Source organism: Phalacrocorax aristotelis, chromosome 5, assembly GCF_949628215.1.
Source record: "Phalacrocorax aristotelis chromosome 5, bGulAri2.1, whole genome shotgun sequence".
NCBI lineage: Eukaryota > Metazoa > Chordata > Aves > Suliformes > Phalacrocoracidae > Phalacrocorax > Phalacrocorax aristotelis.
In genome coordinates, this window is record NC_134280.1 from 17,987,631 (window position 1) to 18,258,614 (window position 270,984).

The 270,984-nt window shown below is 56.5% G+C and overlaps 19 protein-coding genes across 61 annotated transcripts in view; 12 read left to right on the forward strand and 7 right to left on the reverse strand.

The window, feature by feature from the left end:
• Positions 1–9,772: 9,772 nt before the first annotated feature.
• TNS1 (tensin 1) lies at positions 9,773–75,750 on the reverse strand. Of its 16 annotated transcripts, none has more exons than XM_075093140.1 (32): positions 75,675–75,750; positions 71,809–71,923; positions 70,563–70,600; positions 55,396–55,434; positions 53,216–53,257; positions 50,821–50,870; positions 50,319–50,490; positions 49,900–49,950; positions 49,261–49,383; positions 48,890–48,954; positions 48,685–48,768; positions 48,454–48,566; positions 47,726–47,786; positions 46,430–46,505; positions 46,163–46,292; positions 45,707–45,772; positions 44,985–45,146; positions 34,512–36,209; positions 28,096–28,274; positions 27,789–27,927; positions 25,385–25,477; positions 21,127–21,301; positions 19,623–20,491; positions 18,187–18,273; positions 17,406–17,537; positions 16,896–16,988; positions 16,392–16,469; positions 16,218–16,289; positions 15,970–16,138; positions 15,653–15,721; positions 15,268–15,300; positions 9,773–14,238 (listed from the first exon to the last, which is right to left on the reverse strand). In XM_075093140.1, exons 1-32 carry the CDS (start codon positions 75,678–75,680, stop codon positions 14,094–14,096), a joined length of 5,424 nt encoding a protein of 1,807 aa, XP_074949241.1. In that variant the 5' UTR covers positions 75,681–75,750; the 3' UTR covers positions 9,773–14,093. The 16 variants fall into 16 exon arrangements, with proteins under 16 accessions (XP_074949241.1, XP_074949237.1, XP_074949240.1 ...); XM_075093136.1 differs by lacking the exon at positions 75,675–75,750 and adding an exon at positions 75,312–75,381; XM_075093139.1 differs by lacking the exon at positions 75,675–75,750 and adding an exon at positions 75,267–75,378 and having other exon boundaries at positions 16,224–16,289; positions 27,852–27,927.
• A 5,269-nt stretch (positions 75,751–81,019) lies between these two features.
• On the forward strand, positions 81,020–87,479 carry RUFY4 (RUN and FYVE domain containing 4). Its single transcript, XM_075092554.1, has 12 exons — positions 81,020–81,172; positions 81,463–81,568; positions 82,544–82,606; positions 82,985–83,091; positions 83,425–83,550; positions 83,819–83,925; positions 84,081–84,224; positions 84,887–85,973; positions 86,050–86,156; positions 86,723–86,869; positions 87,093–87,224; positions 87,294–87,479. Exons 3-12 carry the CDS (start codon positions 82,561–82,563, stop codon positions 87,394–87,396), a joined length of 2,106 nt encoding a protein of 701 aa, XP_074948655.1. The 5' UTR covers positions 81,020–81,172; positions 81,463–81,568; positions 82,544–82,560; the 3' UTR covers positions 87,397–87,479.
• Positions 87,480–88,703: 1,224 nt separating this feature from the next.
• On the reverse strand, positions 88,704–92,556 carry LOC142057329 (C-X-C chemokine receptor type 2-like). Its single transcript, XM_075093151.1, has 2 exons — positions 91,902–92,556; positions 88,704–90,101 (listed from the first exon to the last, which is right to left on the reverse strand). Exon 2 carries the CDS (start codon positions 90,094–90,096, stop codon positions 89,026–89,028), a length of 1,071 nt encoding a protein of 356 aa, XP_074949252.1. The 5' UTR covers positions 90,097–90,101; positions 91,902–92,556; the 3' UTR covers positions 88,704–89,025.
• Positions 92,557–93,663: 1,107 nt separating this feature from the next.
• Positions 93,664–114,480, forward strand: ARPC2 (actin related protein 2/3 complex subunit 2). Its single transcript, XM_075093153.1, has 10 exons — positions 93,664–93,870; positions 103,911–103,945; positions 104,972–105,084; positions 107,251–107,296; positions 107,869–108,055; positions 108,468–108,561; positions 110,905–111,031; positions 112,463–112,563; positions 113,049–113,149; positions 114,051–114,480. The coding sequence occupies exons 1-10, from the start codon at positions 93,797–93,799 to the stop codon at positions 114,073–114,075; spliced, it is 903 nt and encodes a 300-aa protein (XP_074949254.1). The 5' UTR covers positions 93,664–93,796; the 3' UTR covers positions 114,076–114,480.
• A 396-nt stretch (positions 114,481–114,876) lies between these two features.
• Positions 114,877–119,191, reverse strand: AAMP (angio associated migratory cell protein). Its single transcript, XM_075093152.1, has 11 exons — positions 119,050–119,191; positions 118,581–118,733; positions 118,072–118,191; positions 117,776–117,915; positions 117,517–117,661; positions 117,276–117,359; positions 116,877–116,992; positions 116,419–116,522; positions 115,858–115,948; positions 115,422–115,576; positions 114,877–115,156 (listed from the first exon to the last, which is right to left on the reverse strand). Exons 1-11 carry the CDS (start codon positions 119,135–119,137, stop codon positions 115,081–115,083), a joined length of 1,272 nt encoding a protein of 423 aa, XP_074949253.1. The 5' UTR covers positions 119,138–119,191; the 3' UTR covers positions 114,877–115,080.
• Positions 119,192–119,322: 131 nt separating this feature from the next.
• PNKD (PNKD metallo-beta-lactamase domain containing) lies at positions 119,323–131,326 on the forward strand. 2 transcript variants are annotated; one of them, XM_075093168.1, is made up of 10 exons: positions 119,323–119,456; positions 119,830–120,049; positions 128,549–128,664; positions 128,870–128,982; positions 129,238–129,296; positions 129,437–129,529; positions 129,777–129,940; positions 130,036–130,122; positions 130,230–130,345; positions 130,543–131,326. In XM_075093168.1, exons 1-10 carry the CDS (start codon positions 119,429–119,431, stop codon positions 130,714–130,716), a joined length of 1,170 nt encoding a protein of 389 aa, XP_074949269.1. In that variant the 5' UTR covers positions 119,323–119,428; the 3' UTR covers positions 130,717–131,326. The 2 variants fall into 2 exon arrangements, with proteins under 2 accessions (XP_074949269.1, XP_074949268.1); XM_075093167.1 differs by lacking the exons at positions 119,323–119,456; positions 119,830–120,049 and adding an exon at positions 127,221–127,383.
• TMBIM1 (transmembrane BAX inhibitor motif containing 1) lies at positions 120,824–127,156 on the reverse strand. Of its 5 annotated transcripts, none has more exons than XM_075093164.1 (12): positions 126,992–127,156; positions 123,530–123,774; positions 123,341–123,423; positions 123,206–123,270; positions 123,020–123,073; positions 122,831–122,881; positions 122,615–122,654; positions 122,404–122,441; positions 122,127–122,214; positions 121,920–122,015; positions 121,587–121,640; positions 120,824–121,500 (listed from the first exon to the last, which is right to left on the reverse strand). In XM_075093164.1, the coding sequence occupies exons 2-12, from the start codon at positions 123,744–123,746 to the stop codon at positions 121,357–121,359; spliced, it is 930 nt and encodes a 309-aa protein (XP_074949265.1). In that variant the 5' UTR covers positions 123,747–123,774; positions 126,992–127,156; the 3' UTR covers positions 120,824–121,356. The 5 variants fall into 5 exon arrangements, with proteins under 5 accessions (XP_074949265.1, XP_074949264.1, XP_074949266.1 ...); XM_075093163.1 differs by lacking the exon at positions 126,992–127,156 and adding an exon at positions 126,761–126,943; XM_075093165.1 differs by lacking the exon at positions 126,992–127,156 and adding an exon at positions 126,434–126,749.
• Positions 131,327–131,454: 128 nt separating the features above from the next.
• Positions 131,455–134,509, forward strand: CATIP (ciliogenesis associated TTC17 interacting protein). The gene is made up of 10 exons (XM_075093161.1): positions 131,455–131,473; positions 131,691–131,783; positions 131,954–132,166; positions 132,305–132,360; positions 132,673–132,759; positions 132,910–133,080; positions 133,247–133,371; positions 133,461–133,537; positions 133,643–133,731; positions 133,975–134,509. The coding sequence occupies exons 2-10, from the start codon at positions 131,708–131,710 to the stop codon at positions 134,212–134,214; spliced, it is 1,134 nt and encodes a 377-aa protein (XP_074949262.1). The 5' UTR covers positions 131,455–131,473; positions 131,691–131,707; the 3' UTR covers positions 134,215–134,509.
• A 582-nt stretch (positions 134,510–135,091) lies between these two features.
• Positions 135,092–141,797, forward strand: SLC11A1 (solute carrier family 11 member 1). 6 transcript variants are annotated; one of them, XM_075093155.1, is made up of 15 exons: positions 135,103–135,249; positions 135,813–135,946; positions 136,647–136,769; positions 137,109–137,228; positions 138,030–138,136; positions 138,233–138,303; positions 138,413–138,480; positions 138,614–138,769; positions 138,908–139,066; positions 139,243–139,332; positions 139,508–139,627; positions 140,154–140,303; positions 140,381–140,454; positions 140,915–141,068; positions 141,156–141,353. In XM_075093155.1, the coding sequence occupies exons 1-15, from the start codon at positions 135,141–135,143 to the stop codon at positions 141,267–141,269; spliced, it is 1,749 nt and encodes a 582-aa protein (XP_074949256.1). In that variant the 5' UTR covers positions 135,103–135,140; the 3' UTR covers positions 141,270–141,353. The 6 variants fall into 6 exon arrangements, with proteins under 6 accessions (XP_074949257.1, XP_074949258.1, XP_074949255.1 ...); XM_075093154.1 differs by lacking the exon at positions 140,381–140,454 and having other exon boundaries at positions 135,098–135,249; positions 141,156–141,797; XM_075093159.1 differs by lacking the exon at positions 140,915–141,068 and having other exon boundaries at positions 135,099–135,249; positions 141,156–141,797.
• Positions 141,798–144,862: 3,065 nt separating this feature from the next.
• Positions 144,863–150,936, forward strand: CTDSP1 (CTD small phosphatase 1). Its single transcript, XM_075093169.1, has 7 exons — positions 144,863–145,662; positions 147,122–147,264; positions 147,488–147,589; positions 147,824–147,880; positions 148,399–148,491; positions 148,728–148,913; positions 149,037–150,936. The coding sequence occupies exons 1-7, from the start codon at positions 145,596–145,598 to the stop codon at positions 149,163–149,165; spliced, it is 777 nt and encodes a 258-aa protein (XP_074949270.1). The 5' UTR covers positions 144,863–145,595; the 3' UTR covers positions 149,166–150,936.
• A 1,341-nt stretch (positions 150,937–152,277) lies between these two features.
• VIL1 (villin 1) lies at positions 152,278–160,768 on the forward strand. Its single transcript, XM_075093172.1, has 20 exons — positions 152,278–152,575; positions 154,341–154,426; positions 154,625–154,699; positions 154,826–155,022; positions 155,305–155,413; positions 155,728–155,838; positions 155,935–156,137; positions 156,647–156,725; positions 156,850–156,948; positions 157,047–157,200; positions 157,309–157,409; positions 157,523–157,660; positions 157,830–157,988; positions 158,078–158,257; positions 158,373–158,518; positions 158,639–158,783; positions 159,075–159,263; positions 159,427–159,495; positions 159,678–159,815; positions 159,895–160,768. Exons 1-20 carry the CDS (start codon positions 152,380–152,382, stop codon positions 160,006–160,008), a joined length of 2,688 nt encoding a protein of 895 aa, XP_074949273.1. The 5' UTR covers positions 152,278–152,379; the 3' UTR covers positions 160,009–160,768.
• USP37 (ubiquitin specific peptidase 37) lies at positions 160,737–198,093 on the reverse strand. The gene is made up of 24 exons (XM_075093170.1): positions 197,916–198,093; positions 196,888–197,099; positions 193,238–193,409; positions 192,584–192,684; positions 191,387–191,568; positions 190,946–191,020; positions 190,277–190,374; positions 188,654–188,738; positions 187,567–187,728; positions 187,124–187,255; positions 184,984–185,107; positions 184,508–184,713; positions 183,348–183,465; positions 182,047–182,126; positions 180,517–180,681; positions 179,013–179,078; positions 177,712–177,862; positions 173,659–173,911; positions 171,154–171,320; positions 169,321–169,381; positions 166,992–167,107; positions 165,664–165,733; positions 165,152–165,290; positions 160,737–164,343 (listed from the first exon to the last, which is right to left on the reverse strand). Exons 2-24 carry the CDS (start codon positions 197,041–197,043, stop codon positions 164,292–164,294), a joined length of 2,931 nt encoding a protein of 976 aa, XP_074949271.1. The 5' UTR covers positions 197,044–197,099; positions 197,916–198,093; the 3' UTR covers positions 160,737–164,291.
• A 99-nt stretch (positions 198,094–198,192) lies between these two features.
• On the forward strand, positions 198,193–212,310 carry CNOT9 (CCR4-NOT transcription complex subunit 9). 2 transcript variants are annotated; one of them, XM_075093173.1, is made up of 9 exons: positions 198,193–198,366; positions 201,732–201,853; positions 202,595–202,774; positions 203,898–204,013; positions 205,324–205,433; positions 206,231–206,340; positions 207,290–207,388; positions 209,871–209,962; positions 210,672–212,310. In XM_075093173.1, exons 1-9 carry the CDS (start codon positions 198,207–198,209, stop codon positions 210,838–210,840), a joined length of 1,158 nt encoding a protein of 385 aa, XP_074949274.1. In that variant the 5' UTR covers positions 198,193–198,206; the 3' UTR covers positions 210,841–212,310. The 2 variants fall into 2 exon arrangements, with proteins under 2 accessions (XP_074949274.1, XP_074949275.1); XM_075093174.1 differs by lacking the exon at positions 201,732–201,853 and having other exon boundaries at positions 198,198–198,366.
• Positions 212,311–212,966: 656 nt separating this feature from the next.
• PLCD4 (phospholipase C delta 4) lies at positions 212,967–223,084 on the forward strand. Of its 4 annotated transcripts, none has more exons than XM_075093187.1 (16): positions 212,967–213,038; positions 215,593–215,645; positions 215,992–216,150; positions 216,628–216,856; positions 217,072–217,201; positions 217,849–218,080; positions 218,486–218,687; positions 219,041–219,185; positions 219,645–219,797; positions 220,149–220,289; positions 220,657–220,813; positions 221,194–221,310; positions 221,596–221,774; positions 221,932–222,067; positions 222,198–222,309; positions 222,431–223,084. In XM_075093187.1, exons 2-16 carry the CDS (start codon positions 215,621–215,623, stop codon positions 222,510–222,512), a joined length of 2,199 nt encoding a protein of 732 aa, XP_074949288.1. In that variant the 5' UTR covers positions 212,967–213,038; positions 215,593–215,620; the 3' UTR covers positions 222,513–223,084. The 4 variants fall into 4 exon arrangements, with proteins under 4 accessions (XP_074949288.1, XP_074949286.1, XP_074949289.1 ...); XM_075093185.1 differs by having other exon boundaries at positions 222,160–222,309; positions 222,431–223,083; XM_075093186.1 differs by having other exon boundaries at positions 212,973–213,038; positions 215,596–215,645; positions 222,160–222,309; positions 222,431–223,083.
• A 2,345-nt stretch (positions 223,085–225,429) lies between these two features.
• Positions 225,430–235,874, reverse strand: ZNF142 (zinc finger protein 142). Of its 3 annotated transcripts, none has more exons than XM_075093177.1 (9): positions 235,797–235,874; positions 234,928–235,247; positions 233,672–234,310; positions 233,161–233,403; positions 231,816–232,628; positions 231,408–231,585; positions 227,514–230,748; positions 226,453–226,558; positions 225,430–226,061 (listed from the first exon to the last, which is right to left on the reverse strand). In XM_075093177.1, exons 2-9 carry the CDS (start codon positions 235,208–235,210, stop codon positions 225,562–225,564), a joined length of 5,997 nt encoding a protein of 1,998 aa, XP_074949278.1. In that variant the 5' UTR covers positions 235,211–235,247; positions 235,797–235,874; the 3' UTR covers positions 225,430–225,561. The 3 variants fall into 3 exon arrangements, with proteins under 3 accessions (XP_074949278.1, XP_074949276.1, XP_074949277.1); XM_075093175.1 differs by having other exon boundaries at positions 233,161–233,406; XM_075093176.1 differs by lacking the exon at positions 235,797–235,874 and adding an exon at positions 235,612–235,727 and having other exon boundaries at positions 233,161–233,406.
• BCS1L (BCS1 ubiquinol-cytochrome c reductase complex chaperone) lies at positions 235,841–240,883 on the forward strand. 7 transcript variants are annotated; one of them, XM_075093205.1, is made up of 9 exons: positions 235,887–236,025; positions 236,601–236,691; positions 236,834–237,210; positions 237,483–237,622; positions 237,738–237,932; positions 238,293–238,356; positions 238,738–238,907; positions 239,363–239,480; positions 240,170–240,883. In XM_075093205.1, exons 3-9 carry the CDS (start codon positions 236,891–236,893, stop codon positions 240,420–240,422), a joined length of 1,260 nt encoding a protein of 419 aa, XP_074949306.1. In that variant the 5' UTR covers positions 235,887–236,025; positions 236,601–236,691; positions 236,834–236,890; the 3' UTR covers positions 240,423–240,883. The 7 variants fall into 7 exon arrangements, with proteins under 7 accessions (XP_074949308.1, XP_074949306.1, XP_074949310.1 ...); XM_075093206.1 differs by having other exon boundaries at positions 235,904–235,963; XM_075093203.1 differs by having other exon boundaries at positions 235,932–236,067.
• A 2,535-nt stretch (positions 240,884–243,418) lies between these two features.
• Positions 243,419–249,187, reverse strand: RNF25 (ring finger protein 25). 2 transcript variants are annotated; one of them, XM_075093201.1, is made up of 10 exons: positions 249,108–249,187; positions 248,952–249,026; positions 248,766–248,868; positions 248,621–248,688; positions 247,818–247,887; positions 247,620–247,691; positions 246,748–246,888; positions 245,856–245,945; positions 245,366–245,500; positions 243,419–245,249 (listed from the first exon to the last, which is right to left on the reverse strand). In XM_075093201.1, the coding sequence occupies exons 1-10, from the start codon at positions 249,143–249,145 to the stop codon at positions 244,524–244,526; spliced, it is 1,518 nt and encodes a 505-aa protein (XP_074949302.1). In that variant the 5' UTR covers positions 249,146–249,187; the 3' UTR covers positions 243,419–244,523. The 2 variants fall into 2 exon arrangements, with proteins under 2 accessions (XP_074949302.1, XP_074949303.1); XM_075093202.1 differs by lacking the exon at positions 247,620–247,691.
• STK36 (serine/threonine kinase 36) lies at positions 249,186–264,720 on the forward strand. Of its 5 annotated transcripts, XM_075093179.1 has the most exons (27): positions 249,186–249,344; positions 249,668–249,780; positions 250,781–250,921; positions 252,441–252,518; positions 252,899–253,029; positions 253,279–253,528; positions 253,921–254,014; positions 254,281–254,450; positions 254,677–254,876; positions 254,956–255,082; positions 255,194–255,337; positions 255,606–255,785; positions 255,900–256,102; positions 256,459–256,564; positions 256,979–257,120; positions 257,415–257,542; positions 258,152–258,256; positions 258,475–258,573; positions 258,783–258,877; positions 259,197–259,260; positions 259,445–259,555; positions 259,698–259,772; positions 260,192–260,369; positions 260,773–260,920; positions 261,149–261,308; positions 261,594–262,340; positions 262,430–264,720. In XM_075093179.1, exons 1-27 carry the CDS (start codon positions 249,203–249,205, stop codon positions 262,643–262,645), a joined length of 4,347 nt encoding a protein of 1,448 aa, XP_074949280.1. In that variant the 5' UTR covers positions 249,186–249,202; the 3' UTR covers positions 262,646–264,720. The 5 variants fall into 5 exon arrangements, with proteins under 5 accessions (XP_074949280.1, XP_074949279.1, XP_074949283.1 ...); XM_075093178.1 differs by lacking the exon at positions 249,186–249,344 and having other exon boundaries at positions 249,471–249,780; XM_075093180.1 differs by lacking the exon at positions 249,186–249,344 and having other exon boundaries at positions 249,472–249,780; positions 256,005–256,102.
• Positions 263,024–270,984, forward strand: part of TTLL4 (tubulin tyrosine ligase like 4) — a 29,091-nt gene continuing 21,130 nt past the window's right edge. Inside the window, exon 1 of the mRNA XM_075093184.1 lies at positions 263,024–263,157. The gene's annotated coding sequence lies outside the window, so the exon portion shown is untranslated. The remainder of the gene's footprint in view (positions 263,158–270,984) is intronic.

Genomic DNA, 270,984 nt, shown 5'->3' on the forward strand with positions numbered 1-270,984 from the left:
ATTCAGCAGTAGAAGACAGCATCTGGCTAAGTCCTCTCTGGCAAACTGAGAGTGGTGGGACAAGACCTCTAAGTTTATAACACTTCTCCAAGACAGCCAAGGTTCCTCAGCACAGCCTTCATCAAATTATTAATTCTGCTAATTGAGCTATCAGAGCCATGTTGGAGAGGAGAATTGTTTATATTTATCTCTTCTGGATTGTAGGCATTGCCAGTAGAGTCTTCAAAATAAGAAAAGAATAACCCTCTGACTTGCTGCCCAGAAACTCAGTCCCAAATGCCTCCTCCCAACCTCTGTTTACAAAATTATAAGCTTTCTTTGTCCTAACCATTTTCTGTTACAATAATATTCTTCATCTTCTATCTGACTTTTTTTTTTTGGTGCATGGAAAATATGATTTCATTGTGGAAGGATTTCTTATGAATCAATACAGCAAAGGGAACACAGAGATGTTTGCAGTAAAACACCCTCGAAGCAGAGACACGTAGAAAATGAGTTACAAGAAAAAGTAGACAATCCCAAGCCATTTCCAGATGGAAGGAGGTTATATTTTCCATACACTGTATCTGTTTTTTGTGTCACAAAACATGCCAGTATTTATTTAAAGTATTTTTTCTTGTACCGTAGAGTTATGATTACATGAAATGATTTTCCAAAAGTTACAAAAATTGACCCACTTTAGGTAACAAATGGAAGAACTGAGATACTGAGTTCAAACCAGCTAAGGCTCAGCCCCTTTTGAAGTTAAGAGCCAAGTCCAGCAGCCGAAGGCTGACTTCCATCCAGCGAGGTTCCCTTTGCTGCTGGGACGGTCACGACCAGTGTGGAGGTCTGATTTTCCAGTGCTTTGCCATTTCTTTCACCCACTTCTCCATAGCTGGCAGGGACGATGCCTGGAGGTAGGCTTGCTTCTCCCCTTCCAATGGCGATGAACTCTGTCATCACCATCTCCTCAGAGAAGGCTTGGCAGGACTGAATGCCTGGTGACTTGAGGAAGCCACGGCATCACTGAGTTCTTGGAAACACTGGACAGGGAGCAGCCTGTCTGAGCCACACGTCAAAGTGGGTGTTAGGTACCAAGCCTTTCTCCTAAAGGAGAGACATCTGAAAGCCATTTAAAGAGCATCTGGATGGAATCAGTTCTGGCTACTACCCAGGGGATATAGGCACATCCTCCGCATTGCCTCCTGCAGTGACCTAAAACTTAGACAGGTAAATGAGGGAACTACATCCCCCTTCCAAGAACTCCCTGAGACCTGAAAATCTGGTGAAAAATCATCCCATGGGCTCTTCATGGAACTGTGGTTCATTGACATTGCGGGTGTGTAGCGTCCTGCAAGGCAACTAAGAAACTGATGAGTGTAATAGATACAAGCTAAGATGTGCAAGGAAACCAGCAACCTGTGAAGAAATAAAAGTAAAACCAGACTTTTCTAAGCTGAGTCTAGCTGTGGGCAGACAGTACAGGAAAGTCCCTGTGCAGATATTTGGGGGTAAAATGTTCTAGAAAGGGGAGAGCCCTTGAATTTTAAAAACTGGTGAGGAAGGTTGTTGTGGTGTCTATGTAAGCAAAGCAGTGTGGCTCTGGGCTGCCTATAGCAGTATCCTATATCCGACCAGCTTGGAAGGTGGCTGGGTCCTGGTTCAAGAAGCTGCTTGCAGTATTGCTGGTGTTTTCTGCCTCAGTGCACTTTAATCTCTGGCTCTCACAGAGCAATGCAGCTGTGTTGGGCCTGCATCACATGTTATTTGAATAAAGCACGAACAAGAAGACCTGGGTCCCATGAGCCAGCCAGACAGGAGGGCTGCACGAAAGGTGGTTTCAGGGGGAGTGGCTGATGTACCAAAACTCCTGCACTTCATTATCCAGTTAATGCATCATTCACAACAAACCTGTCACTTGACATTCACACTTTTGCTGAACTGAAGAAGAACTCCAAATAATACATGCAGTTTAATTGTAACCTCCCTTCTCCAGTACACCAGGCCAACCTCTTCCCTTGCTCTATAGATGGACAGAACTGTGCAAAGGAGGAGCTGGGTCTTTGTTAAAGCCCCTGGCTGTTCCCCTGCTATGAAATCCTAATCCTAATTGCACTGACGGGGATGGGACCCAGACCTGGTGGTTATAAGGGTTTCATGCTCAGTGAAAGGTCCTGAGGGCATGACCAGGTCCTGAGTTCCTGCAGGTCACTGAGCAATGGGGAAGTGCAACCAGTGCTGAGACCCCTCTCCATGAGGCTCTCTTCACCATTCCAATGGCTGAGGCTGGCTCTGAGGCTGCCAGAGCTCTGTGTGCACCAGCTGCCTGCTTGAATTTTTTTTTTTTTTTCCAGGAAAAGCTGGCACTCTGTCTATTCCAGCACTCCCCTGCCCTTAAAGACCTGAATATTTTCTAGCGTGTCAAATACACTGATCTATAAGAGGAGCAGCACCAAGCCTGGAAAGCTGGCCCGGGGCCGGGAGAAATGTCAATACAAAAGGAAGTGTCTGTCACATACACACACACACAAGGCTCCAGCATGCAAGCTGTTTGAAGTCATCTTTGGCCTGCTGCTCCCTTCTGCTTTCAACAGTCACATCGGTGGGGACCGGCCGACCTCTAGTGGTGTGAGCCCACGGTGCTAGTAACAAGACTCGCAGGCAGGGAGGGAGCCTACAACCAGAGCAGAGCATCTCACATGTGCATGGGTTTCTGCCCTGGATGATAAAAGGTCCCACATAACTGGAGAAACCAAGAAGGGAAAAAACAGGTGGTAGAGCATCTGGGGGGCCAGAGGAAAGCAGCCGCAAGAACTCAGATTGCCTTGGGACTTGCATTACCAAACCCTTCAGCCTCACCACCAGAGATATTCCCCAAGGGCTGGTGGCTCTGAGGGGACGTTTGGTCAAAACGAGGTTGAGGGAGAAAGCAGGGGTGGGACAGCAGGATTCTGACCTCGGAGGGGGCTTGTGAGGCAAGATGTACTATGGTTAGGGTCCCTGGGCTCATGCCCCATGCTCTACACCATCATTTTTGTTTCTCTCATGCAGTCCCTAAGGAGGGGGTGCCTCCCTATTTCCCAGTGGTGTGAAGAGGAAGAAAGCCAGGAATAAGCACCAAAGCCCTGAGAAAGCTCACAGCCAAGTGCTTTCTCCTTGCTGGAAGGTATTCAGGATCTCCCTCTGAGTGGGGCTGAGGCTGGAGATGGGGACACTTGGTAGTGAAGGACAGCCATCGCTTGCAACCCAGCAAGCTGAGGCAGCTAGCAGCCGGCCTGAACAAGGCTGAGGTTTCTCTCACGTGGAAGTGTGAGCTATAAAGACGTGCGAAACCCTATCTCCAGTGATATCCATATCAAAGAGTTCAAGGGGGTCTGCTTTAAAATAGGACCTTGGCACGGGTTCCTGCTTCTCCTCATGTCTTACTGAGCGGCACTCTGCCAAAATGTCAGCTTGGCTGCTCCACATGTCCCAGGCATCCAGGCATGTCCTACAAACCTTTCCGGTGCTCCCAGGGAGATCGCTGCCTCCACATACAGTCTCTCCTCTCAGCTGTGGAGGGTCCCAGTGGCCCCTGAGTGACACCTCCTCAGATGAGGAGCAAGAGGAGTGTTTTTCCTGAAGTGCCAGAAACAAGGGCTGGAGACACACATGAAAAGGTCTCTGAACACAGCATTCAACAAATTGTGTGCAGGAACCCCCTTTTTTCCTCCTGCCCTGAGTGAAAGCAAGGGATCCATGTGGAACCAAGGAGCACAAGGCAAAGATGGTGGGAATGAACTTGACTTTCCAGTATAAGTGGAAGAAGAGATTTCAGCTGAGGTGATCATGGCCATAGAAGTCCAAGGACCCTGAACACTCATGAGGAGCCAGAGGTTGGCAAACCTGCGGTATTTTGGAAACCGCTCCATAAACGTAAACCATGGAGTGATCTCCCAGGGATTATACAAATACTACAGTAAAACTCTAGAGGGACCAGACAGGGTCCCCTCATGCTGTCTTGGCATACTGGCTCAATACAAGCTTTCTCGAAGGGAGAAGACTATATCCTGAGTCACCATAACCATTTTCTCCCACCACACCCAGGCTTTCTTCCTTGTTTTTGCCCTTCTCAGCCTAGCGCACTTGTGAAATCCCAGCCCAGAGAGGGAGTCCACATGAGCAGAAGCCTTTCGAGATTACTCTGATGCTGGTGGGTGTTTTCCCCCTGCTCTCCTGGAAGAACAGGCAGGGGTAACTCAGCAAAGATACCCAGCAGCACTGGAAAAACTGAGATCTTGGTAAAGACAAAGGCTTTTGCTAAGCACCTCCTGTTAAGACAGATTGCTCTCACACTAACCATCCCACAGACAGCCAAGACAACAAGGTGCTTCAGCAATAAACTGCTCTTCTCTCTTCCCCAGTCCTCTTGAGTGACTGCAGTGCATCCCAGCAGAACTCCGCTACATCAGGGCTGAGGTCGCTGCTGTACTCTGCTTTGATTCAAAACAACCTCCCCTCCCACATGCTGTTTTCATTAGAGCCCGGCTCTTCTGGCAAGGATGCTGTGCACAGTCACGAGAAGCTGTTCACTGGTGACTTGTTTTATCCAGTTGTTGGAGGCTTAAAACAATGAGCTTGCAAATATTTCATTCCTCCCCCGTGCTTGTTCGTTCTTTCTTTCTTTCTTTCTCTTTCTTTCTTTCTTTCTTTCTTTCTTTCTTTCTTTCTTTCTTTCTTTCTTTCTTTCTTTCTTTCATTTCTTTTATTTCTTTCTTTCTTTCTTTTGAGGATAAAGCAGGGAATACATAGCAGATAGCACTGGAACTTGGGGTTAGGAGGGATGAGAGAAAAGAGATCAGAAGAGTAGAAGGGTATTTCTGTCCTGTTGTGAATACTAACACATGTGAGCATACTTACGTGTGTCTCACACCTGCCCTCTCAGAGGCCTCCCCCAGCTGTCTGGCACCATTACAAACTGCACATGTATGTTGCCCTGACTCAGGCAGGAAAGCTCAGAGCAGGACCACTATTACCACCACCAGAAAGATGCTACATGCTAAGGCCACACAGCTGTCATGGTGTCACCAGTACAGAGACACATCCCTCTGTGCCTTCAGTCTGGCAGAGACATGGAGAGGAGGGACCGTGGAGTCCAAAAGGAAGACCCCCCATTTTGGGGCCAAACACTCTCTTCCCTGCCATTGTCTGGGAATTTTCTGCTGGGACTAGTTGCTGTCAGGATATATTGCTGCCCTGAGCCCCAGGTGACTTGTGGGGAAGGCTTGGTTTTGACAGGAGGTTAACTGCCTGAGCCCCGTGTAAGAATGAGGGGTGCAAGGAATGGGACAGTACAAATGTGGGGTGACAGCCAAGAGGTAGGAGGAGGGTGTGAGTCACCCTGAGACCATCAAGACATGAGGAGGCAGAGGACAGTTCCACTCAGGTTATCCCACCACTAGGACACATGGGTACAGCCAGATGGAGGCCATCAGTGTAGTTTGAAGCAGACACAAGGCAGAGCACGAAGGAGGTGGGAAATGAAGGACCACTGAGCATGTTAAAAGAACTCCCTTGTCCTTGGCTGGGACAGAAACATTGTGAACAAGGTGCTTCACATCCCTTCAATTCATATTGCTTTCTTTAGCCTGGCTGTAGCACGCTGGGACAGTCTGGAGTCTTACTTGTCACTACTTCATGCCTGTATAAAACTGCTGGTGTAAGGGACATCCAAGGAAGGATGGTGACATGGTGAGCATCAGCTAACTAGGGAGAACAGACCTAGCTAATGCTGCTTTTACTCACCTGAGCTTTTGAATTAGGCTGCCTGTCTGATTTGTTTGTACTACACGGTTCCATGGGAGACAAGACTGTGTGGTACTGCTGTGGGGTGGAAAGAGTCACTGGCACTGCAGGACTGCACAGGGACATCTTTGGGCTGCACCCAAAGGGGCTGGCAGAGACTGTGCAGAGCATGCAAGTCTGGGACCAGCAGTGCGGGGAGCACTCTGCGCCCAGCTCAGGGTGCTCTTACTGCACCCCAGCTCTGCAGCCACCCGGCAAGCTTCCAGCTCCTTTATCTCAGGGGTGTACAAATCTAGCTGCATCTGAGCTTGTCCATCCATCGCAGAGCAGCAGGAGCACAACTTGGAGGTGCACTGCAGGAAAGGAACCGCAGGAGAAGCTGGCTGCAGGCAAGGAGACATCACACCCTGCCCAGACTGCTTTGGGCATGCGTCAGTCCAAGGCCTCCATCACTTGGAGGCACATCCCTGTAGATGGAGCCAGAACCTCACAAGGCAGAAGGACAGCCCAGTCCTACGCACTGCCCTTCTCCAAGGGACAGATCAGACCTCCTAAAGATCACTCTGCCCTGAAGGACTAGACCAGCCCCTCTCCTCCCTGCCCTCAAACACCTCCAGGTTTTTGACTCCACTTCCTCTCCAGGTAAACCATTCCAGAGTGTCACATTGTCCCTTTTTATTCAATATTTAACCCAAATCCCTTTCTGTTGCCTTTTCCTGTCCACCACAGCCATGGAGAGTGGGTTACTCCTGCACCACAGGCTGCGTGTTGATGCCCCTCTCCAAGCAGTAACATGGCCCTGGGATGATAATGAGGTCCCTAAAGCCATTTCTGGGATGGCTTTTCTTATCACCAGCCCTATGATGGATTTCCCCAGGCCCTGCTGGGTTGGATAGCAGCACTCACACATTGTGTCCCCTACAGCTGCCCTGGTCCCCTCCCAGGAAAGGGCTGAGGGACTGGCCTAGGGAACAGAGAGAGATCCAAGTTGGCTGCTGAGGCAAGGGAAGCTGGCTGACCCTTCTTTTCTACCTCTAAAGCTCCTGGTTTGATGCTGTCCAACCCCAGCCTGTGTGTCAATAGGAGCCCCAGGCACTTGGGCAAGGGGCCCTTGCCCCTCCACTAATGGATTGGGATGTCACCATCACACACAGTGGCCGAGCACCTCAGGGATGCAGTAATTCAGCAGCAACATCCCAGACACCACAGTGGGGTTTGCAGCCTGCAGAGAGGTGCTGCCATTCCCATGTGCAAAGCCCCCTGAGCAAGCTCATGTGTGTGCCCATGTTCATCCATGTGTGGAGTGTTGCACAGGGGTGCATGTGTGCGTGGCAGGCAGCACTCTGCCCAGTGCACCCACCTCCTCAGAGAGGAGCATTGCTCAAACCTTCTAGCATGCTTTAGTGTCTTCAACACTCAGGGACTGTTTTTCTCTTCAGGTCCAAATCCATCCTGCCCAAAACACTGCAGTGCCTGAACTGGTCTAGGAAATGGGACGCAGGTGTTTGGCAGCCAGCGATGAAGCATCAGTCAGGCCCAGCTCCATGTGGACAAGTCCCTTCCTTGTGCGTGGACAGGGCAAATGCAGGTTCAGACTGACAGGGAGGACATGGCTGGGGTGGTTTGACATCAGTGGTTGCAGCAGGTCAGGGGACAAGGACACTGTTTGCTGAACAGGGTGCAGCTGTGAGCACAGGTCATCCCAGACCCAGGGTGGCTTTTGCCCACATCAGGTCTGCTCCACCCTTCCCACCCTGGGGAGGTTGGCTGGCTGGCTCCTGGCCTTTGCTCAGACATAATGCTCAGAAAAAGCCAGGTTTCTGACCCTTGGGGACACTTCTGAGGGGCCCCCAGCACCACTGAGAAACCTGGGAAAGAGTAAAAGCAAAGGAAGATGAAACTGCCCCATGCCTCATGGGAATGGACAGACCAACCCCCTACCCCCAGGGTTTCTCCCCAGGAGCACCCCTCCTTGCTGGGACTCCCCCCTGGACTGAGAGCATGGCTTTGCAGCTAGCTTCTGTCTGCCAACAGCACCCCACAACCCAATTAGCCTGTGAATCCTGGGGCCTAGGCTTTAAAATCTGTTAAATAAAGGTTGCTCCAAGTCTGACCACATTTGCAACGGAATCAGCTAGGAGTATTTGCCCATGGTGAAGGCATGGTGGCCTGACCCCAACCCAGGGTTTCCTGTCTGTGTAAGAGATGCCTACCCTTTTCTCCTGGAGCAGAATGCAGAGAGGAGCAAGAAACTTGGCTGCCTTCCACAGCCCCACAAGAAACACTCACTGCATGGCCCAGAGTCCCCAGAACAGGGGCTTAAATTAGAAAAAAGAAATGCTGATTTGGGAACATGAAGGTGGGGGCTTGATAGACACGGGGAGATGCAAAGGGGGCAAGGTTTCCTGGCATGGAGCTGGTGAGACTTGCCTTTCCTGATGGTCACACCACAGCCACCAGCCTGGCCTGGAGACAGCAGCAAGCTGCAAAGAGGGAGACCCTGAAAAGCCTGTGCTGTGAAAGCCAGCGGGGGGGAAGCGGGTGGCAGATAAGGACTTGTTGAGAAAAAACACAAACCAGAAGCTCCCAAGGAATTTTGGAAAGGAAATGGGGAATTAACTGCAGAAAAGGGGCCAGGGGGGTGTGGTAATGCACGGCAGTTTACGGCTGTCCATGCCACCTCACCAGGTGCTTGCCGCCTCTCCTTCCTGCCCAGGGGTCACCCAGCAGCAGCTGTCCCAGCCGGGCAGGAGCACCAGGAACAGGCAGGTGGCTGGTGCCAGCTCCTGGGGCATCAATTCCAGCAGGAATCAGGGAAGAAACAAAACCAAAAGGAGATGGCAAGAAAATACCATCCCCACTGTGTCAGATAGGGAGAGGAAGGCTGCAGGTCCTGTCTTGCCAGCAGATAGACAGGGGACAGCCAAGGCCAAGGCTGGCAGATGCCAGGTACCTCCCAAGGTCCCGTGGTGCAGCCTGGCTCGGAGGTCACTTGGATGCTCACCCACAGCCCCACAGCTATTTCTGGGGGGCCAGAAACCATCCCATCTCCTCCCCTTTCTTTTTTTACTGCTCTTGCCTTCACCTCCCAGCACAAGCACCACAGCATGGGGTCCCTGTGCAAGCAGCCCCCTCAATCCGCCCCTCGCCCTGCAGCTATTTTAGAAAAAGGCAGGAGGTATTTTTAGTGCTGCCGGCTCCCGGGAGAAGCTCTGAGCCTCCGAGCCGCAGCAGCACTGGCGCCAGAGAAACTGCCGCTGCTCTGGCTGATATTTCTTGTATAATTAAACTCAATCCATCCCGGGGGCCGGGTCTTGGCCACCAACTCAGCAAGGAGGGGAAGGAGCAGAGCCAGAGAGCCGGGGGCTGAGGGCTCTGACAGATGCTGGGAATTGCTCTGTGAGATCTCGAAAGCCAGGCCTGAAAGTTTCGGGAGAGTTTTGCCAGGCATGGGGTAGCAGTATGGCTCCAAAAGGGGCAGAGAGCAGGATTTAACAGGAGCAGACCTCGGCAAAGGCGAAAGACCCTGTACCAGCATCATCCCATCCTGCTCCCCTGTGGGAGATGGACTGAAAGGGGATGCGTGGGGCTAGACAGACAGCACCTGAAGGCAACTTGGGAGAAAGCAGCAGTATTTGAAGTGTACCCAGTGCCTGCAGGGCAAACCAGAGAGAACCCTCCTGGTAAACAAAAGCCCAAGCTGGAGCTGGAGCCCTGTAGAAAGTTTTGGGGCTGTCTGGTTAGTGAGCATCTGGTGAACACAAGCCGCGGCTGGAGGCTGACAAGCAGCAGCACAAACCCTCCTTCTTCCCACGCCCACCACCCGGCATCTGTCCAGGGGCCCCAATCTGCCATCGAGGAACAGGGGGAACGACAGCCCGGAGAAAACACAGCACCCGCCAGGTTTTAGGCTTGGTTTTTTTCACCCTGTGCAAAAAGAACAGAGCATTTATTCCTGCGCTCCCTTAAATTTCGAGATATATTTCCAGCAATCCAGACACCAAGCTGGCATTCCAAGCAACAGTATATTTTATATAACTGATTTTTTTTGTTGTTACTACCATTTTATAAAGCCATACAATGAACTGCAAAGAATCCGACATCTGTACAACGGGAAGACAACAGCGGAGTCACATTCACACATGGACATGGTGCGACCAAAGTCATCCTTACACGTGCAACAACATTATGGGCACAAAAATACAAAATATAACGTATTTTTTTTCCATCTATATAAATACACAAAAATGGGCCAGTCTAAAAGTTTGAAACTGTTCATTAACACTGATTAGCAAATAAATCTGTAACGTTCCCAAAGTAACAAAGACAAACCAACAAAAGAAAAACCCACGTATAACACAGCGGCACAGGATCCGCCAACAGAAACGTCAGGTTGCTTTTTCTTTTTTTTTTTTTCCTTTTTAAGGAAAAGAAAAAAAAATTGGTAACCCCAAACCAACCTCGCAATTCGCAAAACAAACGAACAAAATGAAACAAGCCCCTGCGGGCTCCTTTGCTGTCTGATCCTCCTGCCTGCTCCAACGGGAAGGGTTGCCTTTTGTTGATGCTGCTGTCTGGGGTTTTTGGGGCAACTGGTTTCTTTACCCGCCCGACCTGCTGGGTGGGGATTTACTTTGTGCTTTGGTTCAGGGAGTTGAACTCGCTGGAAAATCAATGCCCAGAGGTTGGGTTGGGTTTTTCTCCCTACCTGGTTTGTTTTCTATGTGTGGTTAGACCGGGGGCAGCCAGCAAATATTGCATCCAGAGCAACCCCAAACTTTGCTCAATTTATCTGCTTAAACCCATGAGCCCCCATCTCCAATGGCGACGGGGCAGCTGACAAAGACCGTGAGATGGTCGCATCCCATCCGCAGATGATGACAAGGATCATTCCCCCAAAAGACCTCCCTGGGGGGTAGAGCCAGAGGCAGCCCTGTTGATCGGGAACCCCACATTTTGCACATTGCAGGCACTACAGTTTAGGACAGGCAGCAAATGACCCCCCGCAGAGCATTTCCCAACAGACAGCAACATCGACAGCAAAGGGAGGACAGGTGGGAAGGGGCTTCTCCAAAGAACAAACCGACACAAAAAAGGGCACATACAATAAATTTACACACGCAAAAAAAATATATATATATTTATATATATGTGGGGAAAAGTGCGTTTCTAAGGATATCTTTGGCAAGAATATATGCAGTTCTTTGTGCAAGGAAGGAGGGATGTGTTTGTGTGTGTGTGTGTTCGTGTGAGAGAGAGATACCATCCAGCTGCTGACAATGGCAGTGTGATTACAATGAAACATATGCTGGGCTTAACTCGCACAAGCTCGAATCTCAAATACCATGACTGCATTTAAAAACCAAAGAAAAAAAACCAAAGAGTCTTTTCTGTCCCTTTGGCAAGGAAAAAATATCAACATTAGGTCCCCTCCAGCCCCAGGAGCTGGGTGATCCTTAACATGACTGACAGTCTCTCCTGGGGACAGAAAGGGTAGTTACACCTAAAAATGTAACTTTAAAAAAGGAGATAAAAGGAAAAAAAAAGTGCCTTTCAAGGGAGCTGATAAACACCTGGCTACATCATTGGTAGGTGATTAGCTCTGTGTTAAAAAAAATAACATAATCATCGGACAAATTTGTTAGTGTTTGAGATTTGGATACGGTCTAAATCTTCAGCTAGTAGGTTAGTGGGGAAGCTGTGAGCAGCTCAGGGCCCAAAGCAGGCGTGATCAGCAGGTATCTGCTGGGATCAGCTTCTACATGACATCTCTGGGGTGCTTAGATCTGCTTTGTTTGTATGGGGAGAAAAAAGAGGAATGGGAGTTTCAAGCACCGTTTTCCGAGGCAGCAGATTAAAATAAAATTACATTATTATCATCTCATTTCTTAGCAGTGAGAAAACTGAGTCTGAAAAATAGAGGCTTTCAAAAATATATCTTTATATATCTATAAACACAGTGTTTTCTCTAATCGGTGAATGGCAGGGTGAGGAGATTACAGGTGAGATCGTCTCTCATCTCCCTTGAATTTCACAGAAGGAGGGAATCATTTTTTTTGGAAACATCAGAAATGAAAAGGTCTCCACATCCATGCGGCCAGGGAGCTGGGGAGGGGGAAAAGCCCCTCCAGAGCCCACCGTCCCGTCACTGTCTCACAACCAACTCCTCGCTACGCATCCTTTCACGCTCGCTTCAGTACATCAGTTCAGCCTCCAGCCATGCCAGCCCCCGCCGGGCACCGTGCTGCTCACTCCCCCACGCACACGCGCGCGCGCACACACACACACACACGCACACCGGTCACACGCATGCCACTCCTACACGGGGGGACTCCCGTGCCTCTTCCCCCATCCATATTTTTCCTTGCTCTGGATTTTCTTTTTTAACGTGCAGGTGTTTCCCCAGGGCAGGGGAAGGGGGGTGGGGCAGATATAACGGGGGAGATATGATGCACGGAAAGCGATATGGCAAAAATAAATATTTTCAGAGTGTAAATTTAACCTTTTTTTCCTCATTAAAATTTCATTAGCTTACAATATTTTGTCAATATAGCTCGTATATATATTATAGCTATCAAGGCAAAGGTGGTCCAAGGAGGCAAGATTTCAGGGAGAGCTGCAGTGCTATGTTTCAAATTTCTGCCCCCCAACAAACTATCACCTGGGCCACTTTGCACTGAAAACTTCTCCCAAAAGGCCCTCAGGTGGATATTTGCAGCAGAGGGCTCAGCAATGACCGTTGCCCCCACCCCAAACCTGCACGTGACCGAAACATCATCTGCTCCCCCCGGCACTGCAGGGCTGGGAATTCTGCCCGCTGCCCCTCAACCACAATCACCCCCCACCACAGCGGCACAGGGGCCCTTCGCCCCTCTCACCCCCTGGCTGGCCCTCCTCACCTCCCAGGGCAAAGGGAAAAGCCAATGCCACCAAAGCCACTGCAAAACTATGGTGCATTCAGGGGGCACGAGTCTCCAGCCAGCCAGTTTTGGGGGTACATGCTTGCCGAGCAGGGTGGCTCTCGGAGGACCTGCTACCTCCCCACTGAGCCAAAGCTGCCCAGCAACTGCAAATCCTTTCTTATTTTTTCCTTTTTAATTTTCTTCCTTTTCCGTTTTTTAACCTGGCCTCCAAAATAAAAGGAGAAAAAAAGCGCCTGAGTTACTTGTAGTCATTCGCCTTTCGTGCAACTTGAACGTCCATGCAATTTAAAAATCACTTGCATGTCTCCAAAGAGTGAGACAGGGGTAGCCACGGGTTCACTGCTTTGCACAGGGAACCCATCTGTGCCAGCATCCGCTATTATAATAATTATTATTACTACAATGTTTTTCTTTCCTTTTTGTTTTTTTTGTGTTAAGAGAACATGTGACAGGCTGCAGGAGAAAACTGCCAAAGAGGACTAGTGATGGGAGGGAAAAAGGGAAGGTGGGAGAGGATGTGACTTTCTGCATCCTCCCAGGAGGTTCCCAGGGAGCATCTGCCTTCCCCAGGCATGGGGCAGCAGGAGACCTCCACACCTCCCCATGGGCTGGGGGGCACAAACACCCCTGGGGAGGTGGGGAAATGCCATGACCCACCTCTCCAAGTGGACTCACAGTGGCTCACCTGTGACCGGTGCTGGGCTCTGCGTCAGCAACAGGGGTCAGCAACAGAGGTCAGCCCACAGCCAATCTCCCCAGGGACAGGAGGGCTCGGGCCCAAGCCCCCGCCCTGCCCCCAGCAAGTTGCCAGGCAGTTGCCAGGATTTGGGAGAAGCACGGAAGCCATGAGGACCCTCCGCTGCAGCCAGGCAAGGGAAGGTTTCCAAGGGCATCTCCTCCAGTGTCCCACAGACCCAGCCCATATTATCTCCTACAGGTTGTTTCAAACATGCAGCAGACATTCACCAATGGAGCTGCTGGGATGGAGCTTCTTCCATGGGTTTTGCCAGTTGTCTCTTTTTTTCCCAGATAGAAAACACCAGTCATGGTCCCACATTGGGTCCTGAGCGGGTGTCACCACTCGGGACTGTAATGCTGAAAGCTGGGAACACACCTCTCACTGCCGCCTTCACTTTGGTCGCCTTCCCCGCGCCAGGACATGCATCCTGCATGACTTTGTGGCTCTTATATAGGTGCGTGATTTGGTTCCTCTATGTGTGTGTTTGGCTTGTGTTGAGTTTTTAGGGGTTTTGCTGGGTTTGTTTGTTTGCTGTTTTCCTCCAAAATTCCAACCCTTTTCCCCCCCGATTCACTTCCCTCTCCCACAATGCACTTCCTCACGCTCCTTCTCGGATCAGCTCCAAGTCCTTCTCCAAAATTCAAGAATCACCCGCAAGCACCGGCTCATCTTTTCTGGCCAGAGCCAAGCATGACCCTGGAGACAAAGTTGACGATGGCTGCAGCCGGCTGGTCCGGGTCCAGCTCGGCAAAGAGGTGGCAGATGTTGTCTGTGGTGCTCCCTTGCTTCCTGGCCACAAAGCCAAAGAGCCTGGATGGGGAGAATGCAAGAAGCTCAGCGAGGTTTGCCAGCATTGCTGAGCCAGGGAACATCACCACCCTCTTTCAGCATGGTCTTGTCCACCTTCCCCTCTTTAACATCCACCTCAAGCAACACAGAGGGAGACATCCCAAATTACCCTGCATACAGACCCATCTATTCTTCCCTTTGCTGCAGTTTCTTTGAAGACCAGCGCTGCATTACCATCACCTCTTGCCCAAATCCCCCTTGCTCTGACCATCCCTGCCACTCTCCCCTAGACCATCCCCAAGAAGGGACCTTCCAGATGACCACAGCATTGTCTTGGTTTGGGTGTCTACTCTTGAAACCACAGAGGTGTGATGAGCTGGCCATTGGGGGAGACCCTGTATGACAGGAAGGCCATGTGGGGACACAGGGAGCTGGGTGAGACCATGTGGTTATTTCTGTCTGTCTCTCCCCTGACAAATAAAATGTCCCTTTTTTTTTTTTTTTTTTAATTAGACCATGCAAACTCAAGTTATAAATACGGGGGAACAGAATGTGAGACAGGCCCAGGCCGTGGCATTTCTAATTGGAGAGGGGAAATATCCCAGCAGCTGGACATCCTAATAAAAACCCCTTTGCTAACACAATGGCTAAAATTAGTGGGAATTGGCCCCTGAAAATGGGCTCAGCTGGCAGCTCTGTGCTCCCATGGGTCAGGACGGAGAGGACAGGAGGAACGGGAAGACCCGGCTGGTGGCTCAGATGCCATCAGCATAACCCCCAGCTCGGCTCCATGGCCTGGCTCCCACTGACTCCACTGGGGGAGTTTCCAGTAAGACCGGTTCAGCAAAGGCCATACCTGCTCTGACCAGGAATGAAAGGCTTCCTGAGTCCCCAGGACCATGGTCTCATGCTTAGGTGAAATGTTCCTGCAGCAAGGAGCTTAGCCCATCTCACACTGCCTTGCATGGGGCATCTCCCAGCCAATGCTCAAACACAAGCAGGAGCCACCCTGACAGCAGCTAAGCAGAATCAAGCACAGAAAGTACTTACTTGGCTGGGCCACTGCCATCAGTTTTAGACCACCTGCAATGGGAAGAGGAGGTGTGAGGGATGGTGCCTCCTGCACCCCACAGAGAGACAGGACCATGATAGGGGCCACCACACCAACACTGGAGGGCTAGCCTGGCTTTGCACAGGCTTGGCCTATGGAAAAAAAACCTGATGTGCTTCTCCCCCAGCATGAAGATGCTTGGAGACACCAGGAAGTCACCAGGAGAAGCTGGTGTTGCCCCACAGTATCCAAGGAGACTCTCCATCCCTGTCCTCTGCAGGAGCAAGAGGGATAGAGCAAGCAAAGACCCTGCTCCAACCAGCCCAGGAGCCTAGAGGAGGGAAAGGGGCAGGGGATGTGCTTCCCTGGGGTTAGGGCACTCACTTTCGTTCCTGGGGGTCCAGGTCACAGAAGGTGACAGTGTTGAGGGGGTAGTGTCGTCGGAAGAACAATCTGAAACACAAGGCAGGGAGTGTCAGAGCCAAGGAGCCCCCACATCTGCCCCATCACAGCCCAGCCCCACCAGCATAGAGGACACTCCCATAGGTCTTCCCTAGGATGCTCCAGGAGCCAAGGACAAAGCCCAACCCTGCCCATGACCATGCTTATGCCACCCCAGGAATGTCCTTTGTCAGCATGGTCCCTGGATCACTGCCCCATTGGCTTTGGGGACAGGGGTATGTGGCCATGGGGGCTCTTACTTCCTCTGGTTGTCGGTTAAAGTGATGCCTTGTGCAGAGACTTTGAAGTGGACGACGGTAGCGGTGGGCGTGGGGTCGGCCACCAGTGTCTCAGCAACAGCTTTCGCAATGGCCTGGGGGCCCGTCAGTGACTCCATCTCCACCGAATTGATGAAGAGGACATTGCAGGCTGGAGAAGGAGACAGCAGGCGTAGGGTCAGCCACTGCTCTGGGCTACATTCACCCCACAGTAGCCCCTCTCTACTCACCCGCACCCTGTTTGAGAAGGTCTGTGGCCGAGTTGGTGGCTGACACAGTGTCTTTCTTTTCCTCCATGGGATCTAGAAGAGACAAGGTGTTATTGCTGCTCCCTGCTTGGAAGCCTACCCTGTCCTGGGCAGGCTGTGGGGGCACATGCACGCCCTTCTGGCCCTGGCTCTTACCTCGGTCAGGAATGACCAGCTTGCAGGGCAGGGCCAAGGGCATGATGGAGTGCTGGTACACCAGAGCCGAGAGGCAGCCTGGGGGGAGAGGGGAAATGGTCAGCGCAGGTCTGGGGACATGGGTTTCCCTAGCATAAGGTCATTGTTGCTCCAGGTGGATGGTAACATGCTTTTTGGTGGGTTTCTTCACTGTGGTCCTAATGCCACACATGGCATTTCCTCTTGCTGAAACCACTGTGCCAACAGAGGGCTCAGGGAGGGGCAGATATGCCAGGGCTACCTTAGGAACAATGAAGGCAGGCTCATATCTGTGCATACACGCATATTTGTGTGCACTCATGAGTGTTCATGACCCCAGAGGCTCCAAATGCCCACAGGACTCAGTTATGCAGGGACAAGAGGGAGAAACAGACATGGGGGGCTCTTCCAGATAGACTGATTTGATAGCAAAGCAAGGCTCTCCCAACCCAACCCCACAGGCAGGAAGCACGCTGGGGCACTCACCAAAATTGGGCTCATTGGGGCATCCTTTTAGTTTCACACCCCGTGGGCTGGTCTCGATGAGGAAGTGCCTCACCAGCTCATTGGTGATATCTCCTGGTAAGAGACAGGATGTTCTCACATCAGAGCCACCCCACTCCTCCTCCCATTCTGCAGTCCCTCGTGGAAACCAGTGTTCCAGCTTGAGGGAGGGGTCCCTGCCACTCCACACACACTCCTTGAATCCGGCCTTTTGCACAGCATTGACCCCAAGCCAGACTCTCCCATGGTGTTGGCAGGCCAGGGAGGCTGTGCCTATTTCACCATGCCAAAGCCCAAGATGCAGATGCCCCTGAGCCCTCCACAGCTCAGGGCAGAGGGTGTCCAGTGCTTCCCAGTGGCCTGGGAGGGAGGGATCCTGCTATATCAGCACATGCCCAAGGGCACAACTGGCTCAGCAGATCCGGCTGCCCGCTTGTCTCAGCCAAATGATAGAAAGTATCTCAGCGTGGGACGGAGAAGAGCGCACAATACCTTTCTTGTTCTGCTGCACAACCGTGGGAGGTGGAGAAGCTACTTTCATGGCGAGGCCATAGGCTCCCCGGAAGGAGTGGCTGTCTCGGATGATGAAAGCTCCTGGCTCCCTGTCCTTCAGCAGTGCAATGGCTGCAGGAGAGAATGGCAGACCTCAGAGCTGGCACAGTGAGAGCCAACAGGCCTTCCAAAACCAGCAGGTGTGGGTTGGGATGGGGCACCCCAACTCTGCAGCCTCACATCTGGACGCCATGATGTTACCATCCCCCCTGCACATCTGGATGAGGCTCCTGAATGGGTCTGCAGCCAGACAGGGGCTCATCTTCCCCTGTACCTCCACTGCCCTTGCACGGACATCTCAGAGCATCCATTTCCACCCAGCCCAGCTCTAGCAACCGAGCACTGGAGAGCAGGTAGGGGCCACGGGGCAAAGGCTGGGACCTTGGCCCTGAAGGCAACCTGCACCCTGCCTTTTCTGACCTCTGAGCTTTTCCAACTCAAAATCTGGGTGCTTTGCACTCCAAACTGCATAAATCCACTGCATGCTGTGGGGACCAGTGTTCCTCCACCAAGGAAAAGTTCGGGGAGCCCGTATTATGCAAGCCTGCAGCTGAGCTGGGCTTCAATCCCCCTCTGCCATGGTCTGAGCATCCGCAATCCATCTTCACTCCTAGTCCAGCCCTTAAGGGAAATCCTGGCTAATACCTGTGATCCCAGATACACCCCAACTCCTGACCCTGGCTCACTTGACCATATCCTTCTCCCTATGCCATCTACTCACCCTGCTCTCTGGAGATGTCTGGTTTGTACCAGTACTTGGAAGTGTCCTGCACAAACTTGACGTTGGCACGAGTCTCGGGGCTGATGTCTGCAAGGAAGAAAGAAGACAAGAAAAAAGTTAAAAGATGCTGTATCTAAAACTCCACATGAATTTTTAGCAAATCCAGCTAAAGCATTAAAACCTCCACATCTTCTCAGCCCCAACACATTGCCTTAACCTCAACCCAGTTCTCCATACCCAGGGGCTGCTGGGCATCTAAAGCTAAACCCAGACTCAAGGGCCCTCGAAGGGGTCTGAGTGGGATAAGCCTCCTTGCTACACAGGCAGAGACAAAATGGGAATTCAGCATTTAAAAGGGAGCTGGCCAGGTGAAATGAAAGCTGTCAGAGGAAAGAGATATGTCATGGGGTGGTGGGGAGATCTCCTGACTTCAGACGATCTTTGCTGCTCTCTAATATTCAAGATTTGGCTTGTCCATCATAAAAACAATTTCCTTCCCTTATCCTTGCTGCATGCAGAGGAACTGGACTGGCCAACCTACCCTCAGAAACACAGCCCCCAGCCCCAGTCCTGCCCTTCCTTGCTCAGTGCCCATCAGTGGTACAGCCCCAGTGGGAGCCAGTCCTCTGGCTGTGATGCCACCACTTTGCTTGGGCAATGTTTCCAACCACCTGCTTTCTAAAAAGAAACCAGGCAAACGCCTGGCTGGCCGCATCGCATCTCTGCTGGAGATGTGTTATGAGGCCTCTGCAATATGGTCACCTTCGGGGGGGGGGGCTCGGTCCCCTCCACAGTCCAGTTGCTTGCTAATTATTACGGTTTTTAATTGTTTGCACTTCCCAGCTGGGAAAGGTCCCCAGCCACAGCAAGTCACAGGGCCTGGGCGGGCACCAGCATGCTCACAAAGGGCTGCCTGCTCAGCAATGAAACTGGCCCGGCAGCCGGAGCCACCGCTGCCCCACGGCTTTATTCCCTTCGTCCTATCGGCCCCATCTTGGCGTCACCGAGGTGTCCTGTAATGGGAGCCAGAAAAGGTGTTCCAGGCACAGCAGCACCCAGGGCACGGCACACCATTTGAAACGAGGAGGCAGCACTGCAGCAGGGTCTCAGCGGGGTAAAGCCTGCCGGAAATGGGGCTGGGAGGTCAGCACATCCCCACGGCAAAGAAAAGCTGCCTCCGGGTGCTTTGATCTCCCTGTTCACAACTCTGGCCGCTGTTTACACCAGCAATGTCGGGTCAGTGTTTTTCCTGTTTGGATTTGCCAGAAAGCACAGGAAATGGCCCAAGCCCCAGCAGTGCCGCCGGTTTGCAGATGGGCAAAAGGGGTAAATCAGGACATGGTAGCAACCCCTTCTTCCCCGGCCAGCAAGGAGGAGGAGGGGAGACCTCTGGGCAGGGCAGGGGGGACAGAGGCACTTCTGACAGCACCCCTTACCTGGCATGGAGAACTTGGAGAAGTCTGGCAGGGTGTGGGAGAAGGCGACGGTGCTCCCACCACTGGGGCTGGACATGCCACTGGAGAGGGGTGAGGACGCTTTGCCGTTGATGGTGGCATAGTTGGGCAGGCTATTGGAGCGGTCCCCAGCTGACATCCTCCGCTTTTCGGGCAGCGCAGGCTGAGGTGTGGGGCTGCCCTGGCGGTAGGCGGCCGAGTCCGGGGAGGAGGAGTGTGGCGTGCTTGTGCCTGGATAGTACGCCGGTGAGACGGGGAAGGACGGTGTGGAGGGAGGCTGGTAGCCAGAGGAGCTGCTCTGCCGAGACAGCGTTGGGCGCCTCTCCTCCGGGCTGGGGTAGCCGTACAGGGGGCTGCCAGGAGGGGCAGCCACTGCAGCCTGATGCCTGGCCAGGCTGGGGCTCCCCGGCAGGGCCACCAGGTTGCCATGGGCCACAACGGTGTGTCTGCTAAGCCCGGGGCTGCCAGGAGCACCGCTCATACTGGAGTTGACAGCTCTTCGGCCAAAGCTGGGGCTGGGCGGCGTGTTGGTAGCCACTGTCCGGTGAAGGGTGCGGGGGCTTCCTGGCAGGACATGGACCCCCACCACATTGACCTGCGGCTGCTGCTGAGCTTGGGTGTCCGGCTGGAGGCCGGCTCGGCCATCAGGGTAGTCAGGGCTGGAGTATGCCAAGCCTGGGACCCCACCTTGGACCATTGCAAAGGAAGATGGAGAAGAGTTTTGGTAGCTGCTGTGAGCAGAGGGCATCTGCGAGCCAACAGGCGACCGGTAAACAGGCTCAGCCGAGATGTGGGGAGGTGTAACCATGCCATGGGGGCTGCCCTCCGATGGGTAGCTGCGGAGGGAGGCCCTGAAGAGAGACGAGAAGAAGGAGGGCTCAGCTCCATCCCTCATTCCTGCTGCTGGCTGGCCCCCTCCCGTGAGTGGTGCACAGGGAAGCCGAGGCATGGTGCCAGCAAGCTGCTTAGTTACTCAGAAACAACGGTGAAAGCAAATGGAGGCAGCTTTAGTCCCCCAAGCATCTCAATGCCCTCTCAAAATATGACTTCCTGGGAGACGGAGCCTTTTTCCAGCTCCTCTCCCAGCAAAACGCCATGTTCGTTCCTCCCTGCCTGCCTCGCCAGGTGAGCAGGAGCAGGACATCCCAGGGGCAGGGTGGAGATGGGACAGGGACAATGGCTCCATCACACCACAAGGCACCAATGCTCAGCCCAACCCAGGCCTAGGGGTTAGCACAGACCCCATCCCTCCTCCTGCCCCAAGGGCCAGGTTCCCAGCAAGATGCTGCCCAGCACCAGCGACCACCAGTGACCCAGATTAGTGTCCTCAGGGCAGTGAGCTGCATGGTTAGCCAGGACCCCTAAACCCTGCATGGGGAGACAGGGGTCCTTGCAAAGGCAATTTCAAAGTGGGAGCAAGTCTGTGCACCACACAGGGTTCAGCCCTGGCCCCACCAGCCCCCGGGACCTGCACCCACTGCCTTACCCGTCCACGCTGTGAATGGGGCTGCTGGTGGAGACAGGGCTGGGGGCAGTGAAGGAGCTGGTGAAGGCACCGTTCCTGGCAGGCACCTCTGGGCTCCCAGGCTGGGTGGTGGGGAGGCTCCCTCCTCTGCCCGTCGTGGCTGTACGGGCCACTGACTCAACGTAGCTCCTGGGCTCTGTGGCAAAACAGAAGGGGAAACGGATGAGCTCACAGCTCCCATGGGAAGGGGGCTATGCCCTTCCTGGTATTGCTGTTTCAGCCAGTGAAGGTGCTTGAGCTGAGCTCCTCCAGCTGCACATTTGCCCTGTCCCTCTTCCCCCAGAAGTTGTGCAAAACCACGTCTGGCTCATCTGGGCCTTTAGGTGGCTTCAATGGATGCTGACGACCCTGGCCAGGGAACAGGGATGGAAGGGGTTGCGCCCACCCCTGTCCCAAAAGGGACCAGAGGACGTGGGACCGCAGTCCCTTCCAGCACCACAGCCCCTCTGCCCTGCTCTGAGTCAGCGTCCCCCCCCACCCGGAATGCCACAGAGCACACGTCGTGCTCCCTGCACATCCCCAGACCCTAAAAATAGAGCCGGTGACTCTGTCCAGCCTGCACTGACTCACACGGGACTGACGACAGTGCCCAGCGGTCCCTGCCCCACACGGCCGACCTCTGCCAGACATCTCCAGCAGCAGACCAGAGAGCAGCTCCAGCTATTTCCACTGCAGTATCCAACACTCTCACTCCCAGCCCAGCTTGAAACCAGAGCTCATGAGCACAACCAAGAAAAGCAATTTTCCTTTGGAGCTGCTGAGCTTTCCCATGCCAGGAGCAGCGGGCTGGGCTTGCTGTCACCAGCCAAGGCAGCCACCAGACCCAGCCTTCCCTCTTCCCTTTCCCCTCTGCCTCCTGCTCCATCCAGGCCAGTCCCCAACCCTACAATAGGCCCCACAGCCCCCAACCCCACCCCAAAAGCTGTGCTGGATGAAGGGGCTGCAGCTTCAGCCCCATGCCCCCGCCGCCGTGTCACACCTTGGATGACACATACCACTGACTGCCTCTGTGCTGGGGCACAACACCCTAAGCAAGACCCGCTGGCGTCAAACGCTATGGGCCGGGCATCCTTTCTGGTCCTTGGCTCCAGGCTGGCCATGCCCGAGGCAGCTCCACAGTAGTAATTAGCATGACAAACATTATTGTTATTATTAGTCATAACAGCCAGGCTCTGGCTAAGCCTGCCAGCAAGCCGGCCCACTCGCAGCCAGCAATGCCACTGCACAGCTCCATGTTTGGTGCCGGACCAGGGGGTTGCAATTAAAAAAGACTGTTATGGGTCCCCCTTCTGCCCCCCACCCTGTGTCTCTGTGTCCCATCTGCCTGAAGACAGGAGAGGAGTCATCCATCCCTCAGGCTGATCTCCCTACCCAGCCCTGCTCAACCACTCCAGGAAAGATCTGAGTCAAAACCAGACCGAGGACCTCAATACAGGCTGGGTCCAGCATCCAAGGCAGGGCACACAGCTTCAAATGAGAGGGACGAGGCACTGCCCAGGGGGATGCCAAGGGCAGCTGCGAGAAACTCATTGCCACTTAGGTAATTAAATTAATTTCACAGCTACTCACTTTTCTCCCCCAGCTCCCCACCCCAGACTAAAATTAGCCAGACAGTACATATGAGTCAGCCTGCAAGAGGTTAAGGCCAAACAGCTTCAAAAATGCCAGCCCCTCCTGCAAGCAAGGGCTGAAGCAAGGCAGGAGCCTGGGGCTTGGGGAGGGGGGACAGCTCACGGGGGAGCGCATGTGCAAGCATACATGTACCACAGTGAGGTGTGTGACCATGGGCATGTGTTTAAGTCACTTGGTTCAATATGGGAAAAAAAGAAAGAAAAAATGGGAAGTTTCAGGCAGGGTTTTGTGAGGTTGAAAAAAATCAGATCTTGCCTCCTAGTGTTTTCTTGGAAGGGGCTTCAGAGACAGGAAGACAGTGGGAGAATAGAGAGGCCTTGAGTCACGAAGGCGGGGTGGGCAGTCATTCGGGAATCCTGAATCCGAGCAGGGCTGTGCTCCAGCCAGAAATCCCTAGCACTGCAACTGCACAAGGCTGTTTTAAAGCTTCCATGGAGGTGGCAGCCAGGCCCTGAGCTCCCGCACTGCCAGAGCATCCCCCAGTCCCAGGAGCAGCTGTGCAGAGGCCACTGGGGCAGGGATCCTCATGGAGCACGTGGCTGGGTGCAGAGGGTGTTAAGCCAAAGCTTTGTTAAGCCAAAACACTCGTCCTTGCTCAGGACTGCAGATTTAAACCTCCCCCCGCCCCCCGCCAAAAAAGAAGTTGGTGGTGGCACACTGGCACACTCAGCCCAGCAGTCACAGGGTCACTGGACATCCTTTAATGTACCCAAGAAGCTGAAAAGTCAGCTCTGGAAACAACATTTTCTCCAATATTACACAAAGTTTAGGTTTGGGTTATGGGCATTTTGAGGAATTCCAGGAGAGAAAAGCTGACAGCTCCCTGGGCCGCAGCAAGCGTCGCAAACTCACCAAGAAGAGAAATCATCTCCCAAAACCCATCTTGAACACATAGTTCCCCATCCCGCCCCCAAGGCCCAAAGTTTCACTAAAGAAGAAAGCAAAACCACCCAACAACCATTAGATAGCAGGCGGCACTGAGGGGAATCATAGACCCTCCCCAAAGCCTCCATCCCCCAAGAAGACAAGACACCCCAAAGCCTGCAGTGCCCCCAGCTGCTGTCCCAGCTCAGCCCAGTCCTCAGCATCCCAGCCAGGAATGGGAGAGGTGGGCGCAATTTGGGCAGCCTCCCAGCCAGCAGAGGATACACACCGGCTGCCGGCGCTGTGCCGCTGCCCAGGCAGCTGAGCCAGCAGCATGCTGGTGACCTCTGCGCCTGGTGACCTTTTGTGCTGCACTTTGGTTTATTTTCACTCTGAGCAGCAGTGGCAAAGCCAGAAGGGGAGGGCAGGAGCCCGAAACCAGGGCTGCTGCTCCCAGCCCCCCACCAGGCTCATCTGAAGCTGGCCATGACATGCCAGCATCCCCAGTGTGTCACCGGCGAGGATGCCACGCACCAACAAAGAGCTCTCAGCCCCCATGGATGATTGCCACTCAACGCGACAGACCTCCAGCTCCGATTTGGAGCTCCTGGCTCCTGGGAGAGCCAACCACAACACAAGGCATGATGTTCCCTTCCTCAAAAGGGAGCAATACAGGCAAGACTCGGGCTCCTACATCCCTGGGGGCCAGGGCAAGGGAAGGCTGCTGGCACAGACAGATAGAGCCTGCTCTGAGCAACAGTTCTGACAGTGGGGATGATCAGGGAAGAGAGAGACAGAGAAAGAAAACCCTTTCTTACCTTCTTCAGAGCTACCGCCCGCCTCCCCTTCTACCTCTGAGAGATGGAGTGGCAGGGGAGTGATGGGAGTGGGGAGAGGAGGAAGAAGGGAGGTGCAAGACAGAAAGAAAGAGAAATCTGAGTTAAGCAGCTTTGCCTTAGGCAGGGGCACACAGACCACAAAGGAGAGCCCCACACCTCCCTGACACTGCACCCCAAACCGGGCCCCTGGCCTCAGACACCCCCTGGGTCTACCTGGCCATCCCAGAGATTATGACCAAACCCCAAAAGGCTGGTTTCAAGTGGGAACGGTGGGGAGTCACCATAAAGGGCTGCTCTGGGAAACCCAGCAAGCACCAAGAGAGAAGGGTCTCACCAGGTAGGCTCAGCCAAGCCGTGCCCCCTGGGCTCAGACGGGTTTTGGGGGGGTTGCACTCCGCCCTGAGATGGCCCAGGAAGGGGCCCCAGGTGCTGGGGAACAGCGAGGTCTGGCTTGGCAGGCTGCTGTGGGACATGTCCCCAGGACAGCAGGGCCTTTGCACCCAGTGACCACTCTCTGGGATGGAGTGGGCTCTGGATACTGTCCCGGCTGACAGGCTCAGCTCCCAGAGAGAAAACCCGCTCTGTGCTGGGGAAGAGAAGGGATGGAGGGGGTGAGGGAGGGAGGAGTATGGGGTTGAAGAGGAGGCAGGACCCCCGGGATTTTCCAGCCTCCATCAGCAGAGACCCTAGGCTGAGCTCCCCAGGGCAGCAAAAACATCCCCCACCCTCACACAGTCCCAGAGTCCCCATGGGCCCTAGGGCTACCTGGCCTCAAAAGGGAGGCAGAAGTGTCTTCTCCAGCCAGGGGACCTTTCCAGGGATATCCTCATAGGCACCACGATCCCTCCCCAAAAACCACCTGCAGCCCCCATGCCCGCACTCACCTCCCACTGGATGCAGCAGGATCTCGGCTGGGTTGTGGGGTTTCAGTCCCAGTGCTGAGAGCGGGGTCTTGGCCAGGCCAGGGGGAGAACGCACTGTGGGCACAGGGGACACAAGAGCATTAGTGGAGCGATGGGAGGTAAAGCTTCAAAAATGCTGGAGCATCCATGACCCATCCCAACCACCAGCTGCAATCAGGGGCTGCCAGGAGGAGCCCTTTTGTGGAGCAGGACCCCGGGAAAGGGCACTGATCCCTCCCTCCATTTGGGGATGCACACAGGGCAGGAGGTGCCCAGGAAGAAGCAGTCTGCCCCATTGCAGGGCTGGCAGGATGGAGAAAGGGGGCAACTCCCACCAGGGCAGGCCCAGACCCCATCTCCCAGCAGCATCCCCACAAGGGAATGGTCCCACCATAGGCATGAAGCTTCTTTCATTGACCCTGTGCAAGCAGCCACCCCCCAGCCCAACACTCCCAAACCTTAACCCCCCTCTGCTGATGCCCATGTCTGGCTAAGCTGGGACCAGCCTGTCCCAGAGCAGCTCATCACCCCCATAAAAGGGGTAGCAGGACTGCCAAAAAAAAACCCCACCCTCCAGACCAGCTTGATGGGTGGGTGAGGATGTTCACACAGAGAATGTTCCTTCAGGGGTGGCAATGCAAACATGAGGTTTGTACCCCTGTGCCCATATGTGCATACCAGGAGGAGCTGCATGTGTATGTGTGGCTATGGTATGGATGTACCAGAAATGAGAGGCGGCAGGGTGTCACAGGGCAGGGCAGACCTCCCTGAGCCAACTATGCCTCCTCTCCCCTCCTGCCCCCTGGGTTTGACCCATCTCCCTGACGCTGCCTCTCCCTGGGGGAGACTTCCAGGTGTCATCACCACGAACAGGGACCAGAGGGCACATCCCTCCATCAGCATTTGAATGTCCCTGACTGATGGCATGGGCACAGGTCCCGCAGCGAGGCTGGGAGGTGGTGGGTGGTGGGTGCTCTGGAGGAAAGCCAGACCCTCACCCCAAGGCCAGGTCCCCCCAGCAGCCTGGGGGTGGAGCAGCTGAGCAGCCAAGTCCCTGGGAAACCAAGATGGCAGCCCCTTCCCCGGCAGGTGTCCAATTTCCCTAAATCTGGTCGGCCGCAAGCCACACTGTCAGCTTGCACCTCCAGCGGCTGACGAGCAGCGGGGTCCTCCCGGGGCTGGGAATTTCCCTAGGACAGCAGTCTCCCCAGTGGAGTATACCCTGCAGCAGGCAATTTGGTGAAGCCTGCAAGCTGCAGCTTTAAACCTCCCAGGCCTCCCCAGCTGGCACTGGCTAAGAAGCACTGCCTCTGGGCCACATCCCCAGCCAGGCTGTTCCCTTCACCTCTGCAAGCAACTCATCCCCCAAAACAAGCCACTGTTCCACTGCCAAGAAACTGCTACCCCAGGGCCGAGGCCTCTGGGTCCCCCAGAAAAACAAGGGCCATTTCCAAGCTGCCAAACGCCCTGGAGACACTCCCACACTCCAGTCACTGCATCCCATGAGACTGGGTTCAAACGCCAGTGGGTTGCAGGGGAGGAACAGCAACAGCACAGGATGAAACAGCCTCAGGCGCCATGGGTTGAGCTATGGGGGAGAGGTGGCCCCATTGCAACAAGGTCGTGGCATCAGAGGGGGCTGCACACAGCCCAAGCACCCCCAGCTCTAGAGCATCCCTCAGCATACAGCCTAAAAAAGTGGTTTGGGGGGATTAGGGAGGTTGCTGTCATCTTTTTGATGGGTTTCCCAGTTGACTGGCTGCTCCATTGCACTGGCTCAGACCGAGTCATGCTGTGCCAGTGTAAGGCTGCTCATCAGGGTTCACTGCTCGAGCCGGTCCACACAAACCCACCGTGACTGGTCAATCAGGGTTAGTCAAGAAGGAGGCATGCTGCGCCAGAGGAGCAGAGACAAGCTGCATGCAGAGGGCTGACATCTCCTAGCCTTTCCCCTCCCTGCCCTGAAAAGAGCAAGCAAGAAGTGGCACTGCATGCGAGGGTCTGCCCGAGCCCCCTCACAGTCTTCAGTCCCTCCTGCCTCCCCCTGGCTCACCTGCTACCACAGCCTTGCTGCCCTTCTTGGGGAGGTGTAGCACTGGGATGGGGTGAAAGGATGCTGTGTTTTGGAACCTGCCTCTCTCCTTATCCTGCCTTGGGATCCCAGCCAAGAAAGGCCCCAGTGAGTGGAGGGTGGGAAAAAGCCAAGAGGGTGCCAAGCATGGGATGCTGAGGGCAGCATGGAGTGGTGGGATGCAGAAGAGAGAGGAGGAGTGATTAATGTGGTGGTGGGTGTCCGAAGCCCAGAGCTGTCTGACCCTTGGTGAATTTCTGGCTTGCCAAGAGCCACCCACCAAGCCCCTCCACCTCCCAGAGCCGTGGCACTTACAGGGGTTGGAGTAAGGGGTTTGTGGCGAGACAGGGAAGGCTGGGGTGGAGGGAGAAATCTCACCGCCGCCGGAGGGTGGGCTGGTGGGGGAGGTACTCTCCATCTCTTCGAAGGCTTCCTTGTAGCTGTGGAGGTGAGGCTGGGAAGAGCAGGAGAAAGGATCACACCCTCCAGGGCACCACCACCATCAAACGCATGATTAACCCCCAACCATACAGGACTCCATGGATGCTAAAACTCCCATACTCCCCTCAAAGAATTCTCCCTCCCTGGAGCTGGCTGCGCCCCACCACCCACCCCAGCACACCTCTTTGGGCCTCCCTCCAGGGTTGGCCGCGATGGTGCTGACCACCTCAGGCGAGAGGATAGTGGGGCTGCGGGGCGAGCTGGGCTCCGGCGAGCTCTTCTCATAGTGGCTGCTGCTGGGGGTCCGCTTGTGGGCAGGGACAGCACTCTCCTCCGGGGGCTTCTCCCGGGACTGCACCCCTGCAGGACAAGCACAGGGTAGGAGATGGGTGAGGAGGTGCCAGCTAAGACAGGGACCAGCAGGAGATGCTCCAGGGCTGATCCAACAGGTGTCCGCAGGGCTGTGCGCTGCGGTGGGGGCTCCGCCAGGCAGAGATGGCAGCTTCAGCACTCGCCTGGATCTAAACCGCAGACCAGCATGGTCAGTTTTGAGCTGGAGCAGATATACCCTACAGCGGTGGCCCTGGGCCATGTGAAAAAGCAAGGCAAGGTTGTGGCTAGTGGCTAGATCACTGTGTTAGCCCTCCCAAGCACTTCACGATTTGGACTCAGGGACAGCATCCCCTGGCACTAGGTACAAGGGGCACGAGCATCCTGTGAGCAGACCAGTGAGCCAGCCCAGCCCCACCAGCTAGAAGAAGGGGACACTGCCTGCCCCTGCCCTGCAGAGCTGGCCAGGACCGGGACCTCCTGACAGCGTCACAGCTGAATCCCCCAGCACCAGGGCAGCTGCATTCTGCTGCACTCCTGCTCCCACATCCACATGCAGCTTCAACCACAGCAGTGGAAAAAGCCCATTTTTGTGAGTCCCAAAGGCAGAGGGAGCACCGGCTTGGGAGGAAGGACCCCAACAGAGGAATGGTGCAGGGAACCCCAACGAACAACTGCTGATCTCCTATCCCCAGCACGAAGCCTTCCTAAAAGGGGAGATCAGCATCTCCTCTCCATCTTCTCCCAAACCTCCTTCCCAGACCCCAGTGCCACGAGCCACCAGTGCCCACAGCCTGGGGCAGCGCTAAGGGGCTCCGAGACCCTGGGGAGAAGAAGGGAGCAAGCAAGTCACCACAGGAGAATGCATTTCACCAGGCTGTCAGGTTCTGGTAGAGCCCATTGGCAATCCCCGTGGGCTGGGATAAAGCCCAGTAACAGGGACAAAGCGAGCACAGGGCAGGGAGGGCTTGGGGGGCTGTGATGAGGGGTGTGACCCCAACTCTCCCAGCACCCAAACATACTCTCCATCCCATCTCGCCTGACGAAGAGGTTAATTAGGGCTCAGGGATGATGGTGTTGGGTTCAGAGCAGGGGAACCACACAGAGCATCATGGGCACAGCTTAGAGCTTTAGCGGGCTCCCATTCCTCCCCAGGACACATATGGCAGTGGGGTGACCCCAGTCTCAGCCCCACTAGCAGAGGTGACAACACGATCCCCTCTGCCTTCCCCACAGAGCTGGGGAGTGCTCACACTCCCCTTGGCCCAGCACATGGGGGGGGGGAAAAAAACCGAGAAAAAGGAAAGAAAAAAAAAAGGCCAGGATCATGCTTCAGGAAATGCACTTTTCAAACACCAACTCCTTTCCCACGGGCTGGTGGAGGAAAACCAGCCATCAGCTGCTTCCTCTCGCTCCCCGGGGCTCCGTGTGGGACCCACGCCTCGCACCCGCTGACCTCCCCTCTTCACCGCTCCAGCACCCGCGCTGGAGCTTTCCCGGCCCCGGGGAAAGGGCTGGGAGCAGTGAAAGGGCTGGGAGCACGGGAGGGAGGGAGGGAGGTGGCCCGGGTGCATTTCTAAATAATCAGCCCAGTGAATGGCAACAACAATAAAATCACAGCTCGGGGGGAGAGGCAGCAGGCTGCAAGGCGGGGGACGTGAGCCAACAGGGCTGGCTCCAGTCGCGGAGGCGGCCTGGAAAATTCCACTAAGAGCAGCTTTGAAACACAACTCCGCAATCCCTTCTGCAGGTGCTCGCGGGCGCGGGGGACAGCCATTAAAAGGACCCATGGAAGGGGAAAGGGGACAGAGAGGGTCTCTGGGAAGCCACCCTGTAAGCACGGTGGCCATGGACACCAACATATAGTGCCACCCAATATCTTTTTCCCTGCTCCTCACTTTAAGGGAACAAAGCCCAAAATGGGGGAGGAAAAATAAAGCAACCCCTTACATTTTATTTTCACCCCTCCACTTTGCGCACTCTGGGGTGACCTGCCCACTGCAAGAGCATCACCAGCAGCATCCTTGGCCCTCCCAAAGTGAGCTGCAGCAACTGAATGCTGCAGAGAGGTAGGGACCGGGCTCCTTGAGTTGTGCACGCCTGCCTTGCTTTGCAGTTTTCATTTGGGAAGCACAAACAGCAGCTCGTCAGAGCCCAGCTGTCAGTGCACATCACACATCTACAGCTTGGGACCCCCTGCTCCATCCCCAGGGCTGCGTGTCACCCAGTTGCAGGGTGCTGGATCTGGCCCGTCAGGACACCCAGAAGCTCACCAGGCTTTGGCTGCTCTGCTCCCCAGACATGGAAAGCGGCCGGGGCCATGGGGAGGGGAGGGAGGAGAGGGGAAAAAAGGGACTCATTGTTCAGGAGCCGAGAGTGGGAAACTTCATGGGCTGCCCAGAGCAAAGCCTGGAGGAAACCCAGGCTCTGATCATGGCTCCCCCGACCCCCCAGGTGATTTATGGGCTGGAAACTACTCTTGAAAAACAAACTCTCCTTTCCCCCACTCACTGTGCCCCCTCAGCAGACACACAGCCTCCCTTAGCCACAGTACTGCCACCGGTCCCCCAAGGATGCCCCGCCTGGATGCAGGAACAGGGGTTCCCCATCACAAAGGGGGAACAGCAGCCTGCACCCCACTCCCCACCCTTGCCCCCACCACCTCTGGCACTGCCACCTCTTCTGCTGCCCATTTAACTCCCTAATCTGGCAGCAACCCTCTCCCAGCAAAGTCCTGTCCTTGGACTAAACACAGCTCTAGGGATGGGGAAGGACAGGAGCACAACAGCCAGGGGAGGAGGAAACAGGAGGAATTTAAATCCAGGTGGTTTTGTGGCTGGGGAGCCGGTTTTCTGGGCCAAATCAGGAGGCAGCTGCTTTTTGGGCATGAGGTGCTGGAGCTACTGCCAGGCAAGAGCAGGGCGATGCCCCCGTGGCGGAGAGGACAGGGAAAAGCAGCATCCCATGGCCCTTGGGATGTGACACCTAGCAGTTAAAGCCACACAGGGACACACGATGCCCAGGGAAATGAGAGATGCAAACTCAGTCCCTGCCTGCACACAAGAAACAGCAGCAGACATCGCCCTGTACCACTCTCCACCAGAGCCCAACTCACCCTGTCCCACTGGGCACAGATACATCTACAGCTCCCCTCCTCCCAGGGCACTTCACTGATGTGGCTGGCCATGTTTCACCCCAAAACAAGCACAGCTGGGGTCCCTCCCTCGCCCACCCCCCAGCTGCAGACAGACCCATGGGGGAAACCCCTGGACTGAGGCAGGTCTCTCCTGCTGGGCCAGCGGCTGGCTGAAACAGGGGTGTGCACAGCTGCACCCCATTTCTTGACTCCCTGCGAGGTAAGCCACAGCCACGGCAAAGCTCAGAGGGGCTGGAGTGAGGGTCTGTATCCAGCCCAGCAACAAAACTGCACCAGAAAGCAGTGCCAGGCTTGGATGAGATGCAAAACCAAGGGTGGACAGGGGAGTTTGCACCAAGGACCAGGGGCTCCCCCATCACCAGAAGAGGTCAAGTGGTGCCCTGAACATTCCCCTGCTGAGAAAGGGGGTCAAGCCTGCATGGGGAGGGTCTCCCAAATCTCCCTCCATCCCACATCCATGCAGCACACAGAGCACTCGGCATGCAGGGACAGGGGAGGAAGGAGGGATGAGGGGGAAGGGAAAAGGAAGGAAGGATGAGAAGGAAGGAGGGAGGAGAGGGATGGAAGGAGAAGAATGGATGGGGAAGGATGGCAGACTAGGAGGAGGGAGGTGGAATGAACGAACCGGAGAAGGAGAAGGACCGTTGATGGTTCAGAGGAGGACGGGGGGCTTTGGTGCTCTTGTTGAGGTCCCTGAGCTTGGCGTTGTACTCTGCCAGCATACCAGGACGGGGGGTGCAAGGAGGGTGGGAGGTCACACGGGACAGACACAGTCCCCCATTGGGAGAGGGAGGGGCAGACAGGACAAATGTCACAAGATACAATAGGGAGAGAGAGAGAAAACAAGAGAAAATATTAGTCAGGCTCCAACAAATGAGCCTGAGGTTGCTTGGGGTCCAAGGAAGCTCAAACCCCACTTGGAGCTGCTTTTCTATCACCCAGACTGCCTGGCTCCAGGCACTGCTTAAACCCACATGGGAAATCAGTGGTGGCTCCCAGCCACACGTGGCCTTGTGCACTGCCACAAGTGCCCCATCAGTGTCCCCTTGGGGATGGCACTGTGCAGGTCCCCTCCATCACAGGATGCCCAGGGCTGGGATAAGAAGGGATGACCCCAGACGCCTTGCTGGGAGGTGATAGGGACTGAAGAACAGCAAGTCCAACTCCTCTCTCAAGGAAGGCGCCGGGGGTGCCAGTAATGCCCCATCCCATCTCTTCTCCATCACCAGCAGAAACAGGAGCGCTCCCCCACCAGGCACAGAAGAGGTGTGAGGTGCTCCTCCTCGCTGTGCCAGGACACACAGGCAATTTATAGCAGCAGGGAATGTAAACAAACATGTCCATGCCCTACCATCCTCACTGGCCGTCCTCTCCTGGTTCTGGCTTTGGGACACCTCGTTCCTGCCAGAGGTCAGGTCACCCGCCTGCGCTGTCCTTGCCTCGGCACAGACGGCCAGGCTCCAGTGAGGACAGGTGGCTGTGGGCTGGGGACCGTCCCCAGGACACCTCTCCTCCTCAGAAAGCACAGTGGCTGCAGGACTTCACATGGAGAGTGACCTCAGTCCAGCCTTGAGGATCTGACCCCAGGGTTGGGGCGATGGATTTTTTCATACATACCATCAAACATCTATTTCCCACCCACTGCAAACACATCTCCTCCTCTCCCGAGGCTCTCCTCTTTTCCACCCCATTTTTTCCCCTCCATAGTTGACGGGGGATCTGCTCCTTATAATATTTAGTCCAGACATACAGCATATTTTGGGCATCCATGTGTTCTTGCATTTGTTTAAACCCTCTGTGCAAGCCCTGGTCCCTATGTGGATCTGGCCTGGATGACCAAGGTCAGGTTTGGATGGATGCAAACTGCCCCCAACACCTCTGCACCCCTCCATGCCACATTCCCTGCTTCTGGCACCCCTCATGCCCCCCAGCCCGGTGCCATGGTGACTCAGCCCCCACACCTGGGAGGTTGGTGCTGTTGGATTTTTCCGGCCAAGCCTTTCCCCCTCCTTGTAATGCCGGGCGAGTTTCTGGACTGAGCACAGAGCTGGAAGGGACGGAGTTGCCAAGCCCCAGCATCACGAGCTGGCCCACAGCCTGGCCACAGCCCCAAACCCTTTCCGAATGTCGCTCCGCCGTTCAACAACTGCAGCCGAAGCAGCAGGAAGGGAGGGCACCGAGCTGCTGCAGAGCCATGGCACCTCCTTCCAGGGGGGCTAGGACACTCTGCGTCCCCAAAGCCCCTGAGCCGGAGCCCTGGGAGGGCAGGGAGACAGAGGATGCAGTTTCCCCTCCGCGGCATGGAGTAAAAGCCTTCATCCAGCCATGGCACCAACACTCAGCACTGCACTCAGCCAAGCACTGCACCAAACCCCTCTTGCAGGGCTGGGAAATGCCTTCCCAGCCCCTGACCACAGCCCCAAGGCAGGTCCAACATCAAACCACCCGGGGCCAAGCTGGCTGGGCCACCTGGGCAGAAAGGCTGCTGCCAGCCTGCACCCTGGCACCCCTGCTCTGGCAGCCCAGGGAGAAGGTCTGAGCACCAAGCCTAGCAAGCTGCAGGGAAAGTGGGGTATGAAATCAGGGAGGAGCCCAGCTACATTACAGACAAGGCAAGTGCTCTGCTGGGACCAGAGCATACTCCAGGCAGGGAGAGCATCGTGTCCAAAGCGGGGTCCAGTCAGGACACCCTCAGCCAGAGCTGAAAACGTCTTCCCAAACTTGGCCATATTCTCCCTGAAAGGGAGAAAACCCACTGGGACCCAGCAAGTGGCCCTGCCGCAGGGGACAGACCAGCCCCATAGGCCAAAGGAGTGAAGATGGGGGGGCCCAATCCCCTCAGCCACCCCTTCTCCCCACCTCTGGGTGATGCTGCTGCAAGACGGCGAGCTGCAAGGGCACACACATCTCAGTAAAGGAGAGGGGCACAGGCTGTCCCCCTGCCTGTCGCACCCCCATGGTGGGTGGTCCAGTCCCAAGCGTGGACCTGGCACAAATAAGGAGTCACTGCATCTCCCATCTCTGGCTCCACATTGCACCACCCCCCTAAGCTCCGGCGTCTCAGGACATGCAGTTCCCCCCATCCCCCCCGAGGAATCAAAGTGTCCTACCTGCCACCCTGTGGGCCACCAGGCCCTCCAGATTCAAGGGCTCTTCTGCTGACCTCGACAGGTCTTCATAGCTCTCCGGTCCCTTGGGGGGCATCTGAGTTTGTGGCAGGATGGTGGGGGAAGGCGGGGAGGACACAAGGAGGTGCTGAGACCCCACGGGGCTGTAGGAGGTGCTGAGTGGGATGTTGCCCATTGGTGCTCCGGCCGGGGCATGGCTGTAGCTCCTCGGCTCCGGCACAGTTGCTGGCTGGTAGCTGTAGGGTGAATAGGTTTCCCGGTACTCATGCACCCCACAGTCTGGCTCCCCAGGAGAATAGGCTTTGCCCCCAGGCTCAGAGACTACAGGGCTCATGGATGTGCCAAAGGACCTCGGCTGGACTACTTGTGGAGCCGGCCGGGCATAGAGACCAGTGATGGGCTGGGCTGAGAGGGAGGAGAGCAGGGGTCCTGCTGGCTTGTCCTGGCAGGAAGCAGCAGGTACGCTCTGTGATTTGTGGACGGCGGGCGCGAGGTCCAGCATGAGGACATCGAGCGCTTCGATGGACTGCTCAATCTCCCGGCGGGAGGGCGCCCGGGGGAATTCAGGCATGCTGTGGCTGTGCGGGGGCACTGGCTGTAGTGGACTGGGCTGGGGGCTGCAGCTGGAGATGCTGGGGCTGTGGCTATCCATGCCACCCTCCTGCAGCCGGGAAGGCGGCCGGCTCCCTCCTTGCTGCTGCCAGGAATTCAAGCCCCTCTGCACGGCCTCCCGGCTGCTGGTGCTGCGAGCCGGGGCCTGGGGCAGTGCCGGGGTCGCATCGTACTTGGCCATGTCCACCGCCGGGAAAGATCGGGAGCGGTAGGCGCTGGGGGGGTCATAGCCATACACGTAGGGCTGGGAGCTGGGCAGCGGCTGGGGCTGGAGCCAGCCTGGGGCATGGGAGCCCGGTGGGCGCTGCGGGTAGCCAGCCAGGTGGTCCTGAGTGGATGCTGAGGGTCGCAAGGGAGGCAGTGGCTCGCGGAGGTGGTGGCCCACCAGGGCATTCTGGTTGTTGTAAGGGTAGCCACCGTTGGAGATCAGCTCGCCGTCATACAGCCCCTCCTTCAGCAGCTTCTCAGCCCCATTGCAGCTTGAGGGGCCATTGGGCAGGGAGGAGAGGCTGCCCACCTGGGGTGCCTCCTGGTAGCCGGCCTCGCTGGCAGTGGTGGTGCCGTCCAAAGAGGAGAGCGTGCCCAGGCTGCCCACGCTGTGCCCATCCTGGTTGGGCAGCTCGTCATCCAAGATATCTGTCTCCCGCTCAGCCACCAGCACTGCGGCATTCCCATTGACGTGCACCTGAGCTGGCACCACACGGCGGCCCGGCACGGCAGGCAGGCGTGCCGGCACAGGGCTGGGTGCGTGGTTGTGCATGGGTGGCGCACTCTCCAAGCCGAAGCCAACAAGGAGACGATCCAGCTCCCGCTTCTCCTCGGGGCTCAGCACCGCCTGGCCACTGGGCGCCCCAGGCACCCCCGGCTCATCGGTCCGGTCGGTCTTGGTGGAGGCGGTGGAGTTGCCCGAGTCGCTGCTCACCGAGAGCGTGTGCTCAACATGGTTGGGCGCTGCCGAGACTGGGAGACGGGCAGCGTTGACGGCACCAGTGCTGCCGTGGAGGGAGTCTTTCTTCTTCACTTTAGCGTAGAGGCTCCCATCCAGGGGCCCTTGCGTGTGCCCAACCTCTGCAAAGGGGAGAAATGAACACGAGACCCGAGATCAATTGCTGGCTCTCTGCACGGAGCTAATGGGTCCCATTAGCTGGTGGTTTTGATCTCTTCTGTGCCGCCGGAACACTTAACGACCAGCATCGCTGTCTCCTCGGCACCCTCCACAATCCCACGGGCGCCACCATGCAGAGACACTGGAGCCAGAACCCCCCAGCCCCATGCGCCCGCAGCCCCCCACTCCGCATGCCATCCTGCCCTGTCTTGCAAGAACCGCCTGCTCCGCTGGGATCCACAAAAATCCACCCCCGGCTCCAGGCACCATTCCTGGAAATTTCCCTCCATGGCTGGTGAGGGCTGGGGCTGCCCACACGGTTGGCTGTCGCTTCACTGCCCCACTGCTCCGCAGGACTCAGCTGGCCCTGAAGGGCCACGCAGCACCGGGAAGGCGAATGCAGAGGGTGGGGGAGATGCACCGTGGGCCGTAGGAGGACGGGTGGAGGCGGTCAGGATCTGGCCTCGTAGCTCTGCATGTCTCCAGCTGGATGGATTTACTCAGCCCACGGGTGAAGGACGGATGAACCACAGACCCACCTTCCCCCCCCCAACCCACTCTCCTCCCAGATCACAGATCCAGCCAGCTGCCCATCCTTGACATTTTCTTCCCTGGCTACAGACAAGCTCCCACCCTTTCTCTCCTTCCCCCTTCCCCTCCCAGCCCGGGTTGATCTGCCCCGGACCTTTCCTTGCTGCCAGACACTGCCCCGAAGCTCCCATACAGGCAGCACCTCTGCCCAACCCTGAACATGCAGCATCTCCTCCCTGGGAACATACCAAGCCCCCTGTCCCCAGGATTTGAGGTCAGTGTGAGCAGCCAGCTCAACTCCACATCTCCAACAGGCTGAGGGGCAGCCAGGGCACAGCAGCATCACCACTGGCAACTTTGCACCCCAGCTCCAAGCCCCCCAGGTCCCACCACAACCAACAGCATCGACAGCACAACCAGCTGCACCCTTTAAATGTTTCCAAGCAGGGCAACCAGATTTTGGGGGCACAGAGGGACCCCTGGCCACGAAGACAGCAATGGGGACAGCCCCCAAGCCACGTCCCCCCGCCAGAGTGTGCACAGCACTGGCTGGGCTACAGACTTCTGTTTTTCCAGCTCCCCACTGAGGTTTCCTGGAAGGGCTTACGAGCAGTGTTAAACGCTTTCTTTTGGAGGAAAAAATGACTTTTCTCTGGCAGGAGGCCAGATGGCTGACTCAGGGACGGAAGATGGCCCTAACGCGATAGTGTGAAATCAGAGCGCTCCTATCTGTGAGCAAAACACTTCCGAAAGCCAGCCCTGAGCCGGGGACAGCTTAACCAGTCCCACACCACAGCACCCATGCCCCAGCAGCTCCCATGCCACCGAACCCCCTCTCCATAAGGCAGAGGAGGCAATAACACCCAGCACATGTCCTACCAAATCAGGGCCCCCTCCTCACTGCTGATTTTCCATTCCCAAATCCCCTTCAGCAGCGTCCCAAGGAGGCAGCCAAGCCCCAAAGCCCCCCCTTGGCTTGAAGGTGCCCCAGGTCCATGCAGTGATGTCCTCTCCAGGCACTCGGTGCAGGAAAGGATGAGGATGGGATCCATGATTTCTCCTGGAGACTCAGAGCTCCTTCATCCATCTGGTGTAGCCCGGAACCAGGAGCATTTGACTCCACAACACCTCCCGTACCAGGGAAAAGGGGGAGAGAGGGAGGGAATCCCTTCGTATGGAGGGAAAAAGGAAAAAGCAGCATGCCCAGAGGCAGCGTCAATGCCAGAGAGGCTGAGACATCACCTGGAGCCAGGTCATCACCCAGCCCTCTGTCTGATGGCAGCAATGGGTGCTGGCAGTCCCAGGAAACAGGGCAAGAGCCAGAGTGGGGGCTGGGATAAATGGGGCAGGGGAATAGAAAGGAAAAGGGAATAAATAAATATAAATGAAAGCACGTGGCACCAAGGGAGAAAATAGCTGGGAAAGGCTTTAATTAGACTGTGGGCTGGGCACTGCCCCACAGCTGGGAGAAACGTCTTGAAAGCGGGGTCAGGATGGGGTACGACACAGTTCGTGGCAGAGCCAGAAAGGCCCAAGCACCCCACTCCGCTTTCCCCAGACCCTCCAGCCACGCGGGGACATGGTGGATTTGATGGTCTCCACCCCAGAAGCAGTACCAGGGTAGCAAGCAAGGAGGGGGCCATGACACCTCCATCATCAGCCAGGCCCTCATCCCAAGGCTGCTTGACCCCACACCTGACCGCCCACCCTGTCCTCGTCCCCACATGACCCCTGGACTTCGATGCCAAGAGCCAAATCCTACTATTCCCTGCCACTCCCAGGACTCCATCCTGGGCAACACTGTCACTTGTCACCTGAGAAGTTGATTAAAATCCCCCAAAAAAGAGCAAGGGAAGGGGGGACAGGCTGCCTTATCTGAAGCAGCTGTCCCCAGAGCAGCAGGCTCCCAGGTCCCCATTTGCAAAGCATTTGCAGCTCCCAGCAAGGTCAGATTTCATCCCTGAAGGTTAGAGCTGCTCCAGCCCAGCAGGCTGTGCCATCCCAGTGTGGGTTGGGTTCGCCCAGAGCTTAGCCCCAGACGCAGCTCTGCTCTGGCTCTATCAAGGCAGCTGTGGGAAGCACTGAGCCCAGCCTGGTCCTATCCCTGCTGCCAGGCTTGCTGCCCCAGCAGGGCAACGCTCTGCCCGCTCCCTCCCCAGCACACTGCAGCTATGCCCAGGAGAAAAACTGGTCCAGGGCACATATGACAACAGGAAGGGGATTCAGCTTGCATCCCCAAAATCCCAGCCATCCACCTCAAACCCAGTGGGGTGCACAACACAGCATCATGCACCAGCACAAACGCTGACCAGGGCTCTGCACCAGTGTAGAGGATAAGGCTGGGGTACCACCATGTCTCCCCTAGTCCTGTCCCCAGCCTCAACTCCCCACCACCCAGAGCCCTGGCTCCAGGGCATCTCTGGAGCATCAGCCAGCATGGAAGATCCTGGGGTCCTGGGACCCTTTGTAGGATAAAAGGTGCAGGCTGAGTGCCATGGGGGAGAGCTCAGCCCCCCCAGCTCTGGTTTCGTCTTGTGCCCAGATATGATGGCAAGAAGTAATCACAGCCCCTGACCTGTGGGTTACCACGGCCACAAATTACCCACCCACCCCCAGCGCTTTCCCCCATCCCATCCAGCTCAAAGAAAAGCAAAGTCAGGACTTACCAAAGGGAATGGGGAAGAAAAGATCCCAGGTGAAGAGAAGGATCAGGCAGCAAAATCCCTTTCCTTTGCCCCTTCCAGCACCAGGGCCTTCCAGGGGGACCTGGTGCAGTGGCAGCTCAAACGGAGTCTGCGGCCAGCTCCGTGTGTCTGTCCAGGACAGGAGCTGACAGCCCGGAGCTGGCTTTGGTTGGCGTTTGTCTGTTTGGCTTCGCTTTCCCTCTCACAGAGGGAGCTACTCCTTCACCCGCGCCGTGTCCCACGGGGCCAGCGAGAGGGGCACCCCAATGGCAGTGGGGCACCGGAGTGGCTCAGCTACAGGATACCCCAGGACATGGGGTGCCAGAGGAGAGGACGGAGGAGAGGAAGGCGGCAGAGGCAGGAGACAGGCTGGAGGTGAGGAGGTGCTGTTGTGCTCTCCTCCGCCCCAGACCGCACAGGGATGAGCGGGGAGGGGAAGGCGGCTGGGGGCCGCCCAAGCATAAGCCCCAGCCCAGGTTAACCCCAGCGAGGTGCGGAGAGGGTGAGAGTGAGAGCCATGGAGGGAGGACAGCTGGACAGACAGCTCCTAGCTATGAATATTAACTACTTCCTCCACAGGCAGGGCTGCGCTGTGTTAACTGTTTCATAGGCATGACAGACAGACAGACAGCTGGACAGCCTACCCACCAGCCACTGGGTGCAGAGCGTCTCCCCACTGGATGCCCTCCCCGCCTTTGAGATCCCGAGCCCTGCCCCTGCGTGCACGTGTCACACTTGCCCCCAAAAAGCAATGGGGGTGGGGATGTCCTTTCAGGCCACACGTCATGCTGTAACCCAGCCGGGACTGCAAATCCAAATGTCTTGCTGGAGACTTGAGTTTCTCCATCTTAAATATGCAGCCAAAGAGGAGTGGAAATCCGCCGTGGCCAAGCCACTGACCCTGCCAGCACCAAACCCGAACCCTTTTCACAACCCCCCTTCCCTGCCCCACCGGCACTGTGGCACGGCGTGGACGCACCAGCATTGGTTTCAGGACGGCATGTGCCACCCTGTCCCATGGCAGGAGGCACGGCATGGATCCTGTCCACCCTGGAGCCATCTGCAACAACACTGCTCCATCCCAGGCAAAATCTGTGTGGGGATGGTGCTTACAGTTTGCTGGTCCAGGTGACGGTGAGCCCACCCCACGTCCGGGCCATGCTTGAACCCATGCTCAAGCCTCCATTCCTCAACTGATCCAACATACTCAGCAAAGCGTGAGGCTCCCTCCACTCTAATCCCCCAAATCGTGCATTTCCCACACCCCTGCAGATGACGGCAGGGGATGAGAGCACTGTTTCCAGCCGGCCCCCTGACTCACAGCCCCGTTTGTTCCCAAACAGTGGCACATGCCAAGTCAGCATCCTCCCAAAACCTCCGAGGTTTGCTTGCTTCTCTGCCTTTTTATTTTTTGCCCCTGTCGTGCTGCTGTGGGCAGCCTGCGGGAGGGCAGGCTGAGAGCTCCCACTCCAGCCCGGCTGCCTGGGAACAGCCCCAGCCCCACACACATGTGTGCTGGCAGGTCTTGACTTCAAAAATGGTTTAAATGAGGAAGAGAAGGGGCTGAGCTTCCATCAGCCTGTCCCTCTCTCACTGCATCCCAGCACTGCCTGGTTTCCAGTCCCAGTGGGTCCAAAACCCATCAGCCCCTCACATCACAACACCAAATACCAGGTCAGAGTACAGACTCTGCCCTGGGAGCAGCCATGCTCCAGCCGAAACATCTAGCCAAGCCCGTAGATGCTCCAGCATTTCTCCCATGGGGAGTAACCAGAAGCAAGAGGGAGACACTCCGTGTGGATCCCAATCTAGCCCAGCCGAGTCCCCACCACCCCCCAAATGCTTGCCCCGCCAAGACCTTACCTTGCCACGGCCGGAGCAGAGAGCAGCAGAGAGCAGCAGAGAGGGGCGGGATGGGGAAGGGGAAGCAGATTCCTTCAGCTTTAGTCAGCTGGCGAAGGCGAGAGGAGAGCCAGCGGCTCCCCTCCCCACCGAGCCCGGCCAGGGATCCAGCCGCAGGGAGGAGAGCAGCAGCCTGCCGGCAGCTCCAGCGATGGATTTAACAGCTCTGGCCTGGCCCATTTGGCTCTCTGCCTCTGCACAGCCTGGCTTGCCCTCCTGGGCAGCCTCAGCCCCAGATAAGTGGGACAGGATTTGGCCCTACTAGGGATGATGTACCTCATGACACATCCACCCTCCTGGAGGACCAACGGATGACAGAGACCCCATCTAGGGTCTTGCTGCCCCACAGAAAGGTGGAGGATTGTCATCCTGCTCGATCTGGGGGGCTCTGGGAACCCCCAAGCTTTGGCATGTGGGGTTCAGGCTCTGCTATGACCTCCCATCCCCAGAGGGGTGGGATGGTCATCCCACTCCTGACCCTGTCCAGCCCTGCCCTGCGTATGGGGCTGAGCTGCAGGGGATCCCCATGCCAGAAACATGACTCAGGTGGGGATTTAGCAAGTCTCTTGCAGATGTTGGATTTGGCCAGGCCCTGGCCACCTCCCTTCCATCCCTGGTAAATAAAGAGGGGCAGGCAGGGCCAGCCCACAGTGGGGACAGGAATGATACAGAGGTGGGAGGTGGGGAGGGGTGTGGATGCTGGGTGCAGCAGGACCAGCCAGGGTGGGTCCAAGGGATGGTCCTTACAGGGAGCTGCTGGATCAGGGACACACATCTGGCCCTTTTGCATTGTCTCACACTGCCCCAGGATGGCAAAGCCTGGTGCCCCCCCACCATGGTCACACATCCAGACCCTGAGGACCACCCCTCCACTGGTTCCATGCCAGCCCCAGCATCCTGTTCTCCACCAACACTGGTTTTCTCAGCAAAACCAAACCAGGCCATAGATGTTCCCCATCCAGATTTGCCCACCTGCCTCTGCAGTACCCCAAAAATTTCTCTGCAGCGGCCTTCCAACCAAGTGCAAACCCAGCAGTGCTGCATCCAAATGCAGCTCTCCTCCTGCCTCCCTGGAGCCGGCCTGGCCCCCCAAGGAGAACCACCACTGTGCTGGCAAAGCATCCTTCATGCTCCCTGGATAAAGGACATCTGGCCACCAAAAATAGCTAAAGGAAGAAGAACTCCATCACCACCCTTCAGCCTCCAAACACCCTCTCAGCCAACCAATGGCTACAGGGACTGCAGCAGGAACCCACCACTGACCCCAAAGCCCCTTCAAGGAGGAGGAAGGAGGGTGGGCAGAGCTGCTTGCCTCCCCCGTGCCACTTGGGGATGGATGATGGGCAGTGGGACACGGCTGTGGGCGCATCTCAGCACACCCCACTCTCGCTAAGGACTACGGGGCAGCCCAAGCCCAGCAGCGAGCAGGGACCCTGCCTGGGTAAGGCGGGAGGGTGAGCTTGCTGACAGGGCCAGCCTGTGCCATGGGGGTGGTTCGCAGAGCAGCCCCCACCTGCTGGACCCAGGCAGATCTCCTCAGTCAGAGAGCAAGATGTGAGGGTTCAGACCCCTCTCCCGTGCCCCTTGCCCTGGCAAGCCTGGTCAGCTGGCAACGCTACTGCAACTCAGTTTCCCCTTCCCCAAGCCGCCACAGATAAGCACAGTGGAGGCAAGGGTAACGCCCAGGCAGATACCATCCCCAGCCATCGACCTGCCCCTCTGGCTTCAGAGTCCCACAGGGTCACCCCCACCCTGCCAGGCACCCCTCCAGCCCATATAGGTACCCCACACTAGGCCAAAGCTGCCGGAGAAAGGGCATCCACCTCCACCAAGAGCAGCTGAAGCCAGGGGAGGTGTGTCATGGGGGGACCCACCGTCTGGCAGGCGATCCCGATCCCGTTGGCCTGGGCTGCGGCACCGGTCTGCAGGGAGCCTTCGCCAAGCAGCAAGGACGGGCAGTGGCAGGGACAAGGAGCAGCGGCTGATCCCACCCTGCCACAGGTCCCCGTGCCAGCCTCACCCCCCTCCGCCCCCGGCCGCCGCTTGCTCACGCCTGGTGGTGCCAAAAATGTGGCGTGCAATTCCCTGACCAAATAAGGAGAGAACAACCGTAAACAGGGACCCCCCCCTCGCACAGCCATGCACCAGGATCCCCATCCCGGTCTGGGACAGGCTGGAGAAGAGGAATAGTGCCAACAGAGAGGGAGTAAGACAGGAGCCCCCTGAGCCCATGCCAGCTCTCCCCACTGCTGCTCAAGGTGCCCTATGGCGCAGCCAGGGGGAGACCCCCTATAGCTATAGATGGGCTGTCTTGCAGCTGCCTGCACTGGCACGGGTTGGAGGACAGCCTCCTGCCTGCAGCTTTACCCTCCAGCAGTCCTGGCTTATCCCCAAACCGGCACAGTGTTTGCAACTCCAAGGTGCCCTCGTTCCCCATTGTCACCCTCCCTACAGGAAGGACAGCCTGGCTGGCATATGGAGGGACCTCCACAGCCCCAACACCAGCCAAGACCACCGGGAGGGGATGAAGAGGAGCCCTGGGGTACGTCCACAGCCCTGCAAGTGGCTGGGAGTGCTGTGGCTCTGCCCCAGGGACCAGAGGGGAACACACACGCACCAAGGCACTCAGATCTCTGCAGGCACTTGGGGGCTGCCAGCCAGCCCTGCCGGCTCGGGGCAGGGGCAGAGCTATGGTCTGAGCTCACGGTAGGGACACACCTCCTCTCACCTCGGTGCCAGACCTACAGCCCCCAGCTCCCAGCAACATACCTGAGCCCGCACGTCACGAGTTGCCTCTTTACTGCCCCGAGCCAAGGCAGGCACGCATGCCAGCTCTGTGCAGCCACCCCATGTCCAGCCCCACGTCCTCATCGCAGGCAGGGACCGTCTCGCCTGCTCCAGGCATCCAGAACCCCCACCCTCCCCAGCAAGCCCTGCCACCCACAGCTCCCACTCAGAGCAGCCGGTGACCTTCAGGGATGTCGGGGACCACAGCTGTCGCCACTTGGGGACGCCTGTCCAGACTGGGCCAGGAAAGATCAGACATCTGCTCAAGCCACAGGTGGCTCTGCCACTGGGATGGGGGCCCACCACCTTTTGACATACAAGTCCTGCCTGTTCCTGCCAAGCAGGCAAGGGCAGCCAACTCGCTGCATCCAAATGGGTGTTCAAGGGGCTTTTCCCAGCTCTGAGCAACGGTGCAGACCCTCCAGGGCCAGGGAGATGTCCACCTCTCCCAGGGGAAATTGAGACATGGCTACATCCCACCACGCTTGCATCACGAGAAAGGAGGTGGGAGACCTAATGGTCCCCCCGTTAGGTCTCACTCCTGACAGAACTGGGATCTGGGTTTCTCAGAGCTCTGGGGTGTGAACCAGGGCTGAACCCTGCTCCACACAAACAGGGCTTTGAGAGCAAAAGTGCTGAAAAAAGAGCCTGAGCTCCCTGGCACCACAGCAGGAGGGAAAGTCCACAAGATCTTCCTCTCCCATCCCATGGCCATGCTCCTCGTGGCAGTGGCCATCTGCCCCCAGCATTGCTGCCCACCAGTGTCCCCTTCCCTGGGGTGGAGGGGATTTCCATGGGAACACTTGGGCCACTGACCACCCCAGGAGCCCTAACCTTTCTCCAGGTGCTTGCCAGGCAGGGGCGGGTCAGCCCAGGTGCCCTCTGTGCTGTCCTCGCGCTGGATGTTGAAGTTCTCGTAGGAGTCCCACCGGATGAGTGGGTCGGACGTGTTGTAGTCCACAGAAACGCTGGGCCCGTTCTCCAGGTGCTCCATGCCTAGGAAGAGGCAGGACAGTCAGTCAGGGTGACGATGGAGCCAGTGCAGGTGGGATGGAGGGAGGAGACTGAGAGAAGGTGCAGGCAAGGGAAAGAGGGCAGGAGCCATAGGATAAGGCAGGAGAGTCATGTAGCAGCAGGGGCACCAAGAGGGATGGATGGGCAAGGGAGGTGCATTAAGACCCACAAACATGGTGTACAGGGCTGGCCAGGGCTTTTGGGATGGCCTAGGGACAGGCAGACAGACTGACAATGAGCGTGCCTGAGGGAGGACTTTTTGGGGTGAGGGGTCCTCCATTCCCAAGCAACCCCTCCCTCTCTCCCACGCCAGAAAGTGCTGCAGAAAGCAGCCTCCTAGGGAAGAGAGCAACGGTGATAAGGCACCCATGGGTGCTCCTAGATCAGCATCGCTGCCTGGACACCTCATCCCAACCTAGTGACAAAGGGACTGCAAATGGGGCAGGGGGAGGTGGCAAGGGAGGCAGCAGGGGATAGAGCTGGGGAGCAGGAGGGGACACAGCACCCAGCTCCAAACCCCCATGGTGGTGACCCAGACATACCTTGGATCTTCTCAGGGCCATAGGAGAACACAAACTCCACCTTCCCATACTCGGGGAAGCGGTCATCTGGAAGGGAGCAGAGCAAAGGGATCATCTCCATCTATCCCACCAAGGGCACCCAGACAGCCACCCTAAACATGCCTAGAGCACAGAACACCCACACTGGCCAGAGCAAGGCCAGGAGCTGGTAGAGGATATGCCAGCATGGGGCAGCACATCTCAGCCCCCAAACAATCTCATGGCAGCCCCTCCAGATCAGTACCAGATTTGGGCAACAAAGGGAATGACACTGCCACCGGTCCCCGAGTGGCACTGCCCCGTGCAGATGAGGCAGGAGCACCCTGCTTCATTGAGGGCAGATTTGGGGAGGGTACCCAGATGTCCTAGCAACGGCAGCAGCGTCAGAGGTGCAGGAGGAGGAGGGAGTTTGGAGTGGGGAGGTGCCGGGGTGGTTACCTCTGAAGGCCTCATCCAGGTCCTGCTTGCCAAAGACGACGTCAAGGTCATGCACAGCACACGTGTGGAACTGCACGCGGAAAATCACATCACGGGTTGGGCTGCGAAACTTCTTGTGGTAACACTTCAGCTGCGGGGGACAGCAGGGTTGAACTGTGAGGATGAGCCCCAGGGGCTGGGCAAGGGGGAACTGGAGGGTCCCAAGGCACAAGGACCACCCGTCCCCTGGCTGCTCCCCGCACAGGGCGCTGAGCCAAGGCTCCTTACCAAGATATCGCCCTTGAGGAGCAATCCAGGCTCAATGGTGATACAGATGCCTGTCTGGCTGTCTCCTTGCACGTTGCTGCAGAGGGACAGTGGGAGGACATGAGCTGCGGTGCAGAGCCCTCCCAGAGCTCCGAGCGCTGCCTTTACCAGTCCTTTCTACCCAAACCCAGCCAGGAAAGGCGCAAAGCATGGAACTGGCCCTCTCGGTGACAGAGGAGGGTCCATCCCCCACCCCAGGGGCACCCATTCCCAGGGGGAGGTGGGCAAAAGGGCAAAACTGAGCCACAGTTCGACGAGGAGGCTAAAAATCACAGACAGGAGCATTTGACTAGGGCCCGAGTGCTGGGGCTGCACTATCAGCCATCCACCCTGCTCCCTCAGGTCCAGTGGAGCACAGGATGCAGAAGGAGAGCTTTCAGGGAACCTCTCCTCCCTACCTCAGTTTCCCTGCCAGAAGCCCTCACCGCACCAGGGCACTGGTGGGGCTGCCTCCAGGCAGTGGCGTCAGCAGCAAGGGACAAGGGAAGAAGGGAGTTGGATTTCACAGGCAAGATAAACCTGGAGTTTATTACTGGCATCCCATAAGCAGTCTATTAAAAGCTGAAAGGCAAGGCTGGGATGGCAGTAAATCTTGCCTAATGGGGATGCCTGGCTGCAGGGAAGGGAGAACCCAGTTCAGGGGGGTGAGATGAGAATATCACCAAAGCAAGGGGCTTTGCTCCCTCCAGGGGGACCAGGAGCCGAGGGTCCCAGTCTGGGATGCAGCCCCAGCAGAGCATCTGGGTGGCTGGAGGAATCGACTCCTGCTTTGCCTTCACCAGCTCCCAAGAGCAACATCAGAAAATGGTGTCAGAGTAAATCATGGGGAGGTCAAAATGGGGGCAACACTTTTTGGGGGAGAGAAAGAGGGCTTTTAGGGCAGTTCTGGGCAGCAGGAGCAGCTCTTTGGGCAGGGAAAGGAGAAAGACCACCATCCCCCAGGGACATGTCCCCATCCCTGTCCCTGCTCCCTCTGGGGACAACCAGCCCCAGGCTCTGCACAGCCCCGGGCTCCCTCTGCTGATACACAGAGTCACTACAGCCCTCCCACCAGAAGGGCCCAGTATGGCCCAGTGTAGCCAGTTACCACCTCCAAGGAAAGGGAAGCCCCTCTTTTTGGTTCCCTGGGCTACAGACAGAGTAAGCACAGGGCACTGGGACTGCAGGGAACGTGACCTTGACCCTCTCCATCTCCCCCCACTTGCCAAGCCCCACATGCTGGGAAGGAGGGAAGTCCCCTGGTGAGGAGATAGTTACTAGATCCCTGAGGTGTAGACGGGCTGCATGGCCTGGTAGATTTTCAGGAAGGGCCGACAACCTGGAAGACATCAAGGCGGGGAGAGAAGGCGTACTGCTGTTAGCCGGCAGGGTGGAGGGGCCGGGGCAGGGATTAGTCACAGGGGAGAAATCCAAACAGGGAAGGAGCCAAGGCAAACAGCCACTCCCCGCCCCGGCCAGCCCACACCGGCCATGGGCAACATCTGGGATGGGCAGAAAAGGATGCTCCAGATAGGGTGGGAAAGGAATAAAGCTCCTATAGCCCAGTTTGGGTCCTGTAGGACCTGGGTCAAGTGCTGGACTGGGGATGGAGGTAGGATGATGGGGATGTTGGTCTCTGAGAGAGGGACCATTTCTGGGAACCAGCACTGGGCATGGTGCTACGTCCCAAACCCAAGCTCCAATCTAGTGCCATCCTCCAAAAAGCCATCAGAAAAGCCTTGTCACCCCACAGCTCAGGTTAGTGCCCAGCCCCAGGAGCCCTGCACAGGGTGGGTACCCTGCAAGGGCACCTCTGTGGGAAAAGGGTGGCACCCTGCTACGTGAACAGTCACAGAGAGGGAGCAGTACCTGAGAGGGAAGGGGAAATTCAAATTGCTGAGGAAATTGTGGAAAATATCCCCCATGGACAGCAAGCCCAGTCAGACAGCATGGGGTGGCCGTGTGTACGTGGGGCCAGGCTGGGGAGAGCCATGGGGGGTACCTACCACCTTTCGACTCAAAGTTGGGGATGCCGTGCATGATAACGTGGTGGAGGAAGAGGGGCTTGTTGTTCATCTTGATGCTGCCGGACAGGAGCCCACTGAAGTAATGGATGTACCTAAAGCAGGGACAGGCAGCTCAGGGGCAAGACCCACAGTGAAGCACCCACCTTGGCTCCCCTGCACCCAACCACCCAACCACCCAACCACAGGGGCAAAATGCACACCAGAACCCACCTCTTCTGGGATGGCTGTCCTACTGGCACTACCTTGTCCTCATAGAAGCGCTTCATGGCAAACCTGTCCAGAGCCTGGTCAGCACTGCAGGGACAAAAGGGTAGATGAGGTTGAAGGAAAGCATCAGCACCGGCACCCCAGCACCTCCAGGATGGACGTCAGCAGTGGGCCACAGGACCACCCCAGAACCGCGTATCCCTCTCACCTGGCCGAGATGTTGCTGTAATGCATGTAGGCAGCCACCACCACTCCCAGCCGGCCACGGTTCCCCTGCAGGCACACAGCAAAAGGGGTGTCACAGGGGCAGTGATGCCTGCAAGCATCCAAGCACGGCCATCCCACACACGGGCACACACACACTGGTCTTTACACACATGCACCAACCCACACACACCACAACCCTTATACATACACACCAGTACACATATATGCTGACACCTCCACACACCCCAAACCCCAAAACGCCACATTCCCTGCACCTGCTCAGCCTCTGAGGCTGCCCAGCCCTGTCCCTGCAGCTCCCCACCCCTGCCAGACCCCCATCACTGTGCATCCTGGGGACAGGGTCCAGACCACCTTGTTGTGCAGCACCACCACATTGTGTGCCGCTGCATTGAGCCACGTGTCCATGGCTTTGCAAATGCTGCAGATCTTCTCCAGCGCTGGAGTGTGCAGGTCAGGCCACCCAAAATCCAGCACCTGGGGACAGGGGACAGCCAGGGGTCACATCCATGCCAGGCTCTGCCCCCTCCACAGTCCCTAGCCTGCCAGCATGCAAAGCCTAGGGCATGCACCCAGGAGGGACACCACCACGTCGCCCTGACATGCCCCTCCCAGCCTTTCCCCCATGCCTGCACCCCACTGCCCAGACCTCTGCCATGGGGGGGGGCCATCAGAGACCCAGATCTCAGTCCCGCTCGTGGGGTCCCTCAGCTCAGCTGCCACAGGTTCCCCCATGTTCACAGGGATGGGGACGATGCCTTAGGGATGTCTCCAAGAGGTCCCAACAGCCAGGTTTGGGCTGGGGGGGCGGGGCATTAAGCTGAGATCCCACAAACTCATTGGGAAGTCCCAGTGCTTTCCATCCCCTGCTCTTCCACCAGCTGGGTGGGATAGAAAGGGTGGCTGTTCCTCCCCCAAACAGCTTGCAGCAAGGAGCTGGTGATGCAGACAGCCTTGCCCTGAGCCCCTCTGCTCCCCGCAGCTGCAACCCACCTTGGGGTGAAGTCTGCTGATGTCATGTCTCCGCTCAGAGAGGTTGAAAAGCTTCAGGGAAGAGGAAAGACAGAGTGAGGGGACACCTTCCTCCCTCACTGCCACCTCCCACCTCTTCCTTACTTCAAAGCTTCCCCAAATCCTCCTGTGTGAGGCTTCCCCAAACACATTAACCCAAGTAATGCCTTGCCATGGGGCAATGCAATGGCCAAAAACTCCCAGTGGGTCCAAAAGGGACTAGAAAGCTTCAAGGAAGGAAAAAAATTCTATCCATCCTGGTGCAAAGACTACCCCCTCACCAAAGTCGAGCCCAGTTGGAGGCAAGGAAGCAGGATTTATCCCCTGCAACACCCCATCCTCAAGACCTGAGTGCCCCAGCCCCTTCCCCAGCCTGGAGGAGCCCCAGCCATGTCCCTCACCACATAGTTGTCCCCATGCTTGGACTTCAGCATGTGGGCCACCTCACGGAGGTTGCTGCAAAAGCTCTGCTCCTCAGCCGTGCTGGGGTAGGAGACGGCGATGATCCGCTCCGTGATGTACACCAGGTCCAGCTCACAGCTGCTCTCCATGGCCGCGGTCAGGCTCATGCTCCTGGGCAAGGGAGGGGACTGCCATCAGGGCACAGTGTGGGGAGGGGACACTGTGACCCTTCCCCTCCCTGTACAGCCCCTGAGGTTAAGCGAGATGGGCTGGGATACATGGGGATGCAGCAGCAAGGCTGCTTGCAGCCTCTCCCTTGCTCCTAGCCCCATTGGAGTGTCTTGAGGACCCCAAGTTGGGGATAGCATGTCGTAACTCCCATGTCTTCTCCATGGGGAGCATCTACCAGCTCTAGCACATCTGGAGAAGCAAAGTGTTGGCAGGGGCAGAGGTTCAGGCAGGGCAGAGATGGTCACCAGATGGGGAGACTGAGGCATCTACCTGGATGTTTTGTGGCGTGACTGCCCGCTCCTGGGGGATTTTGTGGCATCCTAAAGAACCAGAGAGGAAATGCCAGTTATTGCCCTGACCCAGCCTGCAGCCAGCACAGGTGTCCTGCTAGAGGTGGGTGTGATGGTGCTGCTGGAGCATCCCACCCCTGCCGTGCTACACTGCGCACCATAACACCCCAAAAATATTGCTGTCTAAATCTCACCTGCGGAGCATTCTGGTGGCACCAAACGCCCCACAGCACCATCACCCCACCCCCCCATGGCCACAAGCAAAACCCAGCTCTCACAACCCCAGTGCAGCTGGCACCAGCCACCATGGGCACTGCAGGGCTGGTGCCTTGGCACAGGGTCCCAGAGGACCTTTGAGGAGGATGCTCTGGATGGGGGGACAGTCTCAGGCATGTCAATAGTCCAGTCTCAGTCGGGCTCTGGGCACACACCTGGCAGGACAGAGTGGCTTTGGCCACAGGGGCAGGTTTACTGCCTAAGCGGCAGCGAGGAACCAACCAGGCACAACGGTTTGCTTTGGCCCCGGCTCTGCAGAGCTGAATGCTGTGAGGAAATGTTTGAGCTCTCGGAGCAGGAAACTTCTATTTATGCATGTTCTCCGGCCTCAAGAATTTCATCTGCAGCCGGTTTGCTTGGTGACTTCGTGACCTCAGCCAAAAAACAAAGCAGGGTTTCCAAAAAAAACCGCTAAGGAAAAACACACTCACACCTCATTAGTTTTAGTATCTCCAACTAACAAGCAGGAGTCACTTAAAGACTCATCTTGTGAAAGGCAGCACATCCCGAGCCCCCGGAAGGATCCAGAAACAAGAGTTGCGCTCCACAGCCGGCTCCCAGGAGCTGCAGGACCTGCTGCCACACTCCTCAGGGCTGCAATGTCCTGCAACTGGCACACCGGAGGTGGTGGTACTAGATGGCAGAGGTTTCCCTGGCACTCTTTGCCCACTATCTCCTACCCAGTGCAGTCCCAGGGCTGCTGCCGCGGCACCCAGCGCCACCCTCCATCACCCTCGTGTCCCTCTTTCAAGGTCAGGCTGCCCAGTGGAGCAGAGCCGGCTAAGCAGGCCACAGACAACAGTCTCCCCTCCCAGCTGAAGCCACTCCGAGAAGCTGCAGCCCCATCCAAGCACCCGGGGGTGTGCGGGCAGCAGGGACAATCCCCACCCAGGTTGTCCCCAGGGTGCTCCACATCTCCTGCTCACCCCAGAAACCCCCCAGCATTGCTGGGGACAAAGAAGGAGTTAAAATGCAGCAAAAAGAGAGGTAAAACCTTTCCAGGGTGCATAGAGAAAGCTTGAACCTGAGCGTGGCAGGGGCTCCCTGGCAGGAGCCCCCCAGCTCTGCCCCGCTCTCCCCCCGATCTAACCACAGCTGCGCTGCTGCCTCTGCCACCAGCCCCTGCAGAGGGAAGAGTAAGCCCGCAATCAGCTGACAGGAGCAAGTGCTCATGTTATTAAACACTCTTGCCCGTTGCCGGGCTGGAAGACCCTGAAAAGGTGGTCCCCTTTGGAGCAGAGACCCCGTCCAAGCCAGTATGTCTCAGTCCAGCCCAGCACAGGACAGGCTGGTCTCAGCTCCAGTGGGTTGAAGACCCCCCTGCCAGCCCCGTCGAGCATCTGCCTCCCAGCCCAGGCTGGCTCAGCATGTCCCCAGGCTCTGGGCAGCATCTAAAACCTGGAGGTCCCTTCTGCTTTGAAAGGGTGATGTGAGGCACAAGGAAGGCTGCAGAGATACCAAGAAACTTCCTCAAAAGGGAGAAAAGCCGGCAAAGGCAGCTCCTGATGGTCCTGGTGGACTTTTCTAGCTGTGGCTATTACCCCTCTAGTTCAGAGTAGGTTGGAAACATGTCCTGGACAACCAAAGGGATGGCGCACGGCCAGATCCCAGGTGAGGAAGGTTTTCACTGTCTTACTTGTGGGAACCACTCTGCCTCCATCCCTTGGGTTTCAGCCCCAGCACACAGGGAGGCCGGCAAGCTGGCTGCAGGCAGGGGGAAGCTGTCCACGTTGACTTTGGCAGTGTGTTTGTCTACACTGTCTTAGCAATTTCATGTCCACAGATTAAATAACATATCCCCAGCTCTGAGACAGGAAAGCCGGCTTTGCAGCAAAAGCCCTGGCCCCCCCCTCCACTGGGCTCCACCATGGCCTCTGCCACCAACCCTGGGCACCTTGCTTGGCCATTGGCGTGGCCGTCATCACCTTGGCTGGCAGGGAGGGAGGGCTGGAGGGTCACAGGGGTGTCGGGGGACCACGGGGGCATCCCAGGCTGGAGGATTTTGGCTGCAGGGGTTGCTTGTGGCAATGGGGCAAGCACAAGTGACCCCCCAGGAGGTCTCAAGGCAAAGATCAGCATCTGTGACTGGTAACACTTACCAAGGCATCTACCTGCTTCATGATGCTCTCCCCTGGGGATGGCTGCAGGCAGGCAGGCAGGAGGACAGGGAAGGTGAGAAAAAAGCAAGTGAAAGAGGGGAGAGATTGAGATACACACACAGAGCTGGGGCCAGGGTCAAAAGTTCCCCCTGGGCTATTTCTGGCCCTTCCTAGGAAATGCGCCGCAGTCCCATTTCCTTCCTTGCCTGCCACCAAGTCCGTTCTTCCTAAAGATCGGGAATCCCTCGAAACCCAAGCGTGGAGCCAGGGTGATGCTCCAGTACCATCCTGCGTTGCCATCCTGCCCTGGACTGGTGTCATGGATAGACAGTGCTCAGTCAAACCCTGCGCTTGCTCCATGGCAGGCACCCACTGCCCCCGACACCTCTAGGATCCCATCTGGATCCTCCATGGTCAGACCCTACAACCAGGAGGTAAACAACAGGGCAAGCCCGGCACTGCCCCACACCCAGCCTGGCCGCCAGCCACCGACAGCCCCAGACCCCCAAGATATACCCGGCCCCACAGGGCTGGCGAGGGACCTCGGTGGGAGCAAAGTGGGAGTCTGAGATGCTTAGAAAAGGAGCAAATTTGGTGACAAGCTGCTGGAGTCTACAGTTGGACTGGAGTTAACTTCTCAGGTGGGGGAGAGTGTCCAGACCCCAAATACAGGAAGCAGGGGACAGACACCTCTGCCTGGGGACAGCTGGTTGGGGTACCTGGGGCGGCACAGCAAAGGGACCCAGCTGGGTGGCTTACGGGAGTCTTGGGACCAGCGAGACAGAGGGGACCCCCAAGACCAGGCTGCTCCAGTCCTGGCAGCAGGGCCAAGGCTGCCATTTCCAGCCACGAGACAGAGCAAACTCCTTTCCATTTCCTCCCAAAGCCGCAGTAACGGTCCCAGCTCAAAGCCAACATGTTTTTGCTGGTGATAAGTGCCTGAGGAGGCTGGCAGGGGAGTGGGGGTGCAGGCAGAGATTAAACCTGGGGCAGACAGCCATCGCAGGGCCTCAGGGCAAGTACCACACTCTGCTCCCACCCCATTCCCTTGCTTGTTTGGGCTCATGCACCCCCTTCATGAGCTCACAGGGGGCCATCCTGTAAACCCGCTTTTCAGGTGAGACCCCTGCTATGGGGTGCCCAGCCCAGGGCCCTGCATGGGGCACAGCCACCCTGGCACTGACAGGCTGCCAAGCACAGAGCTGAAACCCTGCCAGGGCCTCCTCTCCCCAGTGCCTGCCCCAGCAGGCCTTGGCACACGTCTGGAGCAAGAAGGAAGGGCAGCTGCACTGGCCCCAGGCAATGCCAGCCTCTCTGCCACCATGTGCCCACTCTGCCTGCCACCACAGGCACAGCCAGGCTGGGGACAGGGCAGAGGGACTGCTCTGCTGGCAAGATGCTGCTTAGTAGGCACCACCACGCCACGCTTCCCAGACCTCTGCCCCAGGCATGGTCCTGCTCCCAGTGCCATCCTGGTGCCCGGCCATCCCTAGAGCCCCGCTGTGGCCCAGAGCAGCATGGCAAGGGAGCACGGCTGCCCGCCCAGCACCCCAGCGCCTGTCCTTCCCAGGACGTGATGAATGGAGATGGGACGCCCAGCTGTTTTCCTGGTGTCCGGAGACGACAGGGTGGGAAGGGCTGTGCGTCACCCTGGCTCCAGCTGCTCCTTAAAGGTCCCCAGGAGGGACAAAAGAAGAGGGTGACAATAACAAGGGCTGCAAATGTGCAGCCTTGCGCGCCCTAAGCCAAAGGCACATATGGTAAAGCCATCTCCGGGTGTGCAAGAAACCGCCCAGCTCTAGCCAGGGATGGGAGGCCCTTGGTGCCAGAGGACCCCAGAGCCCAGGCTGTTCACGTCCCATCTGCCTGTCCCTCCCAGGAACTCCACAAACCCACTTCCCCAAAAGCTCCAGCTCCAGAAATCCCATGATAACTGGGCTGCCCCAGCTCACGCTGCTCTGATGTGGGATGCCCTGCAGCCAGCAATGCTGGGGGACACGGCACCAAAATAGGGGTGCCATTAACCCCAGCACAGGTCCCCTGCGGTTTTGGGGGTGAGGGACTCACACCCTGAAGCCCCCAGGCAGAGGAAACCCCACGCCCAGTGCAGAAAAGGGTGTCCCATCCCACCCAGCGTCTCCAGAGCTCTGCCTGCCACCCACGGCTCACGGGGGACTCACCAGCTCATAGTTGACAGCAGGGGAGCAGGGGGTCACAGCCTGCAAGGAAGCAAAAAGAGAGCCAGGATTAGTCCCTGCAGTCCCCAGCCCACATGGGCCGTAGGAAGGGGCCGGGCTGCAGCATCGCCCTCCGCCTCAAGCAAACCCAGCGCCCACCCAAGGGGGTGACAGGGGCACCCGTGGCCCACGGCCCTGCACCCCGGGCAGGAGCACAGGCATGGTCCCAAGGTCAAGGCTGTGCTCCCTGATAATGGGAGTGGGCTCAGAGCCACCACGGCAGTGCCACTGGTCCTTGGCCATGGACCCTGGGCAGCCCCAGCCCTGGGTGGGCACAGCAGGGCACGGTATGACACGGGGCAGCTGCCTGATGCCAAAAGAGGCTCCTGGAACGAACCCCAGCCCAGCCTCGTGAGCGCTCCTGCAGCCGCCAGCTGAACAGCCCGGCTATTGTTACCTTAATTACCAGCGGCAATTACTGACAATTAACCTTGGGTTTTGCGTGCACCCCAGTCGGCCGGGAAGCAGCAGCATGCCAGGGTGGGAGAGGCAGTGCCTTGTTTTTCGGTGCCGGGAGCAGTGGGAACAGTCACTCCAGCCCCACGTTGGCCCAGAGATGCCAGTGGTGGCGGGAGGGTGTGACTGGGGACACTTCATCCCCTCCGAACCCTGCCATGCATGCCAGGAGCAGTGAGCCCCAGCCAGCCATCCCCTGCCCTGTCCCAGCATCGAGCCAGCGTGCCAAACCACTCAGGGGTTGGTCCCCCACCATGGCAGCATGAGGACCCCCTGCACCCCGCTCAGCCTCCACTACCCTGGGCCATAAAAAGCAGGATTTGCCCCAAGCAACCCTGTCAGAGCACCTGGATCACACCACATCCCGGTCCCCACAGGGCAATGCCCAGCGCCTGCCCCCTCCCCAGCCACCAGCACGTTCCCATCCCACCTCCCTGTTTTCTTCAGGAGTTCCGCCTTCTCCCGCTCCCTTCCCCTGCGCATTATTATTATGATTTTATTCTAATGCACAAACGCTTCCATAAAAGGCCCCTTTCCCTGCCCTGCGGCCCTGGCCCCACGCCAGCCTCCCTGGAATGTTCTCCGGCAGTGAGCCACCACGGACGGGGCCAGCAAGGGCCGCCCCGTGTCCCGCACCGTGTCCCGCACACCACCGTGCTCTTCCCCCGCAGGACACTCAACCAAGGAACCCCAGACCCCACCCAGCCCCAGCTCTCAAGGGTGATGATGGGGGGAGATGCGCAGCTCGCCCGTCCACAGGACACGGTGGTCTCACATACAGGTAGGGTCTGTGCCCTCCCTTCCTCTGCTGTTGGCACCAGGAGATTTGCAGGCTACAAATGCTCCTTCGGCTAGACAAGGGAGAAAACCAGGGAGACCATGGTTGTATTTCCCTGCCCTAGTGGATTCTCAGACATCTAATATGGGCTTGTGCTCACCCAGCACTGCTCCTCGCACCCACAGGAGGCACCAACCCCAGCTATATGGCACTCCCTCATCCCAAAAAGGCAGTTTTACAAGGACTGCAGGAACATAATGCTGTTTTCAGCTTCCATCCCTCTCAAGTTTGGCTCAAACATGCCCCAGGTTCAAGGAAAAGGGGGAAGACCCTGCCCCAGACAGCAGACCATTCCCTAGGGAAGTCAAGCTCCTGATCCAGGGGTGCAGGAGCATCCCTCCTGTCCCATGGGACCAGTGAGAGCATCACCCTGCACAGGACCACAGCAACCCCCAGGATGGCCGCCACCTTCATCCTCAGGGACCACCGCATCCCCCGGTGCAAGGAAGGGTGGGAAAGGCAGGGGGACCTGTGCACCCCTGTTTCAGGCTTCGCCTTGCTGCAGCAGACACAGCGGCCTTTCTTCTCCCCCCACCGGTGTTTGCATTCCTGCCGCCCGGCCCCCGCAGCCACGACCCCGCCACCCGGCAGCCCTGCCCAGGAATGCGAGGAACGAGGCGCAGCGGGGTCTGCCACCCACCCCGCCAGCCCCCCAAGGCCCCCCCACCCACCTGGTCCCCCAGGTCACAGCACCATCCCTCCCAGCAGCCACATGCCACGAGCCAACACTTCGAGACCCGAGTTTTGCCAAGCAGCAAAATCAGTTTCCCAGCAAATGAGGCCCCACTGCCATGAGTGGACTCTGATGTCTTGTAAAGGGTTGGTCACATCCTGCAGCCTCCCCCTGGAGAGCAGTGATGGGCTTGCTTGCTCATAGCCAGCTGTCACCATACCTAGCGAAACTCGATACCCTTGAGATATCCCAGCCCAGAAGTAAACACCTGGCAAACCCTTGGCAGCCCCTGGCCACACCACCCCAGGGCAGAGCAGCCCATGGCTGCCCTCCTCCACCGAACCCCTCTGGCTGCAGCTCAGAGACCAGCCTCTGCACCTCAGATCCCCACTGGGACTCCAGCACCAGTTCACAGCACTGAGCGAGGCTGGAGGGATGTGGACATCCAGCACGTACCCAGTGATGAGACATCCCAGACCCTTCTCCACGCCACAACCACCGCTCGCATTTGCTTCCCTCCCAAATCCTCCCTCCTCCCTCAGCAAAATAACCCCTGCAGCCACAGAGGTGCCCAGGGCCATCAACGGAGCATCCCACAGGTCGTATAGCCCCAGCCCGCAGGTTGCCAGCAGGGCTGGGGGGAGACAAACCTCCATGGAGGGCCCCTGCAATTCAGCAATGGGCTGTGTCAGTGCAGCACTGGGCACAGGGTGGGCTGGGGGAGCGCAGGGTTCCCCCCCCAGCCAGGCTGCCTGAGCCGGGTGAGCGCTGGACCACAGCCCATAGCACGGCCCACCCAGCTGCCGGTGGGCAATGCAGGCCCATCTCTGACGCATATCCCTTCCTTTGGGTGGCGTTTTTTGTTTTTCCCTTCCCCAGGAGCTCCGATAAACATTCCCGAGCCGGCCGATATCCGGGCCAGTGATCACCCTTGCAATGCCGGGAGCAGCTGCAGCACCAGCTATCCCCGGCCCATGCCCAGACCCCGGCACACCAGAGCCACCTCCCACAGCCAGGCACCAAGACACCAGCAAGCCAGCTCAGCTGGTGCGGTCAGAGCCTAAAGGGATGCCCCCAGCATCCCGGACCCACCCCACAGCAAGCCAGCATCAGGCAGGCACAGCCCTCCTGGCCCCACTACCCAGAAGGCATGTGGACCCCAGAAGAGGGGAGCAAGGCACCCTATGCCCTCCAGCCCCTAGGAAGGGGGTTCCCTGCCCAAACCACCCTGTGGGCAGGAAACGCAGTTGCCAAAGAGGATGGTGACTCAGTGGCCAGATCGGCACCCCACGGGACGATGCTGGGTAGCACGGATGCCAGCTCAGCCCACATCACCACACAGGGAACCTCATGGGGTCCCATACCAGCCCACGGGGAACCTCTTCCTCCCTAGCAAGGTCGCCTGAGCTTCGTGCCACCCATGTCCCAGATGGGCTGTGCATCATCTCCCCATGCGCCCCACAGCTCTCTGCTCACCGAGACCCTGCCTCCCACCCAGGCAAGGGGGGGTCCAAGGGACAGCCACGGGCCACAGCAAGCCCCCAGACAGCCCCAGAGCCCTTCTCCTGCTTGCCAGCCCCTCCAGCCCTGCTGCAGCCACCAAGATCTGCTGAACCCACTCTTAGCTGTGGTGTTGGGGCAGAGCAGGAGCCCCACTCTGGCACCCCATGGCAGAAGATACTTTAAGGGGACAGGGTGGGGCCACCAAGTTGGGGACATCGGGGAAGGTTTTTCCCTCTCCAGCACCCCTGTCCCACCCTTTCTGGTGGAACCAGCCACAGCATCCTTCCCCCCTGCCTGCCATAAGGGACTATAGGGTCTGGGCTCAGAGAGTGCCCCTCCAGCCACCTCCCTGCCCTGCACAGGGGTCAGGTCCCCTCTGCCCACACCACGTGCTGCCTGCTCCTGCCCTCACATTTTTCACAGCTCTGGCAAATCTCCTGTTTATGCAACAAGTCCCTGGCGGGAGGACGGCATGTTTCCATCCGCACCCGCTCCCCCCTCATCTCAGCTCCACCCTGCCCAGCACAGCCCCAGTGTGGGAGGCACGGGGAAGCCACATGGAGCCCTGGCCCCCTGGCACAGGAGTCCGGGGGAGGGGGCAGCTCCCTGAAGCCCCTTTCTGCCCCCACCAGCGCTAAGGGACCCTGCTGCTTTTGGGGTTTCTCCCCTCGGCTGGGGGCAAGCAGCAGCTGCGCTGAAGGGCCGGGAGCGGTTTGGCCGCCAGCTTGGGGTGAGTCAGGCTGGGCTGTTGCTGGGGCACAGAGGTCTCGTTGCTCCCAGGCTTTCCTCTGAGCATCCCCAGCCTGCCCCACAGCTGGGCCAGGGACTGTCACCATGCCATCCCCTCTGTGCTGGGATGCCTGGCAGTGCCTGTGCCAGAGCAGAGGCCACTGGGCTGCCCTACCCCTGCGTTGCCCATGAGATGCTAGTGGTACCCAGGGAGGGTACTGCACAGCAAAGAGCCACCACTATGCCAGGGATGTCCCCCAAGCTGGGACAGACACCATCCACCCTGTGTCCCCCCACCGGTATGTCCCCAGGGAGCCATCCTGTGGCCCATCCCTGCCAGGAAGGCGGCCGCACCACCAGGACAGAGGTCACCTGGTGTGCCCAGCCCTGCAGATCAGGGCTGAGACACCGCAGGGGACACCAGCTGTTCCACCCTGCAGCAGCCCCAGGGGCCACCACCAGCACACCTGGGACTTGCATGGCCAAGAGGGTGATGGCCCCCAGCATCCCCCAGCTGGCCAAGCCAGCAGCCCAAGCACGGGGATGGACAGGGCAGGGAAGGCAATGCACGAGGAAGCTCCAAAGGGTTGCGACGGAGGCAACGGCACCAAAATAGCCCTGGTTTCAACCCAAATAAGGGTAGGTCCCAGCTCTGGGGCGGTTTGAGCAATCAGCCCCGGGGTTGCCAAGTGCTGACTAGGGGACAGGGGAGAAGGTAGCGTCCCCAGGCCTGTTTGGGGGTCAGGAGGGGGACAGAGGCACCTCTGCACACCCAGGACAGGGGCTGGCCCGGCTCTGCCAGAGGGCGCTGGCTTGGCACAGGGCCGGCCAAGGGCAGGGATGTGCTGTGCTGTGCTCCAGTGCCTAAAAAGGCAACATCTGCAGGCAGCGGGCCTGGATCCGGCCCCGCAAGCCAGCCCCTGCCTAGCATCAGCCCCACGGCCCCAACCGTACCTGTGCTGCCCGCACCTACCCATGGGTGCTACTGCCCCACCGCAGGGACCCCACAGCCAGCCAGCCCCGAGGGAGGGCGTGGGACCCCCCGGGACCCCCCGGCCCCTCACTGGCCCCACACCGGCCCCCAGATTTGCCAGGGAGCAGCTCCCGCAGCCAGGATTGGCCCTGGGACACAGTCTGCCACAGGGGGCTCCACCAGGATTGGTCCACACACAGGTTCTTACATGGGATTGGCCAGTGCATGGATTCTTACATGGGATTGGGCAGCAACTGGATTCTCACCTGGGATTGGTCAGTGCATAGATTCTCACACGGAATTGGTCAATACACAGATTCTGATGTGGGATTGGTCAGGGCACTGATTCTCATGCAGGATTGGTCAGAGCAGTGATTCCGGCACAGGATTGGTCAGTGCACGGATTCTCACGTGGAACTGTTCAACAAATGGATTCTGACAGGGGATTGGTTGGAGCATGGGTACCTGTGTGGGACCTGCCAACACACGGGCCCATGAGCAGGCAGGTCGGCTGCCTGTGCCCCATCATGAGCCCTGTGTAGGACCCTACCCCATGGATCCCCTCCACCATGCTGATGGAGCACCAGGGAAGCTCCATCCCTCTACACAGAGACCCCACCACAGGCTCTGGGCTGCCCCATGGCATCAGGGCACCTGCCAGCACTGTGACCCACCTTGAGGGGTTGTCAAGGTGCTAAAAGTAAGCCCTGGCTGGCCTGGGGGGATCTGTGCCCCCCAGCACTGAGCTCTGGGGCTCCCCTCATGGGGGCGAGCCCCGAGCAGATGAAGACTGGGGTCAGTGCTGTGTCCCTGCCCCATGGGATAGAGCTGAATATGCTGCAGTGAAACTGAACCACTGAGCAGCAGCCCCCATCTATGGTGTTGGGGTGGGGTTGGGAACAGGGGCTGTGCTGTGGGGCTTCTCTTCTCCCTGCACCCCAACACCCAGTGGGGCAGCTCCGCTGCTGATCAGGGACTGCCAGCACTGTGACAAGATGCCCCAGGGATGGGCTGCATGAGGCCAGGCACAGGACAGTGGTGAAGCAAGCAGGAAGGTGGCCCATGACAGGGCATGGGTCTGCTCCAGCACCACCCCCGAACAAGTCAGGGTGCAAATGGACCACTCAACTTGGGACCCCAAAAGGAGGGGACACAGAGGGGCACCAGCCCTGCCCTTCCTGAAGCAGGGGCCAGTGGGATGGCTAACAGAGAGGCTCCATCAGAGAGGGTGTGAGCTGGGAGCTCGTTTTCTCCTGACCCGCTTTCCGCGGGGGTGTCGCCCCCAGGGATGGCATCAGACTCCAGGCAGGGCACACACAGCCCTCCCAGTGCCACCGTGCTGCAGGGAGAAGAGGTGCCTGCTTAGGTAACCCCAGCACCCCCAAACTAGGCACACAGCAGATGCCACCACAACACCCCCCATGAGTACCTGGGGGGTTCAGCCACCATCACCCCCCCCATCCCTGCCAGTTGCCCCCCAGCACCCACAGCGGGGTCACCGGGATCAGGCACCGCGGGAACGGAGCCGTTCTCCTTTTTTTTTTGCTTGTTTTCCCCTTAAAACCAAGAGGGCTGATGCCTCGCTCGGCCGTTTCCTCTCCCAGGAGCACAGCCCAAAAACATCTGCGCCGGGACCTGCCCTGCCGGATTTAACCCTCTGCGGGCCCGGCGGCGCCGAGGGGCCGGGGGTCCCTGCCGGGGGGGGGGGGGCGGGGGGAGCGAGGGGTGGCTCGCACCCCCCGGGGCTGCCGGGTTCCTCACCATTCATTAACCCGGGGTTTAACCATTGACGGTCCCGCAGCAGGACCGAGGAGGGGGGGTTAACCCGTGGGCTGCCAGGATGTCTCGGCCCAGGGGCTACCTCTCCTGTGTCCCCCACCCCTGGATGAGAGGCACCCGCCCGGCATCGCCACCCCGGCCGTGGGGCGGGAGCGGGGTGCCGCGGGAGGACCCCGCTTTCCCGCGCAGCCCTCGCTCCCCAGGGACAGGTTCCTGCGCATTTAGGAGGGGACGCAAACCCCAGCGCCTCTATGCATGTCCCCCCGCCGGGGCACCCTGCGGGTCACCGCCCCGCGGGGTTGGGAGGTGGGCACGGTGGGTACGGCCCCCCCGAGCCGCTCACAGTTCTCAGTCGGCAGCAAGCCGGCCCCCACCCCCTCCCCAAACCCTCCTCCCTGCGAGCACCGCGTCGCCCCCTCCAAGCCCCCCCGCACCCCGAGACCCCCCTCTGGCGACCGACAACTGAAGACCCCCCAACACGGAGGGGGCAGCACCCACCCCCCAACCACGCACCACCCCATCACCGCTCGGGTGTCACGCGTGTCCCCCACCCCCTGAAGAGATGCCACCCCCGCAGAACCCCACTCCCCCGGGGTGGGGGGGGCCTGGGGACCCCCGTACCCTCGCCGCCCGCCCGTACCTGGTTCATGACGCTCCCGAAATCCATCCGGGGTCTCTCCTGCCTACATCCGAAGGGGACGGCAGCGCAGCCTCACCTGGCCCGGGGGGCGCGGGGGGCGGCCGGAGGGCGGCCGGAGTGGCCGGGGGGGGCAGGCGGGAGCCCGGCGTCGCCCGGGCGGGCAGGCGTGAAGGCAGACTGCAGGCAGAGCCCCCCTCCCTCCCCGGGCCAAGCCTGGAGAAGGAAGGAAGGAAGGAGGGAGGGAGGAGGGAGGGGAGGGAAGGAGGGGGAGAGACCGACGGGTTTCACTCCCCGCAAGCGGGACCCCAGCGATGGAGGGGCGCAGGGGGGTCCCGCCGGACCCGGCTCCCCTCCGCACCCCCGGGGCGGCCAGGGGCTGGGGAGCCCGGGGGCGCTGGCCCCGGCCCTGGGGAGGAAGGGGGTGCCGGGCGGCTTTTTTACCGCTCCCCTCCCTCCTCTCGCTCCTTCTCCCTCTTTCTTCTCCTCTTCCCTCTCTCCCCAGCTGCACAGCGCGCTCCAAGTCCAGCCCCGCTCCGCTCCCCTCGCCTCCCCCAAAAATGCCCTTAAAGGCAACCGAGAGCCCGGCCCGGGCAGCTGGCCCTGGGCGAGGGGTGCCGGTGAGTGGGCAGACCCCCTCCAAAAAAAAATACCCCCCACACACCTCCACTGCCTCCCCCTGCACAGCGCCTCGCACCCTGTGCCGAGGGGCCACAGCAGGCAGTGGGGCGCAGCGGGGTCGGGGCCTTATCGCCCCGCGTGACGCCACCAGCGTCCCTGTGCCCTTGGCGGGGGGGTGGCAGGGACGGGGGTGTGGGGCCCTGCTTGGGGCGTTTTCTGCCTGGCACCCCCTGGAACGACTTGGTGTCCCCCCCACCACATACGGGACGGGGTGCCCAATTAACGTCCCTTAGGTGCCCCGCAGCCCCAGCGCTGGGGGGATGTGAAGATTTACCAGCCCACCCCCAATTAAAAAGCAAAGCCAAAATGCTGGAAAAGCCCCAGCTGTCCCTTGGCACATGCAGCCATGCCAGTGCCTGCTCGCTGGTCCCAAATCCAGGGTGTGCCCAGCATCCCCCTTGCCTTCCTCCCATGTCCCTTCCTCCTCCTCCTCCTCAGGGCCTCTGTGTGGTGATGGATGGACCCCTCCTCTCTGGGCCACCTCTGGGACAGCCCAGCCGCGGCCCTGCTGCAAGGGCAAGTGTTCAGTGCCAGGAGACCTGGGAGTGAAGGGGGGAAGCCCCCAGCGGTGTGGGCCAGCGGGGAGCCCGCCCAGCAGCACCCACAGAGTGACGAGCCAGCTGGGGAGGCGGCAAGCCAGGCACCCGGCCCAGTGCTGTTGACATTTTCTCGCCCAACACCTCCCCGTTCCTGTTTGCATTTCCGTCCTCAGGCCGCAGGCTCAGCCAACACGCCAGGGCTGGCCCTGGCATGGGGCAAAACCCTGGGGACCCCTCCTGCCTTGCCACCCCTCCAAAAGTCAACAGGAAGGGGTCAGTGGCGAGGGGTTCTTCCCCTGCCCTCCTCCAAAATCTCCTGTAAGATGCATCACCCCTGCAAGTGCAATCCCACTCCAGCAGACCCTGGTCAGCCCCTCCATGCCTCAGTTTCCCCAGCAGCCGGATGGTGCCGTGGGACAGGAGCACCGAGGCACACTAGCGGACCCTTCCAACAGCCGAGGACGAAGCAACAGAGCCCCGACATCCCCAAGGGGCACCTCCTCAACCCCCACCTGAGCAAGCACCAGCCCTGCTGCCCTCCCCGGCATCCAAGGGCACGGGGCTGGACCCCACAGCCACTTCTCTGGGGACAAAACCCCCCCACCAGGATCCATTCGCACCCCCAAGCAAGCCCCTCCCAGCACCACAGCCCCCAAAAACCAGGCATCTCAAAAAGAGGGGAGCGCTGTGACTGGGATGGAGGGGCAATGGAGACCCCGCACCAGGGGAGCCAGGCACAGCCCCTGGCTCGGCTCTAGCACAGACCCCTGCATGGACTCCCCCAGCCCTGGCTCCTTGGGAAGTGGCCATGGGACAGCTCCCGGGTCCTGGGAAACACCAACAGTGAAAAAAACAGGGCCAGATGGGAAAGCATCAGTGGCCAAGCAGGATGGAAGTGAGTGGATCAGCAAAGGGCACTGACAGTACGTCCCCGTCCCCAGGGTGACGGGAGCTGTCCCCTGGGAAGATAACGTGTCCCCTTTGCAGGACACAGCCAGAGAAGTCCTGACAATGTCCCTGAACTCCAGCTATGAAATACCAGCTGGTACCAGCTACCAGAGCCATCGGTAGCCATCGGGGCCAAAGCACCAGTGGGAGTGGGTCTGGTGGTTGGCCGAGTGTTCCTGTGACCCCTGAGTCCCACGGCATCCCCCCAGCAGCCCCAGAGACTGGGGGGAGAATCCCCACCTGAACCACCTCCTCCACGACCCAAAACAAGCACCCTTGAGCATCACCACCCCCGATACCAGCCGAAAAAGGGGGACCCAGATGCTGGGGTGGGGGGGTCATCTCTGGAGGTGAAAGCACATAGGGAGAAGAAATGCCAGCACAGGGTCGGTAGAACCCCTTCTTGAGCCAGACCTTTCTGCTGGTTTGGGGTCAGTGCCACCCCCGGCGGGTGCTGGGGGACCCAGAGCCCTTCCCAGGGCAGGTCCCAGAAGGGCTGACCATGGGAGATGCAAAGTGGTCCAGGAAGGGAGAAAATCAATGGGAAACAAAGCAGAGACTCACAGTGGGAGCCCATGTCCAGCCTGGATCCTGCCTCCCACCCCTGCAGGACCCTGGGAGCCTGGATATGGCCCTGGGAGCCCCTGAGGAGGGAGGCTGGTGATCGCCGCTGCTTGGCTGGCACCTCCCAGCACAGCAGGCGTGGGCAGTCTCAGCATCCCCGCTCCCCTGCTCGCCCTCCCCCCTCCCTGTACCCAGCAGCACCCAGAGGGTGCAGAGAAGAACCCCCAGCTCCTCCAAGCAGCGGAGCTGACCCCACCATCACCACCCCCGGAGCTGAGAGAGGACGAATATTTGGGCAGTGACGTAAAGAAGGGGAAAAAGGAAAGAGGGAGAAGAAAAAAACCAGAATCCCCTCCAGGACCCACTGCGTAAACATGACCTGGCATGGCACTGGGGCAGGGCTGACCCCCGCAGCCCCTCATCCCGCTACCCCAGCTGGGCCCATGCCAGGGCCAAGGACACATTCCTGCAGCATTCCTACCCCCACCCCCACCGCCCGCTCTGTTGTGGAGACCAGGGGTGTTGTGAATTAGCTGTCCTGAAGCACTGGGGCGGTGGCTTTTAACGGGGCATCAGGGACTGGGACAGGATGGGCAGCTGCCCATGTGACTGGCATGTCATCCCCTGTGCTGTGCAGGGAGGAGGCAGCAGGGCAGAGTGGCTGGGGCAGGACAGCCACATATCCCCTTAGCACGAGCCCACTGCAGCTGGGACATGGATATTCCCTCCCTGCAGCCACTGCTCCTGGCACAGCCACAGGCAGCCTGCCATGCACAGCCTCGCTGAGCACCTCCACACTACCTGGAGCCCCCAGCCATGGCATGGCTGTGGGGTGCCCATCACCATGAGTCAAGCCTGCCCAGAATGGTCCAACCACTCCCTGCCTCAGTTTACCCTCCTGGTCCTGACTTACTTTGCAGGCAAAGGGGTCCCCAGCACCAGCTGAGGGCAGGAGGCACACGTCCCCTTTGCCAGCACCACGCACCCTGGCACAAGTCCCATTACCTCCCCTCACTGCCAAGGGCCATAGGCGCTGCAGGCACCAGGAGCCATTGCTCTGGCCGGGACGCGCCTCGCTGCCCAACCCTGGCCCCACTCCAGCCTCCGGTTTAATGATGGACAAACAACCCCCCCAGGAGTCCCATCGCAGGGGGGCACTCGATAAACAAGCTAGGCCTGGCACAAGGCCAGCAGGGATGGATGGCACTGAGCTGGGAGCACACACACGTGACCACCTGCCCGTGTGCAAGCACACCTGTACACCGATGGATGTTCTCACACGCATGTGCGCTCTGCTGCAAGCTCACGCACACATCTGTGCATCTGTGAGCACACGCAATCATACACATGCATGCACACACATGATCATGCAAACACGCTTGTGTTCAGACTCACACATGCACACTCACACACACGTGTTCGCATGCATGGACACACACATACTTACACACATGGCCCAGCACCCTGGCACGGCTCCAGCACCTGCTGTCAGCTCTCTCGGGGAAGACACCAGGGGACAAGGCAGCCCCCAGATGTCTCAGCCCCATGCTATGTGTCATGCCTCAGTTTCCCCTCTTGGCACAGTCCAGCACCCCCACTCCCCCAGGACCTGTGGGCCCCGGTGTGGCATGGGGCAAGCAGGGCACACTGGAGCCCCTCCAGGCCCAGGGGCTGGCACAGACACCACTTCTCCGCCAGAGATAGCCAGCCGATTCAGCAGCCAGTTGCCGCAGCCCTTCCTGTCCACCGGCCAAACCAGCCATCCCCAGGCCAGCTCCCACCATAAGGAGAAGCATCATGCCCCGTCTTTATTCAGCCTCTCCAAGCAGCATCATGGCAAAACCCAGTCCCAGTCAGAACTACTGCATCCCAGGGGACGGGGAAGCCCCCAGAACCTCCCTGGCTCCATGATTTAGGACACGCCTGCATGGCCCCACTGCCTAGAGCACCCTCAGCCTCATCCCTCCATCCGGGTTGGGAGGGCAGTGTCACCAGCAGATCCTGGCTGTGCCACAACCGGCATGTGCCAACACATGGGTTCACCCGCGCCTAACCACTGCCACAGAAAGCACTGCACCCCACACAGTGTTGCCCACCTCTGGCTGCCCCTGGACACAGCTCTGTGACTCGGTTTCCCCACTTTTCAAAGGAAGCTACATCCCCCTGCTTTGGGCAGGCAGTTTTGGTGCAGGGAGGGAGGGAGGCTGGAGGGGTCAGATACACACCAGTGTCCATCCATCCATCTGTCCCGCTCAGAGGGAGGAAGGGAAGTTGGCTAAGCTAGGAAAAATCCCTGAGCGGAGGGGCCGTGCGAGAGAAGGGCCTTACATGGGCATGAGAATGGCGTCGTACTTCCCAGCTGATGTGTGTGCGGCTGCCCTGCCCACCCCGAGAGCCGCCCACGGGCACTGGGCACCCCGCCAGCGTCACTACCACTGCAGGGCACGGGTCCCACTGCTGTCCCCCACACTGTGCCTTGGGCAGGAGGGGACCTCGAGGGGTGCAGGTCATTGCCGAGGCGCAGGTCCTGCTGCCCTGGGACACAGCTCTGCCTACTCACTGCCTCCTCGAGGATGTGACACTCACCAGCACACCAAAACCTCCCTAGTGTCCCCACATAACACCCCAGTCCCCCCCCATATCCCCGACACACCCATGTCAGCCCTGGCACCCAACACCCATCACCCCCAGTACAACCCTTCACACCCCATCAGCCCCCTACCCACACCCCTGTCTCTCCCGTCTCCCCCACCTCCCACCATACCCAGTCCATTGGGGTCTTTAACTGGGGCTTCCCTCAAGCTGGGCCAGCAGGCAGCTGGCTGGGAGCCCAGCCGTGCTGGGGGACAGCTAGGGGGGCAGAACAAGGGGTCAGGACAGGTCCCAAGGGGGTAAATACGGGGACTATGGGGAAGATGCTGCCCTTGATGATGGTGGGACAGGCTCCAGGGCAAGGAGCCACCAGAGGTGGGGACACCAGACCTCGGCAGCATTGCTAGGGCAGGAGGAGGAAGTGTTGGGGGGTGCAGCTGCCAGCACTTTGGAGATGAGCTCATCTTCCTGCTCCAAAGTACCTTGGGGGTGCAGGGGTTAAACGTGAGGGGCTTCAGGTAGACAAGAGGCCATTTTTGTTCTGTGCCAACCCCCCTCCCCACACGCGCCCTCCCCAGAGACCCTACAATAATAAGGCGGTGTGTGAGTCAGCTGGCCGCTTGCCCAGCTGGAGGAGCCCCTCCCTGGGCGCTGGCCCAAAGGAGCTCTGCAGAAGGCCCCTGGCCCTGGCCCCATGCACGCAACCCCCCAGCAGCACACCCCTCAGTTAGCCGGCCCCACCAAGGGGACTCCAGCTTCCAGCGAGCATGGGAAAGGTGATGGAAGCTAATGAAATGCAGCCGGCCACAGGAGCAAGCCACAGGCTGCCCCTGCACACAGGCTACCCAGATGCTGAGACCCTGGTGTGACCCCCCTCAGTGCACAACCCCATATCAGACATCAGAGAATACCTACTGGGCACATACCCAGACACACACCCTTCCCGACACTCCCTCCTGCCTGGAAACCACTGGCAGATACTCCCTGCCACCGCCTGCCGTACTGCAGGCATCCCCTCACCCCACACCCCCAATCGCCTCTCCCCACAGCACACAGGCATCAAGGCAAAGCCACCTCCTCTGGCCTCAGCCCTGGGCGTCTTTGGCACAGGGTCCCTGGGGTGTCACAGGGTCCCGAGGCTGGCACAGGGACCTGGGAAAGCAGAGAGTCCCCAAGATGGCATAGGGTTCCCCAGGGTGGCACAGGGTTCCTGGGGTGGCACAGGGTCCCAAGGGTGGCACAGCCCCACCGAGCCTCACGGCCACCTCTGCCCCACCTGCTACGGGCCCAAGGTGCCAGGCACATCCCCACGGAGCCCCCACTCCTCTGACACCCCAGCTGGGGCTCAGTGCCAGGGCTGCTCCCAGTGCTTGCCCCGTGCCACCACCCACGCCGTGGCACACTGCAAAGCCCGACGCGTGCCCGGCCCCTGGCACAGGCCTCCCACCCCGGGCCTTTCCTCTCCCTCCCTGCCCGGCCGGGCATGGGCATGGGCATGGGCACGGGCACGGGCATGGGCACGTCCCAGCCTACGCTGCCTGCCCAGGGCGCGCCAGCCTCTTCCCACCCGAGATGCCAGCCCCAGAGCCGGCTGGCAGGCATGCTTCCCCAGGGATTCAGGGACGCGCAGCCTCCCCTTCCCCGGCAGCACAGCAGCAGGTACCATGCCCACCTCCAGCTCCCCGGACGACCTGGGCTGCCGTAGGGTCCCCCTCCACCAGCACGGCAGACAGACAGACGGACATCACCACGAGGCATCCTTGGCTCTGCTCCCTCCTGCCAGCGAGATCCGCCCCTGGCGGCGCTGGATATTGGGAGCGGTGCTCAGCCTGTGTGTGTGCCGCCAGCAGCACTCAGCCGTGGCGCATGGCACCCACGTGCTGCAGCACCCACCTTGGCAAAGGGCACCCTGCTCCAGGCGCCAGGGCATAGATCCCTGCCGGCCCCCTCCAAGCAGGGCTGCACCCCAAAATCCAGCCCCATACATGGACAGGCACGTGCTGTCAGGGACCAGGCAGCAGGATGGCACTGCCAGCCTCACCTGCTGGTGACACCAGTGCCACCACCACCAGCCCACAGCCACCAGCCCATCTGGGTGCCCATCGGGTGAAGTCAGCTGGCATGGACCGTTGCATCCCCCCTGAGTCCCCAGGGCCCCCACAGGCAGGGACAGGCACGCCTCAGGGCACCGGCCTTACCTTGGCTTGGCACTTGGTGTGGCAGGAGAGCTTGCAGCCTGTGGCAGGGAGAGGGGAGAGAGGGTTAGTGGGGTCCGGAGAGGGGTCGTGGCCAGGGGGCAGCCCACAGGCACCCCACATGAAGGGCAGGAAAGGGGGTGGCACCCCACACTGCAGGGCATGGAGCACCTCGGCACCGGGCACAGGCAGCCAGGACACGCACATGCGCACACGGATGCCCACGCCTTGCACACACACACTCTGTGTGGCACTAGCACGGCACAGCACTATGTGCACATGCATGCAGCACTCGGGCAGACAACCATGCGCATGAGCCACCCCCCCAGTGCCAACGTGCCAGGGAGCGTGTGCGCGTGCAAACCCCAGGACCCAGGGAATAACAGCGTGAAGGGAGGCCACGCACGGACATGTCTCATGAGGCCTCGCACATGCACTGGCATGAATGAGAGCACTGCACGGGTACTGCCAGTGCCCGTGCCCCACTCGCCCGCACGCTGCTGTTGCACGCTCACACCCATGCCCCTGCAGGCGATGGCACTTGCACACAGTCTGTGCGGGCGTCTGTTTGCCACTGCTGGGGACATGCACGTATACAGGGCACCACCACGCTACCTGGGCAGCCCTGCAAAGCCACGCGTTCCATCCCCGGGGGACATGAGGGTCTCTGCACAGCGTGACCCCAGCCACGGCCGCCCCCCGGGCCCTGTCTCCCCTTGGGGCTGTTTCCTGCGGTGCAGGAAGCCACATTGTTCCCATGGCCAGCGGCATTTCCGCCCACCACCCCTTGCACGGGGCTCGGCAGCACCACACACGTGCGAAGTGCCGCAGCACTGCCTGTGTCCCACTGGGCGCCATGGGCAGGGAGCACAGCAGGCCTGAGCACCCACCTCTGCGCAGACCTGCATGCGCGTGCATATGAGTGCAGTGACAGTTTCACACTCAATGCGTGCACATGCAGCTGACACACAGCCACATGCACCCATGCAGGTGCCTCCTCCATGGGCCACCTTCACCTCCCTGCCACCTTCCCGCTGCAAAGGCACCACACACACTCTTGCACACCCACAGGCTCCCCAGCTAACACACGCCCACACGCGCGTGTGCACACAGGTTGGCACAGGCACATGTTCCCACCTTTACATCCTTGTGCACGCAGCTGTACATGCAGGCACACACACGCATCCCCTGATGTCCTCACCCCCCAGCACACCCCCTTTCACACGCACGTTCCCGCTGCCCAGCTCACCTCGGCAGGTGCTGCCCTGGCGCGTGATGGCCTGCCGGCAGATCCCACATGCCTTCACCTTCTTGAAGCTCGTCATCTTGAAGGTGTGTGCCGGAGGGGCCTCCAGGTCCTGGGGCTGGGGGGACATGCGGCTTCGTCAGCAGGAACGAGAAGGCACGCAGGCCTGGGCATTCACCCCTGCCCTGTCTCAGTTTCCCGCTGGGCAGGGGATCATCCTCCACCCACCCCCCCATGCGAAGAAATATGTGTGTGTGTGTCCCTGCACCCCATCACCCGGGGCCGTGCCCTCTGCTGCAGGGCCGGGGCCGTGGGACGGTGGGCACGGCGTAGGGGGGACCCAGTCTCGTGCCTGGGTGGGCAGGGCCAGTGCACCCCCCCCCACTGCAGCGGCCCCTTTAAATAGTCTCTGCCGCCCCCTGGCGGTGCGCCCCGGAGGGCCGCGTGTGCGCAGGCTCGCGTACGCACTGTGCGTGCACACCCGTGAGCAGATGCACACCTGCGTGTACACGTGTCCGCACGTGTGGGAGCACGTGTGCGTGCACATACGTATGCGTGTGCACGTGCACACACGGGTGTGCACTTGCGTCTCCCTGCGTGTCGGTGCATTCGCGCGTGTGCCTGTGAATGCGTGCCTACGCACAAGTGTTTCTGCGAGCACGTGTGTGCAGGCACAAGTACGTACGCCTGCATGCACAGGGGGGTGTGAACATGCTTGTATGCACGGATGGGTGGGCAAACTTGTGTGCACATGTGAATGCACATATATAAACGTGTGCGTGCACAGACGTGTTTGCATGTACATGTGTGAATACACAGACACATGTGCAAACACACATGTAGACACCCAGGTATGTGTAGGTGCTGCCAGAAGGGTGCCCGTGCAGGGGGGTGTCTCAGTACCACACTGTGTTTTGGGGTGCACACCAGGCAGCGTGTGCTGGTGTGTCTCACAGGGTGACATGGGGGTGCAGTGCCCACTGAGCGTGAGCGGCTGTCCCCACCCTGCCTGGCACAGCCCACAGCAGGGGGAGGCCAATGCCACGAGTGCAAGCAGAGGATGGATCCAAACGTGTGCAGGTACTGGGGCACGAGTGTGCAAGTGTGTGCATGTGCTCATTAATAGAGCCGGGGGGGGCGGGGTCCTGGCACAGCTGCAGGCAGCCAGCACCCCTCCCGACCCCCTCCCCGGGCTGTTTTCAGAGGGGCGCATCCTCTGGCAGCACGCCAGCCTTGCCCACCCACCCGCCGCCAGATGAAGACGTGAGCCCCTGTAAATCCGCCTTTTCATGCCAAGACTAATGAGATTAAGCAGAGGCCCAGGAGCCCCCTCTCACCCTGGCGCCCCGCTCTCCTCCAGACTCGGCACCATGCCAGAGAGCCAGGGGAGACGTGCCAGGTACACCCCCCCAAACCCTCCCTGCCTCAGTTTCACCGGTGCATGCATGGACAGGCAGAAGGGCCACATGTGTGCACCACACGCCCGCATGTGTGCAAACACCCCAGGGGCTGTGAGGGTGCTGTGTGTGCTACATGTGGCGTGTGTGTCACGGCATTGAATGCATATGCACACCTGCAAGCGTGCAAGTGTGTGCAAGCGTGCGCAAGTGTGCACATCCCTGCCAGCCACAGCAGCAGCAGACATGGGCAGATTTCCGTGTTCCCACATGCAGGTCCGTGTGCAATCATGTGCACACTCAAAACGGGTTTGTACATGTTTGTGCAAGGCCCTTTTCCCTGGATGGTTCCCACATGGCCACTCACTGGTCCCTTGGCAGCCCCCAGCGCTTGTGCCACCCTACAAGGGACCAGGGAGCACACAGCTGGGGACACACCCACGCATGCACACACATGTGCACAGGCATGTCGTCACCCATCCAGCAGCCGTGGGAAAAGCTCCCCTGCGCCGGGGGCTCCCACGTCGCAGTTGCTGGGTGATAGCAAGGCTTAACGATGCCATGAGCTCATTTGCATATGCAAATCAGCATCTTTGCTGTGGGGTGCCCGGGAAGAGGCCTTGCTCCCCGCTCCCAGGGAGCCAGCTGGGATGCTCGGGGGATGCTCAGGGATGCCGAAGCGTCTCCCACACATGCGCCCCCCCACCCTGCCCTGGCCCCACACGTTAACATGGGCCTGCTTCATTAACCACAATTATCCTCACTAGGGAAAAAGCTGTCTCCCGCCCCGTTCCCATCCCTCAGAGCCCCCTCCACTTGTCCCCTTGCCAACACCATCCCCATGCCAGAGGGCTGACAACCCAGCGCCCGGCTTTACGACCCCAACTCCCTGCTGCCAGGAGGGGCACCCTGCCCACTCAGTGCCACCCCACTGGCCAGGGAACCAGCCCATCCCAAGAAACAACCTCATTCCAGCTCCATACTGGCAGGATCCCAATTAGCCTCCCTGCCCCCCAGGACTGGGAACTACTGGGGGGATGTGTAGGCGGTCTGGGGGTCCTACTGGGGATGCCACCTAGGTACACACCCATGGGTACCCACCTCCAGGGGCCGGCTCCCACATGGTGCAGGAGGGGCAGGGAGGGACACGGGCATCCCTGGCCATGCGCCCCCCAACACGTAGACCCAAGGAGGCTGGAAGGGGACCCAGGTGTCCTGGGCTGGAAGAGGAGCCGGGAAGAGATGCCAGATTAATCAGGGGCTGGGAGGCCTGGCTTCATTGCCCAGCACTGCAGCGAGGTGCAGTGAGGGGGGAACTGGGACACCCAGTTCTCCTGAGGCTGCAAAGCCGGGTGGATGGGGGGCACCGGGACATCTGGATCCAGCCCTGTGGGCCCAGGCCCACCCAGCACTTTGCACCCCACTGCACCCCGGGGCCCAGCTCACTTTGGTGACTGAAGGGGGGGTCAGAGCCCCAACCTCCAGCACAAACTGGATTCCCCCGGTCTACCCAGTTTTCCTCCCCTCCAGTGGAGCTGCAGAACCTCGATCTGGGGCATGACGGGGGCCCCCAGCGGGTGCTGCAGGCTGGGTGTTGTGGAGGATCAGCCCCCCACCGTCAGCATCCCCAACTCAACACCCCCTCCACAGACACCCGGGGTCCCCCCAGCCCAGCGTCCCTGTCCTACATCCCATCCCCGTGTCCCCTTCGTGCACTCCCCAGCCCGGTGCCCACCGCAGCCGCTCTCCCGGGCTGGGTCCCGCTTCGCTCCCCCCAGTCCCCGGGGATCCTCCCGGCCCCGCTGCCGGTCCGCTCCCCCCAGCCCTGCCCCGGTGTCCGGCCGTCCCTGCCGGTCTCCGCTCGATCGCGGTTCCTCCAGAGCCGGTCCCGCTCCAGCACTGCCGGTTGCCCCCGCTCCCAGTCCGCCCATTCCGCTCCAAACACCCCCGCTCTGTGCCGGTCCCCCCTGGTCCCCCCGCTGCCAGTGTCCCTCCCCCACCGCCCGCTCCCGGGACCAGCCCCGCTCCGGGACCCCGCTACCGGGCCCCACCGCGCTGCCGTACCGCTCCCCCTCGGCGTCCCCCGGTGCTGCCCGGTGCGGGCCGTACCCAGAGCAGGCAGGAGAGGCAGAGCCCGGTCATGCTGCCCGCGGCGCGGCCCCGCGGCCGGCCGAGCCCCCCAGCCCTCTCGCTCCGCCCGCCCGCCCCGCCCCGGCCCCACGCCGCCCCTCCAGCCAGGGGAGAAGGGGGACGGCAAACACACACACACACATCCCCGACCCCCACAACGCCCACCAGCACCCCGCCCGCCGTGGCCCCGGGGGCGGCCGGGACCCCACTCCAACAGGGCGGCTGCGGGACTGGGGAGGCCGAGTGGAACTCCGGCTCGTCCCGGCCCCCCTCTTATCCCCTTACACACATTTGGGATCCATTTCCTCCGCTCACCCGGGGGGCACCCGCCCCCCACCTCACCCCCATCCCTCCTCCGGCCTCCAGCGGGTCCTGCGGCGGGTTGTGTGTGTGTGTGTGTCCCCCATCCCCAGCCGTGTCCCCTGGGTGGTCCTGGGATGAGAGACAGGGAGGGACCGGCAGACATCCATGCGCTGAGCTGGGGGGCCTCAGCAAGGGGGGACAACCTCCAGGCGGGTCAGGGAGCGGCTTGGCCCTGACAAGGCAAAGATTTGGCAGGGGGATGCCCCAGCCCCTCCTGGGGGGGCTTGGCCAGGCAGCACACGGCCCCCCCCACACACCCCCAACAGCACTGACTTCGGCTCCAGCCTGGAAACTTGTGCTCAGCTGGCCAAAACCACGGGGGTGTGAGTCAGGGTTGGGGGACGTGCGGGGGGAAAGGACACGCTGGCGGGATGAGCCACGGCTGACATGGGAACGTGGGCACAGAGGGGACGTGGGCACTGTAATTGCCCCACACCTGTGCCTCAGTTTCCCATCTGCATGCTGCTTGCAGCCCCCAGCCCAGAGAGGAAGGGCGTGGGGGGGGCTGCCCTTCCCAGACGCTGGGGTGGCATCTGACCCTCCCCAAAGTGCCTCACCCCATCCCCAAAATATCCCTGTCCCACCGCCCTCCACCCCACGGCTCCACCGTGGCCACACAGCCCATGGTAAAGGTACCGATGTGGGGATGTGCCAGCTGGGACAGGGGACAGATGGGGACAGCAACCCCTACCTCCCCATGCCAGCCAGGCCCAGGAGTGGGGGGAGGATGGGGGAGGATAGGGGGCCTGATCCTGCTCACAGCTCCAAGCAGGCAGGGAGCGCCCATCCATACACACCCCCCATCATTACAGCCCTCATTAATCAACCTCATTACTGCCCACAAATGAAAGCCCCAGTGGAGCGGGGTGTCCCCACCCCCCCAATAAATCGCCCCCTCCCATTCACTGCTGTCAAAAGCCTGGGGCCCCTCAGAAGGGCAGGGACAAGGGTCATGCAATGATGACAGGGTGGCTGCAGGGACACTACCCGTGAGCATCATTTAGGGCTCATTTTCTCACCAGGGGGGCACAGATTAGGGACACACACCCCATGAGTACCACTGGTGTGGGCTTGGACACCCAGTGCAGGGCCAGCCTTGGCATGAGTCCTCTGAGTCCCCCCTCCCAGGGTCACCATGTCCCCAAGCACCCCACACCTGCTTCCAGCAGACATGTCCCCATAGTGCCCTTGGGTGCACAGGGCGCATGCAGACATCACACAAGCACCCCTCCGGTGCACATGCCGGGGCACACTCATGCACACCACACATACAGCCCATGTCACGTGTGGCAGGTGGGCACCCGTGTGCATGGGTGCCTGTCTGGGCACAGGAAGGGAGGGGGACACCCCTCTAACAGCTCACACCAGCATAAAGACCCGCTGCTACTGCACCCAGCACACATTCATGTGCTGGGGGGCAGACACACATGCACACCCCCCATGAGCCGGCACATGCTCACACCCACACCCACACAAGGTCACACACCCCACGGCAGCTCCCAAGGGACCTGCTGTGCATCCACACTCATGCGAGCTGCAGTTCACTCTCACCCCAGCCCCATCTGCATGCTCATGAATACACACACACACACACACACACACACACACACACACACGAGCATGCATGTGCGTTACACACCCCCATGAGTCCCTCTTCTCACACCCACATCAGGGACACACAGACACAGGGATGGACACAGGACCACACAACTGCTGCCCCACACCCCACCAGTGCCACCCACCCACCCACAGCCCTAAGCACCCACCCACGCCCCCAGCAGCTCACGGTCCTGCGTCCCCTGCATGCTCTGGGGTCCCCATGGATCCAGGGGCCTCTCTGTCTTCCAGGCTGGGTCCCTGCTCCTGCACATACTGGCCTGTCACCACCCTGCAGTGACACTCCCCCAAGCACTGCCAGGCAGTGACTTTGGCAACCACTTTGCTGGCATGGTGCAGCCAGAGTGGCCCGTGCCACTCCACCGGGCACGAGGCAGCTTCCCAGAGGTTAAGGAACCAAGTGAGGGTGCCAGAGCAGGAGCCCCATGCCCTCCACCAGCCTCTCCCCTCCCTGCCTCAGTTTCCCTGGCACATGCAGCAGAGCAGGACAGGCCTCCGTGGCGGGCACTGCATGGGCACAGGGATCCCTGTGCAGGGCAACCTTTTGGCACAGGGATCCCACAACACCAGGTGCTGACGGACACAGGGATGCCCAATGCCAGGTGCTTACGGGCACAGGGGTCCCTCATGCTGGGCACTTTCTTGGGCGCAGGGATCCCACACAGACTGAGCACTTTAAGGGTACAGAGCTCCCCAGTGCTGGGTGCTTATGGGCACAGGGATCTCTTATGCCGGGTGCTTTATGGGCACAGGGCTCTCCTCATGCCGGGCACAGGGGTCCCCCCATTGCAGGCGCTGTAAGGACACAGGGACAACCCTTGCCTCCGCGCTCACTCTGTAAGGACACACGGATCCCAGCAGATCCCTTTGCACGAAACGCTATACAGCAGATCCCCTCCAGCCAGGCACTGCAGGGGTCCGCGGGTGCGGGTTACGGGGTGGGGGGCGGGGGGGGGTGTCACAGTGTTACGCTGGGGAGGGGACACAAGGAGGGGCAGAGGACATGCCCGGCACCCTGGCATGCATATGCACGGTTTAACCCCCCGCTGCCCGCAGCACGCAGGACCAGTGCCAGCCTGTACCACCATCCCTCTGCACCCCCCAGAGCCCGCCCTGGCTCCACGCCCCCCCTGCAGACCCTAACCCTAATGCCGTGCCCGGCGGTGCCCGCTTACCTCCCGGCGGCGGCAGGCGCGGAGGGGCAGGAGGCAGGACACCAGGGACTTTCCCCAGCGAGCCAAGGTGGCAAAGCACCAGCTCAGCCGGGTCATGGTGCCCCTGCCCGGGGGTCACCCGGCTGGGAGAGGGGTGCAGGGGCCGACCTCTGCACAAGGCACGCTCGGGGGGGCGGCCAAATCCAGCCGTGCCCCCCCGTCCCCCCCGGTTGCAACGAGCTCCGGTGCCGGGGCAATGCCCTGGAGGTGCCCGGCGGTGGGCACGGGGCCGTGCGGCTCTGGGCCGGGGGGCTGCGGTCCCAGCGGGCCCTGTCCCCCCCGCTGGTCCCCCAGCGTCGCCTGCGCGCTGGCAGCCAGGCAGGGAGCACCGTGCCCGCCCATGTCCTGCAGTGCTTGGGTGGGAGCCAGCTCCGCCACGCTCCCCCTCCTCCTCCTCCTGCTGCTGCACACGGGGGCTCGGGGCTCGGCACCCCCCGGGCTCACCCACCTGCCCCCCGGGCACGGCATGCCCTGAGGTGGATGCCGGACCCTAACAGTGCCCCGCCCCTCCAGACCCCTCTGGTTTGGGGGTGGAGGAGCCCGGACTCCTGGGTTCAATAACAGCTCAACGTGCGACACCCCCCGCCCCGCCCCTGCCTCAGTTTCCCACCGGCACACCCTGTCCACCCCAAGCCCTAAATGGCAGTGCCTGCGCATGGGGGGGGGGGGGGGGCTTCCCTGCCCCTCCACCAGCCCCCCTAGCACCCCACCAAGCCTCTCCCCCAGAGCCTGAGGACCCATTTAGGGGCCTTCCACCCAACCCTCCCCAGCAGGGTCCCCTCTCTGAAAGGGCACCCAGCTGATGCACTGTGCTGTGGGCACAGGGAAACCCCTCACCACAGGGACACCCTGACATGGCCCCGGGCACCCACACCCCGACATGGGGCTCACCCAGGGTGAAGCAATAGGGTGCACCCCACCCTGCAGCTTCACCAGGGACCCCCACCCCCCCTGCACCCACCGTGGTGGTGCCAAGGGGGGCTGGCAGCAACACCCCTGGATGCCACCATGGTGCTCTCATGATGCCAGCTGAGGACCCGTCCCTGCGGGGCAGCTGCCAGTGCCAAGCGTGGGCAGCAGCCGTGCCAGGCCTGGGCACTAATTGCATTTGCCCCAGGAAGGCTCCTAATAAGCAGCAGCACCAGGGAGGGGCACAGGGGGTTTAGGGGAGCGTCACACAATTAACAGCTGTCCCACATAGCCCTGCCTGGCACCCTCGGGCTGACAAGAGGGCTGGTGGGCAGGGGGTGCCCTGGTATGGTCCCCCCACTGCGAGCACCAGGGAGGTGACATCACCACTGGCTCCACCATCCCTCACCCGCATTTAATTAGCAGATGGCCCCCAGGCCCCCCCCCCCCCCCCCGCAGCCTGTGCGGGGCCATTAGCTTTATTGGCTGTGCTGAACGTGGGCCAGGCCTCGTTAATTGAATTGCACCCGCGCCAAGGATGGGCGGGCATCTTCTCCCCCACCGCCAGCCCTCCCAGTCACCCCTCCTCGCCCTTGGCTGGGGCAGGGACAGGTGGCTCTGCTGCCAGGGCTGGGGCACAGGCGCCATGCGGGTGTTGGGGTCCTGCCTGCAGGGTGGTTGGCATGGGGTGGGCGATGTTAGTGGGTGGATGCAGCTGCAGGCATGTGCATGTGTGTGCATGCCCACACGGGTGCCCTCTCAGCCCCGCACCCATGCCTGCCACACCTATATGGCCTGCATCTACACATGCACCTCTATAGCCGTGCACACACACACACATGCACACACTTGCACACTCATGCATCCCTCCTGGCACAGTGTGGTGATGTTCCGCCACCCCCTCAACACCCTGTCTCTCTCCCTCATCTGATGTGGGGTGCTGTGCTCCGTGCCCACAAGGCCGTGCACTGCGGGGTGGAAGGGGGCAAGAGGGTGCTGGAGAAGCTGGGGTTCACCCTGAGCACTGTCACCAGCTCTCCCACGCCCCCCAGCTGCTTGATGGCACCCCACGACCCAACACCCACCCCTCCCCAGGAGCCAGGAGGGCGCAGGGAAGCCCAGACTCCCGCTCAGCATCACTTCCTGCTTTCGCTTTGGTGCCGAGCTGAAGCCTGGCCCCGGGGGCAGCGGGTATCCCCCAGACCCCCCCAGGTGGCACAGGTAGGGGCATCAGGTCGGGGGCAGACAAGGGCGAGCGCAGCAGGGGACAGGGTGTGGGGACAGCTAGGCACCCCTGGGGGCATCCCCCGAGCCAGATGGTGGTGGGGAGCAGGATGGCAGCGGGTCCCAATCCTGGCACTGGGAGGGGGGTGAGCTGGCATTGCCCCCGGCCCCCCCCAGGGGATTTATCCCCCACCCCAGAAGGATCCCGCAGGGCAGGACTGGCATGGCAAAGGGGAACGGGCGCGGTGGCCAGGGGGCGCTGCCGGGCTTGGGGCCCCCCCATGCACAGATAGGGAAGGGGAGGGCCTTGTCCAGGGTGCCCCAGGAAGAGTTTGCACCCCGGCTCTGGGCACACCCCCCATATGGGGAGCAGATGTCCGGGCGGGACTGTGGGCCTTGCTGTGGTGGGCTGCAGCTCCTGGGGGGGTCTCTGTGCACAGGGACTGTTGCCCCCCGGGTGCTGTTGTGCATGGGAGGTGGGGGTTTGTGACAGAGGCTGCTACTGCTAGCTGGGTATGGATCCCCCTCCCTAAAAACTGCAGGGGGTTCCCTCAAGGCATCCCAAGCCCCGTTCCCATGGGAGGGCAACAGAGTCCGTCCGTCCCCCAGGCATGGCACTGTCCTTCCCCCCTCGGCAGGGGCTGCACAGGGGGACCCGTCACTGACCCCCTCCCCAAAACTTGCATCACCTAAACCAGGGAGCCAGGTGCCAGGGGATCAAGCTGCAGTGACTGATGTGGTGTGGGGTGAGCAGGGGTGACCCCTTGAGCCCTCCCAACCTCCCACACTTCCTCCTGGCCAAGGTACAAAAGGAGAAGCAGACCGGCACAGCGTGGGCAGAGGGACACACCAGCATCCCCTGAGCACCCAGCAAGCACCTCGGGGCACACCACAGCTCTCCAGCCACAGGTAAGGGGCTTCTGTTCCTGGGCAGGGTGGGCAGGCAGGAAAACATCTTGTCCAAGGTCACCCAAGGGCTCTGGGACAGGAACCCAGGCATCCGGAGTCCCATGTCCTGCCCTGCCGGCTGTGCCGCCCCACTGCAGCAGGGAGCACCGGGAACTCTCACAGACTTGGGCATGTTCGTGCACACACACCCCTGTGAGCGCACACACACCCTGCCATGCACACCCCCATGCGCACACATGTGCTCCCCCAGACCTGTGCCCAGCCACCACCCACGGTGACAAGCCCAAGACCTGCCACCTCCATGGGCACTGTCCCTCATCTTCTCCCCAGGGTGCCACCCGGCACTCCCCCAAAACATCCTTGCTGCGCTGTGCCCCCCATCCAATGCCCACAACTCCCCAAACCCCACGCCAGCCCTGCAGGCAGCATGCTGTGCCAGGGGGTGCTGCCCAGGGGGGAGATCAGTTGGGGGGGCTGCATGTCAGGGGCTGTGTGCCCCCTTTCCCCACCCCCTTGGGGGCCCCCCACACTGTTCGTGACGTGAGTGAGGGAAGCGAGAGCAGAAGCAAAGGCAGCGTTTCCCCTGTGCCAAAGCCACATCCTGAATCCTGGGGGATGGGGACAGAGACGAGGACAGGGACACACTGGGGTGGGGGGGCTCAGCTCCAGGAGCCCACCAAGGAATGGGGGAAGAGGCTGGGCACGGCGTGGGTGCAGAGCCTGGTGGCATTTTGGGACAGTTCACATGGACAACTAAGTGGGTGTGGGATGGGGCACCTTTGCCTACCCTATATCCCATGTCGTGGGGGGACATGGGCAAGGAAAGGGGGTGCCTGAGCCCATCCACTCTTACCTTAACAGCAGGCAGCTCCGGGGTGAAGCCTGGGGGGCAGACCCTCTCCTTGGGGAAGAGAGTTTGGGGATGCCAGGTGAGTGCCAGCATGGCACCTCTCATCACTGCCCCTGCCTTCACAGACCCCCAGGTGACAGCCATGGCAGGGGATGGAGAGCTTAACCGTGTCATCAAGGACCTGCAGAGTAAGTGTGCCAGCCTGTCCCTTGCCAGCATGTCCCCTGCATGGCACATCTCACCCTGGCCATGCCAGGTCCCTCATCGCACCCAGCCCATCGGCCATGGGGGGTGTCACTGCTACTAGGGGTGCTCCAGAGTGTCAACGCTCCCACTCCCACAACTGCTCCCATCCTCACTGCCAGCCCCAGGGGACCAGCAGTGCCCAGCGGGTACCTGTGCCCCTCACTCCCCCTGCTCCCCCTTTTCATCCCAGGGTAGGTTCCTCTTTCACTCACCAGCAGAAATCCCCGGGAGCCGGGAGGTGGTGAGGAGGAGGGATGGGATGGGGCAGGGTTCCTGCTGCCTGGGCAGGACCATGCCAGCTCAGCCCTGCTGTCCCACAGAGACCGTGGCTGAGCTGAACCACAGCTACCGGGAGCAGAACTTGCCAGTGACAGATGGGAGCCGGGAGCTACACAGCCTCTGTGCCCAGCTGGAGTTCCTCCTCCAGGTATGGCCACTCCACCGCCCCCTCAGCTCCCTCAGTTTCCCCTGGGGTGCTGCTGAGAGCAGAGGGACCCCACACCAGCCATTCTGGGGGGTGGGATGACCCCCAGCTGGTATTGTCCAGCCCTGGGCATCCTCATCCGCACCAGCTCACCCATGTCCGCATGTGTAGTTGCACATGCTGCACAAGGGAAATGGAGACACAGAGCCAATGAAGAGGGGACACCAGGGCCCACCCTGCCGGGGGAGATGGCTGGACCCCAGCCCCACAGTGGACAGGCTAGAGGGGACAGGGGACACCCCCACATGAGCAAGCCCAAGCTTGTGTCTCCACCAGTTCGATCTCAAGGAGAAGAGGAGCTTCTTCGGGCAGCGCAAGGACTATTGGGACTTCTTGTGCCAGGGCCTGGCACGGCGGCGGCAGGAGCATGAGGGTGTTCGCTTTGTCACCTCCCTGGACAAGGTGGGAATGGGCTGGTAGGGTGCCTGAGGGCTCATGCATACACACACGCATGTGCTTGTTCTTTGTGGGTGCACATGCACTTGTGCACAGGCACACACTCACCTGGGCTCCAAGGCTTAGCCCACTGGCATTATAAATGGTTTTCTCCCCTCTGGGGATCCCACTGCCCCCAGCCTTGGCCCTGAGGACTCCCTCCCCCTGCATGGGCTGGCGGGGAGGCAGAGGGGACAGAGTGGTGTGGCACAGCTGGATAATCCTCTCTCCCCAGCTGAAGACCCCTGTGGGCAGGGGCCGAGCCTTCCTGCGGTACTGCCTGGTGCACCAGCAGTTGGCAGAGTCCCTCCAGCTCTGCCTCCTCGACCCTGAGAGCCTCCGGTGAGAGCAGGGGGCATGGGGATGGGATGCTCAGGGGTGGGGGGGGGCACAGCCAGGGCGGGCAGCAGCCTGCAGCAGATGGTGGATAAGGGTGCTGCAGGCACGGGTGCCCACCTGAGCATAGAGGGATGCATGAGCTCACTTTGTGTTTGCAGCGAGTGGTACTACGCCCGCAGCCCCTTCCTGAGCCCCCAGCACCGGGCAGAGATCCTGGGCAGCCTCTACGAGCTGGATGGTGTCACCTTCCACCTGGCCCTGCGCAGGGCTGACCTGGACATTGCCTGGCCCATGTTCTCTGAGTGAGCCTGGGAACGTGGGGGTACTGGGGGCATCAGGGGCACCAGGGCCATCAAGGGCATCAGGGGTACCTGGGGCTCAGCATCGCAGAGCAGCACACAAGCATCCCCTTGCCACCCCAGACCCCATGTGGTGCCCCAGCTGTGCCACATCTCTCTTTGTGGCCCCAGGCTGGCACAGACACCCATGCTGGCGTGCACACCATGCCCGCACTCACAAACATGCCACACATGCGTGCACACACACACCCCGCCATCTTCTGCCAAGCACATGCTCAGACACAGGTCTGCTGCAACACTGTGACACCTGAGACATGGGGACACATGCATGTGCATGCACACCCTTGCCCCCAGGCACAGTTGTAGGGGGGCACTTGTGGACACAGCCACTCCGGCATACTCGTGCCTGCTCTGTTGCTTGCACAGTCATGTGCATGCACTGCCACAAGCACACACAGAGCCCCTAATTCTCCCCTGCCACCGCCATGGGGGTCTCTGGCTGCCACTTGCTCTGCAGGTTTTCTGGCTGATGGCACTAGCCTCCCTGGTCCCCTGTCACCAGTTGCCACCAGCCCTGCTGCCGCCTCCATCCCCTGCAGGAGGGTGGCAGTGCCTGGCTCACCCTGGGGGTGACCTGGTGGCCCTGAGCCCCATTTCCCCTCTAGGACACTGGTACGGTCCAGTCGTGTGGCTGGGAACAGCCTGGGAAAGACAGCCCTGCAGACAGACGATACTGGCACTGGGGCACATGGATGGCTCGATGGCATTGCCTGCTCCACCACAGCATCCCACAGAGTGCCAACCTGCCCATACCCACCCACCTTGACTGCCCTGCAGGCAGGGGGTGTAGTGGTGGAGGAGACGGATATGGAGGTGAAGAAGGATGTGGAAGAGGAGGATGAAAAGGAGATGGCGGAGGATGAGGATGAGGAGGATGAGTTGGATTCGGAGGTGGAGGATTTGGAGGTAGATGTGGAGGAGGATGTGGAGGTAGAGAAGGATGTTGAAGAGGAGGATAAGGAGGAGTTGGAGGAGGATGAGGGGAAGAAGAAGAATGAGAAGGAGTTGGAAGGTGTGGATGTGGAGGAGCTGGAGGATGTACACAGCGCTGGCAAAGCACCCCAGCCCGATGGTGACAGGGAGCCTGACATGTCCCTGCAACCCAACATGGAGTGCATGCCAGGCTCCCCGCCACCTATGCCTAGAGAGCCAGGCGAGACAGAGGCATCCCTGCAGGCACTGGTGTCCCAGCTGCGGGCCGAGCTGCGGCAGCGGGAGGCAGCGTCGCGGGCGCTGGCAGCCCGGCTCGCACGGGAGGAGCGGCGGCACCGGCGGCGGGAGGAGGCCAGCGCCCAGTGGGCCCAGCTGCGGGCGCGTGAGGCTGAGGCGCTGCAGGAGACCAACATCTTCCTAGGGCAGGCGCTGGCAGCGGCAGTGGCAGCGGGGGACCCAGGGGCGCTGTCGTGGGCGCAGGAGGAGGCGCGGGGCTGGCGGGAGGTGGCGGAGGAGCGGGGTGCCCGGCTGGCTGGGGCGCTGGCAGAGGCTGCGGCACTGGCCTCACGCCTGCGGGACTGCCAGGCGGCACTGACGGCGGGACAGACAGACGCACTGGAGGACTGTGGTGCCCTGGACCAGGTGTCTGCTGTGGAGGAGGTGCTGCGGCGGGCACTGGTGCTCGCCCGCGGCCCCCAGGATCACCTGCTGGATGCCCAGGCGGAGGGGGAGCCCAGCACAGCTGCCAGCATGGCCATGGTATGGGCAAGCCCAAGGGGACCCCATGGCGGGGGTAGTGTTAGGGGGCCAGGGCTGAGCCCCTACTCTCCCACAGCACCTGGCCACCCTGGCCACCACAGCACAGGAGGAAGCCCAGCAGAGCCGGCAGCAGCTCCAGGCCCAGCGGCAGGAGGTAGCACGGCTGCAGGAGCAGCTTGGCAGGTCAGCCAGGAATCCCCATTCCCACCATTACCCACCCCACAGTGGGTCCCCCCCCACCTCCACCCACCACAGGGTTTCCCCTGGGACCCCCCCATGATGCCCCATTAGGACCCAGGGGAGCAGCACCTGGGGATGGGTCAGGGGAAGGAGGGAAGGATTTGGGGAGGGAGGGCTGGAGGTAGGCATCAATTTGGGGACTGATAGATAGGTGGAGAGGTGGGTGGGAAGAGGGGTGGAAGAATGAATTTAGGCGGAGTATGTGGATGGCGGGATGAATTTGGGAGAACTGGATGGAGGAATGGAGGGATGAATTTGGAGTGAGTAGATGGATGGATGGATGATGGGCAGAAGCACAGAGGGATGAGTGTGGGCAAGGACAGATGAATAGCTGGGAAATGGATGCATGGCTGGCCCGGGAGATGGCAAAGTGGCTGTGGGGATGAGGAGCCAGCTTGGGGATGGATGGGCAGCAGGTAGAGGGAAGGAGGGAGAGAAGGAGGGGGGGAGGGTTGGAGAGGCGGCCAGCTGAGGAACAGGGGGACCATTTCCCCACTGCCCTGCACCAGGGCCCGGCAGGATGGCGAGCGCTGGGCATTGGCGCTGCAGCGGGCACAGCGGGAGGCCCTGGAGCGGGAGGCCACACGCGGCGCCGAGCAGGCACGGCAGCAGGAGCTCATCCGCGACATGAAGGGGCGGCTGCTGGAGCTGCTGCGGTGAGAGCCCCGGGGACCCCACCAGTGCTGGGCCACGCGTGATGGCAGGGGGGGTGTCAAACCTCTTTGCCCAGAGGAGGGCACCAGAGCCCAGACGAATCCTGCTTGCCACCTCAGGAGACCCAGGGAAAGACTTGGGTGCCCACCTTGGCTCCTGGTTGCCAGGGCATGCTCCCTCCCACCAGGCACACTCCTGCCGTGGCTGACCTGTCCCCTCCCGCAGGGAGAAGGATGCCCTGTGGCAGAAGACGGAGGGCATCGATGCCCCAGTGCCCAGCCCAGCGACTCGCGATGCAGGGCTGTGCGCCCGCTGCCACAAGGATTTCCGCCTGCTCTCCCGGCGGTACAACTGCAGGTGGGCTATGGGGGGGCACTGAGGGTGGCACCAGGATAGCACAGCTCTCACTGCCTGTTCTCTTGGCAGGCTGTGCCAGGGCAAGGTGTGCCATGCGTGCTCTGTGGACGTGGGCAAGCAGGGCCGCTGCTGCCTGCTTTGCTACCAGCAAAGGCACACACAGTCTACGTGAGCTGGGACCACAGCCCTCACACCATGTCTGGAACACCCCCTGCCCTGGCTGCCTCCTCTCAGACTTACCGGGGACCCAGGTGTCCGGGGCCTGCAGGCAGGTCCTGCTGCCCAACATTTCAGGTTTGAGATGTGTCTTTCCTGTGGCTGGTCCATGGAGAGGAAAACAACCTGCTCCTGCTACCCTTGTGACTCCTGCGTTGTCTATCAGTTGTCGCCGGATTGACCCCCAGGGTGGGTGTGGGGTGGGGGGATGCTGGTGTGGGGGTGTCTGAGCCCTCCTGGGAGAAACCGTCCCCAGCTGCAGCCAGGCTGAGCCACCGTCTGCCCTGTCCCACAGTAGGGAGGCAGCAGTGGGCAGGGGAGACGGCTCTTGGCCAACAGCCCCAGCTTCCTGCCAGGCTGCAAGGAACCTCTTGAGCAAGAGGTTTCCCAGATGCAAAGGTGATGGGCTGTCCCTGCCCAGGACCCCTGCTGACCCTGTCCAGCACTGAGTCCCCAGGGCTCCCTGCCTGGGTGCTGGGGGACCCCCATGCCCACCCATGAGCCAGCCCATGACTGGCACCGACGACCCACGCAGTTAAGGACCCCCAGGAGCCCTGATCAGGAGGGATGGAGAAGCAATACAGGATCTTCATAGAAAAGTTCTTGGGTGCGCTGGGGCAGGCACCCCAACGCCTGGCACACAGGGTGGCAGGAGGGACCCCAGCAGGGTCCCAGCCCCCTCTTCAGTCCCTCTGCCCCACTCCGGTGCCAGCGCCGGTTGCCCAAGCTGGGGCGGAAACGTCCCAGTTGTGTAAGGGACAGGTTCCCATCCCTTTGCACAATGATGTCCTGGCACTACAGCACCAGGGCGGGGCAGGGGGTGCCCTGGTTGCTGGCACCCTTCAGGCAGAGGTCACAGGGCTGGTTTGGTGTCAGCGAGGGGCTATCCAGGGATCTTGCAGTGATTTGCTCCACTGGAGCTTGGATTGGGGTTGGGAAGGGGGTGGCTTTGTCCCCAGGTGGGACAGACATGGCACAGAGACACCAGGGAAGTGCCAGGACTTGGCCGGGCAGCTGCAGGGAGTCAGACCTGGGTTTGGGTCCCCTCTGGGGACACACAGGATGCCAAACCCTCTGCAACAGCCTTTTCGGCAACAGCCCTTCCCTGGCCTGGAAGAGGGGTTACCCACACCTCGCCGGGCTCAGCTGGCACTGTTGCTTTGGCACTGAGGTGGGGAGCCCAGGACCCATCATCCCTGGAGACGTGCCCTGGCCCTATCCTGCCATATCCTTCCCTGTGGCAAAGAGGAGACAGACCTGGGTGACCACCCCACCAACTGCTTTATTGCCTGATGGCTGTCGGCCACGAACACCATCCCCTCAGCAGGGTCGCAGGGTCCCCAAAGTCACGGGCTCTGTCCCAAAGAGCAGGGAGGGTGGGCGGTGCTTGGCATCGCTCCCCTGGCAAAGGGGTCCTACCCCCTCACCGGCCAAGCCCCCTTCCAGTCAGGGCTCAGCATCCAGTGGGGGCCCTGCCCATCCTCATGGCATCGTCACCTGCATCCCAGGGGACTGGGTGAGGATGCTAGGCTGTGTGAGGTGCTGGGACCTGCTGGAAGCTGTGAGGGTCAGGTCCCAGCAGGGCTTAGAGGGTGGTGGAGGTGTTGCCGGAGGTGGAGGTGTAGGAGGCACGGCCGTAGCGGGCCACAGCATCCCTGCTGATGAGCCCACGCTGTGCCAGGATCTTGAGGAAGCTGTTGCGAAACTTCTGCCCAATGAAGGCATAAATAATGGGGTTGATGCAGCTGTGGGCAAAGCCCAGGACCTGCGTGACAGAGAGGGCCGTGTCAATGCGATTCCTCCTCTCGCAGGTCTCAGCAATGGCCCGCGTCCTCATGAGGGTGTCGCTCACCAATGTGATGTTGTAGGGCAGCCAGCAGATGAGGAAGACCAGCACCACGGCAAAGATTACCTTCATGGCCCGCTGCTTCTGGGAATTTTTGGTCTGTAGGAGGGTGTGGATGGTGACGCCATAGCAGAAGAGCATCACCAGGAGGGGCAGGGCGAAGCCAAAGGTCTGTGGCAGGATCCGCAGCACCACCCGCCACTTGGCTGTGTCCTCGCCACCAATGCGCTCATAGCACACGGTGCCATTGCTGGGTGAAGGGAAAGCCTCACGGAAGAGCAGCACAGGCAGGGAGAGCAGCACAGAGAAGACCCAGATGCCCAAGCAGACAAACTTCACCCAGTGCCTCTTCTCAGTGGCGGCCCGGGTGGCGTAGACGATGGCCAGGTAGCGGTCCACGCTGATGCAGGCCAGCAGCAGGATGCCACTATAGAAGTTGGCCTCCTGCAGCAGGGAGACAGCTTTGCACATCACCGTGCCAAAGACCCACTCATGGGCTCTGTAGGCGGCCCAGAGTGGCAGGCTGAGGGCAAAGAGCAGGTCGGCCACGGCCAGGTTGAGCAGGTAGACGTCAGTGACGGAGCGGTTGGTGTGACTGGAAGTCACCACCAGCACCACCAACCCATTCCCCACTACACTGAGGATGAAGACAAGGCAGTAGATCACCACCACCAGGTACTTGTTGAGGAAGGAGCTGTCAGGCCGGCATGGGGCGGAGGAGATAGCGGTATCAGGCATGGCTGTGCTGTAGTCATAGGTGTAGTTGGAAAAGAAGTTGGAGAAATCCCCATTGAAGGAGAAGGACTCCATTTTGCCTGTGGAGCACAAAGCAGCATGAGTGTGGGGTGGGAGGGTAGGGTGGGCCAGGGGTGACAGTGTCTCTGGGTCCCCTGGCATCTCCTTTGCCCCCAGGTCCCCTCCTAGCCAGTGGGCAGCCCCCTTCCATTGCTCCACTATATCCATGCTGTGCCAGGTAATGGGCAGTGCTGCAGGTGGACACTGTCCCTTGTATGTCCCCTTATACAACATCCCCAACACCCCTCAGTCTGCTCCACTTCACCCCAGCTCTGTCTCTTCCCTGTCCCCCATGGAGGAAGGGGTTCCCCCACAGACCAACCACCTCTTCTCAGGTTGGGGGCTCCCCCATCAATGCAGCATCACGTCCCTCCAGGAGACACCTGGCCCCTCCAGCATCCCTGGGTCCCCCTGGTTTCTGTGGGTCCTTCAAAAGTCTATGAGCTCTTTGGGCATCTCAGGGTCCCTCAGGCACCTCCAAAGTCCTTTGAGCACCTCTGGATCCAGCATCTCCATCTCCGTCCCCTCAAGCACCGCTGCTTGGAGCTGCCCCTCCTGCCACCCCAGCCAGTGGCAAGGCTGTGGTCACTGTGCCCAGGACAGGCAGCACTCAGGAAGGTCTGAAGGTGGTTCCATGCCTTTCTTCCCCCTCCCCGGTCCTGTCCCTGTGCGAGTGGTTTCACCCCACGTCAGAAAGATGCACTGCATCTTGCAGGCAGCTTTGGCAATATTTCACGAGTCTGGTTTTCCTGTTGCTCAGCTGGGCAATGCCAGGCATCCCCATGTCCCCCATGCTCAACCGCAATGGGGAAATGACAGGTGGCAGCCACTCATCCTGTCTCCTCACATGCAGGACACCCTGCTCTACCCCTGCCTCCCTGATGATCATTGGGTTTCAACCTTCCCCCAGTATGGATCCAGACTCTCGTTTCACTCCAGTTTCACCCCTCTGCCCTGCTTCTGAGCCCCTGAGCCCCTCCAGGACTTGGTGATGCCAGGGCTGCTTGGCGGTGCTGAGACCTTACAGTGGTGAGGGGTTCCCAGTACTGAGCTGGCCCCATTTGAACCCAAACCCTCCCTGTGAGCAACTTTCCCCTTCTGCCCCATGGGGATTCCCTGCTGCAGCTGGGCTGATGCCTCTGCCCAGAAAAATCCCTCCCTGGCTCTACCGGCCCCGCTCCTGTGGTGATGCCCCGGCATCCCAGAGGACTGCATCTGGGGACTTTGCCAATGAGAGAAGGTGCCCCCGAGTGGGGCCACCGCAGGCACAGGGCAGAGCCAGACATCAGTGCTTCTCGTTGGTCTATTTTTGGCTGCTTCTTTCTGCCTCCCCACTCCAAAATCTCAGCAGTTCCTCTGGTACTGGGTATCCCCCACCCACAGGTACCCCACAGCCTGCCTGGCTGGGGGAACAAGCAGTACCCCATCTCTCCTCCCAACCCTGGGAGGGCTGGGGGTCACTGGGGTGGCCCTGGGGCTCCCCTTGGGGAGGAAGGAGGGACATGCCATGGAGAAGCACCCTCCCAACTCATTGCTGTGCGAGGAAACAGGAGCGGACGCTTTCCCCCCAGGGCACCCATGGCCAATGTCCTTGGGGACCATGGGGGCTTTGCACCCCAGATGAGCTCTGAGCACAGCCCTGGGTGCCCCTGCTGCCTCCCGCTTACCCCCCAACCAGGCAGCCTCTCAGGCAGCCGGAGCAGCCCACCCTGGCCCCCAGCCCAGCACGCCTGACATGTGAGGGTGCTCAGCCGGGTGCTGGGGGGCCAACAAAACCCAAGGAAAGCCCCAGTCTCCAGTGGAACACCCCAGGGACTCACCACTCACTGCCCTCACTGGCCCGTCAGTTCCGGGGTCTTCTCCCCGTCCCAAGCCAGTTCTCACCAGGGAACACCCAGACACGGGACGGATCCAAGCGTCACTCCCAAAGGGCTCCAATGCAGAGCTTGGTTGGATGCAGGACAGCACCAGGCCCAGGGGTCCCGTCAGGCCAGCCGGAGGGTCCCTCACCTGTGCCCGCTGTTGGTACACCTCCCAGCACCCCTTCGCTCCACCGCCCGCTTTATGCCACCCAGGGAGGAAGCGAGGTTGCAAAACCTTCTCCCAGCGTGAAGGGGAAGTGGCAGCCAGAAGGGACCCTTTCCTGGCCCCCCCAGGACGTCTTCCCCGGGGTGGGGGGTAGCCGGCAGACCCCTGCCACCCTGCCGCCCCAGGATGTCCCAGGCCACCCGGCAGTGGGTGACACTGGGACGCACCCAAGGGTGCATCACCCCCTCTGCGGCACGTCACTGTGAGGGTCTCCAGCCAGGGGGTCCTCACCCTGTCTCCTGGCCCCCCATGGATGCAGGGCTTCCCTTTGAGCCCCCCTGGGTGCTGCAGACCCCCCCAGGAGAGCAGAGGCCCCCTGGGGCCATGGGGACTTTGGCAGGCAGGCCGGTGGGTGAAGGCAGGGCAGGGCTCTGTGCCCCAGTTTCCCTATTGATGGAGTGGGGGGTTGGTGCCAAGGTTTGGGGGGCACAGGGGCACTGCGGGGCTGGCTTGCCCCTGTTGGGGGATGCTGTGCAGGACCCCCCAGAGCAGAGCCTTGTATCCCTCCCACACTGGCTGTGCCACGCTGAGCTGAGCTGAGCTGTGCCACCAGGCATAGCCATGACCACCATGCCAGTCTTGCAGACTTGGGGGAGACTCCCCATCCCCTGGCACCCCCATAACCCTGGGGCACCCCTACTCCCCTGAGTTTGGGAGTATTGCCTTTGCGGGAAGCCCACACCCCTGGGCACCCTCCGGGCACCCCATACCTCTGGGACACCCCAAACCCTTGGAGCAACCCCATCCCCACAGCTTTCAGGTTCCTGTTGGTTTTAGGGGTACCCCACACTTTTGGGGCACCTCTGTTCCCTGGAGGCACCCATACAGTTGTAGGGCACCGTCATACCCCTGGGGCATCACCACAGCTCCAAGAACACTCTTATTCCCTGGGGACGTCCCCATGCTCTTCTGGGGCACCCCCAAAATTTTGGGCACACACCCCCAAGCTCCAGGACAACCTCCCAGTCCCCCTAGGGCATCCCCGTTCCCTGGGGAACTCCTGCGCTTTTGGGGACCCCCATCCCTTTGGGGCATAATCCCATCACGCTGGGTCACCCCTATTCCCTGGGTGCCCCCACACTTTTAGGGATGCATAACCCTGGGATCATCCAGCCTGCAGGACACCCCTTTTTCCTGTGGGCACCCCCATATCCCTGGAGCACGCCATTCTTGTGCAGACCCCCATAGTCTGGGGTACACCTACATCTGCCTGGGTCACCCTTCTTCCCTGGGCACCTCCACATTTTTGGGGACCCCCCAGGTGCACCCCATATCCCCGGGCCCCCACGACTGGGGGGACCCTCATACCCTGGAGCACCCCCGGCCCCCGGCGTACCCCCCTGCCTGTGCCCCTCCCATTTGAGGGCACTCCCGCCGCACCCCACTTCCCCGGCACCCCCGGCACCCCCGCCGCCGGCGGGTGGGCGGGCGCCCCGTGACGTCCCGCGGAGGGCAGGGCGGGGCGGGCGCTTCCGTGCCACCGCCTGCCGGCTCCGCCGCGGCCGGGTCCGGAAGTGACGGTCGGGCGCGAGAGCGGAAGCGGCGGCGCAGGCTCGGGCGGGTCCCCGGTGCGCGCAGCGGGCTCGGCTCCCTCTGGCCTCAGAGCCCCTCCCCCCCCGGTACCGACATGATCCTGCTCGAGGTCAACAACCGCATCATAGAGGAGACCCTCACGCTCAAGTTCGAGGGCGCGGCCGCCGGGTAGGGACGGGGAGGGGCCGGGCCGGGCCTGACCGGGGGCGGCGGGGCCGGGGCCGGGGCCGCCGAGAGAGGGAGCGGCGGGCGGGGCAGGGCTGTGCCGGAGGTTCGGGCGAGTGGGTGGGTCGGCACCGGCCGGAGGGGAGGGCCGGGCGGGTGGTGGCGGGGTAGGACGAGCGCCCGGGGGGGGTATGACGGGCGCCCGGGGGTCGGAGGGCGGGCTGTGCGGAGCGGGGTGGGGGGGCACCGGGCGGGGGGGGAGGAGGGGGCCGAGGTGGGGGAGAGCTGGGACGGGAGCGGGGCGGGGGGTGCTGAGGCTGGGCTGGGAGGGGTGGTGGGAAGGCAGGATGGGGGTCTGGAGAATGAGAAGGAGGAGTATCTTGATGATGGTGGAGGGTGTTACTGAGGTGAGCTGGGACGGGGCTGGGAGGAGGGTCGGTGCCGGAGGAGGGTGATCTGGGTGGGGGTCGCTGAGCTGGGAGCGGCGGAGCTGGCGGGAGCTCAGGCAGAGCAAAGACTGGGCGGTGAGGCAGCAAAGTTGGACTGACAGAACTGGGGAGCGAGCGGGGCTCGGTGGGTTGGTAGCACTAGGGCAGTGCAGAGGCCCGGGGGAGGAGAGGGAGGGTGTTGGAGGCTGTGGGGCTGAGGGAGTAGAGCTGGAGAAGAGGGACTGGCCAAGGAGGGAGTCGGGCGGAAGGTGGATTTGCGGGGATGTTTGCTTCGGGTAAAGCAGCCTTCGTCAGAACGGCCCCAGCGTGGTGCCGGTGCTGGTACAGAACGTGTCGGGGGAGCCGAGGAACAGGAAGCCTGTATGTGGAGCCCTGGCCTCAGCCTTTTGCTTTGGGGGTGGGGAGGAGATTCCAGCCTGCCCCCGCTTTGCTTCCCTGAGCAGGAGGGATGCAGGCCCATGGCTCCATCACGGCCCCTGGTACCAGCCTGGTGGGTGTCCTGGCCTCATGGAGTGGGTTGGGGGGGCTGGTTTGCACCTGCACCACTAGCTGGGACAGTTTGGTCCCTGGGGAGCCAGCGATTATTTTGCTGCAAGTGTTGCATCAGGGCTGTAAAGGCACTTGTCTGAGCACAGTTTAGCTCAAGAGAGTCCCTTCATATAAATGTCCTTATCTGTAGCTGAGCTACCCATGGGCTTGCTGCACTGTCTGCTGGCCTGAGTAACACTAGGCACCTTTGTACAGAGACAAAGCCTTGAGAAGCAAAGCATGGTGGTGTTATCTCTGGGGTGGAGCCTGCCCTGGTGCCTCAAAGAGCTTAGCCAAGGCTGCTCTGGGAAGTTCACCCAGGCAGGTGCCTTTTACTGTGTCACCTTTTCTTCCAGTGGCTTTCGAATCTCTCAGCCTTTTGTGTGCAGAACTTTGACAGAGGCCATTTCCTCTGCTTTCTCTTCTCAGTTGACTTCTTGCTCAGTTGGGTTTTATTTTGGTTTGGCACTTTTTTTTGTTTGGTTTTTTGTTGTTGGGTTTTTTGTTTGGTTTTTAAATAAAATAACCTTACAGGCTGCACTGCCTTGCAGGGTAGCCAAGCTGCTTGCAGGCCTTTTATTCTTCTTGAGCCTGATTGTTTAACACAACAAGTTTCCTCAAAGCAAGTTTCCTCAAAGCACAGGCACCGCACTGGGAAGAGAGTGCTCCTGGGTGATCACTATGGTGTTGCAGCTGCATCCATTAAAAAATATTTTGTGTATGGAGGTTAATAGCGTGTGTCAAAAATGCTTGTTCATCACAAGTCCGTACTGAGGCACTCTTCCTGCTGGAGAGAAAATGCACATGCGTCCCTGTGTTGGTGTAAACATGGAGGTGGCAGTCTACAGGTTTAAGTGCACCTTGAAACCCTGGCTCTGTGCTACCAGAGCTAGGGTTGCCCACTGTGCACCAGCCTGCAGGCCCCTGAGGTTTCTGTTTTGCTGTACAGCAAAGCCTCCTCACTTCTGCGTCGGCACGCTTGCCTGGCGTAGCAGTTGTTCCTGGATCAATTCCTAGTGCGGCTGATGGTGCTCTGCTCCTGCCTCTTACTCATTTACAGCATGTTCTTTTACGTAGATGTCATTTCTAGATAAGTTTTGTGCCATGAGTGTTTTGCTGGAGGAGAGGAAGTGATTTACTTCTGCATTTTCTTCTGTGGTTGTGCTGGGGTCCTCCTGTCGAGGCAAGCGCAGGGGGAGACAAAGGTCTGAGATGTGCAGGGAGGTGTATTTTTCTCTTGCTTTCAAGTTGTTTAGGGAATGGGTGTCATGCAGTGTTTATTCATGTGAAAATTCTTTTCTCTCCAGCCACAGTTCTGGGGTCATTCCTGTGGCACTGAGCCTGGACGCAGGAGGGGATTTGCTGTATTTTGCTATTTTGGTGATGGTTTTCCCAAGGCGTGTCTTGGAGACGGACACAAGACAGTCAGGGCAAGGTCAATCCTCAATGAATTTGGTGACTTCGAGGAGTGAGTCTGGACACTTGGACAGAGTTGGCTTTGAGTTATTTGCTCTAAAATGGGAGTGGGGCAGCTGCAATGCACGGATTTGTCCCTAGTGGTTATCTCAGAGCCAGGTGTGCCTGGTAGCTTCAGTGCCAGCCTGGCAGTCAGGTAGGGCGGGGTTTGTTTACAAATCCTTTCCTGGAGACTTGTTCTGTGAGTGGGCTGCGTTGCTCCCCTGTGCTTACCTTGGCCACGCTGTGGCCATGATTCAGCAGCTTCCCTGCTGAGCTTTCCTGGACCCTCACGTGAGAGACGCTTCATGTTTCACCGTATCATATAGAACTAGGTCATGTTTAGAAGTTGGAGCTAACAACTGCTCATAACGTTATTGTCATATAATATATGTCCTGGTGTTCCCAGTGTGGAAGGTGCCTTGGCAGGCTGCAGACAAGAGATCAGCACTTGAGGCAGGGCCTAATCTGTGTCGAGGACCCTTGACGAGGTCCTTGGGGCTTGGCAGCATCCACCCATTAGCAGGGTAATTGCAAATTTAGTTTGGGTTTGTGGGCAAATCCCATGGAAATCTCACCTCCTTGGACAGCCAACATTGAACATTGGTATTTAGATCAATGTGGTGACAAGTAATGGACTTGAATGCATCTAATTTTTTTTCTTTATTTAATATTCTAAGTTCTTGTTTTAAATCCATTTCCTTAAACCAACCACATTTTTAAATAAAGGCCTAAAGCTACCAGAATCTGTTGAAATAACTTGAGTTAGGAATTTGCTGGTGAAACTTTTAAGAGTCGAACTGCTGCGGTGGGGAAATACCTGGTGGTATGTAATGAGGCAACTTGTGAGCTTTCACAGGTGTAAAGAGCTTATTCCATAAGCTTTTGACTAGTTCATTTTGACTTGAGAAGTTCCCTGGAAGCTGGAGTCACACTCAGGTTTTCTCATGTCTGATAGAAACGTGATGTGAGGGGATGAGCTCTGCCAAGTGGAAGATTTTGTTTCTCATGATTGCTTTCTTTTGTTAACGGCACAAAAGCCCAACAAACAACTTCAGTGTAAAACATTTTGATGAGTGTCTACTGTTTCGGGTGAATACTCATTCTGTTTAATGCACGGGGAGGAGCTGCCTCCCAAAAGAGATTTGCCATCCAGTTTTCCAGTTTTGTCCTGCTCTAATTTAACTGACCCCGGTGAAAGTGTGGCACAGGGCTTCATTCACGGGGTTTAGTTTTCCAACCATACATAGCTTGCCCTAAATCTCCAGTAAATTAATCATCTACCTCAAACTGTTACTTAGTATTTACCCACTGTGCAAAAGAAAACAAATTTGCATAGCTGGAGAACAGTGTGCCTTTTCCCTTGGTCGGGGGCGGAGGGAAGAGAATCTCAGATTAAATCTATAGTTTCTGTACAGCCTTTAGTAGGTACAAACCTGCAGGGCTTCATGGCTATCAGCTACATAGGAAAACAGCTGAAGCTTGAACTTCCCTGATGTAGAGTGGCTCCTGTGAACTGGTTGGAGAGCTGGGCTGAAGCTGTGCCCATGCGCTTTATGGTACTTCCCATTTGCTGTCGTTGTCGTGCTTGTTGGCTGTGGAGCTGAGCCCTTCAGACAGGGAGGCTGAGCACTGGATGAAACCAGGTAGCATGAATTTTGTTTATGTGACACGTGAAGAGAGTTCGTCGTGAGGAGACGGAGGAGTGCTTGGAGGCTGTCGGGCATGCTGCAAGGGTAGAGGAGCTTCAGGTCCTGCCAGGCACCACTGAGAAATCCCCTGTGGGAGCAGCTGTGGCGATCCATGGCTCTGGCACTCGGGGGAGCTCAGCAGCCCCACCAAAACCAGAGGTTGCTCCTTTGCCACCCCCTTCTTCTTTCTGGCACAGGCATTTCTATGGCTTCAGGGGAAACAGGGTTGGGAAAGTGACCTAGGTTAAAACTGAAGAGGCAAAACTGGGTATTTTTAGCTGAGATGAGTGTCCTCATCCCATTAATTGTGTGAAGGCTGCTCACCACGGTGCAGTGGAAGAGCAGGGATCAGATCTCCTTCAGCTTCAGCAGCAGTGGCAGGTGCTGGCTCAGCATCCTTGCAAGCCCAGCCTGGAGCCACACACCTCCCCTGGCATAACCTCACCTGCTGAAACTCAAGCTGCCTGACTCTGAGGAGTGCTCAGGTGATGCTGCTGGCAGAAAGTGGTACCCTTGGGTTCAGCGTGGGATGGGTGGCACTTGTGGGAAACCTTGGCTGTCCACGTTGACTGAGCGTGCTGTAGGTGTTTGGGCAGAGCTCCCGTGCTGCCGTAGCACATCGGGCTTCAGCCACCAGAGGAGGTGACTTTCCATTAATGGTGGATCTTGAACTGCCTCTATCTGGGGCTAGGCAGTGCTCTGCTTTCAAGCAGTAGCGCAGGGAACAGGAGGGAAGAGCATCCCGAATCTGCCAAGTGTTAGGCTTTTGCAGGTTGTTCTGTCTTCACTCTAGCCTCAGTTCTCATATCAGGTTCCTGAGAGGGGCCTGCTCTGTATTATCGTCTGAGAACATTTCTTGCTGCAGCCACCAGCACTTGACACCACAGAAAAGTGGGTATCAGTTGCTGTAGTGAAGAGCCACAGTGAATGGTGTGTGCAAAATGAGGCTTTTCCCCAGAGCCTCACCACAGGATTGGATTGCTCCGGTGGGGAACTGCAGCTACCTGCCCGCAGCTGGAATGGAGGTGGCTGGGTGGGGTGAACACCTGGCTGGAAGCAGACCTGCTCATACCTGTGCACTGTGGGACCAGCTCATGCTTTGTCCGCTAGGAATCCCAACTCCTTGCTACCAGTCAGCCTTGTTCAGGCTGCTGGGCCTGCTGCGAGGGAGAAGCTCGGGCATGGAGGGGTCACCTAACCAAGAGGGGAGAGCCAGCATGTGTGGGGGCTGCCGTATGCCACTCTGCATCGCCCCGAGGGAGCAATCCTGCTCGAGTGCCTGGTGGGTGTGCTGCCAGAGCTGCGGGAGTTCTTTGACTTCATGTACTCCCGCAGCTTACACAGAGTAGCTTTTGATAGCTGAGCGGGGCCCAGGAGTGGAGGAACTGTTCAGATAATTTTAGACATTGCTCATAAATTTTTTTATTGGGGTGACCTTTCTGTAGCAAGAGCCTGCAGTCTGTCGCTGAATCTGGCTCGCTCTTTCCGAACTGTGTGTTGACTCAAGTGATATGAAAGCTCTACTCAGAGCTTTCAGCTTTGAAATATCCCCTTTCTTCCCCCCACCCCCCCTCCTCTGGGGCAAGAGATTAGAATATCTGCACGACTGCAGCTTTTAAAATAATTGCCATCCTCCTTTATTAGGTACAGGCCTTAATTGTGATGTGGGGGATGCTTCAAAACGGTTGCCGGCCAAGTTTGCGTTTAGGTCTGTTTAATACAGAAGATGAGGGCTCCATATAAGTACAGTCTTCGTTTTTCTGTTTGTAAATTTGTTGTAACGTATGGCTAAGAGCCATCGTGGCCTGAGAATGAAGTGGGGAGGTTTGGAAGTTCTCCGAGTCAAAATTGAGGAAATGCTGTCAGAAAAAAAGATTTGCTGTTGCTCTTAAGTGCTCGCTGGCATCTGTCCATGGGTGCTGTGGCTCTTCGTGGTTGTTTTGCTGTGTTGAAAAATCTGATCTGGATCTGGCAGTGTATTAGATAGACCCAGTGTAGGAGCCATTTGGAGATGAATAGGAGGAATATGGGCAAGAAGATGTAAAACCTGTCAGGGCCTTTTATTGTTACAAGCATAGGGCAGATGGGATTTGATGTGGATTTGACTTCAAACCTGATAAGCGTTATCAGAAAATGGACCGCTGCTGCTTGGAAGAGCTGCCATTTTAGCATCTGAGTTCAGGCAGGGTTTTGCAGAAAGGTCTGGTGTGGATTCGGTGTTTAGTGTAGAGAGGAGCCATTTCAGTTATTCCTGGTATGAGCTGGTTTTATTGTCCATTCAAGGCCGAGGGTAGCAAAAAGGGAAGGTCAATGGGGAGGCCATGGTTCAGGAGCTTGCAGAGGTCGCAGCAGCTCGCTGCCTCAGAACCAGATGGGCTGTCCTGTTTGAAATCCTCCAAGTGTAACCAGGCTTAGTCTCATTCTCAGACCTGAATCAGGGGTGAAAGTGGACCCCAAACAAGCTTCTGGCTGCCCAGAGCCCTGCGTCAAAGTAAAACACAAAAAGGATGGCTGGGATTTATAGCACTTTGTGCCGAGCTGCTGGATTCTTGCCGTGGGTGTGGATGGGTCTCATCATGGAGCAGTGGGAGCTCTTCAGGATCGTGCCAGTAACCTGACAGTAACTGGTACCCACCCTGCAGCAGCACAGCCCTGGTCCCAGGGCTGCTGTGCATCCCTTGCGCAAAGCCTTTGCCTGCACGAGAGCAGGGCAGGCTGGGAGCGCCTAAACATGGAGGGGACACACTGTGCCTCTGCAGAGTGTTTGGCCCGTCCCCGCTGCTATTTCTGTTGGCGGAAGATGGGGTTTGTGGAAGGCTGAGGGAAGTGATTGTGTGCATGCATCCTGCAGCACTGTCGCTCGTCCGGAAGCCACAGGAGGCTGGAGGTGAGACCTCCTCTCTCTTCTGCCTCGGGACTTCTTGATGGGGGAACAACAATTCGGGTGGCAAAAGGGGTGGTTTTTCTCTTGTAGAAACACTTTAAGTAGCCAGGATGGTTTTGGTGAGGTGAGCCAGAGAAATAAATAGAAGTGCTTAAAACTTTGGGGTTGTGAGGCTGCTGAACTGTGAAGGGCTAAGAGTTTCATTTGCTCCCAGCCACACTTCTGACACCCTTCCCTGTCCTCCCCTGGGTCGGGCCAGGCTTGGGTTACTTAGGTGTGTGCCAGGCAAGGCAGAAAAAACACCCTGCAGCAGATGACAGGGCTGGCGTGGCTGCAAGGAGCTCTGTATGCGGCTCACGTGAGCGCTTGCTTCACTGAGGCTGTGCTGGGAAGTGATTGAATATTCAGCACCTGAAGTTCTGCCCAGTTACCTGCTTTTCCCTTAAATATCTCTACTTGCCATCCCCAAGTACAAGGACCGAGTCACTTGGGAAATCAGTGTTAAAATAACTTCCCTAAGAAATCATGTTTGCGCAATGAAAGGTTCAGAAATGGGGCCGTGTTAGCCTTAAGCTTTTGTGTGCAGAACAAAGGCTCTTGTGCAGAGCCATTAACCGACTTCGGGTACGTGGTCTTGCATGGCTTCTTAAATAACATGACTAGTGATCTTCCTGCCATCCTCTGGGGTACTGGTCGAGCAAGCAGGGAGTTGTTGTCCTTCCTTGGCAAAACCACTCCAGTGTGCTGGCTGTCAGTTGCTTCCCTGCATTGCTCGGAGGCTGGTGCTGTGTTCATAGGCTCTGATGGGAGCCGGGACTCTGGGAGGCATCGGCTCCGTGTGTGTCGGGAACGTGGGTTTGAACAGTGTAACTCTGAGAAGACGGAACAGAGGTTTAAGGATGCGTCCTCTTTAATATTACTAGCTCTCATGTGCCTGACTGTGTGCTATCTTTAAAGCTTCCTACATAGGCTTCTTTTTTTATAAAAATTTATACTGCCATCCAAGCTGATTCCCAAGTCTGAGTGTGGTGCTCTAAAAGAAGAACACGTCTGCATTGACTGACCGAGTGGGATCAGTGGGATTTTCTTTCATCTCTACTCTAGCAGTCCTCAGTGAGCAGAAGTGGCTTGGATGTGGCATAGGGAATTGCTCCCCTTTCCAAGAGTCTGAGCTGAATATGCAGCAAGGGATGCCCTGTGAGCCTCCATCCCAGGCCCAGCTGGGAGGGGAAGATGAGAGTGAGGGAGGTAGCAGGTAGCTGGAGCTGGCACAGCTCCTAAACTAAAGGACCTGCCTTGGGTGCACTTGCGCTGCTTCTTTCAAGTGTGTGGTTTTTATCTTCAGTGATGCAGCACAAAAGACTGAGGCTCTCCAGCCTCCTGACAAAAAGGACTGTTGCTTTTCATGGCTAATACTTTCAAGAAGCAGCAACTCCTCATTGTTTCCACTTAGGATCTCCAGCTGGGGTTAATTCCTTCCTTTCCACCTGAGTGAAATGTTGTTGACCCGGTGCACGGTCTGGGATCAGTGCTGTTCAATGCCTTGGTCTCCCGCCATTGCCCTCCTTGACTATCTAGCACATCGTGGTCATTCCTAGCTTCCAGGAATGAGGCTGTCTGCAGAAAGGCTGATGGAAGAACAGTGCTTTCTGCTGAGCGGGCGGGGAATCATTAAAACCTTTCCAGAATATGGTGAGGGAGAGTAGTTACTGCTTCCCCCAACTTTCTTGGTGTATGCACCGAGGTGTAGCTGGTACCCAGCAGCATACACGTGTGTGGACAGAGCAAGGTTTGGCAAAAAGGTTGAAATCGGTCTCTGCGCAGCAGCAGCGTAGTTGAGACCATAAGGCCACCTTGACACACTGGCTTTGGTTTGGTGAGTTATTTCAGTATGTTGGTTCAGACAGGTGTGAATGAATTGTTTTAGAGGCTAGATTCCTGTTAGCACCAGCATTTGCCTGTACCCTGTTTAATATTGGCCACTTTTGAAAAATAAGTGGAGATATGCTGTGAAACAGCAGTAGCAGACTGGCATTTTTATCCCCTTCTCATTTTCCACCCCTGCTCTCAGCAGTGGAGGAACCTTTGTGTTGCCCTGTTGGAGAATGACCTATTAGTACCAGTCCCTTCGGATTGCCAGAGCAGTTACGTACTGCCAGCCCCAACACAATCACTTTTCAGAAGCAGTTAGATCTTTCGTGGGATCCTGCTCTTCTACAGGTCACGGACAAACTAGCAAATAGGGTTTGTTAGGATGTTAAATCTTCATACCCACAGCATAAAAAGTGATGTGCCTTTGGCTCACAGGGTGCTTGTGTGGCTGATCAGGGAACCCAGAGACCTTACCAGGCAGTGTTAGAGCAAACCCAGATCTACAGTTTTTCCTGCAGAGGTAGTTGGTGTAGTGTTGGGACATTTCGGAAGGGACGTGGTGGGGCAGGATGAAATGTAGATCTGGAAAGTTTCCTTAAGTGGTATGTTCCTAGGCCTGAACTTGGAGAAGGGGTCTTCTCTGTGACTGAGTTATATCAACGCGCTTGCAGAGCTGCTGCTGATGGTGAAGGGGGCACCGTGTTAAGAAGGACTGCTCAGCCTATAAGTCCCTTTCATGAACTGGTATCGCAGGAGCTTTAAAAAAGAGCCCAAAAGCTCTGTCCCCAAACGTGTATCATGGCTGTTCTGTACAGAGAATATGCTTGTTGAAACAAACTCCTTAGTGATGAGTAGCTTTCTTGGACATTTCTAACTGGAAACCTCCATGCTCAAAATCTGTTAATAAACTACAAATAATACTCTCTGCCAGCTTTGAGGCATATTTTATCCCATCTGGAGTAACACTGGTGCTTATAGGAATGGGGAGAAGTCCAAGATTTCTTGTCAAAGATTATCTGCTAGTTGAACAGCTGGAGTTAGAAGGGTTTTCAGGTAGAGCTGCTTGTGAGAAATAAGGCATTAGAAATTAATCCTCTTTCCTTCACAGCTTGGAGGCTGCTATTTGGGTTATCATTTACCTCCTTTGTTTTCTTTGCTTTTTAGAAATAAACCAGAGGCAGTAGAAGTAACATTTGCAGGTAAGCTCCACAACTCTTGTTTGAGCTAGCCCTTTCTCAGAGAAGCCACAACCTGCCCGCAGTTACACCTGGCTTGCCCAAATTCACCCAGCACCACTGCAGGGGGAGGAGAGCTGTGCAGGGGCAGATGGTGTGGAGACCCTGCAGCATCCCCAGAGTTGGGGCTTTGTCAGCTGCCCCACTATTTTCTCTGTCCATCTGCCTTTCCTGGGACTTTCCCCACAGCAGTGAGTTCAGTGGTGGCAGCACTTTGTTTGGTGTGCATGTGCTACCTAGCTCTCTTACCTCGCCTGTTCTCTGGTCCTGCCCTTTTTGCTACTTGTTGTTAGGTCTTTAGCACCATCTGGTTTGGGTTGTTAGAAAGCTGGCTCAGGGTGACAGGCAAGATGAATTTATTGCCTGAAGTTTGCTCTCCAGGATGAGAAGTGGCAAAGAAGTTCAAGTGTTCATTCAGCAGCTGATTTTTTTTTTTTGCTTCTGTTATCAAGAATCTGTGTAAGCTGCAGAGCTCCATGGCGAAGTGGAGCTTGTGAGGTAGCTGGAGGCTTGCCTTTCCCTGCCATTTGCCCTCCCTGCCCATTCTGCAGTGAAGTAGAAGCTGTCTCAGCAGGCAGCAGCTGAGCTGCCTTTGCTGGCAGAGATAGTTTCTCCTCCAGGCTGCAGCTCTGGCCCAGTGGGCATGTCAGTCACTTTCTGCGCTGGCCATCCAGAAGGCTCCTGTCTCTCTGCGTTTGTATCCTCGTGCATTGAGCACAAGCCAATTTGTCAAGGATGCTAAATGACACTAGACTAGAGCTTTCTGTGATGGACAGGTGTCAAAACTGTTTCAGTTCTTTGAATGATAACAGGTCTCCCTACATGACATTACCGCTTTCCTTAATTACAGGTTTCTCTCCCAGTGTATGTGTGAGAGCTGGAGCAGGGGGACCGGTGCCACTTCATGTAGTTCTTAGAATGTACGGGGAAATGTTCCTTAGAAATAGGAGCTTGTTCCTGTTCCTCACGTTTCTCTCACTTGCTTCGTAGACTTTGATGGAGTCCTTTACCATATTTCAAACCCCAATGGAGACAAGACAAAAGTGATGGTCAGTATTTCTCTGAAATTCTACAAGGAACTCCAGGAACACGGTGCTGACGAGGTGAGTGAGCATCTCTGGGCCTTGAGCCTGCAAATGCTGTCTTAGCATGGGCAATGTCCTTACAATGTTAGTGGATCTAATGTCTAACCCACAGAGAAGTATCAGTGTTCCCATCTCATGGTAATGAAAGGAGCAGCCCTGTGCCAACCAGGAGTCCCCCTTCGCTGCAAGACAAGGGCAAAGTGTGTTCACACTCATGAATAAGAGGCCAGCCTATATGACCCTACAGGCTGAAAGTCTAAAGGCACCACTAATTTTGAAAGTCCAAATGAGTGTGAGGCCTGACTGTATAAAAATAGTTTCCCTGACTGATGTGTTGAGCCTGTGAGTGAAGGAAGGCACCAAGACAGAGTCCCATGGCAGTGCTCTTCTGACTAACCACACTTGAGAGCGAGTGATGGGCTCCTGCTGTGTGTGCAGACCTTGATCTGCAGGCTGTCTGGTTCCCTTTTTGCTGCTGCTGTGTCAAGTAGCAGGTTCAGTTCCTGTTGAATGGGCTGGGGTTGAGGAGGGCCATTTATGGTAGAAAGAAGGAGCCTCACTGAGCTGTGGTTGGGTGGTAAGACAGGAAGTGTGACTCAGTTCCCGAGTCAGTTTTCAAATCTCCTCATGTTAACAAATGGGGTTCACCCAAAGCTCTTCAGCAGGCTTTTGCCTCTGGGTGTCTGTCCTTGGAGGAAAACGAGGAAACTGCTCTATAAGTTTATTGAGAATCTGGCAATAAACGGGATTTGAACCCAAAATGAATTCCTGCAAGTTGCTACAAGACATACCAATGTCAGAATAAATATGACCGAGTGTCATGCTTTCCTGGTTCCTATCTGCAGAGCTTTCTAGGAGCAGCATTGCCTGCTATGTAACAGGGTAGTAGGAGCTGCCACACCGAAGGTACTGCTGCTGGCAAACAAGACAGTCAAGCAGCCCAAATAGTGAAGCCCTCTCAGTGTGTTTAGCAAGGATTGGCATGATGCCTGATCCCAAGGGAGTTGCTGTGGTTGGCGAGTGGCTGACACCACCGTGCATCAGTAGCCAATGCAGTGATGGCTGGAGAGCAGTGTTCCTCCCTGTCCCAGCTGCTGTGCCAGGCTTGTTGCTCCATGGGCCATGCTGAGAGCGCAGGCAGCTGACCGGCAACTTCCCAAGCTTTGAGAGGAAGAAGTGATCTCTGCAGGACTGCCTTGGGAGTGCTCACTAAATGGAAAGTACATTTTTAAATCGCCATTTAGGAAACTGTTGCTTTCTGTGTTTCCGTGGAGATGATGGAGCTTGCTTCTGCTCCATCTTTGGTGAAACCCCACTGTAAGGAGCACAAAGTGGTGTTCCTGCTAAGACAGAGCATCTCCCTGGGCTGCTGCAGGCAGGCTTTCTGCTGAGAGGAGGTTTTGGCATGCAGAGAGCCCATGCATCCTCTCTGCGTGGTAGTGGGTGTCATCCCAGGAGGGCCAGTTCTGCCACAGCATTGTTGTGTTCTCTGTGAAATACCTCCTGTTCCCGGCCCCCTCATTGACACACAGCTATGGCTCAGCTGAAAATTGCCATTGATGTAAAATTCAGCAGTGATTATGTTTGAAGAAAGGTTTTTGCTATGCTGTAGGCGGCTCTGCTTCTGGGAGTCATCCAAGCTGCCTGGCAGCCTCCTCTCCATCCCCATCTGTCCTGTGCAATAGTCTAAAGCAGGACAAATGATTGCCTGGCTACACGATGCCTGACCCCTGCTCTGAACTTGCCTTCCCGCAAAGAGAGGGACAAGGCATGCTTTGCAGTGCCTTTTTTATGCTTGGCACCTGCCTTTGAATGTGAGGGAGGGTTGTAGTCCTCAGATCTGTCAGCAGAGCTTGACACAACAGTTCTCTGAAGGTACAAGGCATATGGAAGGGGTTTTCTTCTCTGCACAAGTTCAAGACTAGCAAGAACTTTAAAAAGTTCCAGTTTTGAGTCCTGTCCTGCAGCACGTCCCCTGTCAGTGGGGTTCAGGGAGCTCTGCCTATAGTAAGAACAGACAGTAATACTAGAAACCCATGACTTAATATTTGTCCAAGTTCAGTTAGACCAGGAGAGGCAAGTGCTGAATTTTATGTTTCTAAATAGACACTGAACACGGCCTGGACTGCACGGGAGGAAACAACTCTGATAGCTTGTGCTCTCAACGTTTAATTTATTTTCTAGGTATTGAAGAAAGTCTACGGAAACTACTTGGTAAATCCTGAATCAGGTAACCCTGCTATAACATTTACTCTGTGTGTCTGCATGAATGCCATTCCAAAATGACTTAAGTCACCTCAGAAATGCTCAGATGAAAGCTGCACTTCATGAGCTTGATATCTGGGGCTCTCTGTACAATGAATGGCAATTTAAAAGGTGGCTCAGGTATGTCAGGGCTGAAGTAGCTTGCAGCACAAGCAGTAATTCTTGATGCAGCCCTCCTCCAGGAAAGCCTCTGTTCCTCATGCTGGGGTCTTTGTTCTTCTCAAAGATGCTTTGTGAGACACAGGAAAACCATGGTTACCTGTGACAGCATCTCTTCCTACTCACTGCAAAAACCTGGGAGCAGCTCAGCCAGCAAGTGTGTCTGGGAGCTCAGGAAGGAGACCCAGGAGCGTTACCATGACCACGTGCAGAGTTCAGGCATGGCTTCTGGCAATGCTTGGAATGGGAAGCACTCACCCCTGGGGCTTCTAGGCGGGCTTAAGGCAAAGGTGGGACTGCAGATGTCTCTTTCTGGAAAATGTCTCTGGCTGCATTAAGGCCCTGCATAGATTAAGGTTAGTGGTTGTCACTCCCCAGGTTACAATGTCTCTTTGCTCTACGACCTGGAGAACCTTCCCGCAGACAAGGACTCTATCGTGCACCAGGCTGGCATGTTGAAGCGCAACTGTTTTGCTTCAGTCTTTGAGAAGTATTTCAAATTCCAGGAAGAGGGCAAAGACGGAGAGAAAAGAGCCGTCATCCACTACAGGGACGATGAGACAATGTAAGTGTTCAAATCAAGCAGCACGGGAATCGGACAGCTGTCGGTACGCTCTCTGCTCCTGCTCACAGCTGTAGGTTGTGATGGAAAGGCAGGAAATCTTACTGCTCCATGTTTTGGCAGGGTAGTAAGGGCCAGTCCTGGGCTGTCAGAAGTATCCAGTGAGGGTAATGTTCATCCCTTGGCCTTCAGGGATGTTACACAAGCGTCTCTGTTATGGCAGCATTTGTGGCCACTCCCAACAGAAACATTTTGCTCCCTGTGAATACTGTCTTGAGGGAGGGGAAATTTTCAGCAGCCAGGCCTATGAATGGTTGTTGCATCTGCTTGACCTTGTCACGTGGTTGCTTCTTCATCCAGTTGTGCTTCTTAGCTCCTGTTCATAGCTGGGTTCTCCTCTCTCACCCACCTGCAGGTATGTTGAGGCGAAAAAGGACCGCGTCACAGTTGTGTTCAGCACGGTATTTAAGGATGACGATGACGTGGTGATCGGAAAGGTGTTTATGCAGGTATGGAAACTGAATTACGGGGAAAGGGTCTAGTCCTCAATTCAGATGCATTCTTACTTGAAGCAGCATTGCCGAACAAGCAGATGTTAGGCTGAAGTGAGCTCACAGGCAGTTTAATGCATGTAAATGCTTTGCAGGGCTCCAGGCTGCACTGGGGTGGAAGAACTGTGTTAATAGGCATAGGCAGTGTATTTTTCTAATCCAGGCTCTTGCATTAGCATCTTTATTATTGATGGTCTTGCCTGTATGGAAAATCAAACATATTATGTGTTGCTGATGAGAAACACCACAGCGAATATTTCAGTATCCACCTTGAGGCCCTGTAGTGCAGCTAGCTGTTGTGTAGGGATTGCCAGCCAGCTGAGGAGCGGAGCGTGATGGAGAGGCTGTAGAGGGAGAAGAAGGGGTGAGGCGATGTTGTACTGTGCCTGGGATGGTGCTGAGATTTGTCTTCACCTCGAAGTTTGTTCCTGCTGACGTTCAAATGCTGCAGAGACTCAGCAGCTCAGTGTGGCTGCTCTCACATGCTGCGATGAGCTCTCAAGTTTGAGCTTTTCAGAGCTATAAATTTGCTCAGTCTGCAGGCTTGAATCAATCATCATAATGCCGAGCACTTCTGGATTCAGCTACCCTTTGCAACTGCCATTTAGCCTGGAAGCATTCAGAGGTCCGTAGTGAACACTTTGCATGACTGTTAGCAACTGTGTGCAGCCTGTGGAGATTGAGACACTTGCTTACAGCTGGGGAGTGCTCAGTGCATGCTAGTACACGTGTTCATCTGTGTCGCTGGTCTGCCTGGCTCATTTTGCGTGTGCTGAAGCACCTGGGGAGCCTCCTGTGCTGGCACAGCTGTGGAGCAAGGCCCTGCACAGTGTTCTGGGGCTAGGGGAGCTTCAGCCCATCTGCTCAGGGGTGCCAGGCTGTGTTGCTGAGGCTCATGGACAGCAAGTTACTGGTCTAGTTTGCTGGATACCATTTCACCTGTGTTTGGGGGGTCATTAGAACAGGGTCTGTTGTGATGGGAGTCTTTATCTCGCAGCTCTACTGTATGCGTTCTTTAGCTATGGGCAAGGCATCTGCTCTGGCTTTGAGATTTTCCCCACCAGCATACTCCACAGCCTGGAATTTAGCTTTTAGAACATGGAGGGAAGTGTGAGGTGAACAAAACAGGGTTTGTGAGGCTCCCAGGGAGGTTGCAGGGCCTCAAGGCAGCAGCTGTCCAAGAGTCTCCATGTCCCAAGTTCTCGGTTTTTACAACAGCAAACCCTGCTCCTGCCCGGCCGCAAGAATTTCCACTCTGAGTCATGCTGGCTCCTTCCCTCCAGCTATTGCTCTTGCATAATGCAGCCCAGTCAGGCATGGTGGCTGCTCATCTGGGCTCTCATGGAGAAAATCTGACCATTAACTAACCAGTGAAGCTGTTTGAACCATTTCACCCTCTGGCATAAGCAGGCGGAAGAGCAAGCTAAGCATTTCATTAAGGAAACTTCAGTCAACTACTCAGTTCTCTAAACGGGGCATGGATGCTGCTGCCCTTCCCAGAGTGAGCTGTGCTCAGAAGGGAGGTGAGGCAGAGAGTGACTGATGATGTGTAGGTTTGTCTGGGGTCAGTGAGGCAGAGGGGAGGCTTCCCTGCCTTGGGGCAGAATGGTGTCTGGACTTACCCAGCCCTGTGTAGGGACAGTCCTATAACTCCTGAAATGTGGAGCCAGTCCATTTCATGTGAGGTGGAGGTCATGCTGCTGTCAGAGGGGTTCCCTGGCAGAAGGGATCTCCCTGCCTAGAGGTATTGTTCCAAGGTGCAGAGAAGCAATAGGAGGAGCAGGCTTTGCACACGAGCTTCAAACCCCATAGATGCCTCTTAATGTCTAGTCAAAGACTCCTGGTGGGAGATGCTTTCTCAAATGGCAGAGCCTTTATGCTAGGTACAACGGAGACATCATAGCCCTTTCTGAGAATTTCCTTTCCTCTGGGGTGATGGGCATTGCCCGCTTTCACTGGAAGCATTGACGGTGTTGAGTTTCTGGCAGGAGCTGTGCTGTCTCATGTGCTTGCACAGACTGAGGTGCCCCTTCCACAAAACACCTGTGGCAGGAAGTATGAAGCCACCCCAGATGAGGGGCTGCACTAGGGCCACATGTAAATCCAGGGCCGCCATGTGTTTTGGTCTGGTTTTGCTGGGGAAAAGGATTGTCTTCCAGAGGTTTGGCCTAATGGACTCGGCCCACTCAAGGAAAGCTTGGAAACCTCCTGCTCAGTTGCCCTGTGGGAGGGGGGAAGCCCCATTTGCTTTCCCAGTTGGAAATGTCACAATGAGACTCACCTTCACTTTGTCTTGTTCAGGAGTTCAAGGAGGGTCGCCGGGCCAGTCACACAGCCCCCCAGGTGCTCTTCAGCCACAGGGAGCCACCCTTGGAGCTGAAAGACACAGATGCGGCTGTTGGCGACAATATTGGCTACATCACCTTTGGTAAGTAGGCAGCTCTGAGGCCTGGGGACACTCGAGAGGAGAGAGGTTCCCACTGCTGCATGAAAAATAACAGGGAATTCACCTTCCCCAAGTGTTGAAGTGGGTCACTGGGGGCTGAGGGGACTCTGGAGTTGCATTCCATGTTGTCTGCCCCCTTTGGTGGGTCCCTTTGCTGCATCAGGTCACCTCAGCTCTGCTGTGGACAAGAAGGCATGGAAGTGGACAGTGAGCCATTTAGTGTCTGCCTACAAAATAAGTTCAGCGTTTGGGAGCAAGGGAAGGGTGTTTTTGCTGTAATATTGTGAAAACTGGAGGTTTCTTGGGGGATGTTTCATGTGGGTGTATTTGAAGCTTGTCCGGCTGCAGGCACCTGTGGAGTGTTTGATGAGCAGAGGCAATCAAAGAGCAGGAGCAAGGCAGTGAGTTCTGCTTCTCCAGCTCTGCCTCTTTGCTCTGGGCCAAACACTTCTGCCTCTGATGAGCCACTTTCCCCTGCCTGCAGAGGTGCTGACCAACCGAGTCATCACTTCCTCCTGGGCAGCAATGCTGAGGGCTGAGCTGAGGAGTCCAAACCCTGCCCTGTTCAAAGGGAAAGGTCTCTTCCAGAGAAGGTGGGGGTCATGGTTGGATGTGCTATTAGGGTCTCTCAGGCCAGCGTTCCTGCAGTTTGGAGCTCAGAGGTGGAGCACAAACACTGCAGGGAAAGGTAAAGTTAGCACTGCCCTCCTCCTGTGCTGAGAATGGTGCCTTGAGGTTAGGGCAGCTCATCATATATGGGAGGCCTGTCTAATGGCAAGTCTGGATGGCAAGCAACCCTTCATTCCTGTTGAGACGCAATTTCCCCATTATCTGATCTGACAGTCCCAGGTGAGATCATCGCCCGTACAAAAAGGTCTTTCAGCCCTTGGATCTAGGATGCTTAGCACACCACCAGCCTGTGGAAAGAGTGAGCCACAAGGCCCCTGCAGTAACCAAGTCTCTGTCACAGGGCTGGCAAGCTGCCAGGCAGGGATCCACAACTGAATTCAAGATCCAAGGGCAGTCTGGTTCTTGAAATCAGTTGAGCAGCCTGGCTGCCCTTGTCTGCCTCCCAGCTCTCTCCTCCATTTGCTTTTCCCAAGCACTGAAGTAGCGTCATGCAGTTTCCTACAGTGCCGTCATCTCTGGGCACTTGGCCTTGCCTGCGTCCTCCAGAGTGCACAGCTGTGTCCAGGCTGCTGCAGGAGACATGGAAAAGTGCTGCTAAGCCCTGTGTTTAAAATCACAAGAGCTGCTTAATTTTGGTATGTGTCACAGTAAAGCACTCTTTGTAGAGAGCAAAAGTAGGCATTTGGAGAAGCATACCCTGAAGCCTCCAGCACTGGAGGAAACCGAAGCCCTTTGGTAGCCTCAGGAGGCACTGTGACAGTTTGTGTTGCCCTATTCTTTCAGTGCTGTTCCCCCGTCACACCAATGCTGCTGCCAGAGACAACACCATAAACCTGATCCACACATTCCGGGACTACCTGCACTATCACATCAAGTGCTCGAAGGTACTGAGGGTACGGGCTAGGGGGGTGATACAGGGTAGCTTTGGCCTGTCTAACCTGGGTGCTGCAGGGGAGGAGCACAGGGCAGGAGTGCCCTCCTGAGAACTCACTAGGGTCTGGCATTGCCCTCCCCAGTTACACAGGGGTGGCAAGTGGAGCATCATCACCTTCTCCCTGCTCTGTGGCACAAGCAGTACCTGTTTGCTTCCCATCCTAGCAGTGAAGTAGGTTTTTTCCCTTTTGGATCTGGTTTCCTTTCTTTCTGGGAACAGAAATAAGAGTAATTGTTCAGAGAGACCTGGCTTTGACCAGGACTCAGGCAGCAATTTTCATGGTTGCCTCCTGAACATCCCTCACCACCGTGGTTGTGCAGAGCTAGGTGCTTTCCCAACAAGGAGCAGAAAGATAGCTCCTAAACAGTGTTGTGAAATCTCAGCTATGAAGACAGGATCCTGATGTGTCTTGTTTTTTGTCCTGATGAAATGCAGGCCTATATTCACACGCGTATGAGGGCAAAAACATCGGACTTCCTCAAGGTGCTGAATCGTGCCCGTCCAGACGCAGAGAAGAAAGAAATGAAAACAATCACGTGAGTAGCAAAGCAGGGCCTGGGTCTCTGGGCTTCTCTGCCAGTCATGAGCTCGCTCCTCCTCAGCATGGCGTACTGTTGTCCAGGAAGGACTGGGATGCTGTGGGGGTGACAAGACCAGGGCCTGATGTGCAGGGACCCCATCTGAGAAAGGGGGTGTTTCAGTGAGGTGCTTGACTAGGTACCTTGAGGCAAAAGACTGGATCTGGGCATGTTGGCCTCCTGGACCCCTGTGCTCCTTCCACAGCATTCACTTACTGCCTTATGTGTCTGTTGTAGGAGCTGGGTCTGTGGCAAACCCTCTGCCAGCAGGTCCTTTGAGAAAGAAGGCTCGTATGTGGCTCTGCGAGCCCTGGTGTCTCCCTTGTCCCCCTGCACCCATGGTGGCATTCATGGGCCTTTCCCCCTGTTGTATTAAAGCTGGCTGATTGGCTCTGGGGACAACTCCAGCTCACGGGGGGAGACCAGGTCCTTCCTAGGGGTTTGCGGGTGCTGAAGCAGGTTCCTGCTACCCTGGTGCATCTGCAGCTCCTTGGAGCCCTGGGTGGCCCTTGGGCAGCAGATGGCTGGGGCTACCATTCTGGCTGGCTGGCTCCCTCTTGTGACTAAAGCAGCCCAGAGCAAAGTGGGTTGAAGAGAGCAGTTGCATGAACATGTTTCCCTCAGGTCCCAGAGCCCCTTGGTGTCCTTTTTCAGTGTGTCCTGGCAAGTCCCCACACCTCCCCACAGCCCTGTGACCTGGTTCTGCAGCCACAAATGCCTGTGAGCTCTGAACCAGCAGTGTCTGCCTGGCTTTGAGAGCTCAGTGCAAGGGTGTGACCCACCAAAAGCCCTGTAGCCACCCTGGGGCACCCCAAAACAGTGCCAGGGGCTGTGCTGACCTCTCTTTGCATCCTTTCAGGGGGAAGACATTCACAACCCGTTAACACCAGGGTCACTGGGGCTGCCGTGGAGGACAAAGGTTGGGGCACTTGCTACACGATAATCGTAGCTTTTAATGTTGCACCTCTGTGGGCTCAAGGAATTCAAGCAATCGGGGTCTGTTTGTACGACAGTTTGGGGAGTAATCTGCAGAAACGAGCTGTGCTTGCAAGGACTCGATCGTTCCAAGAAACAAAACCTTAAGTCCAGTTTGATTGACTTAATTTCTTTTCTTTTTTAATTTTTTTTCTTTTCAAGCTGTTTTGCTTTGCAATATATTACCAGAAATAAGTTGCAGTATTTCTTATGAGAATAATGCAATATTAACTTGTTTTCTTCTGAGTTCAAAACTCCTGTATCTGAAGAAATACTGTTGGGGTTCATTAATAAAGGAGATCTTTCTATCTTAAGGGGCTGTGGGGCTTTGGCTTGTCAATGCATGTAGCCTTGCCCTGGAAGGGGTGTTTTGGGTCACAGGCACAAAGGAGTAGTTACTGTATCCTGGAGCAAATTGGTTCTGGTGATCTCTGTCTTGGGGGCTGAAGTGGGGGTGCTGTGCCCAGGTCTAGAGTATCCTGTTGTGTCAGGGAACTCCTGGGCTGCACAGAGCAGACTTCTCCTGCCCTGAACCCCTCATTCCCCCTAACACGGAGAGCTAGGGTGGGGATCCCCTCCTCCACCCTGACCAGCATAAAACTGTCTGCTGTTGATGCTCAGGCTAGGGTTGGATGCTGGGGAGGTCCCAGAGAAGGGAGGGAGCACGGCTCACCAGGTCCTCCTCCCCACAACAAGGAGAGTAGATGGCATCCAGTTAAGTGAAATAATTTATGTACTTAAAAGACATTTTCATACAAAACTCCAGGCTTAGCCCCCAGATGGTGAGGGCAAAGCAGGGCAGGCTGGAAAAATTACAAAGCACGCACTGGCAAAGGGTGGCAAAACCCATCTCCCTCATCCCTCTGTACACGAGCCTCCTGGCAGAGCCAGGATGCCATCCCTCAGCACGGTTCCTAGCGATCAGGGCGCTGGACGCAGAACACTTTGGCTTGGTGGTCACCAGAAGTCGTCACCACAATGGAGGCATCCCTGGGGGGGAGACAGGGCTCAGAGATGGGGCTGGGGCCTGTGGGCATCCCTCACCAACACACTAGACCAGCTCTGATCTGCCCCCCTCCCCCTTGAGACCCTCCAAGTCTCAGCAGGGATGGGGGTCTGTCCTCCCACTTGGGAGGAGACCCCAGAGGCACCCAAAGGAGTGACAGCTTGTTATTCAAGCTCCTGAGGTTGGAAGTCCCTGCCACCCCTGGTCCCTCCACCCATCAGGGAAGGGGTCTGGGTGTTCCCTGCTCACTTGTTGACGGCGAAGTCAAGGATTTCAGCTGAGTGCCCTCGGTACTCGCTGATCATCTTCCCCGAGCGGGCGTCCCAGAGCCGCACGGCCCCATCCAGGCTGCAGGTGTACACCACGGCCGAGCTCTCCTCCCACAGCAACTGCACGATCCCCGACTGAGGCAGGGGCAGGCCACAGGGTGAGCACTGGGGACCCCCAGCAAGTCTCAGCTCCCCCCATGTGCCCCCCCACCCCTGCAGCTGGGAGAGCCAGCCCCCAGGGCCGAGCTAGGGAGCACATCCTCTCTGCAGGGACTGCAGCTGCCTTTGGGGAAGGCCAAGGGGCTGAGGGAGAAGCACAAATTGGGAACTGGCACCAGGAAAGCCCCTGGGCTCCAAGGGAGGTCTCAGATGGGCCTAAAGACCTCCCCCACCAGGCCTAGGAGAGGGGGTAGTACCTCATGTTGGCACTTATGCCTCAGGTTCTGTGTGGAGAGGTCGTAGATAGCCAGTGTGCCATCCAGGTAGCCCACAGCAGCCAGTGGCATCCTGCAGAGAGGGGAACAGGCATTATGTGGCCATGGGGGAAGCAGACAGAAGTATGTGAAGGCTGAAGGTGGAAGGCAACCCCTATGCTGAAGGCTATAGTGTATGCAGAAGCTGAGGGACAGCCCGATGGCCAGAGCCATGAAACACAGCAAGAGTTGGCAACCAGCCCAAGGTTCACAACAGAGAAGACAATGTCCTGGCAGGAGAGAGCCGCAGCAGCCAGGTCTGGAGGGTAGCCTGGCCAAACACTGGTCCATCAGACCAGAAACCCAGCAGGTTGCAGGGAAGACTGAGCAGCTGGTGTACCTTGTTGTCCATGTCACACCCAAGTGACCCGGGATCGCTACAGCCAGCTGGGGAGGACGGAGGTGAGAGAAGCACAGCAGAATGAGCACGCAGGGTGGAAATGGATCTGTTTGTAACAACCCCAGAAAGATGTAGCGCTGAAGAGAGGCTGTCCCCACACTCACACGTTACAGAAGCCCAGCGACTCCACTGAGTTGGACTCTGCCTCCTCGCCCTCGCCGGTGGGGGCCTTGGGTGCCACACTGTCCATCTTGAACACACACACCACCTGGGTGGAGGAAGGCTGACTAGTCCTTGAGGGGAGGGGAGGGGAGGGGGACCCCCAGTCGCACCGAGATCCCCTTCCTTACCCAGGATCGAGCCTACACCCCCTGGACACCACGGCCCAACCCCTAAACCTCAGCTCCTCGGAGCAAACAAGGGAGGGAACGTCCTTCTACCAGCCCAGCGGGACCAGCCCCGGGTTCCACCAGGGCCTCTAGGAGGAAGCAGTTGTGCTGGCCGAGGGCGCCTCCTGATGGTCGCCGGTGACCACCACAGCCTGCTCAGGGCCGGCAGAGCCCTGACCCACCCGGCCAGTCCCCCAGGGCTCCTGGCTCTGTCCCCGCCCACAGGGACCCACCTTGCCCGTGGCAGAGTTAACCAGCTTAGCTTGACAGTCCACAGAACCCGTCATGATCAAACTGCCGTCCTGGTTGCTGGCCACACACGTCAAGGGGTCCTGGTGGCCATCCTGGCCTGGGGGGCGAGCAGGAGAGGCATGAGCACCATGTGTCCTCCCTGCAGAGACCTGGTGGGCCTCAAAACCCACCCTCCTGCAGCCTCCACCTCGCCTGGCTCTGCCAGCACCCCAGTGGCAAGGAGCAGCCACCTGTGGGGATAGAGAAACCCAGCGCCAAGCTCCCTCCAGCAGCCTCTGGCCTCGGAGGGTGCCACCTCTCCACCCAGGCAGAGGTCAGAGCCCACTGGAAGGGGCTATTCCCCAGTTAGGAGCACCCCAGGTGATTAACCTCTTCCCTACCTTTCAGGACATGCAGCGAGGTTCCCTGCTTCAGGTCCCAGATGCGCAAGGTCCCGTCCTCATACCCCACCACCGCTCGCTTCCCTGGGTGAGACAGAGCCAGCAGATAGAGCAAGAGCTGTCCTCATCCCTTCACCTCCTGCTCAGCATAGACTGGCAGAAGCAGGAGGGCAGATGATGGCAGCGGTATCTGTCACAGAGCTGCTGGCACTCCCCGCCCCAGACAGACCCTGTGCCTCACCATCAGGCAGGATCCTGCCACATGTAGCCGGGCACGCAGGGCCCTGGAAGGTTTTGCAGTCTCCGCTGGGGATCTTCCACATCCAGGAGTTGCCATCAGCCGTGCCCACCAGAAGGACATGGGCTTGAGGGTGCCACTCCAGCCACTGGGCACAGACACGGACAGGCAGTGTCACAGGGGTGGCAGCCCCCCACCACCCAGCCGAGTCCCAGCTGCCAGCCCATGAGCCCCTCACAGCACCAGGGGTCCTGCCACTCACCTCCAAGTCCCCCACCTCGAAGGACCACACTTCTTCCTTGGTGTCCACCCGCCACACTTTTATAAGCCCAGACATGTCACCCGTGGCCACGAACACGGAGTCATGACTGAAGCCAGCACAGGTGACCGAGTCCTTGTGTCCTATAAATGTCAGGGGACAGAGACCACTCAGGCTGAGCTCTGGAGGACGGTCAGGAGCCCGGCTCCAGCAGATCATCAGCTGGGGAAGACCACATTGAGAGACACATGGCTAGGAAGGGACACGGCCGCTCACTTGGACAGCCTCAAGCACCTCACCTGAGCATTCGAACAGAAGCTCTCCATCGCTCACACGCCACACAAAAGCCTTGTCGTCCTCCCCGCCCGTCACCGCCAGCGTGTTGGTCTTGGGGTCAAGGCTCACGCAGAAAACAGAAGCTTCACAGAAGGTAAGAGAGAGGCTACATGGCTCTGGCACAGCTCACACACCACCCAATATGCCCTGGGGGTCCAAATGCTGGTCTGGGCGGGATGTCAGTGAGCTGAATTCCCAGCCCAAACCAGGGTCAATCTATTCTTCCCGTGGGGGAAGAGCAGCACAGGCTGTCTGCCAAGCTCAGGGCGAGCTACCATAGTAGGAGGCTCGAAGGGCATCTCTACCAGAGCTTAAGTTAGAAACGAGCAAAGCCCCAAAGCATTGCAGCCCTGAGTCGTGACGGCCACCCCGGGAACAGCTACGCGCCGGCAGCCCTTCCTCTGGGGACAGCCAGGGTGGGAGCAGGTCCCGAGAGGGACCCTGGCTGCCGCTGCCCGTGCCCACCACTCACCTGAGTGGAGGGAGAACGTGACCTCGCTGTCGTCCTGCACCTCCATGCCATCCTCCACCCCCTCGTCATCCTCCGTCTCCCAAGCCTCAGCATCTGGCTCTTCCTCTCCCCCGTCGTCAAAATCCACGTCCTCCATCTCCTCGGCCAAGTCATCTGCGGGGGACGAAAGTCAGGGGCTGCGGCGGCCTTGACCTCCCAGGGCAGGCGGCGGCGGGCACGGGGGATCCTAGGGGGGAACTGGGGGGTCCCGGGGGACGGGGCAGAGGAGTGGGGAGGACACAACGCGCGGTCCCGGTGCCAGCGCGGCCGGGACACCCGGAGCGGGGGGTGGGGAGAGGCCGAAGGCCCGGAGCGGGGGGAAACGGGCCGGTCCCGGGGCTGGCACTGGGGTGGAGCGGGCCCGCTGTTGCCCCGGGGGGGAGGCTGGAACCCCCGCGGGCCCTGCCCGGTGCGCGGCGCCCCGTCTCACCCGGCCCGGGCGGGCCCAGCTCCACCACCTCGATGATCTCCTCGTCGCCGTGGAAGCCCAGCGCCCCCGGGCCCTCGGCGGGCTCCATGCCGGCCTACCCGCGCACCCCACCCCGCCGCCGCCGCTTCCGCCGTTCGCCCCGCCCTGACCAATCCCAGCCTGCCGCCCTCCCAGCATCAGCCAACCCTGACCCGCGTCCTCACTCGGACCCCGCCCTATTCCGCCAGCAGGGTAGGCCGGCCCCGCCCGCGCGGTGCTCTCTGGGAGCTGTAGTTTCCGACGCGCGGCCTGGCCAGCGCCGCCCCCCGGCAGCCCGCCCCCGCGACGGACTGCATCTCCCGGCGTGCAGCGGGGCTGCGGCGCACCGGCACGGCCCACCATGGCGGCGGCGCTCGGCAGACTGCGGGGTAACGACGGGCGGGCGGAGAGGGCGGCCCCGGGGCGGGGGGAGCGGGAGCGTCCCACCGCCGCCCTCGCTGCACGGCCCCGCCGACATGCACCCCCCGGCCTCCGCCCCCGCCCGCCTGGGCAGAGGGCTTAGAGCCACGCCCCTGGCGCCTCGGCCACGCCCGTCGGCCTTGGCCCCGTCCCGCACGGCCCAGGCCTCCCCTCCCTCGAGCTCCCCCTGCCGGCGGGACAAGGGCAGAGCAGGGGTACGGCCAGGGGCAGGAGTAAGGTCAGGGCAGGAGTACAGGCAGAGCAGGACCCTCAGGCCGCTGGGGCCTGGCCGCCCGCACGCTGCCCCATGGCCGCCCCTTCCTAACGCCTCTCTCCCCGCAGGGCTGCTGGCGGCTGCAGGACCGGCGGCGAGTAACGGCAGGCCCTGGGGGCGGCTGAGCCCGCCGGGCACACGGCTCCTCGGGCAGAGCTGCCACCGGCCAGCGCCAGCGGGGCCACGGGCCGGCCCGGAGCCAGGTGGCGGGGGGCTCCCCGAGGGGGTGGAGTACATCCCCACGCGCAAGAAGGGCAAGAACCCGATGAAGCCCGTGGGGGTGGCCTGGTGAGTGGCTCAGGCGGCACCGGGAGGCTCCGCTGCTCTCTGGGGCCTGGGGTGGGACAGGGGGTCCCGAGGGGCAGCAGCACGGAGTGGGGGGGTGTCCATGCCACCCCAGGGTGGCACAGGGCCCTTGTTTCCCTGCCGGCTCTCTCCAGCTCCTGCCCACCGGCTGTCCTGCAGGGCCATCGGATTGCCCTCCAGCATCATCCTCTTCCTCCTGGCCAAGCGAGAAGTGGACAAAAACCGGCTGGAGCAGCTGAAAATCCGACGGAAGATGATGGAAGCCAACCAGGGCGAGTACGAGACGGAGCGATACAGAAGAGTGGCCAGGGGGGCATAGCCAGGCTACCCCCCTGCCCCCAGCCTGGCACTGTGGCACCTTGAAGGGACTGGCCAAGGGGACACCAGCCCTGAGGGACACATGGCACTGCCACCTGCCCTCCCTGTCCGGCCTGTGGGGTGGTCATGGGGCTGGATAGAGACAAATAAACCTCATCCCTGGTGAGTGGAATGGCTCGGTGCCACTGCAGTCACTCCGTCAGCGTTTGGCCCCAGGCTCTGCTTGCCACCACCGGGGGGGGGAGGCCCAGCTGCTCTCTAGCCAGGGTTCTGCCCACAAGGGTGGAGGGATTCAGGCAGGGCAGGGAGGCCAAGCCTGGAGCACCTCAACCTTTATTTTCCGCCCCAAAGCAGGGTTTGCATTGCCCCGGGCTGCAGCCCCCACTGAGGCTGCCCGGAGGTTTTTCCAGGGAGTTACCACAGCAGTAAGACTGGGACTATCTGGAAAATTAGAGTGTTTTATTTAGCAAGTGCAACTTTGCCCACATCCATGGCTGTGGGGCCTATGCAACGTGAGCTCTGCCATGAGTTCCACCACAGGGGTCCTAGCTGATCCCCCCCACCTGCACTGGGCACTGCCACAGCTGGGGGCGGGGGCACGGCCGGAGCCACATTTAAGGCACCAAGTGAATGACACTGACCCGGCTCTGCCAAAAAAATCCCAGCACAATCCCAGTGGCTGCTGCCAGCTCCCCGCGCCCAGGCAGGACCATGGCACTCTGCTGCCAGCTCGGCACTACTGGCACAGCCTTGGTGAGCAGAGCCAAGGCCAGGCACTGCCCAAACACCGGTGGCTGGTACCCCCCACCACCACCCCTGGAGGCTTGTGGGGGGTGATCAAGGGAAGCCCTTATCAGCCTACGGGTAGGGATGCTGAAGCATTAGGAGTCATGGTAAGTCACCATATCCTGTAGAGAGGCCAGAAGAGGGGGTTAGGGGGAGCAGGGCAGGGGACAGGAGGGGTCCTGGGGCTAATCCCGGCCCACAATTTGCAGGATGAAGGTGAAGATGTAGACGATGTCAGTGTAGATGGTGAGGGCACCGTAGATATATTCCTCGGGGCTCAGCGTGTTCTTCCTGTTCCCCAGCACAAGTTGGGTGTCATAGGCAAGGAACTGCGGGGGCAGAGGGCATCAGGCAGGGTATCCCTCCCCCAGGGTCCCTGCCTGACACCATCTGCCCACCCCAGCCGTCAACTCACCAGGGTGAAGGCAATGGCGCCAATGGCCGCATACAGCATATGGAGCCAGGGGACCTGCGCGGAGAAGGGAACACGGGCAGGGTGAGATGGGTGCTGGCAGGCAGCAGGCAAGGCAGGACACGTCCTGCCCGCACCCTGCTCCCAAGGAGACGCTGCTGATGCTGACGCTGACGCACTGTCTCCCTCCAGGCAAGCTGCCTTTGCCGTGGCCAGCACCACACCCTGCTTCCTGGCAAAGGGGGACCACCCAAACCCCCCTGCTTGTACCACCCCTGGCAACACCCAACCCGGCACACCTGTAGCACCCCACAGCCCCTCTCTCCCCCCACTCACATATTTGAAGGAGAGGACAATGGCAGTGACAATCCCGGTCACCATGACCACGATGCCGAGCACACAGAAGAGCCCTGGACATGACGTAAAATCAACCTGCCAAAGCGGGACACACCTATGTCACCAGAGAACCCAGGGTGTCCCCACTGCTTGGTCCCCACGCCTAACCTCCGCTCAGGGCAGGGCAGAGCATGTCCCCCTACTTGCCTTGGTCTGGAAGCAGAAGATGGTGACAACAATGGCCACGATGGCAGTGATGAGCATGGCGATGAGGACAGCACTGGTCTGGTACATGCTGCGGACAGAGGGGACACCAGAGTCACCCCACACTTCAGCATCCCCCTGCCAGGGGATGTTGGTGACACCCCCCCGGCCCCAATCCCAGGCAGGGTCCCTGCTGCCCTCGAGCCCAGGGTGTCCCCTGGCTCCCAGCAGCTTCTCGTTTGAGCTGGCTGCATGTCACCACAGGGTTCCTGGGGCATACCTGGCGATTGTCCCTGTCATCAGCCCCATGGCCAGCGTCTGCGGAAGAGGAGAATGGTGGGCTCAGTGGGGCGAGCAGCACCATGGAGGGGCAGCAGCTCCTGGCTGCCCCACACCTGCTCATGTGTCCCCCTATCCCTCCCAGCCCGCCTGGGGAGCTGGGGTGCCATGGGGGCATCACCAGATCCTCCCCCCGGCCCCAGCCCACTCACAAAGATGCTCAACAGGATGATGTTCCAGGGGAAGCGTCTCCTGGGGATGAAACGAGGAGAGATATGAACTGGTGACAGCAGCCATGTCATGTCCCCCTGGTCCCCACCCCTCAGGGGCAGCCCCAGGCAGGGACCCCCCTCCAGATGCCCTGGAGATCTGCCCCCCCATATCCACACACCCCCCGCCCCGGGGGGTCCCAGCCATCAGCGACTCACCGGGGACCCTGGCAGCAGACCAGCACCAAGTAGGTCACCAGGAACACGGCACTGCAGAGAGAGACAGCGGGTGTCAGCCCTGCAACCCCCCCACCAGGACACCCCCCAGGCTGGGAGGCTGTGATTGTGGGGTGCCAGCTGCCAGAGGGCACCCTGGGACAGGGATGAGCCAGCGGACCACCTACTCACTATGAGGCATAGTAGACAGCGACATTCTTCCGGACGAAGGTGTGGACTGGGGAGCTGCGGGACAGGAGTGATGAATGTGAGGGAGAGGGAACAGCAACTACTGTCCCCTTGGGATCCCCCCCATGGGACATGGGGCCAGGCTCCCCCCTTTTTCAGGGCAATGCTAAGGAGGGACCCTCCACTCACACAAAGGTGAACACAGCAATGATCCCCACTGTCATCAGCAGCTGCAGGGAGATGATGGCGTAGACCTGCAAGAGACAGGGAGGTCAGCATCTGGCCCCCCACTCTGACAGCTGCCCCCATCCCCCCAGGACTCACCTTGCGGATGAAGGTGTGCCGGACTTTCCTGTCGTCCCAGTCAGACGATTGGAAGGGGGAACCGTCCCCGATGCCATCAGCACCTGCATTGGGGACACCCCTCAGCACCAGGGTGGGCTGCGCAGCCCCCCCATAGCCTCCATTATTAGTGGCCCCCCCCCCAAACAACCCCAAAGTGCCCCCACTTACCAAACCGAACAGGCATGGTGGGCATGGCCACCCCTGGCTGGGGGTATCCCCCTGCTGCTGGATACCCCCCTGGCTGTGCGTACCCCCCTGCTGCAGGGTATCCCCCAGGCTGCGGGTACCCCCTGGCATAGTGGGGGGGCTGGGGGTACCCCCCAGGGGGCGGGGGGTACAGGGGGTTCTTGTCATCATAGGGGGGCGGTGCACTGGGCTGCGCCATGCCAGTTCCCTGCGTCTTCCACGGGCACCTGGAGGGGAGAGAAGATGGGGGTTTGCCAGCACAGGTCCCCCTCCCCGGGCAGGACGTGTCCCGGGTGAGGGGAGCCACAGGTGCAGGGACACAGGGGACAGCAGAGCTGCAAAACCTCACCCTCCCACTTTAATAGTGCCTTCTAATTAATAAGGACGAGCTGGCCTCAATGCCAGCAAGTCAATGAGAGGTGAGGGACGTCCCCACTGTCCCTCAGCCAGGGCCACCCGCATTCCTGCACCCTGAGTCCCCAGCACCTGCGTCAGTGGCCAGCCGTGAGCAGGGCATGGCCACGCACTGAGTCAAGCCACGGTGGGGACATGACCTCTCTGGCCTCTGGAGGCCACCCTGCCACCACCGGCGGGCAGGGAGCACCCCCCTGCTCCCTGGCTGACCTCTGGCTCCTGGTGGCACCACCTGGGGCCAAAAAGCATCACCCTGCCCGCTGTCTGGGATGGAGACACAGCACCTGGTCCTGATCCCACCCATGCAAACACCACTGCCCCCTCCCCCCATTTCGGGGTTGGCCCCCACCCAGAAGCCCAGTGGGTCACGCAGGGGCTCCAGAACTCCTAAGTCCCCCAGGGAGTTATAGGAACAAGTGCCACTGTGTCACCTCCCCGGGGAGGGGAGCCAGGAACCCTCTGGGGCTGAGCTCCCCTCCCTGGCCATGCCAGGCCCCCTTGCAGAGTCCCCGGCAGCTGTGAGCAGCCAGCCCGGGCCCACGGCCAGCTGCTGGGCTTGGCCCCAGGAGGAGGAGAAGGAGAAGAAGGAGGAGGAGGAAGACAGGATCTCCAAGGCCAGGAAAACAACGGTGCTGCCAGAAGCTGCTGCCAGGCCTTTACCCGCCTGCCACCCCGCAGTGCTGGCACCAGGGGACACCCACCCCGAGCCCCAGGCAGATGCCAGGACCTCCACGCCTCCCCTGTCCACAGCAGTGACGTGACCCTGGGACCACCCCTGGGAAGGGACTGGGATCTGACCCCAACAGGGACCGGGCTGGGAGGGGACCGGGTGCTTCCTCCAGCATGACACCAGTGCTTCCCGCGGCCGGGCTGGGTGGGCAGCAGTGCCGGGTGGGCACACCCAGGCCAGCCGTGCCGGGCCAGGGGGAGCAGCTCCGCTCAGTCCCTTCATCCCTCCTGCCGTCTGTCTGTCCCAGCCGCGGCAGAGCTGCCACGGCTGCACCACCCTTTGCCATCGCGATGACGGTGGCGCCAAAAATAACCAGCGTGGCAGTGACCGCCCGGCCGGGAAGTTTCACTTTCGCTGCTCTGCAGGATCCCAAAAAGCAACTGGTGCCCCCTGGCAGCGCCTCGTCTGCGGGCCCAGGGAAAGGCCCAAAATAGGAGCCTGACCCCAGGAACACCCGTGACAGGCACCCAGTTAGGGGGAACTGGAGTTCCCAGGAGGGAGCCCAGACATCTGGAGAAAGCAGGGTGTATCCGGGGGTCCCACCCTGTGCCCATGGCCAGCACCCCGTGGCAGGGGTCCCCCAGCTGCCCCAGCCCCTCTGGTTCCCAACCCAGCACGGTGGCCTCGGGGACGGGGAAGGAACCAGCTTGACCGGTCCCTGCGGCCGCCGCACCCAGGGAGGCAGATGACACTCTGCACCCTTCGTAGGCTGCGGCACAGTGGGGCCCCGAAACCATATGTCACTGGCCACAGGGCCACACTGGCCAGCTCGGTGGCCCCGGCACGACGCGCCGTCCCCAGGGGCAGGGCGCTGTTTTGTACTGGCACCGTGACTCAGCAGAGATAAGGTGCACATGGCGGGGACCTGGGGCGCAGGCAGCCAGCACCCCCGTCACAGCCCTGTGGGTGGTACCAGGCAGAGACCCCGCAGGCCACCTCAGCACTTCTGATGGGCTCAGGCCCTGCCACCAGCTCCGCAGGGACCCTGGGGTGCCAAGGGCCACCTCGGGGGTGCGTACCAGGGTTTAGGGTGGGGGCCAGGGCTCCCCACTTTCCCCATGGCTCCCCATGGTGAGGCTTCCTGGAAAGCATCTGACTTCCCAGAAGAGCCTGGAAGCTCCCACCGATACGGCACGGCTTGGTACGGGACGGCACAGCCGGGGACAGCACGGCACAGCCCGGTACGGCACAGCTCCTCCATACGGGCACAGCACGGCTCGGTAGCAACACAGCACAACAGAGCTGGACCTGGCTCAGCCCAGCCCAGCCCAGCCCAGCGGGGCTCACGCCGGGGCCCACCCAGGCCGGGGTCCCCCGCTGTCCCACCCCACTTCCTGCCCCACGCCCCTCACACACGACACGAGTTTGCAAGAGCTCAGCATGGCCGTCCCCCCCAGCCTCCTTCCCGGGGGCCGGGGCGTGTGACAGAGATGCCCTCCTGTGCCCAAGCCCAGGCGCCCCCACGCCACGCAGAGCCGGTCCCCACACACCCCCCACGGTGCCGGGCACAGACCCATGCCCCCACCTCCTGAGACACCCCAGGGAGTCCGTGGGGACACCCCCCCATAGCACAGCGGATGGTGCCCCCCCCGAAACACCCCACGCCACGCCCCGATTTCCCCCCACGCGATCCCAGAAAACAACACCAGCCCTACAGCGGGGTCCCGCCTGTGGGGATCCTGTCCCACCGCGTCCCTGCCCGTGGGACCCCGCTCCGCCCCGCTCCCTCCGGCGCGCCGGACCTCGACCCGACGTGTCCCGACCCGCCCCGGGGATGAGGGTGCGGGGGGGGGGTCGCAGCGTGTCCCCGCGGGTCAGGGACCGGCCTCCCACCCTCGCCTGATCCCCGCCGCCCCCCGGGACGCTCTGTCCAGCGCTGGGACATCCCCCCGCCCGCCGTGGCACCGGAAGGGGGCCGTGACAGGGGGTTTGGAGGGGGGGGCGAGGGCGGGGGGGACGGCGGGGAGGGAGCGGGGTGTCTCCGTTCCCCACCCTTATCAGCGGCCCCACGCGGGAAGCGCGATCGGGGGTGAGGGGCGCTGAGCGGGGCCGGGCCGGGCAACCACTACCTGCTGCGCGTTGCTCCGCCGGGCTCCGACCACGACCGGACAGGACGGGGCGGCCGGGGTGGGAAAGGCACCGCCCGCCCCCCCCGCGGCGGCTCCGCCCCGCTGCGCCCCGTGGGGTCGGAGAGCCGGGTGGGTGCGGCCTCCCCTCGTGCTCCCCGGGACGGACCCCCCCGACCCCCGCCCGCCCAACGCGGGGGTCCCAGCCGCCCTCCCTCACGCCCCCGCCGGGACCTCCTTCCTGCCGGCTCTGACGTCACTCAGGGACCCCCTTCTCCACGCAGTGACGTCAGCTGGGGGGGGACACCCTTTGCGGCGATGGGGGGGGGGTGGGAATCCCCTCCTCTCCGCCGGTGACGCGGTCGGTGTATGTGTCGCCCCCTCGGTTCCCGCGGCAGTGACGCGACGTCACAAGCAGGGGGCGCGGCGGGAGGGGTCGGTGGTGGACGGGGCGGTGGCGTGACGCGCGTGGCGGGGGAGGTGTGGCCGTGCCGGCATGGCCCAGGGGCGCGGGGGGACGGTGTCTGCGGGCTGGGGGCCGCCTGCTTGCGCCGCCGCATGCCCCCCCTCCGCCGCCTCGCCGCCGCCCTCATGGCCCTCGCTGGTCCGCTGCTATTCCGCGTGGGGTGAGTGTCCGCCGCTCCGGTAACCCCCGCCGGGACGGAGCCAGCGCCGCCCGCCTTTGTTCGGCCTCCGGGGGGGAAGGGTCCGTCTTCTCCCGCCTGTTGCAGAGCTCCGCGGGGAGGGACCGGGGCCGGCCCAGCGTGCTGCTGCCCCGCTCCGCGGGGAGGCCGGGCTGGGGCTTTGCGGGGGACACAGAGCCCTCCACGGGTGCTCAGCCCGCCCGGGCCGCGGGGGCCGAGGGCAGGCGGTGTCAGCCCGCCTACCGGGGGAGCTTCGCAGGGCCGGGAATCAGCCACCGGCTCCCCCGGCACGGTGACGGCCACCCTCGGATCTGGCACACACCCCCGCCCCGGGGCTCCTTCCCTCGGGTCTAATCATTAACCCACGCCGGTGCCCCGGCCGTGACCCTGCTGCCCGGCGCTGGCAGGACACCCCGCGCCCCGGCTTCGGGCTCCGACCCCCCACAGATAACGGGGACCCCCGGCACCTGCCAGGATCCCACCCCGGTGTACCCACCGGTGCCGGCGTGGCAGATGTAACTATCCAGGGGGATGCCTTTGGCCCGGGGGTGGGCTTTTCGACCAGGGTCTGTGCGTGGCCTTCATGGCACCAGTCCCCAGCCCCGAAACGCTGCCTTATAAATGGAGGGGTCCCCCCTGAGCCCCCCAGCCTGTATCTTTTGCACCCCTGCATGGGATGGGCCGCAGGGGCATTTCTTGCTTCCCTTTCCCTTGCCCACTCTGTACCCCACTTCCCTTTTTCCTGGGGTCGTGGCATCCAGGGTAGGCACCGGGAGTGGGGTGAGCCTGGGCACGGGAAAGCCCCGGCAGCCCAAGTGCTGCTGCTGGCAAAGCCCTGGGGCTCCAGCCCTTCCCAGAGAGCAGACCCTCACAGTGGACAGATGGACACCTCCACAGTGATTCCCCTGCCCAGTCCTTGCTGCCCGGAACAGCTCAAGGGGGGGGACCTGCCTGGGGAACCGATTCTGCCCTCGCTGCAGATCTGGGGCAGGGGATTGGGGGGGGGTGCCACCTCCAGCCCCCTCACGTGGAAAAGTGACCCTGTATGTGCCCCCCGTGGGGGTCTAGGCCCTGGCAGCAGCCCCCTCCCCAAGTGGGCTCCTTGGGGGGCTGAGGGTTAACGCCAGGGGCTGTCTGCCCTCCCCAGGTACAGCCTGTATGCCCACACGCGGCTGGGCTACCTCTTCTACCAGCGGCAGGTGAAGAAGGCCCGGGAGCGGTACCCGCACGGCCACTCCATGCCCCAGCCCCGCTGCTTCCTCGGTGAGTCCTGGTGAGCCCCCCCACGGTGGCCCTGTCGTGTCCCCCAACACTGGCACTTTGGGGTGGGGAGGGGTTGCCATTGCCAAACTGCCTGAAGCGTGTTTAACTGAGAATTTGATTTAAGATGTGGGGAGTTTGGCCTGGGCCTCCCACTGTTTCCCCGGGAGGGGGGTTATGCCCTGATGTCTGTCTGTGTGTCCCCCAGGAGTGAAGATCCTGCCCATTCCCGTGCTCTCTAACAACTACAGCTACCTGGTCATCGACACTGGCTCTGGCCAGGCAGCCGTCATCGACCCCTCCGACCCACTGGCCGTGCAGGTGAGACCCCGTAGCCCTCCCCAACCTGGTGTTTGGGTGTCCCCGGGTGAGGGGGTGGCATGTGTCTGGCCTTTTTGGGAGGCAGATGGGGGCAAATCTGCCCCTGATCTGCAGCCCTTAGTGCCTGGGGCAAGATTGGAGAGTAGCAGGGCTCATCCAGTGCCTGGGGAGCTGGAGGGGCATTAGGGGGAAACTGGTACTCAGGGTCTGTGTCCGCTCACCCTGAATATCTCTCTGTGTGTCCCCCATTCCCAGGCTGCCATTGAAGAAGAAGGGGTGGTGCTGGAGGCCATATTCTGCACCCACAAACACTGGTAAGAGTCAAGAGCAGCCCTGGGCAGGTCACTGGCTGCTGTGGAGGGTGACCCAGCTGAGGCAACCCCAGCCAGCCCTAACCCACATCAGGGGGACACGAGGGGAATACATGTAGGGGTGCTGACCTCCCCATCCGCAGGGATCACAGCGGGGGGAACGCGGCGCTCCGCCAGCGGCACAGCTCCTGCAAGGTGTACGGCAGCGCTCTAGATTCCATCCCAGAGCTCACCAAGTAAGTCCTGCAACCCATATCCCCCCCAGCAGCCCTGTAAATCGGGGGGGGTCCTCACCCCCAACCCACCACTGTCTGCTCCACCCACCCATCAGTCCATCCCCCAAGTACCATGTTGCCCCCTTCATGGGCAGAGATCTGGCACACTCATGACACTAGTGCACCAGGGAAGGGATGTATGGGGAGGTGGGTGTTTTGAGGTGCTGGGGCGGGGCACCCTGACGGTCCACCCCTGTTCCTGGTGCAGCCCGCTTGCAGACAGGGAGAAGGTGAGTGTGGGCTGCCTGACCTTCGAGGCACTTGCCACCCCTGGCCACACCGTGGGGCATATGGTATACGTGCTGGATGGGGGGCCCTTTGGTGGCCCCTCCTGCCTCTTCTCTGGGGACCTCCTCTTCCTCGCTGGCTGCGGTGAGTGTGGGTGGGTGGCTGGGGGGGTCCCACCCTGGGAAGGGCTTGGGCCCCCCCAATTCCCTCCCATGACGGGCAGTTGTGCGGGGATCCAGGCAGGCTGTTTGAGGGCTCCCCTGAAACCATGCTTGCCTCCCTGGACATGGCCGTGGGCTTGGGCGATGAAACGCTGCTGTGGCCAGGTGAGTGTCCCCAACAGCAGGGCAGATCTGCTGGTGTTCCCCCCAGCCGCTGCTGCCGAGCAGGGGAGCCAGGCCGGGGTGATACTAAGGGGTACAGGGGCCCACAGGCCACGAGTACGCGCTGGAGTGCCTGACCTTCGCCAGACTCCTGGAGCTGGACAACCCTGCGCTGGAGCAGAAGCTGCAGTGGGCAATGCAGCAGCGCCAGGAGAAGAGGAGCACGGTGAGGCTGGGGGGGGGCCCCCTGGCTGCAGCCCCCCAACCCCAGCCCCTCATGGGGTTCCCCATCCTCAGTGGGGCTGCAGCCTGACACCCTCTTGCATGGTGGGTGCCATAGGGTAAGGGGGTGCTGGGGGGGGATCCCAGCTCCCTGCTGGGGGTGCTGCCTCCAGCGGGGGGGCTGAGTGGCTGCCCGCACAGTGCCCCTCCACCCTGGGGGAGGAGCAGGCCTACAACCCCTTCCTGCGGACCCACCGGCCGGAGCTGCAGGCAGCGCTGGAGCTGCGGCAGGGCAAGGAGGAGCACCCAGATGCCTTCCGTGCCCGCGTCCTCAAGGAGGTGCGGAGGCGCAAGGACCTCTACAAAGCCACCTAGACTCCCCTCTCCAGACCCCACCTTTTCCATGGGGCTGGGTGCTGCTCAGGCACCGGAGACTTGAGACAGTATGGTTTGTTTTGCTGTGAATCTCCCTCCTGGGGTGCAGGATTGGGGGGGGAAGAGTGGACCCCTCCATATAGGCACCCCATAAGTGATAAGCCTTTGCTCCCCAAAACTTGGGGGTCACCAGCTGTCATGTAGAAGCACCTTGATCCTCTTTCTGGGGGTCTGTAGCCCCCTACCCCACTGCTGGGGCTGTAGGGACTGCACCAAGGGCTGTTCCTAACACACACACCACACCCCCCTGTTTTTCTGGGAGACCCAATTTCCCTCCCCCCCCAGTACTCAGGGAGTGCCCCCTTCCCCGCGCAGCCCCCAGTGCTGTACACGTCCTTTGAGGGGTGGGGGGGTGGAGCCAGCAAGGGAGGGGCCCCAGTACTACCTCCAGGCAACGGGCTCTCCTCCAGCACCCCAAGCTTGGTGCCAGAGCCGCCCCACCCCACGCACACACACTGGGGGCACACTAGTGGGGTGTGGGGGAGTGCTGCTGTACTGGGGACTGGACCCCCACACCACCCCCACCCGCCAAATAAAAGACTGGCACGGATTATGTACCTGTTTGGCCCTTTCCCTCCTCGGCCGGTGGCCCTCCCACCCCGCGCCCCGCGAAACCACTTTGCGGCGCCGATGTCCCTTTAAGAGGCGGGGCCGGACCGTTGCTACGGAGACCGCTGTTGTTGGGGTCCTGGAGCAGGTCCGGGGGCGCCGCGGGGGCTGGGGTGGGTGTTGGTGGTCTGCTGGGGGTTCCGTGGGGGTGTGGGGCGTTCCGTGGGGAAGGACGAGAGCGCCTGCAGGGACCTGGGGGGTGTCACTGTGCCCCCCGCCCCCCCGGGGTTACACAGGTGGGCATAGGGGGTGTACCGGAGCTTGGGGGACGCCCACTGCCTCCTCACCTAGGGGTCCGGCAGCAGGAGGCCTCTGGCGAGGCATGGAGCCCGCTCCCGAGCGCCCGCAGGAGACCCCAGCCCTCACGGAGGCGGCCGCCCAGTTCCTGAGCCTCATCGGTGGGTGCCTCCGGCCTCCCCCTTGTCCACCACGCCGCGCCCTGGGGGTCCCCGGTGCAGAGGTGGCACCGGGTCCGGCAGGAGGGGGATTGAGCCGGTACGGTGAGGGGCTCGGCCCAGCCTGCGCGGTGCGGGGAAGCTGAGGCAGGGGTGACCGTCCCTCCGGGCAGGGCCGGAGGAGCTGGAGCGCTGCCTGTTCGCCGAGACGTTGGAGCTGGTGGCGGCGGGGGGCCAGCGGAGGGACCAGGCAGGGGGCCAGTGGTGGGCGGCAGCCCGGCGGGCACCTTACGAGCGGGCGGGCGAGCCGGTGCGGACCTGCCTCCTGGTGCAAGCCGGCTCCCGCAGCAGGCAGGACGGCGTGCCCTGCTCCAGCACCCTCAAAGGTGAGCCGGGAGCAGCTTGGGGTGTGCCCCCCACCCACCCAGGGCTGGAGCATCCCGGTCCCACCGGCCCCCAGGGCAGGTCTGGGGGGCACGGCTGCAGTGCCAGCAGCGTGGCTGAGCGTGGCTCTGCTTTGCCAGCGTATGTGACCCCTCAGTTGGAGACCCTGGAGCAGGAGGAGCAGGAGCGCCTGGAGGTGACTGGTGTGGCGATGGCGAGTCCCCTTCCCCATGTCCTTCCCCCCCCTGCCCTGGGGTGTGCCCTGTGGCGATGCCCACCTGGCAGCTGTGCCCTGTGCAAGGTCGCTGTGGGCAACCTGGTGTCCCCTCCCTGGCTTGGACACCAGTTCTGTCCCACCAGCCTGGTCCCCTTCCCATACTCTGGGTGGCAGCTGGAGTGGGGAGTTTCCCACAATGCAGCTGTTTGAAAGGGGTGCTGGGGCCTGCGACCTCAGAGAGGGTGTGCCCTGGCTCTGCCCCTCACCCTGTGCCCCCCACCCCTCCTGCAGCTCAGAGCACACCCCATGGAGAGGAGAACCCACGTGGTGAGCCACCAGCATGGGATGATTGTCACCAAGACCCTCCAGGAGGGAGAGGTGAGGCTGAGTGAGGGCTCTCTCCCCTCTGCCCGGTGAGGCAGGGGGCACAGCTGTCCTGTCCCACCCAGGGGTGCTGCAGGCTCTGGGGGGTGCCATCCCCAGGGACGGTGGGGCTGTGGCTGTCCCTGTGGCCGGGTCTCTCCACAGGCAGAGCCACAGTCCTGGAGCTTCTCCTACAGCCGAGCTGGGCTGCAGGGGCTGCTGCTGGAGGGTGCCAGCCTCCTGCTGCTGCGTGTGCTGGCGCGCCAGCGAGCAGTGCCCCCCAGCCTCATCTTCCCAGCCATCGACACTGAGGGCCACCTCTGCACCTCCAGCTATGTGAGCCACTGGCCAGGGGGGCCCATGGGATGGGGGAGTCTGGGTCAGGTTGGGGGTGCCAGGGTGGGATGTAGGAGGTGGGTGTGAGCAGAGTGTGGATGACAGCATGAGGGGACATGGGCATGGTGCCCAGGGACAGGGGTGACCCCTCGCCATGCCCCCGCAGCGTGCCCTGGGCATCCAGCAGCAGGCAGTGGGCTCAGCGGAGGTGGAGGTGTTTGTGATCGAGCGAGCTGTGCACACCAGCACGAGCATCTCCACAGTCTGGCACAGCAGCTTCCTCCCCAGCGGGTATGGGTGGAGGTCTGGGCAGGGGCACCCCCAGCCCTGCCAGCCTGGCAGAGACCCAGGAGGGGGGTCACTGGCTCTTTCCCCCACAGGCGTTTGGCCCAGCGGGTACAGGTCGGTTGCTCAACGCTGGTGCTTCTGCAGGATGAATCTGTGCTTGGCAAGACAGGTACGGAGGGGCGGGGGGCAGGCTCGTGCCTCCCAGCGTGGGCAGCTCCTGCCTGCTCTTTGGCAGTCGAGTGAGGAATGCCCTGCCAGGCCTTTCTGCTGCCAGGTGGGGTTGAGCCCCAGCCTCCCTTCCCCAAACAGTCCCTGGACTGGGAGGAGGACATTCAGCTCTACTCCTGGTTCCTGGACAGAAAGGTGAGGTGGGGGGACGTGGGGACAAGAGGACATGGGGCTGTGCCACCCCAGCAGGGTCTCCCGTGGGGTGTCAAGGGAGCACAGTGGGGATCAGGCTGGCCAGCAACACCGCAAGCTCCTCAAGGGTGGAAAAGTACACAGGCATGCCGTCCCCCCACCCTAGCATGGTGGCTGTGGGGGGGACATCAGTGCTCAGGGCGGGGGACATTGGCACCTGTGACCACCCTGCCCACCCTGCCGCAGGAGGAGCTGCAAGTGTCCCATGCTGCCTATGTCCAGCAGCACCCCGAGCTCTGGGCGCTGCTGGCTGACTTCCTCCAGGCCCTGCTCCTGCAGCAGCCCTGCGACCCTGTCTCCTTCGCTGCCCAATTCTTCGCTCCCTTTGCCCGCCAGCAGCCAACTGGGACCCCCTTCACCTCTGCTGGGGCTGCCATCCCCCTCCCCAGCCCCTCGCCTCACCACCCTCTGGCTAATGGGGAATAAAGCTGCCAGCACTGCCTGTCCAGGCTCGTTTGCTTTGGGGAAACTGAGGCACAGGGAGGGCCGAGTTGGATGCTGACCCCCTCCCCATGCCAGTTTGGGGGGGACCCAGGTGTCCTGTCCCCCTCCCTGCTGTTCTAACCCCCACCTGGGGTGGGAGTCTCATGGGACAAACCCTGGAGCAGAGCCAGGCTTGCATCTCTGTGCTGGGGTACTCCACATCTCCCTGGGGGCAGAGCCCTGCTGCCCACTTCTCTGTGGGGCACAGCCCAGTGGCAGAGGGGTGCCCTGAAGAGGCAGCCAGTACCCAGCCACCCACGGCTGCAGCTGGGGTGCTCCTCCTCCCACCTCCACAGCCACAAGGGTCCTGGGGATGGGGCGCCCCACTTTTGTGGGAGCAGGCTGACCCACCATGATGTTGAGCACCCACCTTTGGGGTGAGGGTCCCCCCACCCAGGGGTGGCGTGAGCACCCTGTGCCGCAGAGCCTGCCTGGCTGGGCGCTCCGCCCCAGAAGCTGAGGGTGCATTTTGACCTCCTCACGAGCTTGTGCAATGCACGCCTGCTTCCTCCTCACTCCCACTCCACTGGCCTTTCCCCTACTCCTATGGGGCCAGCCCTCCCTCCCCATGCTGGGGGACCCTGTCCCCGTCCCCTCAACCGCCCAAGGAGCAGGACCCCTGGCATGCAGTGGAGGATACTCCCACACCCCTGGGCGCACTGGTGTGAATGCCCCATGTTTGCAAGTGCATGTGCATGGCAAGGGGAAGAGAGGCTCTGGGTCCCCCCCTCCTAGCACAGGGTGGGGGAACTGAGACCGTGCGCATTCATGTCACCCAACCCCCACCAGGCAGGGCCCCTTTCCCAGCCCAGGTCAACGGGTGGGGAAGGAGCACTTCCTCCTCCTTCTCCTCGCGGGGGGGGGGGGGAATGGGGGGTCCTTTAAAAGCTGGGAAGCAGGCATTGTACCCAGTGTTGAGATCCGGGCTCCCCAGCACCATGTCTGGATTGGGCCCAGCCACGGCATCACTGGAGCCAGGTGAGCTGTTGGGTCACTCCACGCCTCCTTTTCTCCCCTAGACCCCCTTCCCTGTGTCCCAGAACCCCTGGCCCTGCTCCCCATGCCCGCCCACAGTGGGCACTCTCTCCCCCAGCCTGTCCTGGTTTCCCCACCTGCCTCCTCTGTTTCCCCAAGCCCACCCATGATTTTCCCACGCTCCCAGGACGTGGTTGGGCAGGGTGTGGGGGGAACTGGGACCAGTATCAGCCTCTTGTCTGCACTCTGTGCCCACCCAGCAGCAGGACCTCCTGCCCAGAAACGCACTTGGATCTTGGACTGGCAAAGATTGGGCTGGGATCAGGGGTTTTTAGGGACACCTGAGGTGGAGGCGGCATCCAATCCCTTTGGATAGCCACTGACAGCCCCCGTAGAGCCACCTTCACGGCCCCCCTGGAAAAATGGGGCTCGTCCCTCATTGGGCTCACCAGGCAGGGGCAGGTGGGACTGGGGAGAAGCCAGTACCAGGGCTGCCAGCCCACCGGTGTCCTTGTCCCCCAGTGGGCTGCCACCTCCCCTTCTCCTCTTCCTCCCCCCTCCCCCAGGCCTTACTGGGTCCCTGAACCGAGGCCAAGCCCAGACTTACGGCACCGGTGGGAGCCCCCTGCCCCCGCAGCACCCTGGCACCCGGGATCAGACCTACCTGGATGAACTCATCAGCATCCCCAAGGGCAGTGGGGTAGGTGCTGCCAGGCTGCCACCTCTGTCTCAGGACAGGCAGAGACGGGGTGGGGCCCAGTACTGCAGGGAGCTTGAGGTGGGGAGGCAAAGGGGACTGGGAGACGTGCCTGGGAAATGTCCTGGGGACCTCAGTGTCCCCAGACCTGTCTCAGGCAAATTGCAGCCCCAGGCTGGATATTTCCATGCTTAAAGGTTTCTAGATGGGGAAACTGAGGCACAGGGCGAGGTGCCACAGGGATCACCCTGCTGCTCACACACCTCCCAGGCTCCCTGTCCTGGGCCACCCATGCCCTCCCCCAGGCTGCCTGTGCCCTGCCAGCACCCCCATCCCCGGCCAGCCCCAGGAGATGGAAGGGAGAAGGGGAAGCAATGGGGGTTTCCCTGCCCAGAGGGGCGGTAAAAGCAGGTGTCGGCAATGGGATCCCACGAGTTGCAATTAACAGTGCCTGACAGCCCCAGGATGCCCCTTGAAATCGCTGTCCAACCTCGCTTCCCCTAGCACTGCTGCTAATGGAGAGGGGCTGGGGGCAGCGGTTCCCTCCCCAAAGCAGGCAGGAGAAAAGTCCTCTGTGTGCGAAACGCACCCATGCAGGCAGCACAGGTCTTCCAAGCAACAAGCTAAAGGGATATGGGAGTGCATCTGGGAGACACAGCTTTCAAATGAGAGCTCCTTGTTCTGACCTACTGCCTCGCCCCAGACCGGTTTCAGCTTTAGGAAACTCTGGGCTTTCACCGGCCCCGGCTTCCTCATGAGCATCGCCTACCTGGACCCGGGCAACGTGGAGTCGGACCTGCAGTGTGGGGCAGTGGCAGGATTCAAGGTGAGCCCTGGGCCCCCTTGGCCCCACAGTCAGGAAGCAGCCAGAGATTTCGTAACCTCTCCTGCGCCAACGGCTGCCCAGCCCCATGGCAAGCTGGCTTCACCAGCCCAGGGAGCGGGAAGGGAATGGGGGGGGCCAATGACACTGGAGGAGGGTGCCTGGGGGTGCTGGAGGGCCACCCTCTGCCTAGTCTGGGGACCACCTCCGGCCCCTCTGGGCTTCTCCTTCCCCGTGTCCTCGGGCCGGTCGATAACCTTACTGGGAGCCCCGGGCAGCCGGAGCCCCGGGCAGCCAGATCCTGCCCAGCACCAGCTGCCTCCCTCCCTCCTGCCCCCCCAGCTGCTGTGGGTGCTGCTGTGGGCCACCGTCCTGGGGCTCCTGTGCCAGCGCCTGGCCATCCGGCTGGGTGTAGTGACGGGGAAGGACCTGAGCGAGATTTGCTACCTCTATTACCCCAAGGTGAGCAGCCATGGGGGGTCGCCCCAGGGTACACAGCCTGAGGGGACCCCACGCTTGGGCTGGTGGTCCTGACAGGGACTGGGCGAAGGCAGGAGTGTCTGGGGGTGGAGAGGAGCAGAAAGATGCTGCAAGAGCCTTACCTCTCCCAGGAGCTCCCTAAAGTCACCCCAGCCCCGGTGCCACCCATCCAGCACCCACACACCACTGTGATATGGGGGTATGGGGGGAACCAGATGCCTTGGAGTCCTGGTCCAATTTTGGGACACGTTAGTGCATCCCCCAGGAGGGTGAGCCTGGGCGTCAGGGCAGCGACGCGCAGCCGAGACGCGCGGCAAGCCTGGGCACGTTGGTGTGGGGAGCTGGGGGGGCTCAAGGGGCTCACATAGCAAAGGAGGGGAGGAACTAGGGGTCTTGTCTAGGCAGCAGGATCCTGTTGGGGGTGAAAGAGTGATGAGATGTTGGCTGAATGACAGGTCCCCAAAAGGCGGGCTGGATATGTCCCCCTGCTCTGGGACCCTCCCCGAGAGCATCATTCCCAGGCAGCTGGGTCCTATCCTCAGCTCCCACTGGGGCAGGGGTGGGGAGGGGCAGCAGGCTGGGATTTAGGATCCATCTTGCACCCTGTGATTGTGTTGTGAGAGAAGCTGGGAGGGGGCCTCCCAGGGTCCCCATGCTCCTCTGGGTGGCCTGGCACAGCCTGGGGACAGGGACAGGGGTCTCCACCCTGGAGGTCATGCCTGCTCACCAAGGGCCAAGACCCCCTGCAGGCTCAGGCATCTCACCGTGCACTGGCCTCTCCAGGTGCCCCGCGTGCTGCTCTGGCTCATGATCGAGATCGCCATCATCGGCTCTGACATGCAGGAGGTGATAGGGACAGCCATTGCCTTCAGTCTGCTCTCGGCCGGCCGGTGAGCCACCCCACCAGGGACCCCCACAGCCCCTTCAAAGACCCTGCTCTGCCAAGGGAGACATGGCTTATGACCCCCCCCCTTGCCATCCCACAGCATCCCCCTCTGGGGTGGGGTCCTCATCACCATTGTGGACACTCTCTTCTTCCTCTTCCTTGACAAGTACGGTGAGTGCTGGGGTTGCGGGACAGAGGGGATGCTTGCCTGGGCAGCCCTGGTGCCAACGTGGCACCAGTGTCCCTCACTCTGTTGCACCCTGTCTCTCAACCCCTCTAGGGCTCCGCAAACTGGAGGCTTTCTTCGGCCTCCTCATTACCATCATGGCCCTGACCTTCGGCTACGAGGTGAAGGGGGTAGCTGGGAACACCCCTTTTCCTGCAGGGTGCTGGCAGAGGACCCCTGGGGGGCAACCCTGCTGGCACTGGGCTGCAGCAGGGCAGGTGCCAGCTCACAGTGCCCCTTTCCACTGGTCCCCAGTACGTGGTGGTGAGGCCGGGGCAGGCAGAGGTGCTGAAGGGCATTTTCCTGCCCTACTGCCCGGGCTGTGGGCGAGAGGAGCTGCTCCAGGCCGTGGGCATCGTCGGCGCCATCATTATGCCCCATAATATCTTCCTCCACTCCTCCTTGGTCAAGGTGAGACCAAGGCACTTCCATGGGCACTGCCACCCTGGGGTGTCTTAGGGGACATGTAGGGGGGACCAGCCCTGGGGGGCTGTGGGACAGGGGGTGCTCACCTGGCCTCGTGACACCCACATCACCTGCCATGCCCAGACACGGGCAATCGACCGGTCCAAGAAGGATGCCGTGCAGGAGGCCAACATGTATTTCCTGACCGAGTCCTGCCTGGCCCTATTCATCTCCTTCCTCATCAACCTCTTTGTCATGGCTGTCTTCGGCGAGGCTTTCTACCACCAACGAAATGAGGACGTGGTGAGTGTCACCCCACAGGGAGGTGATAGCTGTGCCCGGCTGTGGAGATGGGCAGGGCGAGCATCCCTTGGAGACTGGGTGTCCTCATCCCCTGGGATGTGAGGGGGGTCACCCCCATATCTGTGGGGGCTGCCAGGTGGCCCCCACGTCACGCTTGTGCCCACCGTGCCTTGCAGCACAACAAGTGCATCAACAGCAGCATCAGCCACTACGCTGGCATCTTCCCTGCCAACAACGAGACAGTCTCTGTGGATATCTACCAGGGGGTGAGCAGCCCTGGGCTCTGCTCAGCGGGCATCTGTACCCACTTTGGGACATAGTGCTCCCCTGCATTGACCCCTGGGTCCGGGGTCTGCCACGACCCCACCGGGAGGCCCAGAGCCAATGGGGTGCCCAGGGTGGGGGACGCTTTGGGGTCCCCATAGGAGTGTCCCTGCACAGGGTGTCATCCTGGGCTGCTATTTCGGGGTGGTGGCACTATACATCTGGGCCATCGGGATCCTGGCAGCAGGACAGAGCTCCACGATGACCGGGACCTACGCAGGGCAGTTCGTCATGGAGGTGAGGGATGGAGATGCTGGCCCTCACCCCCACAGTGAGCTGCTGGGAGGGAGAGGAATCACAGGTGGGCCCTGGGTGGGGGGTCCTGTGGGTAGCACCCCCTCCCCAGGGGGATTTGGCAGAGTTAACTGCCCCACATTCCTGCAGGGAGCTGGGCATAGGGCTTTGCCCACCCTGTGGGTGGTAGCTTGCTGGCACCAGGGTCCCCAGTCCCTAGGAAGCGGTATGGGTACAAAGCCAACTATTGCTGCTGCACAGCCACCCCCGTCCACTGTGACAACCCCTCCTAGAGACACCCCGTTAGTCCCCCATGCAGTGTTTCCCTAATGAGCTCGTTTGCTTAATGAGCTGGAGGTGACACCTAGTGGGGCCCAGCAGCCTTGCAAGGGTCAGCCCAGCACCCTGGCACAGAGGAGGGAGTGATGGCCACCATGTCCCTCTGAGCCAGGGTTTGGGGGGGAGTCACCCTGGTGCTGTGCCCCAGGCATAGCAAGAGGCAGGGGCACAGGTTTTGCTGTGTATCTAGGGCTTCCTGCAGCTCCGCTGGTCCCGCTTCGCCCGGGTGCTCTTCACCCGCTCCTTTGCCATCCTGCCCACTGTCTTCGTGGCTGCCTTCAAGGATGTCAGCCACCTCACAGGCATGAATGACCTGCTCAATGTCCTGCAGAGCATCCTGGTAAGGTGGGGGGCACTGCCTGCCCCCCAATACCCCCACCTGGTGGCTGTGCCCCCCTCACTCCCCTCTTCTTCCAGCTGCCCTTCGCCGTCCTGCCTGTCCTCACCTTCACCAGCCTGCGCCCACTCATGCAGGATTTCACCAATGGCCTGTGAGTGCCAGGGCAGGGGGAGGCATTGGGGGGGGGGGGGCAGAGCAGAGCACCCCTGCTGTAGGCACCTTCCCTTCAGCCCATCCTGCCCCCCAAACCATGCTGCTGGGGCAATTGGTGTATGGCACTAGGGGGGCAGGAGCGGGCATGTTCATTCCCGTGTGCCCAGGACAGACCCTGTCGCTGCCCTCTCCACCCTCATCCCAATGCCATGTCTGGCTCCCCCTCAGACACCTCTGGGTCCTCAGCATCCTCCTGGCACTGCCAGCCCTGCATTTGGAGGGTGGTCAAAGCCCATGCCTAAGCCACATATTGGGGACGTAGTATGGCTGCAGGGTGCGTAGGTGTCCCGGCTGGGGTCTTGCTCCCCTACAAATCCAGATCCCCCAGACCGCTGTGCCCAGTGGCACACGGGGTGGGGGCTCTGCCCTGGTGCTGATGCCCGCTCCCCTGCCTGCAGACTAGGGAAGGTGCTGATGACCCTCATCACAGGGCTGGTCTGTGCAATCAACATCTACTTCGTGGTGGACTTTCTGCCCACACTGCAGGGCCTGGGGTACTACATCCCCCTGGGCCTGCTGCTGGCCGCCTACGTGGCCTTCGTCATCTACCTGGTAGGGCTGGCACTGTGGGAAGGGGTGGCCGGGTAGGGGATGGTGTCCCAGTGGGTGCCCATTGACCTGCCCTCTTTACCCCCGCAGATCTGGACGTGCAGCATTGCACACGGAGCCCAGTTCCTGGCCCGGGGCAACCACCACAACCGGTTCAGCTTTGGCATCTCCATCAACCCGCCGGCCCTGGCAGGGGCCCAGTGACAAACCCCATCCCCCATTACTGTCCCCCATCCCTGCCCAGCACGGTCCCCTGCACCGGGCGCTGGTGTGATACCAGACCGAGCCTGGGGATGGTGTTATGGGTAGAGATGGACCCAGCAAGGAAGGGGCAAGGAAGGGGTTAACAGACAGGCAGACCTCCTCCCCCGAGTTTTAAAAGCCCCCCCCCCCCGATTCAGGGGTACTGGTGCAGGCTGGATGCGGGGGGGGGGGGGGGCAGCGGGTGGTGCCCCCAGCCCTCGGCACAGAGGCTGCAGTGAAGTAGCGGCCCCGCAGCCCTCCCCTCCTCATTAGCGCCGGGAGCCGCCGGCCCCCGGGACCGCTGATCGCCGCCCGGGACCGCTGATCACCTCCCGGGACCGCTAACCATCCCTCGCCGCCCGCCGCCCGGGGCGGCGGGGCCGGACCCAGCCCCCGGCCCTGCCGGAGCCCCACGGGGGACTCCGAAACTTGCGGGGGGGCGGGGGGAGGACACGGACAGGGCTGGTAAATGGCCTGTTTGTAACCTGACCTCAGCCTCGCTGGTGCTGCGCGGCCCCGGGCGGGGAGGGGACCCCAACGGTCCCCCCAATACCCAGGGTCGGACCGTTAGCCCCCGGCTGGGAGTGGGTCGGATGGAGGTCGGTGCACCCACGCGTGACCGGGGGGGGGTGGGGGAGCTTAGCGCCAACCCTTTGCGTTCCCCCCGGGGGGAGCGGGTATGTGGGGGGCCCCACTATGCCCTCCCCGCCCCGGATGCCCGGTTTCCCGCCCGCCGGCCCCGCCGGATGCGGATGCGTGGCCACTCGGGCCCTCCCCGGGGGCGGCCGTCGGTCTTGGCCCCGCACCCCGGGTGGGGGGGGTCCCGCCGCGCCTCGCACCCCGCCGCGGCCCGCACTTGCGAGACGCTCCCTGGCTGTTTCAAGGCTCCCCCCTCTCCCCAACACCCCTCCCGCCCCAAAATCCCCCTTCCCAAACCAGACTGGCCCGGGGGTGGTGGTGGGGAATTTGGGGGGCCGGACCCCGCCCCCCGCCCTGTGCGCCCCCCCCCCCCCCCCCGGGAGGGGACCCTCCCACCGCTCCGGGGGCCGCTCTTGTTTATGTGAAGAATGTCCCCTTCCTTAAAAGGGCGATGCCGGCCGGGGTGGGGCGGTGCCTCCCCCCTGCCTCCGCGTTGGCCCAGCCTGGGGCTGCTTGAAGGAGGAGCCGGAGCGGTGGGGCCCACCGACAGGCGGGGTGTCCCATCCCCCCCCAAGGGGCGCAGCCGACCCCAGTCGCCGGCAGTGCCACCAACTCTGAGGAGGAGAAGCAGGGGTCGCTCCCCCACCACGGTGCTTGCAAGGGACGCCACCAGCCCGGGGTGCTCCTGCCCGGGAGCACGGGGCTGGGGGAGCCGCCAGGGACTGGGGGTGGCCGGGGAAGGGGTGGGGGGTCGGCGTCGTCCCCAGCGGGCGCGGAGCTGGGGGGTGCTGGGTTCTTCGGAGTGCAGGGTCTGGGTTCAGCCCCAAAGAGTGTTTTGCTTGCACGGTCTGTCCCCGTGGGGCTGGGGGTCGCCAGGGCTGTGCCTGCGGGGAGTGCCCTTCCCTGCGCGGGACCCCCAACCAGGGGCGCCCCCAGACCGAGGGCACCTGGCCGGGCCCAGCTCTCGGCAGGAGGTGGCCAGCCCCAGATCCCCGGCTGTGGGGCAGCGCTTGGTGGGGCAGCACTCCCAGGGCCCAAGGTAGCTAAGAAAACAGGAGATAGCGTATGGGAGCTCGGTCTGGGGCAGTGGGTTGGCACAAAGGGGTGCCTCGGTGCCCGCTGGCTGGAGCCCAGTGACTTTCTACCCTGTGCCCTCACACCACAGCCTACGTGTCCAGCTGGGAGCTGCCCACTCCTGCCTGGGGGCGCAGGACGAGGCCCCTGACCCCACAAGGCTTGTGTCTCCAGCCTGTCCGGCAGCCCCAGGCTGGGGACAACATCTGCCTGAGCTCCCAGGCTGCCTGATCTGCTCCTGAGCAGGCCACGAAGCTGGAGGCGATGCTCCAGCTGCTGCTGCAGGTGTCTGGCCTGGAGACTTTCCTAATTACGTTAATTAGAGAGCAGGCAGGGCTTGGCTGAGCCAGGGCTGCTGCCTGCGCAGGGCTTATCGGGAAGAGCAGGATTTGGCCAGAGGAACAGGGACCTTGGTGCAGACAGTGTGCGGCCTCCGCAGCCGTCCCCACAGTGAGCAGCATCCCCTGGCGCCCGCTGGCAGCCCAGCCCAGCCTGCCTGCTGGGGATGAGGCAGGCATCATGCCCTGCTCCTCCTGGGCTAAAAGAGAGGCACATGCCAGCCCAAAATAGGAGCGGAGGAAGCACAGCTTGTTCTTCCCACCAGGTAGTGAGACAGCGCCAGCTGCCTGGCCAGGGGAGCCCCGTGCCTCCATGTTGCAGAGGGGCAGGGAAACTGAGGCATGGGGCTGGCTGCTGCCCGCAGGCAGAGCAGGCAGAGGGTGTGGAAGATCGCAGTGTCCTGATTCCTAGCCACAGCCTGGTCACTGCCACGTGGTGCTGGGATGCCCCACACCGAGTTGGGAGCACAGGAGCTGCAGGTGTGAACTGGCTTTTGCTCTGCCAGTGTTTCAGCTGCCTGGATTTTGCTCTGCCAGTGTTTCCACTGCCTGCCTGGTCCCACTGGCCCCACAGCATCCTAATTCCTCGGGGGGGCACCTCCTGACACTGGCTTGGCCCTGCAAGGTCATGAAAGCCAGGGGTCAAAGGACAGGGGACACAGGGCATGCTACATGTCCCATGCAGGTTTCGTCCCTCTGTAACACAGGATGAGTGGCTGGGAAGGGAGCAGGACGCAGGGACCCCGTTTCCCAGCAGAGGTCCTGACAGGCAGGTGTCGTTTCCCCTTGTGCCCCACGCTGGCAGCAGGGACGGGTCCCCTCCCAGGCTTGTTCCCCAGGGGCTGCTCCCACCGTATGGACAGGGCTCAGCCCCGGGGAGCCGGAGGGGCAGCGGGGTACCTGGGGTGTGCCTCCCTGGGCATCACTGCCTTGCCAGTGCCTCTGGTGCCCGCCCCGGACCGAAAGGACAATCTCAGCCCAAACCGCAGTTCCCAAACTGCAGCTGGGAGAGGTGGAAAGACCCCAGACAAGCTTAGGTGGGGAATTTCCAACCTGCTCTGCCCCAAGGGCAGCAGTGATAGAGGGCACAAACATCTCCGGTCACTGAGATGGTCCCCAGGAACCCCCCAGGGCCAGATGCTGCCTGCAGGCACCGTGGTGCAAGGGTGCCCTGGCAGGGCCCGGCCAGGCCTCGCAGGCAGGGAAGGTGCTGGGGGTGGAGGGAGGCACCGGGGGCGCCGGTGTGTGTGGGGAATGGCGGGGGGTGGGGTGGGGGTGAGTTTCCCCGAGGGGGTTGGTGCATCATCAGGTTCCTGGTAAAAGTTGCTTTTTGGAGAGCAACTGGAAACAGCCCTGGATCCTCCCGAAGACAGGAGGGGAGGAATTGCAGGGGAAATCATACATGTTGTTAATATATGTATATAATTTCCCCAAATAATTAAGGAATTGTGGGAGACAGAGGGAAGGAATAAACCAGCAGGCAGTTACTGGTGCAGCCCCCCCCCCCCCCCCCGCCCCCAGTACCAGTGCCTTGTGTGCTGGCCTGCCCTGGCAACGGGGAGCGTGTCCCCTGAGGGGGACGGGGACCCACCAAGCACCGCCTGGAGCCACTGGGTCCTGGGGGGCTTTGCTGCAGGGGACACCCAGCATGGCGAGGGGGACTTCGTGTGCCGGGGGTGGCTGCGGAGGGGACGGACTTCCCTCCTTTCTCGGGGCTGTCAGCCGGATGGGGGGCTGACACCTGGGGGTGACAGCAGGGCTGACCCCCCTCTCCATTATCCCTGAGCTGGGGGGGTGTGGGGGAGCCCGAGGGGTGGCGGAGACCCCCGTAGAACCACCATGGCGTATGGTGGGGATGATTCCTAGCGAAACCTGCGGCGCTAGGACCCCCACTCCCCCAGAGACGGCCACCTCCTGCACCCCCGGTCCGGGTCGCAGCTCGGCGGGGACCCCCCCGCTCCTCCATAGCGGGGCGGGTGCCGGGAGGCGGAGGGAGGAGGAGGAGGAGGAAGAAGGGCCCCCCTCCCCGACGTTGCCCTTTTAAGGGGTTCCTTGAAACCGCGCCCGGGTTCCATGTTTGCAGCCCCAGCCCGGGCGGAGGAAACTCCATGTTGTAACAAAGTTTCCTCCGCGGCGCCGCTCCCGCGCCCGCCGCCCCGCGCCGCCACCGCCCCCGCCCCGCCTCCCCCCCCGGGGGCCGCGCCGGGGGGGGCCTCCCCCCCCCCCCCCGGCGCCCATGGAGCACCAGTCCATCATCGCCCAGGTTAGCAGGGAGGAGGGGAGCGCCCCGCTGCAGGAGAAAGGTAACGCGCGGGGGGGGGGGGGGGGGGGGGCCGTCCTCTCCCGCACCGGAGGGGCGGGGGGGGGCGCTGGGGGCCTGCGGGGCGGGGGTCTGCTTTCGGAGGGAGGTGGGTGTGATGAGCTGCGGGCGGTCTCAGCCTGCCCAGTGCGTCTCGCTGCTCCAGGGCCGGAGGGGGATGCGCGGGGGTCTGGGGTGGGGGCGGGGTTTGGAGGGAGCGGGGGGTGTCTGCAGCCGGCTGGGCGCGGGGGGTCGTACCCCGTGTTCCCCCCCGCGCGCCCCGAGCCCCGTCGGTGACTGTGGGGTGCTCGGGGCGCTGCTCGGGCCCCGGCGCTCGGCGTATCTGCGTTGTTTCCTCCGGAGACGAGCGGGGGGATGCAGGCAGCGCCGGTGGGGAAACTGAGGCAGGGAGGGGGGGGCGGAACCGAGCCCCGGGGACCCCGCTGCAGCCCGGGGCGCGTCTCCGCGGCCCCTGCGCTCCCTTCGCCCCGCGCGGGGGGTTTGGCGGCGAGCGCTGCCCGCCCCACCGCCCGATGCCGGGGTGCTGCCGTGGCCTGGGGAGCTGTCAGGGCCGGGGCGGGGGGGGACACACGGGGGACGCGACAAGCGTGGGCCCCCATGGGGAGCTCCTGCCCTACGGGCTCCCTCCATGGGGCGCTCCCCGCAAGGCTGCTGGGAGACACAACCGGGGGGGAGCTGCGGCTGCGGGCCCAGGCCAGCCCCCCTCCCGCTCCAGGGAAGGATCCAGCCCGCGGGACCGGTGGGAAAAGGGCTGGAGCCGCCGCGCTGCCCCCGGCGCCCGGGGCGGGCAGGAGCTGCCCCTCTGCCTCAGTTTCCCCCAGTTCCACCAATGGGAGCTGCGGGAACGGCGCTCAGGGGTGGGCACTTCGTCTTGATTGGTTTCTCGCCTTCGGTACGCTCGAGCTGCCCAATGAAAAGAGGACCAGGCTGGGGGCGGGGAAAAGAAGGCTGTAGGCCCCGCCTTTCCGGTGAGGCCACGCCCACAGGGCCACCCACCCGTGTGGGTCTGTGCCCCCCGCGGTGGGACAGCGGGACGAGCCGGGGGTCCACGAGCCCCCCGGGCGGTGCCACAGTGTCCCCGGCTCCCACCCGGGGCAGGACCCACTTTGTTATTGTAGGGTCTCTGGCAGCGTGGCAGGGGGCCCACAGGGGTCACCCGTGGGGGTAGGAGAGACACACCTGGGCGAGGGGCTGTGGGTGGTCTCCAGACACTCGCGTCGGTGGCGCTGCCCTGGCGCCAGCGCTTGGCGGGGCAGGAAGGGCGGCCAGACGGGTGCTGGGGGCTGATAAGGGCGTGGGGGGCTCCATGGGAGCCCCCCAGCACCTCCCATGTCTGGCACCAAGGCCCTGAACCCGGCTCACCCGCCCTCTCCACTGTGCTGGGGTGGGGGGGATCCCTGGGGGTGCCCCTGCCCTCTAACCTCCATTTCCACCCTTCCCAGGTACCCAGGCCCCAGCCAAGAAGCCGCGGAGCCGTAGCATTCTCCAGTCTCTCTTCTGCTGCCTGTGCCGCGATGAGGGGGAGCCCTGCGCTGGCACCACCGGCGCCCCGCTGCTGGTGGAGGAGAACGGGGCCCTGCCCAAGGTACCCCCCCCGGGCACCCCCCACATCTCCAGCCTGGCATTGGGGCTGGGGGGGGGCTGAGCTGCCCATCCCCAGTGCTTCCCCTGTGCCAGGATGGGGAGTGAAAGAGGGTCCCGCACCCCCATCCCTCCTCTGGGTGGGCAGGAGGAGAGGGGGTGCCCCTCGCCACCCTGCTGACCCCCGGCTTTGCCTGTGCCCCCCCCCCGCACCCCCTTCCCTGCAGGCTGCTGTCAAACACCTCCTGCCTGAGATAAAGCCGCAGGATGCCAGTAAGCTGTGCGTGGTCATCGACCTGGACGAGACGCTGGTGCACAGCTCCTTCAAGGTGGGGGACACCCCGGCCCTCTCCTGCCCCCCACCCCCCACCCACTCTGCCTCTCCCCCCCGGCCAAGTGCTGCCCAGCACCCGGGCACCCGTAACCAGCACCCTGCTGGTTCCCAGCAGGAGCACACAGGGGAGGTTCCTGCTAGGGGGCAGGGGGTGCAGAGTGGGCGGAGGGCAGGCAGCATTTGGGCAGGAGGTGCCTGCCTGGCACTGACCCTGCTGTGCCCTCCTCAGCCGGTGAACAACGCCGACTTCATCATTCCCGTGGAAATTGATGGCATCATGCACCAGGTAATGGGGGGGTGCCTGGCGGGCGGGGGGTACGGCCCCCTCTGCCCCCTTGCTGGGAACTGGGAGCCATTCCAGCACTTTGCACCGAGGGGCAGTCAGGGGCGTCAGGGTGCCGGGGCTGGCACGGTGGGGGGCAGAGGTGGGTGCCCCTCTTCCCAATGGGGTGGGCAGGTGTGGAGGGGCCCTGGCACAGTGTACTCCTGCAGTGGTCGGCCCTGGGTTCAAGTAATCCAGGATAGGCTGTGGTCTGGGCAGTCAGCCTGTTCTCGGTTACTTGGCTCCGGAGCTGGCTGAATGCTTCGCCCGGCACGTGCCGGCAGGGCCGTGGCATCTCGCATCCCACGTGGGGCAGCCCCCACGCACAGGGCACGGGCAGCCCTCTGCCCCCCTTGCCCAGCAGGGAGCCACTGGGTGGGATCAGGGACACGAGGGTCCCCTGGGGTGGGTGTATAGGCGTGCTGGCTGGGGGCTGGGTTGCTGCTGCCGGCGGTGCGCTGCCCTCTGCCCCACGCCTGCAGGTGTACGTGCTCAAGCGGCCACACGTGGATGAGTTCCTGCAGCGCATGGGCGAGCTCTTCGAGTGTGTGCTCTTCACCGCCAGCCTGGCTAAGGTGGGTGCCCCCACCACCCCCCACCATTGCCCTCCCTTTCCCGGCCACCCCTGGGGTGGCACAACTCCCCTTGCCTGCTCCACCCATGGGCATCACTGGCCCCTTGTCCTTTGCCTGAGCCTCCAAGGCGCTGGCCAGGGAGACTGAGGCACGGGGTGAGGTGGCATGGGTGGAGAGCTGGGTGCCATCGTCACCGTGGGGTGGGCACCCAGTGACCCCCCCACCCGTGCCTGCAGTATGCAGACCCTGTGGCCGACCTGCTGGATAAATGGGGGGCTTTCCGTGCGCGGCTTTTCCGGGAATCCTGTGTCTTCCACCGCGGCAACTACGTGAAGGACCTGAGCCGCCTGGGCCGTGACCTGCGCCGCATCATCATTGTCGACAACTCGCCCGCATCCTACATTTTCCACCCCGATAACGCTGTACGTACCCCTGCGGTGAGGCTGGGGAGGGGGGCATGGAGGGGAGGTGGGGGTGGGGACAGAGGGGATGGAGGGGAGGTGGCAGGGCCCCCCCTCAGACACTGCCGGCTGCGCTGCCCGCAGGTGCCGGTGGCCTCCTGGTTCGATAACATGGCGGACACAGAGCTGCTGGACCTGCTGCCCTTCTTCGAGAGGCTCAGCAAGGTGGAAGACGTGTACGCAGTGCTCAAGAAGCAGCGGACTAACAGCTAGTGGCCCCCCCACCCCACCGGGTGCTGCCGGGGTGGGGGGCACTGCTGTGGCAGCCGGGTGCCTTGTTTTGGGGGGGGCCTGGTGTGCCCCCCCTATCGGCCTCCACAGCCCCGCTGGGCGCGGGTGCTCCCTGCCTGCTGGTGGTGGGAGATGTGGGTGCCCCCACCAGGGAACTGGGTGTCCCCCTTCCTGCGGAGGAGGAGGGGCTGTGGGTGACCCGCTGCCTTGCTGTGCTGGGGACCTGTTGGGGGGTCCTCCCCCACTGTCCCATCCTGCCCAGTCTGCGTTTCCCCTCCCCAAAACAGTTCTCAGGTCCTTCTCCCCTCTGTGTCCCCCCAAGTGGGGATGGGGGGGGGTCAGCAGCTGCTGCTTTCCACTGCCTTTGGGGGGGGACTGGACCCCCCCCATCCAGACTCTGCCTGCTGGGGGGGCTGGTGCCCCTTGGCCCCTCTCTGCAGGAGGGCACAAGAAGGGTTAACTCCTTACAACCCCCAAAAAATGCGGGGGTTCTTACTGGCCTTGCTGCATGGGCCGCCACTGTACCCTTACCTCTGCCCTTGGTGCAGCTCATCACCTTGGGGGGGGACATGTCCCTACCCCTCCTTCGTGCCTTCTGCTGCCCCCCGCCTAGGGGGTGTGTTTTGGGGGCAGCCTGGCCTCAGGGCTGAGGCCCTGGCCGCAAATGCCCCCCCCACATGCCTTGGGGCACCACGTCTCCATAGCCACCCCAGCCCTGCAAGGGGTGTGCCTGGGGGTGCTTTTAACTTACCCCCTCCAACCTCGGTTTCTTCCCATGGAGGAGGGGGTCTGGTGGCCTCCCCGCCCCCTTCCAGTTACACTGTGTCAGTGGGAGGCACTCCAGTCACCAACAGGAGCGTCCCCTTCTTCGGGGGGGGGGGGGACCGGGGTACACACCCCTCTCCCCATCCATATGCAACTTCACCAAAGGCTGCAAGTCCTAGGGGTGGAGGGACTGCCATATCAGCCTTAGTGTGCCCCCCCACCAGCCTTGTCCCAGCCCCCCAGCTGGGGCAGGGGTGGGTGGCACAGCAGGCCTCCCCTCCCTGCAGCCTGGGGTTACCCTGACCCCTGGGGGGTTGGGCTTGTGCCAGGGTGTCCCCCGGCCTTGAGGGGCTGGGGGCTCTCAGGGAGGGATTTTGGTGGGGAGGGGAGGGGCGGCTGAGATCAACAGGCCTTTTTTAGCGTCGCAATATGGACAATGTCTCATATCTTTTTAGGGGGAAAAGCAACGGTTTCCCAAAAAATCATGGGTGCCTTTTTACCGCTGTGCCAGGGAAGGTGGAGGGGGACAGTATTTGGGGGAGGGATGTGAGGGGTTTTAGCTCTCTGATGCTGTCTGGCCGGCTCCTGCCGGCACTGCCTTTCTGCCAGCGCTGGGTGCCAGGGACAGGCAGGGGTCCCCCCAGACCTGCCTGCATCCCTGCCTCCCACGCCTTGCCCCATGGCAGGGAGGGTGGGATGCAGGATGCTGTGGCACACCCAACCCCCTGGACCACTGCCTGCCCCAGGCCTGATGCTGCCCCTCCAGGAGGGTTGAACTCAGCACTTTATATTAGACAAGTCAAACGGCACCAGCGAAGCCCGCTGCCCAGCAAGGACCTATGGGTGCTGCAGCACCTGAGGAGCACAGCCCCTGCGTTGGACACCTTTAGGGGGGTCCACGGGCATCCAGAGGCAGCATTGGGGGGGGGCTGGGGAGGGCTGGGGGACCAGATCCAAGTGCCTTCATGTGATTAAAGCTGTCAAACCATCTTGGAAAGGGTAGTCCTGTGTGGGGGGGTGTGCATGCGTGGGCATAGACATGTGCCACTTGTGTGTCACTAGTGGCTGTGCAGAGTGTTGGGGGGTGGGGGGGGTGAAGAGTCTCCGGAACCCCTAAATCCCCCTGGGAAGGGCAGATTCTGCAGGACAGTGCTGGGGGTGTACCCTGATGCAGGGTTGGGGGGGATCACCCCTTGCCTGGTGCTAAAGGGATGCCCTCACACTCCAGAGGAGGCCCCCCACCCCCTGGCTGCCCTGGCACCCCCATCCTAACCCCTTCCCCCTCCTCCTGGGAAAAGGACACCAATGCCACGGGGATGGGTATCCTGCCCCTTAACACGGGGTGGGCTGAATTTACCATGTGGACTGGCCCCCCCTGCCCCCCCCCCCGGCTTGGGGAGGTGGGGGTTACAAATACTCTCTTTCTCCTCAGTTTCTTCCAAATAAGCTGTCAGCCACCCCTGCATAGACTGGGGTTCATGGGGGGTGTGTGGGATTTGTGACACCCCCCCGGGCAGCCTGCTGCCAGCATGCAGGCAGTGGGGGGTGTCTGTGTGTCTCTTAGCTGCCCCCTCCCCATGCCCTCATTGGCCCTGTGCCTCCCCTCATTAACGAAGTCTGTCATCCCTAATAGCTGCACTAATTACTGAGTTCGTTAGTAGCTCAGCATGTCCATCTGGGGGGCCCAGGGAGGGGGCGAGCCCTCTGGGGCTGGCATAGGGTCCACACCCTGTGTGCCACACCAGCAGGCTCATCCCTGGGACACAGGCACTGAGCAGAGAGCGGCCACCAGGGTGTCACACCCCACCCAAAACTCAGCCTAACACCCCTGCCGGGGCCTCTGCACCCAGGTAAGGGTCCCACAGGGGACACTGGCGTGGGGTACAGGGGATGGGAGCTGGGTGGCATGGTTAGGAGGGTTTTGGGAGCCAGGGGAGTGGAGGGCAGCAACACAGCCCAGCCCCATGGCATCAGGGCACCTTCGTGTTTGTGGCTGATACCCCCCCCCAGCCTGCTTCAGCCCATTGCCGTCACTTCAGGGATCCTTGGTTGGGGGGAGTGCAGGCAGGACTTGGGGCTCACTGCAGCCCAGGCCTGGCACCGGGTGGTGGCCAGGGTGTGTGATGCCTGCCTTGCTCGTGGCCAGGGCTGCTGGCTCAGCAGGGCAGACAAGATAAGGCTGCGGCAATCCTGCAGGGCTGGGGAGGAGATAAGAGTGGGACAGGGAGCCCTGGGGCCTGCCTGCTGCTGCGAACCCTCACCTCCCAGATTTATGTACCCACTGGTCATCCCCCAAAACCATCTGTGGGGCTGGGAGCCACTGGGCAAGGACTCCAGTGCCCTCTCCTCTCCACCAACACCAAGGGCATCATCAGGTACCACTGCTGGGGGCTGGGGCTTGGGGGCATAGGACAGGGCATAGGGCTTAGCCATGCCACCGTCCTATGCCCTGGCCCATGCCCCCAAACCCCAGCCCCATGCCCCATCCCATCTTCAAGACTGGGGCTACAGAGACCCCCCAACACGGGGAGGCAAAGCCCATTGGGTAGTGAGCAGGGGTCTGGCCTCCAGCTGGGGGAGTGGCGCAGCCTTGGGACAGTCCCATGGGCAGAGAAGTGATGTGCCAGGTAGGCGGTGGGACATGATGACATGTGGGGTGGGAGGGGGATGTCCCTGGAAGATGATGCTGCATTGCTGGTGGCTCTGAGCTGGTAGCACCAAAAACCCCGTCACCATGGGACTGGGGGAGTGGGGGGCAACAGCATAGCCCAGCCTTGTGGCATCAGCCTGTTGCTGACACTTTGGGAAACATTTTGTGGGGTTTAGTGCTCCATGGCTGGGAGGGTTTGGGGGTTTGGGCTCTGGGGAGCGGAGGGCAGTGGCAGAGCCCAGCCCTGTGGCATCAGGGCACCTCCATGTTTGTGGCTAACACCATTCCCCCCACCCCCGGCCTGGTTCAGCCCATTGCTGTCACTTTGGGAAAGCTTTTGGAGGGGGGCAGGCATCAAACCCCATCACCATGGGCTCAGTGCCAAGGGCCAAGAGGGGAGCAGGCCTGGGAAGGGCAGCAGGTACTACCCTGGGCACAGCAAGCACGCGGACAGGGTGCCCAGGGTTGCCCTGTGCTGCAATAGCACTTGATAGGAGGCAATCACCCCATGAGTAACGGGGCTCTTCAGGCGCCGTGAAGCCTTGGAGGGCCATGGGGACCTTGACTCTGGGTTGTTCCTGCCCTTATATGGTGAACATAGGCTGGCACAGGAGGGGACAAAGGTCTCCTGCTGGGTGCTGGCACCTGAGCACTTTGCCTAGGTACACTCACCTGTGCCCAGGTCCGCAGGGAAGGTGAGGAGCTGAGCTGGGGTGGGGGGCTGGAGGGTGGGCGTGGGAGGGGCAGCACATCCTACAACCACCACTGCTCCTGGCACTACAGTGGCCTGGGGACGGGGCTTGGGGGCCCACCTGTGCCCCACCTTGGGGCTGCGCTGGGGGGACATCACCCCCCTGGAGCTGAGGGATGGGATGCGGGTGCTTTCAGGGCAGCACAGCGGGACCAGCCAGGGTCTTGTGGGTCTGGAGGAGCAGAGATCTCTCCACTGGGCACTGCTGGCTCTCCCTGCCAGCCCCCTGCCAGGGTACATGGGGGGCTTTGCTCAATGTCGGCTGCCTGACTCCCCCTGCCCGCTTGCTGGTGAGCACTGCCAGCCTAGCAGGGATGGCTGCGGGCAACACTGACAGCACCGGACTGAGCCCTGGCACACTCAACACCTCTGTGGGGCTGGGTTGTGCCCTGTCTGGGGGGGATGGATCCAGAGGTGGGGTTGGGAATGGCAGGGGCTGAAGCAGGCAGAATGTGCTTGCACACGCGTGCACGTGTCTGTGTGTGCACATGCATGTGTGTGCAAGGCTGCCAGCAGTGGCCACGCTATGCTGCTCCATGTTGTGCCAAGCCGTGATGGGACCAGGCTGAGCAGGGCTGGTTCCTGCTGGTGCTGGGGAGGAGCAGGCCACCGCGCAGTGGTGTCACCCAGCTGTGGCTGCTGGGCTGGGAATGCCCTGTACAGCCCTGCCCCATGCCAGGGCACCAGCTGGGGCACCGGGGTTCTCAGGAGACCCCACTCCTGCCCACCACAGACCCTGGCACAACCCCCATTAGCCACAGTGCCAGCCAGGCCAAGGGGGATGGCAGCCCCACTTGCATGCCTGCAGCCCTGGCCCCCGGGTGTCCCCTTACCCTGTGTGGTCCTGGATGGGGAGTTTATGGCCTGGTTGGCTGCAGACCGGGCAGGGCAGCAGATGGCACAGCAGGCTGGTTCCCTCCCAGCTCTTAATGATACTGCCTGCCATTATTGAGGGTGTTGCCGATGCCCCAGCAGGTCCTCTTGCCTGCAGCACCCGTCACCATGGTGGAGCTCAGCACCAGAGTCAGCAGGACACTCAACAAGACCACGCCGGGCATCCAGATATGGCGAATCGAGGTGGGGATGGGCACAGCCTGGGCACCCATGACTGGGCTCTCTGGGAGGGGGCTGCAGGAGGGAAACTACCCCTATTTGTGTCCTCAGTGCAGTACCCAGGGTTAAAGGTGCCCAGGTTTTGGGGCTGGGGGCAGCGGAGTGGCTGGGGCTGGGGTGGGGGGGTCCCCACCAGGGCTGATGTCTCCCTTCCTTCTGCAGAACATGGAGATGGTGCCAGTGCCCACCAAAAGCTACGGCAACTTCTACGAGGGGGATTGCTACATCCTGCTGTTGGTAGGGCAGCCTGGGGTTGCGGGGACGGGCTCTGCCCCAGGCAGGCTGGGGTGCAGGGAGTGGTGTCCCTGGCCAGGATGGCCTGGGGACATGGGGGCTCTTCTAGTGGGGACCTGTGTCCTGCAGACACGCAAGACTGGGAGCAGCTTCAGCTACAGCATCCACTACTGGCTGGGCAAGGAGTCAAGCCAGGATGAGCAGGGGGCAGCCGCCATCTACACCACCCTGATGGATGACCACCTGGGCACAGTGGCCGTGCAGTATCGCGAGGTCCAGGGCCACGAGAGCGAGACCTTCCGCACCTACTTCAAGCAGGGACTCATGTACGTTGGTCACCCCTGGGAACCTGCTCCCACAGTGGGTAACAGTGGGGAGGAGTCCTCTGCATGCCCCCCATGGGGACATCCCCAGTGGGGATGGGGACCACCCTGTCCCAGTGGGGTGTGGGAAGGAGGAGGATGATCTGGAGCTGGTCTTGCTCCATCTAACATCTATGTGGGTGCATGGGGGTCCCCAAAGACTTCCCTGTGCACAGAGGTGGGAGGGGGACCTTGTTTCATCAAGAAGGGGGGGCCCAGGGCTGACACCGTGTCTGTCCCCCCCAGCTATAAGAAGGGTGGGGTGGCCTCAGGCCTGAAGCATGTGGAGACAAACACCTACAACGTCCAGCGCCTGCTGCATGTGAAGGGCAAGAAGAATGTGGTGGCAGGAGAGGTGAGTTATGAGGTGTAGGGGGTCCCCAGCCACCAACCTCTCTGTAGAGACACTCTTTGGGGTCAAGATCAGGCCAGAACCCCTCCCAGACACACTTGCCCTCAAGCAGAGGACAGAGTGGTTGTGGGACCATGCCACCTCACCTCAGGAGCAACCTCACCCCAAAAAGATCTTCTTGGGATAGGGAGGAGGAATACAGGCTGGAGGCATCAGCACTGAGCCGGGGCAGGTGGAGGCTGAGGATCCAGAGGGACCCAGGTGTCCTGCAGCTTGACCACCCCTCCCCCACCCCACCCCATCCCATGCCACTGCAGGTGGAGATGAGCTGGAAAAGCTTCAACCAGGGGGACGTGTTCCTGCTGGACCTGGGCCAGCTTATCATCCAGTGGAACGGCCCTGAAAGCAATCAAAATGAGAGGCTGAAGGTACAGCTGGGGGGTCCCAGGGTCCCCCTCTGGAGGAAGGGGGTGACTGGTCGCCCCCTCCCCAATTTGGGCTGACCCTTTCTCTTCTGGGTGCAGGCAATGATCCTGGCCAAGGACATCCGGGACCGGGAGCGTGGGGGCCGTGCCAAGGTGGGCGTAGTGGATGGTGAGAATGAGGGTGCCTCACCAGGGCTCATGCAGGTCCTCACGCATGTGCTGGGTGAGAAGGGGGACATCAAGGCAGCTACCCCTGATGACAAAGTGGACCAGAAACTCAAGTCGTCCCTCAAGCTCTACCAGTGAGTTGCGGTGGGGGGGGTGGGTTGCCCACAGAGGCATCTCACAGGATACCAGAGAGATGCAGCACTCAGCTCTGCTATGTTCCACAACTCCCATCCCCATGAAGAGCCACCAAGAGGGGTCAAGGCCACCACAGGGGTGGGGACATGTCCCTTGGATGCCGGGGGAGCAAGGGAGTCCCTGGTGCCAACAGGGCTGGTACATGATGGAAAGATGCTTGTGCAAGTGTGACCTTTGGACACAGTGGCAACGTCCCTTGGTGACCCCATCATGTCTGACACCCCGTTGTCCCTCTTCATGGCCATGAGTGAGCTGCATGGCAGGGCAAAGCTGCAAACCAGGTTGCCACCATGGCAAGGCAAGAGTGCCACCTCTACCATGATCAGGGTGGGGAAGGGGATGGGGAGGGGACACCTGCACCCAACCCTGCCACCCCAAGATGGGGATGGGGATGGAGTTTTCCAGCCCTGTTTCTAATTCCTCCTCCTCCTCTGTTTTCCACTGCCAGCATCTCCAATGCCAGTGGGAACCTGGTCATACAGGAGGTGGCAACTCGACCCCTGACTCAAGATATGCTCCTGCATGAGGTGTGTCACCCATGGGATGCTTGGGGGTGCCCAATTTCCTTGGCAGCTTCACCCACCAAATCAGCTTTTGAAGGGTTAAAGCTGCCAAAAGTCCTAACTTCTGCTATTGTCCCCCTCCTCCAAGGACTGCTACATCCTTGATCAAGGAGGTCTCAAGATCTTTGTGTGGAAGGGCAAGAATGCCAACAAGGAGGAGAAGCAGCAGGCGATGAGCAGGGCACTGGTGGGTGATGGGTTAGGGGTTGGTTATGGGGTGGCCTGACTGTTCCCCAGGGTGCCAGGCACCCCATGCCCATGCTCTGGGTCCGAATCCCCCCCCAGGGTTTCATCAAAGCCAAGAACTACCCAGAGAGCACCAGCGTGGAGACAGAGAATGATGGGTCCGAGTCAACCATATTCAGGCAGCTCTTCCAGAAATGGACTGTCCCCAACCAGACCAGAGGGTTGGGCAAGACCAACACCGTGGGTAAAGTGGGTGAGTGTCCCCTTCTGATGCTTCAGGACTCCTTGGTTTGGGATGGGGGAGCTGTGGGGTCCTCCACAGCCAGCAGGATGTTCCTCAGCCCTCTGCCCTTCCCTGCAGCCAAGGTGGAGCAGGTGAAGTTTGACGCCACCACGCTGCACGCCAAACCCCAGATGGCTGCCCAGCAGAAGATGGTGGATGACGGATCTGGGGAGGTGGAGGTAGGGTGGCCAGGGCAGAATGTGGGACCCCCTTGGGGCATCCCCTGGGCTGTACTGGGGGATGCACCAGCCCTGGCAGCAGCATGTCCCCATCCCCATCCCTGTCCCACCAGGTCTGGCGTGTGGAGAACCTCGAGCTCACACCCGTGGAGAAGAGGTGGCTGGGCCATTTCTACGGTGGGGACTGCTACTTGGTGCTTTACACTTATTTCGTGGGGCCCAAGGTGAACCGCATCATCTACCTCTGGCAGGTGAGAAACCCAGATCACTGACTTGTGGGGTGGGACAGAGGGGCACCTTCCCCGACTGGGGGTGCTCTGCCCCTGTGCGTGACCCCCATGGGAACAGCATGAGGGTTCCCTCTTCCCAAGAGGGAAAAGGGGGCTGTGGTGGGTGCTGAGCCCCTTCCGCCCTGCCTAGGGCCTCCAAGCCAGCACGGATGAGCTGGCTGCCTCTGCCTACCAAGCCGTCGCCCTGGACCAGAAGTACAACAACGAGCCCGTGCAGGTCCGTGTCACCATGGGCAAGGAGCCAGCCCACCTGATGGCCATCTTCAAGGGCAAGATGGTGGTGTACATGGTGAGTGTGGGGCTGCCTGGGGTGGGGAGCAGGCAGGTGGGTGTAGCTGTGGCACTGGTGGTGACCTCCTGTCTCTACCTGCCCCCCAGGGTGGCACCTTGCGGGTGGGCAACGAGGAGCCCACACCATCCACCCGCCTCTTCCAAGTGCGTGGCACCAATGAGTACAACACCAAGGCCTTCGAGGTGCCCATCCGCGCTTCATCCCTCAACTCCAATGATGTCTTCGTGCTCAAGACTCCCACCCACTGCTACCTGTGGTGTGGGAAGGTGGGTACCACCGGGCACTGGTGTGGGTGCTGCCACCCCCAAGAGAAATGTTCCCACCTCCTCTTCCTCCTCCTTGGCTGGGGCTGGTGATGGAGCAGCCATGTTTGCTTGGCAGGGCTGCAGCGGGGATGAGCGTGAGATGGGCAAATCAGTGGCTGACATCATCTCCAAGACAGAGAAGTTAGTGATCGCAGAAGGACAGGAACCGCCTGAGTTCTGGGTGGCCCTGGGGGGCAAGTCCCAGTATGCTGACACCAAGAGGTACAGCCCTATGCCCGGGGCTCCCTTGTCCCTACCCACCCTCGGGGGTAAGATGGGCCACCAGTCCCCAAGCGGGATGAGCCCTGTTCCCACCACCACTGTCGTCTTGCCCCCTGCCAGGCTGCAGGAGGAGAATGCCTCTGTGTCCCCCCGACTCTTTGAGTGCTCCAACAAGACAGGCACCTTCTTGGCCACGGAGATTGTAGACTTCACCCAGGATGACCTAGAAGAACATGACGTTTATCTGCTTGACACCTGGGACCAGGTCAGCTGTAGGGGCACATGGCAGGGGGGCACCTCTGATCCAACAAGGTGATGTCCCAGGCAGGATGGAGGACCTGCAGCAGCCAGAGGTGGTGGGGTGGGAGGCTGGAAACCCCCATGTCCCTGGCCCCACACTGTTTTTTTTCAAAGCCCGTGTGCTCCAGGGATAGCTGAGGATGGACTCTTGGTGCCCTTCCCTGTGGACAGACGCTGTGTGCCCCCAACACAGGTTGGGCATGGCCCCAGAGGGCCCAGTCTCACCCCAGTGGCGGACACAGCGGCCTCGTTGCAGGTTTTCTTCTGGATTGGGAAAGATGCCAATGAGTCGGAGAAGGGGGCGGCAGCGGTGATGGTGCAGGAGTACCTGCGGAGCGACCCCAGCGGGAGAGACCTTGACACCCCCATCATTGTGGTGAAGCAGGGCCATGAGCCCCCCACCTTCACGGGCTGGTTCCTGGCCTGGGACCCTCTCAAATGGGCTGTGAGTCACTGGGGGAGGGGGGCTGGAAAGGCCAAGGGGGGGGGCCCTCTGCAGATGGGACCAGATGTGGATCTTGCCCCAGCCAACATCTCTGGGGTGTGGGCAGCAGTTCACCTGATGCCTGCCTGTGCCGACGGGCTGAGTGCTTTTGTCCCCTTCCCAGGACAAGAAATCCTATGAGGCGCTGAAAGCTGAGCTGGGGGATGAGGGCAGCCTCAAGCAGCTCACCTCAGTAAGTGGCATAGGGAGAGGGGGTGGCTGGGGTAGAAGTGGGCACAGAAGGCCCCTCTGGCCCCTTGGCAGGTGGCATGAGGAGCTGCAAGGACATGTCCTCTGCTGAGGGGACACCTGGAGCCAGCCTCGTGACTCCAACCCTGGGGCAGCCCCTGATGTGACCCTGTCCCTCCCATCCAGGAGTTCACATCCAGGCAGCAGGTCTTCACCACCACCACCCCGCTCCTCCCTGACAAACTGGAGACTCTGCCCCTCGACGTGCTGGTGAACACCTCAGCTGAGGACCTGCCACAGGGTGTGGATCCCAGCAGGAAGGAGGTAAGATGGGACAGGGGGGCTGCTGTGGGGACTGTGCGGAGCTCCTGGCATTATCTCCTCCTCCTCTCTCCTCCCTCAGTACCACCTCTCCGACCAGGACTTCCAGGCTGTTTTCGGCATGAGCCGCTCCACCTTCAGCAACCTGCCTTTGTGGAAACAACAGAAGCTTAAGAAGGACAAAGGACTCTTCTAGGACAGGAGCACAGGGACAACACCAGCTTGTTATTTTTAATAAATAAAGTGGATTCAGAGAGCAGGGCTGCGTCTTCCCCCTGACCTCTGGGCTCAGCCCAGGTGTGGGGATTATTTGACAAAGAGATGGCATGCAGGGGGACATGGGTCTTGACTGGGCACCGAGACAGGACAGAGAGGGACCCTCAGCTCCTTTTCCCTGGGTCCTTCCTTTACCCGCCCTGCGCTCAGATGTGATGCACAAGCTGCCCCCACCAAGGAGCCAGGGCTCCCCAATCCCACGCTGAGAGCTGCAGCTTGGGGCTAAAGGTCCCACATACAGCTGGAGCCGCTCCCTCTGTTATCGCAAGAACCTCAGTAAATATGTGTGGTACCAAAGGTAAAAGCAACAAGCCCTAGGCTGACAGGATGGCACACGTGTGGGGACAGCACCTGCTGGGGACAGACACCAGGGATCACTTGTCCTTGCCCTGGGAGCGGAGGAAGGTATCCCCCTGTCCCCTGGGATCCGTGGGGACCTGGAAAGGGGCTGGAGGGTCCTCCGCAGCAACACCTCTCTGGGAGGGTGGGCTGGGATTTGCTTGTGCCAGGAGCCACTGAACACACACACATGTTCCTGGGCAAGCAAGCAAAGTCCCAATGCCAAATGCAGGGGCAGAGGTGCAGTGCCCATCATCTGCAGTGTCCAAGAGGCAGCAGCCCAGGCAGCATGGAAATAAGATGCCAAACTGAGAGGGTTAATAAAGAGGTTTTATTTTCACAAAAATCTATCTACACATCATTTAAAAAGGGGCAGGGGGAACCCAAGAGCAAAAACTGTAAAGGATAGAAAGGAACAGGTCTGCTAAAACACAGAGAAAAGTGCTGCTCCACATCAACAGTGTAAAGAACCAGAAAGTCAGGGTGCAGGCAGAAACTGGCAGCGGCCACCCTGTGACAGGCAAGGCTAGAGTCCAGCAGCAGAGCTACATGAACAGCAGCTGCCAGGGGTCCCACACCCCTTTTTATCTCTTTGGTGGGCAGTTACAGGGATAATGAGTGCTATTAGAAAGAAAACAAAGCAGATGAGTTATTCCCCGTTGTCCCCCCACCCCAGGCATGGCAATCCCCACATGCCCTGTGTCAGGGTGAACCGCAGCAGGAAGTGCTGGGCCCTTCCTCGGGATGCGGGACAGGAAGGAAGATGCACAGGTGATGGTTATCTGTGCTGTGCTGAGCAGGAGGTGGAAGGCGATGCCATGGCCACAGGCAGAGAGTCCTGCTCCTCCTCAGCTCCTCGCACCCATCTCAGGCTGCTGCTCCAGTTGGGAAACCAGTCCTTGCTTTGCAAAGGCTCTTTGTGCAGCCCTGCTGGCCGGGGCTCCCCAGGGACCCGTGCACACAAGCCTCGGTTCATTGACATGAACAGTTTTGCACCTCTCAGAGTAGGGGAGTAAATCAAGAACAAGTTATCGCAGTCAAACAACGAAGGGGCAAGAGGAGTGGCAAGATGGGAGTTCCTTGCATTTATATGCTGAATCACACTTGGACTAAATTAGGCTGATTCAGGAGTGGGTAAATGTTTAACTGTGACTCTGTACACCTGGGGAAGAGCCTGCACATGTTCAGGGACCCCAGCTGGACTTCTCCACCTACCTATACCCCAGGATGGGTATCCCACCTGGAGGGGAAGACCTTGCTGAACTCACTGCTGCAACAGCATGAGCGGTGGGAACATTACAGCCGGTGGGCAGCACACCCTGTGAGGGTTACACACCTGTCTTGCTCCCTGCTGCTCTTGGACAGGGAGAAAGCTGGCTTCTGCAAGGAAGGGTCTCCTCAGACACTCTTGTCAGCGTGAAGGTGCAACTGAGCTGCCGTACGCCACACAAAAACGCTTAAATTAATTGATATCCACAAATTCTTAATGGCTAGAATAATAAACAAGAACTTTTCAAAAAACAAGGAACGCTGGTTTCAAGCATCACCTTTCATACCTTGATCCAAACAAAAACCAGTTTTAAACAAAAGTTACTGCACTGAAAAGTCAGGCAATGTTTGCTTTTATTATAAATTAACTGGAGTGCAGCGCCTTGCAAAAACAACCTTGCCACCCAAAAAAGCAGAGCTGACTTCTGATACTACAGCAATACCAGGTATTTACAGCACTAGCATAGGGTGTGCTTGGGAAAAACAGTTTTGCCCTCTGGATGGAGCAGTCCCTTCATGACATTCGCAGGGGCGATCAGTTCAAAGGACAACTCCCACGTCACCGCCTCTTCCCATCACCCAGAATTCTACCAAAATTAGTATCGACAATAGAAAAGTATAATGCTTTGTAATAAATTAACACATACACCCACTTGGGCTGCATCTCACAAGATAAACACACTGTCATGTTTACAACCAAACGTTCACTCCTACCTCAGAAACCAGAAAGATGTCACCCTGACCAGGTCCACCGGGCTCATCCGACATGTGGACTGGGAGGTCAGTCAAGTCTTTTCACCACACTGGGGTCCCCAGAGTACTTGCTTGGCTTGGGGAGGACTACTGCAAGCTGCTGCTCACTGCTGCACAGAGGTGAGGAGAGGCCAGTGAGGTAGCGTCCCCGTGCCAGCCCACTAAGATAAACTCTAGCTTAGAAGAGCCCATGAATTCATAGAGGTGCCCGCTGTCTCCTAAATCAATGGTTTTGTCTGCTTTGCTTCAGCTGATTTATTCCTGAGAAACTCCTAACAATAGTTTAAAAAAAACAAGAAACTATCTAGACAGCAAAAAAAGTTGGTTTTTTGTTCGTGGGGTTTTTTTTTTTTTGGTAAAAAGAAGTATTTCACATCTAAAACTCAAGCTGCAAAAATCAGAATTAGAAGCCAAACCAAAAGCAACTACTCTGCTTAACAGCAAAAATTTATCTGAAATGAGTAAATGCCAGTGAAAGGAAACATCTGCCCCTGCTAAATGAGTATGAAGGTGCTGAAAAAATGAAGTCACTAGGCTTTTCCCCCACTGCTGAAACAAGCTATAGAAGGAGCATCGTGTCTCTAAATACAATAAAGGCAACACTTCTTCCTAACTGTGTTCTGTTAATGCTGAACATGGGCTTTCTGAAAGCTTTCTACCTGGTTTAGTTTCACAGTTTAAGCACCCTGCACTCCTCAGAAAGGACAACAGAGGCATAGCTGCAGTAAAAACCCTCTTACTCTGGGATACAAGACAACCAAGGCAAGACCATGGTTCAATCAAAGAGTGATTCAAGTGCCAGCCGCTATCTGCAAGATAGCTGTTCCCGATTCATGATGGCCCAGGCCTGTGCAGAAAGGGTATTGCTAGCACGCTCTCTCCCTCCCAGAGGATGACAAGTGTCCATTGCTCACCACCTGCTACTGCTCTCGGTCTGCTCCAGGTGTTCACCTGCCCCCAGAGTTACAATAAAGCAGCCCTAAGCAATGCAACTTCAGTGCAAAATACCGCACACCCAGAGGGCGACCTCTCCTCTCCAAACGGTACATATGCAACGGCCTTATGAAGAAAATGCAATCAAATAATAGAGCTTGTAAAACAAAAGAAATCACAAATATAATTCTCACGTCTAAAGGAGGATGACAGTTAATGGTATAAAAAAACCCGACAGAGCTGCCACCAGGTATGCAATACATTCCACAGCGCCAACAGTTTGTTTTCTGGAACCGCATGTAAATAGCAGAGCGCTTACAAACCCATGAGTGTCAAAACTCATCAGCGTGAGGGATTCCAAAACGCCTGTTAGCGAGATGACTGGCAAGAGTGTACTCGGTGATTTGGGTTTCCAGTGAATATTACTAACACAACACACGCCAGGTTACAGAATGTATTGCTTAAATTGCTCTTGGAGGGGAAAAAAAAAATGCCAAGTGATATGTAGATCTTCACCACCCACGTCTCACAGGTGAATGGGCTTTTAAAGTCGAGTCTCTTTTTGCACTATTTTTTTTAAATTAGTTTATGAGCAGCTGCAGTCTTGCGGCTCGATGCAATTCTTTAAGGCTCCATGCTGACAAAATTATTTGAGGAACAATAAAAACTTCACCACAGGAGGATCGCTCTGGGATGTCAAGGTTTAAACGTGTGGTTCAGGCCCAGGATTTGCACAGATGGTTCAACAAACCGAGCGTCCCATATTTCTACCTTTTGCCTCTTGTTTTAGCCCTGAGCTGTTTGTTACTCCTGCGTGTCTGGCACAAGTTCAGGATCTTCCTTGTTCCTCAGGAGGAACAAGGTGTTTTACTCTTCAGAGGCCGATGAACTGATCTTCCTGCTTCCATGCTAAGTGGCTGTGCATTTTTTTTCTGTTTCTAGTAACTCATCAAAGATATCCCTAGAATAGAGGGAAAGACCAATAGTGAAGCATAGGTACAACAACAAACTGCTAAACAAGACAGCCCTGATGGAATCGGCAACTGGATTTAATCCACAAACTCAAGCGTCATGGATCCTGCCAGAGAAAGGTGTCTTATCTGTCATCTCTAAGCAAGGCCCCTTGCATCCCACAGCGCTTCCCCCCCGCCATTTATCACAATTAGTAAGGTCAGTGGTAAACCTCAGAGAACAGTAACAGTAGTGAAAATAACACCTGGTTGGTAAAAGGATCAGAAGCAACACAGAACACAGTCTGCAGATGAAGTAATATCCTTTATTAGAGGAACCAACAAAGACAGAAGGAGGGAGCAAAACCCCTTCTTCAGTTCTGTGTGCCTGAAAAGGTATCACTTCTACCTACAAACCTCACCTCGCCCGTGTCCTGAGACAACCGTGGCTGCAACAACACAACCTCTAGGAGTGGGGATAAGGGCATTTACAAATAACACAACACTTAAGTAAAAAACCCAAGCTCCATTATGATTCCTGATGCAATGAATGCATAGCTGAGACAGCAAATCCCCTTCTTAAAAGATGATTTAATGCATCTTGTTAAAACCCTATGTATTAGTGACATACAATTCCATGCCTCTGAACCCGCAGCACTCCAATTTTGTCATTCTTCCATATAATTCTGACTACCATTTCTTCTGACAAATAGATAGAGATACTTTTCATCCCAGCAAAGAGGACCAGAGGAAGAAGAGAAGCCCACTTCCTCACAAACAGCAGGTAATTACTAGCACCAAAATCCCCAAGACACCTACTTGTGCATGTAGAAGAAGATGTAGCCGCTTCGGTCTCTGTCACACTGAACGGTGGCCTCCAGAGTTCTAGACACTTCCAGGTCATTGTAGGTGAACCAGGACTGCTTCTTGATATCATAGACATCACTGATATAATGACCTTAAAAACAGAGAACACACTTTTCTTTTCATGCTGCAGTTCAACTGGTAAGCTGGTTAGCTAGATATCCTGGTCCAGCAACCTGTGTCAGATTTAAATGCTAAAAGACCCTTAAGATCCTGGTCCTTCCATCCTTCCTGGTCAACAAGCCAGTAACGAGCACAAGCAATTCCATGGACCCCATAAGCAAAACTTTGTCAACATGCCAGAGTCAGGCACCGTGACATCCTCAACCTGGTCCCCTACCAGCAAGCCATGATGAAAGAATTGCTCTGCTGCTGGAATTGTCTGCAAATAATCCTGCTACAGTAGTTCTGTATCACAGATTTTTAAGCTAGATAAGAGACGAAGAATAACATAGAGTATGTTTTACCTGAAGATGATGTGCTTCCAATATGGCTGACGATGCTGATTAGGCGATAGGAGTGAGGAAGTTCTCCTGTCTGAAAATAAAGCCCAATTAAAGCTTTTAGACATTCACTTTTGTCCCACGTAGTTTATGGACAAGATGATTTATACACCTGAGATACAGGTTTTGGCTACTGTATTCAAAGCTGCAACCCAAAGATTAGAGAAGCAGACTGGTTCAGACCAAACAAGTCGTCCTTCCAGAATTGGGAAAAAGCCTCCCATCTTAATTTAATCTTTCAGCAAGCCAATGAACATGCAAAGGAGCCGCTCTGACCTCAGAACAGATGCTGACATGAGCTCTACATGGCGAAGTTTTCTAAACAACCATTTCCTGAGCGACTTCCACTGATGTCAGAATTAATCCATCAAGTAAACATAGAAAAGCAAAAATGGGAACACCACGCTTACTTCGGAAATATCAAAGAAATACCCTTGATAATCGTATATGGATTTAATAGTCAAGCACAGATATGTAGCCCAGACTTGCTCTCTTGTCCTGCACCTGTAACGTCAGCAGGCAAAGCCCTTTTTGCATGCAGGAAACATTCTCTGCCTATTCACTGACAATAAAACTAAATCATGGTAGTTGGCTTTTAGGAATTATTTTTTAAACTCCCCTGACCAGGAAATGCTACTGATTCACTGACAACACTTAAAATGCAACTCCTGGTTAAGGGTAAGAAAATTGGTAAAGATTCATAAGAAAACAACTGCTCAAGGAAACTGCAATTATTTAGCCTTTTCCACTCTACACAGTATTCCTTCAACTGAGGCGGGCAGGCAACTTTCACAACACCACTGTGCAGAGCCTGAGAGCACTAGCAGCTCGCAGCACAGCCTAGGTTACAGTTACATTTCACCTAATGGGAATAAGATCTTGCCACAACTTCCCAGTTCTGGTGGTGCAGGATCTAGAAGCCCATAGTGTTGCAAATAAACCACCACGCTGGCTGAAGTTCTCTCTCCCCATAAGTAAAAATTTCAGTCCTGTTGCTTTACATGTACTGGAACATTTCTGGTATAAAATTACTGTTGTCCTTTTCACCATTACCCACATCTTATGAGAAACTCAGAAGGTCTCTGCAGCTGTTTTGGTTTAGGTTTTTTAAATTAAAATAACAGCAGGACAGATCCTTAAAGATAGAGAAAGTCTATCTTTTAACTTTTGAACATAAAAGACTTTTCTAACACTAAACAAATATATCTGCTCTGTAGAACTACCTCCAACACTAAACTGATGGTAAAGAGGGGGTATATTTCCCAGTTAGCTTTTGAAATCATGGATCACACCTCAGCATTTCTTTTCAGCTCTTCTGCTTCAGCTTCTGAATACTCCATGTCAAGAACATCCTCATTCCCAGAGTCTTCATCAGAACCAACGCTGTCCAGGAGAGAGCTGTTAAACTCTAGATAGCATAGAGACAATGATACTACGTGAGAAGCCGTGGCTCGCATAGGAATTCACAACAGGTTGAGGTTTATCTACCCACATAACAAGCACAATAAAATGCTAATGTTTCAAGATTTCTTTCCAAGGAATGCAGGAGATACTAGAATTCCCAAACAAAAACTCTCTCCCCCTGCACCTCCGCTTGTCAAAGCAATAATTAAGAAAAGTATCTTGGACTACAGTATTAATTTTAGCATCATCTCTCTCATACTTTCACAAAAGGGCACCATGGCAATGACAGCTGGGTGACAAAAGAGCTGTTAAACGCTCAAATTCGCTCCAGAGCACTGGCGGATCTGCAGCCAGAGCCAATGTTAAAAGAAGTACAAGCCAGTCTGGTCAGTGAACTGTAAGTTTCTGCAACAAGAAGCTACGAATTACAGTTTTAACTATAAGTTGAATTAACAAAGTGCTTTTTTTCAATTAAAACTGGCATCAAAATGCTACTGCTGGCAGCAGGCATCTTTCCATTGTTTTCAGTGGTAAGAAGGCTGCTCACTGCAGGAACTTCCAGTTTGCTTGGCTGAGCAAAATGCAGGCAGCTTTCTGTAAAGAGCCGGAAGGCACCACTGCTCCCTGTACACGCTGTTCCAAACTTCCTGGGATTCTGCAGCTACCCGACTAATTTAAGATTTAGTACAGTATTCATTAGGAGAAGTAGCTATGCTTCCACCAACTAAATTAAAGCTATGAAGTCCCGGGTGGATGTGAAGTTGAGATTAGCAGGACGCTGCTAAATATATATATATACTTTTTTTTCTTAAAGACACCATCGTACCAGTTATGATTGAGATGTTTTGCCAAAGAGATGCTCACACGGCTTGCCATATTAAACCATCAGATGCTGGATTAGTATAATCTTCTTGGGGGGTTTATAGATGAGTCCCTTTAACTGAGAATATTTTACTGCTACTTTCCACACTTATTCGGACTGTTGTAAGCTAGACTACAGCCAAGAAATGCAGCCACGTAGGTACATCTCTGCATGAAGCACTTGCCACAGGTATTGCTAAACGCCACTTCACCAACGGTCCTCAGATGACTAGTGGTTCTTTGATTGCAGCACTACTGGGAACCTTTCTAAGAGAAATACTACCAGATACATGCTCAAGATTATTACCATCTCCTTGAACAGCTACTGGTTGATGCCTTGAAAATGACATGGTAGCGAGTTGAGAAGCACAAGGCAATGCTCATGTTTAAGTCAAGTGACTGCAAATCAGGAGGAGGAAGAATTTCTAGTGCTGAACTCTTTCTGGCCACAAATCAAGGAAGACCTGAGAGGGACTGGGAACTGAGTCTGCCAGAGCTCATCAGGGGCTAGGACTCAGGCTGAGGGACATTTAAGCAGCATTCAACTTACTCCTCTTCAGAAGCAGATACAGGTCCATCCAGTAATCCCCGAGGGCCTTTAAAGGTGTCTGAGCAACTACAAGTATCTTAACACAATACTTAATTACCCCTCCCTCTTCCTCTTTGGAGCAGGAATTTTCTCTCGGTTATGCTTTGCTCTGCCAGATTGTATGAAATCACTCGCATGCCAACCTCACATAAATGTTAAACAGCGCCTGAGGCTCACCGCACTGGGTGGATTTGGAAAAGACGGATAGCATATTCTGGGTTTCTTTTTTCACCCCCAACAGCTATACCTTGCAGTGAGGTCTGTCTCCCTCCCATCCTGTATCAGATAGAGCACTTACTCATTTTCCTGGGCAAGGCCAGTACATTCATTAATTAGCACCAAAATATCAATGCAAGTAAGAAATAATCCTTATGTTCTGACTAGAGCCATTAGCATGCTGGTTTTTGCTGGGAATGCAAAATTTCAAAGTCCATTTTGCTCCCTCTGTATCAATATTATATATTAAATGTATATTATAATTTAATATATATTACACATCTCTCTTTTTATATATATATATAGGTCTATATCTAATTAAAAACTCAAGAGAATGAAATAAGTTGGTTTTCACATTAAGTTTTTTCTGGCATTTGCTTTCACAACCAAGAGCAAGAAAAGCTGACCCGAGCAAAGCCAAACACAACAAAGCACACACGAAGACAGCACGAAGTCCCAGCTGTCTTACAGACACTCAGGAGCTGCACTCATACATACAGATCTATTTTCCCTCAAAAGCAACATCCTGGAAGAAGTTATATAAGTTTCACCTTGTAGACTTAATTCCGTGGCTCGTTTAAGGTCATCATCCTCTTTTTGTTCTCGTGCCTCCTGATGGGAAGAGAACAAAACTTAGCTCATTGAGACACTTCACTGTTTAAAATTCTTGTGGTGCTCTTTCTCCATTGGAACTGTGCTGCTGTGGTTTCTACAACAAACCTGACATTGTAAATTAAAGGTTCTGTGTGAAGGAATGTTTGCAACCAGCAAGAGTCCAATGTTCTCGTGCAACAGAACCTGGGACAAACCTTCATTAAGGCTCGTCAAAGCTCCTGAAGTTTGGTATGCAGCAGGGTGAGTCTCTAGTAACACCGAACATTTTCTCTGGATCACTAATTTGAAAAGCATCTGAATGAATTCGCAACCCTTCGCTAAGGAAAGCTGTCACTTACACACAAAGCTCCTCACACTTTGGCAAAATTCAGACTTCTTCTGCCCAAAGCCAGCTGAGGACAGAGTCGATAAATCCTGGCAGATTTTATTATTTTTGAGCCATTTGAAAGTAGAGCCAGTGGTTCTGTGTAACAGATGTAATTCACAAAGGTAGGATGCAAAAAGACACCACTAAACAACAGGTATTAAAAATATTACCATGAACAAGTAGCAAAGCAACCTCAACTCAACAAACCCTTGTAATCTTTGGATAACATCATGCCCCTGTTCCTCCCACCACTCTTGAAAGTTCAGAGTTACAGTAAGCCAGTCAATAATATTTAACGAGCTGGCTTCTTAATTCAGGCTTTGAATGCTTTCAGTGCACCTGAACACAGAACCTTAGCTATGTATTTCAATCAAGATAACCACAGCTACTGCATTTGCATGCCTGAATCATTAGAATAGCAGATTTTCACTTCAGAACTGTAGCAGAACACTCAAAGGGCAGTTTTACATTATTAGCGTGAGGCCTTTTATCTCGCTATTTCTAAAGCATTTGGGAACCTTTGTTAAACTACTCAACATCGTTGAATCAAAGCTACATCTGGCATGGAACATACCAACCAGCACCTCATAATGAGTAATGGGAGAGAAAAATCCAAGAGCCATGGAAACATCAGACCTCATAAGGAAAACCATTACAGCTTTAGTATTAATAGAGAGCAGACAAGGGCACCTATTTAAAAAAAGACCTGGCTAAGCACTTGCTTCACTCTCAGCAGCTCAGTTAAACTTGTGGAAATCAGTTACAGGTCTTGAAATTCAAGCGGAGTACAGATGGTTAGCACACAACTCGAGATACTGATTCTGTCCAAGTCTAATTTAAAGGACTTGTTTTAGATTAAATTATTGGGGATCCTTTTTCCAATTTACTAACAGGGAAGGATCACATAAATGCTCAGTTCCTATATTCTTAACTAAGCACCCCCTACTTGCTTGTACCAGACAGATCTTTAACCTCACCTGGCATGGCTGTTCTTAGCCTTTGCTTTGAAACCTGCCTCTTTCACTTTCCGTCTTGACATGACGTGTTGCAAAAAGTGACTGCCAAGGAAGCTAAAGGTGGGCTTGGTTCTCAGTGACAGATAGTAAGAGTTTAGTTGGGTTTATCATAATTTTCACATAATGTTACAAGCCAGTGTATAAATGTACACAGAAAGCTTTGAGAAATCTGCAGATCTGTGATGTGATATATGGTTTCCAAAGCACATACAAAATGTGCCCAGATGTATGCAGTGCTGTCACTCTACTGACACTGGAACTAGAAGAAACCCAAACCCTTTTTCAGAATCGCTTTGCGTTTACTACCTGAACACAAGCTTTTCCTTTTGCCACCAGGTTTCCAGTGTTGGGGAAGATAACTCAAGGAAGCAAACTTTATTTCTTACTTGCTCTTGAAGGCTTTGAGCCAGTGCCTGCTGAAGTTCTTGTTCTTCCCTCTCTCTCTCCATATCGTACTGCTGCAGCCAGTCAACCTCCCCCTGGGAGCCTTCTGGAGTTTTGTTTTCCTTATTCTCATCAAAATCTTTAGTTATCTCGGTGAAATTGGCAGGACCTGAGGAATCAAAGTACAGTTATGCTTCCCTGGGTCTTCTGTTTGTTACCAGCTAAATCCTCTTTAAATCACCACAATCCTTGCAACACAGTGACATCTATTGACAAGGAGAGCTCACCAGCCATAAGAAAACCACACAGGAGTCAAATTGAGAAAGCTCCAAAACACAGTCTTATTTTAACAGGTATAAGATGAACCATTTATTTAATCCCTGAACCTGTTATCTTCTTAGCCTTTTATATTTACCCAGAAACAGCAACTTTAACTAAAGGAAGATGTCACACACTAGTAGGTTTCTCCAGCTGTGAAGCTGACATTTTAATTTCTCTACAAGGAACCATGGATTATAAAAATTTGCATTGCATATTATACCTCAAGTGCTACAGGTGAAGCTACAATCATACGTAAGACAGAGGGAAGCACAGATCTCAAGCACTGTTTAAATTTTCAACTTTTTGCCCCAGGTAAGAGCTTCAGTCTTGCGAAAACTATCTACAGCTTTAGAAGTCCAAGAAGATTATAACTTTAAAGGTGAACTGAAAAGTGAACACTATGGCAGTAGTATTTCACAAAACTTTGGAATGAACATTCATTCAACCACCGCAGCATACACCTTCTGCAGTTACCGGACGCTTTGATTCTCCCATTTGTTTGCAGCTCAGAAAGTCAGGACCCACTCCAACAGCTATGCAGCAATATGTGGAACTATAGTTTTGCCCTACGCAGACTTCAACATCTGCTCATTTGTTATTAGCCAGGATTTTACAAGGCAGTCTCAGTATCCGTGACCTCTTAAACACAAGACCATCAGAACCAGAACTATAATCATCAGTCTAATCCTCTTCGGATGAAAAACAAAACAGAATTTCTTACATCACTTTGACAACTTCCAACGTAAAAAGAAATACTCGCTCGACTCACGCAACCATTAATTGAGGATCATGTAGCAGAAAAGACATCATCTGCCACATCTAAATTAGCCTTTTTTGAAAGCACCACAAATTATTCAGTGATTACAAAAAAAATTATTACTAGCGGTAAAAAGAAATGGACCAAGTTAAATCCGTCATGTTTAGAATCACCTTGTCTGATATAGCAAAGCATCCTCTCCAATTAAGTTTCCTTTAAATAGATTGTGAACTCATGGTGTGTTACGTTCAGCTGCCATAGCTGGTAACTCAACATACACACATATCTCATCTGAATGCCAAACCATATGCTTTGAGTAGTACTTGTATTTTTCAGTCATACACCATCAAATATAGAAAGCTGAACATGATGCTGAGTGTTCAACTGAATTCTTAATCAGAAAATACAGAAGCTTTTATTAAACATACTTTTTGTTTAAGTGTCAAAACAGTTTTCAAATAATTACATTATACTTTCCAAAGAAAACCTGGAGAGACACGTTTATCTGGCCACGCTCTCACAACTCTCTCACACAGCCATAAGCATCGTTAGTGTACACAAAGGAGGGCACAAATGAGGCTGACCACAGACTCCGTTTCCTCATACGCTGCCTTCCAACGTGAAAGCCATCAAGAGCTGTCCATTGAAACAAGCATAATTTTTGGTAATAGAATTGGGGTTTTTGTTAATATTTAACCTCCTGCCCTTAAAAGGGAAGGGGAGCATATTGTGGCCTGTCTTTCCAGGCTAGTGGAATTAAAAATCTGACTGAAAGCATGTAGCACACAACAAATGACAAACACATTTCCTTCAGGCTCCTTGTACTTAACTGTGTTTCTGGGTCAGAGACCATAATTTACATGCTGAGTCTTATGCTTAAGGGTCTACTCTCACATAAAAAAAAAGAGAAAAAAAAGACAGAGCTAAATTCATTAGTAACTAGTGACAAAATAACTGCATTTATGAAAGCATTCTAGCCTTATGCACCCCAGACATCACTCTTGCACACCAGCAGCGTAAGCACAGCTACCGTGCTGCTCAGGCTGCAACAGCTACAGAGATGAAAATACTTTCTGATTATGGAAGATTAAGTTCCAGACACTGTCAAATCTTAGTAAATTGAATTGTCTGGTATGGGAACCAGGGAAATCATGTGTTAATCAGGAGAGGAAAAAAAAAATGGAAATTAACTCTGAAGATGACCTCACCTTTATCAGAGAGGTCACACACATACAAGAAAACACGTTTTCAGAGTTCAATGAATTAAACATTTCCTACACAGGGAAACTGTAAGAAAACTCTGAGGAAGTCGCACAGTTCCAGGAGTGCACTTGCATCCAGATTCTGCCACCACGCGTTACTAACCTGCTGCTATCAGTAACCCACTTTAGCTCGCTACAGTACGACTAAAATGGTTAATTTGCCTTACCTGAGTCTAATGCTGCTTTGGGTTTCTCCATCTCCATAGATTCCAGGCTTTCTGGCAAATCCTGAATTTCGTCGTCTCCAAAACCAGTGTCTGGGCTGCTTGTGGGCTTGTCTTCGTCGTGGCTCAGAGACACAGAAGCTTCCCTTTTGCTAATCTCTAAGACAGCTGCTAGCAGCTCATCTTCACTCATCCCATCAAAACCAGCATTACCCAGCTCAGGTTTATCACCCTCCATTTTACTTCTTTTTGAACCCTAGAGATGAATAGAGCTATGATTAAATGCTTGAGCAAACAGGTATATAACATCAGCTTTAAATTTCTGCGGAGATTTTTTTTTTTAATTTTACTAACCCCAGGGAGTGGGAGCTTGGCTCTGTCAACATTAAACAGATAGTCATATGAGACTCCATGGAGAGACAACCTTTGTAGTTACATTCGCTCCAAGGAATAATATTTAAATATCAACTACAACCAGTTTTTACAGGCCTGTGAGTTAACATACACAAGACAACTCTTCCCTTCTCCTGCCTTTCCTTCAACACATGCTCCACCTTTAGGTTCTGATGAATCCTCAAGCCTCTGGCAAGTAGTGCTGAGGCACAAGTAGCAAAGTTCCGAGTCTGTTAACAAAGGCTGAAGCTGCAACATGAGTGTAATTGAACTTGAACACAGGGATGGCAGAATAGGAACTGAAATCAGGCTGGTATTAAGAGCAATTAAAATTAGGTTTGATGCTGCAGACTCGCCATACAAAATCTTGGGCAGGGCTCTGCAAACCAAGAAAGAAAACAGTTAACTAGGGAAAAGGGGGAATTATTCTTTCCTCAGGAGAACAGAACGACTTTAAGTTGGAAGAAAGGAAAAATATTTTCATCTTAATATGAATTTTTCCTTTTTTAGTTAGTTACTTTCCTAAAAGTGATGCTTATCAACTCCTACACCATACTGATTTGCAACTAATACAGAAATTTCAATCATTTTGATATTAAATGTTAATCAGGAGGTTAACCTCCATGCATACATATTTACACAATTACACTACTTACCATATACTTAGGGGTTTTTTCCCATATTATTTTTAAAAAGGGGAAAATAGTTTCTATCAGAATGTACTTATCCAGGTCTTATTTCAAACTGCATTTGGATGGACCTCAGAACTTAATTAAAATGAACACAAATATATTTCTACTGCTGCTTTTTACTTAAATATAGCAAGGTTTTGATGAGCAAGACTAGTTTTATATACCAAACATTTTATATTAAAACTGGCTTATCAAACAAGATCAACAAATGAATTAGCCAACTAAATTGCTCGTTCTAGACATCATGCCCTCCATGTCAGCAGAACTGACAAATTTAAACCTCTCTTCACATCTATTCATGCACTGAATAAGGAAAGCAGAGTATCTGTTTTTAAACCTTTCTGATTTCTCTCTCTGTACCTGTAGGCTACTAACATCAAAACTGGTCTAGCTCTTCAGCAAGCCCTAGTTCCAGGCACTTTGCCAACAGCTACCACTAATTCAGTGGCTGGACTTTAAAGACTTGGCAGCATCTGTGCATTATTTGAACACAACTTATCTATTTGAAATTATTTGCATAGACACTGAGTAGCTTAGGCTCTAAGACAAGCTGCTTTAAATAAGTATATTTAAAAAGTACTTCAAATACTACTTCATCTGCAGAGGCAGAAATCTCAGAAATTGCAGCTCTGCCCACTTTAGCTGGATAACTGCTATTTGCCCCTACAACCCAGAGTAATCTACACCCGCTGTTCCAGCTGTTCTCTCACACAGCAGCACTCTTTGGCAAGCAGTGCCCCGCAGGGGACACACCAGCCGTATGAAGTGACTGCCAAGCCCCTAATGCAACCCCATCCGCAGCTGCTATGAGAAGCATACCAAGGGAGATGGTGCAGCAGCAGTAATGTCACTTCCAAGGACCAGGACCTCTCAGGACAACACTGAGAAGGACAAGGGATCTGGTTAATGATAACAGGTGGCTGGTCAGGCCTGCGGTTGAGGAGTGGCCAATGTGCATGGCCACAAAGAATGAAGTCACTTAGCTGGAATCATCACCACCACAGCCTTTCCCACCAACAGGCTGGAAAGCCTATAATTAATTTGCTAGTCAAATTAATAGGCTTTATTCCCACAATTTCTGCACTCACAGGGCTTGTGCGATAGAGACTACCTGCACTTCCTCACAAACAAAACTTGAGGAAGAATAATTTAGGACAGTTTGGAATACTTTTTCTGTACATAAGAGGGACTTCAAAGACAAGCTAGTTTCCTTCCTCCACCCGCAACCAGCTATAGATGTGCCATGCAGGACAGCAGTTGCCTACCCTGTTCCCGAGATGTTAAGCAAAGGGTGTTCTGCTTTCTCCTAAAGCAATCCATTCCATCCCTAGACATCCTGAGCATCAGGAACTTCTCCCTAATATTTATTCTAAAAATTACTGTCTGCAATTTAGTCTATTACTTCTTGGTCTATCCATCATGAGCATGGAAAACAGCTCAAGTGTTCCCATTAATTTCTTTCCCTTCCTTGAAGATGCAAGCCCTGCTTAGGTTTCTTGTTCAGCTAAAGACCCAAGTTCACTTGCCTGCTCTTTCCTCAAAAATCTTCCTTTCTAGACCTCTGACCATTCATGTTCCTCTCCTCTGCTCCCCCTCCAATTAATCTGTAACCCTTTTCAGTCCAGAGCCCACAGCTGGATACAGATCTCCAGCTAAAACTCCATGCTGAGGAAAAAAGGAGGGTTACTTCACACAACCTGCAGGCTATGCCTGTCTATACGCTTCTGTTTTCAACCAGCTGGACTTTGTGACCGGCTGTCACCTTTCACGCCCTTTCTGAAGGCCCACTGCTTTCACAGCTCTTCTCATTCCGCACTTACAGGTGATTAGTCCTGCTAAGATCAGCACCTTTGGCCTGTTCCTACCGAACAACCCCTCCTATTTTTATGCAATTTCTCAGATTTGTCAGGATCATTCTTAACTATAGTTCTGAGCTTCATCATACTGGCAGCCCTTCCCAGCTCTGGGTCTTCTGAAAAATTAATACTCATTATACATTTTATCATTCATTAAATACTGAGTGGATCAGGACCCCCTCTTGGTTTGATCTTCCTACCAGATCAGAAACTGTAGATATCTTCCTCTTGTTACCTATTGCTATTCAGCCAGCATTACGCCCGTCCTTCAATGTCATAATTAAGACTACATGTCTCTGCTTGATCAAAATAACCCCATGAACATTGTCAAAAACTTTAGAGAAGCAGAGGTACAGGACACTTGTCCTAAGCACTAGGCCTGCAACACTCTTAATAGAAGAAAGTGGTATTGCAAGATAATCCTCTAAGCCTCTTGTTTTCCCTACTGGGTCATCATTCCTTCCCATACAACTCATTTACCTGCTAATATGCTGCCCTGATAGAGGCAAAAAATATCTTGATGACATTAATCCTAGTCACAATGAAGAGCTCAAAGGCAATTTGAAGTTAACTGTGCCTTTACACGAATGAACTTGATCTCTACACACTTCTATGTGTCCACCTCCAAAGCCTAATAGCTTCAGTTTCTAAAAGTATTTAAAAGGCCACACTTGAAAGGAACACAGATTGAATGTGCAAGAAGTTTTCTCAATTGAACATTTTGCTTTGCGCAACTTGTACTGGATCTAATTTAATCAAGGGCTTTACCGCATAATTTCATTATTGACAGCCCATTATATTTCAGCCTGGGAACAAAATTAGTGAAAGTTACCCAAAGGACTGATAAAACTGCTAAGCAGTTGGTATACGTAACCTGAAAACTCAAGTGCAGTTGCAACACAATTACTTCTGTTCCGCTGGGAACCCAAGACAAATGCACAGGGAGGTCAATTAGCAGAGCACTCCCTTCCAGCACTGCAGTGCTAATTAGGAGAAAAAAAAAAACAACTTATCTTACATCAATTTTACTCACAGTCTATGCTAAGAAAAGCACAGCCCAGACACAGGCACATATAGGATACATGTATACAAAAGTCTGTGGTTTCTTCCCTTACCTTTTCTGGCTCTTCTTGCAGTTGTTGCTGATCTCTGCTCTGTATGTTACACAGCCTTTGGCTATGGGCAACAGAGCGTTTCAATGGCTCCTCATCACTGTCAGAATCTACATAGAGTGCTGCAGAGCTCTTTGACTTGAAAGTGTATTTTCTGTAAATTAAAAACACGGCTATAAAACTTAATGGCATTGTAACTGTTAAAGAAGTGTTACACCCAACTTCCACATCGCAGGGCAGTACAATTTGGGGAACAAACTGCAATGATTGACAATGACAATTTATTAACATAGCAGGCAGGTTTTCAGAAAAGGAATATTTTACTAGGTTAACTGACATACCTACTTAAAGCCTGCAACAGCAATTTACAACATTAAAAGTTACTAAGTGTGTGGCTCTTGTTTCTAAGGCCAAGAATTCTGTATTTTATGATCCAGCAATCCCAGACAGTATTCATTTGAGTTCAGTCCACAGTAACACGTAGAACTCAGCACAAACCATCAGACTTCTCAGGTTTACTAAGCTGGACACAGGACTTCCCACAACATTACTAGGATATAAAAAGCACAAATCTGCACGAGTTTTTCAGCTTTCCTGTTCGCTCTTTCATTAAGACAAATTCTTGCTTCTTTAGAAGAGAAGACAAGGGAGTCTGGGGAAGTCATGACTTCTGCTCAATGAGGAGATCTGGTTTTTAAGTATTCCACAATGCAAAACTATCCAGTGTGTCACCACATTTCTTACTGTATCAAAACGGCCTATAAAAACCATGCCCTCTCATCTTTGCAGATAAACTGAAGGAACTAACCACCTATTCCCAAAACACACGCTGGGGCTCCATAGAGTCAGAATAGAGAAAAGGGCTAGTCTGCAAAATTAGAAGCCATTTTGCTTCTTATACATGTGACTTGCAACTACAAACGCAAGCTAGTTTAAGGTATCTGGCACTGACAAGTCATCCGTAAAAATTAAATCCAGTTCTTATTCTGATACTCAGCCTTCTGTCTGAAAAAACAAAATCATCTCTGTTTACTTACAAGTTCCCAAAGGTTCTCAAAAGAAATGCTAAGATGATGATGTCAGCTAAGCAAATTGTAACATTGATACTAATTTCAGCTAGCATGTAACACCAACAAAACTCAGATATGAAACAACAGTAGCTGAAATAATTTACTACAACAGAAAAAATAGAAAAGAAAACAAAAAGTGGAAAGACTGAAGAAGAAGAATTAGAAAATTTTAAAATGCCTTAAAAATTATCCCATGAAACACCAGGCCATGGGCATTTCAGAGCTATAACTCACCTACAAGGTGTGGAAGTGCTTATAGTACAGGAATTCACCATTTGGGAGGCTTTCAATGGACGGGAACTATTAGAAAAGCAAAGTATTTATTGCAGCAGTTACAGTCTTTAAAAAAATACGTGTTTACTTGTCTGCTATGCACGCAAATCCATGACCAAAGAAACAAGTAGAATACCATTATGTACTTGCTAATTGCTTAGATTTAGAGTAATAACTCCATCATGCTATAAATATACAACAGTTGTTCAAAACCATATATAATCCTTTAAACTTGATTCACTTCTCAGTGATGCACCCTTAGGGACAAGATCATAAATTAAAGGCTTTGGGCTCCTATGTCAAGACAACTCATTCCTTTATTTTTAATTCCCACCAACACTTGAGTTCCTGCTCCCAAACCACAGTCTCCTGCTGGTGTCTGGATCAGCCGGTTTTCTGGCATGTCCCACGTCTCCGCTTCTCCTCCCTTACCTCGATTCTTCTGAACTTCCTGTTCCATTTAATCCTTTCACGGGCTCCTCAAAGTCCGTCACTATCACTACACGTCTATCCACCAGACGGCTGCCAATGCAGAAATCTTTTCTAATCTTCCCCCTCAAACCAGGGCTGCTTCCCTCCAGTCTAGTTACCCTTCCACTCTCTGGTCAATCAGAATGGTTTCAATGACTAAAGAAAGCTGTTTCAAACATACTTGTACCTCTGCTCTGGTTAGCTTAAGCTGTTTGTTGTGCTTAAGATTTCTCTTGTTAAAGCAAACTCTTGGAAAAAATCCAAGAAAATCTCAAACGCCACTAAACGTTCAGCAGAGGGACATGCCATACTCCTGAACTTATATACCAGAAGTGTCCTAACTCACTATGGCTACCACGGTTATGTCACTAGGCAGGGACCACAAGAGACCTGAGGGTTTCTTGTTCCTTATTCTGCCACAGACTTCCTATGTGACAACTGGCACATTTAATCTGTGTCTCAGGACAAGCAGCTGTACAGAAATAAATGTCACAGGGAAAAGGAGAGAGTATTTTCAGCATGTGAAGTGCTCAGATACTACAGGGGCACAGGAAAGACCGAAAAATGAATGATAGCACAGGAGGTACAAGTGGAAATCAGCAAAAAAAAGTGGGATGATATGTCTCCTAAGCAGAGTTAAGTGTGCTGTGAAGGAAAAGGTAATCTAGATTATTTTGGACCGAGAGCCATAAATTTTAGAAATTACTAACAGAAGCTCTCTTAAAAAGGACGGAAAGTTATTTTCAAGGAGACAGAAGAATATTATCTTACCGAATATTCCCTAGATAGCGCCGCACCAACTCATCCTGCTGCTTCTATGCTTCCTTTCCATATATGTTCTCATGATGGCATCATTACAAACTAGCAGTGCACATCTAAAGCTGCATAATTTTAATGTTTCCTTGCCCAGACATCTGGAGGAGATCTGACAACTGCCTACCTTGTGGCACACGTGCTTAATGTGGCATGAATCAATCACAAGTTGTACACTTACATTGCAGAAGGGACGCTCCATCCCAGCGTCAGCGGCAGCCTAGTGCTTTCTGTACAGTGTGAAAGTAGGGTCAAGTATCTTGGAATAACCACCTGCTGCCCAACTTTATGATTCAGAGACAACGCTACATTGAAGCTGTATCGTTTCAGATGAAGAATCAGGACCCTGAGAGATGACAGAAGGACAAATGTTAATCTCAAGAGAGAAGTCAGAGAAAACATATTCAAAATCCAAGAAGCCCTGTTAACAAACTGCATTCACCTGACTCCATAAAACAGATTATTACTTTGGGGTGGTAAAGAAACACTATCCATCTCTTATCTGGCAAGAGACAGGTAATTACTCTCCTGTCTGTCACTCAACTTCGCGCAAGGTACAGAGCGCAGACTCTGCTAACTCAAGAAGCTTCCTGCTTTAATCTGCATCACTTTGCTCTTTAGTCAAGCACAAGCAAACAGCTCTTTACCAAAGAGCTATTTCTACTGGGCAGTGAGAGATAGGAAACAACTGAAATATTATCATTACAGGCCAGAATGCTAGTGTATTACTCCCAGATATTCAAGACTGTAATGGAGGGATCACACAGCTGCCCAAAACTGAGGGGGAACCGTGCCTAGCACAAGGTGTGTACTTAGTTTATCTGTCACAACACTTTCTCTTTGAAAGAGCTTTTGATCACAACAGTATAAAACGCATGAAAAGGCCTCCTTACACTGAGTCTTTTCCCTTATGCTGTGTTTTCTATTGTCTATTTAGATCACACAGCTGTATCATCATGTATGTTGTGCTAATATTCAGAAACTGTGATGAGGGTTTTGCAGTGCTAGCATAAATACACTATTTAAGCAAAATGCAAGCTAACTACCAAGTTACTGGGTTCAGTATGAGTATACCTGGGACAAGAACATAGGCCAGATAAAGTAATCCAACAGACTTTGCTCTATATCCCATGAGAAAATGATCCCTACCTCCAAGCACTTCCACTCTAAATAACGAATTAAACCCAACCATGAGGTCAGAAACTATTGAGTATGCCATTAGCCCTCAAAGAGTTTGCCGTCTTCCTCAAAGTGCCATGCTTACTGAGAGAGAAGACAGGTGTCAGCACTGGAAGAATTAATTGATCAAAGCAAAACCCTCTATATACCTTCTGGTACTAATGCCTCCAACTCGGTCCTGCCCATCAGGTCAGCTGAGCACAAAATATTAAACTTCCAGAATATATTTACTGTTCCACTTCCCTCACATCCCAGAAACCCCAGGAAAAAGGGAAGGGGGAAACTCAGCCCTCCTTGTGTAGCAACAGGGAGAAAGAAAGAAGTGCTGCAGAGGGTGCCCAAGAGAGCTTTTTTTAGAGGGAAACTGAAGAACAGCACAAAGACTACTGTCTGCATATGCATCTTTTTCACGTGCTGACCACCGTACATGCTGTCCTACCCATTTTCCCAGCTTCACTCTTTGAAGGACTTTTGCTTGTACTTTTGTAACATGTGCTTCCAGGAAAGAGAGGAGGCAGATGCCAACATTTACCTGGGAAGCCTGTTGAACTTGTGTGTGACAACAGCAGACTTCCCGTTGCACTTCTCACAGGAATACTCAATCTCCTCTGCCTGTTCCAGAGAACAGAAAAATGACTGGTGGAACACATCAAACAGATCTCAAAAGAAAGCACACCACTTTTGGCCATCAAGGAAGTTCTTCAAAACAGCAGTTACACTTAAAATTATAACCACCTTCAACATGACCTAACAAGAGGGCATCTGATAAGAGGACAGGTAGCAGAGCTTGCAATTTGACAACATATTCACTAATACAGGTGGAATTTGTCCTGCAAGTCTATTGCAGACCAGTGAATTAGCCACAGTTGAGAAAAATTAGCTTCTGAAGAGAGGGGGCAATCTTGCAAGGTTTACAGTTTTCTCTCTCATAGTCCGTTTTCTTTTTTTCTAATAACCTTTGGTGGAGGATAATTTGCCAGGAAGTTCTCTCTCTTGTTTGAAATCTCACCTTTGTTCCTGAAAAGCTATCCTCATCTAAACTTGTCAAGGATGTGCTGTACCAGAGCAGAGTTTTGAACAGACAGCAAAAGGGGAAGCATAACCTCTGAAATTACATGACTTAGCCATCAAACATTTCTACAGCCCTTTTCTTTACCCCAGGTCAAATGACACCACTATAATTTTAAGAATGTTTTAAAATCATAACTACAAGAACTCCACCAGCTTTTAGGAGAATAAGCACTACAGTTATTCTACCTGTTGAAAACACTATCTGTAAGTGGAGAAAAGACACAGATCTGTCTCAAGATATGATAAAATACGACACTAATTCTCAGACGATAGGCTCATTTTTAGCTTTCAGAAACCTCACCTTGAAGCTGTGCTTACAAGATGAGCATCCACCTATCGCAACTTCTTTTTTTAATTATTATATCTGTGTGACCTTTTCCCTCCATGATAATTTAGGCCAGTACATAAGCTGTTGAAGCATCCTAGCCCAGGAGAGGAAGCAGCAATTCCCGAGTGATTATCTCAATCTGACAGCCTCCTTTGTATTTGTTTATGCTTCAACTCTTCCACCACAAAATGGGGAAGTTAACCTATTTCACAGCAATATTGTAAGGATCAGTTAATTTCTGCACAGCATTTTACAATAAATACTCCTGTACACTGTTAATGGAGAAGTCTCAAAAAAGCGCAAAGTTAATTATTTCACATGCCTGCAATTGCTGCCATAGAAACTAACGATCAGCTATACAATCCAAATTTCCATATGGTACATAACCTACAGATAATCCGCAGTGAATAAAACGCCCCCAAAAAACTGTGTACCCGAAAAAAGAGGTCAAGGGAATCCTGGATGGATCGGGAAGGAAGCAATTTCTTTCTTCGAGGAAGGTCAATGGAGAGGTCATTAAACTGTTCTCGTTTAGTGACTGTTTCACCACACCTAAGAAAGAAACACACTTACGTAAGTCTGATGAAAAATACACCTGAAATTAGCCTAAAAAATGTAAGTTTTCATTAAAGTAACTTCCCAGTAAATATATGCCTCTTGATCAATCTATTTTTACGCATCAGAATGAAACTCTTTTGAGTTGGATTTTAGGATTTCACTTTGATCCTTTAGAAGCTGAAAGAAACATTTGTGTAAGGGTGAGAACAAAAAACCACAGGCTGCTTTGGAGAGGCAGGTGATCAGGTGTACAGGAAATCAAAGTGACTGCTATGTAGCTGAACACGTCTTCATCATTCAGCATTCTTAGGAGAAAAGTGAGCACAGCTCAGAAGAAGGGAAAAAACCTTGAAATACTTTCAGACTCTTTTCAGAAACAAAATAGTAGCGTCCACCAAAAAAAAAATCTCTATGCTTTTTTTGGGGGGGGGAGGGAAACAACCCTACAGTCATTTGTCTTCAATAATTATTACCTGCATGCAACTTACTTTTAGGGAAGTAATGCAGTACACACAAAGTAATATTCCCAAATATCTGTAATCATGAAAACTCTGTGGAATGCAAGCATCCCATATGGGAATTTGCTGCACAGGTCAAACACAACGAATGCCCAGACATACTGGTTTACATCTTTTTCTGCAATAACCTAGATAGACAGAAGAAAATGCCATTCCCTGGAAACCCTTAGAAAGAACAAATTAAAAACATGGCTTCCCATTTTTTTTAAGAGGAAACATTATTTGACTGAAGGCCTTTCTCTCTATTCTCATACAACCTGTACACAAAAAGCAAAGCACAGAAGCTTTCCACTGAATATGTGATGAAGAACTAGATGGTATGAGACTGTTTAAAGGCCTGCAGCAGAGGACAGCGTGCTGTGAGATTTACAGCATTTCTAGACCACAGAGTATTTTCTAAATATCTAGCTTTGGAAAAAACATAGTTCTAGTTATAGCCCACAGATGAAGTCGTGTAAGACGGAAATGCTTCCCAGTCTTTTAAGGTAAGTATGAGAAAAGCTCTCAAGCACACTTACGTTTTGCAAATGATAGAATGCTGAACCTCAAACTCCAAGTTACTGATAACCGGACACGTATAAACTTTGGTGGCTGAGAGGTCATCAGAAGCCCGTCCAGGTGAATTATCCTCATTAGGCACTGGCTCACTCTTCCAAGTTTTGTTTAACTTCTCCATGTCTTCCTTCAGCTGGTCCAGACACTGGCTCAGGAACTCATGTGCATCCTAGAAACGGGGTAAACTCATTAAAGCGATTTTGTACAACTTCATTAAGCATCTTTCTCTCAAACACACATGGACTGGGGGAATTATGTTTAAGTTCATTGCATTCAGCAATTCCAAGGCAGTTCTGCTCTAACCAACAGCAGGCAATCGTTGCCATTCAATCAGAAGCTCAAGTCACTGACGAATAGAGCTGAAGCTTGACAGGAGTTCAATGTAGTCCAGACACTGAACAAATGACACGTAATTGTTTCTAGACAATATGGTACTTACGTTCTGCATGTACCCAGAAAATCTCTCTGCAGTAGCTGAAATAGCACTTTTCACCTTCTTAAGCAGCTCTTTCTTAACCTCAGGGCTGCAGACATCCTTTTTAGCAAGCAGATGGGCAAAACGTCTGCAGAAGACAATGCAATGAAACACTGAGTGGCTTTCCAGGACTTCAGAGAAACAAAATAAAACTCATGATACCTAATTTTAAGAGTCTCTAAAAGCTTTTCTCCTATGATAAGTGGTTTAGGGGTTCTGTATGAAAATATCTCATATATAATTAACCTTTCCCATTTCAAGTATTTTCAAATCTCACTTGAGGCCATCATTGGAACAGGACCCAAACGAACAAAAAAAATTCCACAATCTTTTAAGGTAAAGAGAAGAGCCTTATAAAGTTCCATAAAATTATTTCTGCTATATCTTTTACAATGAGGGGAAAAAACCCACAATGCTTTTTGAAAACATTTGTACTGATAGGACACATAAAATCACACGGCACCAAAACGAACAACACAAAAATCATTAAATTCAACTTGCATGGTCAGACTGGTTTCTATTCATTTTTTTATTTTTAACTTTCCACTCAGTTTCAAGCCCTACTTCTTTTGGCAGCAAAACATTACAACAGGGTAGAAAAAAGCTGTAACAAAAAGAGCCCTGAGGAGTTCCTTGGTTCAGGCTACATATAGTGTTGTTACTGGTAACTTTGTTAAAAAACTTGAAATTGACTTTCTCTGTGCCTCTCAGCTATTGTGATTTAGTTGTCTTTTACAATTACTTTGCAATTTCACAGGAAATACACACCCAATATATTCCAAGCACAACAGTTTTGGTCATAGTACATATCTGGGAAGGTGATGTCACATTCCATGACACACACAAAGAGACTAAAGACAGACAAGACACGTGCAATCCCCTCCTACCCTAAACCAGCAACTAATACTCAGTTACCCAAAGAAGCTGATCAGTTTCCTGCAGCTCAACAGCTTCTGCTATTCTGCTGAGCTACAGTAACACTGTGCGCTCTCCTAACCCTCTACAAGTGCTCAGCAAAGCATGTCAGGAAACACACCTTTTACACCACAAAGCAGTTGACAGGCAATCACTTTTCAACCAGAAAAACATTCATCATGTTCAATCAAGTGCCCATACCCAAACCAATAGAAGGCAAAGTAGATGCTACTGAGTATCAACTCTGACTTGTTGCACTTAGGTACAGGATCACACACCGCCCTCCTTCAGAGGTGCTACGGCACAAGCTCTACCCACACAGTTCAGCATTAGGTACACAGGGCACAAGCGTCAGAGGTCTTTCTACAAAAATTAGGGAAAGGACATTTGAGAAGGCATGTGGAACAACCTCTGATCCTGAGTAGTGTAGGAAGAGTTCACGAAGACACAGCAAAAATAGAAATGACACCAAAAGATATAAAATGCTATGAATTGGAAACAGAAATGGTTCTGATAATCCTGAATCTTGTTCAGTGTGAGAAAAGAAACGAGGTATGCAAGGGCATATATAATAAAAGTCCCAAATGGCAGAAAGTGCAGTATCTAGAGCAAACAGCAGTTTGTCTTTCTGATGGACATACCATGGAGTACGAGTGGCACAGGAATTAAACATTTCAAAGGGAAAAGAGAGTTTTGCATATTACTGAAACCTTTGGAGTTTCTTGACATGAGGTTTGACTGAACTTAAGAGTTCAACTGAATTTAGAAAAAGATTAAGTATGCAGAACTTGAACACTCTCAGGAGCTACAAGACACAGACATTTTCCAAAAACGCATAAGCCCTCACATATCAGATGAGGTTAGCGACCACCTTAAACCCTAGCTGGTAGTGTTTTAAAAAGCAGTTATTCTGCATCTATTTATTTTGTAGTTTCTTGCATTTTCTTCTGAAGCATTTCATTCTGCCACTAGAAATACAGAAGATATAAAAGATGGCCTGTAACTCAGCATTGCCGCTTTTAAGAGCCTACTTCCTATTTCTAAAGTAAAACTGCAAAATACAGGGAGCTCTAGGATTTATTTTATTATCTACACATGCAAATTACCCTCTACAACGGTGCTTCGGTATTACAAAGCTAGTTTCTCAGTGACGGAAGTGAAAATATCCTTCCCAGAAAGTGAATTTTACCTGATAAGTGCATTGAGTGGAATTTTTTTCCATGGGATACCCTGCTTGAGCAAATCATTAGCAAAAGACTGAATTGAAAACAAGGACTGTAGAATGGCATTCATATAGCAGGTGTTTCCCAAGTTTGAAAATCTGAAAAGAAGAAGATCAAACATGGTATGTATGTCGATGTGTAAACACACCACTGTTAAACATGGCACTAACAACATGTAGGACATTCACCCCAGTGTATCAAAGGAACATGGATTACCTGAAATTATTATATCTCTAAAATTCTCAGGAACTGAATTTAAGAGTACCTGTTTTCCAAACCATGAAAAATGTTCCCTGTCTCAGTGTTCATTAATTTCAGGATTCTTTTTTAAATTATTATATAATTTAACAAGAATACGCACATTCTGATGATCAAAGCGTACATGCTAGATAAAGGAAATTAAATTTACCCTTGTAACTGTTGTTGAGGATGGGTGGAAAGGGGCACTCGGGGTTTGTTCCACCCTGTGTAATCTTGATTAGATCTCATTTTTTTAACAGAAAGAGGGGCAGGCTGAGAAAGAAATCCCAGGCTTCTTTTGGTTGAAGGGGTCTGGCTGGATACAGTAGACCTGAAAGCATAAAAGGATTAGAAGTGTAAGGTTTCTAATGCTCTTCCTTACATAGCTGAAGTCTATAGTGATCCAATTCCAGTGTCATGGAAGACAAGGACTGGTAAAGCCACACAAGATAAGTGGCATGTGTCATAATGCAAAAGAGGTGTGAGAGAGAACTACTTTCCGGAACACTTAAATATTTTGGTTAAAATTTCCTTACATCCACACGTGTGCATGCAATGTAACCAAATCCTTTGTCTTTAAGATATTTAACAATTCCCCACACTGTATGATGAGAGGAAGAATGATCGTGCAGCATGAGATCACATCTGGGCCAGAGTCTTCACTTTCAGCCTCTTGTTCTTGTAACCTAAACCACTCTGGACCTCAGTCCCTCACATGTAAAGCATGGACAATGCTGCTTTTCTTCCTTGATCTTGTATCTCATCTATCTAGGGTAGAGACTGACAGTTTGACTGCACAGTGCCTAACTCAGAAGAACCTCAACCTCAGCAGGATTTAGTATTACTAAAACACAGTTAAAGTATAGTGTTTCATGCCATTTATCTACATGGGGAAAAATGAAGCAAGGATTCAGTCTAAACTTCCAGAGTTTATATAGAATTTAAAGCATCTAGGAGTTTAGATATCATCTGGATCAGTCATTCACAATGACCGTAACAGACCTGATTTTAGAAAGTCTACCTATTGCAAGCAGTAACTGGAGTTTGTAGAGGTAAGTAGAGCAATTGTAGCCACACTGAATACCTAGACTGTACACCTGGGATGGGGTGGTGGGGTGGTGGTGTTGGAAATATACATATATACCCATTTTATGCGTATGAGCTATATAGCACGTGATAAACACACAGGAAACTAAAGATCCTAATTCCTGGGAAAGAACTATCATTTACAGTTCATGCTAGTGAATCAGTCCTACCTGTCCAGGGTGGAACTGCCAGTGGAATACTCTTTTGATGAAGACCGGCTACCATAAAAGGATGATGACTGCAGTGGTAAAATACCTTGAAAAAACAGAAAGAGAGGCAGTTTATTTTGTTACAGGTAACTCAGCTGTATATAAAATATACAACTGGTTTAAATGTATTTAGTCAAAAGGCTTACAAATCTTCAAATGCTGTTTTTCACAATTGGTTGGGGAAGTACTAACATACATACTTAGAAGTACTAATGTGAATATTAATCATATATAAATAAAGACATGCTGGAGTTTTAATTGAATTTAATACCATAATCTCCATCAAACGCAAACTGCGATACAAAACATTAAAAAGTCATTGAACGGCCTTAACTATCTGAAAGATAATAAATATCCACTTCTTGTTCAAATATACAAGATACACATAACTGAAAACTTAGTAATGATTTCCAATACAGTGCTCCCAAAATTCAAGGTAAATATGCAGAAGTGAAAACAGGTTCTCTTCCCACTCCAGATTCCACAGCAAATTACTACATGCTTGGGGCATAATGAGATTGCTTCATTGTTCTGATAGCTTTGTGTCAGATCCTGAGACTCAAATGCCTCAGATGATACCACATTAAAAAAATGCTCTCAAGAGTCAAAAAAACCACCTATTACAGTGAATCACAGAGTAATTTAGTTTGGATAATGAATAAACATTTGCTTCTATCCCAGCTTGAAGTGGTTTGAGCCATGCAACTTTCGAAAATGCAGACATATGAAGGAAGTTTGCAATACTGTTAGCTGAACTTGCAGGTATACACTCATGGATTCTGATTTTGACTCTAAAGAGCAAACCAGACTTTCATTCAGAGACAAACATTCACCTTACTGGCTCCTCCAGCAAAACATGTCTGCACCATCAGAGCTGCACTAAAAAAAAGAATGCATTCAGCAGCCTTCCCCATAAAAACAAGACCTTGAGTGAGTTCCCCTTTATGAGGAAAGAGGCTCAGTATTTATTAGTGAAACTGAAGAACGGTGCTGCTTACTAGCTTTTGTACATACTGTCAATGTTTCTACATTGCCTACAAAACCTTGTCACCCACCAGCATCCAACAGAACTTTGGTACAAACAGAACAAAAGTACCAGCCCCAAAAAGTTCTCCCTCTAAATTCTGGGGAAGAGATAGGGAAGTAAAACAGTACACATTTTCAGCACAAAAACAAGCCTACAATTCACATGGGCATTAACAGCAAAGGAGAGCTTTAAAAATAAGAAAGAAAGGAAAGAAAAAGGAAATCCTTAGGTGTTTACAGGAATCCCCTCCCAAGGGGAAGGGCAGCCTGGAGCAAAGTTTGAAGCTGCTTGTTGAATTTTCAAACAACCCGGCACATGGACTGGCATCAGCACCCAAGTATAAAGGTCAGGGTTACACTAGAGCAGGATAGGCTTTGAAAACGAAGGCAAGTTGTTTGCATCTCATATGTGGCTCTGTAGGAAGCAAGAATGTTAGTGGCACAGGGAAAGCAGATTAGGAAAACCACCTCTGCAGCAACTTTCTACATTATTATTAAAGGGGTAAAATCATACTGGTCAAAGACAGGTATCTTCTGGTTTTACTTTTATTTTTTTACCTGATGTCCTATTTTCCTCTGCCTGCTTCAGATTCAACTGTTTCTCCCTGCTACTGTTCAAGTACTTCCATGCTGGATCACTCAAGGCTTTATTGTTCCTACAGATAAACCAGAGTGGAAGTCAGCGCAGTTATAGAAGACAGAGGATATTCCTGCTTGCTATTTACATCTTGTTTTGAAGCGTTTCTCTCCTACCACCTTTAATACTTGACTATGGAACAGTTAAACTTTACTCGCTGGTAAGTTCAACCAATTCATTTAAACAAGCTTTCTTATGATCAAATGCATTTCCAAACACTTGGAGCTTATTCTCCAAATAGCAATTTCCATTTATGAATTTTGTTTTGAAAAGGGTCAAAGCAAAATCAATAAAGAAGGTACCTATTGCTGTACACGTGTAGCACATATGACAATCCTGACTAAACTGACAAAAGAAAGATGACGATGTGCCAGTTCTTGCAAATCAACTGCTAGAGCAGGTTATTTTTCCTTCATTGACCCTGAACACAAACCCCATTTCAAGCACCCAGTGTGTTCAGAAGTTGTCTAGTGGCTGGCCTGTACCATGTTGACAAGACAGGAAATACCCAAACATTCTTTTCAGAAAAATTTACCTTTACAAATGAACAAAGAGTTTAAGATCAGAAACTAGAAACAATGGTTACTTACGTTGAAGAATCATTCTCTTTGGGATAATCTTCACTCATTTCTGAACCAGGAGGTTGCGTTCTTTTCCTCTTTTCACTGATGACAGAAAATTTTTGAAGTGGTCATTCTTTCAGAAAGGCTAGCAAATGATCCTCTTCCAACTGAACAGAACTCCTCAATGCTTTCTGTGCGTTTTGCACCTATCTTCCACAATCTCCACTCTTATAACATAGCATACAGAGAAGAATTTGGTCTGCCCAACTCTTAAGTTGTTCATAAAGCTCTAGTGCCAGTACCAGCCAGAGGCTAGAAAAGCATGTATTAACATCCCGTTAAAAGTAACAGCAAAACCAGAGGAAGAAACATGTTCCCTTCTTACTTCTAGGTGTGCTGAGTTCCACCTGCAGCTCTACAAAGAGCTAAATGTTAACAGTATCATAAGAGGAGGATAATGGCTCCTACCGATTCTCCAACAAGCCTGTTCTGTGAGGGACTGATGATGCAGGAGATGCTGAAATGTTCACCCTGTTGCTAGGTGTTCCAGTTCCAGTGGAACTCTTGATAGGCACTCTCGCTGGGGTACCCAGCACCTTGCGAAACGGATTTTCCTCCTTACTTTCCACGGTCACTCTTTTGGGAGGAGTCTGTAAAACCCAAGCGGAGGAGGTTATGGAGACAACCCGAACAGTGAAAAACATAACCCCCTTTAGTCTAATCTAGCATTTACACCACTGCTTTACTTGCTACAGTGTAGCATCCAAAAGCAGAAAAATGCTACTTGTAATAGATTAAGAGAGTTTAACATAAAATAGACATAGGTAAAATTTTGACTGTATTGATGCAAGTCACAAAAATGAAACTCTACTGCAGTTACCTATTTCCCTTCTTGTTTTCCAACACTACGTCAGTTGAACTTTAGTTTTTAAAATCTCCTTTACATGCTTTGACATTAAAAAAACCCGAGGCACGATTCCCAACTATCCCCAGAATAATGTTGGGTGGTATTTAAAACAAACGAAAAAACCCACCAAACCACAACCGTATTAAAACCCATACAATTAGAACAGTGCCCTGACAGCCTTGGGCCAAGCAAGCACCACATGTAATGCAATGGAAAGAGCTAATAGCTGGTTGACTAAGGAATGTTGGTCAGTTTTAGACTCGAAAACTAAACGTGTCTAATCTTACCACTGTATACACAGCCTTAGAGTTTTTACTGTGAGATTGCCTTTAAGCAACATGTAAAATTTGGTTTGGGACAACATCAAAAATATTCTCCCTCAGGGCGGTAATATAAGTATATTTGCAGAGATAACAAACTAAATTAAAGCCTGTAGGTACACAATGAAATCTGTGTTATGCAGGGAGGAAGAACAAAAAATATTTTGAGCGAAAATGACTTTTGGGGAAAAGTCTGCAAAATTTACAGAAAAATCCAAGCCGAACGCTACAAATTCGGTAACTTTATTCTGATATAAAACTGGGTCAGCAGCTTTTCAATATATACATTTGGCTGAAGCCTGCCAAACTCATTAAGGCCTATGCTGACCATAACGTCTTCAGCATTTACAGTGCTATTACAAAAAACAATCAGAATGAGAGGAGGAAATGAATGAAATAAAATTAAAGGAGAGGAAAAATTTGAACAATTGAACAAACCTGGTTCTCTATATAAGAGAATTGCCTATTAGCTTCCTTCTGTGTGGTCCTGCTCCCCAGAACACCTCCAAAGCTGCCAGATCCCTGAGAGGGTTTCCCAGCTGACAGAAAAAAGTACACAACATCTGATTTGATTGTCATTTAATTCATTGGCATTCTTATTTGTAAGACATTATTTAGCTGGAGTTGATTTTGGAAGGGACACACTAGGCTTCTTGCCAACAGACAGTAAAATATTCTGAATGCACAGACAAGCACATGTTTATGGATATCCCTCATATTGGTCATTTACTTAGTTGGCAGTAGGGTTCCTACCTTTAAAAAGAACAAAATAAAATAAAACAAAACGTACAATAAAAAGGAAAGAGACTGGGCATGTGTGATAAACAGACGAAGATGTTTCAAATACCAACATACTTGTAACATAATTTCTACAAGTTTAATCTCTGCTTATTGTTCAGCATGACAAAAACACGTTATGAGAAAGGTATACAACACAAATTTGGGCTCAGGGCCAGAAAGAAGCACTTACACAAATGCAAAGAAAGTCAGTAAACAAGGAGGACAAAACAGCTAAAGATGGAAAAAAAAGAAAACATAGCAGCGACCCCTCCCCAAACTGTTACTAACATGATCTACAACAACTGCACTTACCAGTATGAACCCTGTCTTGATGGACTGCATCCAAATACATCCTCATTTCATTCGCGTCTTTAAATGGTACCTTATCAATTGTCAGGAAGCTGGTATCTTTTAGTGTTAGCATCAGGCAGCACAGTTTTCTACCATTTGGTCGTAAGGTCACAGTTTTAATGTTATGGCTTAGCTGAAAACAAGAAAGTGACTTTAAACACAAATTCATTTTTAAAAGGACAAAATACTTACAAATTCAAACAAAACACTTCCCATACAGAGGTGCTCACACTGAAATACTTCTTGCTCCACTTCAAGCAAACATTAAGCATCACAGAATTCATGCAATCAGTGATCTTAGAAGCTGACAGAACCGAAAGGACAGTATTGTAATAGCTCAAGAGTCCCTATAGTCCTGGATAAGCTTTCTACAGCTTGCTTTGCTATCGAGTGTGACATTTTTGAATGTAAAGAGCTTCAATACAGTCCCATTTAGCTGCCTGAAACTTCCACGTCAAGTTTGAAATATAATTTAAGAGGGGGAAAGTTTTAAAATTTAAGTACAAACTTCTACTCACTTCATAATTTGCTCTCAGAGAAGACGGATTTGACACAGCTTAAAAAATTCACTGAGGGAATAAGTCAATAAGAAACATGCTTAGTCTACATGCAACATTATAATAATTAAGGGGTGACAAAACTTTCAGGATTACGGTCAAGCACAAAAATAAATTGAATAAGAATTTGTGCTCCCTAATTATGTCACTGCTACTTTATTATACCATTACTTAATTGTTATTTTATGCTAAGCCACCTATAAGGACTGGCTGTTCAGAAAAGGCTCTACTATCCATGCAGGTTGAGGGAAACAAAGCAGAGGAAGCAAAATAACATCTCACATCTTCAGACTGCACGGAAGTTTGACAATACATACCTAAGCATACTCTCATTTTCAATTCCCTTGTCCTTTTTTGCTTAATTCTTCATTTTGCTGCCGCTTCTTTAGCCTTGCCTAAGATCAGGCACTAGCTACACAATGACCTCCATGCCAGTATGTTGCTATACTTGATGCTTCATACAAGATTGGAAACCACAGCCAAGGTCATGAGGCACTACACAAGACACTGCCCATCAGATTGGAGTCTTCTAATTTGGCCTGACCTGCACACTGCCACACTACTGACCTAAATAACGATGATGGATTAATAGACATGAACACTAATTACACTCCAAAGCTAAAGTTTCGCTGTACATTGCTCTGGAACCTGTCTTGTCTCCTTCAAATTATACACAAGTTTAAAAATAAAAATTATTCCTGATTTTTATTTAAATTAGTTCGGGTACATAAAAGACTGAGATAGTAAAAGGCACTCCACATCCATCAGTGAGATTTCTTTTTGTCCATGCAGATCTCTAGCTTCTTGGAAAGCCAAACTAGACACAACAGCAGTTTATAAGAGAGGCTGGAAAACCACCTCAATTGGAAACTAAGGGTTTATTTTGCTGGGAAAATTACACCTCTGAAATACTTTGTGCTTATTCCTTGTGTTTTAATATAAGCTAAAAATGTCTTCAAAGACTTTAGAATTAAAAGGGGGGCTCCAAATTTTTCATCCTCTCTTAAAATATTGAGCCCAGTGCAAAGGGATTACAGTTCCTTCATCATCTCAGTGCAAACCAACCTATTTGAACTCTAAATGCTGTCATGAGCAGGCTCCATCTGTACTCTCCATGCACCTGCTATGACCCAATCAGTGTCACAAAGTCTTGGGAGGTGGGGTAAACAAAGTATTTCTCTTAGCACATATCTAGCATCTAGGACAACTTAGTCAAAGCTCTGAAACATCAGTAAAACATATCATCTGACATAAGAAATTTGACGATGCACCAGTCACTGCAGAAATAAATATAACCCTGGATCCATCTAAATGTTCCATTAGAAAAAGATAAAAAAGGCAGGAATATCACCCACAGTTCTCTCAGAGCAACCTGTCAATAAAAGGGAATGCTACTTCTAAAGCAGAATTATCAGGTAGTGGTCAGCCTGAAGCAGCATGCAAGAGCACTGTGACAGACTGGGGCCAGCTCACACAAAAAACCCCTACGCCCAAGCACCAGCCTGCAGCTCAAGGGGCAGGCAGCTCTCCCTGCCTGCTGCCTGCTCCCACCAATGCTCTTGTGCCCATGCCTCTGTCACTTCAAGATGAACAGGACCAGAAAGCAGATCCCGCTGAAGAGTAACCACCATCCAAACAAAAATAATTGGTCTAAAGATATGCCTCCTCCTCTGCTGTGGTCCTAGCTGCATGGTGCCATCTCACCCCCTCCATCAGATATCACCTTTGGTCCCTGCCCAAATTAATTCACGTGAAAACCCTCCACTGAGCTTAGAGAGATCTGACGAGAGCCATAGCCAGCAGATGCGAGAGGCTGGGAGAAAAAACCTGCCCCTTTAGGCCATGCTTAGCTTAGCTGTTCGACAGGCTCATCCTTTCGAGTCACTGCCACACCATGTTAACTTGTCCAGGCAGAAAGGAGCACGTGAGAACAAGCACCCAGGGAAGGTATGGGGGGTAAAAAGAGGCCACTCTTCCCAGAAGCAACATGGTCCAAAACTAGATTAAATCAGACATGCAGTCACAGCATCGCGCATGAGAAGGCAGACAGTTCTTTTCGAGTCTGCAGTAACAGAGGTAGGAACTATCCACAGCTCATGATTTGCCCTGCACCTTGATTCCAAGGCAACACAGGCGGCCACATTCTTTGCTGAAATTTTTCAGCACAGTAATGCAGCAAAACCTGATCTTTCAAAAATAATCTTTCTTTTCACTGAGTGCGCACACAGAAATAAATGGCTCAGAGAAGCGAACACTACCACTGAAAAACTGCACAAAAAAGCAGAAGCTAACATTTAGTTTAGTTAGTGTAACAGTTTAGGCTGTTACAGAGCTGCTAAATAAGATAGGACCTTTTTTTTCTTCCAACTGCTCTTATATTCTCTACATATTTTTAAATCAGATAAAAGTTTCTTACAGAAAAACACTCCACATTCTTTTGATTTGGGGCATTTTGCACAAAAAAACTAGGGAGACTAAGCTGAAAACAACTATAGAATGAAAAAAAGAGGCAATTTAGGCTGAATATTGCAAGAAAATCTTTAACAGTGATTGCCATCAGCCTCCCAGTGAGGAAATCACATTGCCTGGCATATTTAAAACCTAAAACCGTAAGAGTTGTTCTTCAGCAAAGTCTTGTATAAACAAGCAAAAGGTTACAATTGTGTTAATACCGCTACTCTTCAGCTGGGAAATCCGCCAGTACAAAACATTCAGGATCTTCACCTCTGGATTCTGCAAATGCACCGGTAACAGAAACATTTCAAAAATCCGAACACGTGAGCCACAATGCTAAATACTTTGGTAACTTTTCTCTGCTTTCTGGTTCTTCCCATTCACTGTTATCTCGATGTTGGTCTTGGCAGATCCTTCAACAATACACGTGAATAATTTACAGGAGAGTTATACAAAGGGATTAGTGTTCAGGAAATGAGGAACACAAAACAGTGACAGAGGGAAGTTTGCGAGACACTTAATAGCCTTGAAAAGGACAGCTGTTCACAAAACAGCACAACCCATGCACTGCTTGAACAAAAACCTTAATATTTGGCATACCTGAAACGTCTTTGGAATTCCTCCAACATTGTAGTGAACAACTAGACTCACTTTATTGTCCTTTTCCACAATTTCAAAGCTCCCTTCTTTCCATTTTGTAATCCCAGTCTGCATGCTGCGCATCCGGACGGGCCCATGCACCTTTAGCGGAGCCATGCTTTCTCATGGAAAAGAGCTAGTGAGAGAGAGTAAGCGTACTCCACCTTAAAAACCTGTTAGAAAGGAGAAATTTGTAAATAGGCAGGCCAAATAATCTCTACAGGAAGATACAAGAGTGGCTTAAAGTATCTGTAGAAGTTCAGCAGAACTGTTTTGCTGGTATTTTTAAACACGATGAAGGAGTTAGATGCAAGTGAAGGAAACTTAGATTAACAAAACCTTTCCCGGTCTGGGCAGCCACGCTCCGATTCCTCACTGCCGAAAGGCAAGCAGACGCAGTCCATGAACACAGAATTTCCTGCAAATCCCTAAAGCGACTTCAAGAGATTTAGGGAAAAAAAAGAAAAGTGCCGGAGGGAAGTCGCTAAAAGATGGAAACCAAAGTTGTGGGGCGGAATAGAGTTGGTTTCTGCGGGGACGCGGGGTCCGGTGGCCGGCAGGGGCCCAGTCGGTCCCCGGGAGACCCCTCCCGACCCCCGTCCGGAAAATCCGCCGGCCCGGCGGTACGAGAAGCAGCCCCCCTCCCCCCGCAAGACAGGGCATATTTTAAGTAAAAACCAGAAGGAATGAATGAAACAGGCGCCGCCTGGGGGGGGGGGGTGAGGGGACCTCCCGGCCGCCCGCGCCCCGCCCCTACCAGTCCCCGCTCCCCTCCAACCCCCGCCGCCCCGGGCAGGGCCCGCCCGGGCAGAGAGCCGGGGTGGGGTGGGGGGGTGTGAAGTCAGCGGCTCCCGCCCCACCGCCCCACGGCCTCCCCACTGTGAGGGGAAGCGGTGCCGCAGGAGGGAACATGAGGGGGTGCGGGGGAAGACGGACACAGGACCCGGCTGGGCAGGGGGGAAGGAGGGGGGCGATGTGAGGCCCGGTACCTGCGTCCCGGCGCGTCCCCGGTGCCGCTGGGCAGGCTGAGGCCCGGAAAAGGGGGGGGGAGGGGGAGGGGGAGGGGGGAAAAAGGGGAGGGGGGGCGGCGGCAGCAGATGGCGGGAACCGGCCAGCAGCGCGAGACACTGCGCGCGCGCGCCCGCTCACGTCAGCGCGGCGGCGCCCTTCCCAGCTCACCCCGCGACCCCCGCCCGCCCACAGTGCGCATGCGCCCAAGCGACCCGTGTGGCCCTTCTCCCCCTCCCCTCTACCGGCACCGCCCCGCCAGCGCCCCGCGCATGTGCGCAGCCTTTGCCGCCCCGCCCCCGCCCCAGCCTCCCTCGCGGCGGGGTGAGGGGACGGGGCGGGTACGCGTCTATGGCGGCATCTTCCTCTTTCTCCTGAGGCGGGCCCGGCACCGGCACCGTTCCCACCATGCACAGCCTGGCTACAGCCGCGGTGAGGCGGGACGGTACACCACACCACACCCCGTTGCGCTCAGGCCGCGGCGGGAGCGGGGCCGCCCTAAGTTGCGAGGAGACGTTTCCCCTCTGTGGGGCGTCGGGCGGGGGGAGGGGTTTTGGGCCGCGGAGCCCCGGTTCGTTCCCGCCCCTGAGCGCCCCGGTGGCCGGCTGGCGCGGCGGAGCGTCCCTTTGGCAGAGGGGAGGCGGTGGATGAGCGCTGCCTCGCTGCCGCTGCTCCCGTGGGAACGCCCCTGCGCCCCCCGGGCGGCCGTGTCCTGCTCTGCTGCTGGGGGGTCGGGGGGGACTCGGCCGGGGGCTCCCCTGGTGGGTGTCCCCGCCACGGGCCTTCCGCCCGTCGTGCACCGCCTGGGGTTTTCCCTCCTGAGCAACCGGCCGCCTTCTCCGTCCTCTGAAGAGCTCTTTTATTTCTGGCCTTGGCTGCAGAGAGGGAGAGAAAGTAGCAGAAAGTTCACGAGGGCGGCAGGCAAGCGAGAGGAAAGGCAGAGGCTGCCTGTCCTTTTCTCACTCTTCCCCAGCACCTCATAGCGCCGTCCGTAGCTGGAGCCCGCCCTGCTCGCCCGCAGGGAGCTGCCCCGGTGGGATGGGGTGCCTGGTGTTCAGGCTGGTGGGGGAGGAAGGGTGCTTCTGCCTGGCAGGGCTTAGAAATGGGCGCTGAGTTTGAGCGATGTGGTTATTGCATCTTCCACATAAGCGGGAAGATGTTTTTTATTTTTCACTTCTCCAAATACGCGTGCATCGTGTGTAGGAGACTTCCTGGAGTTGCTTGAGCCTCTGGTGCGTGTTGGGTTTGGGAGTTGTATTGCCAGACCAGCAGGTAGAGCTGTTTTCAGATGAACTTAGCTCAAGGATCTGCTTGAACTAGCGAGCAAACAAGAGTGAGTAAAGTACTTATGAGCAGGAGTTGAGAGAGCTTTTTAAGTCTTCCCACTTGAAGTGCTTGTGATTTTAAATTAGTTCATGGAGTGCTGGCAAATACTTCTGGTTTAAAGTGATGCTTTCTGGGGCATAAAAGGGTGTACAAGATCTTAGTGAACTGTCTTAATCAGCATTTATGTTTTTATAGCAACGTCATTCCGAAGTACTTGTCAAAATGTGTGAGGGACTGTTGTTCCATTAATCCTCTTTCTGTGTTCCTGTCATTTCTCTATAAAAGGATTTTTTAAAAGGCAATTTAAACAAAATAATATGTTTCAGGAATAGAAATCAACTTTATTTTGGGACTCATTTGAATGTCTATGTAATTTATATATAATTCATGCCACCTGGTACTTCTGTATTGAAACATTTTCCACCGCAGTTGTTTAGTATACTTAGACTAAAGGTGGCAGGGAAGGCTGTTTGGCTCTGGAGATGTGCTTGGGAGCTGTGGTAAATAACATTACCTCTTAGTAGGGTCGTGAATTGGCTCAAGAATCCCTTTGGGTGTGTGAATGCTGTCGTAAGCCAAAGCATTGGTCTTCATACAGTGATGCTGGTGGCAGAGCTGGTGCTTTGATTTCAGACCTGAAGATGGCATAACACACTAGAGGCTCGAGAACAGGCTTAAAACAATAAACACAGCTGTAAACAGCAGCAAGGCATTGAAAGCCCAACTCAAACCAGCTCCTTCACTGCTATTGAAGTTCAAAGGTCATTTTGGTATTTTTTGAGTTGGTGATCTATCAAAATAGTTTAGAAAGCATATGTATCCAGTTAGTCAATGTTCTGCTTTGGTTGACCAGTACTTTTAGTAGTTTGCCTGGCAGCAACTGCTCAGTTAGGAAGAGAAAGCCAGTTGCCTGAATCCAGTTCATTATGTGATTGTTAGGGATGTAATCAGGCATGGATGTTTGGGGTAATGCTGTGTATCTTGAGGATGGTGTTACAAGATCTTTCATGATGCAGAGGTGGCTAGTTTGTGCTGTGTTGAGACACTGTTGATAACTTTTGCTTTCCCTGTGTGCAAAAGAAAGTCTGCCTGGCAGGGTTCTGTCTCGGAGCTTGCAGGATTTGAATGTAGCTCTCAGGGTTTCCCAGCATTCTAGGTTTCAAAGGGAGAATGGGGAACAACAGTAAAGTAGGAATTTGGAAAAAAATATGTCTTTCAATTTAAACTAAAATGAGAGCAGCAACTGTAGAGCCTGTGAAAAGCAGTTGGTTCTGGCTAAGACAGATATTGGACATCATAAACTTAATTGTGTGGAAAATATACTTAGTGTTCTCTAGGGATCACAAGCACATGATTGTGCTTTTAAAGGGTTGATGTATTTAAGCTTACAGGAACTGAAACTTCGAGTGAGCCTAGAAAAATAGATGGAAGCTTTAGATAGCACAATTATAATATTATTGCTGCACTGCTTGTCACTCTACCATCCCAAATAAAAACAAATGAGCTCTGTTCGTTCTCCCTCTCTTTCAGAGCTCCAGTGTAGGAGTTGCCATTGTAATTGCACTCCCAGCTGTAAAAGCACAATAAATTTGTCAGGATTACTAGTTTAGTGTGAGGATTACTAGTTTAGAGTAGGTGAGAAAAAAGAGGATGGGGGAAAGATGAACAGCTAAAAAGGTAATTGAGCCCTAGAGTACAGGGATTGATAACAGCCCATTGGCTTATACATAGCCATTTAAGTTAAGTAATAGGATGGAAGTGGCTGGGGGAGAGAGAAATCCCACAGCTGGGGAAGAATCTCTTTGGATATAACTACGTATGTAATATGCAGATGAATGGAGGAGGGAAACCTTTGCAGAAACAGAGACGGAAAGCTCTGGAGGTATCTGGCAAAGGTTATGAAGTCTCCCTTCATCCCTCCTGCAGTTCTGGGAGCCTACCTCTGGAATAGGGTTTCAGGTTTGGTTCCAGCCACTTTCAATCCCGAACTCCTTTATATTCTCTTTGGTTCCTCGACAAAGAGCTGCTTAGCAGTAGTGTTGCTGTCAGTGTGGTATGGGCAGTGCTCACATCTGTTGTGGTGAGCGCATGAAGGGTTTCAGCCTAGGTTTAACAAGAAAAATACAGTCGGTTCTTTGCTCTCAGCCATGATTGCCATATGCGTGGGGATGCTGAGCTGGTTGCGTGCAGGCTAGCTCAGGAGCAGCAGCCTACAGACAGGGCTGTGCTTTACTTGAATAGTAAACATTGCAGCAGAATGTTTTTATAGATTCTGAACTAGCTTTCGGAAGCATTCACACAAGGGGTTTTAATGCCTGTATTTGTCTCGCTCAACATTTTGGATCTGAATCCCCAAACCATCTCTTTTGGAAGCCTGCTGGGCATTTGTTTACACCTTGAGTGCTTGCTGTGCCAGCAGTGGCATAAGACAAAGCTTCCACTGAAGGATTTGCTCTTTGCCCTTTCCACAGAAACTATGCTACTGTTCCACATTTCTCTTCCTTTCCTTCCCAACCCTCCCTCAGTTGTTGGGCTTGATGCTGTTCTTTCCCTGATGTTCCAAGAAAGGCAGAAGAGAAATCCTTCATTTCTCGTGAGTAGCAGAAAATGTGCCTTGACCGTGAATACAGACCCTCGCTTCTCTGGGATTATTTTGAACAGGAATTTTTGCAGAAAGTCGATCTTGGAAAATTCCTTTTTAGCTCCATGCATGCAAACAAGGTACATGGGATGAATATGAGATGTCTCTAACAACAGGTGTTACTGGCTGTGGACAGTGTCATGCTGATGTTGGAGTAGTGAGAATTTTTGTAGTATTTGTATGAATATTTTTCTCATGTATGTTGGGTGAATCCCATTGGCAGGCTCCAGTGTCACAGAGGGTTTTGGAGAGAAAAAGGTAGCGTCTGCATTACTTTGAATTTGTGGAAGCTTATGCTTGAAGCTTGAAATGAATGCTTGCTAGCTGCAGGTGGAGCAAATGATAGCTCTCTGAAGTATGTGCAACCTCCCCAGGAGCTCTGCTGGCACAGACAGCAGCATGGCTCTCTTATGTTGCTGAATGAAGTTACGAGGTATTACTTGACAAGCAGATTAAGAAAAACTGTTCTAACAAGTCAGGCCAGAAAGTAAAACCTTTGCATTTCAGACAGGTGAAATAATAAGGCTAGTCTAAGGAAGGGATCCATATCCAGAGCATCTTAATGCAGCTTTAGTTCCTCCCCTAGTCAGGAGTTTCTTGAGCCTTTTTTTGCTTACCTGCCAGGTTGTGGGGAGGGTTTGGGTGAGACTTGGATAAAATGTTTGGGCTGAAGTTTTCTTGTCTCCCTCCCAGCCTGTGCCAACAGCGCTGGCTCAGGTTGACCGTGAAAAGATCTACCAATGGATCAATGAGCTGTCTAGCCCTGAGACGCGGGAGAATGCACTGCTGGAGCTGAGCAAGAAGCGTGAGTCTGTGCCTGACCTTGCCCCAATGCTGTGGCATTCGTTTGGCACAATTGCTGCTCTCCTTCAGGTGGGTAGGACTGGCAGCATCTTTATTCTGTGGCACAGCACCAGCATGTTGCAAAGCTTGGGCGTCCATGGGGCAGATCTGGGGAGGTGCTGGTGGGGTCCCTTATCAACGTGGCTGGGAGTACAGTGTATGCTGGATCGTGTGGTGAGGGGAGCAGAGGTGGGAAGCTCATTTGCCGTTAATCATCACTAGAAAGGCAATGTGTGCAGAAATTGTAAGATTTCTCATTAGGCACCTTATGTAGTTGGAAGGGGAACAGGCAATTTGTGTGTATGAGCTCCCTGTGGATCATGTTCTGCTTATTTTCATACAATGTCATAGCAGAGCCACAACAGTCTTACACCAGTCTTACACCTCAGATTTCTGGTTTTATTCATTTTGCATGAGCTTGAGCACTTCCTGGTCAGGAGGTTGCCCTTGCATGGAGCCTGCTGGAAGGACAGCATATGGGAATGCTGCTCACTGCTCCAGAGATCCTTGCAAGGGAATGTCCTTGTGTTTCATGTGAAACCAAGCAGCTCAGCTTATCTCTGGGCAAACTGCTCTACAACTGATGACTGGCTGCCTCTCAGTGCCAAACCTAGTCATGTCTTTAGAAGAGGGAAAGAAGAGAGTGCAGGATTGGCAATGTCAGACTGTTCTCGGAGTGGCCCTGAAACAAGTGAAGAAAATTAGAAGGGGGCTATAGTTGGAAGCAGGCAGATTTCTGAATTGGATTTTTCACCCTTGGCTGCTTCCCCTGCACTGAGCTAGAAGAGTACCAGCAGCTACAGTACTAATAGAGTGGGTGTGCTCTGTCTTTAGGCACAGGAACAACACTCCTCTTCCATCTGGAAGTTCAAAACAAAGCAGTCCCTATACTAGTAAAGAGCCAGGAAATGAAATTAACCCTTTTTTAGTGAAATTAAGGTTTGAATGCATTCCTGTGACTCCTTGTCAAATTACCTCTGACCCAGCTCTGCCCTTGCCTGGGCAGTGTGGTGGCTGCCACATAACTTCACAGTGATGCTTGGTGAAAGCAGACTGTTATCTCCTGCCACCGTAGTTCCTTGCTGGGCATGTGCTCTGGTGCAGCTTTCTGATGTTTTTCTCCTTTAACTTTTCTTCATCTGTTAATTTTTAGGAAATTGTAAATATTTATCCATCAATCAACCCTCCGACTTTGACAGCCCATCAGTCCAACAGAGTCTGCAATGCTTTAGCCCTTCTACAGTGTGTTGCATCACATCCTGAAACGAGGTAAGCATTTCCAGGTGCATGAGTTTTCTGAGCTGTTGATGTTGACAGCTCAGTCTCTGACTCCAGAAGCATGTACGCCCCTTTCTTCTTTTTCACCAAGAGAAGTGGAACAGAGGACAGAGCTGGAAGATGGGCAGCTGCCTGCTGCTTTCACTTGCTTGCAGGGATTATCAGGGTGATGGCTTTATCGTGGTCCTAAATGCATTGCATGCCCTGGATCATCCTGAGATCCTGCAAATTCCCAAAACACTGGGTTGTGGCAGCTCCTGGGAGCTCAGCCAGAAATAAGAGTGCCTTTGTGCTGAGTGCTGTGTGCAGGATACTTATTTTAATGAGCTTTCAGTTATTTAGACCAACAGCTTACAGTTATTTAGACCAGCTGTCCAAAGGGTGGACTGAGCAGGACTGTCCTTCCCAGAGATGGTGTGTGACAAGGCAGCAATAGCAGAGCCATGTCTGGAGTCCTCAGCCAGCGCCTGACTTCAGGTTTTCTCAATTTGTGTCCAGCCCGTGTCAACAGGGGGAAAGGTGGTGTTGGCTCAGCCAAAATCAGTAGCTAAAACTTGGAAGAAAACTACCCAGAGGTCCATGATCTCATGCTTCTGTTCCTGCTGAGAAGAAAGTGCTGCATAGCTGAAGCCATTTTTCAGCTGCCGCAAAGTAGCATTAAACAGCAACCCTCCATGAGATGATATAAAAAAGAAGTAGGGTAGTTTGACACCACCCACCTTTACATTTAATGTTTGAAAACTGAAAATGGAGGAAGAAAGTCAGATGATTGTGCAAGAGAGCTTCCCTCTCCTAGCAGAGTGTTCTCCAGGTTTCTCCCTGCAGTCTGTATTTTTCACCATTATCAGAAGGCAGTGTGAGGACTCTTGGGGAAAGGTGGCTGTGCACATTTAAACTGTAGTAATACCTAGAGATCAGCCAGTCTGGATTTCTGTCACGCAGAGGCTTTGCACATGCGTTGTGGCTGACTGTCCCTGCCCGTGGGAGCCTTCAAGGTGAAATGCAACAGTGAATCTATGAAGCGGAGGGTCTGGGTGGCAGGAAGAGGTAATAGAAACAGTAGGATATGTTCTGTTCCTGGTCAGCTGAAAACTGACAGTTTAGGTGTTAGGTTTTGTGCTGCGCCCAGTGCAGAATTTACTTCATATCATTCCATGAGAGAACTAACAGTTACGCGCTTTTGAGGAGCAGCAGCATCGGTGTCTGTCAGGAGTAGTCTGAGGCTCTGCATGGCACCGCTGGATTGTGTGATTGCTTTGTTTTTCTCGTCTCTAACATCGGGTGTTCTGCCTTTCCTACAGGTCAGCTTTTCTGGCAGCTCATATCCCCCTCTTCCTGTACCCCTTCCTGCACACAGTTAGCAAGACACGTCCATTTGAGTACCTGCGGCTCACGAGCCTTGGAGTGATTGGTAAGCAGCCAGGCTAATGCTGGAACACTGGTTATTTTATCAAGTTGGATGCAGTTCATGCTGTGTGTATAGAGACCTGCAGGACCAAAATCATGGAGCTCTCTTTATTGGGATCTTCTGAGTCCTGTAGTATTAACAGGAGGAGCTGCTCCTTTTCCATCAGTTGTGGAGGCAGGTTCTTCTTAGTGTGTAGGAACTGGGCTTTTCACTAATAAGAAAACACTGAAGTCTGGGTGCATTGCCCAAAATATGTTTCCTGTGAGTACAAGCATGTGCAGGCTTGTTGTGCCTTCACCCTCAGTCTGGCCAGCTCGACACTGGGATGAGTGGGTGCAGACTGGGCTTTCTTTGGGTTTTTGTTGTTGATTGACTTGGGTGTATTTGCCCTGTCTTCCCTTTATCCTGTTTTTTTTTTTTTTTTCTTATTTCTGCCCCAAACATTCTTCTCTCCATGCATAAACTATAGGGGGGTCTTAAAACACGTTTCTTCTTCCCAGAGGTTGCTATGGGTGGCTTCATCCCCTTGTGCTTGTGTTACCACTGAGGGAGAGCCAAGAATGCATCCCCTTTCTGAAAAATGAATAACCCCCAAACCCAGCTTGATTACTTTTATGATGCCAAAATGATTTCTTCTCCTGCCATGTGCTGCAACATATTTAGGATGACAGTTGCTCTGCTTGCCGTTCAGACTTAATGATTCCTGAAGAGGACACAGCACAGGCCCTCTTTGAAAGGTGAGTTTTTTTTTTTTAAACGATTTATCATTTATTGATTTTGGGTTTTGTTTTTCCTTCAAGGGGCCTTGGTGAAAACTGATGAGCAAGAAGTGATAAATTTCTTATTGACAACAGAAATTATCCCCCTGTGCTTACGCATTATGGAGTCTGGCAGTGAACTCTCCAAAACGGTACCTACTCTTTTTGTCTTAAATAAGACTTGTTGTTTTAGCTCTAACTGACCAGGCAGACAGTAACCTGCAGAGTTGGCTTGTGTCCTGTTGCAAATGCTGGGGCAACTTTGGGTGGTGTTTTTACCTCCTCAAAAACCCAACAAGCCAAAACCAGCAAACTAAGCTGGAGTTCCTGAGCTTGGTAGTTTTTCTGGGAAAGATCTTGCTGGTCTCAACACCTGTTCCCTCCTTTGCAGCCCTGCAGAGTAACTTTCAGGATCAGCTTCCCTTGGCCTGAAAGAACAAATGCTGTAGCTACACAGTGCAGAGATTGGGTGGCGGTTGTTAGTGGTGGTTATGGAAGTGTTCACCCCACTGGACCAGTTTGTTGTGTCCCCTCCCCTTAACTGTCTCCCCTGTCCTCCATGAGCTCAGATCAGTGGTCAGGCTGGTCCTATGACCCAGGTAGGCTGGCCACAGGTTTTAGTCTGTGTGTGCTTCTCTGGTGAAGCCAGCTGAGATAGCTGGCTGAGGTTCTTCCAGAAAGTCACGCCTATCATGATGAATCAGTAGAGCTCAAGATGAAAACCAAAATCAGCTTGTCCTCTAGACGGCAGGGCCAAGGGGCAGATCCTTCTCCTGCTTCTTGGTCTGTGACCAGAGTGGTGTGGCTGTAATCCCGAGGCAGTCCTGAGCAGCCCTGCAGTAGCTGCTGTCTCATGCAACCTGCATCCAGTCACCTTGTACACACTGCTTTATGTCCATCTCTTTCCTTGGCCAGAGATGCCAAGCATTGTGTAATGTCCTGCATTTTATTTTGGCTTTAAACTTTCACTGAGTAAAGCGTTTGCTGCCTGCTGAAAGGCCATTCAGCTCTGGGACTGCCTTGAAAAGAACACAGCACAAAGCCTTTTCAGGAGAGAGAGGTTGCTTACATGCTTTCTTTTCTGCTTTCTCCCTTTTCTAGGTTGCTACATTTATTCTTCAGAAAATCCTCCTGGATGACACAGGGCTGGCATATATCTGTCAGACTTATGAGCGGTTTTCCCATGTTGCCATGATACTGGTAAGATTATTTGTTTCTTCTCTTTAAAAAAAGAAAAAAAATATGCTCTAGCAGCCAGTTTCTTCAGCTGGTTTACTGCTTCTTAGCATCTTTACTGCTCTCTGGCTGGAGCACAGAATGAGGGAGGCAAATCGTTCTTGGGCTCACTGCTTGTGACACTGTAGCTCTCTGCTTTCTGCATGTTTCCTTTGCATATCTGTGGCTCGCATGTCAAGAGAACCCATATTTGTTGTAATATACGAAGTCCCCAAGATAAACCAGGTAAACATCTCCAGAGAAGAAAGAGTTTTCAGGGTTGTTATTTGAATGTGAACTGATTTAATTTTATGTAAGAATGATTACACAGCTCAGGCCATGGATCCATTTCCCATCTATGTCTCCCACAACAGGTTGAAAGAGCCAGCAGGTTGAGCAAAGGAGTAAGAGCAGGGCAGGCATATATGATAATTGCCCTCATAACAGTCTTGCAGCTGCCAGCTATTTTCAGCTTTGGATTTCTGGGGCCAGTTGTGGGGTTTCTATGCAGTAACCCCCAGAGTTTGTCCTGTCCTCTCCTTGAACCCGTGCAAACTTTTTGCATCCACAGTGTCCTTTACCAAGGAGTGTCACAGGTTTCCTCTTCGCTGCCTGGAGGGCCAACCTCCTTTTTTTCCTCTTTGAACTTGGCTCCTACTAGCTGCTGCATATGACTCTAATTCTTGTGTTGGAACACAGAGAGAGCAGACAATTTTTGTCCATTCCCTGTCCCCGGTGAAGGAGAAGTCTGGGGACTCATAATTTATTCATCCCAGGAGTAATAGTCCCAACTTGAGCTTTATTATCTTTAGGGCTTGCTGAGGCAAATACATGTCTGCCCTGGAATAGCTATTGTCGTGGTTTTGTGTTTGGTTGCTTTTTAAAGAGCAGTCTCAGGAGAAGAAAATGCAGCATTAAGTGAAGTGCTTTGTAATGCTGGTTCTGTGCCTACATGTTGATGCTTTCATTGGCAATATTTGTCTGTTTTCCCAAATGTAAAGAAAATGTTACCTCCTAATCCACCCACAAACAGCAAAATACGAACAGTTGTGAGCTGATGTCCGTAATGTCCAATGTGACATGATTTTGCATTTATGAAAAGGATCAACTTTGATGAAAGTACATCTGGTCTACAGGTGAAGTGAAGGACGCAATTGGAAACCCTGGGGTAGGGGAGGGAAGGAGACCAAAGAAGAACTCGTGGCTGGGAAGGGTATGACCATGGAAAGATATGGGCATGTAAAGCTGTGTTAACGTGGAAGAAATCCTAGCTGTGGTATAATCCCACCACTGGGTGAAGCACTCGTGATTAATGTTCCGTAACGCTACGGAGAAAGATGAAAATGTTCATAGACATTTGTGTTCTCTATTGGGATAGTGTACTCCCGTCTCATGAGGATGATGATTTACTTCCTTGTCTGCTGATAACCGAGTAAGATGTTATGCAAGTGTTACATGCTTTTAAAAGAGGAAGCATTTCCTATCCAGGAGCTGTCTGAGGAGCTCTCTGACTTATTCTTTGAAATAAAGAAATATTGGTATCCTGGGGAACTGCTGAGAACAGGGAGCTTGCAAAAGGGCAGATGAGGGGGTCCTGCTAATTGCTAACTGTCTGAACATCCAAATGCAGGTGAATTTGGCTAATGAGGAAAATGGTTAGCGCTAGACGATGTAGTTTTACAGGAAAAAACACCAATTTCTTGGGCAAATGTGAGTATGAGGAAGCAGACCGTTAAACTCCTTCAAAGCAGGTGTGTGAAGGCATCCACACCGTTCGCTAGGCTGGGGGCATTCAGAGGTGCAACGTCCTACATAGTGTGAGAAATGGAGGCTGGGCCAGGGAGATCTGCCTGGTCTTGCTTCCCAGTAATTGCTTATTGAGGGATGTAGCAGAAAGAGAAAATACAACTCTCGGGTGCGTGATAAGACCCGATGTGGATCTTACTATATGTGATGTGGGTGAGCCCAGTCCTTTGGTGTGGCTTCCCAGGCTCATGTTAATGTTTTTAAAGGGCGTTGAAATGAAGACAGCACAGGTGAGAAGAGGGAGTGTTACAGAGCTTGGGAACACACTTCACGGGGTGACTCAGCCTGAGCTTATCAAAGCATTTGGGATACATTCGCCTTCCTCCATGAGGGGGAAACCTCAGGTTCTCTTCAATCTAGCAGAGAGCTGGACCCACTAAATGGTTCTGGGGAGGTAAAAAAAAAAAACAACAGAGATGAGGCAAGCTTTCCCCTAACTGCTGAGAGAGTCCTTTCCAAGTCGTGGCTTGCTGCTCTTCTCATAGGCATTCTCATTGGCAAGTAGAGCACCGGGCTCCATGCAGGGGTATCTAGATGAAAAGTTATGGGCTGTGATGCATGGGAAGCCACAGTGAGTGATTTAATGGTCTTTCCCAGTCCCTGCTGATTGTGAAGTTGTTCTTACAAAGACTAACTGGTGGCACTGGCCTCTGTCAAACAGGGTAAAATGGTCCTGCAGCTCTCCAAGGAGCCATCGGCACGGCTGCTGAAACATGTTGTCCGCTGCTACCTTCGCCTTTCCGATAACCCCAGGTAAACATTTTAGGAGTTTGGGCAGGGGCTTCTCCCACTCCCTTGGAAGTGCAGCTCCTATCCACAGTGCCTGTGTGGGGAGAGTCAAGGTTCCTCTTCTGTCCTTACATCAGCCTTAGCTCAGTGTGGAAAACAGGTGAGTTTGGGGCCTGTTTGGGGTTTTTTGTTTATTGCTAGTCCCAGGAGCTTTTATGGTACATGGGTGAAACAGTGACTGTCTGGGGCTCGTGCAGATTCAAGCTGTGCAGATTACGTCTGCCTGAGCTTAAATGTAGCTTGAACTAGGTACGAGGGAGGGACTGAGGTGGAAGGTACGCTATGCTCTCCCTCTTCTGCATCATGTGGGCTGTAGCAGTAGAAGCCAACGGATGAAATTCAGTTGAGGGAATACAAACTGATTTCATGCTGATCAGCAGCCCTGCCCAAAGCCACTGGGTATGTATTTGTTGACTTGGTCTCTCCTAGTGTTGCTATTGGCTGACAGGTGTCAGGGCACAGGGTTTGGCCTCGTGGCACCTAGCATGACAGATGGGAGCAGCGCTGGCTGGCCAAGCGCCACATGCTGCGGTGCTGCTGCTTGGTGCTTTCCTTGGCTAGCCCTGCTGGGGAGACCCCCAGGTAAAGGAGCGTCGTGACCCCAGTGGGGTTTGCTCCCCTCTTGCCCCTGTGAGTTTATTTGTTGGGCCCCGTTTCTTGTCTCTTGATGTAGGGCACGTGAAGCTCTCAGGCAGTGCCTTCCTGACCAACTGAAGGACACCACCTTCGCCCAGGTCCTGAAGGACGACACCACCACAAAGCGCTGGCTGGCTCAGCTCGTCAAGAACCTGCAAGAGGGTCAAGTCACTGACCCACGGGGCATCCCTCTTCCTCCACAATGACTGCTGGGGGAGGTGGGGGATCAGGGAAGAAACAGCTCAGGTTTACAAAGAACCAGGAACAGGTGACCTTTTCCACAACAAACTGGGCATGCCAGCTGGCTGCTGCCCTGCAGACCATCCCACCCAGCTAAAGGGCTGCTCTGTAGCAGTGCAGCATGCCTCTGGGGATTGCAACACCAGCAAATGCTGATACTACAGCTTAAAAAAATAAAATCAATAAAAACAATCTGTAAAGATGCTTGTCTCCCCAGGAGGCTTGGCTGGCACCTCTCCCCCCACTGCTGGGCAGGGGCTAGTGCAGATGTCTGCTCTTCGAGCTAGTTTAGCCTCCACCCAAGTGGGTGCGTGACATGGGGTGCGCACGCCACATCCCTCCAGATCCTTCTCACTTCTTGTTTACACATCTGTTTAGATGAGTGAGTTAAATAAAAGCTGATCCAGTTGTTCTGTCCCCTCTTAAGAGTGCGACTCAGCTGCAAGTAGCCCAGGGACAGCTTTCTTCCCTGCCAGCACATCCTTGCTTGGGCTCCACATCGGGCTGGCGTTGTCAGCTTCTCTCTTCCTTTCCTTTGGCGTGGAGGCAGTGTCTGGAGCTGGGCCACCGTGATGCTTGCCCTAGGAGGAGGGGTGGATTAGTTGCGATGAACCCGCACGTCATAAGCTTGCTTCCCAGGGCTCTGGGGGAGGAGAAGAGAGCAGGGCTGCAGCTCTTATGCTGTAAGAAGTGTGCTCCTGCAGCTAACCAGTGGCCGGGGGCTGATGTGTGCTGGCCTCCCATTCAGCAAGGCTGTGGGCTGGCTCATCGAATGGGGCTCAGCATTAGGAAACCTGCCCAGTGGTGGTCGGCGGGCCACCCACCGATGATCCCCATCTGCGGGACAGCTGGGAGTGACATCCTGCAGGCTCTAGGTATGCTGGCTTCTGTACCCGCTGCCTGCCAGGCGTCTCAGTCCTGGCCCCCCTCCCTGTTCTGCCCCACCACCAACTCATCTCTGCCAGCAGGCTGCATCCATTTCAGCTTTCAAACCTGCCTTGGCGTCTGCCTCGGCCCCACTGCAATTAAAATGGACCAGCAGCCGCTTCCCTGCCTTCCCTGTGCCGAGGGGTGAGTGTGGCTGCTGTGAGCTCTTGGAAGCAGCCAAGGAGCTCCTGGGCGCTGCTGCGGCAGAGCCTGTGCTTGGCAGCAGGCAAGCCTGGGCAGCCACTCGATTTCTCCCTCTCAAGTAGCCCATTTTGCTGATCATCTGCAGTGTTGTGCCAACAGTGTCTTAAATCCCATCTCGTTGCCCTTCCCTCTTCCCCTCGCAGCCTTGCGTAACGAGGGCAGAGCACGGCCTCTTCCTTGCCCCTGTGGTCCTGTTTTATAACTCTCTTTTCTCTCCCCTCCACCCTGACCTTGACAGGGTGTGAAAATGCTTCTGTTTGATTTTTTTTTTTTGTAAGTTCAGATTAATAAATAATAAAACCCCAGCTAGCACAAATTGCTTCTGGTCTGATCTCTTGGGGAGGGCAGGTGGTGGCAGCGGGGAATTTATTGCAGGTGGGAGGAAGGGGGGGATGTGAGCTGGGGAGAGTGCATGGCCTTTCTGGGTGGAAGCTGGCTGCATCCCTGTGGCACCCCATCCCTCTGGGAGCAGGTAATGCAGGCGCGATTTTGGGGAGGAGGTGCTGCTCTGTCTTGCTTCGCAGGAAGGCAGCAAGCGTTCTCCATACAGAGCCTGCTGGGGAGAATGCTCGCTGCCTTCCTGCGGTGTGTTTGCAAGTGCTGCCACGCTGGCCCAGCGTCCCGGTCTGTTGGAGCATCGACCACCTCAACTTTCGTTCCTGCCCTGCAGCCCCTGGACCCAACTCGGCCTGCCCCAAGGGTGCCCCAGCTCGGATCCCCGTGGGGGTTTTGCTATGGGATGCTCCAGCCGTGTCCTGCGTGTCTTCCCAGCTGGAGAGCCCTGTGCTGGGAGGTGGAAATGGGGTGCTCAGCCCCAGGCGGGGCGGACTGTGGGTGCTCCCACCCCACTCGGGAGCGGCGTGACCTTAATCCGAGGCGACCTTGAGAGGCGGGGGCCGGGGGCGTCCCGCGGGGGCGGGCTCGCCGCCCAGCCGTTGCCGAGGGGCGGGCAGCCCGGGCAGCCCCGGCCCCGTGCGGCCGCGGGCGGTGGAGCACCGGCGGAGCGGAGCGGCACGGCGGGACCGGAGAGCGGGTACGGGGCTGGGCGCCGGGTCCCCCGCGGGGGGAGAGCGGCGGCGGGGCGGACTGGGACCCCCCGGGCTTGGGCAGCGCCCTCCCAGAGGCGGCTACACGCGTGGCGTGGTGTGGGGGGAGAGATGCCGGCCGTTTTGTTTCCCCTGCTTTAAGGTGTCCCTTGACCCCCAGCTCTGCACCCCCCGGGTTGTGCTGCCCCATCCCGGAGCCCCTTCTCTGACCCGCCCCGCCCCCGAGTCCCTCTGACCCCGTCGGCTGCTCCCCCTGCGTGGGCCAGGCTGCATCCCCGGGTGCTGCATCGTGTCCTGGGGCAGGTGGGAAGGCTGTGCGGGGCCGCGGGGCTGAGCAGACCCCGGGACAGCCCCGGGAGGGCTCTGTGCTGGAGTGGCTGGGGAGCGCTCACACCCGCTGGCCCCTCCGGCTCTGTTTTGGGACTGTCACCTCCAGGAGGGAAGCTGCGGTGGCTCAGCATGTGCTGGGGGAGCTGGGGCTGTCCCTGGCAGGAGGCAGCAGCCCTGCGGGAAGCCCTTGGGTTGGGTTTCTCCAGCCCCTGGCTCCTGTCCCGCTCCCCTCAAAAGTCTAACTCAGACAGGAGAGAAGGGGGCTGCATGGGGCTGGGCTGCACCGGGCTCGGGGCATCGCTCACACACCGGGGAGAGCCAAACAGCCTGTCCTTGTGTCCACGCTTATGGGATCTTCCCTGCACTGGAAGCAATCGTTTCTTCGCTGTGTGTGCAGGGAAGGCACAGCTCCACGGCTGGGACAGGGCTGGGCACACATGGGCTGTGCCAGGAGCCTGTAAGGGGGGAGTTCAGTTTAGCTCCAAAATGTCAGCATGGTTACAGGCCTGGGGGCTGCAAGCAGCTCCCTTGCACGCTGCCTCCTTGCACACATGTGTGGCAGGGTGCAGAGAGTACAGGCCTGATGGTGGCACCAAGCCCACCCTGTCCCAGGCCAGCATCTCTCTCCACTCCTCCGGTCTTGCTGCCTCTCCCTCCACACTGGTTTCCCAAGAACATCCCTGTCTCTATCCCCTCACCTACTGCAGCGGAGGGGGCTCGGGTTGGGTGGGTGCCTGGAGCTGTGTCCTTGCAAAGCAGCCACACTGGGCTGGTGGCTGCCAGGAGGCAGGAGGGTGCAGGCAGGCAGGTGACAGGGGTTGTCCCCCCACTGGTTCCCTGTAGTCTGTGGGGTGCAGGGGGGATGAGAGCATGCTGGGCACTCCTGCGGCTGTGCAAGCCAGCAGGCATCAGGGCACTCCCTCTGCAGGGCCTGAGAGGAGCGGTGGTGCCTCCCTTCTGTTTGTGGCTGGTGGATCGGTGCCCCCTCAGTACATCAGATGTGGGTGGGTGCAGGCACTGCAATGAGTCCTTGCGGTCTGAGCCCTGCAAGAAGGGCTGGTGCTGGGAACATGCAGTTCTGGGCACTGCTGGGAGGCAGCTGGGATGGCACCCCAGCTGCTGCTCCGTGTCTCCAGCAACATGTGAGGTCCCCAAGAGCATGGGCAGGCAGTCCCCACTTGCCCTGGGGACAGCCAAATAGCCACTGCCAGCCCCACACCTGGCATGTCCCCCAGGAGCAGGGCCACAGCCCCAGCCAGTGCTGTGCTGGGGATCTGCCCTGCCCATCTCCACACCGAGAGGGGGACGGCTGCCTGAGCCCGGCAGCTGCTTGCACGCTGACAGCACCGGCTATTCCTGGCCCCGCACCGTGGTGCCTGTGCTGAGTCAGGGGCCTGGGGCATGGCTGCAACCCCTGTGCCCCAGCACAGAGCACCTTGTCCCCAGCAACCCCCAGGTTCCCTCCTGCACTCAAATCCCAGCCCACCGGCTGTGGTGCCTGCTCCTCGAGGGCCCAGCTCCAACAGCTGGGTGAGAGGCACATCCAGTGATTTGTCAGTCTAATTAAAGCCTTAACAAGCCTAATCCAAGCCTTATTGTCAGCCCAGTTGTATTTATAGTCCCACTCATCGCAGCGCGGTCTCCATATGGCTGCCAGTGTGGTTGCAGCCCTGGTGTGCTGACGTTCCTTGGGGAGAAGGGGCTGGGCGAGCTGGGGGTCCTGCTCTGCGTCCCCTTCCTTGCTCTTACAGCAAGTAAGGGTCTCCCTTACTTCCAAATTTCCTGGCTGGGGGGCTATTTTCCAGGTAGTGGGGCTTGTTCTTGGCTCTCCCAGGCACCCCCAGGGCAGTTTTTCATGGCTCCCGGGGCTGCTTCTCCCCTGGGGGCAGTGACCTGGGAGCAGCAGGGCTCTGGTACCTGCCGGGCTGTGGGGCGGCTGCACTCGCAAGTTTTCTGTTTTCCTCCCGCACCTTTCGAGCTCCAGCTTCCTGGTAATGCAAATTAATATTTCATGAGCACAGCAGGGTGAACTTGACACTTAAGGAAAGCAATGACCCAGCAGGAGACAGGCGCAGGTGTGCTTGCACACGGCCAGGAGCACAAGCAGCTTGCACATGCATGGGCACGGCCAGAGCCCAGCCAGTGGGACCCAAGTGCAGTCTGGGGGTCTGGCCCCAATCTCTCCAGCTGCGCTCTCTTTTCCCTCTCCAGCAGCTGCCAGCACAGAAGAAGCAGAGCCATGGCATCGCTGCTGTGCAATGCCCGTGAGTGCCCTGGTGGAGGGGAGGTGCGGGGCAGGGCACTGGGCCATCTGGATTTACACCAAGGCAAATCTGACCTGTGGGTCAAGCTCACCTTGCTGCACTCGGGAGCATCCCTACCCCACTGCAGTCGTTGGGACCGGGTTTGGCAGTGCTGAGGGCAGGTGGGAAGATGGGGAATTACCTTCTGCCCCTCTTGTGGTGAAGGGAGTTTGTTTGGGGTCCGCCTCTCCTCCAACCCAAATAGAGGGACCGTGTGGGGTGCCAGGGGTGGTGGGAGGGAGCAAGGTAGCAGAGCACAGTGGCTGGATACCCCTGCCCTCAGTAATGCAGCCCATGCTTCCCCCAGGCATCCAGCTCACAGACACGCTGAAGCAGATGCAGCAAGGGACGCTGATGCGCAAAGTCAAGTCCAAGAGCTGGAAGAAGCAACGTTACTTCAAGTTGCAGGATGACTGCATGACCATTTGGTACCATTCCAAGAGGACAGGCAAAACTGAGTCTGCCTGTGAGTACCAGATGCTGTGTGTTGTTCATGGGGCCATCAGTAGTGTTCAGAGTGAACAGGAGTGTGAATGTGTGGAGATTCTTGGAGCCATGCTAGCAAAGGGTGCTGGGGCATTCAAGAGAGGGTCTGTGTGAGTGTGTGGGCTCTTCTCACCCACACCTCTCCATGAAGCGTCCTGCCCCCAGCAGGACCCATGGGTCACACGGGCTGAGTAGAAATTTGAGCTGATACAAGTGGAAGCTGTGGTGTGCCTGTGGAGGGGTAGGCAGACAAAGAGCGATGCAGATGGATGAGTAGCTCGATGGATGGATGGATGGATGGATGGATGGATGGATGGATGGATGAGTAGCTCAGTGGGTGGGTTGATGGATGGATGAGTGCAGGAAAGGGTGGCTGGAAGGACAGATGTCTGTGGGCGGTGCCCCCCACCCTGCAGTCCTTGTCCCCATAGACAGGCCTCCCCTCCCTCTGCCCTAGTCTCCATCAGCGATGTGGAGACAGTGCGGGAAGGGCACCAGTCAGAGGTGCTGCAGAGCCTGGCCGAGGAGTTCCCCCCAGAGCGCTGCTTCACCATTGTCTTCTATGGCCGCCGGAGCAACCTGGACCTCATTGCGGGCTCAGCAGAAGAGGCGCAGTGCTGGGTCCAGGGCCTGTGCCAGCTCATCGAGGTGGCCACCAGCATGGATCAAAGGGAGAAGATAGACCAATATCCTTCCTGCAGGCACCACTCTGCCCTCCATACTCAGTCCTTCCCTGACCTCCTGCCTTGCCCCAGCGTGTGCTTAGCTCTTCTGGGTCTCACCATCTGCATCAGGGCAGGGAGAGCCCACAGAAAAAGGAAAAGTAGCCCTCTGATGCTCCCCAGCTCCATCTCTCTTAGCCAAGGTCCTTTCCCTTAACATCTGCCCTGGTTTCTTGCACATGGATTCGTGACTGGTTTCAGAAAGCTGACAAGAATAAAGATGGGCGCATGAACTTCAAGGAGGTGCAGCGTCTCCTTAAGATGATGAACGTGGACATGAATGAGGATCATGCCCTGCGGCTCTTCCAGGTAAGCACTGCACCTGAGGGCCTGGAGGGACTCGGATGGGGCTGGAACAAGCTGCACTACAACCCCCTGCAGAAGGATGTGGTCACTTTCTTCTGTTGTCTGTCCATCCATCCACCCACCCACCCACCCACCTATCCATCCATTTATTTGTTCACCAAACTACCTGTTTACCCAGACAAAAATCCATCTGATCATTTATCTTTCAACCCAACCAGCCAAGGCAGCTATTGCTCTCTCCCATTCATTTGTCAACCCAGCTGCTTATCTGGCCACCCAGCTAACCAGCCATCTGTTTATTTATCCACCAATCCAACCATCCCCCCAGCTGTCCATCCATCCGTGTACGTAACCATCCATCCATCCATCCATCCATCCATCCATCCATCCATCCATCCATCCATCCTCCTCTCCATCTGTTTGTCCATCTCTCCATCCATGGACCCATCCATCTATCAGTCCACCCAACCAGCCTTCCGTCAGCCAACCCATCCATCCATCCATTCACGCTTTGATCAATGCCTACCACTGCTGCTGGCATGGAGTCTCTGTGCCCTCTTCTGTGGGTGGATGAATCCCCCTGCAGCCCCATGGGGTGGCCAGGGCACCCCATTTTGCCCCAGCTGGGTGCTGAGTGAGCTCCCTTACAGGCTGCTGACAAGTCGGAGTCGGGGACGCTGGAAGGGGAGGAGTTTGTGCTCTTCTACAAGGCCCTCACGAAGCGTGAGGAGGTGCTGAGCCTCTTCCAGGAATTCTCTGAGGATGGGAAGAAGCTGACACTGCTGGAGCTGGTGGATTTCCTGCGACAGGAGCAGCTGGAGGATGAGGGCACAGAGGAGCTGGCCATGGAGCTCATCGACAAGTATGAACCGTCGGAGACAGGTGAGAGCCAGCCCAGACATGGGCTGTGCTCTGCGTGGGGTGAAGGAGGGGGCTAATACCCACAGCCCCATGGCAGGGTCACCCCCAGCCCCATCCTGCTGCTGGTGGGCACAGGGGGAAAGCTCACCATGATGTGGTCTGGGTGCAGTTCCCCTTTTTCAGTCCATTCCTGGGCCATTTTGGTGTAGAAGGTTGACCAGCCATGGGGTGCAAGCTCTGGCTTTGGGGTATGCTGCCCACCTTCCCACAGCTGCTGCCCTGGGACATCTCTCTGTGTGCCCCAGCCTCTGGCAGCAGCCATGACCACCGGGTTGGAGATGCCAGGAGCTGCCAGCAGTCCCATTTGTCCTGATCCTGTCCCTGCCGTGTCCCCAGCTGTCACTGAGCCTTTCCCTCTGCCTGCAGCCCGGGCTCGCCATGTGCTGAGTGCTGACGGGTTCCTCATGTACCTCTGCTCCCCGGAGGGCTCCATCTTCAACCCCCAGCACCGGGTGCTGTGGCAGGACATGAGCCAGCCACTCTGTCACTACTTCATCTCCTCCTCCCACAACACCTACCTGATCGAGGACCAGATCCGGGGCCAGAGCAGCATCGAGGGCTACATCAGGTAAAGGGCCTGCATCCTCCTGGCTGTCCCCCAGCACCCTCCTGCCCCAGTGCTGTGTCCCAGGCAGCTCCATGGGGAGAACCCACCAAGAGGAGAAGCTCCTTTGCCCCCTCCTGGTCCAGCACCCCTGTGGCTGTGCCATGTGCTGCCCAGCAAGGGGGTCCATTTTGGGGATGCTGAGCCCAGCTCTTCCTGCCCTCACTGCTCTTACTGCCCTCTTCCTGCAGCAGCGTCTCCACCTTTGGCTGTTATCCCCTGGTACCTGAAGGGGTGACTCCCATAGCCAGAGGGGAGGGCAGGGTGCTGGTGCCCTGTCTGGGTGCGGGGTCCCAGGGGTGACCACCCACCCGTAGGGCTCTGAAACGGGGCTGCCGGTGCCTGGAGGTGGATTGCTGGGATGGGCCGAACGGGGAGCCCCTGGTGTACCACGGCCACACCTTCACATCCAAGATCCCCTTCCGGGAGGTGGTGAGCACCCTGGGGAAGTACGCCTTCAAGGTAGGGCACCCTTCTCCGCATGCTGGTTGTTGTGGGTGGGGATGTGGCTGTAATTTGGAGCAGTGATGTGTCTCTGGAGGCAGAGCGGTGCTGGGACTCTCATGCCTGGTGCTGCTGCAAGACTGACCCCACTGCGGGCGAGGAGGGTTGGCTGTGTCACTTGCTGGGGGACAGCACTGGGTGGTCTGACCCACAGCCCTGTGCTGTGCCATGCCAGGGGATGGGGGCTCAAGCAGACATGGTCTGCTGAGGGTGCAGGGGTGAGATGGGGCCTGGGAGATGCAGTAGTGAGATGGGATATGGGGGATGCTGGGGGTTTGGAGTGGTATGAAGGTCTCAGGGGTATACAAGGACACACAAGGGGCACCATCCTGGCACTGATCACGCCTGGGCAGAGCCCTTGTGAGAGCTCCTCAACGCCACCAAGGCTAATCTCCAGCTTTGCACATTGCTCCCCAGACCTCAGACTACCCGGTAATCCTGTCCCTGGAGAACCACTGCAGCATGGAGCAGCAGGAGATTCTGGCCCAGCAGCTCAAAGCCATCCTGGGGGAACAGCTCCTCACTGCCACCACTGATGGGCGCATCCCTACCCAGCTCCCATCCCCGGAGGTAGGGACAGAGCACGGCCGTGCTGGGCATTGCTGTTCTGCCTGGGAGTGGGGTGAGGAGGTGGCTCTGCTCTCCAGACGAACGGCCACCCCTGTCCCAGCATTGTCCTGCTCCGCTGGAGCACTTGAGGACCCTGGGGACACTGTGCCCTCATGTTCACAGGGGTCCCAAAGCTGTCCCCAGGGTTGTCTCCCCATGCCCTGCAGAGCCAGAGGGACAGCAGGGTAGAGCCTTGGTGCTGCAGGGAGCTGGTGGTGCTGGCTCCAGCAGTGCAGGGTCCCAGGGCACAGCAGGTCCCATGGAGGAGATGGGCATCCCAGGGTGCCTACCCCTCCATCCACAACCCTGCAGGAGCTGAAGCACAAGATCCTGCTGAAAGGGAAGAAGATCGGGCGGCTGGAGGACATGCTGGATGGGCCAGGGGACGAGGCACCTGATGTGTCTGATGATGACAACGGGGCAGAGGTGGAGGAGGAGAAGAGGAGGATGAAGGTGAGTGGCCCAGGCTGGGGGTCGGCTGGGAGCACTGAGGCCCCAGACACAGCTATGGGTCATGGTGACATCCCAGTGCTGAGGGGAGAGGCAGAAACTGCAGGGGTGTCACCAGGGAGGGGGAACAACCCTTTCTGCTCCTGGACATGCCAGCCTCCTCTTTGCACAGCATCCCTGTGGTGGAACCATGCTGGGGGTCCCCAGCCTGCTCCGTTCCTGGCAGGAAGGCTGCCTGTGGTGGGATGCTGCCACTTCCAGCACCTCCTGGCTGCTCTCAGCTACCCTGGGCTCTACTGCCCCCATCCTGGGTGAGTGCTGGGGGACAGTGCACCCATCGGGGTGGACCTAACATGGCTCTGCTTTGCAGAAAGACAAGGAGAGCCTGGCACAGGCGTTGTCCGACTGTGTAGTCTACTGCAAGAATGTGTCCTTCCGGGGCTTCCAGGAGGCTCGCAGCCATTCCCGGCCCTCTGAGATATCCTCCCTCGCCGAGGCCAAGGCTAGGAAGCTCATCCGGGATGCAGGTGAGGCAGAGGGTGCAGCAGCATGCAGGGAGTGGGCCAGGGTGGATGCATCATGGGGCTTCCTCAGGTGTAGAGCTAGATCCTCCAGACACTGGGGTTCACTCCCTGTCCAGGAGAAAGAGGGTCCAGTGGGGCTGTTCCCTGGGTTTTAGCTGTGGTGGGTGAGGTGGGGTTATTGGCTTAGAAAGTGAGGCAGGACGCCTGGGTTCCTGGGAGGGGAGAGGGATGAGAATTGGTGGGTGGATGGATGAATAGCTGGATGGATGTTTGGATGGCTGGATGAGCAGGTGAGTTGATGGATGGGTGGACAGCACATGGTGTGGGTGACAGTGCAGGCCAGGGAATGACTCCTACAAGTGGCCCTGATGCTCCATCCCTAGGGAACGAGTTTGTCCGCCACAACACCTGGCAGCTGACACGCATCTACCCCAGCGGGATGCGGACCGACTCCTCCAACTACAGCCCCCAGGAGATGTGGAACGTGGGGTGTCAGATAGGTATGGCTAGGGCGTGTCAGACCTGTGGGCCGGGGAGATGCCCCACATCTCGTGCCAAATGGTACCAACAACACCTCTGTTGGTACCAGCTACAACCCTGGCTGGCACCAGGTCTGGCTGCACGCTCTTGCCCTGCATTGAGGAGCCTGGGGGTACCCAGGTATCCGTGGCTTGTCCCCGTATGGCCCCACTTCTCTCTGGCCATGGGGAGAGGCTGATTCTCACCTCCAAGCAGGGCACTGTCTCCAAGCTGCCCTGACCCCTTTCCCTACTGCCTTCCCCCAGTGGCCCTGAACTTCCAGACAGCTGGCATGGAGATGGACCTGTGTGATGGGCTCTTCAGCCAGAATGGTTGCTGTGGCTATGTGCTCAAACCACCCTTCCTGAGGGATGAGGAGACTCTCTTCAACCCCAGTGACCCTGGCAGCTGGGAGGGCCCTGGCCCCATCACTCTGACAATCCAGGTACAGGGCTGAGGAGAGACCCCAGGGACCCATGACAGTGTCCTGGGGTTCTGTCGGTCCCAGCTGGGTGGGGACGCTGCCAGGCAGAGTGCCATTGCTGAGCAGCCTCCCAGCAGATCAGTTTGACAGTTCACAGGCTCACTGCCCCTTCCCGCAGGTGATCAGTGGGCAGCAGCTGCCCAAAGTAGCCAACAGCAAGGACGGAGCCATCATCGACCCACTGGTCCGCGTGGAGATCCATGGGGTCCCTGCCGACCAGGCGCGCCAGGAGACCAAGTACATTGAGAACAACGGTGAGTCCCATGGTGGTGCCAGGGACCCTGCTGTGCCCAGGCAGCCATCCCTGCCCTCCCTTGCCCTCCCAGTACCCGCTCTCCCTTCCCAGGGTTTAACCCCCGCTGGGATGAGACACTCCAGTTCCAGCTCCACGTGCCCGAGCTGGCCCTCGTCCGCTTTGTGGTGGAGGATTACGACAAGACCTCCAGGAACGACTTCGTGGGCCAGTTCACCTTGGCCTTTGCCAACATCAAACCCGGTGAGTGGCTGCTGCCCAGTGTTGGGCCAGGACAGCTCCGCAGGTGTGTCTGGGCTCAGCTGGGTGTGAGAGCGCAGGGTAGGGGCAGCCATCAGCCAGAGCCTCATTGTCTCCCCTGCAGGCTACCGCCACATCCATCTCCTTTCCAAGGATGGCACCGGCATCCCACCCTCTTCGCTCTTTGTCCACATCCGCATCACTGAACCACCTGGCCCCGAGCAGGACTGAGCCCATGAGATGAGCAGAACCTGGATGGAAGCCATAGAGCTGGACCCAGGCAGCTGGGGCTGCACAGCCAACCACATCGTCCTCTTGTTGAGCCATTTGTGTCATCCCTGCGTTGTTGTCACTGCTGTGCCTGTCTGCAGTGGCCTCCAGGGGCTGGGAAAAGGCACTGATCTCCCCTTCCCAGGTTTGGGATGCTGCCTCCCCAAGAGTGTTGGGTCTGCACTGATGCAGCCCCCTGTGTACACCATGTGCAGCCTGCCCTGGCCCACGGTCACGGCTGGGCCACAAGGAAGAAGAGGAGAGATGGTGCATGGCACCGTGGCTCTGCCACAGGGGCTGGTTCCCCCCTGGCCAGGCGAGCAAGGCTGGAGCCCAGCAAACCCCAGGGCTGGGCAGAGCTGGGAGAGGAGTCAGTCCTCACTGCCCCCGACCCTGCAGAGCCCCCAGCTCCTACAGCCCCCAGGTCCGCTCCTGGGCACCGCCCATTACTAACCCTTGCCATATCCTTTCTCTGTAAGCAATTTAATAAATTGTTTGGTGACAGGCAGGCTTGGGTCTGTGTGCAGTGGTGCTGGGGATGGAGATGGGGAGTTGGGCTTCTGCTTGCGCTGCCTCCCCACAGGCATCTGCCCCAAGGCTTGCACAGAGCTCCAAACGGCTCAAAGGATTAAAAGGCTGCAGTGACCATGAGATGGTTGAGTTTAGGATACTGCGTGGTAGAAGCAGGGCTATGAGTCAGGTTACAACCTTGGACTTAAAGAGGGCCAACTTTGGCCTCTTCAAAGACCTGGTAGGAGGAATCCCATGGGCTAGGGCTCTGGAAGGCAGGGGGTGTCCAAAAGAGCTGGACAGTATTCAAGGACCACTTCCTCCGAGCTCAAGATCGGTGCATCCCCAGGAGGAAGTCTGGCAGAGGAGCCAGAAGACCTGCATGGATGCCAAAGAGCTTCTAGAAAAACTGAAACGGAAGAAGGAGGTTCACAGTATGTGGAAAAAGGAGGGAATATAGGAATGTTGTCAGGGTGTGCAGAGGTGTGACAAGGAAGGCCAAGGACCATTTGGAGCTAAATCTGGCAAGGCATGTCAAAGACAACAAGAAGGGCTTCTTTAAATACATCAGCAGCAAAAGGAAGACTGGGGGTACAGTGGGCCCACTGCTGAACAAGGAAGGGGCCCTGGTGACACAGGATGCAGGGAAGGCGGAGTTACTGAATGCCTTCTTTGCCTCGGTCTTTACTGCTAAGGCTGGCCCTCGGGCATCTCAGCCCCCAGACAAGAGAGGACAAATTGGGACAAAGGAAGACTTACCATCGGTTGAGAAAGACTGGGTCAGAGATCACCTATGCAAACTGGATCCTCGTAAATCCATAGGCCCCAGTGGGATGCAACCACAAGTGCTGAGGGAGCTGGTGGATGTTCTTGCTCAGCCACTCTCCATCATCTTTGAAAGGTCATGGAGGACACGAGAGGTGCCCAAGGACTGGAGGACAGCAAATGTCACTCCCATCTTCAAAAAGGGTAAGAAGGAGGACCTGGGGAACTATAGGCCAGTCAGCCTCACCTCCATCCCCAGAAAGGTGATGGAGCAGTTCATCCTGGAGGTCATCTCCAGGCATGTAGAGGAAAAGAAGGTTATCAGAAGTAGTCAACATGGGTTCACCAAGGGGAGATCATGCTTGACCAACCTGATAGCCTTCTGTGATGGTGTGACTGGCTGGGTTGACGAAGGGAGATAAGTGAGTTGTTTACCTTGACTTCAGTAAGGCATTCGACACTGTCTCCCACAGCATCCTCATAGACAAGCTAAGGATGTGTGGGTTAGATGAGAAAACAGTGAGGTGGATAGAGAACTGGCTCGTCAACAGAACTCAGAGGGTTGTGATCAATGGGGCAGAGTCGGGATGGAGGCCTGTCACTAGTGGTGTTCCCCAGGGGTCTGTACTGGGTCCAATCCTGTTCAATATATTCATCAATAACCTGGATGATGGAATAGAGTGTACCCTCAACAAGTTCACTGATGATACCAAGCTGGGAGGAGTGGCTGATAACGCCAGAAGGCTGTGCCATCATCCAACGAGACCTGGACAGGCTGGAGAGCTGGGCTGAGGGGAACCGCATCACATTCAACAAGAGCAAGTGCAAGGTCCTGCACCTGGGGAGGAACAACCCCATGCACCAGTACAGGCTGGGGGCTGAACTACTGTAAAGTGGCTCTGTTGAGAAGGACCTGGGAGTGCTGGAGGACAGCAAGCTGACCCTGAGCCAGCATTGTACCCTTGTGGCCAAGAAGGCCAACGGTATCCTAGGGTGCATTAAAGGGAGCGTGGCCAGCAGATTGAGAGAGGTTATCCTCCCCCTCTACACTCTGCCCTAGTAAGACCACATTTGGAGTCCTGTGTCCAGTTTTGGGCCCCCCAGTTTAAGAAGGATGGGGAACTGCTTAAGCAAGTCCAGTGGAGAGCTACGAAGATGATCAGGGGTCTGGAGCATCTCCCATATGAGGAGAGGCTGAAAGACTTGGGTTTGTTTTTCCTGGAGAAGACTGAGGGGGGATTTCATAAATACCTATAAATATCTAAAGGGTGGGCGTCAGGATGATGGGACTAGGCTCTTTTCATTCGTGCACAATGACAGGACAAGGGGCAGTGGGCACAAGTTGGAACATAGAAAGTTCCACCTCAATATGAGAAAAAAAACTTTCCTGTGAGGGTGCCAGAGCAGTGGCACAGGCTGCGCAGGGAGGCTGTGGAGTCTCCTTCCCTGGCGCCATTCAAAACCCTCCTGGACACGTTCCTGTGCCCCCTGCTCTGGGTGTGCCTGCTCAAGCATGGGGTTTGGACAAGATGATCTCCAGAGGTCCCTTCCAACCCCTAACATTCTGTGATTCTGTGGTTCTGTGAGCTGAGAGATTCCTTTTATACAGCTGCATATTTTACATCCCATATACATATATGCCTATACACACACATACACCTCTACAGCAGGCCTGTGCCACTGGGGCCTTAAAGCAGTCAGGATTCGGCCTCACTGTGAAGCGCTGTCCTTCTCCGCAGGGCACCCTCCTTCCTGCTCCGTCCCAGGGAGCCCCTGGGCCTGCCTCTCCCTCTGCACAGCGTGGAGGTGGACGGTGGGTGTGCTGGGGTCTTTGCCCACCCCCTGGCTGGGGTCACCGGCCCCGCGCTCAGGGTGATGCCGCTGGATGTGTTTGATGACCTGGAACTTCTGCTTGGCCTTGTAGGGGCAGTAGCGGCAGAAGAAGGGGTGCTCGTTGGTGTGGGTCAGGTAATGGTGGCGCAGGCCGGCTGCCCAGCGGAACGCCCGCCCGCAGGCATTGCAGACATAGGGCTTCTCCTCGCTGTGCTTCTTCAGGTGGGTCTTGAGGAGGAAGCGGGTCTTGAAGGCCTTGCCGCACTGCTCGCAGATGAAGGAGCGGGCCTCCCGATGTCGTGTCTCCTTGTGCACCCGCAGGGCGTCCGCCCGGTTGGTGCGGTACTCGCACTCGTCACAGCGGTACGGCTTCACGCCTGCAGTGATGAGGAAGGGACTGGGATGGGGATACGATGCCTTCCCTCCTGTGGATCTCACTATCCCCGTAATGGCATCAGGCCTAGGGACCTCCTATGCACCATCCTCTGTGCTGGGAAGGCACAGCCTGCCAGCAGGCACCTCAAAACCCCAAATTTCCAAGGCAATGTGCCTCAGCCCCTGGGATTCGTACCACCCCACCTTCCCTCCCACCCTGGACCACTGCTCCCATTGCACCAGCACAAAAGACCATGCTGCCGCCCAACTGCTGGGGTCCTCCCCTGCTTCCAGCTGGGCCACTGGTAGCAAAGCAAGTACAGAGCTGGGGTCCACACAGCCCCAGAGCCCTCCCCCGTGCTCCACAGCCTGTCCCTGGTGGGTAGCACTCACCCGTGTGCTTCGTCATGTGGTACTTCAGCTGGTTCACCCACTTGCACTTGTAGCCGCAGTCAGGGCAGAGGTATTTCCGCTCCTCCTTGTGGATCCGCATGTGGTACTGGGCACAGGGCAAGAGAGCAGGGTCAGGATGAGGCCATGCCACCTGCCCTGGAAATGTGCAGGCCTCTGGGTGGCAGCAAGGGGCTCGAGGACAGCTCTGACATCTCAAACTGCATGGGGCAAGAAGGGCTGCCTACGTGCCAGGCACACTATGGGCATGGGGGAGCCACAGCGGGGTCAGGATGAGACCTCCGTACTGCCGAACTTGCTCTGTCCCAGCCTGTGGAGGGGCACCGGCTTTTCTCTCCTGTTTGGTATTTAGGGCAAAGTCCAGGTTAAAACCCAGCCCAACAGAGCTAGCCCTGAGCTGAGCACGTAGCGCAGCCTCGCCCAGGTGGCCTCAGAGGGCTCCAGCCCAGCCTGGCCATTAAAAAAGTCAATATTTCTTTTAGCAAAACCAGGCCACCTTCCCCTCCATTACCCCACGCCTGGCCCTCCTTTTCTAGGAAAGGCCCTTTACCATGCATAATGTTGCTAATCATCGACAGAAATGAGGGCAGGGTCTGGCTCTGTTTGCAGGGAAGCCGAGCCTTCCCTGCAATGTGACTAACTGGTGTTGCAGGGCATGCTGCTAGCCAGCGGGCAGCCAAACTTGGCTTTGAATGGTGCAAGGCTGCCCCATGATGGGGGCACAGCCAGCTGCACCCAGAGGATGCTAGAGATGTCAGCGGGAAGAGGACTGAACCTGGACAGCTGCCCGCCTTCTTGCTTTGCTACAAATCCCTCTTCACCTTAATCTGCTACAGCAGGGAGAAGGGTTTAGGTCAGAAATGTATTGTACCCACAGAAGTTTTACCTGCTCGCCTCCTATTCCTGTAGGAGCCACAAAGAAGAGAAAGAGGACTAAACTTCCCCTTGGGAGTTTCTTCTTCCTCATATCGCTGTGTCTGGATCCCCCCCAAGCCACGTAGATGCAGTAGGATATATCCCCCATCCCCAAGCAGGGCTCTCACCTTGAGACGTGAGGGGTCAGCACATGCATATTTACAGAGGTGGCACTTGTAAGGCTTCTCGCCGGTGTGGATGCGGATGTGCCACGTGATCTTCTGCCTGTTCTTCGTGGTGTACTCGCAGTCTGAGCACTTGTACACACGGGTGCCCCCATGGCCCTTCATGTGCTGGTCAAAGACGAGCTGGTGGCGGCAGGCAAAGTCACAGAAGGGGCACTGCAGGGGTTTGTCCTGGGGGGCAGTTGGCTCGTGGCTCTCCACGTAATGCCGCACCAGCTGCTGCCGCTCCTTGGCTGCAAAGCTGCACAGCTCACAGCGGTGGCTGAAATGCTGTGTCTTGTGCTCCTCCAGTGCCTCCCGGGTGCGGAAGGTCTCCTTGCAGGTGCTGCACTCCAGGTGCGGGTGCTGCTTCTGCACGTGGCACTTGAGCGTGGCCTCACTGTGGCACATGAAGCCGCAGCGCGGACAGCCGTAGGACACCTTCTCCTCGTGCCGCCGCAGGACGTGCTGCTTGAGGGCCGTCTCAGAGCTGAAGCGAGCCTCGCAGCGGGGGCAGCTGAAGTTGAGCTCACCACGGTGGCAGCTGTTGACGTGGCGGGTGATGTCATTCTGCAGGTAGCTGCTGTAGTCGCAGAGCGGGCAGAAGTGGGTGGGCGTCTTCTCATGCACCCGCAGGCGGTGGATGCGCAGCTTGGAGTTGGTGCCAAAGGTCTGGCTGCAGATGCCGCAGGCGATGCGCCCCACGCCGGTGTGCAGGGACTGGTGGGCCTCCAGGCGGTAGCGCCGTGTGGTGCTGAACTCGCAGTAGCAGCATTTGTGTGGCTTCACCCCCTCGTGCTTGATGCGGATGTGTTGCCGCAGGCAGCGGGCCTGCTTGCAGGTGAACTCGCACTGGCGACACTGCAGCTGCGGCCGCTTGCTGTAATGCTTGCGGTGCAGCTTGCGGTGCAGCCGCAGGGCTTTGGCAACCTTGGAGGTGAAGGGACAGGAGGTGCAGCGAAACTCGCCCAGCACCACGCAGCCCCTCTTCTTGTGCGTCTTCATAGCTCGTTCTTGGTGGCAGGTAAAGGGGCAGGTCGGGCAGGAGAAACGCCTTCTCTTGGGCAGGGTGGATTTTGGGGGGGCTGCATCCAGGGGAGGCTCACCAGGCTGGCCCACCTCAGCGCTGGCCAGGCCCCCTGCAGGGAGCTCAGTGCTTTGGGGTCCATCCTCCTCAGGATGCACGATGTGCTTCTCGGCACAGTGACTCTTGAGGGCCCGCCTGGAGCGGAAGGCCTCAGGGCAGAGGGAGCACCAGAACTGCTCCAGGCTCCGGCACCCGTCCTCCACGTGGGAGGTGATGGTGGAGACACGGGAGCACACGAAGGAGCAGGCATTGCAGTGCAGCTTCCCTCCCTCCAGCCGGTATTTCTCCAAGTGTTTCCCAGGCTGGGGGGGACAAGCAGCTCCAGGTGGCTCACCTCCAACCCCTTGCTGGGGAGGCTTTTCCGCCACCTCTGTGCTGTCACCCAGCAGGGATTTCTCGGGGGCAGGACAGCCTGAAGCCTGTTCCTCAGCCAAAGGACTGCCTGCCGTCTGCATTTTGTCAGGCAGCAGTTCAGCTTCCCAGGGGCTCTCAGCACGGCCAGACCCCTCTGAGCCTCCCCTCTCACTCCCTGCCATTTCCATACTGTTATCACCAGGCTGGTCAGTAGGTTGGCACAACCCAGGTGGCTCCTGACCAGCTGGTCTGAGGATCTTGTTCTTCTTCAGGAGGACTGGGCACTTCTTAAGGACATGGGTGTTGAGGCCCCTTTGCTGCTTAAAGCTGGCACCGCACTCGTGGCACACAAGCGGGGCCCGGCGGCTCTGGCAGCTGGCCTTGGAGTGCAGGGACATGGACTTCTCCTTCCGTGTGATGTATGAGCACTTCTCGCACTTAAAGATCTGGCTTTCTGACTGTACCACCAGCATCTGCACCCTGCCCTCCAGCACCAGTGTCTCCGCCTGCTCCTTGTCCTGCTTCCGGAGTGCCTTCAGCACCAACTCTGAGCCGCCTCTGGCATCGTCATCAGAGGTGGCTGCGTCTTCTGGGACAGGTGGGTGGCTCTGGTCAGCTGTCTTCAGCACGCTGAGCCAGGCCTCTGGCAGCTTGGCTTGGCTCGTCCCTCTCATCTCAGTGTCTGCCACCAGCTTGTGGTGGTCCAAGCATGACCCCTCGAGGTAGCCTCTGGCCTGCCTTAGGGAACTTTTTCCCTGGCTGTCTCCTGCTACTACCCTGTCCTCCAGCCTCACCACCTCCTCCTCCTGTACATCTGCCTCCTCTTCCTCTAAGTCTGGGATGTCTTCAAGCGTATTGTCATTGACCTCCAAGCCAAGGTCACCCTGGGAGCCAAGCATCTCATAGGCTGTGGGAGGCTCCTTGCAGGACAGCATTTCCATACTCCCTGGCTGCGCTGCACAGGCTTCCCCAGTCAAATGCTCCAGAAGGGGGTCAGACGAGACATTCAATGCCTCCAAATGCAATGTGCAGGTCTCTGTCACATCCTCAGAAGCAGTGAGCTCAGTTGAGCTGGTGGCAGCATCTCCTTGCACGCAGCCATCTCCCAGGGCATCACCAGCAGTGGGACGGCTCTGCTCCCCCTCACCCACACCTCCCTCTGCCCTACTGCTGCTCTCCAGTGGAGCAGCACCCTGCCCAAGGACAGGCACCATGAGCGCTTGCTGGTGGCCCTCTTTCCCCTGGGACTCCACCTGGGATGACTTTGCCTTTGCCCACTGTTCCTTGCCAGCAAGGGGGGAGCTTGCATCCACATGCAGGGCTGTGCCGAGCTCGTAGCCAAAGAGCGCCTCAGATGAGCTGATCTCCAGCTCCTTGCTGGCGTAGTTTTCCAGCCAGTCCTTGTCGCCAGGGATGTAGCCATGAATCTTGCGCTTGTGGAAGAAGAGGCTGGTATTGCTGAAGGTGCAGTAGGAGCAGAGGGCGCAGCGAAACTCCTTCTGCTTGGTGTGCTTGCAGTTCTCGTGGTTCAACAGTGCCTGCTTGTACTTGGTCTGGTAGGTGCAGTACTGGCACTGGAAGATGGGCACCTGGTAGTTCTGCGAGTGCTTTGCCTGCATGTGCTTCTGCAGCTCATACTTGCGCTTGCAAGCAAAGCCACACACCTCGCAGATCAGACTCTTTCCTTGGTGCCGCAGCTTGTGGCTGCTCAGCTGGTCAGCACGGTGGCACCGGTATGAGCACTGGTTGCACTGGTACCTGTAGGGAAAGCAGAATCGGTCAGGAAGTGTGAGGGACCAGGGCAGGCTGAGCCCTGCCAGACACGCTGAGCCCTGCTTCTCTGTCCTGGACACATGGGGAAGAGATACTGTTCAGTTTGCCAGATCTAACCTTTGCCATCTAGGTAGCCTTTACCACAAGCAATTCCTCCCTGCTGCAGCTTTACACCCCCAGCCTGGCCTGGGGACAGGAGGTAGGTTCCCTGGGCATCCCAGGGTAGATTTCAATATCACACACACGCATCACACCAGCAGCACCTCCAGCATTCCTGGAGGCAGACTAGACCCAAAGGAGGTGACAATACAGAGGTAAAAACACATTTTGGTGTGCTCAAGCTAGCCTTGGCCCACAAACATCAATAGAGCCCATGAACCCAAGCCCAGAGCTGTGCTGATGCAGGAATACACCTCCTTGGTGGCACAGAGACACCAAAGACAGCTTTGCTTCCACAGTACCATGCTGGCAACAACGTGCAAACTCACAGACTACATTTCTTATGTGCCAGACAGAGCAGCCTGTCACCATCCCCTAGGCATGAGAGAGCCTGGCACATTATGCAGCCCAGATCAGCAGGCCCCCAGAGCAGGATCTGGGGAGCCCTGACTGTGCTGCCAGGTCAGCGGGGTTGGGAGTCGTACCGGAGATCTCCGGTGTGCTTGCGCATGTGGACGTTCAGGTAGTGCTTCCACTTGGTGATGTACCCGCACTCAGTGCACATGAAGTTCTTGTCATTGGAGTGGGTCAGCATGTGCTTGGACAGGTAGCTCACGTCCCGGCACGTGAAGTTGCAGAGTTCACACTTGTGAGGTTTCTCTCCTGCAGGCAACACAGGAACGCCCTCAGCATGACAGCCAGATAAGGCAGCACAGGCTGCCTTCCCACGTTAGGAAACCAGCTCAGCAGGAGCTGGGGGTAACAGCAGGGATGAGGGCACGCCACAACTTCAGCCAAGTGACGCTAGGGTGGCAGAGCCACTAATGGGACCCGGGAGCCCCGACCCCCCACATCCCAGCTCGGCTCTCAGGACCCCCTCAGCAGACACCCACCGGTGTGCAGCAGCATGTGCCGGATGAGCACCCTCTTGTGCGCAGTGGCAAAGGCACACTCGGTGCACTTGTGGATCTTCTCGTTGGCATGCATCTTGCCCACGTGGTCATGAAACTCCACGGGGTTGAAAGTGGCGTAGGGGCAGAAGCTGCACTGGAGCTGCTCGCTGCCCGGGTGCCCCTGCTTCTTGTGCTTGCGGAAAACGTGCTTGTTGGAGCAGATGAAGTCACACTGCTGGCAGTGGAAGGCATAGTGTGTTTTTCGGTGAGCCTCCATGGCCTCGGCCGTGCCAAAGAGCAGCGAGCAGGCGTGGTACTTGCACTCCACTGCCTTGATGCCATGAGCATCCTTGAGGTGACGGACAAACTCCTTCCGGTCCTCCGCACAGTAGTTGCAGCCCCCCTGGAAGCAGCTCAGCCTCTTGGGCTCAGCTTTGTGAGTCTTCAAGTGCTCTTTGAGGGCCTGGCTGAGCCGAAACTTCTCCTCACAGACAGGGCAGGAGTAAACATCAGAGTAGAAGTTGGAGATGTCCTCGTGCATGCTGGCCATGTGGCGGTTGAGGGCATTCTTCTCCACCGAGCTGTAGTGGCAGAGCGGACAGCGGTGGGCCTTCTCACCCGTCTCACGCATCATGTGGATTTTCAGCTTGCTTTTGCTGGTGAAGTACTTGTGGCAGTTGGGGCACTGCAGGCTAGGGTCAGGGAAGTGCAAGTGGAGGTGCTCTACCAGGTGTGTCCGTTTCTTGAAGCATCGCTTGCATTCAGGGCACATGTGGGTTTTGTAGAGGTACTCGGAGCCCTCCGCGACATCCCCTGTGAGAGGCAGAGGAGGGGTAGCCGTCAGCAAGGAAGAGAGAGAAGAGAGCACAGGCAGATGTTCTCTCCCTGATCCAGATGTGCCAGGGTGAGGGCTTATCATATACGTGGTCACATAGCAGCCATTTACTTGGAGGGACTGTGCCCACCCAAGCCACGAGCATGGTTCAGAAGGGGTCTTTCCAGCTCAACACTGGCAAAGACAATCCAGCACAGCCTGAATCAGGCCTGCCCACGCACCCTCGCTCCCCAGAGCCAGGCAGACTTTTGCCTGCTTCTGCCCGAGCCTGGCAGCAACCGAGGACAGGCAACGGGAGAAGAAGGGACATGGTTGCTTGGGGAGAGGGCAGAGGAAGGAGGAACAGTGCACTGGTACATGCAGGAGACAAAAGGCTGCTGGACAGCACAGGACCTGCCACACCCCACCAGCCTGGCCCACGTTTCCCTGCCAGTCTTGAGGCCATGCTGCTTGTTGTTAACACAAAGCCCAAGCAGCTCCTGGTATAGACCCCCGTGCCCTACATCCTACCTTTGAAGTGCTGTGCCGGCGGCACTTTGGCTTTCTCAGGAGCTGCCTTTCTGTCTTCTTTGGCCTCGCCTTCCTCCTCTGGCGACTCGTCCCCACCGCTGTCCAACTCCCCTTCTCCAGCTGATACTTTCTGCCCCTCCAAGGAGCCCTCTCTGGGGCCCATGGGATTTGCCAGCCTGGCTTCTGCTGCGGTGTCTTCCCAGCCAGGGTGGCAATTCCCCACCTCCTCCTGCCCTTCTGCTGCTGCTTCAGTGGGGAAAGACAGAGATTACCATGCTCCAGACAAGAGGAAGCCACCCCCCTTACCCACACACGTGCAAAAAACCTCCTGATTGAGATGGGGGACACAAACGGTGCCACAGGGAGGAAGGAAAGCTGCAGAGAGCCACTAGAGCACAGGGCTCTCTGGCTCTCCAGCAGCACAGCCTTGACCCCCACTCCTCCCAGTTGTGACTGGGACCCAGGCAGCCTCCACAGCACCCACAAGCCCTGACCCTCTGCCCAGCCATACCTGGCAGCGGGACACAGTGCTGCTTGAGACCATGGGGGGCTGAGCCAGGGGGGCTGCCTGTTGCGGGTGTCTCTGTGGGGGGCTCCACAGTGTGGCCCTTCCTGTGCTGCCAGAAGAGCTTGGCGTTGGCTGTGACAAAGTTGCAGTGGCTGCAGTGGAAGGGGAAGTGGGTGCGGTGGTGCTGCTCCATGGCCAGGCGGCTGGGGAAGAGCAGCGGGCAGGCACGGTAGGCACAGGACACAGCAGAGGCCCCATGCAGGCGGCGCAGGTGGCCACGCAGTTGCTTGCGGTCCTCCGTGGCAAAGTGGCAGCCCTTCTCAGGGCAGGGCAGGGCTCCAGGTGGGGTGCGGTGGGTCTTGAAGTGCTCCTTCAGTTCGCTGGGCTGCACAAATGCTTCCTGGCAGACGGGGCACAGCAGGTGCTCGGGAGCCGAGCCCTCCTGTGCACTGGCTCCAGGCAGCTCTGAGACCCCTGGCTCACTCTGGCCCTTGCTGGCAGAAGCTGACAGTGCCCCAGGGAGCTCCAAGTGCCTGCTGGGGGCCAGCAGCAGGCACTGGTGTTGGGACAGCAGGGAGGCCTCCGGGAAGCTCTGGCCACACCTCTCGCAGAAATAGAGCTCCACCACTTTGACCAGCAGCTCTGCAGAGACCAAGGGGTGAGCATTAGAAAGAGCTGTCACTACGCCCAGGGCTTGGGACTGGTGGTTCACTTCCAGTTCCAGACAAGGAGAATAAACCCCTGTTGCCACAAATTGCGGTCTGGAGAGCCGCAGCCCTCCCCCTCCGGGGGTATCCCAGGATCCCAGGATGCATGCACCCATCAGGTAGGGAACACCTTCACCCAGGTGACCATGATGACCAGCTCTGTCCTGTAGCACCTCCAAGGCACCCAGCAATGCGAGGCTGGCTCAGCCCTGTTTCTAACAGGATGCCCCTACACTGGACCCAGGTGAGAAGCATGCTGCAGGCGACAGCCACCTCCAAGGTGGAGATCTCCACCTTGTCCCTGCTGACAGCCCAGAGCAACACCCTCACCCAACCCAAGACTCCCACAGCCACCCCTCCCCACCTGCACACCCAGCTCATGCCTTGTCTGCGCTGAATGATGGCTCCAGACTCATGACACACACAGGGTCAGAGAGATGAGGGTGCCGCAGTGTCCTCAGGGTGCCAGCTGGAGGGGACAGGACCCCCAGCTGGACCTCTCTCCCTCCGCTGAGCACCAAAAGCCCCACACTACCCTTTCCATGCCCGTACCTGTGGCACTGGCTGTGTTGCTCAGCGTCACGTTGCCAGCCACAGTTTCGATGAATATTTCTACATTGCTTCCTTCAACGTGAGCCCCTTCCCCAGGCATTGATGCCTCCGCCAGCACCAAGTCCTGGCTGGCAGTCAGCGGGGGTGTCCCAGACAGGCCAGTGCTGGCCACACCAGGGCTTCCTACAGCTCCTGCCTCTCCCGGTGTGGGCAGGAGAAGCTCTGAGCACAAGGGCTCCATCTCCCCACTGGTACCCTCAGAAACAGCCACTCCTGCACTCATTGCTGCCGGCTTCGTGCCAGGCAGGAGGCCTCTCGGTCTGAAACAGAGGAAAGTGCTTTAAACGATGAAGAACCCCAAAGCCACAGGGTCCTCCTGGATTTTGAGGGGCAGCCTACAGTACCAGTATAAAGCTGAGTACTGCAACATGGACTCCCCTCTGCCATGCCCCATGCAGGCTGCTGGCAAAACCCAGAGCCACGGGGGAGATGGGGGTGCAAGCACCCCCATACCCTCCCCACAGATGCCCGGGGGCCTCTCCCTGAGCCCAACATCCAGGGCCCACTCCCCAGGCCCAGGCAGGCCCAGAGCCAGGCCTAGTCCCCAGACCCGAGCCCAGGTGGGCCCAAACCCGAACCCAACCCGCCAGATCAAGGCCCAGCCCCCTGCGAGGCGGTGCTCACCGCGAGTCCCTGCAGGGCCGGGCCGGGCCGCCCCAGCCCCCCGGCACCGCACGGCGCTGCAGCCCCGGCCTGTCCCCGCCACCCTGGACCGGGGGCTTAAGCTGGGCCCCGGTGCCGCCGCCACCGCCGCCACCACCAACCCCAGCCCATCTCTATGGTACGCGCCGGGCGGGAGGGAACATCACCCTTTGTGCGGCTGGCACAACCACTCCGCCCTGCCCTGCCGCCCAGCTCCGGCTCCGCTCTATGGTGCGAGCCGGCAGCTGGCCGGAAGCGGCGCCGGGCGGAAGTGGGGGTCGGGACTATAGAGAGCGGCGCAGCGCGGGCCAGAGCGGTGCGGTGCGGCGCGGAGGTGAGGAGGAGCGGCACCGGGAGCGGAGCGGAGGCTCCTGCCGGAGAGGGCTCGCCCTGGGGGTGAGTGGAGCAGAGGCCGGCCCTGGGCTCCTGCGGGGGAAGGTGGGCTCCTGCCGCGGGGCGGAGGCTCTGTTGGGGCGGGGCGGGCCCCGCTGTGGGGCGGGGCCGGGACCCCGCCGTGGGCCCAAGGCCTTGCTGTGGGGCGGGGGAGGTCCTGCCCTGGGAACGGGCCTTGCGGTGGGGTCAGACCGTGTTCTGGGGGAGGTGGGACCCTATCTGAGGGTGCTGAGCCTATCCGTGTGCCTGTCTGTCAGGGGAGCCTCCCCCTCATCCCCTATATCTGACAGGCCCCTGCTGAGGGAGCTGGAGAAACTTCAAGCCCCTTGAGTGTGCAGCTGCTGCCCTTTATCCAGACATGGAGGTGCTGCTTCTGCTGCAGTTGTGCCCCCATTGCCAGCAGCAAAGAACCAGCTCTCAGCTCAGCCTGGGGATGCACTTCAGCTTTTTCAAACAATAAACCATAAATAATTTTAGTGATCATGATTTTTGGCAGTTTAAGGAATAAAACTGTTTAAAGCTCTGGGTTTGTTGTCATGGCTGAAGAAATAAGAGATGCTCTTGTGCTTGCTTAACAGCCTCAGGCTCCTGGTCCCCTCCTGCCTGTCTCACCCTGTGGCCTGTACAGAAGGAGGAGTCTCCTGCGGCCAGCAGCTGTCTGAGCCCCCGGTAATAAGATAAGCACAGATGTGGGAGATCTGACTGTGCCAGGCAGCCTTTCACCTTGAGAACCAGCCATGATAAAGGCCAGGGAAATGTGGGTGGTCCGTTGTGTCCCCCACTGCCATTCAGTACTTCTCTTTCCACAAAGGTTTGTTTCCGGAGTGCAGAAATGATGCTGTGGAAAGGAGCTGCTTAACCTCCCACAATGCCCTTTTTGGACTTGGTCTTAGCACTGAAGGACAACCCGTACTTTGGGGCTGGGTTTGGCCTTGTTGGGGTGGGCACAGCCCTGGCGTTAGCCCGGAAAGGGGCCCAGTTTGGGCTGGTGGCTTTCAGGCGCCATTACATGATCACCTTGGAGGTGCCCAGTAAGGATAAGAGCTACCACTGGCTGCTGAACTGGATCTCCCACCACGCCAAGCACACGCAGCACCTCAGCGTCCAGACGTCCTACCTGCAGCATGAAAGTGGGCGCGTCAGCACCAAGTTCGACTTTGTCCCCAGCCCTGGGAACCATTTTATCTGGTAAGGGAGGGGAGGGGAAAGCAGTCTGGGGACTGACCTTCATTTTAGCAAGTAAACTCCAGCTTGGAGGGCCTGTGGAAGCAGCAGAGAGGATCCTGCCTGCTTCTTGGGTCTGGATTAGGGCAGGAGATTGAGGGCAGCAAGAGGAGACTATTCACTGGTGAGAAGTGTTTTCTGTACTGAAGATGAGTGTTTTCCTTGACACGCAACCCAAGCTGGGCTCAGCTGAGTGGTGCTGGACCACCATCCCCCAACCCTGTCTTCCTGCCCAGGTATCGCAGGAAGTGGATTCGCATCGAGCGCAACCGGGAGAAGCAGATGATTGACCTGCACACGGGGACCCCCTGGGAGTCCATCACCTTCACTGCACTGGGCACCAACAGGGAGATCTTCTTTAGTATCCTCCAGGAAGGTCTGTAGCGGAGCAGCGTGTGGCCCTGCTGGGAACAGCCTGCTCCCTGGAGACGCCCAGGGCTTTATGGGAGATCCTTTTCCCTGCCAGCTGTCCCCTCTGCCTCTCTTCGCAGCCCGGGAGCTGGCACTGCAGCAGCAGGAGGGGAGGACGATCATGTACACAGCCATGGGAGCAGAGTGGCGGCAGTTTGGCTTCCCCCGCCGGCGGCGGCCTCTCAGCTCAGTGGTGCTGGAGGAAGGTGTGTCAGAGAGGCTGGTCCAGGACGTGAAGGAGTTCATCGACAACCCCAAGTGGTACAGCGAGAGAGGCAAGGCTCTGGCGTGGTGTCCTCGGTACTGTGCCCAGTGTGGCTCCTTACCCACCCGCAGCCACTGCTGTGGGGCACCACCTTGGGGACATCCCACAAATGAGCAAGCCCAGGTGCTGAGGTCAAGCCTGGGTCTGCAAAAAGACAGTTCAATCCAATTCTGGAAACAGGATAAGCCACAGAGTTCATTGCTCCTGCGATGCTGCTGTGGGGTGAGGCAGGATGCTTGTGGCCCTCTCTGGAGACAGCTGCAGAGAAACTTTGTCCTGCTGCTTGCTTTCCTCTGATGTAGCCCCACAGCTCTGGGGAAGAGAGCTCAGAGCAACCTAGCTGGTTCCTAAAAGGACACTGTCTTCCTAGGAATCCCCTACCGAAGAGGCTACCTGCTGTATGGTCCTCCTGGCTGTGGGAAGAGCAGCTTCATGTGAGTATTGCCAGCTGGATGACAGCAGTTTTCCTGCCAGCTGCCTGCGCTGGGGCACAGCAGTCTTGGTGAGAGGGTGTGGATGAGTTTGTGTTTGAAATGCAGGAGCGGGCTGTGCCTCTTGTGTGATGCCTGGTTCAGCAGTCACTGCTGGCACTGTGACAGGTCAGGGTGATGAGCCAGCCCTTCTCACCTTTGCTTTGCACAGCACTGTGTGGCACCAGTGGGCTGAGCGGGGGCTCCCGCCTGCCCCAATATCTGATCCCTGTCAGGGGAAGATGCTTCTGCCCTCTTCCCTGCTGCTGGGCAGGGAGATCCAGTTCTCCCTCTGCTCCAGGCCTCCTTGCTGTGATTCACCCCTGTGGTTTGTGTCCTTCCCAGCACAGCCCTGGCTGGGGAGCTGCAGTACAGTATCTGCCTGCTGAGCCTCAGCGACCACAGCCTCTCCGATGACCGGCTCAATCACCTCCTGAGCGTGGCACCACAGCAGAGCATCATCCTGCTGGAGGATGTGGACGCTGCCTTCATCAGCCGGGACCTCGCTGCTGAGAGTGAGGGGTGCCCCATTCCCGGGCCAGTGGTGGGAGGGAGGTTTGCTGGCTGTGCTGGGGGCTGGTTTGGACTCTGGGATGTGCTGCCGCACCAGCAGAGACCAGGAGTGGGCAGCTCTGTGGGGCCTCAGGGCCCAAGGTGGACCTTGCCCAGTCTTGGCTAGACCATATAAGAGGAGATTTGGGTCCTTGATCCTCAGGCAAAGACACTTCTGCCCAGCTATTTTCAGAATAAGGGAGAGGTGGTCTTTCCCCCTCATTCTCTTTCTGGGTTCCTAGGGTGCGGCCAGGCAGGAGAGGTGAATGTGCTGCCAGCCAGGGAGAGGCAGAGGGTCAGCCTCAGGGGAAGGAGAGAGCAAGGAGCTTGGCTTAAGCCTTGGGCAATAGGGAGGTGGCCCACAGGACTGCGCGGGGTGAGTGGCCAATGGACATGATCAGGATGCCTCTGTCCCCAGACCCAGCTCTGTACCAAGGCATGGGGCGCCTGACCTTCAGCGGCCTCCTCAACGCCCTGGATGGTGTGGCCTCCACGGAGGCGAGAATCGTCTTCATGACTACCAACTACGTGGACAGGTTAGAGCTGCCCTCTGGGAGGGAACAGGGAGGGCGGCATGGGAAAACCCTTTATGGAGGAAAAACCTTTATGGAGAGCTATTTGCATCCTCCAGCGTGAAGACTGGGGGGTTCAGGTTTCCTGAATCCTCCCTTGGGATGCAAATCCCTTGATTGTTAATCAGGATTCCCTTTGCTGGAGCCTCAGATGCTTCCTTGCTGTTCAGGCCATGGCTGTGCCCTTCAGGAGTGGTACCGGCTTCCTGCCTGTGGGGATCTGTGGATTTTGGGGTTGTAGCCATGCTGTGAGTGAAACACTGCCAACATGCTGCATGAGGGGCGTTAGCAGGGTGCAGCCTGGGCTCATGGCACCTGGCCAGATGCTGCCCTGTGGCAGGCTTGTCTCACTCCAGACTGAGCTGGCCTGGAGGGTTCACAGGTTGCTCATGGGACAGAGATGGGCAGAGCTGTTTCCCAGGACAGACTTCTCCTAGAGAGCCAGCCCTTTCCCAGCTCTCGTTTATTTTAGGTTCATTTTCCCTCTTAAACTCCCCAGGGACAAACCTCTTCCGCACCTTTACCATCCCACAGTGCAGGGCACCTTGCAGATAGGACACTGGCGGTGTTAGCATGGAGGGGGGGCTTCCTGCAGGACCCACCCTGCAGAGACACTTTGATTGGGTTTTCAAAGCACCCATGTCTCTCGACAGGCTGGATCCAGCCCTGGTGCGGCCCGGCCGCGTGGATCTCAAGCAGTACGTGGGCCATTGCTCCCACTGGCAGCTTGCCCGCATGTTCCAGCGCTTCTACCCCGAGCAGCCCCCAGCTGCAGCCAAGCGGTTTGCGGAGCAGGCACTGGCGGTCTCTGAGCAGATCAGCGCTGCCCAAGTGCAGGGCCACTTCATGCTCTACAAGATGGACCCTGAAGGAGCCATTGCAAACATACGCTCCATCCTGCTGTGACCAGGGGCCAGCTTTCCCCTGCTACACTGCAAGGACTGGGACAAGGACTTGACCATCCTGGGGACGCCATTGAGCTGCCCAGCCACGCAGGCCAGGTCTCTGTTCATCTCTACCCCTCCAAGGCTATGGCTTTTCTTAAAGCAGGTGGAGAGTCAGAGCTTCCAGCCTTGCTGCAGGGAGAGGGGATTAGCTCTTGCTACTCCCCAGACTTGGGTGCTATGGCCCCGGCCCCATTCACCAGCGTGTGCCTCCTGCTGGGATTGCTGTAAGCTGCCAAAGCTCCTGGAGGTGAATCCCCTTCCTCAGGAGGCAGCCTGGGGGTGCCCCAGAAGGGCATTCCCCCGGGGCAGGACATTGGGTGCTGCCCTGCCAAAGAGATGCTGGTCTTTGAAGGGAGAATGGTCTTCACTGGTTTTTGAATATCCTCTGTGAAGTGCACAACATGACTCCTGACTCTCTGGTCCCTTTGTCTGTTAGTTGTCCCACTATCCAGCTGCTGGTCCAGAACCCTCCTGACCAGGGCCTGGCAAGGCCAGTACAGCAAATTCAGAGCATTTCAGAAAAAAAACGGCTCCCAAGAGAGAGCTCATTGTCCCTCAGGCTGCAAGCTGGTGTCACAGTTCCTGCCCTGCTGGGCTGTGACACCAAGTTGCAGATCTGCTTGGACATGGTTCCTGGGAGGGCATGACTGTCCCTCCTGGCAGAGGAGATGTGGGGCCCTGCAGCTACTGCAGGCCTGCGCATGGTGGCAGGTGAGAAGGTTTGGCTGGTTACAGAATATCACCGAAGAGCTTAATGTTAACCCCAATGTGAATTTCTGCAGCCAGGTCAGTCTGGTGCAAGGTGCAGAAATGCCTGTCGGAGGTGACAACTCCTTCCAGCAGCAGAGGCTCTGTGTGGCTGAAGGAGGGATTTGGCCAGTTGCTGGCAGTCTTGCTGACTCTCCCCTGTTGCTGGGCTTCCTTCCTGCCAGGAACAAAAGTCCTGGATGGGCTGGTAGAGCCACAAGTGCCTGAAATGCAATCAAGAAGTGGGCAGGTTCTGTGCCTCCTTCCCAACACCATGGAGCCAGGGGTCAGTGTGTGCGTGCTGACCCACAAAATGAGCCAGCCAGAGCCTCTCCCCTTCCCAGTCCTTGTTCCAGAGTCCTGAAATCAGCTTCAGGGGCTGCATCACCTTGATGGGGCTGGGGGAGCTGGTTCCAGGTTCCTCTTGGCTCTGCCCTGCGGGGCTAAGAGCAAAGCTGAGAGCATATGAGGACACAAAGGGGTCTGGCTGATGCCACCTGGCTGCATTTCAGCACAAACAGGCGTTGCTTTGGTCCAACCCCAGACTTGCACAAATGTTTTTGCAAGTGAGGGGTTGATCCTGTGGCTGTGGGGGGTGGTCTCTAGTGCCTCAGGGTGGCTCCCAGAGCAGGGTGCTGGCCTTGGCATCTCAAACCCTGTGCTCGGCAGCCGGGCAAAGGTTGGCTGCTCGGATCCAGCCTTGTCTCACAAGGCTGGGGGTCAAAACTGGTCAGTGAGCAACTGACCATCACTTCACAGCACTTTGGGAAGAGGGAGAAGTGGTGAGGGAGAGCCAGAGGGGACACTGCCACTACACAAGAGCACAGGCAATATTTGTCACTGCTTGCTTTTAATAGTGTTAATGCTACAGATGCCACCAGTGCCCTTCTGCCTGGCCCAAGTGCTTTTGCCAAGTTAAGCCTCACAACAGCCCTGTGGTAGGTGGGTGGCACAGGTGGAAACCAAGCAAGGAGCCCCAGGGCAGGATGCAGGTGCTCCGTTCCTCCCTTCTGACCTGGAGGTTTGTTTTCTTTAGCCCAAATTCATTTCCACATGCTGTTGCAAAATGTCCTCTGCTCCAGGCCGACAGCAGTGAGTCAGAAAGGTGAGGGCCCTTCCTACATCCCTACTCCCAGGAAAAAACCCTCCCCCCTAACACATCTGGCATTTGATTGAAGTCACCCAAGTCCTCACACACTCCAATTTCCATGGCTGAATTCCCGTGCTCCAAACACCGGGCATGGCAGTTTTCTTGCTGAGAGTAAGCCTGGCTCACTGGAGGAAGCCAAGGAGCTTCAGCTGCTATGAGGGACAGAGATCTTTTTCTTTCTTTCAGGATGTGATCAAACACCATTCTTGGAGCACAGCAATTTCACAAGTGAAGGCAGGAGGCAGCAGAACAAGCACCAACATTAGATAAAGTTTACACCTTTTCACTGAAGCACGGACAGGCTGTTCACCCAGAAAGCAGCAGGAACAAGGACAGAGTGAGCACTGAATTAAAATTAGGGCTCCTTTCAGGGAGCGAGCGCTCAGCCCTCATCCCCAGCAGGGCACAACATCTGGCTCTCAGATCCCCAAGCCCAGGACAGGTAGCGTAGGCTCAGACCAAGGAGGGGGAAAAGTCATTTTAGAGCATTAGGGTTGAAAAGAGACCAGTGTGGGGAATCTAAGCACAGAAGGTTCTCGGGCAGCAGGTTAGATCAACCTCTTCAGGACAAGGCCAGGTGTGAAGAGAGCAGGGCAGCAGGTCAGGGCCAGTTCAACAGACAGCTTTTGTGCACCCTTCGCATGCCAAAGTCAGTCAGGCAGATGCATCACAAATGTCCTCACAGCTGACACGCAGCCCTTGGTTTCCCAGGGATCTCACCTGAAGCTCTGGCATGTCTGTTGCAGCACAGCCACTTCAGCACTCAGGAGGAAGACTGTAACAACCCATGTGTGGCCAAAAGAGAGGTGGGAGGCACAAGGCACAAACAAGTGTGAAGGAATCAGTACTGCCTGGGTCAGGCAGACAGCTTACACTGAGGCAAGGTTGAGCAGGGGCCAGGGAGCCCTCCTGCCTCCCGGGAGTGCCAGGGGAAGGTCTCTGCCCTGGCCCCCAGTGTAGGGAACAGGGAGGGGAGTGACCAATTCCAGAGATCAACACCTTTGCTCCAAATAGCAAAGAACCAGAGCAAGAGGGCAGAGAAAACAAAGGGAGCAGGCTCTGGAGAAAACCCAACAAATAAATTTAATAGCAGTGTCCCACTTCAGAGGCTTGGGATCACCCGGCAGGGTTCTGGAGCGGGACACTGTTTACATATGTGAAGCAGCAGCAGAAGGAACTGCACCAAGTTAGTTTAAACAGCAAATCCTCATTTCTTTGGGGCAAGATCATCTTGAAGATGAAAGGAGGGTAAGATTATCCAAAGTATTGGGGCATGTCTTCACTCCAGGCTGTCAGGAGCTCCAAGAAACAGCCTGGCCTTAGAGGGGAATCCCAGCAGATACAGGTCGCAAAGCAGAGTGCTCCTCCTAGGTCTCCCCCATCAGCTTCTGACTGCACAAAAGCAGCTGAAGGACAGGGCAGGAGCTCTGGCTAGATTCAAGCTTCCTGGGGGAGCAGGAGCCAACCCAAAGCCTCAGCCACCAGACAGCCCTGACCTGCCAATGTGTTGCCTTAACCTTAATTTAGATCTCCTGCCTGGGACTGGGAAGTGTCTTGTCATACAAAGGACTTGCCTGGCGAAGCCCATCAGCTGAGCAGCAGTCAGGGCTGCAGGAGAAGCAATGTTGCCTCCAAGGGACAGGGACAGCAGTTGAGAAAGTACTCTGAGGACTTGGGGACACAGCAAGCTGAGCTCCAGGCTGCTGCACTGGCACAGCCTCATCTCTTGGCACCACCACTGCTCTGCTGGGATGCTGTCTTCCAGGGGAGGTCCTGCCACAAGTCTGGCTCTGCTATTGCATCAAGCTGGGCTCAGTCCATTTGCTCTGTAGGTATGTGCATTTCTCGGCAGCTCACATACAGGGATGATGGCTGCAGGTCCCTGGTCAAGGCTTCCTCTGTCCCCTGGGCCCTCCGAGACCAAGGCTGACATGATCTGTCAGGAGTCAGCTTCTCCAACGCTGGTGACAGCCAGCCACTCACACCAGGATGCTTCACTCTGCATGTACCCTGGAGACACTGCCTGTCTCAAGCTGTGCACATGCCAACTGCCTCCTCCCTCCCAACAGGTACAGCATCTGCTTGCTACTGCTCCACCAGAGCCTTCACTGCTCTCCCCAGAAACACACCTCCGTCCCCCAGCCCAGCCCCTCACCACTCCTGCTAGGAGCCATTCTCCTTCTCAAGGAGATGGGCTTCTCGACGTCCACTGGGCCTGAAAGCCCCTCGCCCTCTCGGCGCTCTGGGGTAGGAACCACGCTCCTGGACCCTGGACCTCTCCCACCTCCCGCAATCCCAGGGCCTGTGGTGTCCCTGCCAGCTGGGGGCTGCTCTGTGGTCACTGCGGTTGAATGCCAGGTTCTCCTTCTCCCTGCCCTGGGCCTCAGCCTCCTCCTTTGGGGTCCATCTCTCCACATCACAGTGCTCCTCTTTCAAGTCCACTGCCTCTGTTGCTGGTGAGGGGTCTTCGGCGCACAACTCCTTTCTTTCAGCCAAGGTGGCAGCCCTGCTTCTGTTGTGAGGCTTTGGAAACTCCTGGCTGTGCCTCCCACCAGGTCTCCGCTCAGGTCTTCGGCTGAATCCCCTGGGCCCCCTTGAGCCGTGGAGCAGATGACAGGCTTCCTCCGCTGGTTCCTGCAAGCTGCTGCATGACTGCCTGCCCTGGCCTCTGGGGCCTGGCCTTTCCCCTCTATGCCTTTCCCTCTTGCTCTGCTGCTCCCTGGGCACAGCAGGCCTCTCAGGCTGCCTGGGTTCTGCCCTGGCCTCCAGTGCCCCAGCTGGCTCTGGAGCCAAGGCTTGGCTGGGTGGCTGGGGTGCACCCACAGCACTTGCACTCACCAGTGGCTCAGAGGCAGCAGCCCCTTGGCTTGGACTGACAGCAGCTGGAGGCTGAAACAAAGAAGCCGCTGGTTAAGAAAGGGACGGGGCAGCCCCACAGCAGATGACAGCGGGTGGTCCTGCAGTCCAGGGCCCCCCTCACCATCTCCCTGCCCCTGTTGCCGTACCGCCTGAAGGCTGATGAAGTAACGGTTCCTCTCTGCTTCAGGGTCAATGATTCCCCCTTTCTCTTGCTGTCTCTTGAAAATTAAGCGCAGTTCTTCTTGGCGCTGCAGCGTTTTGGCATCTGGCCTGTACGGCTCCTGAGTGGCAGAAAGCGAGGTGGGGTAAGGGCTCTCTCAATCTGTGGCACGGGCAGGCAGCTGGCAGTGCTAGGAGCTGCTCCCCAAACCCTCCTTATATCACACAAGGAACAGTGGACACAGAGCTCATTCTCCTCTCACAGAGGAGGAGAAAGCTCAGGGCTATATAACTAAGCCTGCTCTTTGCAGACACATCTAGCAATCAGGAGACACCCTGCTAGGTTTTATGAACTACTGTTTGGATGGGCTGTGTAGGAGGACCTGCAAGCATGCAGTGTGTGTTCATTCATCCATTATATTGTCCCAGTTGAAGCTACCCAGCGGGCACAGCAGGGCAGGGAAGCCCCTCTCTTACCAGTGGGTGCTGTGGGGGCGGTGCTGCCTTCAGAGCACACAGATCGTAGACCAGGGTCTCCCGGCAGACAGGGCACTGCACACCAACTTCCTGTGGGGAGGCAAGAGGTGATGCCAAGCCACAGCCACGACCCAGCCCACATGCTGCCGGACAATCTCCAGCCTGGAAGTGGAATAGGGTGCCAGGGAAACGAAGCCCAGGGGAGTTCCAGCAGCATGAAAGCAGCCTGGTGTCTCAACAACTGCTACAAAAGGTGTCTCCACCACAAGGCACACCGGTATTTGTGCTCCAGTGGCTGATTGCCATACAAACCACCTCTGTCAGCACATATGGCTCCAGTCCTCCTTAGCCTAGGATCTATTTATCTCCACTCCAAAGTGGAGCGTGTCATCCAGGCATGCCTCTTTGAAAGGGTTTTGCAGGAAGGAACCTTTGACTTGTTTCACACTCAGCTGTGCTGTTTGCTCTGTGGCTGACAACTGTGCCAACACCAGCTCAGGCAGGTTTTATCAACCCAGAATGCAGGTGATCATGTTTGTCCTGTTGCACACCCCTGCAGTTTGAGGACTAGAGAAGGAGCTCCCTTTTCTAAGTCCCATAGTTCCAGAAGTCCAAAAATGCTGCCAATTCCCCTGTCCCCTCACACAGCAGGTGCTAACCCAGAGATCCAATAAACCAACTGCTAAAGTACTAAAAACTCACAAGATAATTTTGGTTGGGAAGGGCCCTCAGAGATCACTTGGTCTATTCACTGCTCTGATTCTCAGCATGGGCACGACACTGACCATGCTGGCAGGTCAGGCTTGCCCTTGCTCCACATCCCAAAGGGGGTGACAAAGATGTCACGAGGGCCTGTGTAGGGGGCTGGTGGGAGGGGCCCAGGGCCTGGTACCTGTTTGGAGGATGGTGCCTGGTGCTGCTCTGCCTCCTCCTGTTGCGTGAGGATCTCCTCCTCCATGTGCTGGGCGTAGCGGGCCAGGCAGTGGGAGTGGAAGTAGTGGTAGCACTGGGTCTTTGTGAAGGCTTCTCTCTCCTGTAGAGGAGAAAGGGCAGCTTTAAAGGGTTTCGGAGCACAGGGTTGTGTAGCCTCCCCAGCTGAGGCGGCCTTTCACTCCCTTGTCAGTGCGGGCAGCGGGGAACTAGCGCTGTTGCTGGCAGGGACACAGAACATATTCTGCTGGACTTCATCTCTACCTCCTCAGCTCTTACTGGAACACTGCTCCCTGTTCCGAGAGTGAGAAATACTCCTAATGTCAAGCTGCAAAGTTTTTATCTGCATATGTCCCTGTGTAAGCAGCAATCTTCCCACCTGATGTGTTCTTCCCAGGCAGGCACCGCCTCTCCTTGCAACCCAGAAAAGGCAAACTCCCCTGTCCCTGCAGACCTCAGCACCCACAGGGATGTGTTGCAGTCCCTCCTGACCACCTATGTGCTGAACTCCGGGTGAGGTGTGACCAACACAGGGAAGCTGAGACGCACCAGCAACTCTCCCCAGACCCTACCCACCACCTTGGAGATGCTCCAGCATCACTCATTGTCCCTATGCCCTCTTTCTGTAGATGGCTGTCTTCAGGCTGATGGGGAGAGTAGCACATACTGCCTTAGGAAGGTCTGTGCTGAGCAGGACAACCAACAGACCAGAGGAGCAGGGGGCTGCTGAGGCACACCGCAGTCCCAGGCCAATATGCCACTTTGAGCCCCAGGCTCCCTATTCTCTTGCCCCACTTTGCAGCCAGCTCACAGGGCCAGGGGACACGTTCCTACCTGGAATCCATAGAGGCAGATCACACACTGGCCATAAGGAATATTGTTGTCAGTGAGAATCTCCTTTCCTTTCTGCAGAAGCATTAAAGCAAGCATTTTACTGCCTGGCCTGCCCACGGGTGCAGGGCTATCCCACCCCTCGGGCAGTCAGGGACCAGTGTCTGTGGATGGTCACCCCTCATCTCCTCCAGTTCTCACCTCAATCAGTTCGTAGAGCACCTCCGTCCCCAGCCTGGCTTCAGCAATGCTTCTGAGGGACTGGGAAATCCTACAGCAAAGCAGCAGCAATACTTAACACAAGTCTTAGCCGCACCTTTTCACTCTCCCACATACCTGTCACCCCACTGGAACGACAGGAGGAAGAAATAGAAGACTGGCCTTCAGGCTTTGCCTGCAGCACAGGACGGGCACATGCGCACCCACATATTCACATGCTCCTCACAAGCCAGTGCCTTTGTCCTCAGAGGATCAGAGAGCTTGCAAGAGCAGGTTTGCTTGGCTCCTTGGCTTGAGCTCACTCAGCACCCTTCAGTTTTGGTGACTCTCAGGCTTTGTTTATCTGATGGCAGCCCCTGAGCAAGTCTTGTGGGAGCCATGTTAGTCCTGTGCTGCCGGCAGGTACAAGGGTGTCTCTGCACGCACTCCACTGCGCCAAGGACAGGAGCACAAAGGCAACAACAGGCTGCCTGAGGACTCGGTTCAGTCCCACCTCTGTCACAGCAGGACCAACAGCTTCAAAGGCTGACGGGATTTAGATTACAATCCAGGGGACCACAGGAGAACAGCCTTATGGCAGTTCTGCCATAAGGCAGACTTCTCAGTGTCAAACTTATCACCAGTGACTCCTATGAGATTTAACACAAGGTGATTTAGGAACCTGTATCCATCTATTAACAGGACATGGGGAGCCACTAGAATTTGAGAGAAGGCTTTTCCACCACTTCTGCCTCCCGGATCTCTGTACAAAATCATCACCCTCTCCCCTCCCTTCTGACACTCACTTTTGAATTTGCTCATCTGACAGCCCCCGCGGATTCCTGATTGAGATTTCCGGAGTTTTGTTGGGATACTAGGGGGAAAAAAAAATGTAATCACACAAAGCACGACAATGGCGGCAGGGAGAGGAGGCGGGGGCCGGCAGCCTACCTGGGGGGGCACGGAGAGCACCAGGGTGAAGCGGACGTACTGGGAGTCCTGGTCCTGGGCCGTGGCGGGGTGCAGGGTGATACTGATCTCCCAGGGCTCCCACCTGCGGGGCAGGCCGAGGTGAGGGGCGCCGGGGCGGGGCCCGGGGGAATGCGGGCCGCGGTACCCTCCGGCCGCGGTACCTACCTGCCACGGCCCCGCACCACCCGCAGTTCCTCCAGGTAGATGGACTCCAGCACTTCCGCCTCCATCGGCAGCGCCCTGCGGGGACCAGGCGAAGGTGAGGCGGCGGCCCCAGGGGTGCGGGGCGCCGGGACAGGGGATGGGGGGGGGGGGTGTTACCAGTCCGCCGCCTCTGCCTCCTCACCGACCGCCGCCATCTTTCCGCCCGCCCCGGAAGCGGAAGCGGAGGGGGGGGAGCATGCGCGGAGGGGTGTATGTTGCTAGGCGACGCGGCGGCGGCGGGCCCGGGGACGGCCGGGCTGTGGGGGCCGGGGCCGGGGCTGGGGCCGTCCCGTCCCGCCCCGCCCGAGAGGCTGCGGGTCCTGTCCTGTCCTGCCCTGCCCGGGGGAGGCGGAGGTGGGGGTGGAGGCAGAGGGCAGGGGTGGAGCTCGTTGGGGGGCATCGGGAGGCGGAGGTGGGGGTGGAGGCAGAGGGCAGGGGTGGAGCTCGTTGGGGGGCATCGGCGGACACTGTCCCTGGGCAGAGGGCGGTGGGGAGGTCCCGGCCCTTTGGGTGCGGGATGGCGGAGGGTGCAGCCCTGCCTCCCCAGCATGGCACAGCCCGTCTCTGTCGTGGCCCGGAGTCGGGGTTCGGCGCCCCGCGGCAGCCGGTGCCGGAGGGCAAGAGGAGGGGAGTGGGGGGCGAGGCGCAGCTCCTGACCCGCCGCTTTGCCTCGGCAGCTCAGCGGTCGCCTTCCCGAGCGCCCGCCATGCAGAGGTACCACGTCCTGGAAATGATCGGGGAAGGCTCCTTCGGGCGCGTGTACAAGGGGCGGCGGAAACACAGCGCCCAGGTGAGGAAATAGGCGACAGGGGAGAGGGCCGGGGTCTCTGTGTCGTCCTCAGACTGACTTCTGGTGGCTCGTGGGATCCAGGGCCCTGCCAGGGCTTTAGGACTCAGCACTCTTCACTTTTCTGCTGATGTTCCTGGCCAGCTCCTGCTGGTGTGGAGTCATTCAGGTTCAAGGGACCTCAGGAGGCCTCCAGTCCATCCCCTGTTAAAGCAGAGTCAGCATTAAATTCAGGTCCTGCAGAACCACAGGGACACAGACCCCATGGCCAGTGCTTAACTGTTCTTAGGGTGAATGGTTTTTCCTTATATCGTGTTGGGAGCTCGCCTTTTTCAGTTTGTGATCCCTGTCTCATGCTCCCGCCTTACACATCTGTAAAGAGCCTGGCTCCATCTTCTCAGAAACCTCCTTTAGGGAATCACAAGATTACTATTTGGGTTCCCTGAGCATTTTTTCTCTAGGCTAACCAAGCCTGTTTCCGTCAGCCTCCACTTGTACACCATGTGTTTTAGTGTACCCTTGCCATCCTGGTGGCTTCTGCTATACCCACTCCAGCCTATCTTTCTGGGCCAAAACCAAGCCATAGTATTGCTGACGCAGTCTAACAAGCGTCAAGTTAAGGGAAATAATCACTTCCCTCAAGCTTCTGCCTGTTGGTACAGCCCAGGGTACTACTTGTGCTCCTCACAGCCGGGGCACACTGCTGTCTCGTGTTTAGCTTGCTGTCTGCCAGCATCTCTAGCTCCTGTCCTGTGTTTCTGTCAGTTTTGTATGTGCTCACCGATTACATTTGTTTGCTTTATGTGCTACCGTGCAAAGTACTGTGAGCACTAGTGTCGATGTGAAAGGGCCTGGGAGGAGCCCCAGCTTCAAGGGATCCAGTGAACAAATGTCTCATTTGGTGTGCTCAGCTGGAAAATGCTGAGTCCCGTTTGGGTTAAATGCAGACTCTGCTAGGGATGGGGGGAGCCTGGTCTGACCCCAGCTTTGCCTGCTTTGAAAGGTGGTGGCCTTGAAGTTCATCCCCAAGGTGGGGCGGTCTGAGAAGGAGCTGAAGAACCTGCAGCGGGAAATTGAGATCATGAGAGGCCTCCATCACCCCAACATCATCCAGATGCTTGACAGCTTTGAAACCGACAAGGAGGTGAGGGGGACTTTCTCAGGGCAGATGCCTTTGCTTCACTGGGGCAGGGGAACAAGGGCTGGCCCCTGCTGTCACAGGGACCTCTTTCTCAGGAGGTGCTGGTGCCACCCTTCCAGGGCTCTAGCAGTTCTTCCAGCCAGCCAGGTTTGCTCTGTTCCCAGTCATTTCCTGGCTTGTGTTGAGTGCTGTCATCCTGCTGCCAGCCTACTCCGTTCCCTCAGATGGCTGCATTGAGGTCCCCTGTCCTCCAGGCATTCCCACCCTCCCTGAGGACACACAGGGACCTTATGGGGGGGTTTTCCTGAAAAAGGAGACTGGGATGCCAGCCTGGTCAGCATTTTTCAGAGCCCTCCAGTGTGTGTTGTGTAGGGATCCAGCACCTGGCTGGGCTGTGTGGGTGCACTGGGTCATACACAGAGGTGAAGGAGCTGGGTGGGGGGTATGTGTCAGAACAGTGGTTTGGGATCACAGGGTGAGAGTGGGGTCTTCAGAGGCTGGCTTTTCAATGGCCTGAACTGTCATGGAGAGAGTGTGATAGAGGAGGATTGAAGATTATGCTATGGGACACGGGGGCATGAAATTAAGTAATTGTGCAGCAGATTCAAAACAAACTCAAGGGAGCTATTCTACCCTCTGGGTGTAGAAATTCCATCCAGGGTTTGTCCTGTCTTTCCTCTTCCCTGGTTTTTGCTGGCTGTCTGAGATAAGGACAGCCGCAAGGGCTCTGCTAAATGCCAGGCCCTTGCTGCACACAGCCACAGGAGCTCCCTCCTGCCCCAGGTCCTGGTTCAAGCTGATGGGCTGTGCATGATGACACCCCAGCATCGCCCTCATTGATTACTGCCCTGCTCTGTCCTGGTCCCTATGTTGTCTGAAAAGCGGATTCATCACTCGGTATGCACTGAGTCAATAATCACACACTCAGGAGGGGCATTGCTTATTTATTTCAGGGTTGTGCAAGCCTGGGTGCTCAGTGATTTTCCACAAATCAAGCACACCAAAGCTGGCTACCTCATTATATTTATACAATAAGTCCATACATATTCTATCTATCTAATATGTATTCATTCTAATCTACATAGGTTGCATAATGGCATTAAGTCACGCTTCTTGGCTCCACTTCAGATTCTTCTACGCGTGCCTCCTCTCTTCAGGGGTCTTTGGTGGTCTTTACAGATTAAGTACCCTAACCCTTTTAATCTGTATATATGGTCTCATGTTACGCAAGGACAATTTAAGGCTATTTTCTCTTGCCAACTCTCCTTAATTTTCTTCTAAAGGGAGTACTTGTCCTTGATTAAATGAGTAATGGCTGATGGCCAAGATATCCTATCCATAAGCTTAGGTTAAATGTTGAAACATGAAACAGTGCTTGATCAAAAAGAAAGGAGTCTAGATTCATGCTAACTAATCATGTACAATACCCCTTCTTTCCAAAGTGGGGGGTCTCTTACACCTAGGGCATGGTGGGGTGTGGCTGGCTGAATGCCGTATCCCACCATACTGCTTTTCCCTCCAGGTGGTGGTAGTGACTGACTACGCAGAGGGGGAGCTCTTCCAGATCCTGGAGGATGATGGGAGTTTGCCCGAGGACCAGGTGACTGTCATGGTGGCTACGCAGTGTTTGCTGCAGGATGGAGAGAACAGGATTTGTCTGTCTGCAGGCAGCAGGTCTCTGCCATGGGCCAGGAGACTTCAGGAGGGTGAGGGTGCCTCCGAGGCTTTACCTGGCAGAGCTGCTGAAGGGGATGAAAAGGGGGGCAGGTTGCACTGGGGGACAGTTTCCCTGTTCCCTCTCCAAGGACAGCATCACCAGGTTGCTTTCTCAGCCTGCTCTGAGGAACTTCTGGCCCATGGCTGGGGGTGGTCCCTGCCCCAAACAGGGCAAAGGCAGATGTGGGGGTAGTGGGGTACCCCATGGTTGTGCTGGCTGGTGGCACCAGGGGACATAAGGTGAGCCTCCCATGTCTCTGGCAGGTCCAGACCATAGCTGCCCAGCTAGTCTCTGCACTCTATTACCTGCACTCCCACCGCATCCTGCACCGCGACATGAAACCCCAGAACATCCTGCTGGGCAAAGACGGCGTCGTCAAGCTCTGTGACTTTGGGTCGGTGCTGGGGACCAGCTTGAGGGGCATGTTTGGGCTTGGGGCAGCCAAGGAGTGTCGTGGGTGCTGTGGAGGAGGAGGGGGGAGTGTGGAAGTTGACCTAGATTCTGTGTGTATTTGGAGGTTTAGCAGGGGTGGGGGATTTTGAACTCCAGAGGGGAGAGGTGTTGGTAAACTCGTAGAGATCTCCCCAGGAGCTGCAATAGATGTTTCAGCCTGAACAGGCCATCTGTGCTTTGCTCTGAGCAGGTTTGCCCGTGCCATGAGCATCCACACCATGGTGCTGACCTCCATCAAGGGCACCCCGCTGTACATGTCCCCCGAGCTGGTGGAGGAGCGGCCATATGACCACACGGCAGACTTGTGGTCTGTGGGTTGCATCCTGTATGAGCTGTTTGTGGGAACTCCTCCCTTCTACACCAGCAGCATCTTCCAGCTTGTCAACCTCATTGTCAAAGACCCCATCAAATGGCCTGAGGCCATAAGCCCAGTCTTCAAGGTAAGGGTAAGGCTCTGTCTGTGGGGTGAGATCTGTTAATGCAGCAGCAGCTTTGGCCTTGTCTGCTGCCCTGGTGGGTCACTCTTATGTTTTATGTCCCCCTAACAGATTTCAGAACATAGAGGAGGGATGAGAGATTGGCCTCCTGGGAGGGGGATCATTACCACTGCTGACCCTCTATAAGCTGGGGACAACAGCAGAGGAAAGATTTACTGGGCTGGGAAGGGAAGTGTCTTCCTGTTTGCCCTAAGGACTAGAGCCACTGCTTCCTCAGCACCAGGCAGGGAATGCAGGCCTCCTGGCTGCTGTCACTGGGGGATACTGGTGGGTACACTGCTCACTGGAGGGTGCCAAGCATGTGTCAGTGACCCTGGTGCTGTGCTGCCCTGCAGAGCTTCCTGCAGGGACTACTAATGAAGGACCCCCGCCAGCGGCTGTCATGGCCAGAGCTTCTCTCTCACCCCTTCATTGCTGGACAGGTTACTGGTGAGTACCATCTCTTTCTCCAATGCTGGCCAGGTCCATTTCCTCCTACTACTGCCTGGAGGCTGGGAAGACCAACCTGTCCTGCTTTTTTTACTACCCTGTTCTTTGCCTCCCTCCTCTCAGCTTCCTCCAAGCACTGACCCCTAGTACTGACCCCTAGCTCCTGCCCCTGGGCTTGCTCTGGGTCCCCTGGGATCCCAGAGCCGGTCACTCTCCCTGTGTATGAAGTGAGAGCTGCTGATGAAGTTCTCCCCTTGCCTCCCCAGTGATCGATGACACAGAAGAGCACGGGATCTCAAACCCCTTCACCACCAAGCTGTCCCCAGAGCTGCAGGCTCTGAAGGAGCATCAAGCCCATTCCCTGGCCCCCAGGAGCGGCCAGTCCAGAATCCTGAGAAAGGCCCGTCAGAAGATGGCTGAGGAGGCACAGAAAAAGGTGGAGAAAAGTGTAGGATTCCCCTGGCTGTGTCCACAGTCAGGGCAAAGGAGGGGCACTGAAATGGGACCTAGTGGGAAAGACAGAAAAGGAACGTGGGTCAGGCTGGGGAGACAGCCACATACAAGGCAGGATGTGGGGTCCTTGGTGTGGTGGGGTCTAGGGGGGGCTTCCTCTGTCTGTCTGAGTAACCCCGCCCTGACCAAACATCTCTGCTGTCACCCAGGGACAACGGAAGGAAGGTGATGCAACTACAAAGGACTCTGGCAAAGGATGCCCAGGGCATAGACCCAGAGCAGCTCCTGGGAAGGGAGCCCTCACAGAGGGGGATCCACCGGCTGCCTCCAAAGAGAACAACCCCTGTGTCCTGCAAGGAAAGAGCATCATGGCAGAGTGGGAGCTGGAGGAGCCTCCACTCAACCCACGGTGAGGGGGGGCTGGGACTGGGAGAGGAGGAAGAGGGGAAGGCAGGGTTGCTCACTGATTGTGCTGTTTCCTTGGCCAGGGAGCACAGCATCACTGGAGACTATGAGCGGGAGCTTCCTGGAGCAGGGGCCCCTCTGCAGCCTGGTATTTGTAGAGCAGAGCCCCGGGGCAGGTGCAGCATTGAGACCATGGACCTGGAGAGTGAGGTAAGACGGTGTCTTGTGGTGAGGATAGCAGGGCCCAGTCCCCAGGTGCTGGTACAGAGACCCTGGGGCAGGCAGGGTCTGTGGCACCAGCCGTCTCCCCTCTGTGGCTAGGAGCTGGAGAGCGATGAGGAGTGGCAGCACCTGGTTGAGATCACAGAGCCCTTGGTCATGCAGCTGAGCACACCGCTGAGCCTTCTGAGGGATCTGGCCTTCCGGCACCGTGTCCAGTCCCGCCTGGCAGACTCTGCTCAGCAGGTGAGTGATGGCTGGCTCAGACAACTATGACTGGGGACATAGATGTTGCCTTCTTCCCCAAGATTGGGTCAGGAGCATGGGAAGAGTCCTCAGTCCAGCCAGCAAGGAGATCCTCTGCTTCTTCAGGTGCCAGAGCTGTCTCATGCACTTAGCTTGCCATCTGCTCCCCTGCTGTCCCCTGCCTGAGGAGGTGGAGGGCTGTCCTGTGACTGATGGAGAGGCCACAACTGCTGCTGACCACGAGCGCTTCTGGCTTTTCTGTATCCAGGTGCTGGAAGGGATGCTGGAGGGAGCCTCCCGTCTCCGTCCTGTGCTCCGTGTCATGGGCAACCTCCTGGCTACCCAGTGCGACTCTGAGCTGCTGGACCACTTCTGCCGAGAGCTGAATGTGCCTCTGTCCCTGTTGTGTCTAGCCAAGCAGATCCTGGAGAGTGGTAGCACCAAGCAGGTGGGTATAGGGTCCTGGAGAAATCTGGGCTCCTTCCAGCCCTGCAGAGTGCTGGTGCTGGGGAGGCCCTGGTGAACTGCTGGAGCTGGCTCACAGGACCGGTGCCTCTTACAGGCCTCCTTGAGAAGGGGGAGGTCCCAGCAGCAAAGGATCCCACTGCAGTGGTGTTGGGATGGCCATCAGACAATCCCACTTGCTGTTTCTTTCTGGATCCTGCAGCAGCCCTGGTGTATCATGGTGCTGACAGACCTCTTCACGGTGACCACAGTTTATTTCAGCAGTGAATGCAGCCTGGAGGAGAGTGGGCAAAAGGACAGGTAGGGACAACCCTCTGTGCTCTGAGGTCTCTCTGGCCATTGCAGGGACTTGGTGTAGGTGGGAGGGTGTTGTTCGTACTCTGTGGCTGGAGCTGTCTCTGTGGGGAAGCGTTACAGACTAAGTGCTTCATGCCATATTGCTGTGCTCACAGAGGAGCACTTTCCGTGAGTGGGACTAATTAAAGGGAAGGCACAGCTGACTAGAGTGCAGCTGTGCTGCCTGCTGGCACTGGCTCCCAGTCCTAGTGTGTGCTGCCTGCTCTATTAGCCAGGGCCATTTGGGTCTGGCCAGACACTGTCCCCACAGTCAGGGCCTGTGTTTCTCTGCTCTCCTCCGCCCCTGCTGCCTTCTCCAGTCTGCAGGCCTTCCAGGAGTGTGCTGGCTGCTTCCTAGCCCTGCTGCCAGAGCTGCTGGCTGAGCCAGCTGACAGCGAGATGAGACTCTGCCAGCAAAGCCTCCTGGTAAGGGTGCCCCTGTCTCCTTTCTCCCCACCCTCTCCCCCTGGGACAGAAGCTGTGGGGCTGCGTGTCCATGTCAGGGGGAGTGCAGACTGAGGACCCTGCTCCAAGCCATGTGGTCTGATGCATTCTTGTCAGGGCAGGCTGCCTCACCCACTGAGGGTTTTGGGGGGATCACATGCAGAGACAAACTCTCTGAGGGGGCACCTTCCCTGGCTGTGCCTCCATGTGTATCCCTCTCTCAGCCAGAGTTACTGGCTCCCACGCAGTAACCTGGCTGGAGAGGACACTTGGAGGTCCCTGAACTTTCAGCACTTGAGTCCTTCTCCCAACTCTGCTGCCCCTCCCCGTCCTCCTCCCCATTGCTCTCATTCCACCCTTGATCTAGTGTGATGACCCTCCCTGCGTCTCCCCCAGTGCTTCACCCTGCTCTGTGAGAGCCTGGATGCGACGTGCCCTTCTGTCTCTGCCCCCTTCTATGCCAGCCTGCGAGAGAAGCATCAGCCCCTGCTAAACAGACTCCTCCAGGGATCCATCTCAGAGCAGCCTGCTCTGCAAGGTAGTAGTTGTGGCAGCTCGCCACCTTCTCCTTGGGCTTTCCCCTCTTCCTCCTGCACTTCGGCTCCCTTGGAGCGCTGACTGCTATTGCAGTGCTGTTGGCCAGAGGAATTGGCTGAAGCTTATCTGCCCAAACTCCTTCTAGCCAGGGCTCTCCTGTTCTGCCTCAATCCCAGATCTCACCTTCCTCATGTCACAAGCCTGACTTATCCTCTCTTGGCCTCCAGCCCCCTCCTGCTGCCCATCAGCATCCCTCACCCTTAGTACATGTCTCCTGAGCTCTGTCCCTGTGCAGGTGCGGTGATGGAGGCCAAGTCAGCCCATGACCAGAGCCTACGTTTGGCAGACCTCTTCACAGCTGCATTGGCTGCTGCCTGCAGTGTCCCCCTGGAGAGGAACAGCTGTTGGGAAGCCAAACAGCAGGTCAGACCAGCTCTCTTTGCAGGGTGAGGAGGTGTGGTCCCCGCAGGGATAGCAACCCTTTGCAGGAAGGTCTCTTTTTCAGCAGTAGAGCGGAGGGCTGGGGTCCTCCAGCTTTGGTGGCTGCAAGGCTGGTGTTTGCAGGCTGCCCCTTCCCAACCAACAGCTGAGCTTCAGGAGTCTAAGGACTCATAAGTCAATTAAGAGACTCACACTTAGAATCTGAACTGGGGGATGGGCTAAGTAAAGAATTAGGCAATGCAAAGAAAACTTGAAGAATTCTTACATGACAGTGATATGAACTGCAGGAAATCTGAAATTGAATGGAGAATAAATAAGAGGGAAAACAAAAGTATAGATTCACATTTGATCCTTTAACTCAACTCTGAGTCAACAAGGAGGGAAGCAGAGGAGGAATCTCACCTTGCTCATCTCAGCTGTGGGACTGTGCCTCAAAGCCATACTGGGTCATGGCAGATGGGTGTCCTTTTGTGAACGCAGGCAACATAGGAAGCAGATGCCTTCTTTTACTAATTTGTTGCTAGCATTAAACTCCTTAAGTCTGTGCAGTGCTTTGTGTGCCCAGGGTGCAAAACAGGCTGATTTCTGCAGGTCGCACAGGAGGTAGCTGAAAAGCTTATGAAGGGAGAGAGCCAGCAGCTTGGGAAACTGCTGGGGAGACTGGAGGACCCAAGCTGCTCCCTGAAAGTGCTCAAGGTAATGGCCCTGTCAATTTATCTGGCTGTCGCCAGAGGAGCCTGAACCTTTAGTTCGGGGTTAGGAGCATGGGGAAGGGGGAACTGTGGGCTCAGCCCTCAATGACTCCCATCTCCCTGGTGTCAGTTGTTGAATAAATGAGGTGTGACTGGGATGGACCTGGTCACCACGTCCCTGTCCCCAGGGGCTGGTATGCATCTCTCTCCTCTGCCTCGCAGATACTCTACGCTGGCTGCCATGCCAGCCTGAGCCTGTGCCAGCACCTGGGAAGGAGCCAGCGATTCTGGGGTTCCCTCATGCAGCTCTCAAAGGGCAAGGTAGGCCTGACCACAGCCCTGGTGGTGGGGTGGGAGTCTGGGCAAGCAGGACATATTCCTCTGAGTGCTGCACAGACCAAGCTGGGGGATGTGTGGGGAGAAGAGTTTGGGGAGCTTAGTCTGGAGAGTGAAGTTCTGCAGGGTCCAAAAATGTCCCTTCCTCCCCTCCCAGCCTTGCTGTGCCCCTGTGACTCTTGCTTCCATGCCAGGTCCCCATGATGGGGGTGGCCCAGGGGGCAGCCTGTGAGGCCTCACTGTATCTGCTGGCCCTGCTCACCCTGCAGCTCCAGGCCTCCCCTCCAAGGTAAGTACCTGCTTTCACTCATGGGTGGGAGAGGAATGTGTCCTGCCTGAACAGCCCTCTGTGCTGTACCCTGCCTAGAGCTGGGCTTCTGCTCCCAGTGACCCCTCCAATCCAGACACATCAGGAGAGTGCTGGGCAGCATGGGTGGGTGCTGGGGATGCAGTGAGGACCCAGCGTGGGGAAGGAGGTGTTGTGAACTAGGGCTCGCTCCTTCGGCAAGGTGGCTGTTTGCCAGCCCTGGGGCTATTTGGATGCTGCTGCTCTGTGGGATGTAAAGCTGTGGGAACGTAGTGCCTCTCCCCTGCTCCCTGTGTTTCAGGCCTGAGGAGGTGGTTACCCTGGCCATGGATCTCATCACCCAGTCTCCTGTCATCTCCCTTGTGGTAAGGCTGCCTGCCCTGCCAGAGCTGTCACTGAGAGCCCTGCAGGGCCCCATGTCCCTTGCTCAGGGTGGGATGGGGGCAGGCACAGCCTGGCTGTACCTGCCCTGGGCTGAGGGATGAAGAGTCAGCATTGAGCAGGCAGTTAGGAAGGTACCAAAGGTGCTGAGCTCTCCCTGTCCCACAGGGTGCTGCAGCATTCCTCCTGACACAGCTCAGTCAGCATGGGATGGCCTTGGAGCTCAGGGGAGAAGAGATCCTACCGGTGGTGACAAACATGCTGACAGCGCACGCTGAGGTACAGGATAGGGACAGAGGAGCAGGGGAGTCATACTGTCACCCCACTGTGGAGGTGTGCAGTCAAAGATGGAGTCAGAAGGGTGCAAGTGCTGCTCCCTTGGACCCACCACCTAGCTCCAGCTTGTCCCCTACTCTTACAGCTGCAGCTCCCCCTGCCAATGGGTGCTGGTCTCTATGATGGGATCTTTTTCCTCCTGCTGAAGCTCCTTGCCCAGGTACCGGCCTACCTATCTCCCTTTGCCTGGTCCCTACCAAAAGGTGTGGTGGCAAAAAGGCCCAAATGTGGAACGGAAATGGAGGCCGAGTCAAACCAGGGAACCAGGCAGCTTTGGCTGAGCCATGCAACCCTGTGAAAGTCACCTAATGTCCCTGGGTTGTCTGTGAAACTCCGGAGGGTTGGTGGGAGGGTGGTAGGCAGGGAGAGTGATTCATGGGCACACTGGAGCGAGAGAGGGCAGATATGCCCAGGGACTGGCACTGTCAGCAAGTGCAGCAGGGCTGCCAGCTGCCCATGGGCCATGTCTGTCCAGCCCTGACTTCCCCAGGACCATGGGGCTGGCGGGGATGCAGACCAGAATGCTGGGGAGCTGTGGGGGGCCACGATGCCCCGCAATGCCTGTCTCCCCATCTTTAGGAGGACATGGCCGTGGAGCAGGGCTTTGCAGACTCAGAGCTGTGGAGCGTGGTGTGGCATTGTGTTGCTGTGGTGCTTCATGTGGGCAGCGACAGGGCAGTGCTGGATGGAGAGGGAGACCCCTCAGGGGCAGGTCACCCCGTGGCAGAGCCAGACTGGAACCTCCTCTCCCCTCAAGGTAGGAGCTGCAGGATGGCAGGGCATCTGCCCTGGACCCCCAGACTCCTGGACCCTGCTCTACATCCTACCCTCAGACTTGCCCATGCCTGTCCCCCATTAGTCCCTGAGGCAAGGTGGCTTTTCCTGAGAATTGCTGCTGTTTTCTGGGAGAGAGGGCTGGACTGGGCTGTGCCTAGGTGGGAGGAGCTCAGCTGAGCTGGCTGTGGAGGAACAAGAAAGGGTGCCTCTGCTGCAGGGGAACATTGGGCCTGGCAGATGTGACCACCATGGGTGGAGATTGGTCTGGTCTTGGGCAGGGAAGCACAGAAGCAACCCTAGAGCAGCCTTGAGGCAGTACAGACAAGAGCAGACTTTTCAGCCTTCCCTCGCTTTGACCCTCTGCTGCACTGTTCTCCCTGCAGGCACCCTGCTCTTCCTCAGGCTGGCCCTCTTTGTCTTCACTCACGAGTCCCACCAGTGCCTGCCTCAGCTCACCCAGTCCCACGGTGTCCTCATGGTGACGCTGAAGAGGCTGCTGTCCCCTGGCTTCCTGGCATGCCTGGCACAGACGTGAGTTGTGGGGGAGGGCTGAAGCGGGCGAGCTCAGCTGCTGAACAGGCCTTTGACACGAGCACACTGAGGGCTGAGAAATTACTGACCTGGCACTTGCAGGGCACAGCTCGCCTGCAGAGCCTCTCCTTAGTACCTGCTGTGGGGAATGCTCTCTGCTTCTTGACTTGATGTTCTTCTAATCACCCCTCTATTAATCACATTAAACTTTCTCTCTAACAAATTCAGGCAAGCAGGAGAGGGTGGGGACCCTGAGCTTGTCCCAGCTGTGGTGATCCAGGCCTGCCAGCTCCTCTGTTTCCCTTTTGCCCTGGATGTGGATGGAGACACCTTATCATTGGTCATGGAGGCTGTGAGAGATGCCCAGATCCCTGCCCAGCTGCTGCAGGTACCTTCATGGCTCTGTTTCTCTTCCACCTCACACTGGGGTGGGGAGACACCTCCCCAGATTGTAGCCCCTGGTGCATGGCACTGCATCACACCATGGTGGTGATTTCTGCCCACAGAAGTGCTGTGCAGCCCTTGGAACGGCTTGGCTGGCACCTGAGCTCTGCACCCACCTGCTGGCAGCCTTCAGCCACGGCTTAGCTTGCCACGGGTCAGGCTTCAGCCACTCTCTGGCCCGCACGCAAGGACAGCGCGCTCAGTGCCGCTGCCTCTCCTTTCTCCTTAGGTCTGTTCTCACCATCTGCCGTTGTCATGCACCGAGCTCCCCATGAGCCTCTTGTGCCACCTTGTTGTGTCTGATGAGCTGGTCATCGACCAAATGATGAAGGTAGCCGCCGCCTCAGAGCACATTGTTGCCTTCTTGACGTCTGCCTTGTTTACAGACAGCCTCGTGCTCACAAGCGACCTCCTGTCTCTCTTGACCCATGTGGCCCGGGCCTGTCCAGAGCATCTGCCCTTTCTCCAGAGGATCCTGAGGGGCTCAGACATGGCCAAACAGCCACTGACCCACCTGCTCGGCCACCAGCAACACCCAATACGGGCCAAAACCTGCAACCTGCTGGGCAACCTGCTCCGACATGGCCATGGCTTTCCTCAGGCACTGCAGAGCCAGCCCAGCTTGCTGGAGGGCCTGCTGGGGTGCCTGGCAGACCAGGAGGAGAGTGTGCGCAAGGCAGCCAGCTTTGCGGTGGGCAATGCTGCCTACCACACACCCTCCCCGGCTGGGACCCTGGGCAGGGCCGTGCCCAGGCTGACGCAGCTGTTGAGTGACACGCAGGCCAGGACGCGCTGCAATGCGGCCTTGGCCCTGGGCAACCTGGGCCGGTGCTCAGCGGAGCTGGGGGACCTGCTGATCGAGAGCAGGGCCCCCCACGTCCTGCTGGAGGTGGCCTGCCGGGACCCCTGGGAGAGCGTGCGGGAGGGAGCCCTTGCCGCGCTGCGGGCCCTCAGTCAGCACCCTGGGATACGGCAGGTACTGCATGGGGACCTTGGCTCCCATGGTGCTGCGGGGACAAGGGGCCAGGCTGGCGGGTGACTCCTGTCCCTCTCCGTGCTCCACAGGTCCTGCTGTCCCTCAGAGCCGCTGAGAAGCTGGCCACGCTGGCCGGTGGTGACTTGCAACCCGCTGCTGGTGGCAGCCTCCGGCCGTTGTCTGCCCACCACTGCAAGAAGCTCCTCCGCCTCCTTGTACCCCTGCACGGCATCTGTGGGAGTGGGGCTGGAACCACACCTGGCACCCCAGATCCGGGCGAGTCTGCTGCCCTGCCCCGGTGCTGAGGGCTGGGCCTCTCGCAGGACGGGACAAATGCTTTCATCATTTTCCTCGGGCTCCAGCCATGACCTTCCAGGGGGATTTTTCACTTTGCCCACCCTGAGTGGAACCCTGCCCGGCCAGCTTCACCCGGGGGCCCTCCCCGTGGGAAGCCATTCCTTGAAAAGTGCCTGTACACCTCGAGAAACCGCCTCTAAGAGGACTCCCGGGGCTCCCCTGCTACGCCCCGGGGCTCCCCTGCTACGCCCCGGGGCTCCCCTGCTATGCCCCGGGGCTCCCCTGCTACGCCCCGGGGCTCCCCTGCTATGCCCCGGGGCTCCCCTGCTACGCCCCGGGGCTCCGCCACGCCACTAGAGGGCGCTAGCGCGCCACGCCGGGCGATGTCGGCCCGCCAGCGCGGTGGTTGCCGGTAGGTGTAGTCACGTGGCGGCGCCGCCCCGGATCTCTATGGTAACGGCGGGCGGTGCGGCGGCGGCGGTGGCGGGGAGCGACGGGGCCCAGGGGCGCCAGGCCGGCGGTGAGTACGGGAGGGACGGGCCTCCCCTCATCTCCCCTCCCCAGAGCGGGGCTCTTCCCCCAGTGGGGAGTGCGTGCCGACCGTGAGCTGTCCCTGGGGTCCGTCCGAGGGGCGTCGGGCCCTCGGTCCCCCGCTGCCTCCCAGCACCCCCGGCCCGTACCTGGGCCCCGAGGAGGCACCGTGCTCATCCCTGGGCCTCCCTGCGGGGGCTCGCTGTGGCCCTACCCTGTGTCCTCTTGGGGTGCACCGGGCCCTGTGGGGCTGGGGGGACGTACTGGGGACGGCGTCCCGGCCAGTGCTCCTGGGGCAGGACGGAGCATCCCGGTAGTGCCTTTGGCCTCAAAGATTTTTACCTGAAAAAATGGGAACCAGAGCGTGTTCTCTGTGCGAGCGCCAGGGAGGAGGAAGAGCTGGCTCCCCCGAGAGCCTTGCCAACGGCACTTGGAGCAGCAGTGAGGATGGAGCTGGGGCTGACTGGACCCAAGCGGGGGCTGGGACAGCCCGGCTGTTAATCCTCCCACTGGGGTCTTGGCTTGGCGGCTCTGGTGTTGTAAAAAGGAGCCGATGGGTCTGAAAGGTGAACAGCAGAGCTACGAGAGAAAACCTGGAGTGTTTCCTGAATGCCTCCAGGGTCCAGGCTGGGAAGGAGGGGTGCAGGACTGGGGAAGCCCAGTAGTGCTGTGCCAGTGTGCTGCCTCCCTGCCTGGCTGGACTGCGGATATCTCATGGGCAGCAGAATGCAGTCCCACAGCTCCACATCAAACCTGTCCCTCCATGACTCCTTGTGATGCGGCTTCTCTTTCTCATTGCTGTGTGCTCCCCACTGAATGGGTGTGCGATGTTTAGTGGCTCCTGGGCAGTTTGGGTGAATTAACAGTGAATTGTTGGTCTGATTACAGTTTTACCTAATAATTTTTCCTTTACTCTTAGTGGTTTTATGCAGCAGATAGTGACACTTGTCTGTCCTTGTGTTGCTCTCTTGCTGCAGTCCTTAAGTTTTGTATTAGGCAAACTTTGTTGATGACAAATTGGCCCCTCCCACTCTTCGATCATGCCTGGGGCCCTTCCCAGCATAGCAGGGGTCGCATTGTGAGGAGGACGCTGATGGGGCCAAATGCCACCGTCCCCAGATAATGATGTCTGCGCAGGGATGTTGTGTCACCAGTGCAGATCAGAGGTTTGGCTGCCATATTGGCCTGGTCACCATACTGGCCTGGCTGGGTGCCGTGCCTTGGCATTTCCTGGGTTCCTCCCATGCAGCAAGTCTGGGAGTACTTGGCGGCATCTTCCCAAATTCAATCTCTATTTCTGCTCCGCTCCCAAAGTCCAAGAGACAGCTGTATGGAGCAAGGTGGTTGCAGTGCCTCCAGAGGAATCTTTCCCACTCTGGTCAAGGCATGGAAGGGTCCTCATCACATACTGAATGAAAGACCTGGGACCTTTTCCTTCCAGTTGCAGATGCGTTTCAGAAAAAAGAGGATGGACAAAGAATTTGTGTTTTGCACTAATTGGGCACTTCTTGTCTCCTTGCTACGTATTGGTATTTTATACTTGTTCCACTCACCCTGAGTCTTTCACCTTTATTTTATTTGGGTTCTGGATTTTAGAAGAGCAAACTTGAGTTCACTCAGGGCTCAGTTGGGAGGAATTCCATGGGATGCTTCCATGGAAGACAAAGGAGCTAGTGAGTGCTGGGAGTTCTTCGAGAACTCTATGGGAAGCACACAACCAGTTTATCCCCTATAAAGGAAAGGGAAGTAAGCAGAGCAAGAGGCCCCCTTGGCTCAACCATGACCTCCTGGGTCTACTCAGATCCAAAAGGGAAGCACACCAGAGATGGAGAAGTGGGGGATTATCCGTCGAGAGCTACAAGGGCATTGCCAGAGCATGCAGAGATGCAGTTAGAAAAGCAAAAGCCCAGCTCAAACTGAAACTGGCTGTAGATGTCGAAAATAACAAGAAAGGTTTCTTCAGGTATGTCAACCATAAGCAGAAAAAGAAGGAAAACATAGGCCCACTGTTAAACAGAATAGGAGAGTCAATCACCAATGGTGCTGAAAAGGTAGAGGTCCTCAACACTTTCTTCACCTCTGTCTTTACCAACACACCCTGTAGGATCCCAGGCTTTGGGAATGAAATTGCTGGTTGATCTGACCCACCATCAGTGAAGGAGGAGTTAGTACGTGAATTATTACAGGAGACTGACCCCTACAAATCGATGGGCCCTGACGCCATCCACCCGAGGGTGTTGAGAGAGCTGGCTGACATCATCGCAAGGCCACTCTCCAACTCTCCATAATCTTTGAGGAGTTGTGGAGAACGGGGGATGTCCCAGAGGACTGGAGGAAGGCAAATGTTACCCCTACCTACAAGAAGGGCTTGAGGGAGGATCCGGGAAACTATAGGCCCATCAGCCTTACTTCAATCCCTGGGAAAGTTATGGAACAAATCCTCCTGGGGGCCATCACAAGTCGAAGCACGTGACTGGGAAAAACCAACACGGCTTCACTAAGGGCAGATCATGCTTGACAAAACTGGTGACCTTCTACAAGAAAGTGACTTGCCTGGTTGACATGGGGCGGGCAGTGGACATTGCCTACCTGGACTTCTTCAAGGCCTTTAATACGGTCCCCCACAGTCTCCTCCTGGAGAAATTAATGCATTATGGCCTAGAGAAGTGGTCTGTCCAGTGGGTGGGGAAGTGGCTGACAGGCCGCACCCAAAGGGTGGTGGTAAATAGCTCCTTTTCCAAGTGGCAACCTGTCACAAGTGGAGTCCCCCAGGGATTGATATTGGGCCCAATGCTACTCAACATCTTTGCAAGTCATCTGGATAATGGGATCAAGTGTAGCCTGATGAAGTTTGTGGATGGCACCAAAATGAGTGGGGAAGTAGACACTCCAGCAGGGAGAGCTGCTGTGCAGGGAGATCTGGATAGGCTGGAAGAGCGGGCCAACAAGAACCTTATGAATTTCAGCAAGGGCAAGTGTAAGGTCATGCACCTGGGAAAACATAATCCAGGAGTTCAGCACAGACTGGGATCCACCTGGCTGGAGAGCAGCTCTGTGGAAAGGGACCTGGGGGTCCTGGTGGACACAAAGCTTAACATGAGCGAACAGTGTGCTGCTGCAGCAAGAAGGCCAAGAGGATGTTGGGTTGCATCAAAAAGGGTATCACCAGCAGAGATAAAGAAATCATTATCCTGCTCTACTCAGCGCTTGTCAGGCCACACCTGGAGTACTGTGTGCAGTTCTGGTCCCCGCTATACAAAAAAGATGTGGACAGGCTGGAAGGCGTCCAGAGAAGGGCCACCAGGATGATCAAAGGACTGGGAAGCCTGGCATACGAGGATAGGCTGGGAGAACTGGGTTTGTTCAGCCTTGAGAAAAGGAGGTTTAGAGGGGATCTCATCACCATGTACCAGTACTTAAGGGACAGCTACAAAGATGATGGAGGCTCCCTTTTTATAAGGAGTCACGTGGAGAGGACATGGGGGAATGGACACAAGTTGCTCTTGGGGAGATTCCAATTGGACACCAGAGGGAAATTTTTCACAGTGAGGACAATCAACCGTTGGAATAATCTCCCCAGGGAAGTGGTTGACTCGGCCACATTGGACACTTCCAAGAGTCATTTGGACAGGGTGCTGGGCCATCTTGTCTAGACTGCGCTCTTCCTAGAAAGGTTGGACTAGATGATCCCTGAGGTCCCTTCCAATCTGTGATTCTGTGATTTCTGTGCCAAAGGCTGCCTAAAACCAGACCAAGCTGTGCCGACCACCTCTTGGTTCCTGTGCTGGCAGCCAAGCTCTCCCCAGGTCTCGCTGCGTAATTGTCCTGAACCTTTTCTCCCATCATGAAGCTCAACTGAGAATGCTCTCCCTTTGGTTTGCTGCCTGCTCAGATCTGCAGGAGGGTGCTTTAGACCTCCTCACTGAAAGGACCTCCCCCTGCTTTAGCTGGTTGCTTTTAACCCAGGCTCATTTCCCTACTCTAGTTTATGCTGCAATACAGCTGCTCCCATAGCCCAGACAATGAGAAAGTAAGAATCAGGAGCAGGAGCAAGAGCAGGGGCTTCCCACCTTCATTGCTGGGGAAATACAGAGCTGTGTGGTCTCTTGTCACTGTGTGGCAGGTCCCCTGTGGTCACCTGAGGACTCTGTCAGGGCAGAAGAGTCAATATTCTTCAGTAGCCATGGTGACTCCACGCTTGGGACCTTTTGCCCTTTGGTGTGGCCCCGGTGCTCTCTGGTCGCAGCCAGGTCAGCCTGCCTGGGGCAAGCACTGAGCCAGCCCTTTAATTTAGACATCCCCAGTGCACGCTCTGTGTAGCAAAGCTGCAGCCCTGGATTTTCTGCCTAACCATGCTGGAGTCCCTCACCTTGTCCGATAGTGTGCTCCAGTGCCTGAGAGCAGTGAGAAAGTCCTCTGTGAACTCGAACCCACGAGCCTTCCGTCCCCAGCCCAGTCTGTGTGTGTGTGGAGGGAGGCATTTGCTGCAGCACAGAGTGAGGCGGCAGCTGGATTCCAGCTCTTCTGTGGCTTGGCCTGGCACCCTGCTGCCCATAAGCTCTGCCTGCCTCCCTCCCTGCCACCTCAGGAATGGGAATGTGGGCCAGAGCTGCTCTGCTGCTCTTGCAGGGCAGCCCTCCGCTTAGTGAAAAGATCGTTTTGGGCAGCCGTGCACTTTTCATGCCATCTCTCTTCAGTGTGGAGTTCAGCACCACAGCTGTTGAATTGAAATTAGTAGCCCCAGCGCAAATGCCAGGCACAAACATAATCCTGGATGCAGGTGGAATTTGCTGATGTATCCCCATGGTGGGTGGTTTCTCACTGGTATCTTTTTTTTGACCCGAGTGGCCAGGCAAAAACTTGGTGTCTGGATTAGGAGAGAAATTGATTATCATCCCGTGCATCTGGTTTTGCGCCCAAAGTATGGTCTTCCACCCAAAAAGTGGTTCTGCAGGATGATACTGGAGCTGAGAGGGACCAGGGATGCGTAACAGCATGGCGAAGCCTTGGGTGCCTTGGGTGCTGCTTTGTCTCCATGTGTGACTGCACTTGAGGCCACCTGTTTCCTGGAGCTGATGTAGGTGAGGGTTGTTTCCGTGCTGTTGAAACACAAGAGTTTGTACCTAGCTACCAGGTGTAAGAGCAGCTCTAGGCACTCTCAGTCAATCGGTTTTAGATCAACATGCTTGATCTTATTGAAAGCTTTTTAATTTTTTTGAAGGGATACGAACCCTTATTTTGAAATGTATATTGGTTTAAAAATCTGTTTATTGTGCATTGTTGTTAACTTGCATGTTCAAGCTTTAATCAAAAGCCCCATTGCTGCAAGTGAGGAACTTGTTGTGAACTTAGGTCTCATTTAGAAAAAGATGTTATCCTTTCTAATTCTAAAGAACGGAAATTTCACCCTGCAATGGCACAGAAAACAATAGCAAATCACAGTATCTGACACACACCCCCTATTGTGACTTTGGGCTGCCTGAGGCTGACAGCACATTATCAGGTCAGCTTGCAGCTCATACGTTTGCAAGCTCTTGTTATTTTAAGTGTGTCACCACAGCTGCGTTTAAAATAACCTCCCCAGCCAAACTCACATGACAGAGGGACGATGTGCACACCCGGGCTCTTACGGTCACCTCCTTTCCTATTAGAAGCAGGTCTGTGAGGTGCTGCCACGCTGCCGTTAGGGGAGCGCACGCTGCAGGGAGGCTCGGGCTGGAAGAAGGGACTTCCACTGATGCTTAGTGGGGTGTGCTTGGGCTGGGCCACGCGGTAGCCCCTGTGATGTGACATTCGTACAGGCTGTGGCAGGGCTCCAGCTGACATCCTAAAGCTTGCGAGCAGGCTGTGCGATAATAAAAAGTGCTAGCGAAATAATTGTAAGCGAGCGCAACTGTACAGTCACTCCCAACAGTGACAACTTTGGCCTTCATATTGCGTGTCAATAAGTCCATGCCAAAATCCGTTAATTACTAGTAATGGTGTTTTGGGTTTGACTTCCAGCCCGGCCAGTTCGCCGTGGGCTTTTCCCAACTCATGTTTTTACAATAAAATTTCCAACTGTAGTTTTATTGCTGTTGTGAGCAGCAGAACAGATTCCTGCTCCTTTGCCGTAGGGCTGGGTTGGCAGAGCTAGGGATTGCATCAATCTGTGACCTTCCTCCACCCCAAAACTCTGACCAAGTTAAATATAAAGGGGAAGCTTCCCTGACAGGTAACCAGTGGGGATTTACCTTGGGGCAGGTGACATGGTTTGTGCCCAGAGCCAGGGGGACGTGGTGGCTGCTGTCCTGCTGTGCCCACAGCCTCGCATGCAAAGATGGCTCCATCTCCAACGGTTCTCCTGGATGTTCAGCAGCTGCTTTGCCGAGCTGTTCTTGCAGCGAGGACAGGAGCCAGTTTGCAGGCAGACATCAGAGGTAGCTGTGCTGGCACGCAGGAGGTGGGACAAGCATATGGATGCATCCTGACCTGCACCATGCGGGGGCATGTTCTTCCTTTCATCCTTCCTGCCCCTATCTCTGAGCTCCTGTGTCTCTACAGTGGTCACTAGCTGTCACCCAGCGCAGTCATTGCCTGGAAGCTGTATAAAAGGCCCTGCTGCTTCCTTCTGCATCCACTGCTTCCAGTGCACCCCAGCCCTGTGCCAGCCCAGCTGCTTCTGCGGCTCTGTGGCAAAACCACTCCAGAGAGGGGCAACCTCAGCACGTTCCCCCTCAGCCGCTGCAGGGCTGGGGAGCAGTCCTGGCCAAGCAGGCGGTGGCAGCTAAGGCAGTGCCATGGCCAGACCCCTGCCCTGACAGCTGCAGCTGTCGGCGGTACCCCCATGCCTGTGCTGGTTACAGCTGTGCTGCTGTCATCACTTACTCCAGAGCAGGGTCACACAGGTCTTCTGCTGGCATACTCACTCCCGTGTCTAAGCTGGCTGTAGGATTCATGTCCCTCGTTACAGCTTCATTAGGCTAAATTGCTTTTATTTTTATAGCAGGGTGATCCACTGATTGCTGTAAAGCCAGGTGGAGATGAGGCACAGGTGGCTTTCACTGCGGGCTGGTTGTGCAAGGTCGTCCACAGCTGGGTGAGAGCATATGCAATGGCCAAGCTGGCAGCAATGCTGCAGTGACAGTCCCCTCTAGGTAGGGACATGGGGGACACTTTTATTCACCTCCTTGGTTTTCATTTTGCTTTTTCAGGTCTGCATTTGCTGGTGTGCTAGGGTCGCTTTGTGGTTTGATCACACTTGCAACCTAGGTGCATCTGGGGGGATGGCATGTGGAAGCTGAGCTTTGCTCGCTTGTTTACTGGGGGAAACTTGAGCCGGGCGGGTGGCGGCATCTGAGCCACAGCCTCTTTGCTCTGTGCTAATCGCTGTGAATGTCACAGCACGTTCAGGTTTGCTGCTGGGCAAGGATCAGGTAGTGATCTGGTAGTGCGATACAACTCAGTTCTGTATGGCATGTGGAATTCCTTTCCCCAAGACTCTGAGCCCCTCTGAGCTGCAGCTCGCAGAGGGACGCAGCTGCCCCATCCTCATTGGGAGTGCTCAGTGTGACTGTACAGGCACTGATGAACAGTGCAGGCATGGGCATGGAGTCGACCTGACCCCTTCCATACTTTCTTGCAGAGCTTGGCAGGGCAGCAGCTCTCCTTGAGGATGTATAGCTCCTATGGGATCCTGCGTGGAACCTCATATGGCCTCCAGCTGGGGTGCTGCTGACCTGATGTGTGCTGGAGACTGGGGCCTGCTTCACAGGTTGAGAAGGTCTGGCAGGTGTAGGTCTGTGTGGGGTGTAGGTCTGTCTGACCCAGCCCTGTG

Coding starts and splice junctions, on each gene's coding strand:
- STK36 (XM_075093178.1), top strand. CDS start 249,508: ATGGCGGAGGGTGCAGCCCTGCCTCCCCAGCATGGCACAGCCCGTCTC. Junction 253,030..253,278: donor GTCAAGCTCTGTGACTTTGG/GTCGGTGCTGGG, acceptor TGCTCTGAGCAG/GTTTGCCCGTGCCATGAGCA. Junction 260,370..260,772: donor GAACCTCCTCTCCCCTCAAG/GTAGGAGCTGCA, acceptor TTCTCCCTGCAG/GCACCCTGCTCTTCCTCAGG.
- ARPC2 (XM_075093153.1), top strand. CDS start 93,797: ATGATCCTGCTCGAGGTCAACAACCGCATCATAGAGGAGACCCTCACG. Junction 108,056..108,467: donor TACAGGGACGATGAGACAAT/GTAAGTGTTCAA, acceptor ACCCACCTGCAG/GTATGTTGAGGCGAAAAAGG. Junction 111,032..112,462: donor TATTGGCTACATCACCTTTG/GTAAGTAGGCAG, acceptor CTATTCTTTCAG/TGCTGTTCCCCCGTCACACC.
- RUFY4 (XM_075092554.1), top strand. CDS start 82,561: ATGGCAGGGGATGGAGAGCTTAACCGTGTCATCAAGGACCTGCAGA. Junction 82,607..82,984: donor TGTCATCAAGGACCTGCAGA/GTAAGTGTGCCA, acceptor GCTGTCCCACAG/AGACCGTGGCTGAGCTGAAC. Junction 83,092..83,424: donor AGCTGGAGTTCCTCCTCCAG/GTATGGCCACTC, acceptor TGTCTCCACCAG/TTCGATCTCAAGGAGAAGAG.
- CNOT9 (XM_075093173.1), top strand. CDS start 198,207: ATGTGCGCAGCCTTTGCCGCCCCGCCCCCGCCCCAGCCTCCCTCGCGG. Junction 204,014..205,323: donor GCATCACATCCTGAAACGAG/GTAAGCATTTCC, acceptor CCTTTCCTACAG/GTCAGCTTTTCTGGCAGCTC. Junction 209,963..210,671: donor CGCCTTTCCGATAACCCCAG/GTAAACATTTTA, acceptor CTCTTGATGTAG/GGCACGTGAAGCTCTCAGGC.
- SLC11A1 (XM_075093154.1), top strand. CDS start 135,141: ATGGGGGGTCCTTTAAAAGCTGGGAAGCAGGCATTGTACCCAGTGTTG. Junction 135,947..136,646: donor GCATCCCCAAGGGCAGTGGG/GTAGGTGCTGCC, acceptor GCCTCGCCCCAG/ACCGGTTTCAGCTTTAGGAA. Junction 140,304..140,914: donor ATGTCCTGCAGAGCATCCTG/GTAAGGTGGGGG, acceptor CCCTGCCTGCAG/ACTAGGGAAGGTGCTGATGA.
- CATIP (XM_075093161.1), top strand. CDS start 131,708: ATGGAGCCCGCTCCCGAGCGCCCGCAGGAGACCCCAGCCCTCACGGAG. Junction 131,784..131,953: donor CCAGTTCCTGAGCCTCATCG/GTGGGTGCCTCC, acceptor CCCTCCGGGCAG/GGCCGGAGGAGCTGGAGCGC. Junction 132,167..132,304: donor CTGCTCCAGCACCCTCAAAG/GTGAGCCGGGAG, acceptor CTGCTTTGCCAG/CGTATGTGACCCCTCAGTTG.
- CTDSP1 (XM_075093169.1), top strand. CDS start 145,596: ATGGAGCACCAGTCCATCATCGCCCAGGTTAGCAGGGAGGAGGGGAGC. Junction 147,265..147,487: donor AGAACGGGGCCCTGCCCAAG/GTACCCCCCCCG, acceptor CCTTCCCTGCAG/GCTGCTGTCAAACACCTCCT. Junction 147,881..148,398: donor TTGATGGCATCATGCACCAG/GTAATGGGGGGG, acceptor CCACGCCTGCAG/GTGTACGTGCTCAAGCGGCC.
- RNF25 (XM_075093201.1), bottom strand. CDS start 249,145: ATGGCGGCGGTCGGTGAGGAGGCAGAGGCGGCGGACTG. Junction 249,027..249,107: donor GAGGCAGAGGCGGCGGACTG/GTAACACCCCCC, acceptor TGGTCCCCGCAG/GGCGCTGCCGATGGAGGCGG. Junction 247,888..248,620: donor TCAGATGAGCAAATTCAAAA/GTGAGTGTCAGA, acceptor GCTTTGCTGTAG/GATTTCCCAGTCCCTCAGAA.
- TNS1 (XM_075093133.1), bottom strand. CDS start 75,344: ATGACCGGGCTCTGCCTCTCCTGCCTGCTCTGGGTACGGCCCGCACCG. Junction 45,773..46,162: donor CCTGGATGAGGCCTTCAGAG/GTAACCACCCCG, acceptor GCTCCCTTCCAG/ATGACCGCTTCCCCGAGTAT. Junction 45,147..45,706: donor TGGCCCTGAGAAGATCCAAG/GTATGTCTGGGT, acceptor GCCTCTTCCTAG/GCATGGAGCACCTGGAGAAC.
- PLCD4 (XM_075093185.1), top strand. CDS start 215,621: ATGGCATCGCTGCTGTGCAATGCCC. Junction 216,857..217,071: donor CAAAGGGAGAAGATAGACCA/ATATCCTTCCTG, acceptor GGTTTCTTGCAC/ATGGATTCGTGACTGGTTTC. Junction 218,688..219,040: donor AGCATCGAGGGCTACATCAG/GTAAAGGGCCTG, acceptor ACCCACCCGTAG/GGCTCTGAAACGGGGCTGCC.
- LOC142057329 (XM_075093151.1), bottom strand. CDS start 90,096: ATGGAGTCCTTCTCCTTCAATGGGGATTTCTCCAACTTCTTTTCCAAC.
- VIL1 (XM_075093172.1), top strand. CDS start 152,380: ATGCCACCGTCCTATGCCCTGGCCCATGCCCCCAAACCCCAGCCCCAT. Junction 157,410..157,522: donor ACGGATCTGGGGAGGTGGAG/GTAGGGTGGCCA, acceptor CTGTCCCACCAG/GTCTGGCGTGTGGAGAACCT. Junction 159,264..159,426: donor GGGACCCTCTCAAATGGGCT/GTGAGTCACTGG, acceptor TCCCCTTCCCAG/GACAAGAAATCCTATGAGGC.
- ZNF142 (XM_075093175.1), bottom strand. CDS start 235,210: ATGAGTGCAGGAGTGGCTGTTTCTGAGGGTACCAGTGGGGAGATGGAG. Junction 234,311..234,927: donor CAACACAGCCAGTGCCACAG/GTACGGGCATGG, acceptor TGGTCTCTGCAG/AGCTGCTGGTCAAAGTGGTG. Junction 230,749..231,407: donor AAGCACACCGGAGATCTCCG/GTACGACTCCCA, acceptor CTTTCCCTACAG/GTACCAGTGCAACCAGTGCT.
- AAMP (XM_075093152.1), bottom strand. CDS start 119,137: ATGGAGCCCGCCGAGGGCCCGGGGGCGCTGGGCTTCCACGGCGACGAG. Junction 117,360..117,516: donor TGGCAGGATCCTGCCTGATG/GTGAGGCACAGG, acceptor TGTCTCACCCAG/GGAAGCGAGCGGTGGTGGGG. Junction 115,577..115,857: donor GGCATAAGTGCCAACATGAG/GTACTACCCCCT, acceptor CCCCTGCCTCAG/TCGGGGATCGTGCAGTTGCT.
- PNKD (XM_075093168.1), top strand. CDS start 119,429: ATGGCGGCGGCGCTCGGCAGACTGCGGG. Junction 120,050..128,548: donor AAGCCCGTGGGGGTGGCCTG/GTGAGTGGCTCA, acceptor TGCCCTCCCCAG/GTACAGCCTGTATGCCCACA. Junction 129,941..130,035: donor CCTCTTCCTCGCTGGCTGCG/GTGAGTGTGGGT, acceptor GCGGGGATCCAG/GCAGGCTGTTTGAGGGCTCC.
- USP37 (XM_075093170.1), bottom strand. CDS start 197,043: ATGGCTCCGCTAAAGGTGCATGGGCCCGTCCGGATGCGCAGCATGCAG. Junction 192,685..193,237: donor TCAAGACAGGGTTCATACTG/GTAAGTGCAGTT, acceptor TTTTTCTGTCAG/CTGGGAAACCCTCTCAGGGA. Junction 187,256..187,566: donor CCTCAACAACAGTTACAAGG/GTAAATTTAATT, acceptor TCTTCTTTTCAG/ATTTTCAAACTTGGGAAACA.
- TMBIM1 (XM_075093162.1), bottom strand. CDS start 125,892: ATGGAGGAGCTGTGCCGTACCGGGCTGTGCCGTGCTGTCCCCGGCTGT. Junction 122,882..123,019: donor GCTGTCTACTATGCCTCATA/GTGAGTAGGTGG, acceptor CTCTCTCTGCAG/TGCCGTGTTCCTGGTGACCT. Junction 122,655..122,830: donor GTCTGCTGCCAGGGTCCCCG/GTGAGTCGCTGA, acceptor TTTCATCCCCAG/GAGACGCTTCCCCTGGAACA.
- BCS1L (XM_075093205.1), top strand. CDS start 236,891: ATGCCCTTTTTGGACTTGGTCTTAGCACTGAAGGACAACCCGTACTTT. Junction 237,933..238,292: donor CAAGTGGTACAGCGAGAGAG/GCAAGGCTCTGG, acceptor CTGTCTTCCTAG/GAATCCCCTACCGAAGAGGC. Junction 238,357..238,737: donor TGTGGGAAGAGCAGCTTCAT/GTGAGTATTGCC, acceptor TGTCCTTCCCAG/CACAGCCCTGGCTGGGGAGC.